At 43.0% G+C, this 256540-nt stretch overlaps 4 protein-coding genes across 15 annotated transcripts; 3 read left to right on the top strand and 1 right to left on the bottom strand.

Moving 5' to 3' along the window:
- The first annotated feature begins 18600 nt into the window (after positions 1-18600).
- Positions 18601-88765, top strand: GTF2I (general transcription factor IIi). 10 transcript variants are annotated; one of them, XM_058037428.1, is made up of 49 exons: positions 18601-18760; positions 24254-24356; positions 25700-25838; positions 34453-34587; positions 34922-35105; positions 35298-35326; positions 36348-36396; positions 37098-37141; positions 38296-38313; positions 38462-38539; positions 45669-45725; positions 46757-46819; positions 47503-47628; positions 48624-48686; positions 49579-49683; positions 51188-51250; positions 51594-51710; positions 53286-53348; positions 54473-54577; positions 54892-54954; positions 56578-56760; positions 57074-57136; positions 59317-59421; positions 60636-60698; positions 61698-61802; positions 63403-63465; positions 64727-64831; positions 65618-65683; positions 67645-67828; positions 69603-69655; positions 71187-71270; positions 72061-72244; positions 72559-72617; positions 73276-73347; positions 73860-74043; positions 74557-74615; positions 75265-75348; positions 75839-75934; positions 76591-76656; positions 78204-78387; positions 79234-79286; positions 79836-79943; positions 80775-80858; positions 81671-81854; positions 82776-82804; positions 83955-84032; positions 85350-85388; positions 86103-86177; positions 88264-88765. In XM_058037428.1, exons 2-48 carry the CDS (start codon positions 24261-24263, stop codon positions 86159-86161), a joined length of 4293 nt encoding a protein of 1430 aa, XP_057893411.1. In that variant the 5' UTR covers positions 18601-18760; positions 24254-24260; the 3' UTR covers positions 86162-86177; positions 88264-88765. The 10 variants fall into 10 exon arrangements, with proteins under 10 accessions (XP_057893411.1, XP_057893412.1, XP_057893414.1 ...); XM_058037429.1 differs by having other exon boundaries at positions 45666-45725; positions 49582-49683; XM_058037431.1 differs by having other exon boundaries at positions 45666-45725; positions 56659-56760.
- Positions 88766-92817: 4052 nt separating this feature from the next.
- Positions 92818-102923, top strand: NCF1 (neutrophil cytosolic factor 1). Its single transcript, XM_058037642.1, has 11 exons — positions 92818-93098; positions 93549-93629; positions 93932-94007; positions 95210-95375; positions 95508-95563; positions 95845-95967; positions 96333-96440; positions 97244-97361; positions 97965-98072; positions 99746-99888; positions 100812-102923. Exons 1-11 carry the CDS (start codon positions 93027-93029, stop codon positions 100928-100930), a joined length of 1170 nt encoding a protein of 389 aa, XP_057893625.1. The 5' UTR covers positions 92818-93026; the 3' UTR covers positions 100931-102923.
- A 754-nt stretch (positions 102924-103677) lies between these two features.
- RCC1L (RCC1 like) lies at positions 103678-140244 on the top strand. 3 transcript variants are annotated; one of them, XM_058037777.1, is made up of 12 exons: positions 103678-103968; positions 105072-105201; positions 106124-106252; positions 107082-107148; positions 108197-108248; positions 109780-109864; positions 110852-111033; positions 112441-112525; positions 114202-114375; positions 115884-115969; positions 126452-126643; positions 139799-140244. In XM_058037777.1, the coding sequence occupies exons 1-12, from the start codon at positions 103702-103704 to the stop codon at positions 139982-139984; spliced, it is 1635 nt and encodes a 544-aa protein (XP_057893760.1). In that variant the 5' UTR covers positions 103678-103701; the 3' UTR covers positions 139985-140244. The 3 variants fall into 3 exon arrangements, with proteins under 3 accessions (XP_057893760.1, XP_057893762.1, XP_057893761.1); XM_058037779.1 differs by lacking the exon at positions 139799-140244 and having other exon boundaries at positions 122466-126544; XM_058037778.1 differs by lacking the exons at positions 126452-126643; positions 139799-140244 and adding an exon at positions 117390-121334.
- On the bottom strand, positions 128176-255305 carry CASTOR2 (cytosolic arginine sensor for mTORC1 subunit 2). Its single transcript, XM_058037780.1, has 9 exons — positions 254908-255305; positions 192728-192798; positions 142773-142966; positions 141786-141918; positions 140408-140531; positions 139525-139635; positions 138100-138182; positions 136419-136513; positions 128176-131548 (listed from the first exon to the last, which is right to left on the bottom strand). Exons 1-9 carry the CDS (start codon positions 255018-255020, stop codon positions 131483-131485), a joined length of 990 nt encoding a protein of 329 aa, XP_057893763.1. The 5' UTR covers positions 255021-255305; the 3' UTR covers positions 128176-131482.
- Positions 255306-256540: the final 1235 nt, after the last annotated feature.

Raw genomic sequence — 256540 nt, 5'->3', positions numbered from 1 at the left:
AGCAAAGCTGCCCCACCAGCAGCAGCTGTGGCCTCCAGGTGGGTGGATGGTGGCAGACAGAGGGTCAAAACCACTCCTGACAGTTTGTGTGAGTGGAATCTGCTGCTCTGTTTGTTTTACATGTGTTCACTCTGCTTGAGTCTGTCTCTTCAGGCCAGGAGAAGGCTTTGGGCAGGGCATGGAAGTGTTATTTGATGGGGAGTAGACATGTTTCAAGGCAGCTGCAGTTTCCTGGATCTGGACTTCAGCTTGTTCTGGAGTTAGATGTAAATGATCACACAAGATAACAAAATCCCAAGTAAATGTAGGATATGGCACAAAAGTGGTGAAGTCTGTATCAGTAACCCCAGTTAGAAATAGTTTAACATCTGAGCAGTTGCATCAAAATCTGAGACTTTCTTGTTTCTGCCTGACACTCAAACCTGTGGCATCTCCAAGATACTCAAACCTGTGGCATCTCCAGTTAGGAAACATGATTCAGACATAAAAACTCATTTTGTCTTCCCAAATGTCTGAAAGGGGCTTATTTGCATCTACCAAGTAGATGTCTCATAAGAGGGCATACTTATTATTACATTTTATTTTTTTGTGTTAAGGACATAAAAGTCTGATGCCATAACACTGAAGGTATTAGCAGGGTTTAGCAATGACAGGGATGTTCGAGGCTGCTGCTGCAGGCTCTGCCAGCCTGGGGGCTGGAGTGCTGTACCCACACAGGCCCTGATGATGCTGCCAAAAGGCAGAGGTGAATGCAAGCACTGGAGTTAAATTAGGGCATGGTAACTGTGCTGGGGACTCATGATTTAGTTCAGAGAGCTGAATGGGATCATAAAGGCTGTAAATGGAAACTGAGCAAAGAGGCTCTCCCCAGCATCCCCAGCATCCCCAGCTCAGAGCTGGTGAGGAAGATGGGGCAGGGGAGGGCTGGCTGTGCCACTGGGGCTGAGTCACCACACTGGGCTCAGGTTTTCTTCCCCAAGTTTCCTGATCCGTGATATGGAACCCCTCTCACTAAAGGCAGCTTGTGCCCTGCTCCATCTGCTTGGCTGGGAGCTCTGCATCCACCTGGCACCTCCAGTGCCCCCAGATGGGTCTGGACACTGCTGGTTTTGGTAACAGAGGCATTTTGAGCAGTGATAGCAATAATTCCTGCTGGGATTTTGAGGAGTTGCAGGGCCACAACATCCACTTTCCATTTTCTGTGGCTGGGGTGGGAAACTCCTGCCCTGGTGCCTGTGCTTGCTTGTTGTTGGAAGACAGAACTTTCCTATTTATTTAATTAGTTGTTTTAATTAACTTCAAGCAGTGCCCACTTTTAGCCAGCACTAATTAAGTTTCTTCACAGGCTCTTATTGTTACTTTGATCATTAAATCACTGAAACATTAAGTTTGCTAAAACTAACCCTGACAAGCTTCAGTAAACAAAGCCAAAGGGAGCTGAAGATTGGACACATGGGATCTTAAATTTATAACCCTTCTAGGACCTTGGAGTAACCAGAAGATACAGAAGAGATAAGGACCTGCAAAGTTGGACACCCCCTATCTTAGAAAAAGATAAGAGGACTAAAGAATGTGACTCAAATTAGCATGAAGAGTACAAAATCAATAACCATTAAAGGATAGAATTCTAATTAATTAAAAGAATTATGTAACTTAGAAACCATGAACATTATTTCTTTGTTTGCTAAAAATGTAAAAAATAAATGAAAATTACTCATATCAGCATCTATGTGGAGGCTGGAACTTTGTCAGCCACACACACACCTCTGGGCCAAGAATAAAGTAATGCCTTACTCCCTAACACTGAAAAGAAAGTGTTAGAGAGTCTTATTTATCCTGATTGATTTTTTAATTTATCCTGATGATTTTGACAACAATTTACTTGCGACCCCAGATTGGACAATGCTTTTGATGCTCCATGGATTTACAGGATGGAGGACTCTGGTGTGCCTCAAAAGCTTTTTTCAGGGAAATCCTTTGATCCTATAATCCAATGAATTCAAGGCAAAACCTCTGGGTTTTATTAAGGCATTATTGAGGATATAAAATTATATCTAACCATAAGCTGCAGCAGAGAATCCCTCCAGAAATTGAGCTCTATAATACAATTGGGTTATAAAAGTAATGATATAATTTGTTATTTTCTATTAAAAGTTATTGTAAAACTATATAAGTGTGTATCAAAAGTTTTCAAGTCCCCAGCTAATTAGAAAAGTGTACTTTTAAGGGAGTACAAGTCCCCAGCTAAATGGAAAACTGTAAGTGGTTAACAAAAGCACTGCTGGGCTCAGAGGTTTTTGTAACCGTGCTGGCTTGTGTAAGATCATGCACTAGCTAACACAGGAATGCCCATAGCACAATTTCAGTCCTGGGAAAGGTTGCATAAAGTTGTAAAAAATTACTAAAAGGTTGTAAAAGGTTATTTAAAAAATAATTGTAGGAGCTTTTAAAAATATTTTAAAAGTGTAGAAAGTTTATTTTTTGTAAGGTGGTAAATGTGGTGTGGGACTGTCCTCATAGCTCCTGCGAGAAGGAATTCCCCAAGTCTCCCCTTGAGTTGTGTTTTAAGGAACTGGAAAAGGTGTGGGGTGGGAGATGTGTACGTGATCCCCTGAGATGAAAACAACTTGTTGAATATTATAATCCTTGGTGGCTGATGTATGAGCTAAGCAATCACAAAAAGGGGTGTGTTAATGGGACTGACAATTTTGCACCTAATGCTGTTTTGTAGAAGGAGTGGAATGGAGGTGTATGTTGATTTATTTTTTTGATTTGTAGAATAATCCTGAGTTGCAGAAGAAACACACGCATGGTGTTAAAAGAATAAAAAGAAAACACTGAAAAGGGGCTGAGAGGGGGTGACAGACTTTCTTCCAGCTGCAGGTGTGCAGAAAATCAGGCTATGAAAAGCCAGTGTCCATAAAGGTCAAAGCAATGAGAGGGAGGTGTTTTTACAAACTGTGGGCCTGATGGTAGATAAGGCCAAAAATGGAGAGGTGAAGGAAGCAATGGGGAGAACCATAAATTCCATAGGAATTCCCCTAATTGACGCAGACTGTCACTGACTCAAGACTGTGCTACATCTTTGGATTTAGAGAAAAAGAACAGGGACACAAGGAAAAACAAGGAAAAAGAAAAACAAGAGGGGTATTCACTAGAAGGGGGTATTAGGCATTTCAGGAACTCTGTACCTCTCAAGTACCTCAGGCAATGGAGAAAGAGAGAGGAAAATGCAGCCAGGAAATTAGGAGAAAAATGAGGGTGCATCCTCTAAAATTTTTGAGATATCCCGTGGGGAATGCCCCATGGCCTCTCCCCTTATTCTAATAAAGTTACAGGACTCCTCTGTCTCCTTTTTGGACATAAACCTCTGGTGTTCATGGATTATTTTTCCTGACAAAGGAGACAGAGGAGTCCTGCAATTTTATTCAAATTAAGAGACAGAAGCCACTTGGGTGCACACACCTGCGGGGTTTTTTCTCTTGAGGTCTTGGAGGACACAGCCTCCTTTTATCCTAAACTCCTGGCTGCATGTTGCCCTCTTCATTTCCCCTTTGGCTGAGATACTGGGAAGGTACAGCTTTCCCAAACTGCCATATCCCCCCATTGGACCTGTCATTTTAGCTGAAAATTCAGAAACTGAAGCTTGTGCAGACCCACTTGTCTGTTTCAGGATTCAGGCTGTCTGGGCTCTCTAGGCAATCAGCTGACCAATGGATATGTTCAAAAAGCAGCACTTTTGCCAGAGGCCTCCGGGATCCTCCTTTTGATCCCTTTTGCTCCCCAGCCATTGCTGGGGGGGCCAGGGGAGGGGGATCTGGTGCTGTGTTTTCCACCAGAGGTGTTGGAGATAATGAAGAGTGGTGGGGCAGGAGAAAGAGGGGAGATTTTATATAAAGGACAGTAACCAGTGGATGCCAGGAGCTCTGACCCTGCAAATATTAAAACAACTCCACGGAGGGAGTCATTGAAGATTGGCAGAGACCCTCCTCAAGATGTCCTACTGTTGCCCGATTGATAAATGACACAAAACTCGGGTAAGTTTTGTGGGTGCTTTATTAAGGGCCCGGGGAACTGGGGGACTCATGTCCCAAAGTCTGAGCTCCCAAATTCACGTATGGGTGCTTCCCTCTTATACATGGGATTCACAACAAAGTCTCCAAGAAACAGTTCCCCGTTCCCCTTGCCTGGTCACAGACCCCTTGTGATACATTCCTTGGTTCACAAACAAGATCATTAATCTTCTGCTTATCTTATTCTAAGAGCATTGTATGCTGCCTCCAGACAGGTCAGCATTCTTACTTTCCTGCACTAATTTAATTACTTATTAAATCCCTAAGACTACCTGCTAGGTTACACACAAAGCCCAACACACTTTCAACGGCTACAAAACTACTTTTTAACAAACCAGTTCACAGGACTCACTATAAATATTTTGCTAAATTTCATTTCTTTTCCAACACTACCTTGGGTCTTTTTATTTTATCAAAACAAGCTATGGAGGGCTGCCCAGCTAAAGCTGATAGCCAGACTGCAAAGGGGAGTGCAAGGCAGGGGAGTGACCTTGGGCTATGTGTCCAAGGATGCAAGCTGTATTCTGCTGAGATGCCCCGGACAACAGGGCTTAAATACCTTCTGGTAGTGGTATTGAAATAAATAGGGGAGGAGATCTTTCTCCTTTTAATGCTTTTATTAAAAATCAGCTCGGGTGGGAAGAACCAATGGGTCTGCGTTCATGCCACCGCTGCTCCCAGGAGTGGCACAGAGAAGGAGGAAAATGCAGCTGTGTCTGCTGGTCTGTGGGCAGAGCTGGGGCTTCCATCCTCACCAGAGCATCAGGAGATTCCCAGTTATTTGGTTTGACATTTGAGGTCCTGTTTCCAGCTGACATCTTTAGGTTATGGTGAGGGGTAAAAAGGGTCTTAGCGGACACTGGATTCTGTTCCTCACATCTAGACATCACTTCAATCCCTCGATTCTGTGTTGGCTCGTTGTTTTTAGGGGTTTTTGCTAGGTTTGGTGAGGGGTTTCTTCATTTGCATGCCAACCCCAATGTTCCCTCCTCTTCACCATGCGGGTGCCATCCTCCAGGAAGCAGCAGGGGGATACTCGAGAAAAAGGGAAATTCCCAACCATCAGCAACATGTAGTTAACGAAAAACTATTAACAACAGGTGATTACAACAACAAACAGCTAGAACTCCACCTTGGCAGCAACTGGCTCAACCTGTGAACTCTGCAACCTTTAAAAAAATGGGCAACATTTCTATTCATAACAGTATGCCAGCTGGCAGGGTGACCAGAGGCGTTTCTGGTGACTTCAGCAACTACTGCGTCAGTTATTAAAGTATTTTTTGGAACAAGTAATTCCAGGGTATGAGATTGTGGGGGCAATGGACTAAGCTGGATTTTACAGGGGGAATCCTTCAAGGGATTATGGCTGCTTTGAGACTTCAGTGGGACCCCCACACCCCCTGGCACCCTGAGAATTGAGGTCAAGCAGAAAGGATGAATGGACAAATAACGAAACACCTTTGAAGCTGGTGACAGAAACTAAGCCATGGGCATGGCTTTTGCCATTAGCTGGGGCAAAAATGAGAGCCAAACCCTGAGGAAATCATTCCCCTTGGAATTAATTTTCAATGTGTCAGGGAGAGGGAAGATTATACCAGTATGTGTTCAGGACACTGTGTCTCTTGAAATCTCAATGACAGAAAGCCCAGTTAGCACAGATGCTGCCTTTGGACCTTGCTGTTGATAACATCCAACCAGGACCACAGGAACAGCAGTCAGGAGAGCTGAACAGGGGTGGGCCCATCATATTTGAGTCAAGGTCTCTAAAACCCCAGAGATCTTGACTCCTCAGCAGGGGGAAAAGGATGGGAGTCCTTGGCTATCAGTAGCCATGGATCATCTACAAGGAGCTCTAGTGATTGTAGGCTGATCTGAGCTGTTAATGTCTTCTTTATTCACTGTATTTACTGTATTCTGTTTCTCTGTATTTACTCGCCACATCTCTTGCAGGGGCCCGATGCAGAAAAGTTGGGAGGGATGTTTGAAATGTTAATCTTTATACCGTGCCAGGTTGTTAAAAAATTAAAGTTAGTAATGTCTAGGGTTTGTAAAGACAAATTGAGAAATACTAAGAGGAGGGGTTGATAGGGAAGATGTGTGCTAACCGCTTTACAAACAATTCTGTGGGTGTTAATGGCTTTGAAATGTCTTAATGTCTCTACTAACTTCAAGCAGCAGGTTTGTTGCAGAGCCCAGTCAGCCTGACTCCTGAAACAGTCAAGTGGGTCTGCACAAGCCTGAGGTTCTGAACTTTGGGGTAAAATCAGGCTCAAAGGGAGGACATGTGGTAAGCAGTTTGGGAGGGCTGTACCTTCCTAGTGTGTTGGCCAATGGGGAAAGGAGAAAGGGAACACGCGGCCAGGAGTTTAGGATAAAAGGAGGGTGTGCACCAGAAACCCGAGAGAGAGAATCCAGTGGGTGAGTGCCTTGGTGGCTTCTCTCCCTTTATTCAAATAAAGTGGTAGGACTCGTCCGCCTCCTTGTCTCCTTAATGAACACTGGGTTTTCAAAGCGTGATTTTCCATACAATTGGGAACTCTTCGTGGAAGAAGTTTCATGGACCAGCTTTGTGAAAAATGGAATCTGAAAAGCTGGGAATGTGGTGGTAACTCAGCACAAGGTAACAGAGGCCAAAGCTCTGACACCCAACGTGTCAGCTCAGAAAGCAGAGCTGATTGCGTTTGACAAGAGCATTATGTCTCTCACAGGATCAGACTGTAATTATACGGACTGCTTCGAAATTTACTTTTGGAGAGATCTACATGAACTCGTGGAAAGAGAGGGAGCTCTGAACTTCTCAGGGATTTCCTGTGAAACATAGAAGAATAATACAGATGTTGTTAGAAGGGGGGCAGCTATCTCAGAAGGTGGCAGTAATGCATTGTAAAGCTCATCAATTCAGAGAGATCCCAGTAAATATTGGAAATGCCCTGGCAGACAAACCAGCCAAGGAGGCTGCCAGTGGGGACATCCTGTTGTTCTCACTTAAGAGTTACCAGGATTTGGACAAGGAGGCTGCTGATTACCAGGCTGAGGATGAAAAATTGGCAAAATTGTTAGATGCTGAAAAGAGTACTGAAGGATGGTGAATTACACCCAGCAAACACATAATAATTCCCCAACACATGAAGAAAATGGTGGAGAAACAACAGAAGGTTGCTCACTGGGGAATAGACTCTATGGGAGAAGTATTGAAACCTCAAGTTTTGAGCATATGAATGACTGGCACTGTGAAAGCATTGTTAAAAAGTGTCCAACCTGTTTAAAGAAGGCACATTAGATTGGGCACCCTGCACTTGGGACTGTGTCTAGAAAGGAAATTGAGCAGGAGACTATTGGCAAATAGACTTTGCAGAGGTTTCTGCACAAAATGGGTACCAGCAGATGCTTTTTCAGGATGGAAAGAAGCTTTTCCTTGTCGCACCAACAAAGCTGGCAAGGTGGTAAAGATTTTGTTCAAAGAAATTATCCTGAGGTCTGGACTACCAGTGGGAATGTCATCAGACAAAGGTTCACACTACATTGCTGAAATAGAGCAAAGGCCAAATAAAACAGTTGGGGTGAAGTGAGACTCGCACACTCTATGGAGACCTAAGTGGAGCAGGAAAGTTGAAAGAATGAATCAAAGCTTAACAGTAACATTGTGACCCAGAAATACTGACCTACTTTGAAAAAAAGTCAGATTGCCCTTCATTACTGGTTTCCCTCAGCTTTAATTCTCACAGCCTCCCTAATCTTGATCCTGCAGTAGTAGAGTGTTTCTACACATGGGTTTTGTGTATGATGTGATTATGGGAATTGCTGAAATGGAGCCACTCCCTGATGGAAGGAATGAGGGACTTGTTAGAAACAAACTATGGGTCTGCTGGTAAATAAAGCCAGATACTGAGAGAGAAAAGAAACAATGGAAAGGATTCCACTGATTGATAAATGGAATGAGAGATTTGCCTTTACAAAGAAACTGTAGGTCTGCTGAGAAATAAAACTGGATACTGAGAGATGAAAGAAACAATGGGAAAAACCATAAGTACCATAAGGAAAATTACTGGAAAGTAATTGTAAACATTGTACATGTAGTTTTTAGTATAAAGATATAACACCACCCTGGGGGCAGGCAGAGTGCCTCTGTCTGTCCTGCTGGATGGACCTCGGCAGGGCAGGAGAAACTTTTTTATAGATAAGGAACAATAAATAACCTTGAGACCGAGAAATGAAGAGCTCTGACTCCTTCTTCAAGCACTGGGAAAAGACTTTCCAACTTTTATTGGGGTCGCTCTGATAAGATAATAATCCCAACAGGAAACCTCACTGAAGACCTATGGGAAGCAACAGAAGTGATGCAACAAGCACTTCATAGAATAAAAGGTAAAACACCACCTGAAAAGTTACTGCAATTAACTGTTTCGCTCAGGCATATTCTGCCGGGGAGTTTGTTTCTTTTATCTTTTCTAGGAATGTCAAACATCCCTGCATTAAAGATAAGAAAAACTGTTTGAAAGCAGAGAAACTGCAAGCAGCAAAATCTCACATAAATGTGATAATCATTTCTTCAGGGGGACTCTGTCACTTTGTGTAAGCCACAAGAGGTTTTTTCCTTTTTAATAATCTGAGTAGTAGGCCAAATTTTCACTTTTTTTTAATAGGAACCTACCAATCCATGAGATGGAGCTGTGTGAAAACCAATGAAATTTAAAACCATAAATGTTTGCATTTTCAGTTTGTTTATGTTTGTAATTTGTGTTTTCAGTTCGAGTGGCTTGGTGAGAGATCAAATACTAGTTAAAGTATCCTGCAAATTAGTGAGTTTCATTTTTGTCTAACTTGTTTTGTCTTTTTACTGAAAAATGGTGTGCCTAGAGGCCTTACGAGTGCATGTGGGGTGGTACGTGAGGGAAGAGGTTTAACTTGCAGGGAAAACTCTGCTCATGAGACCTCAATCACTGACTTGTTAGAGGTGGTGAATTTCCCTTAAGAGACAGAAGTAAGAGCTGTTAAGTGACATCAGGCAGAGTGATCAGAAGAGACCGTGGGTAATCAGCTGGTCAATGGAGATGTTCAAATAGCAGCACTTACGCCAGTGATCCTCCCTGAGATCCTCCCTTTTCTTCCTGTGGCTCAGCTGTTGCCACGGGGAGGGGGAAGTGGTGGTGTTGTCTTTTCCACCAGAGGAGTCAGAGATAATTAAAGGTGGTAGAGCAGGGGAAAGTGGGGAGAATTGATTTACAAAGCAGAGTAAACAGTAGATGCCGAGAACTTTGAGACTGCAAATATTGAGATAGCTCAATGGGAGGAGTCATTGGGACTCTCCAGGACTACCTTGAGTGTTTTTGTTTTAGCAAAATGAGCTGTTGAGGGATGCCAATAACAGCCAGCCTGCAGAGGAGACTGCAAGGCAGGGGAAATGACTTTGGGCTATATGTCCTCTCGGGGATGGTGTATTTTGCTGAGATGCTCCAGGCAAGAGGGCTTAGATAGCGGTAGTTATGTGCCGGCTGGCAGGGGGGCCAGGGGAGTGTCTAGTCACTTAAAAGCAACTATTTGATCAATTAACAAATGATTTCTGAGTATGGGATTGTGAAGGCAGTGGACTTGGACAGGGGAACTCATTTTATAGGAGGAACTTTCAAGGGATTATGGCTCCTTTGAGACTTCAGTGGGATCTCCATAGCCATGGCACCCTGAGAATTCAGGGCAATTAGAACAGATAAATGGAGAAATTAAAGAAACATCTTTTGAAGCTGGTGATAGAAACGAAGATGCCATGGGGGTGGCTTTTGCCATTAGCTTTGGCAAGAATAAGGGCCACCCAGAGAAGATATTCTATTATCTCCCTTGGAATTGATGTTTGTAATTCCTTACCCATTTAATTCTCAACGTGGTGCAAGCCGGGGAGAGGGGGTGTGCGGAAATAAGTGATGTATATTTAAAACAATATGTGTTTTATCCTGTCTCTTGTGAAATCTCATTGACAGAAAGCCCAGTTAGCACAGATGCTGCCTCTGGACTTTGCTGTTCATAGCATCCTACCAGGGATTTAGTCCTAGTTAAGGAGTGGAAAGAAGCACCCCTGGTGGTGAAGTGGCGTGGACCTTTCCAGGTGTTACTGACCGCAGAAACAGCATCAAGACAGCTGAACACAGGTGAGAGTACTCTTCTGTCTCCTTTTATGACATAGACCTCTGGTGTTTGTGGATTAATTTTCCTGGCAATTACTATTAGATGAGTGAAGATACAGTTCTTAATGCTTGAGCTGTGTTTCTGATTTATCACCTTTCAAACTCTTTGGTATTTCGGAGGGGGCTGGGGATGGTGTTTATGTGTTTACAAATCCAATAACAATCCTCATTAAGAGCTGCAAAACACGAAGCCATTTTGATCCCAGGCAGATGGCAACTAAATGAAGTTTAATTAAAGAATGAGAGCTTTGATTCAAATAATTTTTTAAAAATGTAGTGCACCACGACGCTAAAGAACAGCATAAACAGCATCTGTGCTTTTATTCAGAAGACTGAATGCATTTTTGAGGAATCCTTTTGCAACATCTTCCAGAGCAGTCCCAGGTTGTGAGATGCAGCTTGGCGGGCAGCACGGCCAGAGGGTGTCTCCAGAGGATCTTATTTCCTCTGACTTTAGGGAAAGGCTTGAAAAGTAATGATGCAGTCAAGAGCGAGGTCTTGCTTCCCTCTTTGGGTAGTTTTGGGTTTGTTTTTTTTTAAATGCTTATTTTTATTTTTGGAGAGTTCAGCTGTTGCCAAAGTAAGACTATGTCTTAGCTGCAATGACGAATGCAGTTTTGGACTGTTTTTCAGCAGTCATTACAACCCATTCCTTCCTGCAGTATCCAGACCCCTCCAGCAGTGCACAAGCAAGCATGGCTGCACAGATATTACCTGTAGCTCTTTGTAGCCTACACAGCTTAAAGCAAGTTGCTTATCCAAGGGTAAAGCTTATGGAATGGAGGCTGAAGGGTTATGAGAGGCTCCATCCCAGTTGTGGCAAGGCCTGGCTGCCCTGGAAGCTCCCAGGCAGCTCCATTCAGGGTTCAGTGCTGCCCTTGAGGACTACCCTGCTGGGGAAGATGTGTGCTAATGTCTTTACAAACAACTCTGTGGGTGAAGGCATGGGTGTTAATGTCTTTGAAAAGTGTCTTAATGTCTCTACCAACTTCAAGCAGCAGGATTGTTGCAAAGCCCAGACAGCCTGACTCCTGAAACAGTCAAGTGGGTCTGCACAAGCTTGAGTTTCTGAATTTTGGGGAAAAAAGACAGATTCAAGGAGGCATACATGGTAGAGGGTTCAAGAAGGTTGTATCTCCCTAGCACCTTGGCCAATAGGAAAAGGAAGAAGGCAACATGGTGCTGGGAGTTTGGGACAAAAGGAGGCTGTGCCCTCCAAGACTTCAAGTGAGAAAGCCTCCAAGGCCTCTCTCCATTTATTTGAATAAAGTTGCAGGACACCTCTGTCTCCTTTATGGACACTGGCTTCGTGGAGAAGCAGCCAGTGGAGTACCAAAGTCTTTTGTTCAATGTACAGCCCAGCTGTCTCATGCTCAGATTTACAGGTGTTGCTGCCTGCCCCTTGTGAGAAACAACCACTCACTTTTGAAAATTTTAAAAATACAAAAAAAAAAAAAAAATACAACAAAAAGACCAAATAAGGAAAAATTACAGCGCTGGGAGTCCTCTCCCACGACTACCAGCCACGTGGCTCATCTTCAAAATGGATGCTCTGCCTTTTATATCTCTAGCCCTTCCTAGAGCCTTGTAAGTCAACTCCTTCCTTGCCGTCCAGTGGTGGAGGTCACTTTCTTACATTCTGATTAGGTAATCTTGTGTTCCATATAAGTTATTGTTTCTGATATTCTCTCTTCACTGGTTCCCTGTCCTCAGATAATGTCTATATAAGGTTGTGTTTGCCTCATTTCAAGGTCTTCTGGAGCAGCTCTACACAATGTATGGATTATGTTTTGTGGCACATTGACTGTTAGTGCACTGTCGCTGACATCTTTTCATGAAAATCCTTTCCTTAGGATTTTTTCCTCCTGAGAAGCTGAGAGGCCTCAGGAACAAAATGTAAACAATGGTTATCTGCTGCTGTGGAATGGAACAGGCGCATCTGTGATTGGCCCATCTTGGATGTTTGTAATTAATGGCCAATCACAACCCAGCTGGGTCAGACAGTCTGAAACAGCTGCCTTTATTATCATTCCTTTCTATTCTTAGCTTAGTTAGCCTTCTGATGAAACCTTTTCTTCTATTCTTTTGGTATAGTTTTAATGTAATATATATATCATAAAATAATAAATCAAGCCTTTTGAAACATGGAGTCAGGTCCTTCATCTCTTCCCTCATCCTAAGACCCCTGTGAACACCTTCACAGTGTACCTTTTATTTTCCATTATTAAACTTTGATATTCGGGCACTCCTGTCCCTTTTTATTTTGCCTCACAACTCCTGGCTAGTCTGGTTCATAAGCTGCATTCGTCAGATGCAATGCAACAAGTGGCGCCCGAACAGGGACACTGATATTCAGGGTACTGTCGGGCTTGGATCATCAGGGGTGCTGACCAGTAGGTTGTCCCTCCAGAGGTGTTAGACTATGGTGGACTAGAGGTGACAGGAAGTCGACCTTGCCTCGACCAAAGAGGTGAGGATTCCTGTGACGGAGCTGGAGGGACGGGGGGAACATTGGCCCATTGCTGAATCGGAGGGAGTGAAATGGTTTTGAGTCTGTCTGACCAGCAGAGGGATATACATATGGATGGTTAAAATTACTTTTGGCTAATCATAGGAAGGAAGTCCGGAAATGTGCACAAAAAGTGATTTTGAAGTGGGGTCTTCTGTAATTTCCCCAGTTCTTCAGCTACTAACAACTTTATGTTGGTTTCTGGGACTCAGTGGGAACCAAACTTTACAAAAAGAGACTCCATGACACCTCACATGCCCCTTCCTTCCACATGATCTTAGCCACTACCACCTCTATCCAAACCGAGACAGTGCTGTCCCCTACTCTTTGTCCCTTGGTCCCTATGAGTAAGACATGAGATGGAACCCACCACGAGGTGCAAATGAGCTACTGTCCTTCTGCTATCTTGTGTCCTCCTACTCCTTCTTCTCTGTCGGTCCAGAATGGTAATGGTCACACCATCTTGGACCCACCAGACCCTCCCCTTCCTGCCACTCCACCTCTTCCTCCCTCCTCCTCTTCCAGAAATTGCCATTCTCTTACATCCTCCTAAACTGCCATCTTAACAAGAACACCATCCTACAAAATGGCGTCACCAACGTGGGCAGCAACAAAGCCAAGGCTGAGATCCAAGCACTGACACCATCATGTGAAAAAGAAAATTAGCAAGACAATATCAACATTCTGTCTATCAGCTTCAAAAATCCACCACCTGAAGCTCTTCAGATATTACTAGGCAATACCTAGCGGCAACTATATCTTTTCAGTCTTTATAATTTACCAACTTCAGCCAATAACATCGTGGCATCAGCAACATCAACACCGCTCTATGTTGAAGAATACAATTATTGTCTCAATAAAATAATCAGATTTTTAGATTAGCTTAACAACCAAAAAGTTTTATTACAAGTGTCAGGTAGAGGAAGTGTCTTCATATTTTAAGCTTTGAGTGATTTAATTGAGCTGTATAAATTTGATAGTATTTTTTTATAGTGTTTAAATTTTGATTTAAATATAGATAATTGAGTATATTTCAGCAAATTGAATAGTTGTTTTGTCCAGTTTTCAATTTAAGAAATGTAAATAGTTCATTTTATACATTGCACTTATCAATTTTTATATTATTTTGATTACACAAAGTGCAACAGTTATACCTTCTGTTTTATCTTAGTTATCACTTAGTATAACTTTAGTAACAAGCTAGCAAAGTAGTTCTAGTTCTTATTTCTCTTTTTACAGTTAGAGTCCATAGATTTACTTAATATACTTTAAAGTAGTTAAGTTTATCCTATAGTGTTATCAAACCTTGCAATTATTTAATCAATTGTTTTCAGCATTTGTAAAGCAATTACTTAAACACATTTTTATACAATTTCTTATATGAAAATTGTGGTTTTCATTTCCCTCCAAACGTTTATTTTATTCAGTATTTCTGTTGTAGTGGTGTAGTTCTTGTCTGTCTTCTTAATTCAACTTAATGATTTTATTTATCTTTTAATTTAATGTTGGATATCAATGTTAATTAGTTGTATATACTCCCTAAGATTTTAACCTTAATCACTTTCCAAAACCAAATTATTATTTTAACCCATTGAATAATTACCACATTTCATTCTTAACTCAAAAATATCAGCAGTTTACAATTGGCAGTAGCTATAAAAATACTTCTCATCATTAATACCAGTTTCCCTGTTGTTGATTTTCATCAATACTTTTACAAATATGACACATTTTCAGGTAAAACAGTTTAAAAGGTAAAGGTTGACTAAGGCAACTGTTCTTGTTGATTAAATTAGAATTGTTACTGTAGGTTATAGTAGTGATTGCATTATGTTAGGTTACCTGTTAAAATTTGATTTACTTGACAATAATTATACCAAGATTTGTTTTTATTAAAAGAGTTATTAATGCTAGTCTCGTTAAATTTAAGTTGTTTGCCAAAAGCTACTATAGAAGACCTTCAGATCTTTTAAAATTTTTTTAAAGAAAAACTAAAAGGGAGAGATGTGGCACTCCATCCTGGAAAGGATGGGCTGTAGGTGAGCCACAGAAGGAAAGAATATTAGGCCCTGGGAGGCAAGAAGCTAAGACAGGAAACATCTAGTTAAGTTAGGGTGAGAAGAGAGGAATGATGGGAACAGTTAGGTAGATTAAGCCATTGCATATAAAGTTATGTTCTGAACCCTGCCCTCCGATTGGGTAATCTTGTGTTCCATATAAGATATTGTTTCTGATTGTCTCTGTTCATTGGTTCCCTGTCCTCAGATAATGTCTATGGAAGGTTGTGTTTGCCTCATTTCAAGGTCTTCTGGAACAGCTCTATACAGTATACAGGTTATGTTTTGTTGCACATTGTTAGTGCACCTTTTATTTTCCATTATTAAATGTGATTTTCAGGCATTCCAGTTGTTCCTGTCCCTCTGTCTGCTGCCTGGAATCCTCTGCAGGGCCCTCTAAGCCTGCTGGTGGCTGGGACCTCTCCTGCTCTGCCAGCTTGTGTACAACCCTTTTGGCTTTGATTTTAGAGATGCTAGGTCCCTGGCTGGTGTGGCTGGAGGAAATCACAAACTGCTGCAACAGTGTCTGTACAAGCCTGCAATGGCAGTGTTATGAAGTTCTATATGTCTAATTTAATAAACAACAAAATTGAATTTAGCAGCAATTTTAATTGAGCAGCAATTCTTTATATAAATGAATACAATCAAGTATGTTAAATATAATCAAGCATATACCTGGAATCATCCCAACTTTGTTCATTCCAAGACCAATTCTATTTCGGGATCTTGCTTATCTCAATACTACATCCTGTGTCCTGTTTTTCACGTCACATCTGCAAAGGGGCCCATCTGCTTTGTAATACTAATCACATATACTTTTCCTTTATTTTATATTGATATAGTTACAATCTAGTTAGCACGAATCATATCCATTTATCACAGCAGCAATGTTCAGAGACATGAAGAATTACTCAGCAGCCATGAATGATTTTAATATCCCTATTAACCAGTATGCTCTTTGAAGCATCTCACCAGACAAATCTGCCAGATTTTCAAAGTGGCAGCTTCTTTTTTAGCTTGAAGAAGATGCCCCTAGGGGTCCCCATGACATATCACTAATGCCTGCAGTTTTGGATAGCGTGTTAAATTGAGGGGTTTTATTTGTGAACTTTGGAAAAATGCGTATTTACTGTCACTATAACCCTCTGGCACAAAAGGTATTTTTAAGTGTTTTCCTCTTTTTTAAGAAGAGCTACAGTACACAAGCCAGTTACATGAAAACCTCTCTCAATGTGTTGTTGAAGCCCAGCTGGCTAACTAGCAGAAGTAGAAAAGCAAATTGATTCTAAATACTTTAAACCAAGGAATTTCGATCAAAACATTTTCTTCCAGGAGGTTCGTTCTTGAATTTTAAATCTAGAAAGAATACTAAGATTAATTAGTCAGGTGTTTTATATATATTATACTTGGTTCAAGAATCTGAAAGCAAAACTCCATGGAGGCTGTGTATTACGCTGAACATCTTTTCTAGAAGTAATTTCATAATTTCCAGGCTCTGAACTGATGCAGCAATTATTATGGTAATATATTACACTTGTTAATTACTCCATCTGCTAAAAACATATAAGTTACTTCTAGTCTGAACATTGATTCAGCATACAGAAAACATTTCTGATAGATTTAGAAGTCTTTAAACTTCTAAATATTAAAAATTTTTTCAGTTAGTCATCTTGCAATCATGCTGGATAAACACTATTCCATACAAAGTGTGACTTAACTCTATGACTTCAGTTAACTTTATTCTGCTTCATAGTTTATGTGGCTGGAGGAGGTTATAGAGAGTGTGTTGGGAGGAAAGGGTAAAAACTGAAAAGTTTTGTGAGGAGGAGAGAATAGTTTTGATCAAAGTGATTTTGCAGCTGGGAATGTGAGAAATGTTGGTGCGAGAAAACTCCATTTATCATGCTTAATGTTGCTTATCCTCTGTCAAAAACACACAAACCCTTTTGTTTTTGAGAGGCAGGCAGTTAGCATGTCTCCAATGTCTACTAGAATGAGCTAAGCCAAACAGAGCCTGTGTCCCCATGTGTGTTCCACAAGGTGTTATTAGCAAGGTAATGAAATAAACCCACCGTTTGCATTTCAGCTGTGGTTTGATGGTTATCCTTGGTTACTTGTATGTGTTGATTCACACAGAGGGATACACAAGAGTGGGAAGCATCCTGACCTGGAGAAATACCAAATTTCCACTCTTCTGAGGATCCATGTCATAGCAATAATGATATTACCAGCAGGAAGCAGCTGGTACATATAAATCTCAAAATGAATCATGATTGTGATTTGTAATCAAAAGGCATCTTCTCCACCCTCAGAACAATCCATGCCTGCAGAGCAACAGTGTGGACATAACCTGTGAATGATGTCCTGGCAGTGGGCTTCCATTTTGTGGGCAAGTAAACTCCTCTGGTGGATTTGCTTGAGTAACTTTTGAGCAGGGTGTACGTATGACATCTAAGTCTGTACGAAAGGCTCAGTATCAGCTGTGTGTGCAGTAAGGTGCAACTGGAAGATGCCAGTATGAAGATATGGTGGAGCATGAAGTTATGGATGCCTTCTGCTGAAAACGTCATGTAAACAGCAAGGGAACTGACAAATTGATATAGTAAATAGTTGTGGCTGCTTAGAAAGATTTGGTGTCCCTTGTGCTTAAGTTCTTCACCAGCAGCTATGCCTTCCCCTGCACAGTCTGCAAAAAGGAACCATCCAAGTACTGCAGGGTGAAATCTGCTGGTTTCAGTTCAGGTGGTGATGATTTCTAACCTTTTTAGGGTTTTCAAGTGTTTTGGTGGTTGTGATTTGGGATTTGTGTTTCTAGTCTGCTGCAGAATGCTTTTGTCTCCCACAATATAAATGATGAAGACAGTTATGTCCAGCTGAACAGTGACAAGGAACCACAAAAGCCATGATCTCTTTAATCACTCAAATCAGCTGTTTAGGGTACTCTGGTCAGTGTTTGCAGCTGGGTATTTGATTTGCACAAGTCCACAGCCTTCAGTGATGGTACAAGAATGGTCGAAGCATATCCTGCAGGGACCTTTTCCAGCTTCTGACATTGATTCCCTAGATGGATTTCTTGCTATCTATTACAACTAGGAGGAAGCTAAATGCTTCAATTTCTTTACAAATGAGATTTACTTTAAGATGCAGTGTTTGGTAGTTACTCTTGACCAACTCTAAAACACACTGTGAACATTTTGAAAATACATCAGCAGTTTTGGGAGTCTACCGCTGTAAATAATGCTATTTATGAATGTGGTAGTTTGATTTAAAATCTCTTGGGTTTTGCTGCAGTATTTTCAACGGGGATCAAATTATGAAGCGTAGCATTTTCCTTTGAATGGAAAAATTTCCATCCATGTTTACTATGTTGAACCTAAATTCAAAGAAAAGGAACAGTGATGTCAGACAAACCATTTGACTCTTTTGAGCCAGGAAAAAAAAAATCTCATAGATAAGCATTCACTATGCTTAACGTCTTTGAAAACAAAATAAACGACTGTTTTACTATGAAGGTCATGATTAACCCTGAGTAAGGCTCCCTGCTGGTGGAGGCTGTTGCTCCCATCGTTGGCTCTGGAGAGCAGCTCTGTGCGTCCAGCGTGGCGCTCTGAGCGAACAGGGGGGTGTGCGGAGGCGCCGGTACCCTCAGGGCAGCGGCCGCAGGGAGGGCGCGGTGGGGCTGTCCGGCCCGTGCTCCTGGCGCGCTGCCCGGCGGGAGCTCCGGCCCGCAGCCTGCGCTTCCCGGCGGCCCCCGCGAGCGCCTGCGCCGCCGCGGCTGCGCGAGCCAATCATCCCCCGCCCGGCTCGGCGCTGGGCTCGGCAGGAGGAGCGGGGCCGCTCGGTAGCGCCGAGAGCCCGCGGAAAAACCTCCGCTGCCCCGGCGCTGCTCCCGTAGCCGTGCGGCGTCTCCAGCCAGAGGAACCGGGCTGCCTGCGCCCGGCGCAGGTGAGTGGAGGCGGGCCTGGGAACGGCGGGATGGGGCGAGGGACGGAGCGTGACGCGCGGTGCCGGAGGCTGCGGCGCTGTGAGGGGCTGAGGGCGGCTCGGCGGTCGCGGCCGCGGCTCGCTCGGGGGGTGCGCTCGCTCCGGCGCGGGCAGGAGGGGGCGCTGCCGCCGCGCCGCCGCCTCCCATTGGCTGGCGGGGCGGCGCGCGCATGCCCGAGCGCGGCGCGTGGCGGCGGCCGTCGGACGCGGAGGGGAAGGGGCGGAGCGGAGCGAGGGCTGGACATGGCAGTGGTGGAAGCTGGCCCGGCCTGCTGGTGGTGAGGGGGATTTCTCCGGCTAACCCACCCACCCTTGTAAACAGCTGTGGTGTTTTTATACAGTAAGTATTGCTTAGTGTTACTAACATAACGACGTGATATGCACGCCGGAAGTCATTTGCATAGTATGAACTCATGGTTATTAGATGGTTTGTTTGTGTTGCACATGTGTCTCCCCAATTTGGGTGCTGTCGGGGTGATATAAAATTTTGATAGCCAAATTGAATTTTATTTTTATATCTTTTATTTTAAAGAAAGCTAACAAGTGGTGCTGGGTAGCTGGGAGTCACTGCTCCACTAATGGTGTGCGCCACTTACAATTTTGACAAAGTATATATACTGTTTATAAGTCTACAAAGCATTTTCCAGTGTGCTTGTGTTAGTCTGAATCAACAAATATCAATAAGCTGGGATCAGCAATTTCATCTTTCCAGGTGGTCGTTGGCTTCCTGTCCTTCTTGTGGTCATCTGGAGGGAGGCCTTTCACTGGTGTCTTCTAAATAATTTTAGTCTGGTACAAATGCTACTTCATTTCTTCCTTCCCATCCTGTTTGTAAATGGGTGTCACATTGGCCAGCTTCCAGTCATCTGGAACCTTACCAGTGAGCCAGGACTGTCGGTAAAGGATGGAGAGCAGCTTTGCAAACTTGTCTGCCAGCTCCCTCATCACCCTAGGGTGGATCCCATCTGGGCCCATAGATTTATGAACATCCACGTGGCTCAGCGGTTCTCTGACGGCCTCCTCCTGCATAACAGGGGATCATTCTGCTCCTTGACACCATCTACCAACCCAGGACAGTTGTCCTGAGGATGAGCCATCTTCCCACTAAAAACTGAGGCAAAGAAGGCGTTGAGCACTTCCGCCTTTTCTTTATCTGCAGTTACTAAGTTCTCTTCTGCATCTAGTAGAGAGCAAAGATTGGTCTTACCCTTTATTTTGCTATTAATATTTATGCAAAAATATATTCTTTCAGCCTTTCCTCATAGGTGAGTTGTTCCATCCCTCTAATCATCTTAGTGGTGAGTTGGTGAATAAGGACTTTATGCTTAGAATTGTAAAGCAGGTGTGTTATTACCAGGTGGGACACGTGGGGCATATTTCCTCCATACATGTGTACCTGTGGAGACAGGTTTCAGGTTTAAATACACATTGATCTCCTATGCCCACACCTCCCTGCCCCCCCATTCCCTGCCCATTCTGCCTCCTTCATATTATAGTCTTCTGTGGTGCCATGCCCTCTGGGGGTCCTGGGCAAGGGTCTTCTTGATGAAGTAGGATCTTCTTCCTCGGTGTTGCTTGATTTCCTCTGCACAAGTGCAATGGAGGTTTGACTTTCTCCCAGGTCACTTTGTCCTGGCCAACGCCAGGAGCCTCGTCCTGGCTGATTTGGGTTCTGCTTTAGAACAGAACCCAACAGTACCTGTTTCAACAATACCTGAGTTTTGCTTTACTGGGTTTTCTTGTCTTTATGGTCTTTACATAGCAATTATATTATTTTGTGTTCTATTTCAAGTTGTTTCTACATAACAGGTTGCACTCCGGTTACAAGTTTCATTCTGTACTTTTTGCACACTTGCTAACCTGTATGTATTTCTGTTTTCTCCACCTTGAGTCGCCATTTTTTTTTTTTGCAGTCTTCTTTTACCCAAGGTTTGGGATGTGAAATTCAGTAATTAATATTTGGAAATAATAAAACAGTTAAAAAGTGTAATGCCAAGAAAGAAAGGGAGAGGAGGGGTTCCACCCCCTACCCCCTTTCCTGCAGATGTTGAAGGCAGGAAGAAGCAAGAGATAACAGTTATTAAAAATTAACAGAAAGAAAGGAAAATCTGGTTGGGTCCCAGGAAAATGCTAGCTATAAGAGATTTATTGCTTTGATGCTTAAATATAATATTATGTTAGTTTTGGCTTACATTATACTAGCTTGGTGTGCATGTGTAACCCAAGGGTGAGTTGAAGTAGATTAATACCTTATTAGCCTCTCTTGGCTTCACAACAATGTTTTCAATCACAAAATGTATTGAGTCGCCAGTTGTTTTTTTTTTTTTTTTTTTTTGCAGTCTTCTTTTACCCAAGGTTTGGTATGTGAAACGGTTGAGAGAAACATCTCCATGGTGACTATTTAATGAGTGCAGGTGCCCCCATAAGCTAATCATGTAGCTGAGTTGTTTGTGTACAAATCTTTCAGTCAGTATCTCACAATGTGGAACAACTTTTAGACTCCTTTTGTAAATATATCTCATATTTTTTTTCTGCTTGTTTAACTTAAATTGCATTTAAGATAACAAGCTTGTCTGTGAGGTGGCAGGGGTCCAAGGATCCTGCACTCCATACCCCATGTGGTTATTTTTTTTTCCTTGTGCGCTATTATTGGAACCAAATTATCCCTTATTTTAACCAAACTATATTGTCAATATTTCAAGTGTATCTGATTTTATATATTTTAAGCTATTCAATCAAAATTGCCACTACCTCTAATATTGTTTGGCTTTTTTGATGATGGGATAATTGGGCAAATATAACAAAGGGACCAAGTGGAGGAGGCTGATTACTGCTGAAGAGTGGTGGGATGATTGGTTTCCCAGTCAGTGCCTGATGTGTGCTGTGGTGAGCAGCAGTACTCCAATGAGAACACAGGGTGCATGAAGCCACCATGCAAAGGTGCCCACTTTGGACACCTGCTGTAAACTGATCAGATGATTTTTTTTTTTTCTCCAAGGTGATGGAATGTGAATGGATGCTTAGTGTTGGATTTGCTCTTTGTGAGAAAAACTTAAAAAGTTTTGTTTGTCTTTAAATCTGAGTCTTTTGGTTGCTGTACGTGACCATTGTAGTATAGAAATACGAAGTAACAGTTTGCACTGATGAAGACAGCAATTTCTCTCTCTGAAAAATGTGCCAGTAGAGTTTAGGTTAAATTAATTCACTTCACAAATATTCTGTGTGTTGATGGATACACAGAACTAAAGTAATTCTTAGTGAAGCTGATCATCATGTTGACTAAGTAAATAAAATTACACTGGTAAAGACAGGAATTATCAGATGGTGAGGTGTGCTGTGATTAATATTTCATTTTGTTTACATGATTCCCATGTAATTTATGAATGCCTAGGTGCTGCACTAGGACACTTCAAATAGCAGCTGCTGGAATTGTGTTTTACTCTTTTAATTGCTCTTAGTATTGCTATTAGTATTGCTATTAGTATCAGAGGTCATGTAGGCTGAGTAAAAAGTCATGGTGCTCACTACCATAAAATTACCTAGGAAAAAATGGAATTAGTTATCCTTGGTTTTGGGAAGGTCTCAGCTGTGTGATGAATTCCCCCCTGCCTCATCCTCCTCTACCAAAATGCTGCTGGTTTCTTGTGCTGAATCAGTGCTGTTGGATGTGCTGGAACTGCACAATGCCCATTCTGTAAGAACTGGAACACAGCCAGCTTGGCTGTGCCAACTTCTACCAGTTCCCTGAGTGGTCAGTATGACTTTGGGGTCTCCAACCACCAAGGACCACCAAAAAGACACCAAAAGGACAGGAAAATGCATGCATAAAGTGTAGAAAATGCATGCATAAAGGGTAATAATTTGGGGGAAAATATTATCGTAGGTATGTTTTAAATTTAGATATATATACGTATATATACTGATCTGGAACAAGCTTTAGTACCTTTCCAAACTCCCTATAAATAATTATCACCATGCCAAGCAAAATAGCTATTCTAATCTGTGCCTCTCTACTGTAGAAACTATGTTAGGGACAATCTCCAGATAAGAAAATAAACCTAGGGGCCAGAAAGGTATTAAAAACTCAAAAAAATCTGGGGACCAGAGATACATGAAGGCCTCCACCCAGAGAGACATTATCAATTCAAGCAATATGGCTAGTGACTGCTTTATTCCAATACAGAATAAGTACAACCAAAATGCTAGCAATACAAGGTTGTTCCACTCAAGCCCCACGTTGGGCGCCAAAAAATGTATTTGTCCTGGTTTAGGGCAAATTTGGGAGGAAGCAGCAAAAAGGTCCCTCCAGAAAACAGAACCCTCCCTGGTTCAGGTAGAGATTTCCTTGGGGAAAAGTGGAAAAAATTGTTTATTTAACAAGCAAAGTATTCACAAGCATAAAAAATTAATAGTATTAAACAGTAAAACCTCACAATGGTCTGAAGCGATGGCAAATTCAGAAAGTCCTTGTCATGAGGGGTAGCTTGGCTCGCTCAATCTCTTATCAGTTCCTCCTGTGCTGGAAAATGCCCTTTTGGGCCACAGGTGTGAGCTCCCAGTGTTCTTCTGGGTTTTCAGTCCACAGCAGGTTTGAACAGTTCCAGGAAAAAGAAAAGCCACTATTGGCGATGAAGAGAGAGAGATGGGGACTCAGCGTGATGGTCAAAGAATCCAAGTTTATTGTGGGATACAAATGCTTATAAAATATTTTAGAAAAATGTGCTCTTAGAAGCTGCTGAAACTTCATTCTCTTATATCAGTCTTGTATAAACAATTCTGCCAACAGAAGCATAAACAAGTCTTGATTATTACTTATGTTTTAAATAAGTTGAAAATCTCCTGAATGACTTAGAGAAAGAAGGGGTGCTGAAATTTAGTTATTAATTTTAGTACCTTACTTGAGACTACTCAGCTTTGAGTTAATTCTGCAACTGAAAAATATACAAATAAGAATGTCACAATTTGGTTATTGATACTGTAGTCTTTGAGGTTGTGATTTTGGGGCAGGATGGTGATTGTTTGTTTTGAGCTAGGCTATCATAGTTATAAGGGAAGGTTGTTCTTATACCTGTGTCATAATTACACTTTGCCATTTGTTTGTTAATGCCAGTGTTTGTTGCTGTGTTTATTTAGACATGCTAAGAAAGAAAAATCAATGTAAATTCAGCTAATCAATTAAAATGCATTTTTCTGGGCACAGATAGTTTGTGGCCTGATCATGGTACAACATTTTATCTTCTGTTTAGCTCCAGCTTTGGATGAAATAGCAGGAAGCATGAAAGAAGAGCATGCACTTTCTCCTGTTAATTTACCTATTTATTTAATTGCTTGTGTGCAGTGGGCTGTGTTCTACGGGATTTTGAATTTATTTTTTTCTTTGCTTGCATAAGAGGGGGTTTATTTTTTTTTCACTGTTGTATGTATCTGTAAAGGTTTTTTCCTTTCACTTTACAGGAGGAAAATGGCTGAAATTCTTGGACCAACATCCATCCATGATGAGGAATCCTTGGAAAGCAGAATGGTGGTTACGTTCCTCATGTCAGGACTGGAGTCAATGGTTAGTAGAGAAGTTAAATTTTGGCATCATAAATGTGTCTTGGTATTTGCAGGATTACATCAGTATATTGCTTCCCACTGGGCAGCAGGGAAGATGGATTGTTGTATTCATAATGTGTGTTGTCCAACCAGCTGTAATTGTATCTTTGGTTGTAATAAATCATGCTATCAGTAATCTTGTTTCTTGGTGTGGTGTGGTTGTTTTAAAAATTATTTTGTCAAATAAACGGGAAGTATTTGTTGATTGCTTTGGTACAGTGTGGTTGAAAGGCAGGAGTATGTTCTGGTCTTTGTCATATGTAGTGTAGAGTGAATAAATGGTTTTGAGGCTAATGCCTAGTCTTCAGCTGCTGTAGAAACTCAACAAAACTTGTTCAGGAAATACTTCTTTTTTTGGTATATCATCTGTTTTTTAGAAGTTATTAAATTGTGTGGTGGGGTTTATGGTTGGCTAGGGCTGTGAGTGGAAATGCCCATCCCATTTCCTTGAAATTGAGGCAGTGTCCAAGATTTGTTTATTTGAAATTGGGGTTTTTAAATGATAAGCAAGAGTTTTCTTATTAGCAATGAAGCTTTGAGAGGAATGATTATGAGACAATATATTCCAAGTCTTTTATCCCATTACTTCTTAAGTCTTTGTGTTACTTTCTTCTTCTATGCTCAACTGTTGGTGTTTTTATGGGCTGTAGCAAACTCTCATTTAGTTCCTATGTGAGTCTGACTTTCTGTGATCACTACTTGGTCATCTCACCCGGTTTTTTGGGATCCTTGTTCTCTCCAGAGGCTTCCTGCCTTAATTCTTGCCAGAAATTTCTCCTGGCGGAACATATGTAGGTGTTTGCAGGGATGGTGCAATCCTTCCATTCAGGGGCCATTCACCTGGGGCTGGGCCCAGCAGACAGGACAGGGCAGACCACAGGGAGCCATCCTCCTTGCAGCCCCACCTTTCTGAGCAGAAGATGGTGTGTGAGAAGTGTGCTGTGACTATACAAAACTTCTGTGCTTTGTTGAAGATGGAGTAAGACACTCAGTATGATTAATGTGGAAGTGGTAATTGAACATGGATTAATGTCATAAATAATTTCAATTAAAAACAATGCAATCTCTGAGTCTATACAAGGTCTTAATTTGCTGATGAATCTACAATACTGTTAAGATTTCTGATGAAAAGCATTCCAGATATGTAAATTGTGCTTTGCTACTAGCTGATGTTATGTTGCTCACAGTATCTTCTGAAGGGTGGATGCTGGCAGCAGTGCAATAATTGTTTTACATGAAATCACATACATTTTTATTAACTGTATCTTAACTATGATAATAAAAGCTTTCTTTTTCTTTCTATAGTGTAAAGAACTTTCCAAATCCAAGGCAGAAATTGCCTGTATTGGTGTATTTGCAAGAAATGTTTTTGTTGTTGGAACTGAAAGAGGAAAAGCCTTTGTCAACTCTAGGGAAGATTTTAAGATGGATTTTATGGAATATTGTAAGTTTCAATGTTTTCTTTTTGTATATCACAATCTGCATAATGTATATTGCATAATATTAATGATTTTGGGGGCAAAATTCTGTCTATCATGGCTGCATGCTATAATTATGTTGGCTAATGCAAATCAAGCTGTAAAATAAGCAGTAACAGTGGTCTTGTTTATGGTGTTATTTCTACAGTGGCTGGAAGTGTTCATGTTTTCCTAGATAATATGAAAACCAGTACAATAAGAAGTATTAGACAGTCAGCCCTTGTAATGCATCTACATTTCCTAGTGTGTGTGTTAATTTTGCTTTGTATCCTCTCCTCCAAACTTTTTTTCCACTCAGGAAGAGTGGAGGAAGGCAGTGAGCAGGTAGAGAAGTACTTCTGTCAACTCAAGTGGTCCTGGTTCTTGAGATCACTTCATGCCTTACTAAAGCAGATGCACAGTTTTGAGAAGATGGTATTTTTTCATGTAGCTATTTTATATCCCTTTTATTTAGTAGACAGAAGTACTCATCTGTAACATTATGACTTGAAATTACATCTGCATTACTTTTCTACTGCTTTAAGTACATCTAGGGTGTGTTATTTGTTTAATTTCATTTTTACAGTAAAACTGTGCAACTTTTGTGTTCAAAGGACTTGATTCATTGATTCATTCATAGAGGACAGTATTTTTACTGGGATAGGTTTCAAAGGTTCAGTGATGATTTAGAGGAGCATCGATGCAGTCATTTGGGAAAGTGTTGGTGGTGCATACTGCCTAATAAATAACAAAATTATTTGCCTAGAGCAAGAGAGAAGATGGAGGTCAAAGGTAGGGTATGATAGAAGAATCAGTCTGATTAGGAGTTTAAAAAACTGTCAAGTTGTTGTTGTCAAGTTAAATACTGCTTGGAAAGCAACTGCATTTAGTGTGTAACAGAAAGACTTACTCCCAAAAATGCTTTTACTGCTACAAGAAATTGTCTTGAAAGCTCTGTCTCAAGATGAGTTGTTTGTGGTAGGTGTCTTAGTTTGAAAATGACAGGTGTCTGTTAAGGAAGGCAAGAGCCCTCCCTTGAAATGGAAAATGTAACCCCCCTCCCACTGAATTATTCTAATTTTGAAATTAAAGGGCTCTCAGGCAAAGATATGGGGATAGGAATAACAGTTCTTTATTAGGAAAATTAAAATACAAATGCAACAGTACAAACCAAAAAAACCACAGCCAGAGTCAGCCCATGCCCTGTCCCCTGTGTGTCAGGGGGGTGTCCCAGCCCCATCCCAGGGGGGCTCAGCCCTCCTGCAGTGCCAGGTGTGGCTCTGCTGCAGCAGGGATCCTGCACAAGGGGGGAGTTTTCCTCTGCAGCTCCAGGGCTGCTGCAGATGGGTCTGGGCTCCCTCTGGCCATGCAGGGCAGCAGAAAGCTGCTCCTCTGGCAGTGCAGGGGGCAAAGGCTGCTGTGCTGTGCCAGGCTCAGATTGGATCCAGGCAGGAATGCTTGGCTCCTCCCCTGGGCAGAGCATCTCCCCATGGGATGCTGGGATTGGATCAGCCCTGCAGGGACACTCAGTGGCCATGGACAGCAGAGATCTGCTGGAGGGAGGGTTGGCTGTGGGAGAGATAAAGAAACAACTGCCCTAAGGACAGCAGAGAGCTGCCCCAGCTCTGATAGATGGGGATAGAACACCCCCACAGGCACATCTTGCAGCCTAAGACAATTGGGCTCTGTTTTTTTCTTTTTGTTCTACTGGCATGGACAGTGACTTTCTGTGCACATATTGATGCCGAATTTTGCCCCAAACAGGCAGAGTGACTGCCTAATCAGACTCAGCTTAAGTCAATTAAGCAGGAGGTATTTTTATTAGCGACGCGTCGGAGAAATCACAAAATGGATTTCTGAGTTCACATAGCAAAAGCAAGCCTTATATACATTTTTGGGTATAGGATTACATCAGATCAGATACATAATCATGCATATTCATATGGGGCGTGGTGTAGGCGGAGTGTGGGCGGAGCATAGGTGGAGACATCTCTTTTGGGGGATTTTCAGGTGGTCGTTCCTGTTGCCTTCATCATAGACGGGGTCTTTCCGGTGAGTCTTCCTCTTTAAACTTTTGAACTCCTTTCCTAATCTGGTCAATTCCCGGTGTATTTGGCTTAGATCCCGTGGCTTGGCAAAACCCTTAGGGTCGTTTTGACATTGCTGGCTCTAAACCTGCTTAGCCCATTAGTTTCTCCTATACTTATCTCTTCCCCTGTTATGATGCTTTACCTCTTATCTAATTTATTGCTCTGTTTTCCTAGTGCTGTGCTTTCTCCGTGTGTTCTAGTGCTAGGCCCTGCTTTACATGCCTCACATTCCATGTTTTAACCCATTACTTCTGGAAGGCTATCTGCTTTAGGGCTTCAATATTTACTCCAAGGAAAGTCAACACAATGTTGGGTTGTAAGAGATAGCTGATATAAAAATGTAGAATTGTAACTTGATTGCAGAATCGAGTAGAAGATGAATCAATTTCTTTTTCTTTTTCCTTATTTTTTCATTTTTTACCAGTACAATCTTTGCATACTCTTGTTTGTGAAAACTGCTGAGTACTGGGGAGGGATTCAGTTTTTCACCTGATTGCTTTTTTTTTGTTTTGTTTTTGACATCCTAGGTATTATGTGTTATTGCCAGTACTGTGGTATCATGGGCCCTGATATACCAAGGACTTTGTGTAGTAGACACACTTATTAGTAGAGGATCAGAAATTATGGGGATTTGCTGTTTGATCTCCTGGCTAGATCTCTGTTTCAGATTTTGTAATGTGGGAAGCACCGGCTTCTCATCCATGCTTGTATTTGGCTGTATGAGATGTTTCTGTAGATGCATGCCTGTGTTTAAATCCTACATCAGTTTTGATAATCCTCAGCTTTTGCTTTATTCCAGTTACAAGATACTTGTTCTTGGGCTGTGTTTTTGTGCTGTCAGGCTGATAGGACTACAGAATATTAACTTTGAAAACAGTGTTTCCATTATGATTCTTGCAGAACATTGTGGTGTAGATCTGTGTGAACAAAGCCAATATTGTCAGTTGTTGCTTTCATGGTTTCACTAAGTGCACATCTCCCATGCTTTCAGCGGACTCTTGATACTGGAAATAGTTTTCTTTTGTCCCTGAGAACGATGTTGATAATTCCAGAAAACATTACTTCAGAACAACAATTTTTAGGAATAATAGCATTACATATTCCTGGTGATGCTGATTCCATCACCGCCTTTGGCAGCTTTGAGGTCTTGATGAAGTTTGTAGTATATCATTTGCTCTAAAATGTAAAGCTGTGGAGGCAACAGTTCCTTGTTGCATTGTTTCTTCAGCTGAGTATGAAAGCAAGGAGTAGGCTGTGGTAGTTGAGATTTTAATAGGTGTTTTATAAGAATCCAGGAAGGACACAATTCTTTGTATATTCAACAAGTGAGACTTGAGTCCTTGTTACTTCAGGACTTGTTACGTTAGGACTGATAAAGGCTTCTAAGAGATTCTTACCTTGCTGTTAGAATTAAACCTTTAAAAATTCATCTGTGATGTCAGTCCCTGGAACACATCGTGCTGACAATAGTGAGAATTATCTCTCCACTTGTGGGTGCCTTCATATTTCTTTAAATATGGAAACAGAAGTCTAGTTACTAAGCACCTCTGGTTATGTCTGACTCTCTGTAAGCCAGCACATATCTTCAGTCTTTATTTCCACATTTTTCAAAGTTCCTTTGTGTAATTTGAGTAGTGTATGAAGCATTTTCAGAATTTGCAGGGCTGAGACTTCAAATCCACTGTTTTTTTTAAATTAATGAGTGTAATTTAGTGGGCTAAACTGATGAAATGTATTTATGAGGTTTCTGAAGGAAGTAGTGTGTACACTTTTTAGTGGTATAGAACTGATAAAAATAATAGTGGTTCAGTGAAAGCAGCACTGGAGTTTGGTTTCTTGTGGCTTTCATTCATGATGACCCTGACCCACATGGCTTCCCTAATGCCTTGCTGCAGGGCAAGGATGAGCCCTGACCAGAGCCCATTTACTTTATTACCTTAAGAAAATATGTTAGGAATGAATAATAACAACATTTTCAAAAATTTTAGTACGGTTGTGTAGTAAGTGTCGAAAAACCAGTCAACAGGCATTAATTATTTAAGACTGAGTCAGATAATGTATTCTTTTGAACTCTGCTTAATGAAGATGGTTGTGAGCCCTATGTCATGGTGAAACAGACTGTTCAAATCAGTGTAGAGCTGCATGTTCTTGTATCCAGAACAGGTGCCTTGGGTAACCAGCAATGTCAGACATTCTAGGCCTGTGTAAGTTTGTATTGTATATAGAAATAGCATGTTCTTTGAGCACCTGCTCATATTGAGCTTATGGACAAGTGTAGATGTTCCTGCACTGTAAGCAATCAACATCATATGCATCTTGCTCTAACAGTGCTACCCCTTTTTTTTTAGTTGCTGTCCCCTGCTAAAGTGTATTGTGTGGTCCTCAGCTCCTCTTGCATGGCCTTGGCAAGATAAAGTGCCTCTGGATTGTCATCTCTGGATTGCTCTGGAGTTGTGGGTTATCAGCTGTCCTGAACAGGGGACTTACTCCTGGGGATCTGAAGAATGCTGTTCTCTTCAGTGTTCATCTTTGCCATCGTGGCAGTTTCTCTTGGGCTCTGTGGAATTCATTCTCATTTGATTGTGAGCTGGAGATAGTTTATAAGACATCCAAAGAAACCCCAAAACCCAGAGGAAGCCTTCTTTTCCCCAGGGAAATAAGAGAACTTTCTGTCAAAAGGGAAACTTTCAGAAGAGTTTCCGGATTCAGAAACACCTTTTTGGTCACCTGTCCTGGACTTTGAAAGATGTTTACCCAGCACCATATGTTCCTCCATCCCATTTGCCAAGGAGACAATTCTTCTCCAAGAATCCCAGTTGCCTCTGCTAGCATTTCCACTGGTACTGTCTTCTACACCATTGATATTGCAGAGAAGCTTAATCCTGCTAGTTCTCAACTTCTGGCAGCTCTCCCAGTCATGCTGCTTGTTTCTTTGGTGGTGCCAGGGCTTTGGGCTCAATTGACTGAGATGGGGCCATCTTGCACCTGTAGATGGTTCATCTTGGATGGGTCCTTTATTTTTGCAGCCTTCATTTTTCTTCTGATGGCCTTGGGTTTCCACACTGATCTTAACAGTGCATCTGCTATGGGCTTGACTTTGACTTCAAGTCCTGCTAGAGACTTTGGGCCAGGGTCTTCTGCTCTTCTTACCTGTACTTCCATGTCCACCCAGCCACAGGTTGGGAGAGCTTCTTGTAGGTTCAGGAATGCTCAGAATCTGGGTGTTCTTTATGTAAGAACACAACCAAGAATGACTGGAATGCAGTTCTCCACAAACTTATGGGAAAGATTGGTCAGCTTTGGCTCCTCAGTATGGTTTTTTGGTATGTATCTGTTTCCATCATCTGCAGACAAGTAAAATGATTTTTCCCATTAACTAGGCTACTGTGGACCTGCTTGAAGATCTGCAGCTGGGCTTCTGTCTCCTTGAATCCTTCTGAGTAACTTGTACAGCTAGGTTGCTTGGCTTGATTGCCACAAACCTTTAATGTTCTGTCTCTGCCTAGTCAGCTAAGGGGTGTGAAGTTAACAGCTGGTTTAAAATCCTCTGGGGAAAGTTCAGTCCCATTTCCTTGGAAATCACACATCTTGTTTCCTCAAGAGTCAAAAACAAACAGAAACTTAGTGTAGATAGTCACTATTTCTGAAATTTCGTGCCTCCTAAATTCTGCCTTAGGTGATTTACTTTTTGTGTGGTTCAAGTGATCCTTTGATAATTACAAAATTACTTTTCTTAAATTGAGGAAATTTTCCAATTTCATGAGCTGTAAAGATGGATGGCCTTAAAAAGCTCACAGATAAATTGAGTGAATGATATTATAACCAAAGCAAAATGCTTTTAGCTGTGCACACATTTACTTTCCTTCTTTCATTGCAGTAATTTTCCTTAAGTACAAATAATGAAATACTTGTATAGGAGTGGTGTCACAAGATTGTTGTTGCTCTTAAGGTGCCTCTCAGAGTTCCTGTGCAGGGGTCACATTCATAGTCTTAAAATTACTTCTTGTTTTTCTCTCCCTGAGGGATTGAAAGACACCAGATTAAAAACCTTCTGATATTTTAACTGCTATGAGACTGACAGCTCTTTAGCTAGTGGAGTCCTGAGCTCTATCAGCTTCAGATACCAAATTGTGCCAGCAGTTCTCTATTGAGCATCTCCAGGTTTTTTTTGAGGAAGTTTCAGTTAAGTAGATTGTTTTTCTGCTAAAGCTTGATTTCTTTGTTTCTTATTCTTTGGTGAGATGAGGACAGTGCTGGATTTGTAGCTTAGAATGGGGACAGCTGGGAGATTCCTTTTCCAGCTGAGTGTAATGCTGGACTGTCAGACCTGGAGGGAAGGATATTCTAAAGAACCCCAAAACATCTAGACAGTCAGAGAAAATAAGAGACACTTAAGCATTTATTGACTCTCATTGCAAAATGAGGGTTGTTGGGAGTTGTATAGTTGTAGTCCTGCTGAATTTAGAAGAGTAGCACAACTAATTCCACAGGGTGTTCACAACTGTGCAGAATGCTATTCTTTTACCATATAACCATTCCTCCCCTTTGTGAGCCATAAATCAGCCCCTTCATCCCTCTTCTGCACCAGATCTTGTTGTATATGTCCTTGACATCCCCTCCCAGATGTAGCCTGAATCCTGCTCAGGGTTCCAGTAGTTGTGGCAGGGGCTTTGGAAGAGCCTGTGAAGCCGTGTAACCTCCAAGGGTTTGTGTGTCCATTGATAGTGCCAGGGGGAGTGAATGCCTGCTAGGTTTGATCAGTTCTGCAGGGCTGTTACAAATCTTGCTGCATTTGAAACTTAATCTTGTCTGTGAGTCTTGATTAAAATCAGCCAACGATTGTGGGAGGGATTAAGGAGGCAGATGCATAATGTGATCTTAAGAAAATGCATAAAAATCATGTAATTCAAAAAACCCATAAGGATTTGTCTTCTAGTTAAGAAAGTTTCTCCACCTTTCTGTCTGCTTTTCATTTTCATATGAAGAGGGCAGTGTTGTCATCTTAATTTTGGTTTGTTTATTATTTTTAGAAAGTGTGGGTACACTTTCTGAAGCTGCTGGCAGTAAAGGCATTTTCAGAGAATCAGTTTCTTACATAGGAAAAACACCCACTCAAAAAGGTACATTAGATGTAGTTGTAAATGGAAGCTGATGTCTTATCCCAAGTCCACAGGCAAATCCTAAATGCTGTCATTGATTAAGCACCTGTGTTACAGGTATATAACAATATCCCAGTTTTGCATTATTTTTCATGTTCTGATGGCCCTGTCATACTGCAGAGAATGCAAAAGTTTCAGGCCTGAAGAGCTGGCAAATTAAATGTCACGTGGAGGTGGGTTTGCAGGGCATGAAGCAGATGTGTGAGCTGCACAGGAAGGATGAGATTCTCTTTGAAATGAAGATACGAGTTTTTAAGATGATAAATGTGGTTTTAGTAAAAGCATTGCTGCTTCAGCTCATTTCACAGCCCATTTGTAATCAGTTGTTCAAAGTGATGTTTGTTTTCTTGTGTCAGTGTAGAGTTCTGATGCCAGCAGTCCTGGTGATGCACATCGCAGTGTTTCAGGCTTACTGCTGTGCTGGCTCGTGGTGAAGTCATGACACAGCTTCAGCACTGATCATGCTCTTGCACAAAGGAACACAGATCTCCCTTGCCTTTCCTTCAAGGTAGGCAAGCATATCTCTGTTGTTTGCCTCTGCTTTTGCTGGATAACTCTCAGTAAATCTTAGCAAGAATTGAATTATGAGAAAGGAAGGCTGCCACCCAAAGCCATCGCTTCTGTTTGCTTTTTAATCTTTTTAATACTGGAAGTGTTCTTACTTCCTCACTTCTTTTGCAGTGACTTTTGCTCAGAGATTAGAACAAGATGTAGGGCTGAAATCTTCTTTGTTTGAGTGATGATGTCTTGTTTGTAGCTCCTCTTATTCAGCAGTAGGAGGTGTATGTACTTAAAATGTCCTTTGAAGGAGATGAGCTGTCATGGCAGAAGTCAGATCCCTTCTGTAAAATGTTCTTTGAAAAACATACAGAATAAATAAACCAGGACATAACAGAACTGCTGCATAAGATGACATGCACAGCACTAGAGAGCTATGGGACCCTTCACACTGGCATTTTATCTTTTCCTTGGTGACTCTGTTGGTCCTTTTTTTTTTCTTGGCAGTTTAGCATTTTATTTTGACTGTATTATCCTCCCGTGAGATTAATTGTGTTTTCAACCTCTTCATGCCAAAGAAAGCCTCCTTGGATGTGTCTTTTAATTTGTCATTCATGTTCTTCAGGGGGTGATATTTGCAAAGATTGTAGTGAGGCTATAATAATTCTGGTGTAAATTTAAATTTGCTCATTGCTTATATACATAGATGTGTGCATTTGCTTCTAATAAAAGTAAACTCTTGCAATTTCCTGGCAGGTTTCCTGCTTGAGAATCTCTAGTTTAAAGTGGTGGGACTAGGCACTTCTAATAACTTACTATTTTGTGCTTGTCTTATTTTTCTAAATGACTGCCAGGTGTTACAGAGGAGGGCAGGCCTCCAGAACTGCAGAAAACAAAGACTGCACCACCTGTAAACAGACAGGCACTGGATGCTGAGGAGCTGGAGGCTCTTAGAAAGTCTGTGGAGGAGTTTTTCTGCTTTTCCTATGGTGGGTGCTTTAAATTCTTCTAGATTTTAAAATTTTTATTCCATTTGGGAGGAAAAAACTGCATGAACTTAGCCTTCCAACTACACTGCTGTTCTTAGAAACTTTTAGTAGCTGTTTCTGAAAAATACACATGTAGTTCTTCTTGATGTGTTTTGTGGGATGTGATTTGAGATTCTTTCACAGTGCACATTAGTGCCAGCAGTATTAGGTTTTCTGAGAAGAGTTGCATCCACACTTTGCTTTTGCTCCAGTTCTGTCCAGAGTTACAAAGTTTTTCATACTTTTGCTAACTTCAGCAGTCTCAACACCAAAACGACTCCTCTTTTTTTTCCAGGTAAAGCTTTAGGAAAGTCAGCTGCAGTACCTGTGCCATATGAAGAGATTCAGAGGAACCAGTCTGTTGTGATAGTGCAGGGCCTGCCTGAAGGAGTCACATTTAAACATCCATCAAATTATGATGCTTCCACCCTGAAATGGATTTTGAAAAACAAATCAGAGATCTCATTTAGTATCAACAGGTTATTTGCTCTCTTTCTTGTGCTAGTCTGTCTTAATTTGGTTTTGTACTTCAGTAAAATTAATTTTAATTTTTAATTAAATACACTGCAGACTGTTTCTCTTAAATAGGAATTCTCTCTGTAATGTACACTACCAAGTAATTAACAATGTCTTTGCTAAAACTGAGTTTTTCTTCCCATATTTCCACCCAGGCCTTTCGTAGAACCAAAGAAACAGATAGGTAAGTTAATGCTTATTCACACTAAACAGAAAAATATTAGAATTTGAGTTTAGGTAGCAATATATGTAGAGCATTTGTTCATATAAATAAAGTGGCTAACTGTGCAGAAATTTCTAGACTGTGAGTTGCCTTACTTATAAGTAATCCTTTCCTATATATAACCCTTTCCTTTATGTGTTTGCCAGGAGCAACTCATTAGAGATGAAAATCATTCTATTTCATTCTTTGTCTTGATCAAGTTCATTCTGTTTCATTTTTCATCCTTATACTCAATTTCAATTTAATGTGAATTGAATAGAATCCTAAGAGAAGGAGAAGTGAATATAGGAAGGATTGCTTTCAGTTTACAGAAGATGCCAAGACATTCTAGTGCTTGGGTTCCACTATCCAGCTGATTTTGGCATTTATATTTAATTTTAAAAAGTAACTTAATATTTTGAAGTGGCTAGGTGTTGTAGTTCCTATGAAAGCCTCTATATATGAAAAATTCTGAGCTAGAGTGAGTATTGTGAAACTCTAGAGAGATTCACTTCTAGCTTAGAAGAAACCCCCTCTCCTCTTCCTTTTATGGTGTCATGTTGCTTTACTTGCTAAATGCAGAAATGTGGGGATTTGTTTTATGAAAATGATGAAGCAATCTCTGTAGGAATGTAGTCCAAAAGGAAAAGTTTAATTTCTTAAGTAAAAGAGCCAGAAGTTGATGCTTGATTAGTAAAGTTAGAGATGTGTTGCCTATGCTCAGGTTGAGGACTAGAGATGGAATATTACAGAAATTCTGTTAATAATATAGTACTATCAAAAATACAAGGCAGGTTTTCAGTGTGCTAAGTGACATTCTAACGCTGTTTGTGTCTCAGTACAGTTTAATGGGATCTTTCATTATCTGTGAATAAGGAAAATATGCACATATGCTTGTAAAATATGAACAGGCTTTTGCTTTGTGAAATCAACGTTATATTTTCAATTTGTGTTTAAAGTAAATGGAGTACAGGAAATTAAAATATTGTCTTTTAACTTTCAGAAGCTGATGAGACAACTCCTTCACATTCAGTTATACCCCCACTTGAAAGGTGAATTTTAAATAATGTAGATTTTTTAAAAAATCAACTATTTTCATATTGTTATCTTTGTCTTAATGTGCTTTTTCTGCACATCTGACCTTTGAATAACTTTTGCTTACTTGGCATTTTAAAAAGCATGAAGCTCAGTCTTCTCTTTTGATCATTATTTGTGAGGAAACTGTTACAAGTTAAACAAATGGCAAAGTTTCTCTTTAGCTTAATTAGCCCAATGGGTGTTCTTAATTCACAGTCTGTTAGTCTTAATTCATAGTTTGTTTGCCATGTTTTGTGGTACAGCAGTGAGGGAGAACAGATGTAATGTTGCTTCCTTCCCCCTCCTCAATTTGAAAAAAGTGATTTTTTTAAAATTAGTAAATGAAGATATTATATCTGTAATATATCAAAAATTTGTGAATGTGAAAACAGGGATCAGTTTTCTGTACTTCTGTGTTTACCTCTCAGTAAATGTTAAACATGATCTGAATATTGGATGTACCTCAAAAAAAAAGTAGGAATAGGAGATTGCTGGCAATTCAGTTGTAAAAAATCAGATAAGCCAATATGCAGGGGTTTTTAATTTTATGTTCTTGTAAGAAAAAAGTTCTGAGAGATTGATTTTGCTTAACAAGCTGTAAAGCTTTAAGAACTTCCCAGAAATCTAAGATTTGTTTCTAATAATGTCATTCTGTTTGATTTGTTTAATTTTATAGTTGTCCTCCTGTTACTGTGAAAACAGAACCAAGCAAGGATCCTGGTATGTTCAAAATTTTGCCTTAATTTGCAGGAAAAAACCCAACCCCCCCCCAAAAAAAACAAACAAAAAGAAAAAAAACCCAGATTATGTTAGAAGACTGAACTTAGGCAAAAACAGAAAAAAGAGCTCCAAAAAAGAAAAGTAGGAAATAGACATCCTTGGTGACACAGAAAAACATTTCTTTCCTTGAAACTGTCTGTTTTTCAGTTGGAGTTTTTATCAAATTAAACCCTATTAATTAAACCTATTAAACCCTAGCCAAATGCTTCCATTTCAAGAGGGAAATTACAGATTACAAAAATTTGTAATACACTGTAGACTGAATTTATCTTTATATGTAATTTAGAGAAGAATTTATTTGTTAATATTCCTAAAATATTGAAAATAAAAAAATGTCCATTTTCTAGCTAAAATAGAAATTAAAAGTTCATAAATAACAAGAGGCATTATTTGTTATTTAAACGTTGCCAGATGATTCCTGAGTTGCTCTGCAGGTAGCAGATGATTCCCCAGGGCATTGTGATCTGTGCAGAGTAATGCTGAGCTGTGTGCTGTGAGATAAAAGCATGGACAATCCCATTACAGCCAGTGAGGCAGCAGGTGTGCTGAGAGATAAACTGGTGCCTTTGCCTTTTGCTGGGTTGAGCTGCACTGCTCAATTTCTTATTACAATTAAGTTTGCCTATGTGGTTCAACTTTTTGCTCTTGTTATTTGTGCTTCACAACTTGAAATTTGTGGTTTAGGCACCCTCCATTTTTCATGTTTTCCTTGACATACTCAAAGCATTAACATGAACTTTTTACTAAGTCACTCCCAGACTATTTCCAGTGCTGCCTTTTAGGCATTTTAAGTAATTCTCAGGAGCTTTCCCAGGACTTTTAGCACAAAGAGTGATTAAATATATTTTTTCTTGTGGTAGCATGCAAAGAGGAAGGAGCAAATTTAAAAAATATTCTTCAGATCTGAGACAACATCTTCAGGGGAGCCTGGTTTGTAGGGAGGTATTTAATCCTAGATTTTTTCTGGGGTTGACCAAACTGAAACATAAGAAACCAGCAGGTCACTTTGTTAACATTGTTTTAGCTCAGCAAATGTGTAATGTTTTGTATTTTTTTCCTTTTTCTTTTTTCTTTTTTTTTTTTTTTTTTAATAGAGACCAACGAGGATCATGGTGAGTGCATTTTTTTATTTTGTTTTTTTGGTGGTTTGGTGGTTTTTTTGTTTTGTTTTGTTTGTGTTTGGTTTTTTTGGTGGTTGTTTTTGTTTTAAGAATCTGCTTATTATTGTTTCCATATTTGATTCCTTTGTTGCTTCTACAGGAATTTCTTCCAAATTGTCAACAGTAACATTGAAACAGGAAAAAGATGATCCTAACTACTATCAATTTAATACTCCAGGTAATGATATAATGTGTTTATCTCATTAAATGATTGGTTGCCAAAGTGTTGATCCCTCCATGACTCTCTTTTAAGTAATTTTTGGTCATTAAACATGCAGTTACTTAGCTCTGTTAGGATACAGCATTTCCTATCATGTTATTTTGAAGAATACCCAAAGAACAACTTCATCCCAAACCCATATGTGTGTGTTTGGTTCTGAGGAAGTTTTGAAACTGCTTGATGTGTTTTTCTGAGGGTACAATGTGCAGACTCTATAATTCAATGACTTTGTTAAACAGGAAATAAACCTTTCTGGTGATGCTTTCTAGAGCGCTGCTTGAATTTTTATTTCAGTTTAAAGTTTCAGTAATTTTTATACACTGTACATTATGTAATCAGCCATTCTGTGATTCTGTGACTGGAAGTGTATCAATCACTTCCTTTGTAGGAATGACCAGTATGTGTCAAAATTGTATTGAAAGGTTTATTTATGTGGACAAAGCAAAACAATATTTATGAGGCCCATGGCTCAGCCTCCATGTATGTTTTAAATTTTCTCCCAGTTCTTTTGCCTCACCTCCATGTATCCAGTTTACACATTCACCTCAGCTAGGAGAGAACAGAAATTGTTTTTTCTTTATGTTGGCATGAATGGTAATTAAGAAATTGTTACTATAAATGGCAATATAAAATAACTAAAACCTTAAATTTATCATTTCAACCTGTGTGTACATGTCATTAGATTAATTGAGTAATACAAAGAAACATGGGCAAGCTGCCACATATCTCTCAACGACAGTTATATGTTCAACAGTGAAGTGCAAAACAGCACATCCCTTAATTTTGTAATACTGTATATTATTGAGATAACATTTTATGTATGTTCTGACATGAGGATTCTTGAGACTATTTTCTAATGTGCTTTAATGACTAATTATGGGGATGTGAAATCAATACTTCATCCTAGCACATCTCAAGAGACATAAGAGCATCCTTCAGAGTGACCTCAACCATGGCATAGCAAAGTGTCACCCTTTGAGTGCAGAACTGGAATAGTGTTGGGATTATCTGCTCTTCATAAGTGTACACTGCCTAGCCTTGGAGTCTTACAGGCTAGGCAGATTTAATATAGTAAAAGTAGATACTGGTGTGAAGACAACCTAATCATTGTTCCTTCCAACGCCAAGTCTTCCCATTCTTTTGCTTTTTATCCCCATTGTGGTTTTCCATTTCATGCATACAAATGATGTCAGAAATTGGCCAATAGCCCACAGTGTAACTCAATGCCATCTGAAGAGAGTCTGCATTGAAATCACTACTTTACAAAATAGTATCCATTGCACTGCATCTGAAAAATCCAAGTCATGCAATATACTTCTAGAGTGAAGTCTAAGCACATTTGATGGGGGGCATTTCTGTTGTCTTTCAAAGAACTCTAAATTTAAATCTTCTGATATATAAATATATATCTATTTCTGATAAAGTGGTGCTTGAGGGATGACTCCCCCTCTTTGCTCGCAGTGCAGTTGTCCAAAATGGCATTTAAAACAAGACAGAACTGAGTATATTGGTAGAAGTGATGGGATGCTGTGAGCTGAAAGATGTTTTTATTTTCATGTCAAGTCATGCTGACTAGACAAGTAAAGCAGCTTCCCCTTCATTCTCTGTGTAGCTATCACTCAGATTCAAGCCAAAGGTTGTCCAGACTGTAGAGCTATAAATTCTGGAGGCACATAGGTGTTTGTGTGTGGGTGCTGGTGCTGTACAAGAAGTGAACCTTTAAAAAGTGGTTATTCTGAGGGGTGTTCCTGAGGAATAACATAGTCTGCCCCAGCATTGCCTTTGGAGAGATGTGCTACAAAATAAAGAAAACAGATAAGGTAATAAATTTTGCTAAAAATAGCCTACAGCAAAAGCCAGGCTTATCCATTTCTGAGAAGAAACAACTTAAGTATTAGGGAACAGCAATCTGCTTGGGCTTCCTGGAGAAAGTGATTCACTGATAAAATTTAATGGTTGTATTTTTTCTCTAAGTGCTTCCTCTCAAAATCTGTAATGCTGATCAATGTGCTGTATGCCTGGCTGGCACACTAACTCTTCGTGTTAATCAAAGAGGGAAAATTATATCTGTAGGTGGATGTTCTTCTCATCTCAGTTGAAGGTTTAAATGTTGCCATGAGTTAATACTGAAAACTCATGGCAACATCTAAATTTAGAATTGTTTTAGCAGTACACAATAAGATGACTGAGAAATAGGGACTCAGTCATCTAAAACTTCATGTGGATGTATTGACAGAGAATAAGGGGCAGTTTTCTGTCAGTGGGCTCTAGCACTGTCTTAAGTTACAAAGTAAGCTGTAACCAAAAGTATGTATTCTGTTAGCATCTTCATAAGCTGTTAGAACAGGTGGGGCAGTGTTCCCTATCTCTCCTGCATGACTCACCCCTGATAACTCTGGGGTCTGTCTCTGCTAATGGGCCATCAGGTCTCTCTGCATGACTGATAAATTCCATCATCCCATGGGGAGATGCTCTGCCCAGGGGGAGGAACCAAGGATTCCTACCTGGATAGAATCTGAGGTTTGGAACACCATGGGTAGCCTTACCTACTGAATTCCTAGTGGACAAGAGTTACATAACCACCACTGGACCTTCAGAGGAAGACCAGGCCCCTCTACAGGACCACTGCTTCAACAGAACCACATCTATCACTCCAACAGATCTGCAGCCACCATTTAATTGGACTGCTACCACCACCCTGACCAATAGGATATCACTTTGTATTCTCACTCTGTCAGTTTAAGCCAGTGTTTTCTCTTTTTATTTTAATTTTCCTGTTAAATGGTTGTTCTGATTTGGAATCTCCCACTGGTTTGCTTTCAAACTAGTGCAAACTCTATGGCAGTGGATGTTTTTTTCAAGTGTCCAGGACAAATGTGAGGGTCACTTCAGTGTTAAATTTGGGGGAGAACCAAAGACAACCTCTTCTGGGAAAAAGGTCCAGATTTTGATGATTGACTAAATGAGGAAAAGGACTGAGTATTTATCATCAGGACTAAGTGATACATCCTGGGGCATTCCAGCTATGTTAGCTGGTGTTCCTGCATGTGCCTTACTGTATCAGTGACTATGGCTCTTATGAAAAGATACATAACTGAGAATGCTGTTTCTTGGTTTAATGGTTTAAATATAATTTAGTATTTTTACCAGCAACTAACAAATTAAATAATAATTTCTCAAGAGTCAGATGTATTTTCAGATTTGAGAACACCTCATTTGTCCTATATAAAAACAAACCTTTTTAAGTGTGGCACTGCTGGGTGGATGCTGAGTGCTCAGTGCTTTATCATCACAGGATAAAGCAGGGTTTTTTGGTGGCATAACCTATACAGAACTGAATTATTTGCTGACTTAAAACCAAACACTTTGTAAAAGTGGCATGTTATCCTGTAAATTTTGTGAATGTAGGTCTTCACTGATGCCTTGAAGTTAAAACGGAGAAAAATGGAAGCAGAAGGAAAAGGCTGTAAACAGTCTGTCCTGTGAATTGTCTGGTTCAGTTTTTAAAACACCTAGAAGTGAGTAAAAAAACTGCCTAACAGCTTTTTTTTTTTTTTTTTTAAACACCATGTAGCTGAACAGTGCTGTCAATTTTGGAATTCTTGACGGTGTTATTGAGACAGTTAAAATACAGGACATTCATCCAAACCCAAATGAAATTGAAAATTTCTTCTTCTACAAAGAAAAAGCCCAAAATGTGAATGTAAACTTGGCATTTATTCTCACTCTGAAACCTTAAAAATAATGAATGTCTGTTAGTATGTCCCTAACAACAAAACATTTCTCCTTTGGTGATCTCTCAGAATACTAGAGATGTATTTTAATAATGTGTATTTTAATGGAGCTAAATCTGTGAAGCTAGCCTGGCATGCAATACTGACTGTGCAGGTATTATCTTAAACCAAGAAATTCCAGAATATATAGTGAGCACAGTGTTGTGCTTCCTGAAGGGAATCCCATCTAGTTCACATTGCTACTATATAGGTAGCCTATAAAAAGGCCAGAAAAGTGAGCATTGCTTATCCCTGTGGTGATAAATCCATTCCTCTGCTAAGTGGCACAGATTTGCCTGTGTAGTGTTAGGACATTAGGCCATAATCCATTAGAAACAGAGACTGAGAGGTTTGGAATCAGTGTAAGTAAATGGTGTGTAGACAGAAAGAATAGCTGTGACTGTTGAGGGAGTGACATCTACTCTTGTTTTTAATGGATTTGTTGCAATGTGAAAAATCACCTGTTTGTAACAGACGTTTCAGGAGTTTCAGTTTATGCCAACAGCCATCTCTTACAAGGCTCCACTGCACTGCTGAATCCTAGACCAAGCACTTGCTTTGGGTGCAGTGATCTCTCCTGTATTTATCTGCTCATAAAAGACTAAGGTTTGGTGTGGGTGTTAGAGAGTTCCCAAGTGCCTGTGCTGTGTAAGAGCTGGCTCTTAGCTGAGAGCATAACCTCTGCTTTCCCTGGATCAAGGTGGAGCTCTGAGCTCTGCCCACACATCTGAAGTTCAGATTCCAACACATAAACGTACTGAAAGATTTTACTTCTAAGGTGTCCTGTGATTTTAGTAATTACATTTCCCACTTCTGTGCCCATCCTTCCTCCTACATCCCACCTTCACTGGTAGAATTTAGTTCTTCTTTCTTGAGTTTTCTTATTTTTCTATTTTGTGATTTTTTTTTTTCATATCTTTATTTCTGGATGGAGCTTCTTTTGATCTAGTTACCACTGTACTTGATTTTTGCTTTCCTTGGTTATGTCATATCTGTGTGTTTCTGCCTGTTGTGTGCATTAATGCAGTAAAGTGGAAATGTATCTGGTTTTATTAATATCTCTTGGTGGTAGAACTCTTAAATTTAATTTTCTAGTCTTTACTGTATTAGGATAGCAGAATCTATTGTTTGACATGTTTTAATTTCTGAAACAGCTTTTTCATACTGCTTTTTTCCTCTGTTCAAGCTTTGTAATATAGAAAAAATGTTCAAGTTTTATGAAATAATCTCTGTCACTTTTGAAAAAAAATCTCATGGTTTTACTACATGTACTATAGTTTTTATCAATATTACAGATAAAAGGACTGAGTTCTCTCTGCTTAGTCCCAAGAGCTGTAAATCTACTAATTTAATCTTTTTAACCAGAGAAATGTTTCTTCAAGTTTAAATGCATGAAAGAATATTAGTTTTCCTTTTTTACTGTTGTCACAGCATGTATTGGCACAAAGATAATGCAATACAGAGAATACTTCAGAATATAGGGGTAAAACAATCCTGTCAGGATTTCTGAATTAAGGAATAAATGCAAAACTGTGCATATTTTGAGATATTTGGTTGTAGTGGGATGCATATTTTTTTGTGTCAATGCCTTATGAGTAATAGTAATTGCATGTTCACAGGAGTTCTTAGGAGATGACAAACCTGACTGGGTGCATCTGCTGAATATGCTGATTTAAATAAAAGCAAATTTAGTCCATGGAGACATTTTCAGCACACCCAGGGTGTTGTGGTGTTGTGTTCTATTCCCACTCGCCCCTAATAGTTGCAGATCACATTATTGGTATGGGAATTCCTTCTGCTGAGGCCTGGAGGACCATGAGTGTCTCTGGCTCCTTTTCCTCCCTGTTTTTCCTCATCTTTGGACTATGATCTAGGCTGTGCCAACATCAGTGTTTGTGGAGCTGTGTTTTGGACAAAATCAGGGAGCTCCTCTGAAGTAAACAGATTAAAAAAATAAAAGGAGGGTGGGAAACACCTTCCCCCAGCAAAGAAAAGTGGCAGGAGCAGATCTAAGCAGCACTTGCCGAAAGAAATGTGTTTCAAGCAAAGAACTTTGCATAGGTTCGTCACAAATGCTGTTCATTTTTAATCTCTTAAAATCTGAATAATCAAATAAGGCAGAACTGTTCAAATTAGAATTATTGTAACCACCTAATTACCATTGTTTTCTTTAATACTTAGATAGTCACTTATTTGATGCTGTATATGTATTTTCAATTGACTGAAATACTCATGAAGTCTGATTGTGACAACGGTATTTTCTGTATTTTCTTTCTCACTTTGCAGATGCAATAGAGTTTAGAATATTTCATTGCCTTATTAATTAACAGTAGCTTTTCTCTTGTGGAACTATTCATACTGTGGCTGATACATTTATGAACGTATCTCTAAACAGCTAGAATTTCTGGCCACCTGTATGAGCTTCTGAAGGTTGCTTTTGCAAATGCAGACAGAAATGATGGGATTTGCACAGAACAATTAGTCCAAGTCAGTTCCAGTTACTCCTGTTTGCCACACATGGGCAGGTTTTCCATACCTGTGCTGTTTCTGTGGTGCAGAATGGCCTCTTGCTCAGTGTGATGATGTTTGTGCTGTAAGCATCTCACCCTTCTAGCACAGCTGCAGGAGAGCCAGAGCAGTAAGCAGTAGGGTTTTACGAGTGTTAATTTAGTGTTAATAAACACTAAATAAACACAAATAAACATATATAAATAAACACTAAAAAACCACAAATCATTTAGGAGTGTTAATAATAGGTTAAGTGTAGTTTTTGTGCTGCTTTCTGCACCAGTCTCTTTTAACCAGTCTGTAGTCTTCAAAAGAGCTGTTGTAATGAAAAGTAAACAGCCTTGGAGTGTCATAAATTACTTTAAGCCCGGTGAATTTATGTATTAAATGTAGATAGGAATGTTGAGGTCAAAGAATGCTCCTTAGGAATATAAACTTTAATGAACAGGGAAAAGATCTAGCTGATTAAAGTGTCCTTGAAGAAAGGCAGAAGCATCAACATTTCTTTTTTAAAAAAAGGTTTATTAGTTGAAATCTGCTGTTCAGCATGAATCTCTTGACTGCTTAGTAGTCTAAGAAATGCACAATGCTGCCACTAACCCCATTTTTAATCTGTTGAAACAAGTAAGTAAGGATTTATAAATATTTAATATATAACAGTCTTTCCAAAGTTTAACATTACAGAAAGTATGAAGTGAGCATATAATATAGGAAATTAGAAGTTTCTTGGCAAATTCCTGTATGGGCTGGAAGTATGTGTTTGTTGTGAGACACCCTTAAAAACTATTCTCTGTATTCTCAAGCAGGCCCTTCCAAAACACCAGAGATAGATGAAAACATTGCTCCTGGAAAAACTTACCCAGGTAGATATTTTACTTGTATTTTTTCCTCACATCTGTGTTAGAAATTGTGTGTGAATTTTGCTTTTCACAGCTTTGCTACTTGATTTGCCATAAAACTGAGGCTATTGGAACTTAAACATGAATAGAAATGAAAATTATGGTTGCTTTAATTTTCAGCTGTCCAAGCAAACAGACATGTAGATGGGAACTTAATTTCTTCCTTTTCTAAATTTAAAGAGGAGCATCAGGTTGATCACTCTAAAGCACAAATTGTTTGTGTAAATTGGTATGTTTCTCAAGAAATTCAGTCTGTTTCATAATGACTTCTAGAGTTTAATAAAACTCAGCATTATAAATTGTAAGTGCAACTTACAGTGAGATCTAAAGGAAAATACTCTTCAAGATGCACAAGTGCAGCTTTATTCTGTTGGAATAATTAAAATATGTTCCTTCATGCACTGCTACTTAATTTTAAAAGAATTTCTGATACAATTAGCTTCGCTTTGTTTAACTGTAGTGCAGTTAAGTATAAATTGCTCCTTCTCACACTGAGTGTTGATTGGCTAATCCTGCTTGTGCTGTTGAAAAGCATTGTGCTCATGAATTTCCCTCCCATGTTTGATTGTTGGCCTTGCAGCCTGTTATGGAAATCATCACAGTGCAGAAACAATGAGTGTGTAGAGATGGTAAAAAAATCCCTAATCTGTGAGAACAGGCAGCCTTTGTTTATATTTTCAGTAATCCTGGGTAAGAGAGGGGGAAATACTGATGATTGTATTAACCCTACAAAGCCAAGAAGATGGAATTCCCTTCAGTCATAGCAGCAACCCTACAGTGTAGCATGTGCAGTTTAGCAATGTAATCCTCACCTCCTGGCCTTTGTCTGGAATTGTTCAGAGGCTCATGGTAAAATATCTTTGCTTCTGTATTTTTTGCATTCTGTGAGTTCAAGGGGCTTCCTTCACAATGTAGTTTAGATGCAAAGGCATGGAGTGTTTGGTTGAGAATCTTGTCCATGTCCACCATTCAGCAGTCCTGTTTTTCCCTTTCAGAAACCTCCCAGCCTGACTCATCAGAAACAAGTGAGGATTCTGAGGCTGAGTTCGGTAACGAAGGTCAGTTCTCCACATCATTGATTTCAGACATTTTTATATCCAGAATGTGTTTTCCACATTTTGCATTACTTGGCACTGAATGAAGAGAATTGTGTGCTGGTGTTGAGTGGAGTTTGAATTGTGCACTACTTGGTAAATGAACCTGATGGCAGATTTGACCTGTTTGATGAATTTCATTGGTTCCCATTGGTTTTACACTGGTTTGAAAGTGGGTTTAGAGCATTTGAACTCTTCAAGACAAAACATTGGTACTGTGTTTTGGGACCTATGGTATAATCTATATGGTATGATATTACTTCCAGTTAGATAACAAAGGTAGTTCCTATCAGCACAATTTATTTTGTGATTCCTTTTGCTGTTTCAATGGGGTTTTTTACAATCATGCAATGCCCAGTCATGTTTCAGAAGACAAGGTTGTTTTCCTTATGAAGTACAGAAGCAGCTTTGTTTTTTGCTCTCTTGTGCTTTGCACAGACCCTTTTGAAGGAACAAATTGTTCCTTCACAGGTGGGAACAGGAGCTTTCTGAATTTACACAGTTAAATAATTTGTTGCAAAATTTGGGGCCCTGGTAAGCACAGTTCCTTAATTCTGTTAGTGTTCTGAAATTCAGAGAAGTTCCAGTCCTGCACACAATTTCCCTGGATGTAAAACCAGTTTGGTTTTTTTTTTTCTTCCTTAAAGATGATGGTGATGTTGGTGATGATAATGATGATGAGTACATGCCCCCTGAAGAGAGTTTGAGGAGCCCCAGTTCGGCTACCGAAGGTGCCAGTACTGGGAGAAGAAATGCAGAACAATTCAGTTTTGGTAAGATGAAAATTAAAGATGATTTTGTCTCCCTGCTGTGTTTTCTGGAAAAAGTTTTGGGTGATACTGTGGTGACAAAAAGTTCAGTATCATCACAAAAATAGCTGTCACATCAACTGATCACTTAGAACTTTTTGACAGAATTAAGCTAAAAAATAAACATTTTTGGAATTTCATTTAAGAACCATGGGCTCTGTGTAGATGTATTGCAGCTGTATAATCATCATCATCATCACCTACCTCAGTTGTTTTTTGTTATTTGACACGATGACGTAAATAGACGCACAGAAAGTTGGGATTTTCTGGTTGTGTTCTTTCCTGATCCCTCCTGTTGGGTTCTCCACAGAAACACATGCATGCACTTCAGTTTAGTCTGGTTAAAGATGCTCCACCTGGGATTTTTTGTGATCCTTTACCTCTCTGTTCTGTGGTTTGCTTTAGTTTGGGTCATGGACACGTTAATCTCTCTGCTTTTATTAAGTTCTGTGCAGTCAGGAATGTGTTTATATATTGGAAGGCAGCCACTCTAGTTCTGATGGCAATGAAAGAAGAGATATGGAAATACAGGTATAACCTGTGAGATGTGAATGTTTTTTGTGAGGATAAATGGTAGGAAGCAGTGATGCAGAGTCCCCAGGCAGGTGCAAAGGAGAGTCGTTTATTGCAAAAAATAGGCCCTTTTTAAGCAGGTAGTCTATTATCTGTTACATTCCATTTTAGTAGAACAGATATAATTCAACCAACCACCCTAAACCATGATGTGAGCATGTCATAGTTATATAATTTGTTTTTCTGCCTCCAGTGCAGCTGTGTCATGTTCCCATAGTTCTTTTCTGTATAGTTAAAGTAATAGGGCAGAGCCATGATTTTACAAGGGTAACAAGGACCTTGTTTCATAGGGTTTTACATAGATGGTTTAGATGCAGAGGCATGGAGTGTTTGGTTGAAAATCTTGTCCATGCCCATCATTCAGCTGTCCTGTTTTTCCCTTTCAGAGACCTCCCACCATGACATGTCAGAAATAAGTGAGAAACCTGAGGTTGAGGTCACCATTGAAGGTCAGTACCACGGGTCCTGAATTTCAGTTGGTTGTATATTTTTCTGTCCAAAATGTGTTTTCCAAAGCCTGCATTACTTGGCACTGAAGGAAGACAATTGTGTGTGCTGGTGTTGAGTGGAGTTTAGATTGTGCTCTACTTGGTAAATGAGCCTGGTAGAGAAGTTTTAGAAAACCACAATATACTGAAGCATATTGGACTTGGTGGGCTGGTTTTCAAATGATGCCTGACAGCAGTTTGTATCTTTGGAGTAATTGTCAGGTGTTGTTAATGAAAAATATTCATTGAATGGACAAGATGATTTATCATTCCTTCATTCTGGAGAACACATTGCTTTATAACCACACTATAGTTACATGTAACATTTGTAGTTAACAAATGTTTCAGGGAAGAATGGTACCAGAGCAGAAAGGCAGTGTTGTAGGTGGTGTAAGCAGAGCCTTAAGGTGTCTGTCTAATGTTGGTAACTGTGAGATCCCAACCTTTGCAGTGAGCAGCTCCCTTTGCCATCCAAGTGACTCCAAAGCTGCTGAGCAGTGTCCCTGCAGTTCTCATGCTGGGATGTTGGTAGGAGGTGCTCTATGTTTCTTGTATTTGTGAATGAGTGTCCTGGAGCTGCTTTAAAGCACTGCTGAGATTGGCTTTTGCATTGCTTGCTTGGGGAATTAGATTAGGAGCACCCAATCACCAACTTAGAAAGTAGGCAGAGCATTTGGGACAGAGTGGACACTTCAGGCATTACTTTCACTGTTCTACAATGCAGCATGGAAATAACTCCACCATTACCTTGACAGAAAGGTTTATATGAGAGGAGTCATGAAGTTCTACTCTTATGTAAAGGCCTTTAGCACAAAAGTAAAAAACCATTTTTTTCTTTTTTTGTTTCTTTAAGAAGATGATGATGACTATCCACCACCTGACAAGAGGCAGAAGAGCACCAAGTCATCTAATGAAGGGGCCAGTACTAGGAAAAGAAATGCAGAAGAGTCTGATTCTGGTAAGATGAAAATTAAAGATTATTTTATTTCCCTACTTTGTTTTATCAAAAGGTTTTGGGTGATTTTTTGCTGCCAAAAAAAACCCAGTATCTTGAAAAAAAAAAATTAACATTAACTGATTGTTTAGAACCTTTTTGAGAGAATTATAGAAGATAAAAACTTAAAAGATAAAGGGCATTTTTGGAATTTCATTTAAGAGCCATGGGCTCTATGTAGATGTATTGCAGCAGTATAATATTCATCATAGGCTACCTCTGTTGGTTTTTGACATGATGACGTAAATAGACGGATAGAAAGTTGGGATTGTCTGGTTATGTTCTTTCCTGATCCTTTCTGTTGGATTTTCCACAGAAATGCATAGATGTCCTTCAGTTTAGTCTGGTTAAAGATGCTTTACCTGGGATTTTTTGTGATCCTGTACCTCTCCTTTGTTCTGTGGTTTGGTTTGGCTTATGGGCACATTAATCTGTCTGCTTTATAAGGTTCTGTGCAATCAGGAATGTGTTTTTTACTTTATATTTTTGAAGGCAGCCCCCAGAGTTCTGATGACAGTACAGGAACTGATGTGGAAATACAGTTAGAGCTTTTTTACAACCCTATTTTATGTTCATGTCTAGTAAAACAACTCCTAATTCTTCCTTTTTCTAATACTTTGCATTTGCTAGTTATGTACCCAGCACTGCCTTGGAATTTGACCTAAACATGATACTGATTTCCATGAACTGGATGATGTATTTGACATGGTTCAAGTATACTGCAGTTGAGGTGTCCCAGTAGATAGAGCTGAATTTCTGCTCTACACCACACACATCATGTGAAGAGAAAACTTGGAAGCAAAGATTCCTTCAGCCTTGCTCCCAAAGTGATACCATACCCCAGCTTACAGAGATCTAAAGGAAAATACTCTTCAAAATGCACAAGTGCAGCTTTACTCTCCTGGAATAACTAAAATTTGTTCCTTCATGCACTGCTGCTTAATTTTGATAGATTTTCTGATACAATTAGCTTCATTTTGTTTAACTGTAATGCAGTTAAGTATAAATTGCTCTTTCTTACACTGAGTGTTGATTGGCTAATCCTGCTTGTGTTGTTGGGGCACTCTGCCCCAACAAAAGCATTGTGCTCATGAATTTCCCTCCCATGTTTGATTGTTGGCCTTGCAGCCAGTTATGGAAATCATCATAGTGCAGAAACAATGAGTGTGTAGAGATGGTAAAAAAATCCCTGATCTGTGGGGACAGGCAGCCTTTGTTTATATTTTCAGTAATCCTGGGTAATAGAAGGTGTTTTATGGTTGTATTAACCCTACACAGCCAAGATGATGGAATTTCCTTCAGTCATAGCTCCAGCTGTGCTCTGCTGCATGTGCAGTTCAGCAAGTGTAATCCTCACCTCCTTGCCTTTGTCTGGAATTGCTCAAAGGCTCATGGTAAAATATCTTTGCATGGAGTGTTTGGTTAAAAATCTTGTCCATCATTCAGCAGTGCTGTTTTTCTCTTTCAGATTCCTCCCAGGATGACTCGTCAGAAGCAAGTGAGGATTCTGAGGCTGAAATCACTAGTCAAGGTCAGTTCTGCAGGTCATTGATTACAGTTTTTTGGGCATTTTTCTATCCAGAATGTGTTTTCCACATATTGCACTACTTGGCAGTGAATGAAGAGGATTGTGTGCTGGTGTTGAGTGTAGTTTGGAATTGTGCACTGCTTGGTAAATGAGCCTGGTGGTGAAGTATTAGAAAACAGGTAAGAACAGGAGCTTTCTGAAGTTACTTGGGTAAGAAATTTACTGCAAAACTTGGTGCTCACAGTTCCTTATTTCTGTTTAAGTTTTGAAATTCAAGGCAGTTCCAGAGCTATGCCTGATTTCCATGGACAAAAACAACACGTTTTTTTAAAATTGTCTTTTTTAGATGATGATGATGATGAGTACCTGCCCCCTAGCAGAAGAAAGAGGAGGAAGAGGAACACCAGGTCGGCTAAGGAAACTGCCAACAAAAGGAGAAGAAAAGCACAATATTTCAACTGCAGTAAGATGATTTTATCTCCCTGCTTTGTTTTACGAAAAAGTTTTGGGTAATTTTGTCCTGCAGGAGTGCAACACATTAGTGCAAGCCTTCATTTTAGAGCCCTGGGCTCTGTGTAGATGAATTGCAGCAGTATAATCATCATCATAGCTTACCTCTGTTGTTTTTTGTTATTTGTCATGACAATGTAAATTGATGCAGAAGAAGTTGAGATTTTCTGGACGTGTTCTTTCCTTATCCCTTCTGTTGGGTTCTGCACAGAAAAACATACATTCACTTCAGTTTAGTCTGGTTAAAGATGCTTCACCTGGGATGTTTTGTCATCCTCCTTTATTCTGTGGTTAGCTTTGGTTTGGAGTGGTTTATGTGTTATAGGGTTCTGTGCAGTCAGGAATGTGGTTTTTACTTTATATTTTTGAAGGCAGTCACCAGAGTTCTGATGGCAATGCAGAAACAAGTGTGGAAATACAGTTAGAGCATTTGAGATGTGGAGTGTATTTGTGGGGATAAATTAACATCCTAGGATATTTTTTTCACAGAAATATTTGGAAAGATGTAGCCTAATTTGAATTGTAAATCTTCTCCAACCACTCTCTTTTCAAATATTTCCACCAGATTCAGTTTTCTGATTTTTGTTTTGCTTTACTTTAAATCACCCAAATCACACCACTCTGGGGCTCGCTATAAGCAAATTGTGATGGTAGTAATCATTATTTGAAGTCATGAGAGGCATTTTTCAGGTGTTCCTCACCCAAAGTTTAGTGGTTTTGCAGGGTGAGAACAGTATATCAATGTCCTGCTGGCTTTGCACTGAGCCCATGGCTCTCCAGCCTGAGCTGTGTGCTTTTCAGGGCAGGTTTTGCTAGCAGCAGTGCTCCTTCTTGTAAATAGCATTAGTTTTGTTGAGAAGGTAGATATCACCATAGTTAGGGGTTACCATTACATGAAATTCAGCAGCAATTCTTCTGATTAAGGAAAATGAGTTTCTGATACAAGTAGTTTCACTTTGTTTAACTGTAGTGCAGTTAAGTATAGATTGCTCTTTCTCACAGTGAGTGTTGATTGGCTAATTCTGTTTGACTTGTTGGGGCACTCTGCCCCAGCAAAAGCATTGTGATCATGAATTTCCCTCCCATGTTTGGTTGTTGGCCTTGCAGCCAGTTATGGAACAGCATAAGGTAGCACAGCAATCATGAGTCTGTAAAGATGGTAAAAAAAAATCCCTAATCTGTAGGGAAAGGCAGCCTTTGTTTATATTTTCAGTAATCCTGGGTAAGAGAGGAAAAAATCCTTATGATTGTATTTAGCCTACAAGCCAAGATGATGGAATTCCCTTCAGTCATAGCAGCAACCCTGGAGTGTAACATGAGCAGTTTAGCAAGGGAAATCCTCACCTCCTTGGCTTTCTCTGGAATTGCTCAAAGGCTCATGGTAATATATCATTGCTTGTACTTTTATTGCATGCTGGGAGTTCAAGGGGCTTCTTTCACAATGTTGATTTAGATGCAAAGGCATGGAGTGTTTGGTTGAAAATCTTGTCCATGTCCATAATTTAACAATCCTATCTTTGTCTTTCAGATTCTTCCCAACATGACTTGTCGGAAAAAAGTGAGGATGCTGAGGTTGAAGTCACTTTTGATGGTCAGTTCCTCAGGTCATTGATTTCAGTTGGTTGGGCATATTTCTATCTAAATTCTGTTTTCCAAACCCTGCAATACTTGGCAGTGAATGAAGAGAATTGTGTGTTGGTGCTGAGTGTAATTTTGACTGTGAACTGCTTGGTAAACGATATTGGTGGAGAAGTTTTAGAAAACCACAATATCCTGAAGCATATTTGACTTGGTGGGCTGGTTTTGAAATGACTCCTGACAGCAACTTGTATCTTTTGCATAGTTTTCAGGTGTTGGTAATGAAAATTATTCATTGCACAGAGAAGATGTTCTAACATTCTTTCATTCTGGAGAACACATTTATTTATAAACACACTGTGGTTATATGTAACATTTGTAGTTAATAAAAGCTTTTGGGAAGAATGGTACCAGAACAGATAGGCAGTGTTGCAGGTGGTGTAAGCAGAGCCTCAATGTGTTTGTCTAATATTGGTAACTGTGAGATCCAAATCTTTGCAGTGAGCAGCTCCCTTTGTCATCCAAGTGGCTCCAAAGCTGCTGAGCAGTGTCCCTGCAGTTCTCCTGTCTGTCCACTTGTGTGTGTTTAAGGCAGATTTGACCTGTTTGATGAATTTCATTTGTTCCCATTGGTTTTTCTCTGGTTTGAAAGTGGGTTTAGAACATTTGAGCTGTTCAAGACGAAACACAAGTCCTGTCTTTTGGGATCTAGTACTGGTATAATATTACTTCCACTTAGATAACACAGGTAGTCCCTATCTGCACAATTTATTCTGTGATTCCTTTTACTATTGCATGGCTGTTTTATGATCATGTAGTGCTCAGTCATATTTCAGAAGACAATGTTGTTGTCTTAGGAAAGTAGCTATCTCCTCAGGAAGGTGGCTTTCCTTAGAAGTACCTTTGTTTTTTGCTCTCCTGTGCTTTGCACAGGCCTTTTTGAAGGAATAAATACCTTCACGGGTAGGAACAGGAGATGCCTGAATTTACACAGTTAAGTAATTTGTTGCAAAATTTGGTGCCCTGGTAAGCACAGGTCCTTAATTCTGTTTTAGTTTAGAAATTCATGGCAGTTCCAGTGCTGCACTCGAGTTTCCCTGACAAAAACCCAGGGTTTTATTTAATTGTTTCTTAAAGATGATGAGGATGACTTCCCACCACCTGACAAGAGACAGAGGAGCAGCAGTTTGTCTAATGAAGATGGCAATGTTGAGAGAAGAAAAGAAGAAGAGTTCAATTGTGGTAAGATAAAAATTCAAGATGAGTTTCCCTGCTTTGTTTTATGAAAAGGTTTTGGGTAATTTTGTGCTGCAGGAGTGAGACATTTTACTGCAAGCCTTCATTTAAGAGCCCTGGTCTCTGTGTAGGTGATTTGCAGGAGTATAATCATGATCATAGATTAACTCATGGTAATATATCTTTGCTTCTATTTTTGTTGCATGCTGTGAATGCAAGAGGTTTCTTTGACAATGTTGGTTTAGATGCAGAGGCGTGGAGTGTTTGGCTGAAAATCTTTTCCATGTCCACTATTCAGCAGTCCTGTCTTTCTCTTTCAGATTCCTCCCAACATGACACGTCAGAAATAACTGAGAATCCTGAGGCTGAGGTCACTGTTGAAGGTCAGTTGTGCAGGTCGTTGATTTTAGTTTTTTGGGCATATTTCTATCTAAATTCTGTTTTCCAAAACCTGCAATAATTGGCAGTGAATCAGGGGAATTGTGTGCTGGTGTTGAGTGTAGATTGGATTGTGCACTGCTTGCTAAATGAATCTGGTAGACAAGTTTTAGAAAATCACAATATACTGAAGCAGATTGGACTTGGTGGGCTCATTTTGAAATTATGCCTGACAGCAATTTGTATCTTTTGTGACTTCATCAAGTACTGGTAACGAAAAATACTCATTAAATGGTGAGGATGTTCTAACATTCCTTCGTTCTGGAGAGCACATTGCTTTTCAACCACACTGCAGTTAGATGTAACATTTGTAGTTAACAAATGCTTCAGGGAAGAATGGTACCAGAGCAGAAAGGCAGTGTTGCAGGTGGTGTAAGCAGAGCCTCAAGGTGTCTGTCTAATGTTGGTAACTGTGAGATCCAAACCTTTGCAGTGAGCAGCTGCCTTTGCCATCCAAGTGGCTCCAAAGCTGCTGAGCAGTGTCCCTGCAGTTCTCATGCTGGGATGTTGGTAGGAGGTGCTCTGTGATTCTTGTATTTGTGAATGAGTGTCCTGGAGCTGCTTTAAAGCACTGCTGAGATTGGCTTTTGCATTGCTTGCTTGGGGAATTAGATTAGGAGCACCCAAATCAGCAAGTTAGAAAGTAGGCAGAGCATTTGTGAGAAAGTGGACACTTCTGGCATTACTTTCATTGTTTTACAATGCAGCATGGAAATAACTCCACCATTATCTCAACAGAAAGGTTTATATGGGAAGAATCATTAAGTTCTGCTTATATGTAAAGGCCTTTAGCACAAAAGTGAGAGTGCTCTGAAAAGGTTTTCTCTGACAGAATATAACTGAACTGAATTGGTACAAGATATATAAATATGTGATAATATTCTTGCTAAATAAACCATACTCTTGGTGATGTGGGTGCATGTTTTTCTGCATGTGAAATTAGTTTTCATTGTTTAGCCATTTGTTCTCTCTGAGGTTGGAGTTATTGGTAATTGGGCAGTTTAAAAAGCTCATTAGCTTAGGGAAGATAGGGATGGATTGGGAAGTGCCAGATTGAGTAGCAGCTCTCTCACACATTGCTAGGTTTGCTGTCCTGTTTCTGCACTTATGCGTGTTTAACGCAAATTTGACCTGTTTGGTGAATTTCATTGGTTCCCATTAGTTTTACACTGGTTTTAAACGTGGTTTTAGAACATTTCAGCCCTTCAAGAAAAAACATAGGTGTTTTTGATATCTACTAGTGGAATGATACTATTTCCAATTAGATAAGAAAGGCAGTCCCTATCTGCACAATTTATTGTGATTCCTTTTGCTACTGCATGGCTGTTTTATGATCATGCAATGCCCAGTCCAGTTTCAGAAGACAATGTTATTTTCCCTATGAAGTACAGGAGCTTTGTTTTTTGCTTTGTTTTTTGCTCCGTTGTGCTTTGCACACACATGTGCTATTAGAGGAACAAATTGTTCCTTCACAGGTTAGGAACAGGAGCTTTTTGAAGTTGCTCATGTATGTAATGTCTTGTAAAATTTGCTGCCCTGATAAACACAATTCCTTATTTCTGTTTTAGTTTCGAAATTCAAGGCAGTTCCCGTTCTGCATGCAAATTCCGTGGACAAAAATACAGGGGGTTTTTTATTGTTTCTTAAAGATGATGATGAAGACAATTTGCCACCTGATAAGAGACTTAAGAGCAAAAATTTGGCCAATGAATCTTCCGAATCTGAGAGAAAAGCTGAAGAGTTCAGTTCTGGTAAGACAAAAATTCTAGATGAACATACTTATGATTGTATTAACCCTAGAAAGCCAAGAAGATGGAATTTCCTTCAGTCATAGCACCAACTGAGCTCTGCTGAATATGCAGTTTAGCAGTGTAATCCTCACCTCCTTGCCTTTGTCTGGAATTGCTCAAAGGCTCATGGTAATATATCTTTCCTTCTATTTTTGTTGCTTGCTGTGAATGCAAGGGGCTCTTTGACAATGTTGCTTTAGGTGCAGAGACATGGAGTGTTTGGTTAAAAATCTTGTCCATGTCCATCATTCAACTGTCCTGGTGTTTTTTTCAGAGACCTCCCACCATGATATATCAGAAACAAGTGAGAATCCTGAGGTTGAGGTCACCCTTGAAGGTCAGTACCACAGGTCCTTAATTTCAGGTTTTTGGGCATTTTTCTATCCAGAATGTGTCCTACACATACTGCATTACTTGGCAGTGAATCAGGAGAATTGTGTGCTGGTGTTGAGTGTAGATTGGATTGTGCACTGCTTGGTAAATGAACCTGGTGGAGAAGTTTTGGAAAATCACAGCTGAAGCAGATTGGACTTGTTGGGCTGGTTTTGAAATGATGCCTGACAGCAGTTTTTATCTCTTGCATAGTTTTCAGGTGTTGGTAATGAAAATTATTGATTGCAGGAAGAAGATGTTCTAATATTCCTTCATTCTGGAGAACACATTGCTTTATGACCACACTGTAGTTACATGTAACATTTGTAGTTAAGAAATGCTTCAGGGAAGAATGGTACCAGAGCAGAAAGGCAGTGTTGTAGGTGGTGTAAGCAGAGCCTCGAGGTGTCTGTCTGATATTGGTAACTGTGAGATCCAAAGCTTTGCAGTGAGCAGCTGCCTTTGCCATCCAAGTGGCTCCAAAGCTGCTGAGCAGTGTCCCTGCAGTTCTCATGCTGGGATGTTGGTAGGAGGTGATCTGTGTTTCTTGTATTTGTGAATGAGTGTCCTGGAGCTGCTTTAAAGCACTGCTGAGATTGGCTTTTGCAGAGCTTGCTTGTGGAATTAGATTAGGAGCACCCAATCAGCAAGTTAGAAAGTAGGCAGAGCATTTTTGATAAAGTGTTCACTTCTGGCATTACTTTCATTGTTTTACAATGCAGCATGGAAATAACTCCACCATTACCTTGACCGAAAGGTTTATATGAGAGGAGTCATTCAGTTCTGCTTATGTAAAGGCCTGTAGCACAAAAGTGAGAGTGCTCTGAAAAGGTTTTCTCTGACAGAATGTAACAGAACTGAATAGGTACAAGATATGTCAGTATGTCATATTAATCTTGCTAAGTAAACCGTGCCCTTGGTTGACATGTGTGCATGTTTTTCTGCATGTGAAAATTATTTCCTTTGTCTGCTTTACCCGTTTGTTTTCTCTGAGATTGGAGGTATTGGTAAGTGGGCTGTCTCAAAAGCTCATTAGCTTAGGGAAGAAAGGGATGGATTGGGGGGTGCCAGGGTGAGTAACAGCTCTCTGACACATTGCTAGGTTTGCTGTTCTCCTGTCTGTCCACTTGGGTATGTTTAAGACAGAGTTGACCTGTTTGAATGAATTTCATTGGTTCGCATTAGTTTTGAACTGGTTTAAAATGTGGTTTTAGAACATTTGAGCTTTTCAAGACAAAACTTAGGTACTGTCTTTTTAGATCTACTAGTGGACTGACATTATTTCCAATTAGATAAGAAAGGCAGTCCCTGTGTGCACAATTTATTCTGTGATTCCTTTTGCTGTTGCATGGCTGTTTTACGATCATGCAATGCCCAGTCCTGTTTCAGAAGACAATGTTGTTTTCCTTATGAAGTACAGGAGCAACTTTGTTTTTTGCTCTCTTGTGCTTTGCACAGACCCTTTTGAAGGAACAAATTGATCCTTCACAGGTAGGAACAGGAGCTTTCTGAAGCTGCTAATGTACGTAATTGTTGAAAGCGAAGGGAGACGACCCATCTTTGTTGTTGATCAGCATCGACTCCGAGTTATTGATCAAATCAGTCACTTTTTATAATAGTGTTAATTAACTTCATGCATATTGCAAAATCTGAGCTCACGATAGGTTACAGAGAAAACTCTAACCCCTCCTTTTGTTTACAATACCTGTGGTTTGTTTATTGAAACTAAAATTAGTGTTCTCACTGTGATATGAAACGTTCTCAAAACCTTCATATCTGTTCCCAGAGCAGCTATGTGTTCCCAGAGAGCCCAAGGACAGAATGTTTTGCCTGTTATGGGAAGACTGTCTGAGAATCTTATTGTTTATAAAGTGGTGCTTGAGAGCCTAATTATTTACAAAATCAAGCCTGGGAACTGCTGCTTTACAGCTACCTTTTGCTTTCCCATCAGCTGTATACCTTCATGGCCTCTTTCTTTAAGCCATGCCTGAACCAGGCTCTCCACACGTAATGTGTTGTAAAATTTGGTGCTCTCATAAACACAATTCCTTATTCCTGTTAGATTTTTGAAATTCAAAGCAGTTCCAATGCTGCACGTGAGAACCCTAGACAAAACCCCAGTGATTTCTATTTGATTTTTTTTAGACTCTGACCATTCCTACGTGTTCCGTGAGACAAGACAGAGGAGCACCAGGTCAGTTAATGAAGAGTCCAGTACTCTGAGAAGAAAAGAGGAAGAGTTCAGTTCTGGTAAGTTGAAAATTCAAGAGTATTTCATCACCCTACTATGTTTGATGAAAAGGTTTTCTGTAATTATGTGCTGCAGGAGTGAGACATGTTAGTGCAAGCCTTCATTTAAGATCATTGTTCTGTGTAGGTGAAATGCAGCAGTATAATCATCATCATAGGTTGCCTCTGTTGGTTTTTGTTATTTGGCTTGACGATGAAATTAGATGCACAGGAAGTTGGGATTTTTTGGTTGTGTTCTTTCCTGATCCCTTCTGTTGGGTTCTCCACAGAAATGCATCCATGTGTTTCTCTTTAGTCTGGTTAAAGATGCCTCACCTGGGTTGCTTTATATACCTCTCCTTTACCCTGTGGTTTGGTTTGGTTTTTGGTTTAGGGACACATTAATCTATCTGCTTTTATAAGATTCTGTGCAGTCTAGAGTATATTTTTTACTTTATATTTTTGAAGGCAGCAACCAGAGTTCTGATATCAGTGAAGGAATAGATGTAGAAATAAAGTTCTAGCACTTCAGATGTGGTTTTTGTGCTTATAAATTACCATCCTTGGATATTTTTTCATAGAAATATTTGCAAAGCTGTTGCCCAATGGAAATTGTGCATCTTCTCCAATCATTCTCTTTGCATATTTCTACCAGGTTGGCGTTTTTGACTTTTGTTTTGTTTTTAATCTCCCAAATGACACCACTCTGGGGCTTGCTATAAGGAAATTGTGATGGTAGTCAGCATTATTTTAAGTCATGAAAGGCAAATCACCCAAGGTTTAGTGGTTTGGCAGGGTGAGAACAGTCCATCATTGTCCTGCTGGCTTTGCTCTGAGCCCGTGGCCCTCCAGCCTGAGCTGTTTTTTACAACGTTCTGTAAGAGAAGTATGGAGAGTTGCACGTGGTTTTGCTGAATAGTGTGAGATGAGGGTCTGTGGTGATGCTGGGTCCCCAGGCAGGAGCAGAGGTGAACCCTTCACTATAAAAACCCAGCTTTTTTAAGCAGTCAGCTGGTTATCAGTTACATGCTTTTGAGTAGGTGTAATCTTCACCTCCTTGCCTTTGTCTAGAATTCTCAAAGGCTCATGGTAAATATATCATTGCTTCTTTCTTTGTTGCTTGCTGTAAATGCAAGGGGTTCATTGACAATGTTGGTTTAGGTGCAGAGACATGGAGTGTTAGGTTAAAAATCTTGTCCATGTCCATCATTCAACTGTCCTGGTTTTTTTTTCAGAGACCTCCCACCATGATATATCAGAAACAAGTGAGAATCCCGAGGTTGAGGTCACCCTTGAAGGTCAGTACCACAGGTCCTTAATTTCAGGTTTTTGGGCATTTTTCTATCCAGAATGTGTTCTACACATTTTGCATTACTTGGCAGTGAATCAGGAGAATTGTGTGCAGATGTTGAGTGTAGATTGGATTTTGCACTGCTTGGTAAACGAACATGGTGGAGAAGTATTAGAAAACCACAATATACTGAAGCAGATTGGACTTGTTGGGCTGGTTTTGAGATGATGCCTGACAGCAGTTTTTATCTCTTGCATAGTTTTCAGGTGTTGGTAATGAAAATTATTGATTGCAGGAAGAAGATGTTCTAATATTCCTTCATTCTGGAGAAAACATTGCTTTATGACCACACTGTAGTTAGATTTGTAGTTTACAAATGCTTCAGGGAAGAGTGGTACCAGCACAGAAAGGCAGTGTTGCAGGTGGTGTAAGCAGAGCCTCGAGGTGTCTGTCTAATATTGGTAACTGTGAGATCCCAACCTTTGCAGTGAGCAGCTGCCTTTGCCATCCAAGTGGCTCCAAAGCTGCTGGGCAGTGTCCTTGCAGTTCTCATTCTGGGATCTTGGTAGGAGGTGCTCTGTGTTTCTTGTATTTGTGAATGAGTGTCCTGGAGCTGCTTTGAAGCACTGCTGAGATTGGCTTTTGCAGTTCTTGCCTGGGGAATTAGATTCCTTTTGCTGCTGCATGGCTGTTTTATGATCATGCCACACCCGTCATGGTTCAGAAGACAATGTTGTTTTCCTTATGAAGTACAGGAGCAGCTTTTTTTTTTTTTGCTCTCTTTTGTTTTGCACACACATGTGCTTTTGGAGGAACAAGTTGTTCCTTCACAGGTAGGAACAGGGGCTTTCTGAAGTTGCTCATGTAAGTAATGTCTTGTAAAATTTCGTGCTGTCATAAGCACAATTTCTTATTCCTGTTAGATTTTTGAAATTAAAAACGCTTCCAGTGCTGCACATGAGTTCCCTGCACAAAAACCTACTGATTTCTTTTTGATTTCTCTTAGATTCTGACCATTCCTACATGTACCCTGAGAGGCGACGGAGGAGCAGCAGGTTGGTTAATGAAGAGTCCAGTACTCAGAGAAGAAACAAAGAAGAATTCAATTCTGGTAAGATGAAAATTCAAGAGTATTTCATCACCTTGCTTTCATTTATGAAAAGGTTTTCTGTAGTTTTAGTGCAAGCCTTCATTTAAGAGCCCTGGTCTCTGTGTAGATGAATTGCAGCAGTATAATCATCATCAAAGGCTGCCTGTGTTGTTTTTTCTTATTTGTTATCTTGATGATGAAATTAGATGCACAGAAAGTTGGGATTTTTTGGTTGTGTTCTTTCCTGATCCCTTCTGTTGGGTTCTCCACAGAAATGCATCCATATGTTTGTCTTTAGTTTGGTTAAAGATGCTTCACCTGGGATGTTTTATATACCTCTCCTTTCTCCTGTGGTTTGTTTTTTTTTTTTTGGTTTAGGGACACATTAATCTATCTGCTTTTATAAGATTCTGTGCAGTCTAGAGTATATTTTTTACTTTATATTTTTGAAGGCAGCCACCAGAGTTCTGATATCAGTGAAGGAAAAGATGTGGAAATAAAGTTACAGCATTTCAGATGTGGTTTTTTTGCTTACAAATTAGCATCCTTGGATATTTTTTCACAGAAATATTTGGAAAGATGTAGCCTAATTTGAATAATAAATTTTATCCAACAACTCTCTTTTCATATTTCCACCAGGTTGGCTTTTTTTATTTTTGCTTTGTTTTGCTTTTAATCACCCAAATCACACTACTCTGGGGCTTGCTATAAGGAGATTGTGATTGTAGTCATCATTAATTTAAGTCATGAAAAGAATTTGCAAGGTGCTCATCACCCAAGGTTTAGTGGTTTGGCAGGGTGTGAACAGTACATCAGTGTCCTGCTGGCTTTGCTCTGTGCCTGTGGCCCTCCAGCCTGAGCTGTGTGCTTTTCAGGGCAGGTTTTGCTAGCAGCAGTGCTCTGTCTTGCAAATGGCATTAGTTTTGTTTGGAAGGTAGGTATCACCATAGTTAGGGGTTACCATTACATGAAATTCAGCAGCAATTCTTCTGATTAAGGAAAATTAATTTCATTGCCTGTGCTGGCTGCAGTGTTAACTGAATTTATTGGAGAAAAGAAATCTAAGTGGTTTGTTTTCCTCAGTGTAATGCCATGTGCTTTATACCTGACTGTGAGGAGGGAGTGTGAGAAGGGGGAAGTGTGATAGGAAATGACCTTGGCTCTGACTGTGCCTTGGTTTTGACTAGAAATTTATAGCTAGAGATGCTGTGTGTGGCCCTTTGAGTCAGACTAAGGCTTTGTAACACCCTTTTTCTGAGATCTGTTGGTTTTTACAAGTTTCTGTAAGAGAAGTATGGAGAGTTGCATGTGGTTTTGCTGAATAGTGTGAGATGAGGGTCTGTGGTGATGCTGGGTCCCCAGGCAGGAGCAGAGGTGAACCCTTCACTGTGAAAACCCAGCTTTTTTAAGCAGTCAGCTGGTTATCAGTTACATACTTTTGAGTAGGTGTAATCTTCACCTCCTTGCCTTTGTCTGGAACTGCTCAAAGACTCATGGTAGTATATCATTGCTTCTGTTTTTGTTGCCTGCTGTGAATGACAATGTTGGTTTAGAGGTAAAGGCATGGAGTGTTTGGTTGAAAATCTTGTCCACATCCAATTGTCCTGGTTTTCCCTTTCAGATTCCTCCCAGCATGACTCATCAGAAGGAAGTGAGGTTTCTGAGGCTGACCTCACTAGTGAAGGTCAGTTCCCCAGGTCACTGATTTCATTTGGTTGGGCATTTTTCCATCTAAACTGTGTTTTCCAAAGCCCACATTACTTGGCACTGAATGAAGAGAATTGTGTGCTGGTGTTGAGTGTAGATTGGATTGTGCACTGCTTGGTAAACGAACATGGTGGAGAAATATTAGAGAACCACAATATATGGAAGCAGATTGGACTTGTTGGGCTGGTTTTGAAATGATGCCTGACAGCAATTTGTATATTTTGCATAATTTTCAAGTGTTGTTAATGAAAAATATTCATTGAATGGAGACGATGTTCTAACATTCCTTCATTCTGGAGAACTCATTGCTTTTTAACCACACTGCAGTTGGATGTAATATTTGTAGTTAATAGATGCTTCAGGGAAGAATGGTACCAGAGCAGAAAGGCAGTGTTGTAGGTGGTGTAAGCAGAGCCTCGAGGTGTCTGTCTGATATTGGCAACTGTGAGATCCCAACCTTTGCAGTGAGCAGCTCCCTTTGCCATCCAAGTGGCTCCAAAGCTGCTGAGCAGTGTCCCTGCAGTTCTCATGCTGGGATGTTGGTAGGAGGTGCTCTATGTTTCTTGTATTTGTGAATGAGTGTCCTGGAGCTGCTTTAAAGCACTGCTGAGATTGGCTTTTGCAGAGCTTGCTTGTGGAATTAGATTAGGAGCACCCAATCAGCAAGTTAGAAAGTAGGCAGAGCATTTGTGGCAAAGTGGACACTTCTGGCATTACTTTCATTGTTTTACAATGCGGCATGGAAATAACTCCACCATTATCTCAACAGAAAGGTTTATATGAGAAGAGTCAATAAGTATAATTATAAAAAACAAAAGTTGCTTACTTTTGAGATCTACTAGTGGAAAGGTATTATTTCCAATTAGATAACACATGTAGTCCCTACCTGCACAATTAATTCTGTGATTCCTTTTGCTGTTGCATGATGGTTTTATGATCACACAATGCCCAGTCATGTTTCAGAAGACAAAGTTGTTTTCCTTATGAAGTACAGAAGCTGTTTTGTTTTTTGCTCTCTTGTGCTTTGCACTGGCCCTTTTGTAGGAACAAATTGTTCCTTCACAGGTAGGAACAGGAGCCTTCTGAAGTTACTCAGTTAAGTAATTTGTTGCAAAATTTGGTGCCATGGTAATCAGAGTTTCTTAATTCTGGTGAAGTTCTGAAATTCAAAGCAGTTCTAGTGCTGCACTCAAGTTCCCTGAACAAAAAAACAGTGATTTTGTTTTTGTCTGTTTAAGATAATGATGATGACTACGTACCCGGTGAGAGGAGACAGAGGAGCCCCAAGTCAACCAGCGACTCGGGCAGTAGTGTGAGAAGAAAAGGAATAAGGTTCAATTTTGGTAAGATGAAAATTGAAGATGATTTTGTTTCCCTGCTGTGTTTTATGAAAAGGTTTTGGGAAATTTTGTAGTGCAGGAATGAGACATGTTAGTTCAAGCCTTCATTTATAGTCCTGGTCTCTGTTTAGATGTGTTGCATCACTATAATCATCATCACAGGTTGCCTCTTGTTTTTTTGTTATTTGATGTGACAATGTGATTGGAGGCACAGGTTTGGATTTAGATAAACTTTTTTTTTTTTTTTGCAGCAGTATTTTCTTTCAGAAATAGGATTTCTGGGGGTATTTTGCAACACTAGGACTTGGAGAAATACTGGATTAAAGTAGAGAAGGCCAGATGCCTCCTGATCCATGTAGTTGAACAGATTTCCACCAAAAACAGCTCCATGTACTTTCTGTAAGCTTTATCAAGCTTTTGAGCACTCAAATCTAGGTTACTGTCAGCAGCACCTATAAACTGCCTTTATCCCTGGAGGCTGCAAGAGCTGATGACTGAGCTACCAAAGAGAGAAATCATTATTGGCAGTTATTTAACCTGGTTTTTGTTGTGTTTTTTTTAACTTTCATTTAATATACATCTTTTGGAAGTAATCTTTAACATTTTATTTTGTATTTTTCTTTCTTTTTAACGTATCCATGCATTTTAAGGTGTAGTCTGTACTGTACTCAGGAGGCACCTGTTTGCAAGTAAAAGTACACACTTCATATTTCATTTAGTGGTAACACAGATTTTACAAGATTCTCAGTTTTTTTTGTAGTCTGACATGTCCTCCTCTTTTCTTTGCAGACAAATGGAATACACGAATTACAGACTTGAGAAAAGAAGTTGAAGTGCTGTTTGAGAAAAAATATGGTATGTGTCACACACCTTTCCAAGCCATTGCCTGTAGTCCTTTGTCACAGCAAGTGACAGACTGCTCTTTGGCATGCATCTTGTTCTTGGCTCAGGAGCACACCAGAACTGACAGCACCAAAGGGCTAAATACTGCTAGAAGACATAAAATTGAGAAAAGTAGCTTTTTTTGATGAACAGAGTAATTTCAAAATGGGATATCTGTGTTTGGCACCAAAGTGGGAAGCTTGATTTTATTTTTCAGTTGTGCTCAGTCTCCTGGAGCATCTGCATGCTCAAATTTCTTGGGCACCCACATTTGAGAGAGTTGCCCTTTTCTCTGCAATTACACTGAGTCTTTAGGTGAGTGTCTTTAGAGTGGCACTGAAGAGAAGCTGCCACTCACTGGTGGTTCATTTTTGATTATGATTGTTTTACAGTGAAGCAAAAATTATATATCCTAATGGCTCTTGGAAAGAAAAAGCAGTAGATGTGTTAGACTTTGGAATTTGTCTCCAAATGTTGCACTTAGATATGTTTTGTGTCCACATATCACAAACTACAACAGCATGAGTAAAGATTTAAAAATAAATGCTTGTGTGCCTCTTCCATGAAAAGTGGAAGTGCTTTCAGAATAGCCCTTGTGATTTGGAGTTACTACATGTTTGGGATGTGACCATCATCTGACATTTAAACAGCCCACTGAAAGCAACTTGCACCAAGGCAATACAGTTCAGAATCTGATTCACTGTATTTTAATTACTCTAGAAAGGAGCATTATTCTTCATGAAATGCTTTAATTTTAATTTTGGTCTTCGCACGTAGCAATGTTGGTTGAAGAAAATTAAGTTGGTTTAAGACAATTTAAGAGGTGGAGCAATTTAAGAGCAACTATGGAATGAGTTGCTTCCCATTATGGTATTAACTAATCACTTTCCATCAATACTACACTTACTAGTAGGTGTAGTGAAACCATAACAGTCTAATTACAAGCAAAGCAGCAATGGGGAAAAATTAAGAGTAAATAATCACTAAATACAAAATTGCTAAATGTCTGCAAGTCCATGGCAACAATGGGAAATCCAGAATGGTGGAGTATGGCCCAACCCCCCTTCCCAAGTTGCTAGTTACTTGCTTTACATTTGTTTCAAAGATTTCATTAGGAGGGCCATGCTTTTTTCAGCAGTTTTAGAAGTGTATTTTTTATTTCCTTTGTGGTTCTTTGGATTTCTAAAATACGCAGAAACTTCAGGAATTCACTGAAAAGAATGGGTGTGTGCCCCTACTCCAAGGCATTAATGACTTGTAAGCCAGTAGTAGTAACAAGTGATAACAGAGCTAGAAACTGAACATGAACTGAAACGTGCTTGGTTTAAGTCTAGATGACTTCATCTTTCAAAATGCTCTATTAAGCAAAACCAAAATAATGACAATAACTTCATCTTTCAAAACACTCTATTAAGCTAAACCAAAGTAATGACAATAACTTCATCTTTCAAAATGCTCTTTGAAGCAAAACTAAAATAGTGAGAATAACTTCATCTTTCAAAATGCTCTATGAAGCAAAACTAAAATAGTGAGAATCTTCACTCTTAACAGGTGTGGTCACTTTTATTAAATGTTTACATAAAGGGAAAAGAGGATGATCTGCCTATGTATGCAGGGCTGCAGTTTGTTTACTGTGAATCAAAGTGATTTTGCTATTAAACAAAGTCCCTCACAGCATGAATGCTTGAATGTTTAAATGTGATGAGGGCTTATTACCTGCATGCTAATTATCATGTTCATCAGAGTGATATCAAACAGGTAATTGAGTAGAGCCACAAGCTAGCCTAATATTTTTATTCTCCTTTTTCATTAAAGCTGAAGCTATCAAGGTAGAGGGCCCATATGGAGCCTTCCAGTCCCATCCAGATTTGTTTGTGGAAGGGCTGCCAGATGAGATTCTAGTCTAATATTTTTATTCTCTTTTTTCATTAAAGCTGAAGCTATCAAGGTAGAGGGCCCAGCATCTGTCCCATATGGAGCCTTCCAGTCCCATCCAGGGGATTTGATTGTGGAGGGGATGCCAGATGGGATTCCCTTCAGGAGCCCGGCCACGTACGGCATCCCGCGGCTGGAGAGGATCCTGCTGGCCAAGGACCGGATCCGCTTCGTCATCAAAAAGTGAGGAGCTGTGTCACAGACATCTTCTCATTAAAATCTTTTCCTTAGGATTTTTCCTGATGAAGCTGAGAAGTTTCAGCAACAAAGTGTAAACAATGGTTATCTGCTGCTGTGGAATGCAGCAGGTGGATCCATGATTGGTCTCCTGTGGATGTTTGGATTTACTGATCACTCAGGGCAGAGCTGGGTCTCGCTCTCTGCTGAGACACAGACCTTTGTTATTCATTCTTTTCTATTCTTAGCTTAGCTAGCCTTCTGAGAACTTTCCTTCTATTCTTTTAGTATAGTCATAATGTAATATATATATATATATCATAAAATAATAAATCAAGCCGTCTGAACATGAATTCAACATTCTCGTCTCTCACCCCGAAGACCCTTGTGACCACTGTCACAGAGCTGTTCATTTTTGGCTCTGCATTACTCATTGTTTTCTGCCTCTGCCACTTTGCTTCATTTTTCTCCACGGAATTCCAAACTGGTTTCTGCTGGTATATTAGTTTATGGTACTGAGGAGTGGCTTTTAGTTGATGTCCATTTTGATATATTCAGTTTATCAGGCCAGTGGACCACTGAGAGTGGGAGTGGAGAGATCTCTGGTCAGATCTCTTCAATATTATGGACTTTTGTCAGGGGCAGATCTCTTTGTACTGTTCAGATCTCTGCAGCTGCAATACATGTTGAAAGCCATTGACTTTGGAATACTTGATCCTATTTGAAGATCCTGGCCTAATTTCAACTTATGCTTTTTAAAAAAAAATTGCTGGAATGTTGTATCAGGGTGTCTATGGCTGTATTTGTATGAAGCATTTCCCAGGGCAAGCTTGAGGCCAGCACATAGCTACTGGTTCCTGTGGTTTAGGTGTCCTTGGTGTGTCTGGAGGTAGATCAGGTAGTGTACATGAAGGAGAGCTCAGATGGAGATTGACATTTAAAGGACGCTTCAGTGAGTAACAGCTGATGTTTTCCTGTCTTCAGTGGTGTAGGGCCTAATGCAAGAGTTTTTGAAATGGACAGGAATCTGCTGATTGCAGTGGTCAGGCTCAGAATTGGGGGTAGTGGCAGCCTCTGACTCTGTGCATGCTGCCTTTACCAGAGGTGCTGGTTGCTTACATTTGAGAGGAACATCATCAGTTTCTATCATCCTAATGCTTGCAGGTAACTAGAAAAGGAAGTAGTGTAGATCTACCTTGTGTCTCATTTAAAATCAGGCATCATACATAGATCTAATTATTTATGCAATGTTGGCACCTGCTTTTGTCAAATATGTCTTAGTTGTTAACAGAAATTAATTTTCGGTGTTTATTGATTTTGAAATGTGTAACAAGAACAGCTTAAAATCTAGTTTGGCTCTGTGAGAAACATCAAAATGTTTAATTTTTTGTTTGTTCAACTGTGGATAAAATTAGATATATTTTGGAAAGAGAATTGTCTGCTTTGAAGCTTACTCTTTTAGAGATTAAATTTTTAATGTCTATCTTTGTTTCTGATTAAGTCTATCTCACAACTCAGGGGTAAGTTTAATGGAACCTGTATGTCACCATGAAATGGGTAGATGCCCATAGTCATCAGATATGGGTATTGGGCATGAAAAATGCTTTGTCAATAGGGTTCCAGCCAGCTCTTAGGATACTTCAGCATTAGTTGGGGATCATGATGTCCCCTGGGAGGATTTTGGGTTTGATCCTTCAGTAAGTAGTAACTTGAGGCTGTAGCTGGAGGCTAGTTTCTCCAGTGTCTGTCACTGTTGAAACATGTACCTTTAATCTTTCAGGCCTGAACTTCTGAATATAACAGATCCTCCAGAGGTCACTACAGCTTCAAAAGGTAGGTTTTCAAATGTGTGAGTTGTACAAGCACATGTGATATTCCTGTTTCTCCAATATACTCATAGTCTTCTATCAAAGACAGTATTAAAGTGAATATTAAGGATCTAAATTAAGCAGATATACCATAAGGATGTCTATTTAATGTGTGTGCAGGAATTAAACTTTTCCTTCCTGAAGTTAACTTAGTGTATTGAGTGTTAATAACCTACTGTGCCTTCAAGCACAAAATTCAACTACAAAAATAGTAGATAGGCTAGGAACTGAGCCTTAGCCTTAACTGGACTGTTATTTGGCTTTTTAAATTAGCCTTTTTGTGTTGTTTTAGTAATTTTAATACAATTGTACTGATTATGGAGGCAAAGCAAGTACATTGCTCAACTCATAAACCCCCTAAACAGCTATGAAAACTGGTGGTAACCAACTTCTATGGCACAGGGTTCTGAACTGGCTTGTCATCACCAGCTATCACTTTATAGAGACATGTGTGACCTCTGCATCCTCTCTAATAAGAGAAGAGAGCATCCCTGGGAGCTGTCAGTAACATCTCAGAGAACACAGGAGTCAGGAGCTGTCTGAGCCTCCTTTCCTGCAGTGTTCTTCCTTTTGGATTCCCTCTTTCCCAGTGATTTATTATCTCCTCTGCTGCTCCCTGTGTCCACTGGCATCTCAGGAGACAGAGCTGTGGAGCACCAGCCCCTGCTCTCTCAGCTCCTTGTGGCTCCATGTCCAATTCCTGCTCTGTCCACGGGCCCTGATGACTTCTGTCCCCAGCAGGAAAGGGATGGGATGAGTATGGATCTGTATTTTGGCTGGCAGAGGAAAAGATGATTTTCATTTGCATTCCTGTGGGAAGCAGGCTGGTCAGGAAGGTTTTGTAGACTGGCCTCAGTTCTGAAACTCTGAGAAGACTGATAGTGGCTGCAGACAGAGCAGTTGGATCTCAGGAAGTGTCAGCTGGAGCTTATGCTGATAGCCCAGTCTGGTGGAAGTATGGAACACAAACCATTGCTTTTGCATTCTGACTGAACCCATGGTGTGTAAGCAGGCCAATGTCCTCTTTGAGACTGGGAAGCTTCACTTGTTGGTCACAAAGTCATATTCAGGAGCAAAAAGTGATTTGTATTATATGTACTTTGATCCCTTAAAAGTAAATTTTCATCCCATATGCCTGATTCTGCATTGAATATCAACAAATTCTTCAGGAAATGAAACCATTGAAAAACTATTTGCATCTCCAAGTGGAATCTGCAGTTTGGAGGTGGATGATGAAAGTATTGCAGTTCTTCAAGCCAAAACATTGTGTGTATTTTGTAGCAAGAGTGATGTCACTGGTTCAGTGGAGTTTTGTCAGTTTTAATATTCTGTCACTATTTTATGGTTTTTCTTCCTGGTTCCACATTGAATCCATACTTCTTACATAAAGCATTTATGTGTTACCTGAAAATGCAGGATGATTATGCAGTGTATAAACTGAACAACTGAAAATATAACCAGTATAATTAAGGAATGTTGGTTTTGTTCTGTGTCAGTCTCAAATCCAGCAAAAGCAGAATGGTCTTCCAGAGTCACCAAACTGAGAAAGATGGTAGATCAAATTTTCTGTAAAATGTATGGTAAGTACAGCATTATTATCTTCTTTTCTGAATGGCTTTGTATTTCTTGAAGGTTGCATTCATTCCTTCCTTTCAATGTCTGTGTGAATGAGACCTTTGTTCAGATTTTTTTTCCAAGTATTTAAAATTCTTAAATAAGCAGTAAACTAAAACATTCTTTTTCACTTTCATTATTTTAAATTCCATATTTTTTTCCAAGTATATTAAAATTCTGGACTTTAAAATAATGAAAGTGAAAAAGAATGTTTTAGTTTACTGCTTATACAAGGTAAATTCATAATTTAAAAAGAATTTTAAGTGTTACCTATACACCTCTTCTGATTACTCTTGATTCCTTCCTGTCTGGATTTTTTTCCTTTGGTGGTAAAACAGCTGTTTACTTATATCCACTGCAATATCATCATAATTAGTATTAAAACATTTTTGGGTGAATTTTTATGTTCTGTCCAATATGGAAAAAAAAAGTCAAGTTATAAGATTTGAATAATTTTTTTCATGATACTCTATAACAGATTAATAACTTTGGATAAAACAAATGTATTATGCCCTAGTAAGCAGTCCAGCCTGGTATTGTGACTGCCCAACAGCAACATCATACAATATGGCAATTTTTTTACATTTTTTACATGCAGAGACTTGGGTTTTGTTGAATTTAGATGTCCTGCGTTGTTCCATATAGCATAGTTGCAACAGCCTGAGGAATTAGTATCAGCTAGCTTTTAATAAAAGTTGCTTTATTAAAAGCATTATTATTATTTATACAGTGACTGGATGTGTTTTGTTCCTACAGCCAAGGCTTTGGGGAGCAATGACCCTAGAGCTGTTCCATACAAGAAATTTGAAGCCCATCCAACTGACCTCTATGTTGAAGGGCTGCCAGAGAACATCCCCTTTAGGAGTCCCTCGTGGTATGGAATCCCTTGCCTGGAACAAATAATTCGAGTGGGCCACAAAATAAGATTTGTGATCAAAAAGTAAGTCTAAACATGGAGGGTTTTTAAAGGAAGAGTCCAAACAAGCATCCTATGTGTAATCAAGCACTTGGTTACATTAAGTAATGAAGCATTTGGTCTCTAATTACCCAATAGGCAAATTGAATATTCTGCATGGTAAAATGGGCATTTGCAATCCAGACAAATATTTTAGAATATGTTTTGCATATCTGTTAACGTGTTGACAAGTGTGAAAAACATAATGGAAAAATTCAAATTCTTCAATTAATGTCATAATAGGTAGTGATATTTATTTTACAACAAGAATAAGCAGATTTTTTGTGTCCTGGTTGCAGGCCAGAGCTGCTAAATCACGTTCCAAACCAAAGTCCTCAGCACAAGTCAAACCCTCAAGGTAAGACAGGTGCTGTCTCCATGTGGGAATAGAAGGGTTTGATGGGGAAACACATCTAGATCAATGCAGCATTTTTCAAGAAGGAACCCATGTGTGATGAGTGTGCTGGCATATTCTTCATGAGGGTTGGAAGGAATGAGCTGATCACTGTGGATGTGGATGGATTGTGAAATCCTGATGCAGTCCCAGTTGCCTTTGAATAACCAGCCTGGGTCACCTTCAGAGCCCCAGAGAACTGGAGTTACTGTCCTGGCCTGAATCAAAGGTCTGCAGTCTTTTGGGGTTTCACAGGTGACCCTGAGCTCTTTCAGGTTCCTGTTGGTAAGGAATTGTAGGGACTCCTTGAAAGCATGACGTGCCTTTAACAGGGAGAACCACTAAAATCATTTCTTCCTGCATCTGAAGGCTCTGGAGAACAAGGTGTTCTGCTAGGGTCAGTGTTTGAAATTCATAACTACATTTAAATCGACTTTTTATTATGTAGAGGAAATTAGGTGTATCATTTTAGCTGCTATAAATAATCATTACTCATTGTGTGTCCCTGTTTAATCAGATGTAATTGTGTTGTTAGTTTTCATGTTCTTGTGTTGAAAGATGTTCAAATGTACCTTTGTATCTAGAGCTGGGTGATTCTCTGACACCTGTTTCTGGTTTTCAGGGAGAGAAGATTGGAATGTCAAGATTACAAAGCTAAGACAGGAAGTAGAAGATATATTTAGGGTGAAGTTTGGTAAGTTAATGAACTTACTAATGCTAAATGAACTGTTGTGCAATGCTGCTGCATTTCGAAACTCCTCTGTTTAAATGTTACAGTATTTACTTAAGCATCAGAAGTATACTAGGACAAGTATGGAAATCTTGACTCCTCTTATCTATGTTTTACTTACTCTTTCCTGTAACTGACATTAATGTTTTTATAACAGTATCCTGGGCTGTTATTTTTCCAGTTGTGTGACGAGATGTTTCTTTTGGATGAAAAGAAGTTCTCAAAATAAAACATCAGGCACTCGAGGCCTATATTAGACATTATCTGTAACAAGATGGGCCAAGTTCCCATTGCAGCTACTCCACAGAAAATAATAGGGAGGAATCTCTTCAAATATATTTAAATATTCCTTTTTTTTTTTTTTTTCCAGGAGGCTTTGAGTATCAGAGCTTCTGTAAGACAAGATTCTTAAAACCACTTGAGATAAAATTCCACCCATTTAAGTTTGTAATACACGATTTAATCTTTATTTTCAGCTGAAGCTCTGGGGGTTTCAGAGTCAGTGAAAGTTCCCTATGCTGTGTTTGAATCACACCCTGAGTCCTTGATGGTGGAAGGTTTGCCAGAAGGAGTTCCCTTCCGGAGCCCCACCTGGTTTGGAATCCCGCGCCTCGAAAGGATCATCCGTGCCAGTAGCAAAATCAAATTTACTATTCAGAAGTAAGTTTGTGATCCAGTTATTTTTATATTACATTCTCTGATTTTGAAGTTACTTGACTTCGTTCCCAGCAACTCTAGGCTTTAAATGCTCAACTCTGCTTCCATGAAACACAAAGAATATTTTGCACATATGCTTTATCTCATACAAGGACATACATTCCTCATTCAATTTCTGTAGATGTATAAATTGTGTGTTCCATGCATCAAAAACTGAGGAGGGGAAATGGTCTTGTACCTGGAAGCTTTGTTCCTTCTTTTTTTATTTTCTTTTTCTGTATTTTTCTTTGCTTGAAGTAAACCCTGAAGAAAATTGCAGAAGAGAAAATACATCTTTATGTTTTCTGGTTTTTTGTGGTTATAGTAGATGGAGAGTCATCCATGCTTCTAGCAGGATTTCCTTGTAGAGAGCTGATGTTATGTGAATTGGAACTCAAATGAATTCCAAGAAGTTGGTAACTTTTTGCTGTATGACTTGTCTTGCAATTGATTGCATTTGTTCTGTTCAACTTCCAGGCCTGACCTTGTCATTTCCCATTTGCCTCTAAGACTGGCTAGTAAATTAAAGAAAACAGGTAAACAATTAAATACTATTTGCTGCCATCCATTTGTAAATACTTCCTTTATACTTCCCTAGCAGACTGAGAGATCTTTGTGGTTGAAAAATACAGGTGTTGTAAATAAAAGGTATTATTTAAGATGATCTAGCATAGTAGCCTCTAAATCTGCTATTATTTGAGAAAGACACCCAAACCATAAATGTATCTGCTTTTCTACTTGACTATTCTAGTACAGAAAAGGAATTTACTCAATTTTGACAGCTTCTATTTCACTTTTAATGGCTTCAACCATTTTAAACTGAGAGCTGTGAACTGCTGTAAATAATAATGGTATTTTATAAGAAAAGCATAAAATAATCTCTTGTCTGTAGAAAATTCAGATGTTAGTAATTTTGTTTTGGGTTTTAGATAATAAAAAGTACCAAAACTCTCCTTCACACTTAGAAAAAACAAAGTCTTTTGTTCTGAATTAATGGAAAATCTAGGTGTGTATTTTTCAAGAGCACTAAAACTACTGCTTAAGGTTGTGAGCATCACTGTATTGTTCAGGTTTAACTGTGCAGACTCTACTTACTTGAGTCTGTTAGAATTCTTAGAATACAGCTGTTCCTTTGTTAGGTGTGCAAAATTTGTGCTTCACACCTTGTGTTCTTTTGGCTTCCAGGAGTTAGTCCAAGGACCTCCAAAAGGTCACGAAGTTCTTCAGAAAATTCAAGTGTTCCAGAGATTGAAGTTACTATTGAAGAGAGTATGGAAGAAATAAATATTCTACTGATGTTCTTTTATTATATTCTTCTATATTTTCTGTTCTTCTAAGCTTTCATAGCCCATAAGTAATGTACACCTCATGTAGCAAACTCTTGAGGGCTCCAGATACACTTCAGTATAAAATAACTTTATAACTTTATATAACTTATATATAACTTTATAACTTTTTTCATTTCTGAAACAAGCTGGATACTGTGTAGATGATGCTTAGGTAAAATGTTGCAGTTTGACAGCTTGCTTGGCCCAAGCAGAGATGTGGGAACTGATGTAGTCCTGAGCAGAGAGATCACAGATGTGGGCAGTAGCATTAAATGCTTAAATACAACTCTAGAACTTCCTAAAGGGTTTTTTTTATTCTACTCTTGATTCAGAATTGAAGATTTCTCTAGTAATCAAGTTTGATGCATTGTTCTTTTTGTATGATGTCTTGTTTCTGCTCTCTACCTTAAATATGTAATGTCTCTTCACAGGTCCTAAAAAAGGCCAAACTAAAAATGCAGAAACTGATTCTAATACCAGTGACTCCAATGCAAATTCAAAGCAACAAGGAAAAGACTTTTCTTTTGGTAAGTGTTGGGGGAATTAGCACAGATGCATTCTTTTAATGTTGATGTGTTGATCCAGGAACACCTGGGTTGCATATCAGATATTTTGAGGTCATGTTCTGATGTACAGTTAGTCAATGACTGAAGTCCTCCCTTTTGTGTACATTCAGTTCTTCATTATGTGTAGTAATCTGCAGTAGAGAAATCCTGGATGATATGTCAGAAACAAAATGCTTAAATTAAATGGACATTTAATCTCATCACTGAAGTAGAAACTGTGCTAAAGATGAAAGTTCTCAGGAGAGAGGCAAATGTTTCAAGGCTCTGTCATTGAACACATGAGGAGCTTTGTGCCACTATTTTGGGTACTAGGTGAGTAACAGATGAGTAAATTTCCTGCTATCTGATAGTAACTTTGGATCATTCTTGGATTAATTTCACTTTTAATCACCTTTGCTTCATTTGCTTCATTTAGTTGCAGTATCTTTCAAAGCTTCAGGAAAATAAGGATGGATGTGAATATAGTTTTGCAGAATGAAAGCCATTTTACACATTTTTACTGCCATAGTAAATTGGTTATCAAGCATAATAATTTATTAAAGATGTGTTAAAATGTTATTCAAAGACTGATTCATTGTGTGAGTGTTGTTCTAATTCTTCCAATTTCTTCCTGGCAGAGCTGTGGAATACCAAAATCAATGACTTGAAGGAGAAAGTAGAAAATATGTTTAGTGAAAAATGTGGTATGTTTATTGATTCTTTACTACTGAGATTCCTTTCTTATGAACATGCTAGATAATGTACAGTTAGATGAACAGTTAGATAAATGTATGAGAGGTGTTCATATGTTTATTCCAGAGGTCCTGCAATCCTTGTGTACCTTAGAGTTTCCCATCTGAGTTCATTCTCGTGTGCTTGCAATCCAGTGTCACATTTCCACTTGTTATTTTACTTGGGTTTGAAAATGGAGAAGTTGTAGTTGGATTACAATTTTTTAAATGAGCCACAGAGTGATTTCGCACACTGGCACATCCTTTTGAGCATTTATCACTCTACTTATAAATGGGACTTGGTATGACTCTGCATGACTCAAAACAGGCTATGGGTGGTGTCTGGAGAAATTGCTCCATTGTATTCCAACACTTCTAGTGCAGGCTGTTTGGAAACTAGTGACTTTTGGAAGTAATGGCTTCTCCTTACTCTTCTGAGTGTGGATTTTTGAATAAGAACAGGAATCTTACCTGTCTTTGATGCTGTTCTCTAGAAGAGAAAGAGGCAGAATGCATTGCCTTCAGCAAAGTGTGTCTTGATTTGAAAAGCCAGGTGTTTGCTGAGGAAGGCAGGAGCCTCCCTTGAAATGGAGAATGTAAACCCCTCTCTCTGAATTATTGTCATTTTGAAATTAAGGGACTCTCATGCAAAGATATGGGAGTAGGAATAGTAGTTCTTTACTATGAAAAAAATTAAAAATACAAATGCAATAGTACAAAAAGAAGAACCCCTGCCAGAGTGAGAGCAGTCCCTGCCCCTGTGTGTCAGGGAGGTGTCCCAGCCCCATCCCAGGGGGGCTCAGCCCTCCTGCAGTGCCAGCTGTGGCTCTGCTGCAGCAGGGATCCTGCACAAGGGGGGAGTTTTCCTCTGCAGCTCCAGGGCTGCTGCAGATGGGCCTGGGCTCCCTCTGGCCATGCAGGGCAGCAGAAAGCTGCTCCTCTGGCAGTGCAGGGGGCAAAGGCTGCTGTGCTGTGCCAGGCTCAGATTGGATCCAGGCAGGAATGCTTGGCTCCTCCCCTGGGCGGAGCATCTCCCCATGGGGTGCTGGGATTGGATCAGCCCTGCAGGGACACTCAGTGGCCATGGACAGCAGAGATCTGCTTGGGGGAGAGATAAAGAAAAAACTGCCCCAAGGACAGCAGAGAACTGCCCCAGCTCTGACAGGTGGGGATAGAATGCACATTGCATCTTGCAATTGCAGCCCAAGACAAAAGTGCCATACAGATAGGATAGTCATGCAAGCAGACCAAGCCAGTGGCATGAGCTGGATGCAAATGACAAATTTTCAGCAAATTATGGCGAGATTTACTGCAACAGAATGAGTTAAGTTTGAAACTGTTCGTTTTCTCCCTGCATACTCATAGCTGTCACCAAAAAAGGCAAAGCCTGCTGGTTTTACCTAATTGAGTGTGGATGTGCCAAGTACTCTATTCCATTTATAGCAGAGGTATTTCTGTATATTCTGTTTTTCTCCACATCAGCTGCCTAACTGTACCTTATTTGCTCTGTTGCATTTCAGGGGAGGCTCTGGGTCGCAGTGGGCCAGTGAAGGTGCCATATGCCCTGTTTGATTCCTACCCTGAGGATTTCCACGTGGAGGGACTGCCTGAGGGGGTGCCCTTCCGCCAGCCCACCACCTTTGGGATCCCCAGACTAGAGAAGATCCTGAGAAATAGACCCAAAATAAAATTTATTATTAAAAAGTAAGGCTCCTATATGTCTTGAATAATCTGTTCAATGAGAATTGAAATGTAGACCAAAAAATGAAATTGTGTTGCCAAGTTGTTAAATTACTCTGTAAAATGCACACTGGAATATTTTTATTGAGAAAATGATCAGAAAGCTCTTGTGCAAGTGGAACAAGATACAATAATCTCTTTGTTCTGACAGACTCTTAGACTTTGTTGAGAGGAAGAGCAAGTCCATATTTCTTAATCCACCACAATAATCACATCACTGGTTTAGTTCCTGCTGCAAGGAGCACTTATGGACTACTCATAAACCTTTCTGGTTGTGTATTGGGAACTGAGGAGTGGAGATTATTTTAATGACAGCTGTAAGAATTTTCTTTCTTTTTCCTAGAACAGGTTTAGATATTCCTGTGCCAGTGCAGAAACAGTGGCAAGAGAAGTTACAAGGACAGATAGTGACAGAACAAGGGAGAATGGCTTTAAACTGACAGAGAACAGGGTAAAATTATATGTTTGGAAGAAATTTTCACTGGGAGGGTGTTGCCCAGAGAAGCTGTGGCTGCCCCATCCCTGGAAGTGTTCAAGGCCAGGTTGATGGGGTTTTGAGCAACCTGATGTAGTAGAAGGTGTCCCTGCTCATTGCTCATAGCAGGGGCAGTGTTTTAGGTTCCTTCCAACCCAAACCAGTTTTAAGATTCTGTGAGTCAGGGAAGTTATGGAGCCTCTCAGTCACTGCATTCTTGACTGTCTGTTTGGCTGAGAGGACATCACTTAGTTACCATTTTTGAAAATGGGATTTTCTTTAATGTTGATGGTATAATTTTATTATTGTATGTAAAATGTTCAATCTGTTTGCAGGCCTGAGGTGCTTGAGGCAGCTATCAAAGAAAGTTCTGGTAAAAGCTCACGAGGTGAGTTTTGCAGCTGCTTAAATTTCCAGATAAAAGTTTATTTCAATGGTTAAATATTAATTATGAGAGCAGCATGGTGTTAATAAATTCCTGAAAGATTTATTCTACATTGCAGTTGCTTGGTTTGTTTGTTTTTAAGATGGGATAAGCACTTACCAGTTGCAGTTTAAATATAGCTCTAACAAGGCAGTATTAATTTTTTTAAGTTATTCACAAATAATTGTGCCTCTAATGTATTCTTTACTACATTCCATCAAAATGTAGCCAGTAATGTAGGATTCACAGGAGTTATTCAGGTCTAGAGATAAATTACTTGCTCCTAGTATGTAGATCATCTAAATGACACAGGCACCAGAGACAGGAGTGCAAATAGCCAGTAGAAAATTGTGTCAGGCAGGTAGGTCATGGAATAAATGCTCCCATTTTGAAACTGAAACTAGGTCCTCTTTGAAAACTTTGCCAATATTTGTTGTTTTGCAATATTTTCTTTATAGATGAGACTGAAGATTTTGAGCTCTCTATAAATGTTTTCTAAATTAATCCTCTTAGGAAAAAATAATTCCTCCAGTAATGCCAATACAGCAAGGACCACAGAAAACACAGTGAAAACAGCTGAACGTATTGAAGACCTAAACGTTGTTAAAGTAACCATAAAAGGTGTGTATACTGGCTGGTTTCACATCATAATGCTTGTGCTTATATTCTTCATGATACCTGCTTAGTTTGATATTTTCCTGCAGTCAGGCTGGTTTGCTGAAATACAAGTACAGTCAGGAAAGAACACAAGTTAGCTTTTGGTTTTGCTGAGATGTTAAATATTATCTAACACTCATTAATTTAATAGCTCACCAGTGACATCTCTAGAATAAGACTATTCTATAAGCCTCCTGTTAAGAAGTATCCACATTTTTATGATGCAATAAATTAAACATTGACTTGCAGTTCTTGGTAACTTCCAGATGTCAGTACTTGAACTGAATTGAATGACTATGGAGGATGAACTGCTTTGTCTTAACACCAATTACTGCTTTTCTTGTTGCATGCTATGGCCATCTACTGAATGATCACTTTGCTTTTAGCTTTATATACCATTCTAGGTTCCTTAAGAAAGTAAAATACAATTTGTTGGTTTCAATTGCTTTACAAAATCATCTCTAGATATTTCTAGATTCATTCCTGGAAGTGTTCAGGGCCAGGTTGAGTGGGGCTTGGAGCAACCTGGTCTAGTGGAAGGTGTCCCTGCCCATGGCAGGGGTTTGGAACTGGATGATCTTTAAGGTCTCTTCCAAACCATTCTAGGATTCTGTAATTTCTTAGCAACCATCTACTTGTGTGTATTTCTACAATTCAGTGTCATAACTAAAATAAAGACAGTCCCTGGTTAGGAGCTCTTGGGTATACCTGCTTTGAGTAAACATGCAGGGATAAACAAGCTTCGGGGGGGAAGTCTGTGCTTAATTCTCATGCTGTTCTCACAATTTCTTCCAGATAATGAAAATGAGCGACTGCCAAGAGCAGAAAATGCCAGACAATTGAGAGAGCAAGTAAATGATCTTTTTAGCCAGAAATTTGGTAATTGCTTCTTACTCCCCATTTTTATATAGGTGTGAGTGCAATTAATGTTATTCATACTGCAGTTAGTGAATGAATATTCACTCACAGTGAATTATATATATGATCATTAATATTTGAGAATTGTATATGAATGTTGTGCTTTGACTCCAAAAAGAATCTTTTGTAAGTGATGTAGATAGTGTGGTGTTTTAAACAAAGTCCTAAGGGTCTGGATTGCTTCATGGTTCCCCTTTCCTTTTCCTTTTTTCTGTGTCAGCATGGATGAAGTATTTATTTTGCTGGCAGCCCATGGTTCTTTTCAGGGTTTCATGATCCTGACCTCTTAATACTTGGGATTAGAGTAATTTTAAAAATGCAGTTTAACCCTTTTGCTGTGTATAGTTTTGTCTGTTTTTGTACTTTGCATTGTACAGTAGCAATGACCTGGGTCTCCTTACCTGAAATTCCTTCTCTTGTGCTGCATTGAATTGCTTTCATAGCATTGCAGGAAATGCTTTGTTTTCCTTCATGTAGCTATCTCCTTTAATATCCTTTTCTCTGAGAGCAGAGTCTGTGTTCTTCATATGCTGAGCTGTCAGAGTTGGAGCTGTGACCAGTGCTCTCATAGTCATGTTCATGAGTGTAATCCAGAACCTCATTTCTAACACTGTAATTGTTTCATTGTCAAGTGAATTTTCAGAGTTTCAGATCTGATAGAAAGCATGGTTTGAATTCTGTTTCTTAATCCTTTGAAGATTTTCTTACACTTTTTCTTCAGTGTAATCAGAAATACTGTGGGTTTGAAAATAAACACAACCTCTCTCCCTTAGGTGAAGCCACTGGTATGAATTTTCCTGTGAAAGTTCCATACAGAAAAATCACTAACAACCCTGGCTGTGTGTTGGTGGATGGAATGCCTCCAGGTGTGGCATTTAAAGCACCCAGTTATCTGGAACTCAGCTCAATGAGGAAGATTTTGGATTCAGCAGAGTCTATCAAGTTCACTGTCGTTAGGTATGTAGTTGCCATTAATTACATTATGAGTACAGCCCCACAGCTGGAATAAATGTGAGAGAATAGAAGTTGTAGTGCATCTTTAAATAGATGTTGGTTCTTTTTGGATAACATATCAGGTCAAATGAAGCACAGATATTCCTAGCATGAATAAAGGAGGAAATGCCTTATTTGGTATGACAAAAGGCATTTTACCAATACTGCATATTACAGCAAGCTATCTTTTGAGTTCAAATCTAATCATAATATGCTAAAAGGTCCTATAGTTTTCTGAGCCTTGCTCTCCCAGTCATAATATCAAGTTTTGAAATAAGTCCAGAGCTCATTGGTTTCTATTCAATATTTTAAAATACAATATTGTCCAATTATAGTATAAGGGAATTTCATTTGTATCTGTATATCTCCATAGACACACACACACATATCCAATGTTAATTTGTATGCATTGAAGCAGAACAGATCAAACTTTGCAATCATTCTAAGGAGGAGTTGAAAATAAAAATTGATATCAGTTTCTGTAGCTTCTCAAATCATAGATGACTTCACAGGAGTTTAAAAGCTTCAGTTTATCCTTAGAGAGAAAAATTAGATTTTACTAAGGAATCTGAATTTTCAACCCTTAATCATGACATATTCTAACCAAAAGGACTTCGATGTGTTTTTGAATTGAACCCTGCAGAGGTGATTCCTTGCTAAGTAGCAGTGACCAAGGGAAGGGTTTAGCTCTTCCATACATGTTACATTTTCAAAATGCTAGTTTTGAAGAACCAAAGTCCCCAAGAGCTACTCTTCCTTCTGTTTTACTTGCCTTTCTTATCATGTTTTAGCATGACCTCTGTTATAGAAGGTGTGGGGAGGTTACGTTGGGAGGAAACACCATGCAGTGCATTTCAGAATCAGTAATTTTTATATTTTTTCCAGGCCGTTTCCAGGACTTGTGATTAACAATCGTGAGTATTTTTGAGACCCTGATGACAAATCCATTTTTGTAACCTACCAAGTTTCATTTTCTACATTGTGTCTTAGTGGCAGAGGCCCCAAGTTGTTGAGGTCTCTGTATAATTTTGCCTGTGTATTTCTGATTAAGATTTCCTGACTAAACATGGGTGTGCAGTTAACTTGAGGGCAGGGGGATAAATTTACATTTAAGCAGCATAAGATTAGCATTGACTTGATATGGAAATGCAAGACTGATTTTGTATCTTTCAGCTGCAGAGTCCCAAAGAAATTTAGGATCCTGATTGAGCAGCACACTTATATGAGAGTTGCTGTGTTATAAGTTTAAATCCATCACAGTAGCATTAGTAAGAGCTTTCCAGTAGCTGCACAACCTTGTTCCAGTGAAAAATCTGCATTCTGCTGAAACTATAACATTTTAGAGAGGCAAACTATAGTTAACTGAAGTGCTATGGCAAATCTGGCCCTCACAATGAAATTGTTTGGGGTAGTGGGAAGGAAAGATACAGTATTTTGGTTGCTAAAATAATTGTGGAATGGTATTTCCAGAGAATTCAGTTAGAAATGAAAGAATCCATTGAGCTGGTGTCAGTTCAGCATAAGTTGTCAATGTGTGTTGGGACTGGGGGAGCAGATTGGCCATGGACCACAGGAGGTTTGGGCATTGTCTGTGTCCACTAATTATGATCAAAATTATTATAATTATTTATATATACTATATATATACACACACACACACACACACACAATATATACTATATACACTATGTATATTATATATATTCTATATACTGATGGATACCAAGGTGAATGAGTGACAGGCTCACTAATTATGATCAAAATGATCTTACACTGATGGGTACCAAGGTGAATGATTGAAAGTCTGAGCCAACTGCTTGTAAGTGTGGTGTTTTATTCTTCATCTAAAGAACATGTGGAAACTTAAAAGGAAAGTTTTGGTGCTTGCAGGCAAGACAGGGAATGTTTTTCCTCTAACAGAAAGAATTGAACTGCATCTCAGTCACAGTATTAGTGACCTGTTCATGTGGGAAGTTTCAGGATTTGCAGATTCAAAGGTTTTTCTTGTGTTGCATGTGGACCATTTTCATTGTGAAGTAAAACAATGATCATGTTTAATCTTAGAGCTGCTAGAAGAAGCTGAAGCAGAAGCAAAATCACCAGCAGCACCAGCAGCAGCCACTACCACAGCAGTACTACCAGGTGATGCAGTGTGACACGTGTCCTTGCAGGAGGGTGGGGTATGGCATTCTGCATCTCACTAGCAGATATCATCACTGTCATGTCCTAGGTGTGAGGGGCTCATGATGAGCCATTTCATTCTGAGAAATGAATAGCTGTTAACTTTTATAACTGTTAAACTTTAAATAACTTTATGAGCTGTTAAACATTAGTGGAAAGTGACTCTGCTTTCTTCAAGCTGTGTCATTGGTGTGTTCCTCGATTTGATTTTTACAGAGGATGAGTGAGCTGGAAAGAAGGATTAGTGGGGGCAATGTGTAAAGGCAATTCAGCATCCATTTATTAATTTCTGCTTAACTCAAATGTGAGCATGTCTGCATGTACAGCCAAGTGAAGTTTGCCTGCCCAGCTGGCAGAGGGGTCTGGGTGGAGTTTCTGTCCTCTGCCAAGCTCTGTAACCCTGCTAGGCTGCATCTGGGACTGAAGTCTTAGTCTGAACAGAGAACTTAGCTTTGGGCTGTGAATTAACTAAGGAAATGTGGTTGGGCAACTTCACTTTGATCCAATACAGCTTTTAAATGTTCATACACCTTTTAAAAATATGTATGCTAAGTTGGTGTAAGTGTGGAGAAAACTTCTGCAATTGACTGAATAAATGGTTACACAAAGAAGCTGGGAAACCAAGAGAAAACATCTGATAAACGTTTTAAGAGTAAGGGACACATGTATGATGAAAATTATTATCAAGGAAGCTGCTGGTTCCTCTGTTTCCATGTGGAAGTGTGAGAGGGAGGATCAGCTGCTGATGATTTGTGAGCTTGCTCAGTCTGTTGGTTCTTAACATCTGCAGTGTTAAAAAGGATAAATGGGTTTCCCAGAACATGTTCATCTACAATCCATGCAGAGATAGTAGAAAACTCAGCATGGAATTAAAGCATACTTGTCCTCTGTTATGCACCTTCCCACTGTTCCCCAAAGTGCACAGACTTACCATCACAGACAATGCTTAGGAGAAGTTGGGGCTCTTTCTTTAAGCTGTTCCAAATTTGGTGTATTCTGTGCAAATGCATTCTGCTGTTCTGGGTCTTGGTGATATGTCTGCCACAGTGAACCATTCTTAGAAGAGAAAGTGTTGCATAGTTGAATGTAATAAATATTTGGGGATATTTTATATTTTTATAAAAAGCTACACAAATTTATCTCGGTCAAAGAGATATGAGTCTGATTGTTTAAGAAAAATTAGATGCTTTTTTGAGGGAAAACTTGATTTCCCTAATCTGATTCATCTTGTTCAAACTGTATTCATATTAATTTGACTGTATTTTTTTTTCATTTAAGAGCCAGCTGAACCAAGCCAAATAGAAGTATCTCTAGGAGGTAAGTGTTTGTCTTCAGTTACTATCAAGAAATATTGTTAAGTAATGCTGAACAAAGTTGCATCTGTTTTTAAAGTCAAGTCAATCAAAACCAAGAAGAGGTGTTGTACTGGTTCCTGGCACATGTCCTCATTTATTTATCATGTTGCATGATATTATGATATGCTGCATTAGCAGCAAAAATTACTATTCTAATAATTTTACAAAGGAGTTCTAGGAATTCTTTGTGGTTGGTGAGTCTTGCCTATACATAGGCTCTGAGTGACTTCATATCCTGAATGATGCATTTAGTTATTCAGTGCAGGAGTTTCCACAAGTGATGCTTGCCATCATCAGGAACTCTGAATGCCACACTGGCCTGGATACACTGTTGGGGGCAAGGGAGTGGAGCATTGTTGTTCTTTTAGCACTTAAACTCTAGAAAACATCCAACTTTCCTGTTGTCCAAGAATATACTTGAACTGTATCCTTTTCAGATAGAATCACAGACTCATTTAGTTTGGAGAAGCCTTCTAAAAGCATCATCATTACATTACAGTGGAAATGGTAATTTTCACAGAATCAGGTTGCTGTGAATATGCTTTTATTTATTACTATTAGTTTAAAAAGATAATGAATGCTTTTTATGTTTTTATAAATTTTTACTTAGGTAAAACAGTAACAGAATTGGTGGAGAAGTTTTCCACTTTTTCATTCACTACTAATTTTTTAACAGATAAGACAGAAACAGAAGAACAGTTTCAAATAAAGCAAGATGAAGACCTGACGTCATAGACCTCATCAATACTGGGTAAAATAATTCAGTGTTTCTTGAAGTCAACACCTGTCAAGGAATAATATTTTAATGTTTTTGGCTGGGGAAAGGAGAGATGAAGTGTAATGTCACTGTTGAGGTGGTCATGACACAAAGCAGAGACCACAAGCAGTCTCAGTTGGCAACTCTTTATTATTGAACATGGCTGACTTTTATACACTTTCCATTTGTTTATGCTTCTGCTACCCTAACTATTGGCCACAATCAGTCAACATAACACTACTGGTGAAAAGTTACAGTGACTTCAACTAACTTTCTAAAAATGCTTCGTCCAGCTGCAAAGTTCCCTTATCTTTCTTCTTCTTGGTTACAGCCTTGGAGAGAGCTCCTTATCAGCTTCTTCTTGCGTCTCAGCTTCTCCTTGCTCCTTTAGCTAACAGGCCTGCTGTTAGCCCCTTCCACAGTGCAATACTGAATGTCAGAAGGTGCCAGTACTTTAGTTGGGAATTACTTTGTGTCTCAGTTCTTACCTATAAGATGTCAGATGTTTTGCACTTTCTTATCCAATATAAAGCACACTGTGTTCAAATTTCTGAGGAAGTCCTAGAAAAATGTGGCCTAAAATATGTGATTGTAATCACATATCTCAGAAGAAGAGCAAGTGAAAGCTGAGGGAATTAGTGTTTATGTAAAGCTCTGATATGGTTGTGTGAAAAAGCATTATTGTTCTTGGTAATGCACATACATTTCCAAATTGTAATTGAGCAGGAAAGCTCTTCACTATGATTGTCTGAGTATTGTCTGAGCTTGGGACACTCAGTAAAACTGTTAACTGTCATGACAAACCAACCTCCTTTAAAAGTTTTCTTTCTTTTCTTTTCATAAATTAAACTTTTATGAAAAGCCTAGTTTCATTTACAATGCCCAAATGTCCAAATCTTTCTCTTACTCTGTTTTTAATGTCACTTGTTCCTAAAAATTATGTTTTTGTGGTGGTGGAGAGCAATGTTAGCAATGCTATCACATCACCAAATCTAAAATGCTGACCCACATGGTTTAGAGTCTCTGTGCTTCATTCAAAGAAAATGGTAGTGCTTCTTTCCATTTCAGCTTTTTTGGTAATACTGAACCCCAAATATCTTCCTCGTTATGCAGCATTTGATTCTTCAGCAATTTGATTTGATTGGTGTAAAGTTAAATGAAGCTTTGGCTGGGGGAGCCTGGAGCCTGTGGGTTTCATTCCTGGCACCAGCTGAGTTTTGGAGCTGAGGGACAGCCTTGTACAGCATGAACACAGCCCAGGACAATGAAATGATGTGGTGGAAAGCTGCAGGAGCTGACAAACCAGCATCCCAGCTGTGCCCTGAGCACTGCAGGCAGCAGTGGTGCTCTTATTAAATCAGTGAATTCTGTGTTTGGGATAAAACTGTGTGGCAGGATAAAATATACTAAAGGAAAAGCTTTGATTCGTCATGGGACACACTGCAGGCAGTGAGAAATAAAAAACATCTCACTTGTCAATTAAAGGTCACAAAAATGTTGTCCAGGCAATGGCTGCACAATTTGATGCTGCAGCAGTTCAGAGTTTTGGATGCTTTAGGCCATCCACTGAATTTGTGCTAAAATAAATATTTGTTCTAAATTCTGACAAGAGACCACTAGAGCACACATTTAATCTCCTATTTATTGAGAGCCATATTCAGTTTCTGCATGTTTGCTGAATCTGTGTTGCAATAGGACACAAAATGAATGACACACACTGAGATGTCCAAGGCATAAAAGGCACGTTTATTACCAGATCTTGATATTTATAGAATTCCAAAAGTGACCATGGATTGGAGGATGGAATTGCCACCTCTCCAACCACACTGGTCAAACCAACAGTCCATCAATTATCTCCTCCTCCAGAAAGGAATGCAAAATAATGATTATTTACATGAAAAGTGCGTGAGAAACTCGCTTACAAAAATGTAAAAATCAGAAGGCTTAGAAGAACTTTAGAAGAACAGGGTGACAAATCTAGGTCTAAAGAACTGGAAAATAGAATACAGACTGCTCATAGTTGTAATAAGGCACAAGACTTCAATTAAATTAACTTAATTTTTTAATTTCTCTTTCCCAGCCAGAAGCTGCCTGTTCTGAGAAGAGCCTGCTCGGCCTGTCCAGAGCTGTGTAATATAACTGTATAAGAGAAGTATCTTCTATACAAATCCTTTTGTACTATTATATAGGAATGTCTACTTTTTCAGCAGTTCTGTGAATTGACCTAATAATGACTGTAGATTTGGATTGTATCAGTTTACTTTGGAATATATTTTAAGGACTAAACTTGATGCAGCAATGCTGGGGAGATGGCAGGGATGAAAATCAACAGGGACATAGCTCAGGCTGTATACATTTTCCAATAAAGATTAATTTCACTGTACCTGAATGCATTCTAACTTTTGTAATGAAAAAAATCCTGCAAAGAGTTCAGTTTGTTTACTTTGGAGAAAAAACCCCTTTACATTAATTTTCAGATGTTACTTTAATGTCTCTTTGGACAACAGTATCTGTATATTTGAATTAATTTTTCCTGTTATATCTATCATATGTTTTTCCTAAATAAAAGATAAAATTATCCACTTGCTGGTTAGTGTGCATTAATGAGATAGACTGTGAAATGATCAATATTCCAGTGTGTGGATTAGGAACCAACTGAAATAAAACCCCATAATAGTTTTTTCTGTTAAAGTAGTGAGTCCATGTTATATCAGAGTATCACACAGTTTACATATGATGGGTTTGGTCTTACAGTCCTGCCATGGGCAGTAATTGTGTGGACTTGTGTGAGAGCTTTTCTGCTGAAGGCTGTGGGGGATGCTCTTCTGTTCATTTAGAATTAGCTATGGAAACATGCTACAGCCTGCTCTAAGCCCTATTATGTCAAAAATTCAGAATATTCTGTGAATAGAACAAATTAAGTCCTGTGTGGTCCTGGTTATCCACCACAACATGTAAAAACATCTATTTTTTTTTTTTCAAATTCAACAAGCCATAGGAGATGTACAGTTCTGGCTATACAATAATCTCTAAAAATGCAGATCATTTGCAAAGGTTTCTCTTTTACTGGTGTGAATTTGAGATGATTGCATTATGCACAAATGGTAAGTGATGTTCCCTGATGAAGAAATAAAGACCTTTCTGATTTTTTTCAAGACTGTCCATGCAGTTATGTCTTTTACAGGAAATCAAGTAATTCTGTAGGCAGGTAGAACATGTTTGCAGCATGGTTGTGTCCTGCCAGCAGAGAATTAAAGTCCAGTCCTGCTGTTCAGACTGCAATCCAGCTCTGGGTGGGTGATGTGATTGGATCTTCCAGGAAAATTCTGAAGCCTTAAATTCAGTTGAGTGCAGTGTCTGTTCCATGGGAGCAACCTGAAATTCAGGTAAATCCAGAGCAGCACATTTCTGTCATTCTAGAGATAAGGGAAACCCTACAGGACATCTGCTTGTGTTTCACAACGTGCAGATCTAGGTGCTCCCACTTGAATACTGGGACCTTGTGCTGGTGCTGTCAGCAGGGGCAGGGTTAGCTCCAGGCTGAGGCATTTTGGAAAAGCTCATCCTGGTCCTGCCTTCCTTCTCTCCAGATGGGAGCTGGTGGTGACTGGTGCCTTCCTGCCTAAGCAGACAGCATTCCCAGCCCCATGGAATGAGCCCACTGCTGTACCTTACCTGTTAACCCAGCCACGTGGGCACTGCCCACGTTATAACCACCACCACATTTACCTGCTGCTCACTTTGTCACAGACACATTTTGTGGAAAATCCTTTCCTTAGGATTTTTTTCTCCTGAGAAGCTGAGAGACCTCAGGAACAAAATGTAAACATTGATTATCTGCTGCTGTGGAATGCAACAGGTGCATCTGGGATTGGTCTCATGTGGTTGTTTCTAATTAATGGCCAATCACAGTCAGCTGGCTTGGACACAGAGCCCGAGCCACAAACCTTTGTTATCATTCTTTATTTTTCTATTCTTAGCCAGCCTTCTGATGAAATCCTTTCTTCTATTCTTTTAGTATAGTTTTAATATAATATATATCATAAATAATAAATCAGCCTTCTGAAACATGGAGTCAGATCCTCATCTCTTCCCTCATCCTGGGATCCCTGTGAGCACCATCACACACTTGAACAGACCTGCTGAGCCAGTGAACCTCCAGCAGTACTTCAGGACCAGGTTTCACACTTGCTTCTGGACATATTTAGAATGGGGAAATGACATAATGCAGCTTTCCCCAGGTTTTAGCTGGCTTGACTTCCCCTTCTGAAAAAGCAGGATGGTTCATCCCTTCTTTACTCACAGCCCTCTTTAGGAGGCACTTTCAGCACAGCCTGCCCAGCTGTCTGCTGCTGATGGGGTTGTTAGTGCTCACTCAAAATGAGGGCAGTGTCACAGCAAAGGAACTGGGAAAATAAATAATTCCAGGGTATTGCCTTGTCAAGTGTGTAACAGCAGAGTGGCTCTACTGGAACTCTGTCTGCAGGAGCTGAAAGAAAAATGAAATGAAAGTGGTTGCAGAGGTTTTGCTGAAAGGACTGGAGTGGGCATTGGCCAGCAGCATGTCCATCTTCAGAGCCATCAGGATTGGCCCTGCTGGACATCTGGCAGCTTTGAGCAGCTTCTCACAGAAGCCACCTCCAGAGCCCCCCTGCTACCAAAAACCAGACTGTGCAAAACCAAAAGAACTTGACTTGTTCAGATGGAATGTTTCTCTTCTGAGAATTTTCTTCTAAAATCTTGCTTCTTGACATGTATTAGACATGTGAGACATCTGATGGAAGGCTCAGCAATGTCTCGCACAAAGAGTTACAGGTGGTGTTTCACTGTGAACTAATCCTTTACGGTCAGTGGCATCTAAAACCTCTCATTTCTCACATCACAGAATGAGGAATGAGGAAACAGGAAGGAACATGTGAATTGAGTGGTTTCCAGAAATGTACTGTGTGTAATGCAGTTTTAAATTTAGTACAAACAATTGTAATTATGAAATTAGCTGTTATGACAAAGTTTATGGTGTTCTGCATGAGCAGCAGTTATCTGGTGACTAACTGAGCAGAATCCAAACAGCTCTGGATGGACGTGGTTGTGTAATAGGCAAGGGACTTCCCTTGCATATAGGAAAGTCCCCCTGTTAATAAGAAACCAAAAGTAAATGACCATTTAGTATTGCACAGCTGCAGGTGCCACACCCAAGTTCCAGGGGAGGGCTACAATTAGTATTTGATGTTTTTAATGTGGCCAGAACAAGCTTTTGTCTTTACAAGCTGACAAGGGCATTGGGGTGATCCTGTGGCAGGGCTTGGTGCTGCTGGTCAGTGGGAAGAGCCCCCGACAGCTCTGCTGTGGTTTGGGGCTGCTGCCTCTGCCTGAGGATCTCTGCTCCTGGCTGAGTGTGGGCTGGGTTTGCTCTAACACCCAGCTCAGGGTGTGAGCTGCCCTTCTGGGGACATTGGCACGGGTTTCCAGAGGGGATGGAGCTGAGGGTTCACAGCTGGCTGGAGCTGGGCTCCTCCAAGGGTCCTGTGGAGAGCAGGGCCTGCCTCTGTCAGGTGACTCAGGTGCCCGCTGTAATTGAGGGTGGGGACAAAAGCACTCCTGGGTGCACCTTTGCTTGCAAGCAGTGTGGAGTTGATCCCTGCAGCTCTCACATCCCTTCAGGTCTTTCTGCTCAGGGCTGAGGATGGAGAAGGAGGAGGACATGAATGCAGCTGGTGCGCTGGCATTTCAGAACAGCTTAGCAGGGGACTCTCCTGCTCTCCCAGCAGGACACAGGGTCTGTCTCCAGCCCACTCTGGGGTTTCCCTGTGCCTGGGTCCCCTCCCATTCAGCCCTGTGCCCAGGTAAGGTGGTGAGCAGGGCTGGGACTGACTCAGGTCCTTGGGGGCTCCTCGAGGGAACCTTTTGGTGGCAGATTTTGAAGAAGCTGCAAGTGACTGAAAGGGAATGGTGATGCAAGGGGAGGGTCTCTTGCACACCGAGCCCGTGGCTGCCCCACCTGCCATTCCCACACACACAGAGGACAGTACTGCCATTCCTGGGGCTCAGGGAGTGCATCACATGCTTCATTCAGCTGTTCCAGCTCTGATAGAGAGGGTGAAGGCACCTCTGGCTGTCCCTGACCCTCTGCTGCAGTACCCTGTGCCATCATGGGGCAGCATCAGCAGCCAGAGGAGTCCTTTGGACACCAGGGCAGCCAGCCTGGCCCTCACCCTTTGTTGCTGTCGAGAGCAGAGACCACAAGCAGTCTCAGTTGGCAACTCTTTATTATTGAACAAGGCTGACTTTTATACACTTTCCATTTGTTTATGCTTCTACTACCCTAACTATTGGCCACAATCAGTCAACATAACACTATTGGTGAAAAGTTACAGTGACTTCAACTAACTTTCTAAAAATGCTTCGTCCAGCTGCAAAGTTCCCTTATCTTTCTTCTCTCGGTCTCCTTGGTTACAGCCTTGCAGAGAACTCCTTATCAGCTTCTTCTTGCTTCTCAGCTTCTCCTTGCTCCTTTAGGTAACAGTCCTGCTCTTAGCCCCTTCCACAACCCTTCGCTGCCTTCTGATTCCAGAGCTCCCTCCTGGTTATCCCCGAGGCCTCCCAGCCCTGGAGCCGCTGCAGGGGCTGGGCTGGGAAGCGCCGCTCGGTACAAACCACAGCGAGTGCACAAGGACGGGTGCGATTGCAGCGGCAGTTCCGCTTCCCCAGGGCTGCAGCAGAGAGCCGAGCTGAGCCAGGGCACAGGGGAGGGGAGACAGAGCTGAGCCGGGGCGGAGGAGAAGGGAGAGCACCCATTCAGGCAGGAGCAGGGTCCGGAGCAGAGCCCTGCGGGCAGCAGCAGCAATGGGAGACGCCTTCATCCGGCACATCGAACTGCTGGGCTACGAGAAAAGGTTTTTCCCCAGCCAGCACTACGTGAGTACTCAGCAGCGTTCTGGCTTGTGAGGACTGAGGACTGGCTAGGGTTTTTACAAATTTTCTTAGGTAAATGGGACTGAGAGCCTAAATGCTTCCTTTTAAAGGGGTCATGGCTGATAACATGAGGTGCAGGCAGCCAGAGACTAAACTGTCCTGAACACACAAGATTCAGGCACCTCCTTTGCAAGACATTGGCTACTTTGCACTCTTGGAAAGGGCTTTTTCCTCTTTGTTTCTCACCCACCTGCATGTTTCTGTCCCTTCTCCATCCATTGCAACTCCCCTAGTGCCCAGTTTATTTGCTGGCAAGGCAGAGCTGTTTGCATTGGAGTGGTGGAAGGAAAGCCAATTTTATCTGAAACTGGACCATCCCCAGGGCTATCTGGGCACAGTGGGGAGTGATGTCCCACTTGCCTGCAAAACTGCAGCCTCTGCTTTGCTCGTCAGGTCTACATGTTCCTGGTGAAGTGGAATGACCTCTCTGAAAAGGTCGTCTACCGCCGCTTCACTGAGATATACGAGTTCCACGTGAGTCCTCCCAGGACACATGGGCTTGGGGTGGGGAAAAAGGAGGGTGAATGCCATCTGAAACTGCCTCAAAGCAAACCTGGTTCAAAAGAGGCTCCTGGGTCCAGTTCTTGAATCTCTTTTGAAGGTGGGAGCCATTGTCTCTGTGTCCCTGGGCACAGAGTGCTGAGGTGTGGGATCCAGCCAAGACATGCTGGTGGCAGCAGGGTGAGGAAAGGAGCCAAGCCGGGGGCACAGGAGTGGGTGTCACAGCCTGTTCCCCTGGTGCCATCCTCACTGTTGTGCCTGGCTCTGCTCTGCAGAAAGCGCTGAAGGAGATGTTCCCCATTGAATCCGGGGACATCAACACAGAGAACCGGATCATCCCACACTTGCCAGGTGAGGGGCGAGCACCGTGGCTGGGGGTGAATAAAAATTGCAGCTACCTGGGAAATTCCCTGGTGGCTTGAGCTGTGCTGGCTGCCTCCCAGACAGGTGGGTGGTGCAGTATTTCCCGTACACCAGGCTTGAAAGCAAAACCCCAGAAAGATGTGAGCAGTGGCAGCGGTTCTTCCCAACACTCAGCAGCCCTGCAGACCCCATCCTTGCTCTCTAAGGCACCCCAGAAGCAGATCCAAAAGAATCAGCTGTGACCCCTGTGATTCCTGGCTGGTGCAAAGTGTCTGGCTTTGGGGAGGCTGAACTGAGTGGAGCTGAGCTGAGCCCTCTTTTGGTGACACCATCACTGGTGTTGGCTTACTGCCCTTGTGGCAACACAGATACTTTGTAAGAGGAAGCAATGCAATATGTCTTCGATGACAGAGAATGAACTTCTGATCCCAACAGCTGATGTTTTGTCTCTAAGCAAGGTGCATGTCAGAAAACTTCCCCATTTTGTTTAATTTCCTGCTTTAAAGGAAGCAGAAGCGAGTCTGAAAAAGAGCTGCAGTTGTGGTCAGCATCTCTGGAGGAGGAATAAGCCTGCACTCTGCAGCAGTGTGGGTGCCAGTCAGCTGGACTAACACCAACCACCGTGCTGTGCCTCTTTCAACGTGCTGGGGCTGGTCAAAGCACCCTTATTCCATCTGGGGAACTGAGAGCACTGAGGACCAGACAGATGTCAGACTGCTGGGGGGCATGGGGTGCCACTGACCACACAAAGGCATCTCCCATCATGTGGTTCAGCACTGCTTGGGATCAGGATTGCCAGCAGTATTTTACAGCTCTGGAGTCAAGAACACCATAAGCAGTGGGATGGGAGGATAAATATGTCTCCTCTGACTGCAGGCTGGTCCCCTGAGCCCCTCTTGGTGCCCTGGTGCATCTGCTGTATTTGTGGCCAGCAATTGGGCTTAGTCTGAACACACATGTAGGAGTTACCCTAAAAATGAAATAGGGTCAAACAGGATCACTGCTGGGCTTGCAAGAGCTGTGCCCCCACAAAGTTTCACCTTATTGGCACAATGCAGCCACGCAGCACCTTGGGGCCAGACCCACTTGTTTGCAGGGCAGAATTAATGATTCAGAGCAGTGTGATTGGGAAAGTATTTAAAACAAAGCGTTCTGCCTGCTTTTTCTGAGCCCTTTTCCCTCTCCCCCAGCCCCAAAGTGGTTTGATGGGCAGCGCTCAACTCAGAACAGGCAGGGCACACTGGCTGAGTACTGCTACACCCTGGTGAACCTGCCCCACAAGATCTCCCGGTGCCTGCACGTGGTCAACTTCTTCAAAGTCCGTCATGATGACATGAACCCTGTCACAGACAGCCAGTGAGTCCTGCTGCCTGCTATTTTGAGGGAAATCCTGCATTCCTGGCCCTGGATGCTGGCAGGAGCCTGCAGGGAGGGTGCTGATGGATAGGGCTGGTTGGCATTGAGCTGCCTTTGCTCTGACCTGTCTAGGATCAAGAAGCCTGAGGTCTTCCTCCTGCCAAAGGATTCCAAGAAAAACCTTACAGGTAAGAGGGCTGCAAAGTGGCTGCCTCAACAGCAGTGAAGCCTGGGGAGAAAGTTCTCATTCCATGGCAGATTCCCTCACTAAGAACATGGTTGCTATACCAGACGTGCAGCTGCAGTGAAGCCAAATCCTTGTGGGGAGTAAGTTATTGTCCTGAAATCCAACTAATTTGGGGCTGAAAGAGGCTGGGAGGGCACTTTGGGCTGTCCTGGGGCTGCTTTGGCCTGCCTGGAACAGGGCTGGGGGCTGGAGGAGGGAACATGTGTCACTTCTCTCATGCAGACATCACGGGCCCCATTGTCCTGCAAACGTACCGAGCCATCGCCGACTATGAGAAGAGCTCCACATCTGAGATGGCTCTCAAGGCTGGGGACATGGTGGATGTCGTGGAGAAGAGTGAGAATGGTATGTGTCCATCCCCCTGGAGAGCCCCTGAGGGCCAGCCCAGTCCCTGCCACAACTTCAGCAGGAATGAGTACTGCCCTTGCATCCAAACACAGCGTGTGAGCCAGCGATGGCAGTGAGGGCTGAGCATGAGGGGCAGTTCTAGGAAACTGTGCAACACCCTGGCCATGCCTCAGCCTGTGAGGATTCCTGCCCACACGAGCAGGATCAATTGGTCAAGTTCTCTGGTTGCACCATGTCAATTGGCCCCAGCACTGTCCCTTTGGTCTGGGACACAGAGATGCCTGCACCTGCCCTGGCCAGGACAGACCTGGTGCCAGTCCCCAAACACTCTCAGCTCTTGCCCATGGCTGCTTTCTTTGCAGGCTGGTGGTTTTGTCAGCTGAAGAATAAACGAGGCTGGGTACCTGCTGCCTATCTGGAGCCACTGGATGGTCCTGATGAGTCTGAAGAGCAGGAGCCTAACTATGCAGGTAAAATGTTGGTGTGACCAGTGTGTGTGTGTGTCAGAGCACAGCCTGCTGCAGCTCTCCACTGTGATGGCTCACTGCAAAGCTGGGCAATTCAGACCGAGCAGGATCACTGGGAATGGAGATGCTGCTGTAGGAAATGCCAGGAAGGATAAATCTCATGGCTTGGGGCCTCAGTGTCAACCTTGGGAGCTTCCCATGACCTGCAACTCAGCATTAGCTTTGTGTTTTGGCTGATCTTTACCCAGTGGCCATGATGAGCTGGCTGAGGTGCTGGGTTAGTAGAACAGCATGGTGCAGCAACCAAATCAGACACAGGCATTCACAGTGCTTCACCTCTGAGCTGTCCTTATCAGGGCCTGGCCCTGCTCCCTGTCCCCTCACTGCCCTGCCATGACAGCAGGGTTTATCACGTGGAGCAGGGGAAGGATCCTGCAGACTTGTGCCAATTGCTCAACAGGCTTCAGCTTTGGGGGTTTCACAACACTGGAAAAGGCTCTATTAGCACAACACTTCCTTCTGCCTTATTTCACCACCTGAATTCTGAGCACACTTTCGAGCAGAGATAGGATTGCTTCCTCTGCTTGCACCCAAAAGTTTTTTTATGGAGAGATGGTGGAGGGGCTGGGATGAGCCATGGGCAATGACAAGACTGGGGGAAGTCTGAATCCAAACCTCAAGCACTCTGAGTCTTGCCTAAAATTAGGGTGCCTCCTTATGCTCTGGTGCCCCCTCAGTGGCTGGGGGGGTTCAGCCCCATCCCTGAGGTGTCAGCACAGGATCCACCATCCCCATTTCGTGTGTAGGTGAAGCGTACGTGGTCCAGAAAAGCTACACTGCTGTGGAGGAGGATGAGCTGACCCTCAAGGAGGGTGACACCATTGAAGTCATCCACAAGCTCCTGGATGGCTGGTGGGTCATCAGGTGAGAGATGCCATGAAGAGCTCATGTGAGGAGCACTCAGGGAGAGGGAAGGGACATCCATGGTGCTCCCCTTCAGGGCTCTGAAAGCCTTGGTGTCCTTGGTGCCACTGCCCAGCACTTCCTTTGGCAGGGCTGCTCCTCAGAGTCTGTTCTTTGCCAAATCTTAAACATTTCAGCTGGAAATTCCTCTCCTGAGGGCTTCAGAAATATCCAATAAGGTGGCAGATGGGAAAAAAAACATGTATCTGTTATTTTGCCTCTAATTGTTCTGGTACATTTTGCTTTGCAAAACCTCAACTTTCACTCCAGCTGCAAGGAACATTTGAGGTAACGTGGCACCAGCAAGGGACAGGCATGAACCACGACTCATGGAATGTCCTGAGTGGGAAGAGTTCAAGGCCAGGCTGGATGGAGCTTGGAAAAACCTATTCTAGGGGAAGGTCCCTGCCTGTGGAAGGGGGTTGGAATGAGGTCCTTTAAGGTCCCCTCTAATCAAACCATGCTGGGACTCTGTGACCACCCATAAGAATGATCCAATTTCTCTCCTGGACTGAGGAGGTGGTTGAGAGCCACGACTGCCAGTGATGTTGCTTTGTGTTGCAGGAAGGATGAAACCACAGGTTATTACCCCTCCATGTACCTGCAGAAAGCTGGGGAGGTGAACACCTCTGTGAAGAGTGAGCTGAGGAACCGGGGTGCTCCTCCACGGAGGTAGGAGAAGCTCTGCATAGAGGGCATAAGAACATTCCCTCTTCCTTGAGGGAGATGAAATTAAACGAGACAGGTGTTGTGGTGTCACCTGCTTGCTCTGTCTGTGAGGAACTGCCTGGAGAAATGTGAGCAGGGCACAGACAGAGCAGGGCTGTCCTCCCACCAGCTCTGCTCCCCAGCTACCACAGGCATTGCTGATGCAGGGCTCCAGGATCCTTGCTCCAACAGGTGAAATGTTGGGACAAGGAGGACAAGGACATGTAACAAGGAGAAATATACCCATCAGGTTTATTTCTCCTGGTCCTTCTGCAAAGTTTCTTTTCTGGGCTAATCTTGTCTAAGGTTTAAATTGGCCATTTTCTTACTTCCTAAGTGTGTGCACTGAATCTTTCAGAGGCAAGGAGAGATTGGACTAAATTGAGCTGCCAAGTGGCCTAATCTAATGGGAGGATTTGAGCTAATGCAAGGGGTTTTATTTTGATTAAAAAGAAAAAAAGCACAAATAACTCATGAATCCCAGTGCAAAGAGAATGGCTAAAAAGGGCAGAATTTGCTGCTATCTCTTTTCTCTGCAAGATGACATGTCAGGCCTGCTATGAAATCTCTCCAAACCCAGTTTTACTGGAGCATGGATTGAGTGTGAGACAGTGTAAAATGGTCCAGATCCACCTGTTTGGCCACAGAGTTGTTTGCTGGTAGCCTTGGGGGAGATGAGGTGGCCTGTTCCACCTGTTCCAAGGACAGTGGCTTGTCCCCCTGCCATTGTGACCGCTGCCTCCGTGGCACTGGCAGCCAGGCCAAGCCTGTTGTGAGTGTGGTGACCTGTTAAGGGCAAGAGCTTTGCTATGACATGGGGGATGTGCTCACACCAGCAAGGGGCTGAAGGCAGAGAGACATTTCTTTGAGAAGAGCAGGAGGATGATGCCATGGGGTGGACATCAGGAGCCACCTCACTCCTGCCACTCCTGACAAAGCAGGGCCCCTGTCTACCTGCCCAGGGACAGTCCCCAGTGCTGGGGTTTCCCCTGCAGCAGCCTCAGGCTGCTCAGCCTTTCACTTCTCTCAGGAGCTTCTCTCCTGTGGGTTGAACACTGCACGTCTGGGTGCACACTGACACATGCCCCATTCTCCATTCCCCTGTATCTCACCCTTGAGCCTCAAGGAGCCATGCCAAGCTTGGGGGTTGAACACTGCACATCTGGGTGCACACTGACACATGCCCCATTCTCCATTCCCCTATATCTGACCCTTGAGCCTCGAGGAGCCATGCCAAGCCCCACACCAGGGACCTGAATTTTGTGCCCAGGATAGGTCCTGTATGTTCATTCTTCAAAGAGCTATAGATCACTTCTGGGGCATTCCTGGATAACCCTCATGCCCATCTCATCCTTCCAGCCATATCTTCCTCACCAATCACTATCATTACTTTCCAGACTTGTGCTCAGGGTTCACCCTTCAGTGTTTGCTTGCAGAGCATCATCCAGCTGCCTCAGCACACATCATGGATTGTGGCTCACTGACAGCTGCCCCCAATGGCTGGCATCCACCAGGCAGAACCCAAAAGCAGAAATTGTGGTTTGGGTGAAGCAGAGGAGGAAGTGTGGGGAAAGGAGGTGTGTGGTGTGACAGCTGCTAGCATGAAAACTGAAAGTTTTGTTTCTCACTCTTTGCAGATCCACCATCCGAAATGTGAAGAGCATCCACAAGCAGGGCCGGAAGCAAATCAGCCAGGAGACCTACAGGAGGAACAGCAAGAAGTACATCCAGAACCAGAGGAAACTGCGTGGAAATTCCCAGAGCAAGGCCAATGTCATCAGTAAGCCTCAATGGAACTGGAATCCTGCAGCATGACCCGTGCCCCCCACCAGGGCTGGCAGCTGCAGCAGGATGGCACACTGAGGTCACACCATGCCAATGTCTGTGCAGGGAGGTGTTTCTTTCAAGGGGTTTTCTTACCCCTGGCTATAGGTCAGGCAGAGCAGGATATGGTCCTGGAAGGAGGTCAACCCACATTTGGGATCAGTGCTTTCCTTTGTGCACCCAACCTCTCCCATGCTGCCATTACCACTGCAATTGCCATGTGTGTTAGCTGTCAGCAGAGCCCCCACAAGGAAGTGTTACATGAAGAATCATAGAATTATAGAATTTGGTTTTGGTAGGAAGGGACCTTAAAGACCAGTTCATTCAAAGCTTCCACTTGATCAGGTTGCTCCCAGCCTGATCAGGTTGCTCCAAGCCTCATCCAACCTAGCCTTGGACACTTCCAGGCACAGGGCAGGCACAGTTGCTTTGGGCAACCTGTGCCTCATTACCTTCTCAGAAAAGAATTTTTTCCTAATATTTAATCTAACCCTGGCCTCTGACAGTGTGAAGCCACTTCCCCTTGTCCTACCAGTTCAGGCCCTTGTAAGGAGCATCTCTTCATGAAGGAGAGAGGCAGTCATTGAGGCATACCCTTTCGATCTGCTAGTCCCCATGCAGTATCTGTGACTTTCCCAGAGCTAAAGATGGGCAGACCTCATGCAGACCTAAAGACAGGCTTTCCCTGAGCACAGCTCCCAGCTGGGCACTGGTGGGCACCTCCTGACACCATGACCTGCAGGAAGACCCATACATGCAGCAGGGACAGGAGGAGAGGCAGGAGCTTTGGTGGCAGTGATGCAGGAAGCTGCTGATTGTTCGTGAGGGTGGTGTTTGGTGCAGAGCTCTGACCCATCTGTACATCTTTTTTACTTGCAGTTGAGAAAAATGAGCCAGAGGACAACAAGCCCAAGGCTCAACCTGCTGTCCCTCCCCGTCCCAGCAAGGACCTCATCCTGAACCGCTGCACTGAGAGCACATGGAGGAAGATCCTGTGAGGATCCTGTGAGCCCCCACACCAGCCACCCACAGCTTCATCTCCTGCAGCTCCTGTGCAGCTGGGGCTCGGAGCTGGAGCAGGGATCCAGTGATTCTGGCAGCCACCTCAGGCCAGGGAGGCTGCGGCCATATCAGCCCAGTGCCCATCCTCATCCTCCACCTCAGCCAGCCCACGGTGTGCTGATAGCACTTTGAGGAGGGACCAGCCCTGCCCTACCAGCTCCTTGCAAGCACCAAGGCCTCATCTCTACATGCCTTTCTATTCCCTCTTCGTATTTTGAATTATTTTTGTGGCTTTCATCAATAAAGGAGAGACACTTGATAGACCCTGAGGAGCAGTGTGGGCATGGTGGCAGGAAAGGTGTTATAAGTAAGAAGCTTGACTAGGCCAATATTCAAGCAGCAATCAATTTATTAATTAATATGGTCAAGTATGAGCAGTACAGCGCTGGGGAAGTTTTCTCTCCAACTGCAATACAGCAGTGGGGGAAGTTTTCCCTCCAACTGCACACCGATAGTTGAGGGTTATAGGTATTTATAGGGGTACTCATCAGCTTTCTCAGCAGTTTCTATTCCAATTTTTACTCATCAGCAGTTTCGATTCCCAATTTTTACGTCACAATTCTATACCTATTGTGATTTAGTTTTTCTCAGGATGTTTCCTAAAAGGAGTATCCCCAGATGGTGATGGTCCAGTTTCTGAAAGAAGAAAGACGAATCCCATCTGGTGAAGTCCAGCTCCCCAGATGTGGGTCCAACTTTTAATTGCAAGGACTACAAATCTCATAACAGTGATGTCCAGCTTGGTTGAAACTATAAATCCTTGAGCTGATGTTCATCTTCCTTTCTCAAGCTGTTTTTCTCTGTTTTGTTAGAGCCTGAGATAAGCATGTTTCCTTTATATATATTCCAAAGCTATGGTTTCAAGGATACAAGCAATATTCTAAAATTACACTTCAAAAAGTTATTATTGCAAAACTCTTTAAGGCTTAACTACAAGCAAAGAGCAACATCCTTAATGCTTTAATTCAAATGCTTCTGAATCAGCTAAGGTTAATTGCGAACAAAAGATAGGTTCAAAGGCCTTCTTCCATGCTTTACTTTCTTCAGTTATTATTAGAATTCATCTTTATAACTGTCCCATGGTCAGTCTCCACACATATTACAATCACAAATGCACACATTGCCTGTATGTACCTGACACCAAACACAGCTCTGTATTTCACAGTCCAGGTGGAGATTGGGCAAGGCACTCTTGCAAGAGATGAGTGCAGTGAGGAAATTTATCTGGGGGAATTAAAGGACAGCAGCTTCCTCCTGGAAAGGAGGACAGTGAGGGCTCAGTGCTGAGACAGGGCTGCCTCACACCGAGTTTCATTTTGCGTTTGGTTACTGCCCCAGCCAACGCTGCCATTGCTGTGCCAGCCAGGGCTGCCTTTATTTGGGATGGCGCTGGGTCGACCTGTAGGTTTGTGCCTGGGTGTTTTAGTTTTGGTTGTCTGGGGCTGGGTCTAAGCCCACACTGGGCTCTGGGGATGTGTCTATGTGAAAAATGCATGTATTTTATGACTGGCTTTTCGCAAATATTAAAATGAAGATTATATGTGTTGTGTTAGAAAGTAATGCTGTATTAATTCTCTCAGGTACTGTGTTAAATATAGTTTTAGGTTATAGAAATTGCTAAAATAGAAACGATGCTATGTGAGATACTTTTTTTAAAGAAAGGACTCGCAGCGAGATAGCAGCCACAGGACACTTAAATCTTTCAGAGGAAGATAATTTATTGCCTTCTTATCAGAAGAAACGAACTTCTTTCTGCCTCGAAGGCGCTGTTAAGATTAGAGGGAAGAAGTTGATGAACACTAGACAGAATTTTGTGTTTGAATGGAATTTATGCATTATGTATGAAGTGTATGAATATGCAACAGGCTATTGTTCTTAAGGGTTAATCTTTTTTTAACGGGTGTCTTTTTTCGGGCTCGTGATGCCTAGAAAGAGGTACCAGACATCTGTAACACTTTGCTTTTATTGCTTCATATTGTCTTAATTCAATTTGTCTAAATCGTTATTACTGTAATTGTGTTACTATTCTTTTTAACTATTTTATTACTATTAAACTTTTAAAAATTTTAAAAACAAGTGATTAGCGTTTTTCACATTAGATTTAGGCTTAGGTCGGGGCGCAGGTTTAGGCGTGACTTTGGGCCGGGCTGTAGGCTCACGCCTGGCTCTAAATTCAGACGTAGCTCAGGGTCCGGGCGGGTGCGGACGCTCCCCTCAGAGGGCGGTGCGGCCCCTTTAAGAGACGCGCGCCGCGGTCTAAGCCCACACTGGGCTCTGGGGCTGTGTTTAGATTTAGGCTTAGGTCGGGGTGCAGGTTTAGGCGTGACTTTGGGCCGGGCTGTAGGCTCACGCCTGGCTCTAAATTCAGACGTAGCTCAGGGTCCGGGCGGGTGCGGACGCTCCCCTCAGAGGGCGGTGCGGCCCCTTTAAGAGACGCGCGCCGCGGTCTAAGCCCACACTGGGCTCTGGGGCTGTGTTTAGATTTAGGCTTAGGTCGGGGTGCAGGTTTAGGCGTGACTTTGGGCCGGGCTGTAGGCTCAGGCCTGGCTCTAAGCTCAGCCATAGCTCAGGATCCAGGCGGGCGCGGACGCCCCCCTCAGAAGAGGGGTGTGGCCCCTTTAAGAGACGCGCGCATGCGCGCAGGGAGCTGAGGCTGCGCGCGCCCGCGTGTGAGGGCGGCCAAGATGGCGGCGGCCTGAGGGCAGCGATGGCGGGGCTGGCGCGGCGCCTGCTCTGCAGGGGCTTCTGCGTGCCGGCGGGGCCGCCGAGCACCCGCCAGCTGCGGGAGGCTGATGAGGCTGCCCCGGTGTTCCAGTACGCGGGGAAGGCGGCCAGGCGCAAGGACCGCGTGTTCGTGTGGGGCTTCAGCTACTCGGGCGCCCTGGGCATCCCCAGCTTCGTGAAGCCGGACGCGGGCTGGAAGAAGCCGCGGCGCATCCAGCCCACACCGTACCGCCTGGAGACCGAGGACAAGGTGGGCCCGGCCCGGTCCGGTCCGGCGGGGCCAGCGTGTCTGCCCCGGCCTCCGGAGCCTGCTCAGGGCTTAGCACAGCCGAGAAGCTGGATCGGGTTTAAAGGCTTTGCCGTGATTCAGTGGTTTTTGTCGATATAGTGGTATTGCTTGGGATAATGACTGTTTCAACTGCAGTAGCATATAGTTTAGAAAATAGATATTTGTAATTTTTTCAAAGGCATTAGAGAGCCAGGATGTGAAGAGCATTTGCCAGCTTAAATAGGCCTCTTCAGTGGCTGCTCCCACCTGACAAACGGGAAGCTTGTGTTGAAAATCACGTTATCCTTTTGCCTGCATGTTTCACTCGTGCTCTGCTTTCGAGTGCAGAAGAAGTCAGAGCGTTCATAGAATATTTTGAGTTGGAAGGGACTCAGAAGGATCATGCAGTCCAACTCCTGGCCGTGCGCAGGACAGCCCAGCAATCCCACCCTGCACTTGAGAGTTGTTGGAACTTTCCTTGGGCCATTCCCTGTGGAGCCTGTTCAGTGCCCGATCATCCTCTGGATTTCTTTTTTCCTGAAATCCAATCCAAACCTCCCCTGGCACGGCTGCCCTCGGGTCCCAGAGCAGAGGTCGGGGCTGCCTCTCTGCAGCCCCCAGTGAGATCTGACCTCAGATTCCATTTCTCTAGACTGAACACCAAGTGACCACAGTTGCTCCTCATGTGCCTCTTATGCTGGGCTTTTTTTATCAAAAGGAGCAAAACGTTATTCTCATATCTCTGTATCTTTCTTTTTTTAATTTAATTTTTTTTAATCTGCTGATGCAGGTCAGCAAACAAGTCTTTCTGTGGTGTTAAATGGGACCAAGATAATGCAGAAATAAAGATGTATGCACACAAAACCAAAACTTTTAAGGCAGAATGGTTGGACCTGAGTTTTCACCATTATGCTTATCACAGAAGACTGATAATTTTTGCAGGACCATACATGCCATGAATTGTGCTGCATGTGAATGTGGCTAAATGAAGATTGAATGCTGATGAACAAGTAGCCTGGAGTGAAACTTGCTTTTCTAAGCCACAGTTTCTAACGGGATGGTGTGGGTTTTGTCTGTCTTCAAAGATCTCCTCTGCTGCCTGTGGTTATGGATTCACACTGCTGGCTTCCAATACCAGAGACATCACCAAAGTGTGGGGCATGGGGCTCAACAAGGATTCCCAGCTTGGATTCCAGAGGAGCAGAAGAGATCAAAGTAAGGATTTAAGTGTATTAAAGACTTACAGGGTGACACTGCAGTCTGCCTGTTGCACAGGAATCTCCACGTGTTTGGAGCTGTGAAAAACATCAGGAGGCTTTGATGCAGTCCCAGGCTGTGTTGTTGTTTTTTATTTTTATTGAGAATCAGTAAAGCACTGCTGTCTGTGTGCAATATTGCTTTGGGCCCTCCAGGCTTTGATTTCACTTATTACAGTAACTTTGGTATCAAGGCTTTTTATCTCCTCTTAACTTTTTCCCTAGTATTGTTTTATGGTTTGCTGTCCTTTCCCCCCTCCCCCAGTTGACTCGAACTGATTCTGTCCCATGTTCTTCAAGTTGCTAAATCTTTTTAAAGTACAGCATGTCATTTTTCATAAACATTGGATGTCTTATTCCCTATAGACTTAGGCTAGCTAGTCTTTGTTGCTTTCCTTATTTCTGAAACTGCCTGTAATCTACTTTTTTAAAAGATTTTTTGTTCACCTTTCCTGATACATTTTTGTGATTGTTGCTCTGGTACCTTGTTTGCAATATCCCCAGTTGCACAGAATGTTTGTGCATGACATAAAGCTCTAGTAATGCAGCTGTATTCACTGAAGTGGTTGAACATGTGGGTGAAAGCCTCAGTTTCACAATTCTGCCACCTGAAGCCTTAACAACATTCACTCTCTAGTTATGGTGGACTTTTGTTTAGGCAGTGATTATTGACTTCAGCTATCTCCATAGCTTTTACCTTCTTCCCTCTGTGATAAATCCCTGTCAGCCTCTTTGGTTAGTGATAGTTTAGGCTTTCTAAAATGTATCTGCTTTTATAACAAAGCAAAAATGAGTGTGTGAATGTACAACAGGATCAGCAAATAGATGTTGAATTTACTTTGTGGAATTTACTGACATAAAATTGTTCTCTTTCCCTTAAGCTAAGGCCTATGAATATGTCTTGGAACCATCTCCAATTCCATTACCCCTGGAGAAACCACAGCAAACTCGAGTCTTGCAAGTGTCCTGTGGGAGAGCCCATTCCCTGGTGCTGACAGATAGTGAAGGAGGTACAATGTTGCTTGTGTTGGTGATGTCTATGGGTGCCTGGCCAAGCTTTTATTAAAAGCTTGAAAAAAAATTGTTTTTTGTCCTTTAGAACTCTATCCCAGGTGGGCTGTTTGCACTGTTAAGTGGGATGCAGGCAGCTGTTGGCCTTTGTGGGATTGCTTCTGTGAGGGAAAGCTGTGAGCTTCACTTGGCTCAAAATGTAGATGTTTTTACTACAGGGTTTGTTTCTCTAGCCCCAGGCCTGGCTGAGTGCAGCCTGTTTGTGTTGTTCACTCTGATGTGTTTTTGAATGCAGATTTGGGTGACTGTGCCAGTGCTCCTGTGTTACTTCCCCTTGGAGCCCCAGAGTGCTATGTTTATAAAGGCAATTAATTAATTAGTAGTCCTTTATAGAGAAGATCCTGTTTTGAATTTTCTCTCCACGTCTCTGGGAACTCTCTGGTGCAGTGGCTTCAGTGCTGCACCAAGTGATCCAGTGCAGCTTCTTAGTGAGCTGGTTGGTTCATTGATTCCCACTCCTGTGGGAATGCTGATCTGTTCCTGAGTGTCTTTGACAGTGGCAGGATGAACTGGGAGCTCCCCACTGTGACAGACAGCAGGCTCCAGGTACTGCTCTGTGCCTGCAGCAGTACTGCTGGGTGCTGCTGGTGAAAATTGATTCAGTCACTTTCATTCAAATGGACTTTGAAAAAACCCTATGGCAATATTTGCATTGCTGTGCTCCACCTTCCAGACTTAGAACTGCCTGAAAATATTTTGAGGACTGAAAAGAGGCTTTCAGAGGATTGGGCAGTAATAAAACTGATGTGTTTCATAATTGTTTTTCAGTTTTCACAATGGGAAACAATTCTTACGGACAGTGTGGCCGGAAGGTTGTTGAAGATGAAATTTACAGGTGAGAATTCAAAGATCCTGAACTTTCTTATTGTTGGAAACATAATTGCATAAAAACAACCCTGCAGAAAAGCCTGAAGGTGGAAAAGGTCTGGTAGTATAAACATGCCAGTTAAGATTAAGAAGTCTGAGAACAGGCATCATACAGACAGCCTGACTTTGAATCCATGCTGGGCACTCTGCTGACAACATTCACAAGAGACAAAAGAATGTCAGCATGGGACAGTTCTTGCAGGGCATAAGTGGGAGAACCCAGCCTTCATAAATTGCTTGAGGTAATTGGTGTTAGTAGTTGGGCTTTTTCCTTTAGCTGCTCAGAGTACATGTGCTGTTCTGGAGGATGTTAGAAGTGCCATTTAATTATGAAAGAGGCATCCTCTTGTTAAGTCTCTGCTGTAACTGCCTCTCAGTCTGTAGTGCTTTTCCTTCATTGGGTTTTTTGTGAGTCTCACCAAAGCATAGGCTCAAAGTGCTCTGTGTGATAGAGTAAGGGAATAGTGGGAATATGTTGAGTTTCTGATTCCTTAGTAGGACCAAAAGTTGCTCTGTCTGTGATCCACAACACTTGGTCTGTAAAGTTTGAGAAAATAGCTGTAATTAGGTAGCTTTTGTTAGTCTTGATACTGGAAGTCAGTCATTGAATTGTTGATAATTCCTGTATTGTGAAAAAATGACAGAATTGTTAGTACCACATTGTGTTCTGGGATATCTGTATTATCTCTAGCTAGGTGTAGTGTTTATTTGGGTACTGCAGTATTATGTAGTGTCTCTGCTCATTTTAGACTAGGGACTGTCTGAGGGTTGCCCCTACCCCCAGCCACATGAGCTTATATTTAAAAAATGACAGTTCTTAACTTCTTAAATAAGAGAATACAGAATTATGTTCCTTCTTTGTGCAAGTATTGTGCAGTGAAACTACATGCAAACAAATTTCTCTACTGGTAATAAAATGGCTTTCAGTAGAGGCAGGTTTACTTTTGTGTTTTTTTGCAGTCTTCTGAAATCCTCTGTGTTGCCTTTTCTCTTCTTGGTGGTTGTTTGGTGCCCAGTGGAAGCCATCTCATTCATCAGCTGAAGGAGTTTGACAGCAGAGTTGTCCAGGTGAGAGGAGCTCAGTCCTGAAAATGGATTGGGAGCAGCTGAGCCAGGCTCAGAGGTGGCAGCCATTGGCTCAAAGCCCAGTTGAAACCAGTAACAAGTGGGGTAACCCAGGGATCTGGGGTCCAGTCCTGTTTATATTTTCACTAATGATGTGGATCACAGACTGTTCCCTCAGCAGATAGCAGATGACAACACTCTGAGGAGTGGCTGATAAACCAGAGGGTGGTGCTGCCATCCAGAGGCTGGAGAAATAGGCCTGCATGAGCCTCATCAAGCTCAGCAGTGGAAATGGCCAAGTGCTGTTGCAGGTGAAGAGCAATTTCAGACACCCCCATGGGCTAGGGGTGACTGTCTGGAGGCAGCTCTGTGGAAAAGGCCCAGGGTTCACCAGGCTCACCATGACCCAGCACTGTGCCTTGCTGTAGAGAAGGCTAAGGATGCCCTGGGCTGCATTAGGACTGTTACCTGCAGGTCAAGATAATTCTTCTTTTCTGCTCAGCCACACTCAGAGTACTGTGTCTACTTCTAGGCTCTCCACTACTCTCTTCTGTTGTGATTTCTTGTTCCCTTTTGTCACTTTTATATTGCTTAGGAGTTTAAATTTTGTCTTTGCCTTCTCAGAAATGAGCTGTGAAACCATTCACTTAGACTAGCCAGCACTAGGTCAGGTTCCTAGAAGAGCAAGGCACTGCAGGGCAGCAGAAACACCTCCATGGCTGCAGTATTCCATGCCCAGGAGAAGTGTGTTGGTATGTCTGTGCCACTGCAGCCATACAGGGACACATAATGCTCCTGTTCCAAGGCAGAGTCATTCATTTACACCCACCTGATAGACTGTTCTGTGGTTCATCCTAAAACTGTTTTGAATTAAGCTTGTAAAACTTCTGTTTGGACTTTTCATGGTTTTAATTTTTTTAGGGGGGTTGGATACTTGACACCTGTTTGTACTTTGATAACAGCAATTATGTGGCTAATATTGGTAGTCACTCTCTTAACTTGTTGATTAAATCCCTTTAATCTTTGTTTAATTTTTAATTTCTGCTTTTGAATGGGTTTTTCCTTGGCTTTAATTCATGCCAAGCCTGTGGCAGACATGATGGCTAGTTCAGCACAAATACAGATTTGAGAACAGCTGTGTGCCTGGAGTGCTTACATGGCAAAGAATCCCTAGCAGTTTGTAGCTGGCATCAAGAGTGATGTGGTTGGCATCCTGTGAAGGGAGAGCTCTTATTTACTCTGCTGCTTTTATTGTGTTGTACTGCTGAATTGAGCTTTCTTTCCTTGTTTTGGATCTTAAAACAAGTCAACTGCAGCATCACTTCCCATAAAGAAAATTCTGCTGCTTTCTGTGTTGTATCTTGTGGTTCTTGGCCTTCCCTTTCTCTATAGCCATGTGATCAGGAGGAAAAGGTCAAAATCTGAGTTGATGGACATCACAGAGGTTCATTGCTCAATTTGTCTGTCAGTAATGCTTCACTAAATCAAGTCTGAACACGGAATCTTTCCTGACTGACTTCTTGTTTGTGTGCAGGTTGTGTGTGGGCAGGACCACAGTCTGTTTAGAACCAAGAAAGGTTCAGTCTATGCATGTGGATGGGGAGCTGATGGACAAACAGGTAGGAACTCAGCTCAGCTTGCTTTTCAGGCAATTAATGCAATTATAGCAAGCTGTCCTAATTGAGAAGTTGTGATGTGTATTTGTCATGTATGTGTGGACAGAAAGGGGCTGCTGATGTTTCCAGTTGTGTGTAGATGTTTTCAGTACTCTTGTGCAACCAAACTGAGACAATCCAGTTCATTTTTGAGGAGCTTTAGGATGCTGCCCTGGCAATCCAAGCATGCAGTCAGAGGAGAGTGTATCAGTGTTTAAAGCTTCTGAGGGGATGTAGATGTGACATGGGCAGCTTTGCTCTTCAGTTTTGGGGTGGCTTTGCCTTCCTGATTCTTGTTGTGGGGTCTGTTCTGCTCTTTTGAACTGACAAACCTTGGTAGCTGTTGCATGTTTTAGCATGGGATCCTTGGGCAGGCCCTTCTTGTGGTGGCTTTTGCTGCAGAGAACTTCCTCCTCACAGTCATTCCTACTGTTTATTTGTTTTGCTGCTCCCAAAACTTTCTTCCCATGATTCTTTTGTGCCAGTATAATGTAACCAGGCTCTCATCTACATTCTGATCTCTTTTCCATGCAGCATTTTGTCCTGTGAAGTGTTTGCTTCCCAACCTCTTCTGCCATTTCCCCTGCTGTTGTCTGATTGCAGTGTGCTGTCACTCATGGCTCTCCTTGCAGAAGACAGGATGTGAAACTTCATCCCTTTGGGATACCTGCCTGCCTTGGTTATTGCTCTTCAAACAATTTGGTCCATGCAGACAAGAGATCTGGAACTCTCCAGGGTGTGATTGTATGAAGTTGTTGTGTACTCCAGAGAAGTGGCTTTGGCCAGGGGAGGTGGTGTTTGTGGCTGCTGGACAGTAAGCAGTATGGACAGAAAGATTTATTTCAGAGGAAGGGTAATTTTGTTATAGCATGACAGAAATAGTCCTATGCAGGCATTAAAAGTGTGTCTGGAAGAAAATTTTTCATAATCTCTACTTTTTTTTCCTTTCAGGTCTTGGACACTATAACATCACCAGTGTTCCTACTAAGCTGCAGGGTGACATTGCTGGAGTAAACATTATCCAGGTCTCCTCCTATGGGGACTGTTGTCTGGCTGTCTCAGATGAAGGAGATGTCTTTGGCTGGGGAAACTCAGAATACTTGCAGTTGGCTTCTGTGACAGAAACCACACAGGTCAGTTGACCTGAGAGTGTGTTTTTATGTGTTTCAGTTGAGCTGCTGGGCACAGAGTTAAAAATTACATGTTTCTCCCTGATCTGGGGTCTTTTGACAGCAGATACAAACACCATTAGCAGACTGTTTTTACATAAGCTTACAAAACCAACCTGACATGTTTGTGTAGCTTTAGGGGGCAGTATGTTTGGTAGGCAAAACTTTGTCACCTCACCCCAGTTTGTTAGCCTAAGAACTCCATGTTCTTCTTCCTCCATCCCATGGACTTTGCACTGAATTGAGACCCAGCTCAAGTGCTTTTGCTAATTCCAGTACAGGAATTAGTTTTTTGTCTGGCTAATCTAGGATTTCAAGTGATACTAGTGGTGATCCATATGGCCCTTAGAAGTCCCTTCCAGTCAACCTTGTAGCTGGAGAATTTTTCATGGACATCCTTTAGTGGGTTTATAACTGAGTCCTAAACAAATTAACAAATTCCAGTGTCTCACAGATAAAAGGGTTTTTTTTTAGCAAACTTACATGGGGCATTGGCAGAGTGCTGTCTTCACACTGGGCATTGTACTGCTGGGGTAGTTAGGCTGTTGGTCTCATGTTACAGCTACTTCAGGAAATGGAGTCAAGAAATTAATCAATAATCAAGTTACTCTTGGCAGAAGACCAAGAGCAGACAATTATATTAGAATAGCTTTAGCAAAATTTTAGAGAACTTTTTTTCCTGTGCCTCTCCTGGTGTGACTTTAGGGCTAAATGCTGTGACCCATAAGGCCTGAGGACAGCAGTCAGGTTATGCAGTGTAGCATTTTCCTGGCTGGGTGTGTGATGGAGGGCTGTGGCATCTGAAATGGAAGAATGGCACATTTGCTAAAAATGAGAGTCTGAGCTAAAATATAAATACAGTCCAAAGTGTAGAATGGCAGAGCTATAAAATTGAAGATTGCTCTTTACATGTCAAGCTGTGTATGCATGTTGTGTTGGACTGTACCAAATAAGTGTGATTTTCTTTAAGTAATTTTCCCTAATATGTTAAAAAATGCCACTGCAGACTGAATTTTAGTGATCTAATCCAGTGTGAAGACTTGAAGACATGCTCACCTATTGACCTGCCCATTGTGTCTGACTTTAAAGGCCTTGGATAAGCAGCAGTTATTAGTCATTCTCAGCTGTGTTGCCATGCATGGATGCTTTCTAGTAGATAACTTTTTCCACCTTGTCCTCACCTTAATGAATTTCGTGTAGATTTTTTTTTTTTTAGTTTTGGGACTTGCACTAATGTTATAATTCAGGCAATAAAGGTTGTATCAGGATCCAATGTATGTAAGCTCTAACCAGAATTAGAGAACAAATTAAAATGTATGTCTAGTTTGTGGTTTGCCTTGACTCTAACAACTCCTCTGCAATCTTGTGCAGGTGAATGTTCCCAGGCATTTGCCATTCAAGATTGGGAAGGTGAAGGAGGCTGCCTGTGGAGGGACTGGCAACATTGTGCTAACAGGTGAATCTTCTAGAATCATTCACTTGGTGCAAGGCTGCACTGTAGGTGGATTGTAACATTATGAAACAAGTATCTTGTTTTTTGGAAACGGGAAATACTGTAAGCTGTGAGGAGAGCTGGGAGACTGAGAAACATGATTTAAGAATGTGTAGAGGAGTTGTTGAGTTGTTTTCACTAGTGCAGAGCATTGCTCCAGTGTGTGCTGTTGTGAGTGCTCTGCAGGCTGGAGCAGGAGCATGGCAGCTGTTTGCTCCTCTGGTCTCTTGCTGGCCATACTGAGTATGGCCTATGATGAGTATGGGTATGGGGAGGAAGTAAGGCAGCATTGAGAGAAGGTAGAGCCCTTCAGACTCCATATTGGAGAAAGGCTCCCAGTATTACCAGTTAGATTGTGCCTGGGCCAGTCTGACCCTCGCTGCTGGGCCAAAGGCAGCAACTGCGGTGTATCACCCCAGAGATACCTTGGCTTGCTGGAGATTGCAGCTGGGCACTGAACAAGTCCAGGCTTGTAAGGAACCCCGTTTACCTCAGGAGGAATGGCTTCAGGTGATGGTGAAGAGAAAAAGGAGAGGATTCTGCTGGAGGGTTTAATGTCCAGAGGTTTATTCCATGGTTACAGAGGTCTGAACGTGAGCAACTGCTCCAACAGAACCTCGGCCGCATGCTCTGATCACCTTTTTAAGCTCAGGGACAGGGGGAGGGGAGGTGCAGGTGAGCCACCAACCAGGTGAGAGGGGCAGGGTCTCAGGGGAAGGTGACACCCAGACAGGCCAATGACCCCTGGGCATAGGGGCATCCTTTGAACTTGACCAACCACACGAGGCCGTGCTGGAATGTTCAGCCTGATTGACAGGACTCACTCAGCATGGGGGCAAGGGGGAAGGGAGAGAGGCATAGGCACATCTGGGGAAATGACCTGGAAGGCCAAAATGGGACATTACAGCACACCACAACAACTCCATACGAATCTGACATGTTTATAAATAATGAACTGGGATGGAAAGAAGAGAGTTCTGAGAACAGTGAAACTGCAGCAGGTCCTTAGTGCCTGTTCTTTGGGCTGTCAGTGTCTGGGGAGCACAGCTGGGGGGTTGCTGCAGGAAGGAGTGAGGGAGGGGATTGTGTTACTTTCTTGGAGGATTATCTCCATGAAGATGTTCATATTTATAATGGAGGTTTTGTGATGACCAGAGCTTCTAATCTGCAGGGACCAGAGCTAGCTGACATAGAAATTTACTATTTTTTATGCTTGTTGCCTTTCCCAGGCACCCACCTTAAGGCAGAATGCCAGGCAGAGTGACATCCAGTTGCTGGTTTGGGCATGTCTGTCAGTGCCCACAGCTTCACTGCCACTTGAAAAATCATCAAAGAAGAAAGCCATGATAATAAACTCTCAACCTCTGTCCCATCAGTCAGTAGGATTTTATCCAGCTCACTCTTGTGCTGGCATTATTTCCCCATGAAAGTTCTGCCTGGGGGGCTTGATTTGCTTGCATAGCTTAGAAGAAGATTGAGGCATTTGGATGGGCATTTTTTGCAGATTTTAAATAATCAAAAAGTGTTAGACTGAGTTGGAAGAAAGGAAAACATCTCTTTGGTTCTGATTAACTTTTGGTTGTGGCATGAATTTCACAAGCACAGACTTTCTAACAGAATTTGTTCTTATTGTAATGCAGAAGAAGGAAATGTTTTTGTCTGGGGATATGGAATTCTTGGGAAAGGACCAAACCTAACAGAGACAGCAGAGCCAGAGATGATCCCACCCAGCCTTTTTGGCTGCTCAGACTTCAGCCCAGACACCCGTGTTGCTCATGTTCGCTGTGGGCTCAGCCAGTTTGCAGCCCTTACAAGTAAGTTTCTCATCCTGCTCCCATGGAGAGGTCATGTTGCTGTGTTACTGGTAGAAGAGAAAAAAAGAAAAAAAACCAAAAAACCAAAAAAACAACAAACAAACAAACAACAACCACAAAAAAAACAAAAACAAAAAACAACAACAACAACAAACAAAACCAAAAAAACAAAAAACCCCCCCCAAAACAAAAAAACAAACAAAACAAAAAAAAAAAAAAAAAAAAAAACCAAAAAAACCCACCACCAAACCAAAACCAGAACAAATCCAAACAAAAAAACCCCACAAAACCACACAGCCCAAAAAATGCACCCATATTTCTTGAAACTGAAGGCACACTGGAATGCAGCAGCAGGGAGCCAGACAGGTGTCAACATGGTTCCTGGCATATGTTTTGTGCTAACTTATGCTTTAATTGAGAAAAGTTTTTTGTATTAAGACAAATAACACTTTCTCATACACAAAATCCAGCAGATTTTTTTCATTTTCCTGTATAGAATGAGTCAGTTTGCTGCACTTACCAGTTTAGAAAATTAATGTGATGAATGAACAAACTAAAACTGAGTCTAAATGAAGGTAAATATCAGAGTTTCTTTACATTTCTGGCCAACTGAGTTAGCAGCCTGAGGTGGGCAGACCCAAGCATTTAATATGCAGAAGTTATGATCCTGTGCTCTGTGCACCCTGTGTGGGTTCCCAGCCCTTGAAGGGTTTGAAATTTGAAAGTCATTTAACATCAGGCAGCAGTTTCAGAGATCCAGCAGGCAGCAGGAAAAATGCCAGGGCTGAGTCCTTGGGGACAAGCAGAATGTGTGACACTGTCAGGTTGGTGCAGGGTGCTTGTAAGTGGCTCCTCTTGGCATTCAGAATGAGTTAGAACAGTGTTCTGGTGGTTAAATTATTAATCATACATAAAAGTTATGTTATAGATTGTGTTTTGGTTGTTTCTGCTGTGGAGCTGATGCAAACACTTCTGAGATCTGTGTGTTTTCCTGAGGAGCTCAAAACTCTTCAACTCAACCAATTTTTGCCTTTCCCTTGCTGTCATTAGAAGGTCACTTCTTTCAGACAGTCACATAAGTAATATCCAGGTGATGGTTTGGGACAGATCTCACTGCCTTGCTCACTGGATTTGCTCTGGTGGTAGCTGATACAGATCAACTGCAGCTGTCTAACTTTCAGCACAAATTATTCACTTCACAAAAGATTCCCTGGAATTTCTGCTGCTGCACTCTTCCTTCAAATAAAATTCCAAAGCAGGTGGTGTAAGAGGGGGAAACAAAGCTTTGTGCACAAGTAAAAGAACTTGTTTCTTTTGCTGCTCATTAGGCATCATTTTCTCCAAACACAAGTACATTTATTGTACATTAAAGTAAATCTGGTAGCTGTCATACTGCCTGTATAACCCTGTATACTCCCAGAAATGCTGCAGCCACATTTGCCAGCATCACAAATAGAATTCTTCCTTTTTAATGACTGTTCTTTTCTATTTTTTTTTCTCCTGTGTAGACAGAGGAGAACTCTTTGTGTGGGGGAAGAATCTAAGAGGGTGCCTGGGAACTGGAAGAATGGAAGACCAGTATTTCCCATGGAGGGTAAGGATGGTGGTATTAAGGCCAAGAGTATATTCCTTGGCTAGTTTGTTATCCTGAGGGCAAGGACCATCATTTGCTGTGTGGTTTTGAGTAATTCTCAAAGGAGTGGAAGGCTAAGATGACCATAGGAGTGCTTTGTTTTCCAGAGGTCCTTGTGGAGCCTGGGAATGGAGATATTCAGTAAATGTTTTAGTCTGCTGTGCCAGTAATGATTTTGAATCCTAAAACAGCATCTGGTGCTGTGCCACCACATCTGAACAGTTTTTAGCTCCTTCCTGTCCACCATCATCTGCTGCTACTTTTACTGCCTTTTCCCTTTCCAACCTGCTCTTGTGTTTGTATGTGCTGCAAAGGAAACATCAGTATTGGCCATCTGTCCAAATCATTGCTCACCTAAATTAGGTGAACATTTTGGTCTGTAGTGGCTACAGGTCCACATAGTGGTGGGCTTCCTTCTCAGCTGTGTTCAGAGCTGTCTCACAGTGCTTCCAGTTCCACTGCTTCCTCCCAGCTGGCTCTGAGAGCCAGACTCAGTGGATGTAGAAGAGTCTTTGCTTCTGGAGTTCAGCCTAACAGCTGCTCCTGGTCTCCATGAAGGCCATGTAGGAGATGAGGGAGGCAATCAGTTGGACCACCCTGGAGTCCCTGTCTGTGTGTCTGAACTTGCAGTAAATGTGTTTCTGTAGTATGATTTCTTCTTTGTTTAAAAATGAACAAAACCAGACCAGCTCTGGAACGTTTGCCTAGAATCACACTGCTGTGGCTGGGTGGAATTTCTGAATTCATTTCCCCAGATGTGGACACTGGGGGTTATGGTCTTCCTGTCTGACAGTACTATGGCACTGTGCCAGGATCCTTGTCTGTCACCTCCTGCCCTAGAACTGGCTGCTGTCCTGTCTCTTGCCTCTGAGGAAAAACTTGCTTTTTTAGACTCTGCTTTCCTCAAGTTTGAAGTCAGTTTTAAGTGAATAAGCTTCAGGAGTGAGGAGCTGGTCTCAACATCAAAGTACAAACTGCCTTAGGCTGAGTTGAGCCTTTGCCTTGTTCCAGCTCTTGCTGATGAAAGAAGAGGCAAATCCCTGTGGTGCTTGGGCAGATCCTCTTCCTCATGTCTAGATTATGCTCTGTTCAGTCCTGCTGCTTCTGCTGCTGAACAGATGGGCTGAGGCTCCAATCTCCTCTCTCTGCTAGTGAGCCTGCTCCTCTTTCTCCTTCCAAAGCTTTGTGTGCTTCTGTGAAGCAAAGAGAGGAGTATTTCACAGCTCATGCACAAGCCTGCCTGGTGCTGAATCTTGCTCTTTCTGTGCTTTCAAGTTGGTACAAATCCCAGTGAAACTAGCTGGCATGTTGAGTGGGAGGAGGATGAGAAACAGGAAATGCCAGGTGTGATAAATAACCCACTGTGCTGTGTTTCACCCAGGTGACTGTCCCTGGTGAGGTGGTGGATGTGGCCTGTGGAGTTGATCACATGGTGAGCATGGTCAGGTCTTTCACCTAGGGCTGCTGCTGGGTCTCAGCACTGCTCCAGGGCCATGCAGGGACTTGATGACAAGCTTCTTGCAAAGGAAAACTCATTTTATGAAACCAAGTGACTGAGCAGAGACAGCCATAGCAGTGTCTGGGTGTGTTCTCATCCCTGCATCTCTGGAATGGCATGGCCTGGCCTGGCTGCAGGAAGGAAGCACATTCCCTGAGGAGTGTGGGAATGCAAGGAGTGCTCTGGCTCCTTCCTGATGAGCTCCCAGAGGATCTGAGGCCCAGCCCAAGCTGGTGAGCCCCTCTGTGCCTGAAGATGAAGAGCATCTCCCTCAAGGAAGACTGGCATGGGATGAAATCTGCAGCACAGGACATTGAACATGGACATTTCCTTTCACCAGCTCTGGAGTGTCAGCGTTGGGCAGAGCCAAACTATTTCTCAAGGGAAAGGTTGGGTGGTTTTTAATGACTGTTATGGGGAAGAGTGATCATGCTAGGTCTTGAAGCTGTCCTGGGTGGCCACCCTGAGCTGCACTGTGCCCAGGCTGGTGTCCTGTGCAGAAATGGGATGCACAGTCCTTGCCTGAGGCAGTGATGTGTCTCTGGGCTGTGGAAGGCTTTCTGTGTTAGTGCTAAAGACTGAACACCAGAGGAACACACTCAAAGAGTGAGAACCTGTTTGCAGGGGTAAGTACTGTCAAATAGGACAACAGGCTCTCTGTGCTGGAGGACAGATGGATGGTGACAGCAGCCAGTCCAGCTTATTGAGGGAGGCTGGAGACAAAGCCCTGCAAAATCAGTGCTCAGGATGGATGTGAGCAGTGCTCACTGCCCCTCAGGTTCCTTTTTCTCCTTGTGCTGATCACACATCACTGCCTTTGATTTATTTTGGATTCCCTACGCCCTTTCTGTTTTCAGAGCTCTGGCTCTCAGTTGCAATTAGCAGGGGATTTCAGGATGGCCTAGCAGGGGAAGGAATCTTGATGGGTAAGAAACAGAGCTTCATTCCTTGGTGCCTTTGTAGCAGTGAGGTGATAGAGATGGGATGCAACAGCTGTGTGTTACTGTAGCAGGCACTTACCCATCTCACACCCATGTGTGGGAAACTCTCTCCTGTGAAACACTCCAAACATCGGGCAGAGTTGTGTCTTTTCTCTCTGTGTGAGATATTTCTGGTGTGCAAACTATTTTGGTGGAATCCAAGCTAGTAGATTTTCAATAAAGTGATTATAAAATCTTTATCAGTAGTAATAGGAATGTTCTTGAGCATGATGTGCTCGTGCATTGATTGGGTCTGCATTTCAACTGCAGCATTTTGGTTCACAGTTGTGTGACAGGAAGCCATTTCTGTCAGCTGAGCCAGCTCCACACCTGCAGGATTTACAGTGATGTAGTCAGGCATTGCACCCATGGGACTCCACATATATTGGCTTCATTAGATGGAATTCTGTACCAAAACTTGGTCTGTAAACTTTACCTTGATTAAATAAGTTTTGAAGGGTTTGCATAAATTATTGGAAAGGTGAACCAAAGTACATGGAAACAGAGCCACAGCTTTTGAATTGTTGATGTTCCTGTGTAACAGATGTTGCTGGGTGGGTGAGGCAGAACAGAAAGCTGCTGTGAAACTGGCAGACCTTCATTATGCTGGACTCTCATTTGGCTGGCCTTAATTTACACCTGATTCTGCATGTAGCTTGGACAACTTGCAGTGCCCAGGCACGTCTTGTTGGCCTCATGGGAGTGGGCTTGCCCTTTCAGCTTGAGGAGGCTTATCAAACCATGGAAAACATGTACAAAAACTGGTGAGAAAGGGGTTAAAAACAATTCCCTTCATGGATGTTGCTGTTGAGGTGGGCTGGTTAGTGCTGGGCTCTCAGCTGCTCTCATTTCCAGCTGTTTCCCAGTGCACTTTGGGGCTGGGACTTCTGAAGAGCTGGGTTCAGTCCTGGTGCTGCATTCTTGCTGTACAATAAATTGCAAATTCTTTGTGTTAATGAGATGCCAGTGAGGTCTTCAGCCCTACATAGGAGTGTTGTATGGCTTAGTGCATGGGGGGTTGTGCCTTCATTGTGGTGGTTGTGGCATTCTCAGCCATGTTGCTGGTGGGAACAAGGTTGGTGGCAGTGAGGGCAGTCTGGCAAGCACCAGCACTTACCCATGTTTGGTTACAGTGTGGGGGGAGCATTTTGACCTTAGCCAGGTGCCCCCCAACCTGCTGTGCCATCCCTCCCCCATCAGCAGGACAGGGAGAGAGAATCTGCAGGAAAAAATGGGTTAGAGCAAGGACAAGGGACCTGATACCATCATGGGCACAGCAGACTCATGGTGGGGAAATTGTTTTATTGCCAATGAAGTAGAGCAGGGTAAAGAGGAATTAGTGTGTCTAAATAAAAGTCTCACAGTACATTTCCCACACATCTCCCTTCTTCCCAGGCTCAGCCCTGCTCCTGATTTTTCTCCTTCCTTCATCTCCTCTGCTGACCTTTGTATCTACATGGTTTCTGTCACAGACTTACTCCTTTCTTTTGGCTGCTGCTGTGCAGCAGTTCTTCCCCTTTGTAAAATACAGTTCTTTGAGAGCTGCTGATGGCTCAGTCTTAGCTCAGAAAATGAAAACACTTTCCCTGCCACACCCCCTTGTTATTGAAGGCAGATCCAACCTGTGTGGCTTTTTGCTCCTCCTGCTCCCACACAGGAGCCCAGCTCTGCTGGGGTAGCTTCAGGTCACTGCCATTGGGAACTGCAAAGCAACTTTGCATCATTTTGTCCTTCAAAGTATAGCAAAGTAGACAGCCCAAAATATACCAGCATCCCTAAATATACCTGCAGTGAGGGAGTGTCTGGGCCAAGGATGCACATGGGGAGCAGCTCAAATTAGAACTAGAATAACCTACTTGATTTGGCATTGATTGCACAAGTGATTTACCTCAGATCAGCACTGTGCTGGTGTGTTGGGCTTAAAATAGCCCAGAAGGGCCTCAGGATGTTCCCCTGGTGCAGAGCCCTGTGCAGGACCAGCTCCAAGCACTGCAGGGGCCCAGGGTAGAAGCGAAGGGAGAGGACCCATCCTCTGATCAGCATTGAACTCTGATTTATTGATCCACCAGGCACATTTTATAACAATGTTAATTAAGTTCATATATATTGCAAAACCCGAGCTCATCATAGGTTACAGATTAAACATTAACCCCTCCTTTTGTTTTCAATACCTGTGGTTTGTTATTGAAACCAAGATTTATTTTCTCACCCTGTTATGAAAGTTCTCAAGACCTCCATGTTTGTCAACTTTTGCTTTCCCATACCAGCCAAGGACAGAATGTTTACCTGTTATGAAAAAACAGCCTGAGAACTTCTGCTGTTTACAGAAACAGGCTGTGAGAATTTGCTCTTCACAGCTGCCTTTTCCATCAGCTGTATATGATTATGGCATGTCTGAACAAAACTCTATAAGCCATTTCTGAGCAAAATTCTCCAACAGCCCAGCAGGGTTGCCACAGTGCCTGAGGAGCTGCAGGAAAGATGGGGAGAGGTTCAGGCACAGGTGCCCCTGCACAAGCTCAGCCTCCACAGCCCACCATGCCAAGGGGTGCTGGCAGTTCCTGCTGGAGAGCTGGGTCCAGCATGGCCCTGGGCTGCCCTGCTGGTCTCATCTGTCAGCAGGCTGAGGGATAAAACACATGAACACCTGTTAGACAAGGATCATCTTAGGCACTTGCTGTGCTACAACAGACTTCTCTACAGGATCCTTCAAAAACAGATGAGTCAGAGAACTGGTAATTAGCCTTTGGCATTCAAAATACTCCTGGAACAATATTGCTTCACCGTGCTTCATCATAACCCATAAAAATCTATTTTTGTAGTGTTTTTTGCAAGGGGCTGGAATCTCCCTCCAGTGCCACAGCACCTCCTGCTCAAAGGGGTGAGTCTGGGCAGGTGAGGTAAGAAAAACACTGATGGGAGAAGGCATCAATGTCTTTGGGGTCTGGACACCAGTCCTCAGTCCTCTCATTTACCTTAAGATGCCATTTGCTTTTGTGAGGAGTTGCAGGCAGTGTTGAGATTGTGGCAGCGTCTGTGTTGATTTATTTGGGTTTTTGTTTTACTGGATTAAACCCTTGAGGCAATGCTCTGCATTAAGGCTGCATTCCATATTAACAATCCCTCAGATAATTTCTTACATGGATGTTTTAACACTTGGTCACCAGAGTAAACAATGGATTGCACTACACTAAAAAGGAGATGCTTTTTTTGACTACAGTTTATGTGAGTGAGCTGTTCCCCTTTAAACATCCACTATAAATGGTTAAAGCTGTGGTAGGGTGAGGAGATGTCTGATTTCACTGTTTTTCTTGCACATTTCACACAGGTTGTTCAGCTTTTCCTTGCAGACCATGTGACAGTGGTGCTGCTGACTGAGACTCAGGACCCACAGTGGCTGCCCTGAAACAGTCCCTGAGGAGGCTGAGCTTGTTCCCTGCCAGTGCTGGGGTGCAGGGTCTGGGGGTGTCCTGCCAGGACCTCTGGGGGCTGCCCAGACTCCTGGGCTCCTGCACCGTGCAGTGAGCAGGTGAAACTCACCTGGCAAATGCACCAGCAGCATCCCACTGACCTCTTATTTTAAAGGAAGAGCATAGGGCAGGTTGGGTGGTCTCCAGAAAACAGCTGGAGGATGGAGATGGTGGTGGTTCTATCTGTGGGGGTACAGTGCACCCAGAGACAGGACCTGGACACCAGAGAGCCCCAGGGATGTCTGCAGCCTTCATAAACTGTGTGTGAGAGTGTGAGCCCTGCCCTTCATGGCTGTAGGTGAAAGAAATGAGTTACATCTTCCAGACAATGCCAAGCTCTGCTTTATTTTCATCAGTTTGATCAGTACAAAAGCAGACAGCATAAGTTTCACTTTTTATTCTTTTTCGATTTAATTACTTTACAAAGTACAAAATATACTGTCATTTCTTTTGGAACATATTAGGATTTTTTTCTTTTTTTTTTCTGTTTTGTTTTATTTTTCATACAGTACATGAATCTCAGCTTTTCAGCATAAGACCAGCAAAGAAAAGCAGCATGTGCACTTGCTGGGAAAGCAAAGCAGCCACTGCTCAGCTCCACACCATGTCCAGTGCATGATCCCAAGCTGCTGCCACCACTCCCTGTGCCTGCTGGTGGGACATCCCCCCTTGTGCAGAGGGCATGGAGGCAGCTGGTGCATTCAGGGTCCCCTGTCACCCCTTGTGCCCCCAGGCTTGCAGGAACTGCCACCCACACTGGCCCCACTGAGCCCATGGCAGGTGCAAGCAGCCTTTCCATGGCTGCAGCCCAGAGCAGGAGCTGCACCAAAGGCTCCTCCATGTGCAGGATTCCCCCACCCTGTCTGTTTACATCAGATCTGGTAATGAAAAGGAAATAAATACACTTTTTTTCCTACCCTCCCCAGTGAAAGGCTGTGTGGGGTTTCTGAGAGGTGAGCAGGGAGGAGAGGCTGCAAGAGTTTGGGGTTCCCAGCCCCACTTCAGCCTGTTTGGTGTGTGCCTGAGGCCAAAAGTGCTATTTCACTTACAGAGCAAATGATACATAAATAACTTATTAAATTAAAAAGTCCTCAAGATTCATGGTTCCTCCCCAGGCTGGCCAGCACAGCTGTTCTAAGTGGTCGGGGATGAGAGACAGACCCTGATCCAGGCTGGGCAGCTTCTGCACCAGGAGCATCTCTGCTGTCTTGGCAGCCCTAGAAATTTGGGTCAGTGTTGTGTAGGTATCTGGAGGGAATCTGGGCTCCTTTGGAGTCCTTACAAAGGGGAGAAGGAGATAAATGCTCAGACTTGCTGAAGCCACTCAGGCTCTAATAAAGTGGTGCTGTGCCAGCCCCTTGTAACCAGCCCTGAACTGGAGCAGTGCTGGGGCTGTGACCCTCCCCTGTGTGACCCTGCAGGGCTGGGGGCTTGTGAAGCTGAGCCCAGAGGAACCAAACCAAAAATGTGCCCCGAGCACTGAGGGGGGAATGAGGCTCATCCTCCCTCTGTGCAGCTCCCCCAGAACTCACCCTTGAGGCTGCTCACACAGCAGGAGCCCACCTGGCAGTGCCAGGCTGTGCCAGGCTCACTGCAAGGGGGCTGCGGGTGCTCCCTGGGCCCTGGGGCACCAAGACCCAGATCCCAGCAGGAGCTGCTGGGTGCTGGGTGCAGGTGAACATGACAAGCAAATTGAGGTGATCACCCACCCTCTAATTCTAATGGAAACAAGGGGGGAATGGGTTAAACAAGGAGTTAACAGTAAGGGAACGAGACAGGCTCTTCCAAGGGCTGGAACAGAGTTTCTGTAGGTTCATCCTACTGTGAGTTACTGCCTGGCAGCCTCTTCTGCCTGTCCAAGAGCCATGGAGAGCCATGGTTGTCCTGGTGCCTGGGTCAGCAGGAGAAGTGTCCCCTCTGTGTCACTGTGCAGGAGGATGCACTGGCTGAAAACGTGGCTGCTGCTGTGCTAAAATGAACACCCTGCTCCTCATGTCCCACACCCTTCGTGTCCCACAAGCCCCAAAGTCAAGCCTGGAGCCCCCACACAGGGGAGGGATAACAATGCCTGGCCACAGGAGCAGGGACAGGGGACACAACGCTGCTGGCTGTGACTCCACAGTCCTGGGCTGGCAAGAGGCACCCTGTGCATTTCCAGGCATTAACCTGGGCTCCGATGGCACTTGGATGCAGTTCTCACACTATTACCAACAGCCATTGGATTGGCAGGATTAGCTTTAGCAGCAGTGGCTGGAGGATGAGAGATGAGGGCAGCCCTGGATCCAACACAACCAGAAGAAGCCAGAGGAGACTGCCCTGGGATGCTGATTTTCTGCCATGGTGTCAGTTTGCAATTGGAGAACAAATACAGACCTGAAGGAAGGAAGCACTGGCACATGGGTAGGTGGGGTTTGGAGGGGAACAAGGACATGACTCCTGTTTAATTCCACGATACAACTAAAAAAGGGCTGAGGTCATTGAGCTGAACCAGACAGTTCCTAAAGGTGAAGGAGAAATGGGCTCCTCCTCCTGCAGAGCTCCCTCCTTCATACTCTGAACTTCCTGCATCAGCACCAACTGACTGACACACAAGGCCAGGAAAACAGAGGTTTGCTCCCAGCAAGGAAATGTTAAAACTCAGGGATTTCTTCAAGAGCAGCCCTGGTTCAGTAGCCTGTCTGTCTGTCTGTCTGTCCTGCTGCAGGGAACATGCCATGCCCCAGGGCTGAGCCCTGCTGGGAAGGGTCCTGCTCTCTGTGCAGGTTGGTCCTGCCTAGAGGCCATGTCCCACAGTTGTAAGAGCAGCACCAGCTCTTCAGGCAATTTCAGTGATCTCAAAAACTCAACCCCATCCAAGGCTGGCATTAGAAATCATTGCAAGAAACAGCTGCAACAAAGGCTGCAGGTTCTTTTCTCCTTTGCTCTATAGGAACCCCTGGTTCCCTCCTTCAATGTCCCACATTGCAAACACTCCTGCTTTTGCCACTGACCACAAATCCACAGAGGGGACTGCTGCTTTTCTTTGGCAGAATGGAAATTCCCTTCCAGCTGATGAGAATGGCTCTGTGCAGGCAGCAGGATGAGGGAGCTCTGGGTTTACTGGGGCTGTCTCTCCCCTGTGATCTGGCCCAGAGCAGCATCCTGCAAGCCTGACCCTGGGGCTGCTTCAGCCTTTAGCTGGAAATGGGGCTGAATTCCCCTTTTGGGGCCCAAAGGAGCAATTAATGTTCACAGAAGCAACCTGGCAAGTGGGTGCTTCAAGCAGCATTCCCACAAGGAATCAGGTACCTGTAAAATGTTTTTCAAGTAACAAACGGAGTAGGAATCTTCAAGCTTATTCCTGTAACTACAGAAAGCTGGTTTAAATCCTCAGGATGCTGAAATAGAAGCAGAAAGCCAGCCAGAGCAGGGGGACTCTGAACTGCAGCCTCCAGTGGCATCTTCCCACAGGAGCTGTGCAACAGACACTGCCTCTGGCACAGCCACACAAGGAGGGAAGAAGAAACCAGCCCCTGCAAAGTGAAGGGTGAAAGGAGCCCTGGTTTTGGCATAATCTTTTAGGGTTGGGAGGACCCTGGTAAAACCACTGGGTCTGCCTAGAGAGGGACATGGCACCTGGCCAGCTCTCCATTAGAGGACAGGGCTGGACAGGGGGCAGGACATGCTCCTGCTCTGCTCTCAAACATAAATCAAAAATCTCAATCCTGCCTGATGCCTGATGTGCATCTCTATCCATGCCTGCTCCAAAATCCACCCACAGTTCATTTACAGATATTTGCAGAAAGCTAAAAATGGATGAAACCAAAACCCCAAGGGATCCCAGGGCACTGAGCAGCTGTTTTACAACTGTCCTGCCCCACACAGCTGGACAGGGCTGAGCTGGGCTGGCTGTGGCCATACTGGAGCTGTGCAGGGGAGGAGCTGCCATCCCTCTGCCACTGCCTTCACCTTGGCCTCAAAACTGGGCACTCCCAGCTGGGAGGAGGTGCCAGGGGCTTGCGTTCCCTCTGCAAACTCAGGGCATGCAGAAGCAGAGGTCATGGCTGCAAGAGAATTATGGAGCAGGGGGAAGCTGTTCCATGTAATTATTTGTTAATTCATTCCAGGCTTTGAACCTGAAATGACCAGGGCTGTCTAGAGAGACCAAGAAAGGATCTTGGCTTATATATGTTCCAGAGAGGTGCTGAACCCTAAAATTCACACCCTAAAATGAGAATGTACTTTGACACTTCATCCATTTCCCCTCCATACAACAGGGGCTGTGCATGGCTCTGTGCTCAGCAGAGCAACTGCAGAGGCTGCTCCTGCTGCAGCCAGGATGTGCTGATCAGCACCCAGGGCACGTCTCTCACTGCAGAATCCCTTTATTCCCCTCACCTTTGCTAACTGGAGCTGGTAGTTCAACCCAGCTGTGCTTCATAAGGATTAAATAAAGGAGGCCAAGGAAAGCAGAGTAACCCAAGATTATTTTCACAGTGAAGTATTTCCCTTGCAGGGAGCCTGGGAAGGTCCCACAGCCTTGCTGAGGATGTGCAGACTGTTTCCACACCAGTTCAGTGCTGCCAGGAAGCCTGAGGGATATTGCTGGCCCCTCACATACAGCAGGGTGCAGACAGACAGACAGACAGATGCACTCATGGGGAGAAGGTTTGGAAGTCTGGAGGCAGGTTTGCACATTTCAGCCAATGTAAGTACACCCCAGTGCATGCTACAATGTGTAAATACTATGGGCAAAGGATTACTGGGTTCTACTCTCCTGCAGATAATAAAAGTTTAATCCAATCCAGTGTTTGCAGGCAGGACTGGAACAGGTAAGTGAGATGCCTTAAGCTGCTTACTGGAGATGTCCACAACAGTCAAAGGAACAGAGAGAGAAGATATCCTCATCAGAAAATTACTTTTTGTCCTTTAGAGAATGCTGCTGGGGACTCCTTCTTTCAGGAATTAGCAGCAATGAATTCAGCAAACAAAGAATTTCTCCCTTTTCAGTAACAGAAAATACCAATTATCCAGTGCTGAGAGAACACTTGTGCTCAGTGAACAGCAACTGCACCAGTGCAGGACCAGCACCTCCTATTCACATTGCTGACCCCTAAATTAAGGAGTTTGGACAACCTGGTGCTCTTGAACAGTTCTGTGGGTGTATGGATGGGGAAACCCACAAGGATGGGAAGAACCCCTCTGGCCACAGAACCCAACCAGTGACTGGGTTCAAGCAGCCTCTTCTGCTTTTAACAGGATAAGATCCTTCAACACTTCCTTCTGTTTAAAAATAAACCACTGATTTCAGCTCCTCACAGGCCAACAAATGTGAATTCCCCAACAAATACCAGAGCCCTGCACCAGCCATGGGCTGTCACTGCAGAGAAACCCAGCAGGAAATCAACTCTTGCAGAGATGCTGGGGAAGGGCACCAGGAGGCAGCTCAGAAGGGGTGCTGCTCCCAGCCCAGGCCACCCCAGAGCCTCCTCCAGGTTTCCCCAGCTGCAGGAAACAGGGCTGCAAACAGACCAGCCCTACTCACAGGCTGAGGCAATTTAGGGCAGCAGCTAAAAGATACAGAAAGAAAAAGGAGTGGATTTCCTACAGCCTCTGTGCTTGAGGCACCAAACTGGAGAGGAACAGAATTCTCAGAATTTTCTGAAGCAGGGAGGGAAATCCAGTGCTGCTCCCTGCAAGGAGAGGAACCCCAGCTTTACTTCAGGTCAACTCCACTGCTGCTCTTCACTTAACATATGGAGAGAAACAGCAAGAGTGGAACTAATACTCATATTGCACATTACTTGAATTAAAAATATATGGTGAATAAATGTGTGTATACCCTACTCACTACATAGATGCCCACACAAGGGTGTGTGCCCAGAGTATGCACACGTAGTCTGTACATGTGTGTGAGTGCCCACACCATGTACAGGACACATCTCTACAGACAAACACGGGCATTTATAGGTGGGCAATAGTGACACACTATGGATTTCTATGGAAACAATATGTGTGCATATATATATACACACACACTTGCTCAGTAGAAAGGAATTTGTAGTCAAATTCTAATTGGGTTGAGGGACAAAGACAAAATTCTATTTAATAACAGCTTGGAAAGGTTGAGGCTGCTAAGGCCTTGGAGAAAGGAGGATGCATGAAGGCCATGCTCCCTTCCCCTGCCTACCCTCTCCTGCAGGGCTGGAAACACTTCTGCATTTTGCTGTTTGGTGAATTTTGTGCAACCAGAGGAGAGAGGGCACAGGGAGGGCCCTGCAGCATTGAGGCAATCTCTCATTAGAGCAGCCATGGCAGCTGCAGGTAATCCAGGCACCCAGCCAAGGGTGTCCACTGAGACATGTTCCTGCTTTATCCCCTCAGTACTGAACAGCAAAATGCCAGAGATACTCAGATTATCATAAGGAGAAAAAGACTCTTCCTTTAAAAATAGGAAAAGACTCTTCAACTTCTTTCCCACCCCTGGGGCTGGGTGCTGAGAGAGTGGGAGCTGTGGAGCAGCTTTAAAAGCCCTCCCCTATTGGGGTTCATTCAGCACTGGGGTGTCAATGGTGTGGTGGGATTATTATTACTATGAAAATATTTAACAAAGCCCCTCCAGAGCCCTTCCTGCAGAGCAGGTCTGATATCCAGCACTGCTGTGCAAGCTTGCACTGATCCTGACTTCAGGCTGGCACAGGGACAAGGTTCTACCAATGATGGCCACATTTGGAGTATCCCAGTTCCCACCAAAAAAATATCAAAGGGATACTAAAAGGAAAGTTGTCTAGAACAATTTTCTTGGATGTCAGGAAACAAAGATAAAAGGAAATAAGAAGGTGAAGCCAAGGACAGTTGGCAGCATCAGAGTCCCTCAATGGCATTTTACATCCTGTGAATTTTTCAGGCCAACTCTCCTATGCTGGGACATCAACCTTCCTTTGGAAGATTTGAAATACCAGAGCTTTCTACAGATTTCACAAATATAAGGCTGATTACCTTGGGAAAAAAATTTCATTTTCACCCTCTAAAATAGCCTGAGTGCAATGTTAGAAAATCAACCCTTTTTTTTTTGCTTTCATTTAAGGCTCAGTAAAGTTGTTGCTTGTTTCAAGTTAATTCCCTCCTATCCATGCTGAAGTCTTTTGGAAGCAGCACCAGCACATGCACAGCAACACCTGGAACTCTGATGCCAAAACTGGCATTTCCCAAAGGCTGGCAGAACCCAGAGCAGAAGGAAAACCTGTCCTGATGACTCTGGCATGGTGGCACTGTCCCTGCACACAGCAAAGGCTCAGGCTCAACTCAGCAGCTGCACAGCAACTCAGCATCCCCTGCCCCAGCCATGCTGCCAATCTGCCACCCCAAGGAGAAACCCTGACAACATCTGGGCTGAGAAGTCACCACTGGCCTTGCTGCCAGCCCAGCTCAGTGCCCTCAGCACTGGGCAGAGCCACAGCAAACACCTCCAATGCCTTCAGCACTCTGTGACAGCCCGTGTCTGTGTCCTTTCCAAACAAACACCCAGAGATGCACAGAGCCACATCTAGAATGAACCTTTAGTCCATAAATCTGGAGCGGATATAAACATATCATGTGACAATTCTGAAAACCCATGTAAGGAACAGCAGGACATCCTGCTTGGTAAAGCACTGAATGTGTGCCTCAGTGCTCCTCAGCAGGGATGCTGCAGCTCCAGTAGGGCCAGCCAAGGAAACTCATCCTTGCTTTTTCCCATGGATGCTCTGACTCCTTGTCTAGATACCACAAAACATCCCAATGGTGAAAAATCAGATTCGAAACTCCGAGTTTGAATCCAGCAGCATCAGAAACTGTAACTGCTTGGCCCTCCAGTACAGTGAATGCAGAACCAACCAAGCAGCTCTGTCTGTGTGTGTTTGCTTGTCCTACACACCAGTAAATCCATGCCCATGGCATGATCCCAGCTGCTTGCTTTGCTTACTGCCTCCAGATGAGTGCAAACCCCTGGCTCACAGCTGGATATGGCACAGCCTGAGGGAAATCCTGCCAGGGGCTGTCTCTGAAGCATGGCTGGAAAGCCCGCAGGAAAACAGCAAGATCGGCAAATTCTTTATGTCAAGCTTGAAGTGGAAGAAGGTAAGAAATTCAAGATAAGCAGGGGCTGGCAATCACAGCAGCAAGGTCCTCTGCAGGCAGCTCCTCCTCTCAGCAGCCCTTGATGCATGGGCACAGTGGGCAGAGTGCTGCACCCACACCTGGGTAACACTTCTGTCCCAGCACTGCTCTCTGCTGTCCTGCGCAGTGCTGCCACCAGGACACAGGTGCCACCGTGGGCCTTGGTGCCAGGCTCCTGCTGGCCCTCAGTTGTGGTACAAGCCACAAGAGAACACACTGCTGCTTCCCCATGGGAAAAGCCCCATCACCTTTTGTGCAGGACCAGATGCCAGCAGGTCTTCAGCACCACTCTGCTTTCCCCAGGCAGCAGCAATTTCCACCTGTGTGATGAAAAACTGCAGGAGGGTCCCCACAGGACTCAGGCACCTCCTGGCCCTGGCAGAGCTGTGGCTCTTGGCCAAGGGGGCCTGGATGTGCAAGAGCAGCTACCCAGGGACCCTGGGCAATCCTTTATCTCCCCATGAGTGCACAGTGGATGGGAAAAGCCTGAGGGGACAGGAGAAAAGAGCCCTTCCTCCTCTTGCTGGCCCTGAGGAACAACAAGGGCTGGGGGAAGGCTCTGATGGGGGGTAAGGGGACAACAGCACTCCTGGAGCAGGGCAGGAGAATACTTGGAGAAGTGAGGGAGGGACTGGAAAAAATTGACCCAAAGCAGCCAAGTTTCAATGCAGACACAAGTCTGGGTGACACCACCTGCCAGAGCTGGGCTCCCCCTGCCCAGACTTTCTCAGAGCAGCCAGGCTTTGACTGCAGGGAGAAAGAAAAAGGGGAAATGTCAAACAATTGGATATTTTCTTCTTTTTCAACACCAAATTGTTCTGTCAGGAGAAACAGAACCCTTTGCATCCTATCTCAACACAGGCAGTGATGGACAGTCCTCAGAAGTCTGATGCAAGGAGACAAGCCAGTACTATGCCAGATCTTTTCTGTTTAATTCCGTATTTCATCGTGTTTCTGGTTTTCAGGGCTCTCTGAGGCAGCAGTCTGTCCATCTGCTCTTGGCCCACCCCTCTGCTCTCACACTGGGCCCAGGGCCATCCGTGCTGGGTGTCCTTGGGTGTCCCCAGGCAGCTCCTTCCACACAGGGCACAGCCAGGGCTCACTTCACCTCGGAGCTGAACATCAGGAAACCATACAAACTCCCTTTCCTCCTGCCCCTCATTCATAAATTTAATAAAATAACAATAATAATAATAATAACAATAATAATAATAATAATTAAAACAAAGGCTTATTGGAGCTGTTTCTGCTCAACTTTCCACAGTCTCTTTTCATGTCACTCTCTGTAATCAGATTTTTCAAGAAATACTGTGAGAAAAAAAGAATAATAATAATAATAATTATTATTATTAGAATAATAAAAAGCATCTGGAACCAGCTCAGAAGATTTCTAATGCTTTTCAGCTTGACTGACTTGGAGTGCATTGACCACACCATTTATATTTTCTTCAGGTACCTGCAAGAAAACAAAAAGAAAGGTCATGTTCCAGCAAAAGGGGTGACAAGGAAAAGAGAGGCAGGAGACAAAGCCAGACCAGTCCCTGGATTCCACACTGTTGTCTGCTATCACAAAAGTTTCACACCTTGTTGGTGTTTTCTTATGGTCAGCCCCTCAGAGCACTGATTCTTTCTTCCTCACAAAGCAGCCAACTGACCCCAGCTCCCCCCTCACCCAGCCATTCCACTCTTTTATAGCATCTTCTTCTCACTGGTTACAGCTGTGGCCTGTTAAAGTCAGGCCTGCTCCTAATCTTTGATAATTGGCCCAGCTGCAGCTCCTTAGGGGTGAGATTACTTTCTACATTATCTTTATTTTCTTATATTCTATCCCCCTACAAGTCCCAAGGAGGCAGACACTTTGCTGGTTTTTGCTTACACCTGCAGTTCACTGAGAAAGGGCTCCATGTACAAGGACATCCCTGCTCACCCATGGTACCCCCAGAGCAAACACTGAGAGATGCTGAGGGTTTGCTGCTGTGTGAGGGATGGTGGGAAGCCAACTATGTTGGGGTTTCTCTTTCTCTGATGTTGCGGTGTGATGTCAGGGTTTGCTTCAGAAACCTCGGGTCCCTCCCCTGATAATTCCCTCCCAGGTGTGTCAGTCCCCTCTCCTTTCCATCCCTGACCCCTGCCCAGCACTGTCAGTCAGTCCTGGCATTCCAGAAGGGCACAGAGTGATTGGCAGATCCAAAGGATGCCCTCTACCCCTGGGGGGCATTGGGCCATCCAGGTGTCCTTTGTCCCTTTGTCCCTCCCCTCCTGTCCCTGCTTGGTGGCTCCCTGCCCCTTCCCTGCCCCTCTCCCCGGGGTTAAAGGAGCAGCAACCACGGGCTCAGGGAGTTCTGTTGGAGCTGGTGCTGCATTCAGAGGCCTGTGGGCCAGAATAAACCTCTGGATCCAAACCCTCCGTCAGAACCGACTCCTTTCCTTCACCATCCCCTTAAAGCTTCTCTGGCAGAGGGAAACCTGAGGAGCAGCCCCTGTTATGGGGGGAAGCTCCATCCCAGCACCACCAGAGCTCCTGCAGGCCTGGACTTGTCCCCACGGGCCCAGTGCAGCACCCAGCCAGGCAAAAGTGTCTGTGGGGTGAAACACCACAGTGCCACTGTTTGGATCAGCAGCAGGGCCAGACAAGCTCAAGCACGTCCTGTCCATCTATATTGGTATTATTCCAATACTCTCTGCTCTTCCTGTCCCCTCCTTTCCCTTCCCTTTGCTGGTGAAGCACTTGCAGCCAGGAGCTGACTCATGCCAGGTGCTGATGGATTTGTGTGGCTGCCTGAGGGCTCCATGAGGCTCTTGGGGCACCCTACAGGTTTGGGACCTGCAGGTGGGGATGGGAAGGCCATGGAGGGTGACAGGAGAACACACCCATCAAAAGAGGAAGAGAGCTACCAGTCTGTTTGTGGTGCTTTCTTATCCAGCCTTGTGAGGAGATTTAACCATAGAAATCGGTATTATTAATAATGACTTTTCATGCTTACTGCAAGAAAAACAAAACCTCTTGTAACAGAAGATGCAAAATATCTCAGAGTGACTGTCACTGGCAGAAAAGAACATCAAAAGTAAAGTTACATCTGGCAGAAAAGTGTGTCTGAACTCTACATAAACTCCAAGACACTGGCAGCTCTTGAAAAGGGGAAAGAGGACTGAGAGAAAAATAAATTATCCCTAAGTTTCTGCAAGAAGCCAATAAAATTCATATCAAGTAAATTGAAGAAGGAACTGTCTCCTCTACAAGGTATTTAAGGCCAAGACTACAATACCTGGATTCACTGGACACTCTCAAGAGGTCAGACAGTGGAAATACAACTGGTTATGTCTTTCTATGAGGTTTTTACCAAGACTGAGAAAAAAGGCCATGAGAAATAACAAGAAAAACGTTCAATTCTCCAATAGGAAGATGGAATAACAGCAGTCAACTCTGATGATGTGAGAACAGAAGTAATTTGGAAAGGAAGAAAATCATCTTAAAACAAGCATCCAGCAAACTCTTCTGGTTTAGAAGGAAAACTCCAGGGCACCTCCTCCATAGGGAACAGAACTTTGAGGCAGGACTCTCCACTGCCTCCCCTTCATCATTTTCCCAGCACACTGAACACTGCAGTGCAAGGAGCTGTTTGACTTTTCCTCTACATAAGATAATGAGAAAAGACATAGTTGTCAATGTGTTTAACCACAGCCAGCCCCAGTGATGCTCAGTGGGTCTCTCTGTCTGATTCCTGAGCACTGGCCAGAAGCAGGAGGAGGCAGCTCTGGGCAGCTCTGGGCAGCTGCTTTGACCTGCACAGACCCATCTCCTCCATGAAACACAGGGCTCCTTCACTCAGGCAAAATTCCTGACCCCCTAACAGCACAGAAATTATATCAATCACCCCACAAAAGTTTTCTCCAGGACAGATGTGCAAACAGTTTTGATTTGTAGGACCCATCCTAGTTTGCCACCAGTGGAGGAGTAAAGTTCTCCCTCTCCCTGCCCCCTGGAAATGACCCCTGTCCAAGGCAGCTGGTGCACTGTGCTCCCTTCTCAGGTGGAGTGCAGAACAAAGCATTGACCAGGAAGGGAGAACCAAAGCTCCAAATTACATCCCAGACACAGCTCCAGCCTCTCCAGAAGCAAAATGCTGGTGAAACAGAGCAAGACACCCGTGGACATGAGGCAGCAAGAGAAGAGTACCTGGAAAGGCAACTCTCCTTCCCTGCTCTCTCTAGAGGGAGCTGGTAACCATGATTCTGTCCAGCTTGGCCCTGCATCACCCAGGGGACACACCAGACACCTGGAGGTTCCCATCTCAACATTGTCTCCCAAAGGAATTTTGTCTCTAGCACAAGTCCTGATTACCAGGGCAAACATCTACAGCTACAGCATGGCAGGAAGATCTGAGTATTACACCCAGGTCAAATAAAAAATAAGTAACAAAAACCACCTTAAGATGCACAAGAGAAAAAATATCAAACCAAAGGGAACAGCACATTTTTATACAGTGCTCTAAATTGCTGACAACAGGTACTGAACGACCTTAAATAAAGAAAGGGAGAATTTAGAGAAAGGGTTCAAGATACATTTACTCCTCAAGGAATGTCACTAGAAGTCAAAGTATCTGGGTAGTAAACTTAAGAAAAACATGACAAAATCTAGGTCAGGATCTTGGCCAACAAAACCACCTTAGAGCAACAAGCATCCAGCCCAGCCAGCATACCCAGAGCAAAGTCAGGCAAAAAATGCCTGAACCTTCCAAAGGATGGAAGGGTTTGACAACTGGAACAGCACTGTCCAGGTGAAAAGGCTTTTAAAACCATACATAAAGAAAATGATAAGTAGCAAAATAAAACATTGAAATATTGCTTTGAGTGAGGAAGACCTGCAGACCTGCATGGCCCCCACACCCTGCCAGCTGCTGGGAGCAGGATCTGTGGGCTGGAGGCAGCAGGATGAGCACTCTGAGAAGGTGGAGCTGCCTGCAGAGTCATTGCAATCGTGTGGTTTAAGTTTTCAGCTACAGATCTATTTTAGCTGATAGGGCTGAGCTCTCACGATATGGCTTGACATGTAGAAGCACTCTGCATCTTGTGCTCTGCACAGAAAGTGCACACCTGGGGCAACACAATGGGCAGAAATGGGAGGCAAAGCTAACAGTATTGATTTTTAAATGGTGTTTTATTAGCTTATCTTATCAGCACAGTTAATATTAAAAAATATAAGACAAACATATATAGCACTCTGACCTTTGCTATCTGAAATAATATTTACTTTTACTCTTTACACACATGACCCATCAGCTGTGAATGGTTCACACCAACTGTGCAAAAACAAAGTCATTATAAAATCCCCAAACCTGCTCTGATCTCACTAGAGCTTTTACAGGTCAAAGGCAGGACCTCAATAGTGAATTTCCAAGTAATGGAAAGAGAAGTATAATGCAGTAAAGGGCACATTTAAGAAAAAAAAGGAATAGTATAAAGCAGCTGACTCCCTCCTTCAGGATTGGGGAAATGGGTTCCAAGAAAAATGCCATCCCATTTATGGCTACAGGCATTGCACTTTCCCTTTCTAGGGAAATTCCTCATTTTTCAGGGTGTCTTCTCTACAAAGGAAGAGCAGAGGTAGGCTTAGAAATATCAGTACAAAAAATGAAGAGAATTCTCCAAGGATGGCAAGACTCTCATGGTGATAACTGTGCTGCAACTGCTGATGGGCACTCATGAGAACAACCATGGGAACAACCTTATCTGCTCCAGAATCACCTTCTCCTGCTGTGCTGGCAATTCTTGCTTGTTTATCACAAACCAGGAAGATGCAGGGACAGCAGAGCTAAGAGATGGGTCTGAGAAAGCAAAGGTTAGGACAGGGCAGACACCAAGAGATGAAGGCAGGGGTCTGCTACTGGTGGACTGTCCAGAAAGTTCCCATCACACAAAGGCACCTGTGATGGTCCTTCCTTAAGGGCAAGGAAGCACCTAAGGAACCACCTGAGGGTCTGGGGCCTGCAACTACTTTTGGAAGCACATGGAAGGGTTTGTGGCTGTTTCTATTAGAAGATACAGATGCAGTGGAAGAAGGTGCTCAGGGAGGGTGTGAAGTTTCCATCACTGCAGGTAAGGACTGAGAACAACACTCACTAACACAGCTTTGCCTTGGGTAGGGCCAGGCTTGGTTCAGGAGCCTCTCACCCAGGGCAGGGACAGCCAGGAGGCTGAAGACAGGAATTTGCTGGGCTGGAGCAAAGGCACTCCAACGAGCTATCCAGATGAGAAATGACATTCTCATAATGTTTTCTCCTAAGAAAAGATCTCCCCTACTCCAGAGAAGCTGTTTTCATACTCACCAAGGCGTGATCAAACTTAAAAGTACTGATGTAGTAGGCTGGGATGTCAGCAGCAGCCAAAGGCTCAGAAATCTGAGCGACAATTCCACATTCATCTGTGGGGAGAGAAAACACCAAACATTGTCTGCAGGGGCTTGTAAAAGTCTCAGAGATCACCAGCTCCATGCCTACATATGGAGAAGTTTGTCTTCACAAACTCCAATCAGAAGGAATCTCTGTAATAAAATGTGTTTTTTCTCCCAGAATCGAGGTTTTGGGCCACAATAAAACATATGAAGTTTGTCTTCACAAACTCCAATTAGAAAGAATCTCTGCAATAAAATGTATTCTTTCTCACAGAATCAAGCTTTTGGGCCACAACAAAATATATGGAGAAGTTTGTCTTCACAAACTCCTATCAGAAGGAATCTCTGTAATAAAATGTGTTTTTTCTCACAGAATCGAGTTTTTGGGCCACAACAATACATTGCACATTTAGTTTTATAACCTTCTTTTTGCTACAGAGAAAAACATTTTCCAAAGGCACAAAACCAGTAGAACTGGAATGACTTAGAGGTCCAAAGAAAGGCACTGAACAATGTTCAACAAGAAAGCACAAAACCCAGCCCCTTATATCTTTAACATCCATTTTTATGTTATTGAACACTTGGCCCTGCAACTGAAGGAGGAGATGCTGACCCATTAGTCAGCCTGGACACATGGTTCCTGGGCTACAGCCCACCACAGCCCCTGAAACAGGATTTCACACAGTGAAAGCTGGAATTTTACTCATTCAAATTCAATATTTGAACTTGATTTGAAATTAACATATTTAAACATCAAATATTTAGGGGCCTGGTCAATGTCCTGATGTGCTATCAATGACATATCATGCTATTTCTATATATTTTCCTCAAAGATACGTAAAAAGAAAATTTCCTTCTTCCACTTTTGGTGGTCTGGTGTACAAGTTGCAATTAAATACAAAAACTGGCCCAATGTTTTTCAGAAATGTTCTTGAAGTTTGTATTTTCTAAGTGGCTCAGAGCCCCCAGGAAGGAGCCATTGCATTTCCTGAAGATCAGGCCTTTGTTGCATTATTCAGATCAGACCCTTAAAATTGCAGGGGACATAGAAATAGCAAGAACACTCCTGCAGGCATGAAGCATTTTCTCTGTGCTACTTAGGACCAGTATTCTTTTGAGTAGAGAAAACATGTGCAGGACTGGATGTGAAACACATCTGTGAACAAGGCTTCCACTTGGGCTGCTACAGATCTATAAAAAGTCTACTGGAATCACAGAATTACCCAAGCACTGCACTGGAGTATGACACTGCTTTCTGAGCACTGATTTCAGTAATCTACAATGAACTCCCATGCCAACTTTTAGTCCAGTTTTTCTCTTTAACCAAAGCCCCAGCTGTAGCCACCCCAAAGTCCAGCAGATGAATGCAGTGCAGCTGGAACTGTAGCATGTAGCACTTTTAGGAGTATATTCAGAAGTCAAACTATCAAATAGTTTGACATTTCATTTAACATTTAATAGGAGTGAGGCTTCTATTTGAAAATCTCAGCTCACAAAGTCATGTTAAGCTGCTGGCTCTTAAAAGCATCAGCCTCAGATGGATTTTTCCATACTCCTTGAAGGGCCTGAGGTGACAGCCTGCCTGCACACCAACTGATCCTCCAAATGTCACTTACCAAAGCCAAGAGGCTGCCCACCAATCCTCACCATCTTCCAGAGCTCACCAGATGCACTTGTAAACAACAAATTATTAGGAAATCTGTAAAAAAAAAAAAGGAACACCAAACATAGCAATTAAAGCACAGCAGTGTGTCAGATTCTGCCTGTGGGGGATCTGCTCTTCCTGCATCCTTGAGATGTTTGAAGCCAACAATAACAGGGAGTAGCTTGGGCAAACTGGAAAACTCAAGGCAGGTGGGGCAGATGCACCTGCCTGATCCCCCAGGTATCCTGGGGCAAATCTGCAATTCCTGCTGGAGGTGGGCATAGGTACCCAGAGAGGCAAGGGAAAAATCTGTAACAGGCTGAGTCCCAGCTTTACAAATGTTGAAACTGTGAAGGTTTGATTTCAGCTGCATCTGGAAACACCTAGGGATGGATTATGTTTCCATGGCTGCTCTCAGGAATGTGAACAGTGACCACTGGGTTTGTGTCTGAGCACTTTCAGGGCTTTCTTCCATCCCATCCTGGGAGCACTGCAGAGGTCTCAATTTCTTAGCAGGGGGAAGGAGACTGGAGGCTCAGAGAGCTGCCCAAGGGGAAGCAGGCAGCCTGGGAGAGAGGAGAATTGGCTCCCCAGATTTCCCACAGCCCAGGCTGAAGCTCCAGCACTCTGGCTCCTCTTAAGACAGACAAAGGTTTACTCCAGTAAGGTCAAAGAAACTTTTAGGAGGGCGATTTATTACTTTGAAAAAAAGTCCCTGGGGCAGGGGACTTATCCCCAAGAACCAAACCCAAACTGCACTGCATGTCAAAAGCAAATTTAAGCACTGCTGAGTACAGCACCCCTCCAGACCTGAGAGCCTGCTGTGCTGCACAGCTGCAGAAGCACAGACACACACACAGAGGCTGACTGCTCAGCAGTTGGTTCCTTCCTTGCTGGACAAACAAGCCATGGGCTCCCACTGCCAGTGATGACTTGGGACATTATCATCTTAACAAGACTGAACCAAGCCCATCCATGTGTAAAAGCAAAGCAGGAGGACAGCATCACTGACATCCCCACCCTGAGTTTGGCCTTTAGCAGGAAAATTCAAACACCTGCACCAGGTCTTCCTTTTGGGTTTTGCTCTTACAAGCACAGCTAATGAGTAACAGAATAGAAGTGCAAAAATCACTTTGCTCCAGTATTCCTCTTTTGAAAGTGAGATAACCCTAGATCACATTGACTTGTGATTTCACTGAGGGCTTGGACAGACCAGTCTAAAATTTAGGCACTGGAACTAAAATGCCAGATTTTACTCAGAAAAGTGAATGGGTGTACAGGCCCATGACACCCATATAAGACTGTCCAAATAATTAACATGGAGGAGTCTAAGCTGCTTCCTGCTCCTTAGAGAACATCCCTTTTTTAAAGGTCTTTTTCTAAGATCAAGGCTCACCTCTGCTGTGTCTGGACATCCATGACCAGGGAGATGTAACCCTCAATGAGAGAAAAGGAGAAAAAGCGAATGTGTCCCGAGTCTTCGTTGCCCACCACTGAGTCTTTTACTCTGGAGAAACAGAGGAGAACTACATTAACTGTGGCTAGAAGAGCACAAAAATGGGTTTTTAAAGCAGATATAGCCAGTGAAACCAGAAATGTTCTTATATTGACTTAGGGAAGTGACACTGAGTTCTGTTGTATTATACTGATTTTATTTTTTTATTTTGCAGGTGGGAAACGATCCAGTCCCCACAACTGACAAAACTCTCCATCCCTTCCTCGAGGTCCCCTCACAAGGAGCTGTGGGCCAGGAGCCATGGGCACCAAGGGGCAGCAATCCAGCCAGCTGTGCATGCTCTCACCCTGTGTGGACATGCAGCACACTGACCACATGGCTGCTGTCACCTGCACTCTGAAAAAACTCAGCTTTCCAAAGCCAGCAGATGTCTTTGGGCACCCTCAATCACCTGCTTGGCTTCCACCTGTCAGGACAACACTCTTGGGCCTGTGAAACCTCCCTCCCTTCCTCAGTGCAGAGCACTGGAGCAGCACAAGGCCACAGCAAATCCCTGTGGGTCCTCTGGCACCCCAGAGGAGCAATCTGTGCCTCCAGACACCCCATACCTCTCCTGGAAGCCCATCTCCCTGCAGGACCTGCAGTCTGTGCCTCCAGACACTCCACACCTCTCCTGGAAGCCCCAACTCCCTGCAGGACCTGCAGTCTGTGCCTCCAGACACCCCACACCTCTGCTGGAAGCCCATCTCCCTGCAGGACCTGCAGTCTGTGCCTCCAGACACTCCACACCTCTCCTGGAAGCTCATCTCCCTGCAGGACCTACCCATTGGAGTAAAACATGACATCCATCAGGAGTGTAGCAACAGTGGGAAGGGTATCTGGATCCAGGCTGGTGACACAGAACATATTACTTGGGCTGGAGAGAGGATGAATGACAGGCCTCTGAACTGAAAGAGACAACACAGACACACAGCTATGAAGCCACATCTGCAGCAGGCTCCTGTCCCATCAGCTGTGCCATCCATGCCCTGGCAAGGGTCACAGAGAAAGCTGACAGTATTTGTAAGGCAGTGCCTCACTGCTGAAGCCCTGCTGGCTCTCAGACAGGGAATGAGGGGCCTGTGGATGATCTGCTCCTGTGCTGGTCTCCCTAAGGTGGTGTCACCCTGCATACCCTGCCCAGCTTTGAGGGGCTTTCAGGCCATTGGCTGCATCTACACGACATGAGGAGCAAGCTAAAGGAGAGGCCAATAGAAACTGGAAAATGGAAAAAAATGCAGGTTTCCACCATTAAAAGGCAGGGCTATGGAAGGCTGTGGTTGCTGGCAGTCCATCCTATTTTCCCTCATTTCTGGGGACCTATTTTGCCATAATATCTTGAAAAATTAAAACCTAGCTGCCATGCAGCAGTTTATCTAGCAGATTGCAGCCAGTAGCTGAGATGCAGCCAGCATTCTGGCATGCAACCAACAGACCAACACAGCAAACTGTGGGCTGGTGCATTATCAACATGTGTTTCACTGTGCCCTTTCCTGATGCTTTTTTTCTTTAAGATTCATTTTCTTAAACAAGGTGATTGTTTAGCTCTTGAGTGATGAAACTGAGTAGCACTTCATAATAACTGATCCCTGCTTTGTCTGGTTATGGGCAAAAAATTACACATATGTCTGTAGGCAAGCATATGTATGTAAGTTGTTCTTTTTCCTGATTGTGCCCTTTGGCTTGATACTTGCTCCTTTAGCCTGCAAACATCCTAAGGTTCTGTTCAGCCCTGGGCTCACTGTGCCCTTGATCCTCACTGGCACTGAAGTGTGAAAGTTGAAAAACAATCTTCTCTGTGCATCACTGCAATACTTATACAAGTTTTTAGAGAAGCCATTTTCTTTTGGAATGTTGAGGCATGGAAATATGGGCTACACACATTATTTTTGCAACTGCAACAAACTGTACTTTAACCTTCTGTCCTACCAAAGGCATAGTCTTCTCTAGAAAAACTAGCATTAAAAGGCCAAAATTCAGCCAAACTTAATAGCACTGCTTAGAAAGTTAAGAACCTACTCAAATCTTTGGTTGTACTAAGAGAGGCTTGTAAGATTGCAGTCTTAAGAAAATATTCATTGAAATGCTGAAAGAAGCTAGGAGACAGAACTTCCACCCCATGTGTCAGGGAGACCAAATCCCTGGCAAGCTGGTGTGCTTACCTAGTTTTGGTTTGACAAATCCATTTGTTACCCCAAAGTCATCAGCAGCCACTGTCTCCCCATTCACTACTCTGAGGATGGTGAACTCGGCAGCCAGCGTGTGCATCACGAAGGGCAGGTCTCGCTCGCGCACCTGAGAGGACAACAGCATCATCTGGGCATGGTGTTACAGAATCTTCTGGATATCTGGTATTATGGTGTTATCTGGATATCTTATATTATGGTATTATCTGGATATGCACCAGAAATGACAAAACCCTGCAGTGGAGGGTACACACTTTTAGGTCACAGCAAAGTGGACACGACTCCTGCTTGAGTTACCATTTAGGTGTATCTAATGAGAAGCACACTGGGTGATATCAGTGGCAGTATCAGTAGGATTAAGCACCAGAGTGCTTTTATGACTGTAAAAAGAATGTGGAGATTTCTAAGTGGGAGATGCTTCTCCTCTTTTCCTGTAACAGCTCAGCACTGCCTGTTCTTCAGTCTTGTTTCCTCAGGAAATAAGGGTATGCCCTGTGTGCAGGCACATACACACATGTGTCTGAGACAGAAAGTCTGTCTGTCTATAACCAAAACAACTTTGGAGCCTCTTGGCCATCATCAGCCAACCTGACAGCAGACACTACGTTCTTCTAACATTCAGAAAACCAATATCTGAGTGATGGTGGGAAGTGCTGCCAGTATCTCCATTTCAGGAGAGAACTGTTGGGTGGGCTCAGCATTCATTAGACACCAGACAAGCCATGACAACAAATGCTTCATCCCATGGCAAAAGCTCCTGAGGTGTCAGAGGGCCTAACTACAAGGAACAGAGCTCTGGGGAAAGCAGACTTTGGTACTTCTGCCACACCCAGACAACTCAACAGAACTGTCAAGTCTGACAACTGTCAATTGTCAGTTGACAGATAACTTGTTCCCAGAATTGCCCAACTGAATTTTCATCTGGTGGCAATAACTCTGCCTGGTCCCCTCATGTGCTCTTACCAGGATGAAGTCCGTCTGATAGGTGGAGAGCATGAACACTGAGATGTTTTGGTCAGCTAGGGGTGCTATGACTGACTTGGCAATTTTGGTCACTCCGATGGGCTGGGAGCTGGAGAAGCCTCCTCCACCAGACACCACGTTGAGGGCAAGCCATGTTGCATCGGCCACGCTCAAGTGTTCCGAGGAAGGAAGCTCTGCAGAGACACAAGGGGAAGACAGAAATTTGTTTTAGAGGCAGAGAGAGCCAGGTCCACCATGTGCCAGTATGTGCTTAGCACAGACCTCAGTGCAAGCAGTGAGATGAGCCCACTTATCCCAACCTCCTGGCCCTACCATGCTGTTCATACTGTGACACTCCTTCATGTGCTGATTACATCAATTTCCATGGCAGGATTCACACAGATTGGCAAGGACAACACAGAGAACTCAGCAATTCACTTGGATGCCAGTGACCAATTCTGTTGACCTTCCCAAGGGGAAACAGCCTGTGGTGGTTGTGTGGTTACAAAAGGAGAGTGACAATGTGGGTCTAAACAAACTGTGTATTCTACTCCCCTCCACATCATTCCTGACAAACTGTTCATTGCAGGAGCTGCCCATCCCTCACCTGACACCCCAGGCCACAAGCTGGCTGTTAAATTAGATAAGGGAGAAGAAGCAAACCCTTCAAGGCAGGGTAGTGTTTCTTCTCACACCAACCGCTCAGCTGTGGTAACTCCCCTTTGGAGAAGCACCAGCACAGTCACACCCAGCCTGCAGTGGGTAATCTCTGCTAATGGACCACAATGGGCACCACCAGAATAGGAGTTGTAACTTCAACCATCAAGAAATCCCCAAAACATCCTATGACTCACATTATTACATCATTCCATTGTGAAGCTCCCCACCTTGGGGGAGGTACTGAGCATTCCTGCCTCAACCTGAGCTACAGAATCTCAACATCACCACCACCACTGGATGGATCCAGAGGAGGACCAGAACTTCCACAGAACTTCCACATGGTTGCCTGCAACCATCATTTGACAGCACTGTGATCAGCACCCTGACCAACAGGGTGCCAGGCTGTACTCTTTGTGCCATTCTTCTCTGTATCATTGCATTTATTGCAATCTTTCTATTAAATTGTAACTCCAACCTGAAATCTCTCTCAAGGTAATTCCATGAGGATTCTCCAGGTGGTTTAGTTTTCAAAGCAGCACAGTGGTCTTGGACTTAAATCTCTATCATACAATTTCTCCAAGCATTTTACTCAAGCTGTTCTGGCCTCTTTTGTTTCCATTTTCCCACTCAAATCTAAACCCAGATTTTGTACTCCTGCACTGGAGATGGAGGTTGGCAGAGCAGCCTGGGCACTATCCCTGGTCTTTGAAGATGCAGAGCAGGCACCCTGTGCATCTGTGGGCTCCTGCCTCCATCTCTAAAGCAGAAGAACCACACAGCTCTGCAAGGGATGGATGGTGTAACACATACACTAGGGATTACAAAGTAAGCAATAATAATGCAAAGATAACACAAATTACTTTGGAAATGGAAAATACTAAGAATAATCCCATTCCACTTGCTTCTAATCTGTTATGGTTAAGTAGTAAAAAATCTGAAGCTAAACAATTTAATACAAATTATTAACTGTTTTAAAGAATTCTTAATACATTAACAGCCCAGAAAAGCAGATGCAGACTCTGGAATGAAGGCATACACTGCTCTAGGATTCTCTGGGTTTTTTATTTTTTTGGGAGTAAATTACAGAAATAAACAGTTCAGATCCAGAGTAACAAATGCATAATCTCAGCTAAATCAACTTGGGGTAAGGAACTTGATTTCAGATGCAGATCCAGCCAGCAAGGCCACAGCAGACGTGCCAGGGGAGGCAACACTCAGCTCAGAGGTGAGATGCAGCCCAGGAATCCAAAATCACAGAGCCCAGCATTGCTGCTCCTGCAGCAGCACTCTGACACTTTAGGCAAGTGTGGATTTCTCCATGTCCACACACTCCTGGCTCCTCCATCTTTTCTTTCTCCTTCAATGAGACCTTTAGGAGCTGTTTCTGTACAGCCCCAGACACCTTGTAATAAATTCCTAACCTCACCCTCTCTGAATCCTCAGGCATCCCTTCCCTGAGACACTGACAGCACTGCAAACCCAAAATGATCTGAATAACAAACACATTTTGCTTTCTTCAATAACCTCAATTGTGTGTAGCATGAAAACAACCCTGAGCATACACACTGCAAACAGTGGGGACACTGAGGGTTCTGCTTCTGCATTTTGATGTTTAGCTTCATAAACCCATGTTTCTTTTTTAATAATCAGAGCTTATGTGGAATGAAAACTAGACACCAGGGAGAGGAGGTAAGTTTGTGCATTAATCAACAGTATGTTATGTCAGAGAGATCTGTCAAGGTGCTTGAAGCAAATTATTGCAGAAAAATACCATTTTCTCATCAGTTTTTTGCATCACCTCCAAACCCAAGCTTTCTGCATCATCTGCCATGGAGAAGCTGGAGCTCAAAACAACTTCTGCTGAGCTACAAACGTGCCAGGGTCCTGTTCTCACCAAGGGATCCCACCTGCAGCAGGCACATCCAGGTGTGCCCAAGCCCACTAATGACTTACTCCTGGCAGGGAGATCACAGCTCATTTCCTGCTCTATACACAGAGGAGGTGATATTCCTGCTTTGTACAGGTGATAAGGACTGCAATTCATCAAATACCAGTTTAAACACAATTTTGGGCCAGGGATGTGATGGAAGATGCAGTATTTTGTGGTGGACAGAGGCATTATCCCATTCCACTCCAGCAGGAGCTGTGCTGGATGAGCTGCCCCAAGAAGACCTCATCAAGCTCTTCCTCAGGGGGAAGGAAGGCTCTTTTGCTCATTGCTCTTTGTAACTACTGGGAAGTGTTAATAATTTCAGGGTTGATGTGTTTAACAGGCCCTATGAAGTATGACAAGGGCCATTGCATTTGCATAAGTAACCTGCTTCTCATGATTCAATTAACTTGGAAAAATATATAGGAAGTGATTGAAATACCAATTTTGGACACTGTTTCTACCAGGCAGCCAGACAGAAAAGTACAGCCCAAATTTTAATGAAACAAACCTTAGCTGAAGGCTCACCAAATTCATCTAAATAGCAATAAATAAGGCATGTGGGATGGTGCTTTGCCCAGGAAGCTGTTGAATGCTGTAAGCCCAAAGAGAGCTGAGAACACCAGCTGTAACATTAGCACAGACTCAGGCAGAATAAGGTAATAAACAAAGAGCAAAATGAGGAATTGCCACATTCCAGGACCAACTGCATTGGAATGGATGGAATTCAATTCCATCACCACCACTTTCCCCCCAGGAGAACAGAGCTCCAGGCCCCCACAGCTTCAGCATGGCCACATCCCTTGTCCTTCCATTGAGCAGAAATCTCTCTGCTGGGCTCTCAGGATCCTCTTGCAACTGGTTTATCAGAATCACTCCCACTTCTGATCATGGGGAACATCTCAACTCTGGCTGAGAAAGACCTCTAAAAGGTCAGAGATTTGGGCTTCGTTTATTATAATCAGGGTTTTCATTTTGACCTTTCATTGGGATGAAGCCTTAAGATTGTTCTGGTTTTGCTGTGTAAGGCTTTGCAGAAGGCACCAGGAGCAGCTCAGCTGCCTGCAGGCTCCATAACCATCGTTTGCTGCCCAACATGACACCTACCACAGTCTGGAAGAGCAGGATTCCAGACTCAGGCTGGTATTCCATCCATGGTCTCTGGCATGGAACACCACCAGCCTCAACAACAAATGATCAGTGTGATAGTCCAGGATGATTTTCCCTGGCAATGCAACACTGGGTACCAAGTGCTGCTGGTCTCCAAAAGCCTGTGGGGCTGCTCTCCATTGGCACAGGTACCAAACTAATGCCAGGCCCTGTGCAAACCAAACCCACCCAGCACGTCCCATAACATTTAGGATGTGAGTAACTGCTTATTCACAGCACAGATGATTTACAAGGTGTGCAGCCTGTCCAGAGCCTCACTGGCAGCCACAGCTGAAGTAGAGGAGTCTCCCCAGCACATCACCCTGGGATGTCAGGTGCTGAGTATCACAGTGGCCACAATTGGCTCCTGAGCTCCAATAATCAATACCATTTCCAAGGAGGACAACAAACACTGGCTGAATCCCAAATAGGATTGAATTGCTGCTGCTGGAGCATTATGCAATGCTGTAAATACTGTGAGCTGCTGCTCCTAAAATATCCTTTGGAGGATGCTGGGATGATGGTGAGATTGCAGCTCGTGGGTCTTTGCAAGCAGCCAAGGAAGTCACAGAGAGCAGGGAAAGAAGATCTCCAGGTTTACAACCCTGACCAGAGTCAGTCTGATTGTCAGCTTGCTGTCAGTTTGCACAGCATTAGAAAAATAACATTATTTCTGCCTACATTTTCCACCCTGAAGACCCCTCAGTTTCAAACACCCTGCATAGCAGGAGGCACAGCACTGGGAGAGAGCCCTACCTCTCCAAAAGAACACTGGAAAATGTGCAAAATGCTCTGAGAAAGGGCAACATCACCAGAACTTTTTTCCTTTTCTGTACCTAGTTTAAATGGGTTCATATTTCTCATTATAAGGTTATAGCTAAGGTGGAAATAACTGAAAAATGCACAGTTCCACAACAGAAATGTATTTCACCTACCCACACCAAGAGTTGGGTGAGTCCTGTACTGCACCCTGCTAATTCCCTTCCCCACACAAAGATGCTGAATTGTTTTCTACGGACTCTTCCAACTTTACAGCAATCAGACACCTCTCAGCTTCCAAGTGAAAGTGTAGATAAATCATGGACTTATCATAATGCTTGGACAGAAATGAAGACCCTCAGCTGGTTTCCTCCTTTGGTGTGGTATGTTGGATCACCTCCTAAGCATTTATCTTCACTCAGCACAGAAACTTTTACATTACAGCAGAGTGCTCTGCCACTCCCTGGTTTCTTCTGGTACTCTGAATGAAGCAATTGCTCATTTGATTCATCATTATGAGACTTATGTTTCCAGCCACAGTTAACTCCAAATATTAAGAAATAATGAAATTAAAAATTATTGCGGACTTTCTGATCAGTGTTCTGGCTTTAGAAACCTTACACTGTAATTATTTCACTTGTTATAGTTTCCCTCTGCAAAAATGGCAGGGAGAGTCTGGCTTGCACTAAAAAGATAGAGAAAAAGGCTCCTGCAATAACAGGACCCCAATAATAAGTCATTAAAAATATAAGAGCTGCCAGTAGTAAGTCATTAAAAATATAAATGCTGCCAGTAGTAAGTCATTAAAAATATAAATGCTGCCAACTGCAGAAGTCATGATAAACTAGGAGAGCTATTGCCCAATGCCACCAAGTGGCAACACCGTTTATATGTACATATATATTCAATAGGATCTTTATGTTCATTAAGGGGTTCTCTTCCCACTCCCCACATTGCTCCGCATTTTAAAATCCCATCTTCAAATGAAGTGAGGGATTATCTGAGGTTGTAAAGCCTGATCCAAAGCTGAGGCATCTTTCCAAGTTCTCAGCAGCACCACACTGGAGGAGCTGGAGAGGCCATGGGTGCAGCAGGTGGGTGCTGCCATGCAGAGCATGCCATGCCATGCCCCAGCATCAGCAGGGAGCTGGCATGCCCAGTACCCAGTTGGTGTGTTTCCCCTGATATCTGCATAAAAAACTCATTTGACCTGGATATCTCTGCTCAAGAAACATTTCAGGAAATTTTTATTCTTTCAGGCACTGTGGAAACTGGACATATGAGCTCAAAATCCTGAGGGGAGAGTGGGTGGAAGAGAACACCTGAATCTCGTTTCTTTTGAGAAATCAGGCAAAGTGAATATTCTTTTAATGTTGTGAAATTGAGTATTCTGTTTCTCACTTCCAGGAAGCTGTGTGAAAGGAGTTAAAGCAGGATAAAGATATTTATTTATCTATCAGTTCTCATAGTGTGCTAAAATCCAGAAGGAGGCCTAAAGCTGGTCCAATGGCCAGCTTTGTGTGTTCTGGTCCCTAATACTTTGGAAGGGCTTCCTGCAGAATGCTTCGCTGTCACTGACATATTTTATGAAAATCCTTTCACTAGGATTTTTCTCCTGAGAAGCTGAGAAGCCTCAGAAAAGAAATGTAAACAATAACTATCTGATTGCTTGGAATGTGGTCTGGAGATTGTTTACCAACAGATGCATCATTGATTGGTTCCATGTGAATTGTTTTTGATTAATGATCAATCACAGCCAGCTGTGTCGGACTCTCTGAGTCTGTCACAGGTTTTTATTATCGTTCTTGTTAAGCCTTCTGATGTAGCCTTTCTCATTCTTTAGTATAGTTTTAGTATATCACATCACATCATATCATATCATATCATATCATATCATATCATATCATATCATATCATATCATATCATATCATATCATATCGTATCATATCATATCAGCCTTCTGAGAACTTGGAGTCAATTCTCATCTCTCACCTCATCCTGGGGACCCTCAAACACCACAGCTGGTGACCACCAACACTTTGCTCTGCTGCATGGAAAGCCAGTGAACCAGCACTGTGCTTCCTCCACAGGAGCCCACAGGGCAGCATAAACATCCTGGGGATGTTACACTGCAAATCAGGACTTCCCAGAGGATGCAAACAGCCTCTCTTTTGGCCTCAAAACACAGGCTGCTAGCTGTACACTTAATGACTGTGAGCAAAGATTTTTGCTGCCACATAAATTGTAAGCAAGATCCCATGGGAAGCTTGCAGCAGAGAGAGGTGGAAAGCTCTTGGTGTGAGTTTGATCTGAGTACCACACAGCATTCCCACACCAAGGGACTTGGGATCTAAGCACAGTCCAAACAAGATGAAATGTGGTGGTGTTTGAGGGTTTTTAGGGTGAGAGAAGAGATGAGAATCTTCACTCAATTTTTCAGAAGGAATATTATATTATATTATATTATATTATATTATATTATATTATATTATATTATATTATATTATATTATATTATATTATATTATATTATATTATATTATATTATATTTACACTAAAGAAAGAGAAAGGATTTCATCAGAAGGCTAGAAAAAAATTATAATAAAAAACTGTGACTACTCATCACAGCCTTGACACAGCTAGACCATGATTGGTCATCGAGTAAAAACAATTTACATGAGACCAATCAAAGATGCACCTGTTGGTAAACCATCTCCAAACTACATTCTACTGTTATCAAATAATTATTGTTTACATTTCTTTTCTGAGGCTTCTCAGCTTCGCAGGAGAAAAATCCTAGAGAAAGGATTTTCATAAAATATGTCAGTAACAATGAAGCTCATCACTTAGTTTTCAGCTGAGGAACATGGTTATTAGGTCCAAATAGTTACTGCTTATGTGCACAGGAGGAGGAAGAAAATCCCACAGCTCCAGTCCAGCTGAAATCATCTCACAGGCCAACAAGCTTGAGATCATTCTGGGGAGAAGTCAGCACACCCATGACCAAGCAGCTTTTGCTATTTTTTCCTTTTATGCTAATGGTTTGGTCAGCTGTCAGCTTCCTCAGAGGACAATACTGGTGATCAGAGAATCAGAGAATGGTTTGGGTGGGAAGGGACTCTCACAAACCATCCAGTGCAACCTTCCTGCGTTGGGTAGATATTGGTTTCTCTGGGTCGGGATTGAAGGCACTTGAGATGGCAGTTTATGTTCAGACTCAGGTGTTTATTATTTCTTATCAGTAAAACACTCTCATTACTGTGAGTTCAGCAGTCTTTCATGAGCAAAGCACAAAATGGCAAACTCTTGTTACAAGTTCTTTTAAGACTAAACCATGCAATTAAGAAAGGACAACTGGATTATCTTCCATTTTAACCCAATAACTGATCCCAGAGCTGCAATGCAGACTTTTCTGTCCATTTACAAAACATCACCCAAACCCATGAAAAAGAAGGAAGAAGAAGGTGAAGAAGAAGAAAGAAGGAGCTAAAGAAGAACAAGCAGTCTCCACCGTAAAAGCTCCATCTTGCTTCATATTTATTTCTATATTCTAAAATCCCAAACTCTAAGTTTTCCACCCTATGATATTACACACTTCTAACCAACTCCACACCCATAATCCCAGTGCTATCAATCAATTTTGGAAGGCTTCTCCACAGCCACAGGTCAAATGCAGTGTTCCCTTGTGGGTCTGTGCCTTCAAGCACAGAAAGTTTAAAATTCTCAGGGTTCCAGCAGGTAGAGATGTCTCCAACCAGAGCAGTCTGCTCCAAGCCCTGTCCAAGCAAGCCCTGACTGTGCCCAGGGATGGGGCATCCACCACCTCTCTGGGCAGCAAGAGAGGCTGTGCCAGAGGCAGGGATGGGATTTGGCCCTGCAAACAGGACCTGAGCACGAGGAGTGCAGTGCCTCCAGCACATCTCTGCCTGCAGGGTGCTCAGCTCACACACACAGAGCCAGCAGTGAGACAGCCAGGGCACAGTAGGGATTTTTAAAGCTCCACACCTTCATTAGATAATAAGTGCCACCAGCAAATGTGACAGCAGGTTTCTCCAGGATCACAGCAACAGGGACAGAAGACAAGGGAAAGACAATCACATTCTTTATTTTATAAAAATTAGTAGATTCAAACTTCAATTTCTGTGCCTTTTTTGCTCTTTGTGCATCTCAGATTTGCTCTTGATGCACCTGGGCATCTCTGCAGGACTGGATCCACAGCCAGGGACCCTTGCCACCTCTAACTGCATGCTTCTGTATTTCTGACACCTTCTCCTAACAGAGCATGCAAAACTGAGAGGGTTTTTTTATTCCAAATACCCTCAGCAGGGAAGCTGTGAAAGCTGTCATCTCATTTTCCTATTTAGCTTTTATCCCACTCACACAACTGTCAAAAGAACATTGTTAAGTTCATAAACTCACACACTCTGCAGTGAGGAAGTAACAGCTTGACATTTTATATATCTGGCCTCAATGTTTCTGTGCCTCAGTTTCCCACCCATAAAGTGGGTACCAACTCCCTATTTCTTCTAAACCTTGCTCTCAGGCACCAGCTGAGCTGTTCAGCAGAGGTTTAAATACACCCCACAACTGAAGCATTTCACAGCTAACACAAAGCAGCGTGGAAAATTCCTGCACAAAGATCTGAATGTCTAAAAACAGCTCAGAATGGGAGGGACTGGGAAGTTTTGTTCTGACCTCTCTGAGCATCTTTGCTTTGTCTCTGAGGGAGGCAGCTGTTTGTGCTAGTGCTATTCCAGGGATAATCAGGTAGGTTTGAAAGGCAAAGGTCTCTTAATTTCCACTATCAAGACCATAAAAGACAAACAGGCAGAGGAAGAGAGAGAAAATGAAGTAAGCAAGCAAGAATGCACTCTAGGAAAAAGCCAGCACCCTGAGCTGTCCAAGCCCCACTCTGAGCTCTGAGCAGCTGCCTCCAGTGCAGAGCAGCCCTCCCCAAGCCCACACCTCCTAGGAGTGTTCCCAAAGCAATTTCAAGCAGTGCATTTTCCCTCACTTCCTGCATGACATTTATCTTGTACTACTCCTTGTCTGCTGTTACAGATTTTCTTTCAATTTATGGAGTAATTAACTCTAAAGGCTATTTATGGATTACACTAGAATGGGTGAATGTACCCAGTGCAATTTTCTCATGTTGTCCTGACAATTCAATACAAGCTCTACCCAGTACAATAACCAGCTTGAAATTTCAACTATTCATGTGAATAGGACAAATTACACACACAGGGAATTACACATGTACTCTGGGTCTTATGTGCATTTAATCGAAACCACTGTTACAGCCACATACAAGGGAGTCCTCTGAGCCCATTGCTGGAGAAAAATGATAACCACATTCATGCCACCTTTATTTTATAAAAATTAGTGGACTCAAAAATCTGCTTCAAAGAGCATTGAGGTCACTCAGGGAATTTTTTCAAGCCCTGTTCTCAAAGAGAGAGAGAGAAATGACTCCTAACTAGACACATCAAGGGATTTAATACTGGGAATTTACAGCCACCTCAGCAGCTACAGCTGACACTGTATCAGCTTCACTGCCCATACAATCTGCAGGGGCAAGTGAATATTCTGAAACAGATGGAAACTTTTAATGTAAAGTACCTACTTCTCCTAAGCTGTCCCATCCACTACCCCCCAGATCACAACTATTTCTGTGTTTCTGCAGCCACTCTGATCCAGCAGCTCCTGAGAAAGGGCTTTATAAAAAAATTTAGGGAAGGGAGACTACACTGTAAAGCTCCACTGTTATACATCTGCCCACATATCTGCATGAGATAGGAAAGTCTGACATGAAAGCACTGGAGGTGTCACGGTCAAAGGTGGAGAAATCTGTACTTTTACCACTAATGGTACAGCTGCAAAGACATCCCAGGCACAATGTCCATGCCCTGGGATGAAGGAGGAGCACACTGTGGAGCTGCTTCTCTTGACCTGTGTGGGAACACAGGCACCACATTCTCAGCAGATGTTACAGAATCCTCACTCTGCTGGCATGGACACACAGCCTTCACAGATTCTGAGGAATGGGATGAGGTAGATCCTGAGGTGTGGCACTGTCCTAGAAAGTTTAGTAGCTAATCTGCTCAAAGCAGCAGAAGTGGGAATGTATTTATGCTGGCTGCAGAGCTGGCAAAGGAGCATGTGCTGATTGAAATGATTTTTTCTGCTCAGCATGTCCTCAGCTATATTTGTACAGAGCAGAGATGACGCCATGTGGCTGACTGATCTATTTACACCTCCGGAGTTCCCTGCTCCTCAGTTAAGGGTGCAGGCATGAATTTGGGATAGGTCCAGAATCCAATATGCCTGGCACACCACTGGGACTGGACAAAGCAGTGACTTTTATCTAAAATAAACTCTTCAGGATCCTCTCCTGCCTGAATACAGGCAAGCAGAGGAAACTCAAAAGTCCATTTCTGGAGGAGAGCTAAAATACAGTGAATGTTCTTGCTGGGATGTGTTGTGAAAGCAAAAAGCAGCAATAGCCAGATTAATACTCTGCTGCTCTTGCTGACTGTAGGAAGCAGAGGCAAGAAATGTGCTGCATTTATAAATGCACCATTTCTGTGCATCTTTTTTCTCTTTCTTCCAGACTTTTTTAGATTGCTTGCCCAGCTGGATTCTGGCTTGATGTTTAAGTAGAGCTGCAGGCTGTTTCACAGGTGCCTTGTCCCTGTCAGACAGACACAATCCACGTGCAGGAATGTAGGGGCAGTGGCAATGGCTGCAAGTGGATGCTGTGAGTCTGTAACTGTGGGGTGGCCCCACAAGAATTGTTGGATTAAGCCCTTTTTTGACTTAGAGATTAGCTGAGAGGCATTTAAAAAGCTTCTATTTTCAGTCTCAGGTAAAGGGTGAGACAATACAGATGTTATAATTTGGGCTATTACAATCAGAAACCCACTATTTCTTAATTACAATACATTATAAGCATTTTTTGGCTTATTACTGGCTTACCTGTCTTACTCTGTCACTAGTTTGTGAGGTGATCTTGACAAACCACATCCTCTCCCATCCCTGTGCTTCCCTTTCACATTAAATATCTGGTTGCAGAGTCCTCCTCTCCTGCACTAAATAACTATGTGAAATATTGGCATCACAGAGCATTGTGGCTCCTGGGTGTTACAAAAACAGCCAAAATAAAGTTCAGGAGGTGTGATCTGGCCAGCCACCCTTGTGTACCTAAAGGAAGCAGTTCTGCTTTGCTTGTGTGCTGGTATTTCCATTTAATGCTGTTTTCCAAAGCCTCTGTGTCTGCAGCAGGGTGGCACCTCAGAGCCATCCCCAGCAGTGCCTGTGGCAGTGAGGTGAGGGGTGTCCATGCCTCTGCTATCCCTCTGAAGTGGGAAAATCAGCAATGGCTGCAGAAATCCAAGCAGTTCCTCTTTCTTCATTAGGCTCCCACCTAAACCCAAAACAAGTGACTCCTTTGGTCTTCATCTGGACTGCAGCTGGATCAAAGAAAAGCCAGAATTTCCCAAGGGGAAAAGAATATGTTTGCAATGCAAGTTCCCCTTGCAGGAGACAGCTATTCAGCCATGTGAGACATAATGTATTTCCTTTAAAATCAGCATATATTCCTCCAAACCTCACCTTCCCCACCTTCAAGCAAAGAATCAGCATCCCTGTGTTGACAAAGAGCTGAGTTCAACAACCACCAAGTGCTGCACTGCCACAGGCAGAGGCCACAAACACCACCCAGAGTCTCTGCCTGTCCTGCACTGACCCAATACCCAAGCAGTGGCAAGTTCTACATATCTGCCAGACCTGCTGCAGCTGCAGCTGATTCACCAGAGGCACCCAGTACGAATCTCTGAATACCCACAAGAACTCATGTGCCCATTCCTTTCCCTGCCCTGGCTCAAGTATTTAATATCCAACCAGTGTATGCATGGGGTTTGGCAGGGGTTTTGCTGCTGTTGTAATTTTCTCCTGGCCTTGTGGAAGCCTTCCTGTACTCCTTCACCTGGGACTGACATGAAGCTTGCAGCAAGCAGAAAAGTCAGGTGCAGCTGTGTGCTGGTGGGTACACAAACTGCTGCTCCTGGAAGTGCTGCTGCTCCTGTGTTCTGCCTCACTGAGGGTCCTGTGCACATCCTGGGTCACTCCAGAACCACAGGCAGGCCTCAGGCAGGGAAAAGAGGAAGAAATGCCATTTTTAACAGTCATTAACTTTCCATGAAAACATCATGCTCCCTTCAGAGGAGTGAGCGTCCTCACTGGGGCTGGGTGGCTGTTGGAGAATTTTGCTCAGAAATGGCTTATAGAGTTTTGTTCAGACATGCCATAATCATATACAGCTGATGGAAAAGGCAGCTGTGAGGAGCAAATTCTCACAGCCTGTTTCTGTAAACAGCTAAGTTCTCAGGCAGTCTTCTCATAACAGGTAAACATTCTGTCCTTGGCTGTTTTGGGAACAGACATGGAGGTTCTGAGAACCATTCATATCAGGGTGAGAACACAAATCTTGGTTTCAATAACAAACCACAGGTATTGAAAACAAAGGGAGGGGTTAATGTGTAATCTGTGACCAATGATGAGCTCGGGTTTTGTAATATTTATAAGCTTAATTAACACCACTATAAAAATGTGCATGTTGTGTTGAAGTGAGGGGAGAACGACCAATCCTTTGATGCATCGAACTCGATTTATTGATCGATCAGTCAGCTTAAATAATAGTGTTAACGAATTTCATGCATATTCCAAAATACAGGTTTATGATAGGCTAACAGAGAAAACTCTAACCACACCTTTTATTTTACTACACCGTTGACTGTTTACACAAAACAAAACCAGTGTTCTCACTGTGATATGAACGGTTCCCAAAACTTCCACATCTGTTCTCAGGGTGCCATCTTTTCCCAGAGAGGGTGTTACACTTGTTATGAGAAGACTGCCTGAGAACTTTATTGTTTATACAATGATGCCTGAAAGAGTCTAATTGTTTATAGAAGTCAGGCTGGGAACTGCTTTGGAACTGCTTTGCAACTACCTTTTACTTTTCTCTCAATTGCATGGCTTCATGGCCTTTTTCTTTAAGCCATGCCTGAACTAAACTCCCGACAATGTTGGATCAATAAATTGGAGTTCGATGCTGATCAAAGGATGGGTCGTCTCCCTTGGCTTTCAACAGGTGGCCATCTGCAACCATGGTCTGCAGCAGCACACAACCTTTGTCATTTGGGATGTTTTGAAGATACTGGTCTGATTATTCCTGTCACTGTTTGGAACAGGAAGATCTCATGTTTTGCTAAATGCCTGCCTACCCTTGGCCCAGTTAAAGGATGTGGAGGAGAAGACTTCCCTCCTGGAGATGTTCTGGATACACAACTCTCACCCAGCACACAGAGTCAAGCAGAGGCAGCTCCAACAGTGCCCAGTGACAGACATCCATTACAGGTCCATTTCTCTGGTTCCCATCCTGTTCTAAGACTACAGAATGGATCCATAGCACCACCCAAATAATTACATCACTTCAAAAGGGACTTTCAGGACAGTGCAGACATATTTGCATGTCTGTAGGCAAGTCTCAGAGAAATCTGGGAGTGCTGCCTACCCAACCCATCACCACCACAAGAATTACACTTGTTGTCTTCCTGTCATCTGAGCCCATCATCATAAAATACCAAGATCCTTCCCAGCTGCAGCTGAGCTCTGATGTGCTCCCATCCCCTGACACTGCCAGGCATGCAGGTGACTTGGGGTGGTGATGGGAAAAGTATTCACATCAGCTCAGTTTCCAATTTGTGAGATGTCTTTCTACTCCCCTTCTCCTACTCTCTGTGAATTTGGGGATGGACAGAGGGGATATTCAGTAGTATTTGAACTGGGAAACTATTTCCTTGGCTGGGAGGTATCAAATTATTCCTGAGGTGTCATCAACCTGCCACTTCTGAAAAGCCAAGCATACAGCTGTAAGAGCTGCACACACTCACTCAGGCAGATTCTCCTTTTCTATAAAAGAAATCCTTAGAGCAATGGCTGAGTCACTCCAGCCAACACCCCGTCAAAGGCATGGTGGGAGAGATGCTAGCAGGATTGAACCTTCCTTCCCCTCCTGCCAAAACAAGGGACAGGACCTACCAATAATTTGCCTTGGACTCAGACATAATAATAACAGAAAATTGAATAATAGAAAATTCCTGTTTGGGTAGAGATGCTTCTCTTCCTGGATTAATAATGACTACTGACTCCCTCTTCTGTCCCAGCCCTCTGCCTGGTTACCTGCCACCTTAGACCTTCCCTTCCCTTCCCTTCCCTTCCCTTCCCTTCCCTTCCCTTCCCTTCCCTTCCCTTCCCTTCCCTTCCCTTCCCTTCCCTTCCCTTCCCTTCCCTTCCCTTCCCTTCCCTTCCCTCTCAGCCTGCAGCATTTCGCCCAAAGGGGTCTGAGCCATGGGCAATTTATCTGAGTCTGTGAAGGGGCTGCTTTTCTGAAGGAAGACAGGGGTTACATTTTTCAAAATCTCTTTATGATTCAGGGGTAGACAACTGCTCCTCGTTTCTAGTTACACACACAGCACCTGCAGAAAAGACTGCCTGCAGAGATGGGGTTGCAAAGCTCATCCCCCCCTGCTCTGGGGGTTCCTGCAGGTGCAGCCCTGCCAGCACCTGAGCAGCGCTCCCTTTAACCCCATCCTGCTCTCCACACCAGCCTTACCCTGGGTAAGAAAAACAACCACTGATTTCATTTAAAAACACAAAAACATGTCTTCCAGGTAAATTGAACCAGTGCATACAAGCTGGAGAGAGAAATGAATGCAGATGAGGTTTTTTTTACCTCACCTCCTCCCACCAGTGCAGGGAGTTGGTAACATTACATCATCCCACACCCCCGCCCCTCGGATCAAACCCTGCAAAGGCACAGCTTCTGCTGAGGCTGCTGGAAGCAACAGCCAGCAAAATTAACTCTCTGCTGTGCAGGATGCACTTCCCAGTGGCCAGCAGTGACCCAGTGCTGGATTTTGTGGTCAGCTGTTACAGACAGGGATGTCTGAATCCTCACAGTGCAACCCCAGCAACCTCTGCCCCCAAGTATTTATCGAGCCAAACAAGTATTTTTATAACTGGACAAAGAGTCTGAGTTGCTCCCAGTCTGTCCCAAATGCAGGACTGAAGATGGGCAAAGAAGCCACCTGATACCTCAGGGACTAGGCTGAGAGTTTTGATAGAGGGACACAATATGACAGAGCAGGATTATCCATTTCCACCCACAGAACCGGGTACTGTTAGTGCCAATTTCCTCCAGCCCCACGTGGCCTTAGAGAGCAGCTTCTGGCTGAGGCAGAGGCACAGGAATCTTACTGAGAGCAACACAAAAGCTTTTCTTTGCAGGAAATTAAAAAACAAGGAAACAAACATCAGCACTTGCGCAAGCCCCAGCCTGGCTCAGACGGAAAATTACCTTGAGACTGTTTGTGTTCCAGATCAATGGATCAGCTGCAGTGCGGGGCAATTAGCACCTTCAAATTATTCAGCAAGCCAAGGGGTGGAAATTTAAAGGGAGATGGTGAGGGAAGGGTGAGAGCAAGTAGGAATGACAATAAATTTTTCTGGGTAGAAAAGTCAACACCTGGTGCTGCCTGAGCCCAAGCTACAGCATGAATGCTGGCTGTTGGATGCTTTTAATACCAGGCAAATGGGGGACAGAGGGAGCTGGAGGGGCTGAGGAATGGGTATATGGCCTGAACATGGAAAGCAGAGCACACTTTTTCTGTCTACAAATAAAGGTATCTCCCTAGTTACACTATAAGCCTGTTTTCTGCTGCACCTAGCACTCCAAGCAAGGCAGAAGTGCTCTGTAAACAGATCCTCTCATGTGAGGTGGGAGGGCACAAGGTGCAAACTGGCCACTCAACACTTCAGGCAGGCATCAGCTTGGTTAGGGCTGGCTCCAGGTCTGTGAGCAGGCTCAGGACCAGCTCCCTTCAGAGGAGTGAGCATCCTCACAGAGGCTGGGTGGCATCTCCAACCATGGTCTGCAGCAGCACACATACCTTTGTCATTTGGGATGTTTTGAAGCTACTGGTCTGATTATTCCTGGCAGTGTTCAGAACAGGAAGATCTCATTCTTTCCTATGTGCTGACATAGCAGCATGCCTTGCTGCTGCTCTCAGAGGAGGGAGGAAAGCAGGGATGATGGTGGCTGGTTCCATTGTGACCTCTTTCACAGCCCTTCTTTACACATCTCCAAACATCCAGAAGAAATGAGGCATTGCTCAGGTGAGCCTTGTTACCCAGCCACAGGGACAAGAAGGAATCCCCTTCTCTTCATGTGCTGGGGAAGCACATGTGACCTTTGCTATGGGACACGGGGGCTTTCTGCACTGCTCCTGAGCATGAACCCACAAAACAGGTATCAGAGACACAGCTAGGATTAAACCACATGAGAAAACCCTGCTCCTTTCCAACAGGTCTCCATGCTTCTATTATTAATCCAGGAAGAGAAGCATCTCTACCCAACAGAAATTTTTTATTATTCAATTTTCTATTATTATTACATCTGCATCTAATCTGAGCCCAAGGCAAGCTACTGCAAAACTGTTAGAGGCACTGATGGTCTTAACACTTTGAAATCATGCTCATCTGATAAGGCACTGAGAGAATTATGCAAGTAAACAAAGCTGGAGCTGATAAGGACCTTGAGAGATAGAGCACACCAGGCATTTATGCTGGGAGGGGGGAAGGCAGGAGCAGTGCCCAGCACAGCCAGAGCTGGGACAGGGCCTGGGGAAGGGAAGGGAAGGGAAGGGAAGGGAAGGGAAGGGAAGGGAAGGGAAGGGAAGGGAAGGGAAGGGAAGGGAAGGGAAGGGAAGGGAAGGGAAGGGAAGGGAAGGGAAGGGAAGGGAAGGGAAGGGAAGGGAAGGGAAGGGAAGGGAAGGGAAGGGAAGGGAAGGGAAGGGAAGCCTGGCCCAGGCACTAAGCACTGCAGCCCATGACAAGGAACATTATACAGCAGGATGTGAGCGCTGGTGCTCACAGCAGGAATCTGAACATTAACATTTCATCACAGAACTTCCTTCATAAGGATACAGAGAGATGGAGGTGGAGCATAGGCTAGAAACCATGGATAAAACCAACCAGCATAGATGAGTTAGCTGAAAATGAAGCAAACAGGACACAGAAGGGTTTCTTCTTGTCTCTGCATAGCTGGATGAGGCTTGGCAAAACCTGAGTCCTCTTTGCATTGTCTATGGATAACACTGGTGTTCCTGAGACAGCCAGGCTTTTGAGTAATCCAGTGATAAGTGCCATCAAAAATAGCAGCATTAGTAGTAATTAAAAATGGGATGCTTTCAACACCAGGCAGTGTACTTTGGAGGCAGCCAGTTCACCCAAACAGGGTTATGACAGCTCAGGATTTTACATCTTTATTTCCACCTTGGGATCAGTGCAAATAGTCTTGGAAGAAACAGGCACAAAATTCACTTATGTCAAGATGGTTCTGAGTGGAACCATCTTAGTTCCAAGTAGAAGTGTATTTTTCCCATTTCTCCAGAACAGCCAAGATAAATACAAATATGGAAAGGGACTGCCATTGGAAAGCAGGAGCCTTCCTGGAATGGAAAACATGACCCCTTTTCCTCTGAATTATTATAACTTTGAAATTAAGGGGGGTTTCAGGCAAAGATATGGGAAACAACAGTTCTTTTACTAGAATATGTGTGTGTAACAAACAAGCCAACAGCAGCAGCAGCGCAGGCCCAGCCCGGCCTTGTCCCGCTGCAGAGCAGAGCCCTTCCCCTGGGTGCAGTTCCGGGCACGGCCGCCAGGGGCGCTGCTGGCTCCGGGCGGGCAGGGCGGGGCGGGGACTCCCCCGGGCCGGCAGGGGGCGCTGTGGGGCGGGCCCGGGCACCGCACGGTGATGGCGGCCGGGCTGGATGGCGGAGCTGGGCTGCGGCAGGAGCTCGGCAGCTGGAGCTGGCACTGCCTGCTGTCCCCACAGGCCAGGAGTGTAGCAAAACCCCAGAGCAGTGGCAGAAAAAATGGCAGGGGCTGGGCAGCAGCAGCCTGGCTCCTGAACAGGCTCAGGGATCACCTGAGGCCCCCACTCAGGTTTCCCCTGAGGCACCCCACAGACAGTGACAGTCCCTTTTTAGTGAGGCAGGGCCTTGATAAGGTACGATGGCCACTCTTATGAGCAGAGCTGCACTCATGGTAGAAGAAAGCAAACAGAATCCCACAGTGGTGGGAACTCTCCCCACAGTCACTCCAGCATGTCTCCCCTGTGGATGCCGAGAAAACAAGAGTAGGCTGGGAGCTGTAGGGGGATAAGCATAAGTAAATAAAGGTAGTATAGAATGTAATCTTACCCTCTAAAGAGTCACAGCTGAGCCAATTATTAGAGACTGGGAACAGGCCTGATGTTAACAGGCCGCAGCTGTAGCCAATCAGAAGAGTGTTATAAAAGCGTGGATTGGGTGGTTGAGGGGACTGCAGTCAGTTGGCTGCTGTGAGGACAAGGAAGAGTCAGTGCCTAGAGGAGCTGCCTACAAGAAGCATCAAGGAGGTAAAAAACTCCAGCAATATGGAACCCTCGCAATGTAACGACAATAGAACTCTTGCACTATAATGACAACAGGGAGCTCCATCCAACCACCTTTCCCAGCCCAATTCTCATTGTACCTCTGCCCCTCCATAAGAAACCCCCAGCTAAGAGGGCAGCCAGCCACAGCCTTCCTGGGCAAACTTTTTTATCTCTCTGAATTACCTGGTTGTTATTGTCTCTTAGCAACAAAAAATGGGAGAAAATTCTCTAAGAGGAAAAAAAAAAACAAAAGGAGAACTCCTAAACCCCAACACCCACACAGTGCTCAGAACAAGCACTTTACTGCATAGGTGAAAATACCCTACAAAAGCAGTTTTGTTTAGGGGAATGGGAGTGGTAAAGAACCTGACAGCTTATTTGTGGGAAATTAGAGGTAAACCCAAAATATTAGGAAACCAGAATGGTTGAAGTGGGAAACCTCCTAAATGGAAGAAGCAGTTGGGTTGTGGTGGTCTGCTAGCACAAAAACATGTCACATAGTTGTGTTCATCACCAGACAATGCTCCTCCAGAGAACACGTAAGCACACAGCTATGCTCTCCTCCTGACCAGCCCCATTTTCAGGGAGTAGCTGCCTTGTAGGACAGTTTGTCTTCAGGCCACACATGTGAGCTGGCATCAGAAGCATTTGTCCCCTTTTTGACCCCAGCAAATTGGTTCATTCTATTTATGCATTTCTGATCTGTAACCCACAACAGAGGTTTTTGGCACTGTTGCTGGAAGGTCAGGGAAGGATCACAGAAGAGCAAGTCCCAGGCACAGAGCACTCACAGAGCATAATCCATCAGCTGCCTCCACCAGGAATTTGCTATGTTTTGAATTCAAAGAATCTCTTTCAAAAACAAAAAACCCACTCAGGCATTGATGCCAAGATGGCAAGCTGGCAGCCCAGAGCTGGTGGAACAGCACAGGGAGGATCCCACATTCAGACAGGGCAGCCACCCTTAGAGAGATGCTCAGCTACAAGAGCTGTGAGGAGCTCTTGTGAGAGGCGATGGGAGTGGGATGGGATGAGCTGGCAAAGGCAGATTCATGCATGAAGTAAAACACTCTGAGAAGGGCTTTGCTCCTGCCTGGCATGGAGCACGCTGCTGGGCAGCCTGTTTATCAGCACTCCTGCCTGGAGCAGGACAAAGTGCTACAGAGCTGATAGGGAGCTAAGAACCATTCCCTGGATTTCCTTCTCCCTCCAAGGACTGTGTAAGACATTTCAAAACTTGAACCCTTCCATGAAGTGCTAGTGAACTGATGATTTCTGGCACTGTTTTCTTGAAGGATTCAATAGAAGAGTCCAGGACATGTACCAGGAGACAGGAGGTTCAGCCAGGACAACTTTGGTCCTGAGCCATTATGAAATAAATCAGGTGATGAGGAACAAGACACAACTACATGAGAAAGAGTCATGAATACCAACATTATAGGAAAAAATACACTAGATTATGCTACCAAATGCAGATTCTCTTCAAGATCTCCCAGGTAAACTCATGTATACATGTTATATCCAAGGAGATATGAGATATCGAAGGAGATGCTGTGGGAGAAGGTGGAGGAGAGCTACAGGGATGAATTTTCAAACAATGGAAGAGTACCAAACTGGAAGAGATGGCACTTAAGAGTTTCTGTCAGTGTTATTTGTAAAGACTTAATTCCCAAATGCCTGAAGAAAATGAATACAGGGGCCAGGAGCCTGCCCTTGCACAAGGTAGGCATATACTTAAAGAAGCAACAGCAGAGAAGAGCTGGGTTGTAAATTCCCCACTGGAGACAAACCATGGAATTCTGTTTTCCACTGCTGGGGTTTAAAAAAAATCTCCCAAACGAGACACTTCACCTCACTAGGCAGTACCAGGAGATTTGATCATTGCAATTACTTCATCACAGGATCAGCTCTCCTGCAGCTTCACACCCCATGGTGAGCACTGCCTTTCCTGGGAAGGGATAATCCCCGCAGCGTAAGAGCATTTCTCAGAGTAGGCACCAATCTTCTCCAAGCACACTATTTATTGAACACACACAAGTGAAAATGTAAGAAATAAGTATGATGGTGATTTTCCCTGGAGGGTAACAGCATCTTCTCCCCTCTGGAGGCCCACCTGGATATAAACACCCAGGTGCTCCTCTGGCTGTGGTTGGTGAAACATCATCCATCACTCACTCACATTCTGGCACATGAATAAACTTCCCTGCAGTTTGTGTTTCTCAGTAAGCCTGTGGTAGTAGTCATGGTGACAAAACTGGGGTCCTTGGCAACACACCAATGATGCTGCAAATCTACGATGACTAATCCTAAAAGCTTAATTTACAGAAGTAATTTAAATGCTTAAAGATATGCAGGTCACTGCAGGGGGTGATTTAATGGCTATGGCATATTTGGTGGGGAAACAGTTGTACAGGAGGAACAGCCAGGGCATCTTCTGGCCATAAAATTGTGGATTTTTAATGCAAGATGTAGATTAAAGACATTTAAAGGAAAGTACAGTTTAAACATAGGCACAATAACAAACTCAGCTGATTTCCAATCAAAGAGCTGGTCAGAGCTTCCAGATGCAACAGTGTTTTAGATAACAATCCCACACAACAATATCACTGATACAGTACTCCCTGGTTTATTTGTGCCTATTCAGAATGTAATGAATGCCTTCCTCAACACATCTTGTCCATAAGAATATAAAACCATGATGTAGCAGAGCCAACTCCCCAAACTGGCCCCATTTAAAGCACACTGAGGACCTGCAGTGCAATGGTTTCCAGCTTTCCAAGGACAGCCAATGGTCCAGGATCTGCTCCATGCTGGCTGCCCCTGTGCATTTCCCACAGGAGAGCATGTGCAGGACAGTGGATCTTGTTCCCTATTAAATGTTTCAGACCTCCAGCTTTTTCCTGGCACTAAAAGATTTATGGTCCTGTCTTCAATTATTATGCTGCTGTTGTCACCAAGGGAAGTGGACCAAAGTCAGTGTATTGCTCTACTGTGCTTGGCTGGACCAGCAAGGCAGCAGTAAACCCACTGCCTCGTTTTTCCACAGCTTTTACCTGTTTCTTCTCCAAGTGTCTGCTACTTGGGATCCTAAACACAAGGAAATTGAGAGTGGTTTCTATTCACACACACCTCAGTAAAAAGCTTTTGTATAGACTCTCTCCCTGTCTTCATACAAAGGAACAAGCAATGTGCACTGTATCTTACCCCACAGAACACAAATCATGCTAACCTGAGTCTGTAGAGTCCTAATCTGTATCCCAGAGTGCTAAACAATTATCACTCAGCTAATTTGCTGTAGTTTTGAGTAAGCATGCACATCACTCAAAAACTACCAGAGACAAGCAGCAACACACAACATCTGATCACACATGATAGGATTTCTATGTCCTGATCCACTGCTTTCACCCAAAACCCACTACCATTCCTACATAGGCATCTTCCAGCAGAAAGGCTTCCTGCATGTGACCAGGAGCTAGGATTTGAAGCACATTCATGTGGCAGAAATTAGGCTGTTTCAGTTAAAAGCAAGCAGACAAAACTACTAGTTGGATAAAATCTTAGTTCTACTTATGAGGATTTCTCCCTTATTAAAACTTGACACAACATGACTGCCCTTGTCATTGAAGCTGACACGTAGCCAATGCATGCACAGAGCACCACTGGTTCCCTGTTTCTGTTCCTGCAGAAGAAATTGAGTTTAACTAGGACTTACATGCACTTTCACTTCATTCTCATGCTGTAATAAAGCAATAGCAACAACAATAACTATGATAGGTACTGATGACTTCTTCTGCACCTTCAAGAGCAAAACATGTTGCTTGATGCACATAATGCTTGTGTGGATGCAACTGCAAGATGTTTCTTGTGTAAACTGATGCAAAACAAATACTTCAACACTTGTCTTGAAGTAAGTCTTGAAGACATACTAAGCCTTTGCTCTTCTGAAAAATAAAACCCCCTGCTGATCCCATTGGGGATTGAAACAGTGACTCTGGAGGGCTTGGACAGTTCCCTCCTCACCTGTTATGCCTGCAGTGGAGCTATTGGTGTCCTTGGCCATTGTTCATTAACAGGATGCATCTACTGCAGTAACAAACCTGAATATAGATTTATGCCATTGCACAGTCCCAGTGCTTAGGTACAGAACAGTACCATGACTTCTCAATAATGACAAACAGAAATGGCAATGTTTTACATCAACTACAGCACAAGATGGGAGTCTAAACCCCACTTTCTGAATCCCTTTGTGTGAAGTTGCTTCAACCACAGCTCAGCTTCATCTCTGGTGATAATATGTCTACTACCCTCCCCCAGCACTACCACAAGGCTTTAATTACAGCACTCACACAATTCTGTGATACATCATGTTATTTACAATATTGTAAGGTTCTGTGCAGGCTGAAATCCTGGCTATAAAGAGGTTTTTTTGCTCATGACTTTTTCAGCCAGCACTATTTAGACTTCTGTTGTCCAAATCAAGAAACCTTGCTGGGTCCCTTTCAGTGATGTAGCTCAGTGCTGATGTCTGGGTCACCTCCCTGCTACTCCTCCTTGGGTCACTTTCAGCAGCCTGTCATGTTCTCTTGTGTCAAGGGGACCACAGCTATGTAGGGCATCACAGCTGATGTCTACTTCCCTCCCCAAAGAGGCTGCCACAGCCCTCAAGCCCTGGCCAAGGCATTTCCATCCTGCAGCACTGCCCAGCCTGGGCTGCCCCAGGAAATGGCACTCCAGGTTCTGCACAGACATTGTGCTTCAGAGAGGAAGGGCAAACCTTGCTCTGCATCACACCAGAGCCAGCTGTGGGTGTCTTGGGGTGCCCATTTCTGCAACTGTAGCTGCACTGAGCATTTGGGCATGGTTGCAGTTCAGGGAGAAGCTTAAGGATGGAAAAGGCAAGGCACTTTTAGCTGCAGCTCAGCTACAGGAGAACAACCTCCTGTAAAACACTACCTATGGAGCTGTCAAGTTTTCAATGCCTGCTGCAAAATCTAATCCCTGCTACGCTTTACGCTCAGCTTCTCCTGAAACCCAGGCTCCGCCATAGACATTTAAAGCTCAGCTGAACAAAGCATAGAGAGAGGCTCTATGGACCAATGGCATGGTCAGTGGGGTATGCAGAGAGGTGACCTGAAGAGGGATTTACCATTTCTAAAACTCCAGTTGTAAGAAAGAAATCAATAGTGGACAAGAAGAAGGATAAAAGACAGAATGGGTTGTTGTGCTACCTAGGGGACTTGTAAGCTCTTTACAACATCTGCAGAAGGGGTTGAATCCAGAACCAGAAACCCTGGGATGATGCTAGTTAAATGCTTCAATGAATTGGAAGTTATCTTCCAGTATATTTTTAGTTGGCACCAACAGACATTACATAATGGCTATTACATAACAGCACTACAGCTACAAATACTGTCTTTTGGCTTTTTGTTTGGTTTTTTCTTTCTTTCTTTCTCTCCCCCTCTTTTTCTCCAAGATCTTCTCCTTAGTGGAGGATTGATCAATAAATGCACTTTCCATCAAATGAGGCAGGCAAATCCTTAAGAGAAAAAACAAATGGAGTAAAAATATTGCTACTAAGCCTGTGAGCACTTCTCTCTTGCCCAACCTCAAACAGAATTAACTATTCCCAGAATAGAAATTCCACTAAGGCTTCTCTGTAGTTTAAAGGGACAGGCTGTGCTTCTGTGCAGACACTAAATTTCTCAATATTGTTTTTTTTCTATCTCACAGTGAGAGTTCAGAAGACAAAAATAAGAGGGTGGGGGGGAAGCACTACATAAGAGATGCTGAGGAAAAACAGAAGGATTTTTTAATCTGCTGGTAAGATCATTGCCTGTTGGTGCTCCTTTAAAATCTTCTTTGGCATATTTTTATCTTTTCTTCTTAACAGCCATACTGGCAGAGCAACAAAGGCTTTTGCTTGCAGACTATGTGCTACATAAAAAAAGAGAAGAAAGTTTCCAGAAGCCAGAAATATCTCCTTCCCTACACTTCCTATCTCTGAACCTAAAGAGAGCCAAAGCAGGCACTCTGCCTCTGAAGGCAGAAATAAAATCAGTTCAGTGGCACACCACAAGCTCCCATATCATGTCACCCCCAGGTTGAGGCAAGGGCCCCTGTGTGCTGCTGTAATTCCAGCACAGAGATTTCCTGACAAAGGAAAAGGATTTCTGCCTTTCTCATGCTGGTCCTCGCAAACAAATGAGCTGATTCCAGGAAGAGCAAGAGACATAATCTGACAAATAATCTCTTCTTTGCTAGCAAGCTGCTCCCTTCTGTTGTTTCTCTCTTCCACCTCCCTAAACCTGGAAATGCCACTCATGCTCTCCTGACCTATAAATAAACCAAACCGTGGACTACCTAGATGGGAAGGCAGCGTGCTGTGCACTTCACTGGTGTCACACACAGGAAAAAAAACAACCCTGGGAAGGTGGAGAAAGAAAAAATAAATGCAGTCACTTGGAGAGCACTATGTCAGCTCAGAGAGACTTGCAGGCTTTAAAAGCTATTGCAGCACAGAGCAGACCCCACTACTGACAGCAGTGCTCTGTAGGCAGTGAGTGCAGTCCCTGTGGAAGCACAGCCTGGCAGGGCTGCTCCTGTGAACATGAGCAAAAACCCAAGAAAGCAGAACAAAGAGCAAGCCAAGACATGAAAATGAATTAGCTGGTATAACAGTGTTAGAGCTGGACTGAAGTAGTGCAGGTAGGGGAGAAGGAATAGCATACAAAAACTTAACAAATGTACTAAGATATATTATTACATAGAGAATACTGCCTTGTTTTGGGGACTTCTGCCACCTAGCTATTATGATCTTCAACCATTAACCACAGGAAGAGGAAATTTGCTGGAAAAGCTGGCTTGAGAGGTTGTTTAGAGCTGTGAAGGCATGAATGCATGAGACTTCTGCAAGTAGTCCGTGCTAACCACAAAGAATACAGTCCATTTGTCATTCAGGACTGAAAATATTAAGAGAAACAAGTGCCAAAAGCAGTAGGTTTACTTGCATTTGTCACAGATTTCTCTTCAATACAAACTGCTTAGGGATTTTACAATAACTGATCACTTGTGGCACTTAAAAACAGCAAACACATTTAACTGAGACAAAGATTCGTATTTTTAGGAGAAAAACTCCTGGTTCATTTCAAGGCTCCTCCCTGCTAATCCTCCAGCCCCAGGTGCTTGGGACAAAGGCCCTTGATATGGCAGCACTGGTGTTGCTGCTGAGTGCCCTTCTCAAGATCAAAGCCCTGCAGGCAAACATGGCACAACTGCTAAATCCCCTGTTAATGAACCCTTGGGCACGGCTGTACTTGGACGGCAGAGCCTTCCTGGTGCATGTGTGCAAAGCAGGGGGAAAAGGCATCCTGAGGAATGCACAGCTGAACAGATGGAGGGGCACTGTTTATCCAACACCGGCTGCACTTGCTGCTGCAGCCCTGGTGCCAGAGTGGCAGCACACAGCCTGTCCCCACACAGGGGGAGCACAGCCACACACAGCCTGTCCCCACACAGGGGAGCACAGCCACACACAGCCTGTCCCCACACAGGGGAGCACAGCCACACACAGCCTGTCCCCACACAGGGGGAGCACAGCCACACACAGCCTGTCCCGAGACAGGGGAGCACAGACAGCCACACACAGCCTGTCCCCACACAGGGGGAGCACAGCCACACACAGCCTGTCCCCACACAGGGGAGCACAGACAGCCACACACAGCCTGTCCCCAGACAGGGGAGCACAGCCACACACAGCCTGTCCCCACACAGAGGGAGCACAGGCAGCACACACAGCCTGTCCCCACACAGGGGGAGCACAGGCAGCACACACAGCCTGTCCCCACACAGGGGGAGCAGAGCCACACACAGCCTGTCCCCAGACAGGGGAGCACAGGGAGCACACACAGCCTGTCCCCACACAGGGGAGCACAGACAGCCACACACAGCCTGTCCCCACACAGGGGAGCACAGGCAGCACACACAGCCTGTCCCCAGACAGGGGAGCACAGCCACACACAGCCTGTCCCCACACAGAGGGAGCACAGCCACACACAGCCTGTGCCCAGACAGGGGAGCACAGCCACACACAGCCTGTGCCCAGACAGGGGAGCACAGCCACACACAGCCTGTCCCCAGACAGGGGGAGCACAGGCAGCACACACAGCCTGTCCCCACACAGGGGGAGCACAGCCACACACAGCCTGTCCCCACACAGGGGAGCACAGCCACACACAGCCTGTCCCCACACAGGGGAGCACAGGCAGCACACACAGCCTGTCCCCACACAGAGGGAGCACAGGCAGCACACACAGCCTGTCCCCAGACAGGGGGAGCACAGCCACAGACAGCCTGTCCCCACACAGGGGAGCACAGGCAGCACACACAGCCTGTCCCCACAGCGCTGCCACAATGGGAGCGCACCCGGGCTTTCCTGCCTGGGGGAAAGGATGTTTAACTTAAAAGGAAGGGAGCAGCATACAGACTGTGTGAACTTGTAAAAATCAAGTTTCACTCTGACATACTCAAATTTTGGCCAAGGGAAACCAGCTGGACTTCGCAAGGTCATCTCAGTGGACCCAAACATGCATTCCCGTTCCCACCCAGCCTCTCTGCACATACCTTTGCGACAGCCTGACATACCAAACCTCTCTCCTGGGAGAGCAGCAGGGTTATCCCTCATAGCCTTGAGGCATAATGCACTGAGGTTCAGCTCCATGGTGTTTCTGAGCTCTTTGGTTTCTTACTTTTAAGAGACTTCCAGGGAAGTGCATACAACGGGATTGTGAAGAATCCTACTAACCAGCTGCATGTCCAAGCACGAGCCTCTGCAAACATGCTGCTGCTGCTGTGCAAAAAAAAAAAGCCAACTCCACTGTAAAGATTGTTCCACTGATTTAAGATGGAATTAAAACATATTTAAGTCATATAAGTAATATGTATTAAATTTAAGAATAAAATAAAAAAGTCTCAGATCAGCAAAATATGAACCATTAATCAAACAGACACTCAGAAAAACTTCACTGTGAAATCTCTAGTGATTAGCTATGGGCCCTCTGCCAAGGAGGCCTGTGAGCTCTGTTTCACTGACATGTATTTTTAAACAACCTCCAGCAAAGAGGAGCTCCATTTGGGGCACAGAATACCAGCTTTGGGGGCTGGGACCAGTGTCTGCCACAGATCATCTTGCAAAGCATCTCACTGGATCCCAGCTCTCCAGCTCAAAGGCCCTGCTCCTAATTCCTGCCTGGCTTTTACAACAGAATCTGCAGGGCATAACCACCTCCTTCCTACACTCACAGAGTGAGTGCTGGCCCTGTCTGGTGATGAGAGCTGTGTACATCTGTAATATACACCATGCAAACAAAGAAACCCCACAGCTGAAAGATCTTCAGGTAAAATACAGCCAGTCTATGGTAATTAGTCTTATCACTCCCAGCTGTATTTAATGCATTATCTGAAATCACCCAGCAGCAGAGAGGCTGCAGCCTCTTTAATAGCCTATTGATTCCATGTATTGCACAATCCATGATGCAGACTGCCAGCAGCATCTCAGACTGCATTAACATCACCTGCAACTCCAGGTATGCCAAAATCTGCCTGGGCTGGGTAAGGAGAACTGACATTTCATCAACCCAGTGGCCCCTGCCTACTTGTGCTGAGCACAATATGTGTAACTTCTCTGTTTGCAAATTGCCCAGAATGCTCCAGAGACAAGAGTTTACACTGGTAACAAACACAGAATTAAGCTGACAGTTTAAAAAGATAAGTAAAATGTTGCTTTCCATTCAAATTAGGGGAATAAATGATTAGTTATAAGCAAAGAACTTCTCCCACAGAGTGTTTACTCTATCCTGGAATGCATCAAGAGGTGTCTGCATTACTGCAAATCCTCATCAACAGAAATGCAAATGTTTAGAAAGAGGGAGAAACAGAGGAACAAGATGATCTTTTCCTTCCAACACAAACCATTCTATAATGGAAAATACCACCAGCTAAAAGGTTTTTCAGATTAGTCTGTATGAAAGAAAATGGGCAAGCAGTGCTCATCTAAACTCTGCCAAAGCAGTAACCACTTAAAAGGTGCAGAAGCCCTGCAGCACAGGGGCCAGGACAGAAGCCCTGATGGAGCAGAGCTGGCCCCAGTGGGAACAGGCAGCTCTCACTCCTCTGCTCTGCCAGAGCCACCACTCCCCTCCCTGACAGTGATGGTGGGGTTCAACCCCACAGCCACTTCTGCAGCTCCTCAAGACCCTTGAGCAGGACAAGGCACAGCCCAAAGGGTGCCTGGAAGGGCCAATTGTTGAGCCAGAAGCACCACTGTGGCTTGGCTTCTGTCTGCCCGCCCTGCAGGACCAGATAGGGAAAAGAAAACCCTGCAGAGGAAGGTGAAGTGCTAATTATTAAAAAAAAAAAAAAAGAAGAAAAGACCAAGCAGAAAAGCAGCATGAAGATGTTCAGCATGCCTCACCAGCTGACAGTGGGCTCACATAACATGCAGTTTGGTTTTAAATGCCTTCATGACCTAAGTTTTTAATCTAAGTTTTTACTGATCACTTGCAGCAAATGGAGCAGAAACAGCCATACTCCAAAGGGCCTTGCACTTGTTTCCAAAGGTGTTTCTTGCCTCCATGAGTTTACATTTCCATCTAATCCAGAGAGACCATGGATATAAGCAAAAATACATTCTGGCTGCTTTCAGAGCATGAGAAGCAAAGGAGAGCAAAGAAGATAAGTAGAAACAAGAATAGTTTAAATTCATTTCTGCAGACATAATCCAAGAAGTGTGAAGTGGAACTTCACTGTACATTGCAGGCAATCAAAAGCAAAAGTCAGTCCCATGACAGGGCTTAGCAGAAACACAGCACAAGCTCTTAAGTAAAGAAATAAACCAGACATCTTCAGAATAAACCCAAATTCTGCAGGAACTGACTGAGAGAGATGATGGATGTCCCAGAGAAGGAGCTCTAAGTGATGCAGACTAACACCCTGCTCCCAGCTTTACCCTCTCGTGAGCTGGTCAGTCCATGGGCAGACAGACACACAGCCTCTCAGGGACTGAAACGGTTTGTCATGGACATATTTTCTGAAAAAAAATTTTGCTAGGAATTTTTTCCTGAGAAGCTGAGAGGCCTCAGAAACGAAATGTAAACAATAATTACAATAATTCCTGCTGCTGTGGAATGTAACAGGTGCATCTTTGATTGGCCCATGTGAGTTGTTTTTACTTGATGACCAATGACACCCACCTGTGTTGAGGCTGTGAGCAGTCACAAGATTTTATTATCCTTCCATTCTTTTCTAGCCTTCTGAATAAATCCTTCTATTCTTTTAGTACAGTTTTAATATATCATTTTCTTTTAATATAATATATATAATAAAATAATAAATCAGCCTTCTGAAACACGGAGTCAAGATTCTCATCTCTTCCCTCATCCTGGGACCCCAGCACACATCACCACAATGGCTCATGCCTTTAACACTGTTATGGAGGAGTTTAACCCACTATAGCAAAAACTGTACAAAGATGCTACAACCACAGAAGCCTCCTTGAAGATCCTGACTGGAACTTTGGACTGTAAGTTAAGCTGCCTAGATAAGATAAAGGGGACACTATTGTTCAATCAGTTCAGGTCTAGGGAGAAACAAACAAAGCTGAGGGAAAGGAATGCATCCACAAGAAGCCAAACCCAGCAGCTGCACTGAGAATCATCTCTGGCTGGGTTTGGGGTGGGGGAGCCCACAGAAGCCAGGTTTACACAGCCTCCCCATGAGATGGAGTGGGGAGAAGGAGGTTTTGGGTGCATGGTGTCACCTCTGGTCAGAGGCACTGAACTCCCATCCTCCCTTACACAAACTGGGCCAGCTGTGGAACCCCAACCCCACAGGCCACATCCATGGGACATTCAAGTGAGAGGCAGAGGAGGGGCATCATAACCCATCAAAGACCCCCCAAAGCACTCCCCAGACTCATTCCTGAGGCTTTGCACCACAGAACTGCATGTGATGCAAAATGATGCAACAGATCCAGAATCTGCTGCAAGAGCCTGGTCCCTGCCCTGGGAGATGTGCTGGGGCATTCCCACTTGGCCTGAATATACATGAATCCATCAGATTCTGAGCTTTTTGGGGGACCTTCACCACCAAGATGACCAGCTGGAGTGGATCAATGAACATCTTTGGGATCCAAGGAATGGTGATATTTTCTTTATTCTGTGTTTCCTTCTGTTCCCCCACCTCTTTTCTACTTCTTTCTCTTCCTTTTTCTCTTTTCCTCTCTCTCATATATACTATTAAATAAACCCCTTTATTTAATATTAAATAAAAATACTACTAACCTTGGCATATGGTCTTGTTTGCACCTTAATTTGGGCAGATGCATTTCTAATAACTTAAAACTGGATTGTGCCACAGCCCCAGCAGCAACCTCACACCTCAGCATGCCTTCAGCTCACACTCTTGCCTTCAGACTGTCCTCCCAATTCTGTTCCCAAAGTGCTGCCTTGACACAGCCAACCTCTAATTTGTAAGAATTGGAACTGGACCTCCAGAGCTTGGGTCCTAGAAACCAAAGGATAGATAACTTTTCAGCTCTGCTGTGCCCCACTGTTGTTGTGAAATGCCATGGGACAGGTTGTGAAATGCCATGGGACAGCAGGGTATGAAAGAGGGCACAGAAGAGAAGCATCTCACAGAACAAAGCTGCTGTGTTTGTACTGGACTCGTGTGACCTCTTCCTTAGAGTAAACAAATCCAGACCTCTGAACCAGACACAGTTAGAGATGACTCCCAAAACCCCCAACTGATCCTAAAGATGAAAGAGCAAGAAAACACTGAAGATGGGGTTGTTGCAGCCCAGTCTCTCCCAAGTGTGGCGTAGATGGTCCTGCAAACACGTAAAAGCAATCTGCACTTGAGTTAATAATCAATAAACTACTTATTTGTTTATTAAGCTTTTATAACTTCCCTATACATGTGCCCTTGATGAAAAGCGTGATCCTTCTCAGTATAGCTGGACATTACCTGTACATTTTCTCCACAGGGTCAGTTTATGCAGATCCCATGACAGGAATTTAGGAGCTATTACCTATGCTTGGAAAGCAATACATTCATCATCAGTCAGGGATTGTGCTCCACAGCACTGGTCAGTCCCCAGTGGGAGCAGCTCATCCTGCAATGCTGCAAACCAGTGAAGTGCTAATGCATGTGCCCCAGCCCCTCAATGAAGGTTAAAGACCCATTTAGCACCCGATGCTGAAAATGGTGGTTCCTTGCCCACAACTCACAAATCATCATCCTGCAGCCTGCTCTACTTTGGCACGGTAACTGAGGATTTATTTTACACGTGAAAATGTTTAAAGTGGTGCAATATTGAGTGCTCTGCAGGTGGGAGCTGCCAAACAGAGGTTGTCACAGGCAGGGACGCAATCCAATATATCATGAAACCAGTATTTCTATTCCTGCCATTTGCTTTATTTAGTCTCCAGCTTCTCCCAGTGGGAAGGACAGGGCTGTCTGCAGCCCCAGCCACATTCACCACTCAGCCAGGTGCCACCCCAGTGCCAAAGCTCTGGGCACTGTAACAGAGCTCAAAGCAGCAGCCTGTAATGATGCACATACAAGAGAGGTAAATTAGCACAGGCAAACTGAGTTTTTTAATAACCACAGGCACTTTTAGTAATAGTTAAACAAAATGCTCAGAAACAAAACCAGTACAACTACCATCTTGGGCACTGAAAGCTGCTGAAAAACTGCAATTGTATCAGAGCTTCATGGCCTGCTGCACATGCTGCTGCTTCATAGCCAGCCCATCCTCCTGAAATGCACTGAAAATGTGGCTGGCCTTTTCCACTGCCCTGAGCTCATCTGAATGACAGACACTGCTTGTCTGGCAGGCACTTGCTGCCTTGAGCATCCCTGTGGGCAATGCAAGGAGCAAGGGCTCTAGGTGGCCACTTTGTGCTTGCCCACAAACCCAACAACCACAGCCTGTTCCTCCTCTCCACCCCAGTGATCCTCTAGTGCAGCTCAAACTGCATCATCTCTTATTCTCCTTGTTGCTGTGTCCATCTTTACTCTTTTTTGTCTCTTCTTGTATTCCCCACTGATCTTAAGTGCTCACCCTGTCTTCCCTGACTCTTGATCTATCCCCTGTCCAAATCTCCATCACTCTCACAGATTTGTCCCCTACAATCTCAGAATAACTATTTATACCTTTCTTCTGCTTCTTCCTTAGGGTAACACCAAGGTCAGAAACCTCCCCTGCTCCTGAACACTCCCAAGGATCTCTGCTCCCAACTGCAGCATTGAAGCCTCCCACACAACCAGGGGTACAGCATCCTCTGCCAGCATGAGCTGCACAACAGACTGCAAAAAACCCACCAGGCTGCATGTCACTCCTGACTCTGTGGCTGAAAAACTCCACCTGGGCTGAATGATTTAATGAGGTGAAGGTACCTTCTCACACAAAGACACCTCTGCTGCCAAGGCATGAGAGGACTGGAGCTCTTAAAAAAAAATCTATTGTCAGTATTTTGCCCTATTTCCTTCCAAGCTACTCCTGAGAATGCCTTAAACAACATAAAAAATACTTGAAGAAAGTGATGACATAAACTCCTCCCAGGTTACCAAATGTTGGGAAATTTAGGAGACTAGAGAATGGAAAAGTACAAGACCGTGGCTAATTCCAAGTCCTGCACCTGTGAGATAGCGTGTCCTTGGGCCTAGCTGTAGTAGGATAACAAATAGTGAAAGAGACATGAGAAAAGAGAGATGTAACCCCTAAGGAATGAGGAAGAGTTCATGGTATAGTTTAACGAATAGATTGCTTGGCTTACAGAATATTCATAAGCTTATTATTTGCTGTATAAGTGTTTGATGCTTTCTTTAATAAACCGGACCTGTGATGAACCACCTGGTGTCCTGGTCCCCTTCCCTCGACAACCAAATTTCACAGAGATTTAGTCAGACCATGGGCATTTTACTGACAAAGCTACCAGAAAGCTGAACTGTCAGCCCCACCTAGAGCAAGTGCTAAACTTTTGCTGACACAGTTCATTATCTTGCAAAACAAATTGTCCCAAGTGAACTGTGACATTAATGTGTGTGATTCTCCAGTTGTTCAGGCTATTAAAGTGTAAGATGTGTTAGAAGTAAGGGTAGAAAATAGCCTTTGCAAAATATTTTTCAGATCATTAGCTGACAGAATTTTCTACACAATTTCACTCTCTCATTTCTGAGTACAAGTGCCTTCTCCTTATTAAGTGCTTCCCAACCTGCTAAGCATGATGTGTTTTCAGTGGATGCACTACTCACACAGAGTATATCAGTGACTCCAGCTCTTACTCCACTATTTCACCCAGCTGGAGAAGATCACATGAAATTAAGCCTTTATTGACAAGGAGATGCCTTATTTCACCCACCCCAAAGGAAAAAAAGCCAAATCAGTCTTACTCTCTAATCCATGAGTAGCTAAAATGTTAGAATTGAATAAAGAAGCTGGGAGAAAACCAATAGATTATTGTATATCTGTCCACTGTAAAAATTATATTATTGTCACTATTGTCACTAGTGTCACTGAACTTAGTCACACACAGATCAGTAATGATGCCCTTTCCTGTAGGGGAAATTGGTCACATAAAGCTTCTCTGCCTTCTGCTCATCTTGGCAATAAGGACATTGTGCATTTTTGTTCAAATCTTTCTTGCCACCTAGAATCTCTGAGATGCAATAGCAGCTTGGAAAAAAAGACTTGGTAAACAGACAAGAGCCTTTCAGATTTTTGCTTCCTGGACCACATGACTGTCATTTTTTATCCTGTGGCAGAGGTTAGGAGACCCAGTCATGGAGCTGCCTTGAGCTCACTGCAGGAAAAACAAAAGAAACAAAAAATTCAAGCCTACATAAAGCAGCAGATGAAAAGTTGTATTTAACTCTTTACCCAATTTTCCACTGAGTGCCTTCAAAGCATCACTTTTCCATTTTCAAATAAGGAAGCAAACTGCACCCTATGCCAGGAGCCCAACTAATCAAAACTGACAGCAAAAGTGCCCCAGTCTGGAAGAGTCCATCAAAAGCCTACTGAACTCAAGCACAGGAATCTCTATAGAACAGGCTGGATTTTTCCCCAGTAAATTTCCCTCCAGAAACTTCCCAGCTGAAGTGACTTTTTAGAGGAGCTGGGTAAGGACTGAGAATTAGTGACAAATACCATCTGAAACACTGCAAGGAGTACCTCAGTACCCCAGCCATGCCTTGTGTCCTGTACAGAGGAGCCCTGCTCCCAAACCCATTGTTCTGCACTGCCAACAGAACATCAATGCCCTTTGTCACAGAACCCAAGTGACACCAAGACACCCAAGGACACTCCTGTGTGGAGAAGACATCTGCTCATGCCCTCCTCCTCCCCTGTGAAGAGCCAGCCTCATCCACCTGCCTTTCCTCACTTCTATGGGTGCTGAAGATTGCAATGCAAGTTGTTTTCCATTACCATCTGTATGGCAGATTACCTTTGCCAAGTGGGCAGTTTGCTTTATCTCTCTGAGTGACCACAATCACACCTTCCTTGGGAGGGGACATTGCTGATAACAGCTATTGAATGTCACTGCATGACTGATAAGAACTACAGCATCCCATTGGGAGATGTGAGCCCAGAGGGAGGAGCCAAGCATTCCTACCCAGATATAATCCAGAGGTTTTGAGACACCAGCACAGCTTCTCCACTGGATTCCCCAGAGGAACAGCAGCTGCCTCTCCTTCCACTGGATCTTCAGAGGAAGAATCCATCCTTCTCTACAGGATCCCTGCTCCAGCAGAACCACCCCTGACACTGCAGGAGGGCTGAGCCACAATTCCAATGGGACTGCCACCAACACCCTGACCCACAGGGTGTCAGGTTGGGTTCTGACTCTGTCAGTGTTGTTCCAGTGTACTGCATTGTTTATTTTATCATTTATTTTTTTATTCCCTATTAAAGAACTGTTATTTCCTGCTCCCATATTTTTGCCTGAGAGCCCCTTAATTTAAAATTTATAGCAATTGGGAGAGGTGGGGAGGGTTTACATTCTCCATTTCAGGGGAGGCTCCTGCCTTCCTTAGCAGACTCCTGTCTTTCCAAACCAAGACAATGGGGCAGGACAGGAAGGGGTCCTCATCTTTTGGAGACTGAAGCCATGTTCAGGCACAAGGGGCTTGCTAAAACTCAGCTCAATATGCTTAAAATTAAGAGGGTGCAAATGACTTAAAGATGCATCATTACTCCACAAAGAGCTATTAAACCTCCTGTTCTCAAGGGTATTTTCCTTTGGGGTTGGTGAAGTACACTCTGCAGTTCCTTTGAACTTCATGTTTATGAGATACACAAATTGCACTTTTGAAAGCAAACTGGTTTCAGTTTGTGGTTTCCTTTTATCCAAATGGGTGGTAATCTGAGACAATCTGAGAAGCTTTCATGGATTGTCCTTGATTCTTGGATACATAAATACATTTCCTTGTAAAGAAAGGTACATACAAGCCACTAAAACCAGGCACATTGTGGCATGTTGGGAGCACTCATCTAGGTCAAGAATTTGTTGATACAAATTCTAAAAATGAATTTTGGCAGAAAAATTCTATCTGCTCTATTTAGAGCATGAAAAACCATGGTAAACATCCATCAGAGCAGGCACTCCTGTCTGCTGCAAACAGCACAGAGCTTGTTTAAGAGGCTACTTTATTTTTGTTCACTGGCTAAAATGCAAAAACAGGCATCCAACAGAGGTTTATCCACATGATGGTCCACATAAATTCTCATCCCACTTCTCCAAAAGCTTAATTCTTTTAAAAGAAACAAAACAAAACATTTAATTCACCAAACTTAAAACCTGAGGATGTCAGCAGTACAACAACAGAACTCAAGAGGTCAGAACACAACTTGTCATCAAGCTCCTGAGGATTCCCTGCTCTCCTGGGCTTGCCTCACTTATGGATGTCAGTGCCCACGTGTGAGCTGCTTTTTTAACTTGCCAACTACAGAAAAACTTGGTATAGTCCTGGCAGTGAAAAATCCAACATATTTTATAGTGAAATATATTATGTAGTGAAAATCCAACATATTTTTCAGTTTTAAGGTAGAGTTTAAGGACAGGTTTCTAAAAAAGAAGAGCCAAAAATTATTTCTCTAAAACATTTTCTCTATCCCTGAATAAATAGATATAAATATAGGTATATACACTAACATACACAGGCATATATATATATATATATATATATGTATATATATACACATACACAGACACACAAACACACACACATATATTTAAATTGGCAACTCCTAAGTACACAAGTTCAGCTCAAAGTGTTTCAGTAAATAAACATCTCAACCAAGCCCAGGGAAGCAGAAGAAAACAACTGTGAAATAAATCCCACAGATACAGTTATTGAGTGCTTGCAATCTGCTCAGCAATGTCAAAGACACAAAGATAAAGAAATCAGGTTTCTGGGACCCTCCAAGGGCTTGTGAGCCACAATGCCAGTGCTGCTGAGGCTGCCAGTCCTTGAGAAGTCACCTCTCATATTTTATCAACCTCTTCAATTTAATGTACTCCAAAACCAACTCAAACAGAACTTTCCAACTGTAAAGATTCAATAAATGTGGAAGTATGGAAGTTGGAACTGAAGAGGGATTGGTAAAACTTGTAAAATAAACATGAGAATGTTTTGGTAGAACGTGGTGATGGAAATCCCAGAGAGAGCAAACGCAAAAGCAAAATGGACAAGCAGAACTGGGAACGTGTTTACCACTGTGCCTACATGGTGTGCAGAAATCTTGGAGAAGGATTATGAAGGAAAATAAACCTGAGCTTTTATGCTACTCTGAAGGAAGCTAATTGCATCTCTGAAGAAGCACATTGCATCTTACACCTAACTTTGATTCTAGTCAGGATTTAGGATTTTATACTATATGATTCAAACTCATAAGGACATTCATAGAGAGAGGGAGGGGGAAAGACAGAGGGAGGTATGAACCCAAACATATTGTAAATTCTTTTGATTTGTCTTCTGGGGATAAATTGTTCTTATTTTAGGATTTTATTCTTCTCTACCACGAGAAAATCTACTGGATATTTTCTGTTAAGTGTACTATAACTGTAATACAGCTGTCACAGATAGGATTTTAAGGGAAGATACATTGTGAAACAGCTCATCAAAAGGCAGAATTTGTCTTAGAAAGTTAAGATCTTCCACTGGACTTTTAAGAAAAATAACAATAAGTAGTCAGTTCTCCATGGAGGAACATCTGCAGGATAACCTGGCACAACCTTTGTTATTTTGTATTTTTTATTATGGCTCTGTTTATCCTCTTTCCTAAGAGTCTTGGAGATACTGTGGATAATTCTTTGAGAAACAGCAAGTTGATGCTCAAAGATCCTTAAGAACTGTTGGGAGGAGAACTGAGTCAGACCACAGACATCATGCTAGAGTGCAAACAGACACCTGAAACCCAGTGAAATTATCAGAGTGCTGACAGAGGATGCCATGGAGACCAAAAGAATGAAGAGGCATCATAAGGGGTTAGACAACTCTGTGGTGGATTGGTATACTGACTAAATGGTAACTAATTTATGGTAATGCAGATTCAACCTGTAATTTAGGAATCCCTCAGGTATTGACTGGTAGGAAACTGTAGAGGGGAAAGAAGAATAAAAACTTCCTGCTCATCTCCCATCCCTGCTGATCTCACACAGAGGTGTGAGATCACCTTCCTTCCACACTGCTCATATAGCCACCAGCCAATCTGAGCCAACACCCACAGCTCTTTCAAAGACACCAGCATCTCAAAAGAACTGGGTAAGGCCAGATTATTACAGAGAATAATTTTTCACTGTTATTTACACTGTAGTTGATGCAGTAATCTCTCTTTCATTGTATTATGGCATCTAAGCAGGATCAGGCACCTAAAAGCAAATGGCTAAAGAGAATCCAAACAGAAACCATCCAAAGAGTGCCTGGTCAGTGGTACAGGACATGATAAATAGTGCTCAGCTGAAAGGCAGGGATAACCTCTGACTCAGGTCAGCAAACCCCTAATTAAGTGCAAAACTTTTAAGTAGGCATTTGATTTATGAGAGGCGCAATTCTGCATCATGGTTATATGAGCAGGATCTTAAACAATGAACTTAAAAAGTTCAGCAATGGTAAGAAGTGGTATGGGAATTGTCAGAGTTGTGAGCTCTGGAAAAGAATTAAAATAGGGAGCAAAACAGCAGAACAAAATTACCTGTTTTCCTTTAGATTCAAGACTTCAAGTGATGTCTAAGAACTAAAGGAGGTGACAGACCTGCCAACAGCCACTTTTTGCTGTCACAGGAGGGAATTTAGAGATCATCAAACAGCACAGCCCAAAGCATAAACCTTCCACAAGCACAAATCATGTCAGGATCTAATTAAGATAACTTTATGCTAACACTTTCTAAACTGAATAAGTGATTTTGAAGAATAGTTGACTTGTTTATTTCTATCACTGATTTTGTACTAGGTGCATGAGCCATAAAAGCCACACTTGGGCAGCTATGCAGTGTAACAAAAGGCCAAAAAAGCTAAAATCCTCAGCTACAGGTAAATCTCACCTGCTTTCTTCACCCTGGAATGCTCTGTAGCCTCAGCTATGCAAGTCATGCCAGTCCTGCTGTGCTGATAAAACATATTTCTGGAAGGTGGTTCCAGCTGAAAGGCAGATTTACTGATGACACAGCCCAAAACAATGAGAGGTGTTTGAAGTGCAGGAACAGAGGAGAGGCCATGCCTTTAGCATTATTCACTGGGGATCACAGGAGACACAGCTCTGCCAGAGGAAGCTGCAAGTCCAACTTGCTCAACTTTCTCATCCTCAAGCTGCATACAAAACATCAGTGTCATGGTCAAAATAAAACATTCTACCATTTTAGGCATATTGCCTAATTAGAAACCATTGTTATCTGAGAACACTGTTTTTGCAGCTGTCAGGAAATTAAATAACCCAAGGGTAACTTGGAATTAAATAAAGCTGCACAAACACACAGCCCAGCTCTGAAATCCTGACTCTGACAAGCATCCCCTCTGCTTTCCAAGGGACTCAACATTTAACTAGGGCATGCAACTATCATTTTCAATCAGGCCATAGGATAACAAACACTGGTCCTTCTTGAGGGGCTGAACTTGCAAATCCATATATCACAAGGCTGCCTTCTCTCCACTGAAAGCAGCAGCACCTCCTGAGGAAAGAGCTCCATTACAAGTGTCTACTAAGAGAGCAACCCAGGACTGATAAAAGGAAATGCTTATACAGAAATCCCTGCTTTCATCTCATTTCAATTTCTTCTCCTCTTACAATCCTTGTAACTCGAAACTTTGTCAGCAATCTAAAAACTAAGCTGGTTAAGAATTTTTAAGAATTAAACAAAAAGGAGAAGTGCATTCCAGTGAGATTGGTGCAGTCTGTCAAATGTACAAAAATGCCCACCTGGGAAAATCTGTTTCTGGTAGCCTCCTTCTACTTGTAATTTCTGCTGCAAAAAACCAAAAAACTCAGACTTATATCAAAGTCTGAGTTGAAGAGAAAGAGACAAAGTTTTGCCAGGCCAGACATTGACCCAGCAATAAAAGGTATTGCACAGGAAAGTCAAGTCTATAAACAAAAGCTGTTCTAATGTGTCAGCACAGCTCCCACCTGGCCATGGACACAGAGGGATGACAGATTCCCTAAAGATGACCTGGAGGATCATGAGGAAATGACAATTTCACAGCACTGTCTCAGAACAGATATTCAGGTCATTGCAATACAGTGGTAAATAAAGTCTGATTTTGAAGTGCAGATAAGTAGATAAGTCAGTTTGGGCTTCCAGTTAAGGCAAAATCTGATTTGTCCCACAGAGTATGTATGTGACCTGAAACAAGTAATTTGGTCTCCTTTTTATCAGTTTCCTCATATGTGGGAGAGAATAATTTTTACCTCACAGAGGTCTCATAAGAGAGGAAGTATGAATACACTCCACAAACAAAGCATCATTATTATGTTTGGCTAAAAATGTGGAACATGGGAAGGTAGATTCCAAAAATAATCATTATGTCTGCTCTCACTGGAGAGCTGGGTTGGGAGGACAAATCCAGGTTAGGCTCTGGGCAGTTTTCAGGAAATCAAGCTGCTGTCTTTCTTTCTCCTCACAAGATGGCACAGCACTAATAATGAGCAAACCTGGAAAATTAAAACCAGATTCAATCTCCAAAAGCTGACATTTGCTCATGAGAATGAAGAAGGGAGCAAAAATTGGCTTCTTCCTTTACTGACAAGCAATGAAGATTAAAAGTTTGGCTCAAGATGTGCTCAGAGCATGGCTGTGGGTGCATTTGTCCTGTGCAGCATTGTTTCCTGAGTGCCATCTCTGTGCTGTGATCAAGAGCTGGGTCCTTCCCAACCTGTCAACCATGGCTTTTTGCTCCCAGCCAGGAAAGCACTGCCATGGCAGCCTCTGCTCCCCCTGCTCCATGAGCAAATGGAATCCACAGCCCAAAAGAACGGAGGGTTTTGTCTCTGACAGTCCAGTAACAGGAACTGCAGAAATCAGCAGATTTCCCACTTCCTGACAAAACTTTCCCTGTGTTTCAAAAACTCCTGGCAAAGGCTTTGCTCACAGACTCTGCAAGCCAGGGGTGGAGAGGACCCAGCCCAGACAGTCAGAGGCAATGGGGACAGCTCTGGTCACTGCCACCAAGGGGACACAGGTGGAGGGTTCCACTGAAAAGCCACACCCACAGAAATAAAAGGATTATCAAAAGAAGAACCAATGCAGTTGGGCTCACATTTACAATTTCCTTCTGCATTTTAAATAAAACAACAAAAAAAACCCCAACATTTTATTCTTTTTTTTTTTTTTCCAAGACTATTTCAGACAAGATTTCACTGGACTGACAGCATAGAGCAAATAATTACATTTCAAACAAGACTTGAAGATGGAGCCACTAAATTCCTAACTGTATGACTGTAACCTTGATGTTGTGAGTATTAATCCTGTGCAAGATTAAAAGCTGAAATGTGAGATTTCTAAAAGATTATGTAACTTTCCCCATAAAGGGTATTTTTTCCTGCCATAACCTGTACTCTGTTCCACTACAGACCTGATTTGTTCCTTAGGCTGCAAGTGCACCCATTGTAAAAGGGAATCCTGAGGGACAGAAACTCCTTCAGTTATTATTTACAATGGCCTTTGCTTGTCACATTATCAAAGCACTTCCACATGTTTACTAATTAATCTTTACAAGACCTATTATGAGGTGGTTTAATTGGATTATCTCTGTTTCTAAGATGAGGAAACTGAGACACAGTGAGAGACTTGTCCAAGGTGAAACAGAAAAGCCTGCAGCAGACCTATGAGCTTCACCATGGTGCTCTGGTTCCCTGTGCCTTCACCTTGTGATGGCAACAGCAAAGCTGCTCCCTTGAGAAAGGCTTACTTGCCCTTGGAGAAGCCCTTCCACAAACCCCAGACTGTGATTATCAGTCCTGAAGTCTGAAGAAGATCATGGTTGGCCAATGTGTCACCATCAGCTTAATACTGCATCAAAGAACTGTCACCATGCTATTTTCTGAAAAATCCCTTTGCCCAGGATTTTCTCCTGGGAAGTTGAGAGGCCTCAGAAAAGAATGAAAACAACAATTATCTGATTGTTTGGGAATGTGGTCCGGAGATCATTTACCAACAGGTGCATATTTGATTGTTTCCATGTGAATTGTTTTTAATTAATGACCAATCACCATCAGCTCTGTTGGACTCTGAGGAGTCAGTCACGAGCTTTCATTATCATTCTTGTTCAGCCTTCTGATGTATCCTTTCAATATAATATAATATGATATGATATGATATGATATGATATAATATAATATAATATATAACGTAATAGAACATAATATAATGTAATGTAATGTAATATAATATAATATAATATAATATAATATAATATAATATAATATAATATAAATATAATATATCAGCCTTCTGAGAACATGGAGTCAAATTCTCATCTCTCACCTTGTCCTGAGGACCTCCCATGACCACATCCCTTTAAGTGCACAAGAACTAGCTCAAAGCATCAAGCAAATTCTCTTCAAAAGAGAACTTCTGGTTTGCACATGCATCAGTCTGCATTTCTAGAGTCAGACAGAAGGATTTCAACTGATTCTAGTGAAAACCAAACAATTAGACACATTGCACTGGGGTTATGAGTTACCCTTGATCCAGCATTAGTTCTGGAGATTTTGTACCTGGAAAGCTGGAAAGACTGATCACTGGTACCAGGAGAAAACATAGCTGATTTTGGGCCTGAGAGTCTCTCTCTGGGTACAGACAGATTTAAGTTTGTTTAGTTTTCCAATCTCACTTGATCAGGAGAATCCTCCAAGCCTGTCAGGAACAGAAATTTTCTCACCTTGATGAATGACTGCTGATCCTTAGGAAACCTGAGGCATCTCCTGCACTCGTAACAATATTTGGCAAACCCACTCAGAGACCAGCCCTGGGGAGTGCTGCACACTGGAATTTTGCAATGATTACTACAAAAGAGATGTTTTCTCTGTTTGCAGAAGATGACAGACTGTTTTTTCCATGGGTTACTGAAGATTCCATTTCTAGACTGAGGCCAATAGCATTTATGAGATGCCAAGGTGGAGGAAATCCACTTCCTTGTCCAGGTTGTGAACTTGAGAAAAGTAGGGTTTAAATGTAAAGTAGATTCACAGTTAGCAAAGATTGGGAACTGATGGCTGAGTGTTTTCAGCCATGGGAAAAGGGACTCATTCTGCTGATTGTACCACTGATTTCTCAGCTTTCCTTGTGCTTTACTTCTCAGCCTTTGACAGGGGGCAACAGCACTTACCCATCTCTCACAGTGCTCCATATAAAATTCACTTAAAAAGTAGGGAAAGATGAGAAATCACAGTCTTACCAGCACTTACAATATATAAATGCTTCAAAAGTAGTCTTAGAGCATGTGTTCAGCCTTGGCCCTTCCTTGCACATTTAGCATCCTGGCATGTCTCCTCATAGCTGGCAGACTCCAATACAAGCAAGGCAAGCCACCCTATCCCCTTAAGCCCACCCTTCAGAAAAAACCAGAAATGCACCAGTGGAAGAACAAGAAGATGGTCAAATGCTCTCTGTTAAAAAAATGAGGGCTGCGACTTTTCTGTTGAGCTGCATCCTGATCTTAGAGAAGAACCTAAAATTTGAATGAATTGTTCCATTGTTTCAGTCAGAAAAGCTTTGTAGGTCCTGCATTTATGAGAAGGGTTGATAAAAATGAGCTCTGGTATCTATCTGCTCATTTATCTTGGACTTAGGAAAGTACTAGGAAGCAGCCAAGATGTAATAAATTTAAAGGAAGAAATCATGGCCAGTCAAGTGGTTCAGGAAGAGAAGTCTTGGCTTTCTCACCACAGGCTGTGAAACAAAAATAGATATCAATACACACCCATCTGCTGGAGGAAACAGTGAAAAATATGTATTATTTATGCAGTACTTCTTTAAATAGGAGTGAGCAGAGAAACTGAACCAAAAGACTTTATGTGGCAGGTTACAAACATAAGGAATAATATATGCTGTCAAAATCTGCAAACCCACTCACATACAAGCTCTGAGAAGAAGTGTTCCTTTCCCCATGTGACGCAAAGCAGACCTTGCAATATTATTTATTTCTCATTTTCCTCCCTTCCCCCAAAAGCTTTAACCACCAAAACCTACTGCCTCTTGGGAGAGGGCAGAAATCCCACATAATCACAGAGACCCAAAATGTTTATTGATCTATATCAGCAGAGATGCATTGCAGGAAAAGCCTCCCTAACCAAGCACATATTTCTAATAAGGCAATAATCAAATCCCCACATTTCAATTTGAATTTAGGTCATTAATACAACATTATTTAAAAACCTAAAAACCCCAGACAAAGCATAGTCTAGCCAATACAGAGATGAGAAGAGAGTGATTGTACAAGTGTTTAGTAGAGAAAAACACATTCTGCCTAGCAACCACAGGCACTCCTGGCCATCCGGGGGAGGAATCTAACACTATAAATGCCAGCAAGCAACTCATGCCACTGTGCCTCAGATACAAAGGCCTAGTCACTGGGCAATCAAAAATAAAATAAAAATAGTTATTGAAGGAATATTCACAAAACCAGATGCAATTATTAGCTTGCTTCCCCTCTGTAACTTGAAATAAAGATTGCTCCTAGCTAGATGGGCTCTGGGCTTGGACTGACTTATTTATAAGCTGTTTTCTCACCCAGTTTATATACAAAAAGGAGAGAGGACACTGAAAGCAATTTAAAATTTTGATGTTATTGAAATAGGAACTTAGTGTGGTACTAAAGTATGTGATGGTCCTGAATCCAAGGTCTGAGGATGATGGTTATCAAAACAAAGCACTGCCAGCAAGATGATTTTTTCATTTTTATCCTTTTCTTATTAGAATGAAATTTTTTTCTGCCACTATAACTAGCTGAGTTAGTTCAAATAGTTCCATTATTTTTAATGTACTGGGCAATTCATTGTGAAGTATGAGCTAAGACTAAGAATCTCCTCCTAGAAAATGTGTCAATGAATGGATTTCTGGCCTTAGAGAAGTTACTAGCCATATTAGACAGCCAAAGAAGGTTTAAGGAAGGACTGTCATGCCCATCTTGCAGATGAGCCTAAGTGTGAGGAGACCAAGAGACTTGTTCTGTGTTCACACAGTGGATCTGCTCCTCAGAAGGATGTTTCTCACTGCTGCTTCAGTACTGAAATGGCTTTTCCTCTCTGGTTCTGATCCAGAAGAGATCAGCCAGGACCTAAGGTCTGCTGACTGCAATAATCTACATGACATGGGCTTACCAGTTCTAGGAGAAAAAAGACCAGAGTACATGAAGGTGATGTGTTTCCCTGACCCCAAATTTCCCTGAACCTAGAATATGCATGTTTACCAATCTGAAAATCACAGTGATTCACTCCTCCCTTGACCCTAGCACTTGATTTCTTTTTCAATATCTTCAAAGTTCACTGCACACATGAGAGATGGCACACAAGGGACACCAACCCAGTGCCAAGGCTGGGAAGCCAGTAACCTCACCTTGAAAATGTTAGCAACACATTGCTTTACAATAATCCATCTTCAGGACAGCTTCACCTGGGTGACAGACTGTCCCAGGCCCTTTTATGCAGCTGCTCCCAGTGCGTACAAACAGAGTTTCCGAGATGATGGCTACCTCCAGGTGTGATGGCATGTGATTCAATTCAGTGTGTAAAAGCTAAAAGTTTTGATGAACAGAGACTGGATCAGCAAGACCACAGGCTAGGAGCTCTGCTCATGCAGCTTCCCAGAGACAGTGAGTTTGTCCTTGCTGCTCTCTGAAAAAGGAACAGACCATGCACAGAACATGGGGCCATGGTGTACCTGCCCATGCAACAAACAGCTCCTGCTTTCAGCCAAACTTTGGAGAAAAAAGCAAACCAGCCAAACAAATATTGCTGTATTTTAGGGAGCAGCAGCCACTCCACCTTTCTGCCATGTGCTGGCTGTGCAGCAGGGGGATAAATGCCAGGACTGTCCATGGCTATCCAAGCACCCCACTAGCTGAGACATTTGTCTTCATGAAGGAGGGCCCATGGTCAAACTTCTCCCCCTAGTTCATCTCAGTATCCAGGAAAAGAGCTTCTGTGCACAGCTCCCTGGGTTATTTGCTGAATAAAATTCTTTCTCATTAGCAGGCCAAAGCCCAAGAAACAGCCACTGGAACAAACAAGGTTCTGTGCAAATATAATCCCCACCTCACCACCAGGGAATTAAAGCCAAGAATTAGGCTGTAGCCATTCCCTTTCAGCACAATGAATGCTTAAGCAGGTTACAGCTTTGCACTGTGGACATTTTCTGGGGAGAAAAAAGAACTACTGCTTTACTAGCCCAGCTTGCTGCTCTCAGTGCAACAAGGCTAAGGATTATTTTTTGACAAAATAGTTAAGAATGATTACTGCATGTCAGTATGTTTTTAGTGTTAACCTCAAGGATTGATGGAAATGCTGGTATTTCTTCAGCCTGCTCTTTTCCCATCAGTGGTATTTGTGATGTGCAGGAGAGAGGGCCTGGCTAACATGGAAGATGCCAGCTAGCAGAACTTTCTCATTGCTGCTGCAGCAGAAATTCATACAGGTGCCTGAGAAAGAAAGATTCTCATTTCCCACACAGAAAAACCTATCCTTCAGAGACTTGCACTGAGTTTGTTAAGCACTGCAAGAAAAAAATTTACCTGGAAAGAAAAAGGAAGTCACTTACTGCTGGATTTGCTGTCTGAACTGCTCATCAAAGGTGCAAATCTACCCTGTAATTCTTGAGCTGAATGTGGCACTTCACTACTCAGGACAAGAGGCAGCTGATGCACTCGAGGCAGACATAATTGGTACTGTTTTGTAAAAAGGTGGGATGGTGCAACTCAGAGATTTTGATTCTGTTCAAGCCCATGTGCTGATTACAGGCTGTACAAAGTGAACTTTCTCTTGTTGTGACATTTCTAGCTAGACTGTGACTTCTGGATTTCTCCAGACTATGAAAAGCTTACACCACACAGAATTGAGGAGCAGGGATGGAACTGCACAGAGGGCTAACCCTGAGATGAAGCTTTGGATGTAGTGCTGACAATTCATAAAGAAGAACATGGGCTGGACACAAACCCAAAGGATACGGGGGCTGTGGCAGGAGGGGTAGCAGGATGTGGTGTATACAGATCTCACCAGCAGATAGATCATCACAAGGGAAAGCACACAAAAGGTGATGAAGCCAGCAGCTCTGTGACACTACTGCAGGTTGGGTTTGCACCTGACTTCCACACCTGTAGCAGAGGGTGGCATTAGCATTCTCCCTCCTTCCCATGCACTGCCTGGAAGTTGATCTTGTCTCCTGCAAAGCCCTGCTTTAGCAGCCCAGCTGCATGTGGTATATTTGAAAAAACCAGGGATGTTCTGTGCCCAAACCACAGCCACAGGAAGGTACATGGGCACTGTGACTTTCAGCATCAAGCTCAGGTGGCAGAGAGAGCCAAGGCAACAGAAGATCCAGAGAGGACTTTGAATTGCAGCAGCACTGCCTGGTTCACAGAGACAACCTGGGACATGCAGCTTCTTGAGGACAGTGGTGGTGCCAGAGCTGGGATTTGCTCAGAGCACAACCAATGGTGCACAGTGCAACAGGCCCTCGGTATGCATGAGCCAGACAACTGCTTGAGCTCACCTTTGTTTCAAGCTAGAATAACTTCAGAGAGATAAACAGCAGTGTGGCTGCTGGAGGCTCTACAGGGGTGGTTGCAATTCAACTTGTCACCAATGACTGAATTGAAAAATCTGTGTCATGCCAAGTGGGCAGAGAAATGAGTGCCATGGATGTCAGACACAGGCATGATGCTGGAGAGGGGCATTCCCCTGGCACATCCCACCTGCAGGTTCAGTACCACAGACTCCCTCCTAAGAATGAGAATCCCTTGGTTTCTTGCTGTGCCCCTTGGAAAATAACCCAGAAACTTTCTCCTCCTAAAATGAAGCTGTTAGAGGGAGGCTCTGCATCCTACTATCATGGCAAAACCAAATTAGAATTGATTTGCCACAGATAACAATAAAGCTGACACTACCACTGGTAGTAAAATTCCTGTGCATATGCCCCTTAAAAAATACAACAAGGGACACTCTGGTAGCAGAACCTTCTGTCACCTCTTCTGGGATCAAAAGTACATAGCATAGACTTTCAATCAAACCTCAAAGCTCCCAAATTATAAACAGATACAGCTGTAAAGATCTATTCAGCATTCTCAGTCTAGTAATTAATTTACTAAAATGTTTAGGTACCACGTACTGGTCTAAAATGTAGTTTGCACTATCATGTTTGTGAGTATTCCTGAAGCAGAAAAGGGGCAACTTCAGCAAGGTTACTGATCACAGAACTCTGTACTAAATAAAGATGATGTAGTTTCCAATTTTCTCCTTGTAGTTTGGATATTACAAAACCATTGAATATTACAGTATCACAAGAAGGTTCTCAAGAGTTAATTCCTATTCAGGAATGAAATCCTCTTTTTTCATACTTTAACGAATTTTCTCTGACTTTTAATTCCAAACACAGAAGGAGTAACTGAACAAAAATAACAACAGCTGCCCAACACTTCCTCATTCCCTCACCTCAATAACACAGTTACAAACAAAACCTCCACACATGATAAAGGTTATTACAAACTATTTCCATTTACAAAGCCAAACCATTCTCTACATCAGCTCTTGCACAATGCCAAGAATCTGCAGCTCTCAAGCACATGCCAACCACCTTCTGTGACACACAACCAACTCCAGCATTGACCCCTTCAGCCACCCCAGGCAAAGATGGCACACTTAGTACAGGGAGAGCTGGGTGTAGGAAAGGGGGATAAATCACAGCTTACACAGATGAGCCAAAGGAGCCCAAACTCCACAGCATTGTGCTGGCTGCAGAGATGATACAAACTACTGAAGTGCTCCTTTCAAAGACAGGGGTTCACAGAAGCTGGAAATGCAAGATGTGGTATACTGATGGAGGCTTGGGGACATAGGCCAGCTCATTTTAATGCAGTTGTATGCAGAGGGTTTTGCTTTTTCAAATCTGCTTTAACTACTCTTTAAGACTTGTGTGTGATCCTCTCCCAGTGTTCAAATATATTCATATTCCATGTCTGAATTGCCTTGTACAGCATGGTAGCAGAGACAGTGTGCTTAAGTGATCAAAGCACCTTTCAGAGCTGCACTACCAGCACTTACAAACAGACTTGTTTTACAAACATTTTGGTTTACAGTCTCAGTGAGATGACATGTTTTCCTCATCCACCCCATGCTGGATACAGAAGTGGCACGTGCTGACACTTACCCAGGAAGCCCTCTTCATCCACAATGATGGTGTAGTCCTCAGGGGTTTCTGTGAGGCTGAAGAACTTGCACCTGGCAAAGGCAAACAGCAGGAGAACATGATTAGCACCTGGACTGAGCAGAGCCTCATCTTCCACCTAAAATGGAAATCCTTTCCCATCCAAGCTGTGCTGAAGGAAAGAGTCACGGTCTGATGTTTATGGAGAGGCCTGAGGCATTAACAGACCTGGATTTTATTTCTGGGTAGCTCATACTGTGTGACCCATATTCCCTGCTGCCTGCCTATGCACAATGAAGCTGGTAAAACTCTTATTGTTTTTATTACTTAGTTCTTAGTTACTTTTCTTAATTACCATATCCCTTAAGGCTTCCCATCACATCCAGGACCTGCTGTGTTGCACTGACACAGAGCAAAAACCTTTGCTCACTGACTGCTCACTCCAGCACCCTCCAAAAGCATTTCCATGGTTCACACATGCACCTTTTTGCCCACTTAAGTTTCTTGCCTTATCAAGGTTGGACATCTATCCTCTAAACCAAGCCCCAGTATCTCTTCTTTGCTCCTTCAGAGGTTTTTGGCTTTTTCCCAATTTCCTGTGCTGGTCCTCTCCCCTTCCTGGGGTGCTCCTGGTGCAGAAGAGTGGTGGCAGCCATCAAGCCAACGGACACAAGGCTGAGCTGTCCCCCTGCCCAACCCCTGTGGCCTCTGTTCTGCTCCATCTTCTGACATTCACAGGCCATGTGCAGAGCAGCACCCCCAGCTCCTTCACCATTTAACACAATGTCACCTCTAACAGGAGACACAAATCCAATGTGACATGGGATTCTTCCACTGCAGACACACAAAAAAAGCTTCAGCCTTAAGGCTTAACACCACATATAGCTGAAAAGTTTTTTTTTTTCCCTGACACACCAACATATGTACATCAACATCTACTGAAAAAAACCCCCAGTTTCTATCTAGCTGGTTCCCAGCAATGGCAGGAAGGTCAGCATGACATTTTGCAAGCTCATGTTCACCTTCAGCAGAGCACCAGCACAGTCTGGCCAGCATCCTCAACACCCACAGGGCTCCCTGCCCCTCCAGGAGAATGCCAGAGCACATGGACTGACTGTGCTTGTTGCCTAAGACCAGGGAAAATTATTCCCTCTAAATTGGGTGCAGTAGGAAGAGCATGTGTCTCTAAGAACCACAGAGCAGGATTTCATAGTTACACTATAATACTCTCAAATTTATCTGAGACAACATACAGAAAATATTTTAAATACTAGGAAAAGTCCAGTATTTAAAAACAAAGAGAGAAGAAAGAGATTGTTCTCCAGGCCCCCAAATTTTACAGCATCTTCACAGTGTAATTTCTGCATGAAGCACAGTTCAGCAGGATTAAAGAACCAGGGACTGCCAAGGCTTCTCAGCACTGCTGAGCATCTGTGTCCAAAAGTCTTCAAGACTTCTGAAAGTCTGTAATCCCATATTGGTGGCTCAAGACATCAAAAAATTAAAGCATTCACTTCATAAAGAATCAGATAAAAACCTGGCTTCAGCATTCTTCTGACTGGCTGAAAAGAACAAACATAGCAGCTATCCCCTCCAAAAGCAACAGGAAGAAAAATGAGATGGATGCTGCCCTCCTCATCACCTCATCAGAAAACTGAGAGGAAACAACACACAGTTCAATTAGTGGGCTGCCATGTAACCAAACAGGATTTCATGTACATGGAAAGCATTAGACAACCTGCCTTTAGAGACCTGTCCTGTTTTCCTGGAAGCATCCATCACAACAATCAAGCAGAACACTCCTTCCTAGCACGGACATAGCATTATAAAATACAGACATGGCCCCACCACAACAGAAACCACAACTTAATTATTTTGTGTCATTGGTAATAGCTGCTGTGACAGCCACATTTACCAACTCAACTCTCTCCAGGAATAGTGCCAAAAGAAGCAGAAAATAGCAGCAGCTCAATTTTTTTACCATCACTTCTAAATTGCAGGAGGCTGCTACCAGTGCAAGGGATAATACAAGCTGGGCAAAAAGGACTTCTGGGATGCTGCTTCATGTGGGTACTAGCTGGCAGAAGTATTTGTTGCAGTGGGTGAATTCCCTAGAGAAGAAGTCACTGAAATAAAACTCTTTGTTTGACTGAGTCACATGCATACTGAGAAACTAGAGGTCCTAAAGGAGAAAACATTAATATTAAAAACCTAACCTTTCCTGATCTGCGATGGCATTTATGGAAGAATTTTTTACTAGAACAGCAATAAGTGTCTGTGTGCACACACTGACCTTAGGAGAAAAATGATTGTGACAGATGCCAGTTTCTGGCCACACATCTAAATATGCTGATATTTAAGGGATATATACACATGAAATCCCATAATTGCTGCCTCAGAACTCATGTCAAAACCTCATATCTTCATATACCACCTCAAAGCCCAACCCCCAACTCAGTGCAGTTCTGTAAAAGGTCAGGACCACAGAGCCATCTGAATTTAAAAGTGAAGTCTTTCACCAGCACAGAGAAGACCAGTGGTTCTTGTGGTATACATTCATTTAGTTCAAGCCAATCATACATTCTTTTCCCAGAGGAAATCTAGACATGAAAAATTGGAATTGCAAACCTTGTGTGATAGGAAAAAGGAACTCAATGTCATCTCTCTCTCCCACATTACACTACACATGCCTCTTCCATTGGAGTTATTTCAATAATTTCTATTTCCTCTTAAACCAGACTTCAATAAGCTGAATGCCAACAGCATCTTCCATTATCACACCAAATCTAAGAAAGGAAAAGAATTACCCTTTAATAATTTTGAGCCATCAGACAAACAGTATTTCTCTAAGTACATGTGGAAAGCCTAAATGTAGGAAGACAGTATTTTTAGTTTCCTAATAGCCAAGCCTTGGATGGATTATTTTGGATTTCTGCCTTCTCAGTGTTTAAGCACATTTCCACTGAAGCACTGTTGCTGACTTTGACTGCCTGACAACATATGCCTTTTTCTGGCAATGCCACAAATGTAGACCAATCTATTATTAGATTAGATCTTTGAAACTGCAAAGCTTACACTGTGTATGGAAGAAATCCTCAAGCTTGCACAGAGCAGGGAAGTGCCTATGGGATGCAGCAACAGCATCATTTCAGTTTGCAAACATTGCTCCAGTCTCCAGGGGAGAAGTGAGCAGGGAAGTGGAGTGCCTGGCTGTGCTTGCAGGTCCACACCAGAAGTGTCTCCTCCAGACATTTGGTCTCCCAGGTCTGCTGAGATCACTAGAGTGGTAATACTGGGATGAATGTGGCTTCTATTTGTTCTGGGTCACACACACAGCACAAGTTTCTAGGAATAATGGTGTGGGTCATCTGAAAGTTCAGTACAGACAATGGTCTTTAATGAGGACCACAAGTCCTACCTCCTTATTTATAAAGAAACTGCTTAATTAATTGTTATCTCAGCGGGGTCAAGAGTTACAAAACTGTTTGCCCTATGGAAAAGATTCATTGCAGCAGCATGTGGGCAGCTGGTCTCCCCACATGTAGGAAACCATGGCTAAATGCCATTCAAGGAAGTCAAATGCAAAGTCTGGAAGCAACACAGAAGTCTGCAAAGAAGCAGTTGAACGGAATAGAAATTTAGAAGCAGTAGCAGCAAGTTAATCTGTGTGAATATGAAAGACATAATTTGTTGGGATTTGTTCCAGGCTGTCTTCCCATTTGAGATGAGGAGGGATTTGTACGCTTCACTCTGTATGTTATCATGACAATATATATTCTTATCACAGATTAAGACACATGCTAATCGTCTAATTCTTGGTGATCCTTTTTGCAGTTTATGAATAATGACAAGAGGAAGATTCAATGCAACATCTTGTGAGACATATTTGGAAAACAGTGAAGGACACCTGTGCTGTTAATGACATAGAGGTTGTAGAGCACCACTGAAGGATGGGCAAGTCCTGCTGAGCACTCCCTGACTCTCCAGTTCTCCACTCATCCCATGGATGGGGTCCCACAGTCCCAGTGGGTGCAGTGCTGCTGTCAGAGCACTGGTGTGGTAGTGATCACTACCTGTTGCTCTTCACCCTCTGCAGTCCTACTGCAGAAAGGTCCTCTGAGAGACCAGGCAAGGTATTCAGCCCAATTTCCTCTGTCTCCACAGCAGCTCCCCCAAAAGCCCAACAATGCCCTTTTGGGTCCTTGAAATACCCTCTCCTGAGGCCATCTATGCCAAGGACACAGGGGCTCTCTGGGCCAGGCACAATGGGCTGGTTTTGCCATTCATTTCCAGTCAGGCTCACTTCAGCTTCCAGCAGAGTTGAGATCCTCCTGTCACTGCAGAAACAGAGTTGGATTCTGCCCCTACATATCTGGGTGGGATCAGGGTGCACTGTGCAGCAGTGTCAACTACAGCTGTATGTGCTTGTGGCTCTGATGTGCCACAGATCCACACAGTCCAGCAGATCTGATTGTCCCTGTCCTCCACCTGGCTGGAGGCAGGGCCCCTCTAGTTCTGGCCACAGTACTCCATGCTCACTTCTGTAAATGGGTACTAGAGGTCCCTTCAAGAGGATCAAAACCAACATCATCCCTCCTACTGCCTCTGAGGACTTCCCCACTGGAGACATTTCTGCAGCTCCTGCCAGGGCAGTGCAGAGCTGCAGGACACTATCACGGTGCTGTGCAGCTCCACAAAGCCAGGAGACTGCTAAGAAAATCATCTGCTGCTCTTTATGTCAAAATGAAATACCTGGAACCTCAGCACTAGGATAAAGTGAATTTAAGGCAAGCTTAGACAGAAGGTGAACCATAGCACAAGAGAAAATGCAGACACACATATCATCTGCAGCAGGCCATGAGTGTCTTCAGGAACCAGAGCAGCACAGCATTGCCAGCATCAAGGGACAGCAAAAGCCTTAAACATGGACCAGCCATGGCCATCCTAAGATTGCTGAGGTGCTGTCTATGCTACACTGACCTACTATTTCCTTCAGAAGAAACTCAAGTGGAATTGGGCTGTGGAGCTGAAATTTGGTCACTCATACAGCAGGCAGGGGATGAAGCTGGGGGCTCCAGAGCTGGAGTTTAGTCTGCAAACCACAGGATTGCCAGAAGTAACAGCAAACACCCCTCATATGCAATGAGCTGGGGTAGGAACCAACTTCCAGCTTTAATGGGGATGCCAAGAAATGCAGACTCTGGGCAATTTACTGAGGTGGGAGCAGCTTGGACACTTGTGGGACCCATAATAACTGTTAACATGCAGGAAAGACAAAGACACATCCTCTTAGCCTGGCACACCTTGGGGGAGAACAGAAAACTGCTCGCAAGGCCTCTCAGCACATTCTCCTCTGAGAACATAAACCCTGTTATTTAAAAGCTTTTCCATCCTTCTCCTCCTCCAGAAAAAAATTATTAGGAACAAATAAATATGAGAGGGGATGAAGACACTTGAAGCATGAAGAGTGTCACAGCCCTCAGACCCAAGAGACAGGAGAGCTGCCTGTAACAGAAATATCCAAAAGATAAAGTTACCTTAGATAACATGTTCCTCCAGTCATTACAGGCAGCTATGTGAGGACAGGCTACCATTGCTAAGCCAGATCCCTGCAACTGCTTCTGCTCCCAGCCTCTGTCCCTGCTGGGATGGGAGCTCCCAGTGCTGAGGCAGGCAGCAGCACAGCCCCTGGGTTCCAGGATCCAGTGCCCGTGGCTGCAGGAACACTGCCCTGGGCAAGCAGGGGAGTTATGGCCATTGCTCTGACCCAAGCCTGCAGGGCAGGCAGGAAAGCTCTCTCTCTTTCAGGTAAATCCAGAAATTACATCAGGAATTATTTCAGTCTGCTAATATAGAGTGCAAGGTCTTTGGATTTACAAATTGGACAATGAAGCAAGACTCCTATCCACTTAAAAAAACCAACAGACTGCCAATAAAAAACACCTCCCTCCAAAATTGCCAGAGTTACATTGTGAGCTCCAGAAACTCAGATCAAATGCCTTGCTCCATTCTGGTCCTCCTGGCCAACCTATGACTCAGCTTCCATTTCTGATACAGATCTAAACCATCCCTGTGGAGAAGCACAGGGATATAAAATCAAAACAAACCTCATCATATTCACATTTATTGTGCTAATGGGAATTAAATGAGCATCTCAGGCACTTTGCTCATCTTTTATTGCTGTTGTTGCTCCAGCATTTTTTAAAGCAACACATCAGAAACAGCAGGGCCTCAGTTGGTGCAACATCACCCCAGGACAAGCAGCAGAACAATAGCAAAAACCCCTAAATCCTTAAATTTCATCAAGAATTATAAAAATAATTTTTATGAAACGACATTTGATGCATTGTACAGTGCTGCCTGTACAGAGCATAACTAAAAGTGTACATCACTTCTTAAATTCCTTTAATCTGTTCCCCTTGGTTTGATGCCCACCCCCCCAGCATCTTTAACAATATTGTTTACAGATTCATCATTGTTAATGACAGGAAAGCAATTTTTCAAATCTCCACAGAGAGTCAATGAGTGTTTACATCAAATGGCAAGAGCTCCTTGCTTTGGGAGAGAACGCTGTCAGCAAATCTCTGAAGTAAATGAAAAAGAGGTTCAGTTTGTGTGCAAAGGTAAAGAGTATTCATTTATTATCTAACAATTAACTAATTGATCCAGACACACCTTTTCCTCTTCTCTCTTTGCTATCCCTGTGTGCAGGCATTCTCAGGGGCCCCTCTATTGTGAGTCAACTTAGTCACAGATGAGATGCAAAAGTAATTTTTTCCATTTGAACAAGCCTATAATTTATTTAAGCAGAAGGTAACTGTGCTTTAAAAACTTTGTCTGTACAGCAGTAACACTATCTATCCCCTGATCACTGTCAGAGTTGAAACAATTTTCAGCACAAGAGAGAGGTGGAGTACAACACTGCATTTTCCTTAACCACAACATTCTCTTCTGCGACCCAAAATCTGAACTGAGAAACATGTTACAGATGTGGGTGTGGGTCCTAAGGTTTACAGCTGAAAATAAAGTATAATGTTATGTACAACAAAGGCTTGTGGACACATGATACTACCTGGATCCTGAAGGATTATCCTATCAGAACAATGCACACACTGAGAAAAAGACTAACTCCCATTTCCTTTTCCCTTCCAAATCAGGCATTATACTATCACTCCTTTAATGCTCTCTGCTGCAATTATTGACTTTAAAATCCTTCCAACAATTGAGTTTTCATCAAATGTAATGCTGCTGTACATCCAAACTCATATATTTGGGGTTCATAGCAGCTATTATTGTGATCAGCCAAAAACCAGTGATTATTTTGTGGACAGCAATGAAAAACACAGACTGCAGAGCATATGCTTTTTATTTCAAAGATGGGAGCAACCCATGCTCAATGCACTGGGGGTAAGAGGTTCTTACAATATTACTCCAAGAAGGATGAAGAAACAGAAAATCTGTTGTGGACTTGTTTTACTACAGGAACCATAAACACCATTTTCCCAGCATGGGACATAACAGTTCTCCCACAAACTGCTAAAATATATTTCCAATACTCAGTGTAGAAAGTTAGATGTTCAAGAAATGTTTGCAGCTTCAATGCAGGCAGTAATTGAGAACATGTGTGCTGGGGGAATTAAAGAGGGAGGAGGAGATTCAGCAAGCCATCCTCCATGGGAATGGAGAGGCAGGAGAAACACATTTCAGGCCTCATCATTTTCAAAGAACTTCCACTTGCAAGCAGGTCCAACACCCCACATCAATCTGAGGATGAATGCTGTGAGGCTGCATGTCAACCCCAAATTTAAGGCACATTAAAAATTTAGGAGCCTGAATAAAAAATTAAAAAACAGAGTTTCACCAACTTTCCTTCAAGTTCAGAGAGAAGTTTCAGCTTTTTGTATGACTAAGGACACCTTTATAGCAAAAGCAACCTCTGACTATTCTCATTCTCCTAGGCTCTGCTTTTGAGTCCTGTTCAAGATGGAAACTACCCAGCCCAGTGATGTTTAGTATTTCTGTATATTCTAGCTCATATTATGTACAAAACAGTGTTGTAAATGTGCCTGTACCCAGCTTTCCATAAACCTGCAGTTAACCAAACCTGAGTTTGCTCCCAGAGGCACCAAAAGGAAGCTTCATTTGCTTCCTTTGTTAATGAAGTAAAAGAAAGCTCCTCTTTTTTTAAATTCTTTTTTTCTGGAAAAAGATCCCTAAAAACATAAGCAAAATGGAAAATGCATTTCAAGAATTTTGAAGTTTTTAAAGTCAGTCAATATTGACTATCCACAAAGTTTTAGCCTTGAAAATGTCAGGTTTTTTAACAATGCTCTTCTAAGTCACTCTTTATAAACTGGTCTCTTCACACTGCAAAGGAAAAGCTCATAGTAAAGGCAGAAGCATAAAACTTCTTCCCAGGCCTATCAGCCCCAAGGAAAACATAAGATTATTCAGCAAATCAGCATTACATGGCTCAGATGGAATTCTGCAGTTTTGGAATATTGTTCCTAAAATCCAGATGCCAAATCAACACCCAAAACAAAAGCCAGAGCTCCTGCAGAAGTATGTATATCATAAATGATAATGCAGAGTGGGTCACTGTTTGGGTCAAAATCAGTGTCGGGGCCAGCACCATCCCACAGATGTTCCTTGTTGCTTCCCCACTCTGAAAAACACTCCACAGGACTGAGCTTTGCTGGGTCTGGCTCAGACCCCTGCAGAACCCCCAGAGTGAGAGAAGTCACATGAACTCAAAAGCAGCTCCAATCAGGGCCTCATATCAATGCTCCAGAAGTCTCCAGAAATTAAGGGAGTTACCCATTCCCAGGCCATGTTCTGACATTTGGGATATGTTTGTTGGCTGATTTAAGTGGCTGCAGTGCCTTCATATTTGGCTTTTGATCCTTGCAGAGTTTCAGCACAAGAACTCTCATGCTCTCTGTGCAGCACCCACCACAATGAAGAAGGGTAGATGTTTCTAGAGAGCAAATCACACAGCAGTGTGCTTTAGGAACATGCTTTGTAAGGCTGTTCAGTTTGCTTGGTGATGAGAAAACAGCTGTTTTTTCAACCAAGATGTGGGGTTTAGGAGTTTTCCTTTTGTTTCTTTCTCTTAGGGAATTTTCTCCCATTTTGTTGCTAAGAGACAATAATGACTGGGTACTTTGGAGAGACAAAATAAATTGCCAAGCTCAGGGGAGGAGGGCACCTGGCTACACTCTTACCTGAGGGTTACTTTCTTTCAGAGATACTGGGAGAACCGGGCTGGGAAAGAAGGGGTTGGGGCAGCTGCTGGCTCTGTTTCTCTCAGCATCCATATGGGAGACAGGCTGGGCTGGCTGTGGGGAGTTCCCCACAACTGTGGGGTTCTGTCTGCTTTCTTCTACCATGAGTGCAGCTCTGCTCATAAGAGTGGCCATTGTACCTTATCAAGGCCCTGCCTCACTAAAAAGGGACTGTCACTGTCTGTGGGGTGCTTCAGGGGAAACCTGAGGGGGGGCCTCAGGGGTTCCCTGAGCCTGTTCAGGAGCCAGGCTGCTGCTGCCCAGTCCCTGCCGTTTTTTCTGCCACTGCTCTGGGTTTTTGCTACACTCCTGGCCTGTGGGGACAGCAGGCAGTGCCAGCTCCAGCTGCCGAGCTCCTGCCGCAGCCCAGCTCCGCCATCCAGCCCGGCCGCCATCACCGTGCGGTGCCCGGGCCCGCCCCACAGCGCCCCCTGCCGGCCCGGGGGAGTCCCCGCCCCGCCCTGCCCGCCCGGAGCCAGCAGCGCCCCTGGCGGCCGTGCCCGGAACTGCACCCAGGGGAAGCACTTAAAGAGCAGTAAAGAGACTTTATTGGGTTTTCTGCTTTTTGGTTTTGGTTAGCTTTTTTTTTTTTAATTTATTTTCTTTTTTGTTGTTGTTTTTGTTTTGTTTGTTTGTTGTTGCTGCCATTGTTGTTGTTTGCCTTGTTGTATGCATACACACTAGTAAAGAACTGTTACTCCTTTTTCTGTATCTCTGCCTGAAAGCTCCTTAATTTCAAAGTTATAATAATTTGGAGGGAGTCACAGTCTCCATTCCAAGGGAAGTTCCTGCCTTCCTTAGCAAACACCTGTCTTTTAAAACCAAGACACAATATTAATTGTGCTGGGGAAGGGGGTGGGGGGCATGGCAGAACTGTACCAGGAAAAACAGCGAGCATTTCAGTAACAGTTTATGGTTCCAACTATCAGAAATCAGTACTGTCATCTTAGTCAAACTAAAAAAGCACCTGAATGGCAGTGGTCCGCTTACATTGTGAAGAGGCATTTCAAGTCTATGGGAACCAATCCAACGCATTTATAACGCTCTGACAAACTTTCCACAAGCAGAAGTAGCATGAAACTAAGACAGCTTGAAGTGAGACCCTGAGGGAACAGACAACATCTACTTCCACTCATCTTTGACTGGATAGGTATCTTGGAAGTTAAAGGAAATGCCATGCCCCTGGCAAATTTTAGTATTTTAACTAGCAGATCTTCCCTTGCCTTATACTCTTTCCTTTAAAGCATAAATGAATCAAGTGCAGCTCCATTTAAAATACCACTTCACATGAAATTCTAATCCCCACTTAATTTTATGTCTTACTGCATTGCCTGCATTACCACAGAAAAGGGGAGAATGAGAAAAGGGAAGAGACACTTCAGTAACCAACAGAGTCCCTAAACACCTTCTCTGGAAACAGCCAAAGATTGCAAAATGACCAGGCCTTGTGAAGGCCCAGCAGGCTGCAATCATGTACTTTTGTCCTGTCCTCACCAAGTGCTGTGCAGGATAAGTATCAAAATAGATTGAGAAAATTAAAGCAACAAAATAACAGCTGTCAAAGATTTACAGAAAATGAAAATTGTGAGATCAACAGCAAAATAACAAAACTACATGATCTTCCTTTTGTAAAGGTTTGGGGAAGAACAAATATTCTCAGAACAATATGAGGCAAAAGACACCTCCAAAGTATGAGAACTTAGTGAGTAATGATCTTGGATCTTCCTCTGTGTGCAGCTGTGTTGAGGCCCACAAAAAACAAATAAGGGTAATGCTGGGTAATGCCAACACCATTTCCATGGCTGGAAATGCTCTGACTTCCTTTTTCCTTCCAACCTGAAAAGGGGGCAAGTGGACACAACAGAAAATATGCTGTCAGATGTTGCTTTAATTTTCATCAATAAAGATGTGAAACTATCAGATGACACAAAAAAGAGAAGATAAGATACTTCCAGACATGTCTAGCACTGTGACACCTGCATGCCCATGCCACACTGCCTGGGCTGAAAAGCTCTGAAGGGGTTCAGAGCTGTTCTCCTGCTGTGGAAAAATGCAACCAGCTCAGGCATCCAAGAGCTCAAGCATTCAACATCAACAGTTCAGAAAGAAAACAAGTCAAAACTTCAGGAAGCTGAGTCTGTAAAAGGTTCTTCTGTCACCTCGGTTCTGTACTTTTAAACTGAATTACTTTAGCAATATAGGATTCCAGGATAAAAGACCTGTGTAATGAAGTAAAAGGAAGCTCCTCTTGTGCCAATTCTTTTTTTCTGCATAAGGATCCTTATATACATAAGCAAAGTGGAAAATAAGAATCTATAGATCTAAGGAAAAACACTGCCCTGTGAACTGAGGGACATGGTTGAAGTATGTCAACAATCTGTTTCCACTGAAGTCAGGATTTCAAACATTCTTTAGAGCTTCAGACCAGGGCTCTCATTCCTTGCCTGTAGGAGCCCTTTCTGTCATTGTTATTTCAAAACCCATCAAAGCATGATCATAGGAAAAAAGCTTATTTATTGATTCATCTGGGTGAATACCCTAAATTTTGTTTAATGCTTCATAAAGACTCCAGTGAAAAGTTTGTTTTACTGACAAACTACAATCCAAATAAATGACAAAACTTCAGATGAGATGCAGCCCTGGACTTTGGGTAGTGTAAGGCACAATGTAAAGTGCAAACTCATAGCCTGACTCACCTAGTACAGTTCTCCCATCTCCACGGCCAGCAAATACCAGTGATTAGCAGCACAGGATGAGAGAATGGTTTGGCTTGGAAAAGACCTTCAAATCTCTCCTCTTTTAGTTTAAAACTAGTTCCTCTTGTCCTATCCCTACCTGCCCATGGAAAAAAATACCTCTTTTTTTATAAAGGGCATTCCACTTTAGGCACTGGAAGGGGCTCTGAGGTGTCCCTGGAGCCTTCTCCTCTCCAGGTGAGCACCCCCAGCTCTGCCAGCCTGGCTCCAGCCCTTGGAGCATCTCCGTGGCCTCCTCTGGACCCTCTCTAATAACTCCCATGCCCAGACCTGGACACAGCACTCCAGGTACACCCATGAGAGGGGGAGAATCCTTGACCTGTTGTCCACTTTCTTGATTCAGCCTAGGACATGGTTGGCTTTCTGGGCTGCATCTGCACATTGTTGGCTCATGCCCAGCTTTTCATCCACCCCAAGTCCTTCTCCACAGGGCTTCTCTCAGTGAGTTCTCCCTCTCTTACTTACAGGAAGTTCTGTCTTAAAAATATATTTAGGTCACAGAAAACACTTAATACCCTAGAAAAACATAGAAAACTAAGCAAAATGTTGAATTAAGACAGTAACAGATGGAATAAGAACTAAAGAACACAAATTCTTTAGGTAGGCTGTGAAAAGACTCTTAGGCACAATTCCACCTGGCTTCTATTTGCTGCTTTTCACAAGACCTCAAAGCACTTTCTAAAAAAAGTCAGTATCAATATCGGGTTTTATTGCATCTCATCTTTACAAAAGAGCACAAAAGTAGATATTCACTGTGGCCTCACACAGCCCAGACAGGTCTTAACATTTACTGCTCTTCTGATAAGTTCTCTGGGGGAATAAACAGTTTAAGAATATTTCTAAACTATGCTGAGGATACAGGGAGCACAGCTTTCAGCAATGTATGAGACTTCACTTTCAAGCAAATATTTGGCTTTTTTCACAGTGCAAAACAACAGAAACAAACACACAGGTATTGCCTGCACACTCATTGCAGGGAGAGAAAAGCACAGGGCCACAGGACAGCAGGACCACAGGACCCTGCCAGCTCCATCCACAGAACAATCCAGCAACAGCAAAAAAGCTGGCAAAGGAAATAATGACCTGAACAATAAGATGCAGTCCTGTAGAGAGGATGAATATGAATAAGACTTACAGCATAACTAGGGATCTACATCTAATTTAGTCTGACATGGTGCAGAGGTCTCCAGCAGGATCTCACTTCCAGTAAGCAGAGTCTCCAGCAGCAGTTCCAGGAGGTTTCTGCAAACAACTGCTGCCTGAGCTGTTTGTATTTGAGAGAGCAATTGGAGGATTTGTACAAAAACTGTCTGAAACCAGGACTTGGAACAGAGAGTGCAGGACAGCCTGGGAAAGAGAGGATCTCTTCTTTCAATATAGACAGCTTCTGTTTTGCTGAGTGCAAGGCTTTATTGTCAAGCTTATGCTTGGAGATACAGTCTGCAGGCTTTGTTCTGGCAGAAATAATTTGCTAAGTCACCATTTTAATTTCCTGCTTGCATATATCAGTAAATAAACAACATGGAGGGTTTTGAAAAAGAAGCGAGGGGGTGAAAGCTGCTCAAAGAACAAAAAACAATCATAAATGAGTCTCTGATCTTCAAAGCTCTTAGATCAAGAGGGGGAGCAACAGACAAGGTATTAGGAAATCCAGTGGTTATTGCACAAGGTCTCCTTCACTCAGTGCCAAGATTCAAATCTCACTGGAAGGTTAGGAGCTAAAAAGCCTCCTCCACTGGGCTATGACAGTGTGCCCAGCTGCCAAGCTGAGTTTCCTTTGCTATTCCAGTGCATTATCACAGACAAAACCTCAGATTCCAGTATTGTCCATCTTAGTCCAAATCTTAAGCGTCTGCAATTATTCTTGATGCAGAATATCTCAATACACAATCCTAGTCTGTTTGGCCCCACTCTGATGCACCTTTTCCCACTCCTCAAGCTCTGCTGTGTCACAGACATCTTTTATGAAAAATCCTTTCCTTAGGATTTTTTCTCCTGAGAAGCTGGGAGGCCTCATGAACAAAATGTAAACAATGATTATCTGCTGCTGTGGAATGCAACAGGTGCATCTGGGATTGGTCTCATGTGGTTGTTTCTAATTAATGGCCAGTCACAGCCAGCTGGCTCGGACAGAGAGTTTGAGACAGAGCCTTTGTTATCATTCTTTCCTATTCTATTCTTAGCTAGCCTTATGAGGAAATCCTTTCTTCTATTCTTTTAATATAGTTTTAATATAATATATATCATAAAATAATAAATCAAGCCTTCTGAAACATGGAGTCAGATCCTCATCTCTTCCCTCATCCAAAAACCCCTGTGACCACTGTCACACTGCTGAGCAGCCCTTCCTTCCTCAGCACATTCCCTGTGGGGCTGGGAAGCTGCACAGATGATGGAGGCTGCTAAGGAAGGTGAGCCAACACACAGCTCAGATACAACGTCCTTGGGGCATGCACTATGTGTAAACCTCAGCAGGATCCTGTTCCATAATTAAACACATCTGATCTTGTGACACCAAGAGAGATATCAAATTGGAACATAACAATACAATGATTAAAATTCAGGTGTAGTACAAGTCACAGTAGTATGGCAGTGATTAATGTCACACCAGGGGTGTTTTGGAGGCATGAAATAACTTATTTTCACATATGAAGTAACGCATTTTCACATACTCACTATTAAAATTTTAAGCAGTAACATAAAAACATAATTAAGTGCTTCTGTGTTAAACCACATCCTATTTTTCCCTCTAAGTTGTTTCTAAAACCACTTACACAGAGCTTCATAAAGGCCTGCTAAAGACATCAACCAAGCTTCCTAATGCAGAATGACTGATTTCTCTGGCCATCAAGAACACATTTGTACCTCAAAGAACTGAATAAATTCAAGAGAGGGAAGTTACCATTCCTTTGTTTGCCAGTAAATTCTTTGCCTTTTTGCTCCACTGCTAGAAGAAGCAGTACCATGAATTACAGAATGATCCTCTGACGTACAAAGCAGTCAAATCCTATCACATCAAATTGCCCAAAGAGCATTTTGCACCATAAGCTGAAATTTCACCCATGGATTTAGGTGCTGTTTCCTATGAGTGTGGAATCAAGAGTCTGGTCCATGATGGAGCAGAGACAGGGGTGACAGGAATGTCTGTGCACTGCTGGCTCCTGCTGATCTGGCACAATGACGGGAATGTTTTGGGAATGTGAATTTTTAATTTCTGTCTTCCCTATAACGATATTCCCCATGTTAACCTCAACAGAGGGTTCAGATGCCCAGGAGGCATTTGGAGAAGCTGTCAGTGTGCTCTAGCAGCTGAGCATGATCCAGGGTCACACCCCAAGGTGTTCCTTCCTTCTGATGCGCTCGAGCATCTCAATGTCCTTCCCAAGCTGAGGGGCCAGAGCTGGACACAGCACTCAGGTGTGCCCTCAGCAGTGCCCAGTGCAGGGGCAGAATGAGCTCCCTGCTCCTGCTGGCCACACCATTCCTGATCCAGGCCAGGAGCAATTGGTCTTCTTGGCCACCAGGGCACTCTGCTGGCTCACGTTCAGTCACTGTTGAGCAGCACCCCCAGGTCCCTTTCTGCCTGGGCACTGTCCAGCCACACCATCCCCAGCCTGGAGCATTGCAGGGGTTATTGTAGCCAAAATGCAGGACTGGCACTTGGATTTGTTAAACTTTGTGTTGTTGGACTAAGCCCATCCGTCCAGCCTGTCAAGAATGCACCACTGAGGAAACCTCAGAGCTCACACCATGCTAGACTCCAGAGAATCTCACTACAGGAGAAAGCAAGAGCAAAACCACCTTTACTGGTTTGGCTGTTCATTTTCAACAGACAAGTACAGCCTGGATAGGCCTTGTGAGCCAGAATCCTGCCTGGTTTAGAAATCCCACACAAAGCTGTGGTGTTTCTTTATATTAATTGTCTGAAGATGCTGTTAAACCCAACAGTGAGTGTCACCAGCCAAGGGAAGAGCACATGGAGTACTGGTGGAAGAGAGCTGTGCCAGAGCATGAGCTGGGGACCACCCCAGAAGAGAATCAGACCTGACCCAAACACAGCAGCCCATATATCAGGAGCCCAGATGTCCATGTGAGAAAGAGACTGCCACGACTGAGGGGCACCTCTGGCAAAGGACATGGCTCAGCCAACCCTCCTGCCCTGCCAGGTCACAGCAGGCCTTGCCTTGCTCTCATTCATTCTGGAAAACCTTCCTCTGCTGAGAACCAGGGGCACAAATGCCAGCTCTATGATTTTGGAGGAAAGAAAGCAAACCTGAGTACGAGTTTTTGGAGGCTGAGGACTACCAAACTTTCATTAAAGCAGCCCTAAAGTTTTCAGTTACTTCAACATCTGCCTGTATAAATAGAACAGTTTTCTCAAAGTCAACAGTGGTCTCTTTTTATCTTCACTATCCTTTGATGTCTTTGCCCAGAGGGCTGGAAATGCTCCTTAGCAGCATCACAACAAAAGCGTAGCAGGATCTTCTGCATCAATAGCTGATGACTCAGGAATCTGATATAATTCAGCCTTCACTTTTGGCTGTTTCTGCTAACCTGGATTTTCACCACACTGCAAAACCTGTACAGAGTGCTCAGTATCTTCTCCTAGGAAATGGCTATCTGCTAGCCCTGACACAGCTGAACTAATTTCAGGTTTCAGCACTGTGTATTAGCTGTAAGGCACCAAGCAAACAAGGCTTGAAGAGAACCTCCTAGAAATCAGACTGGGGGATGGTACATATTAGTCATTGATGGAAGGAGAAAATCAACTTAGAGCTGCTGCTTCTGCCTCACTCATGGCAGGACTTCTCCACTATTGCTTACCACCCAACTTCCACAGTAAAATTCAGGAGCCCAACTTTCAAAGGTAGGCAGGGCTGATTACTGTGAGGTTTCCAAAGGACCCCCTGCTTCAAGAGAAGTGGAAAAGGAGTCAGGCACTTCAGTACCTCTCAGATCCCTATGGGTAACCAAAATGAACTGAGCTCCTTCACACATGGGTGCCAAGTCTCTGTAAGCACAGGGAACTTCTGCTTTCCATCCAAGGTGCCACTGTACATGGGATCTCTTCCTCAGTAAGGTGAGAAGGGACTTCACTGGAGCTGTTATAATTTTTAGACCCAATGAATCACTGAGCAGAGGCAGTAGGTGAGGAAAACATCTAACCAATCCTTGCTTTCATGAAAGTTAAATACACTTGATAAATTCTGAGTAAAGCACAGATCATTCCTGTTGAGTTAATCTCATTAAGGCACAGCTCCAGCTCTTTTCTAAGCTGGTAGGAGGCAGAAGACACAACAAGTGAGATCAAAATGAGCTCATGGTGCCAAATGCTTTCATGTTACACATGGAACAATGTCATCCTGCACTAATTTGTGCTATGGTTTCTTATTCATTCCTCTGCACTGACTTCTGATATATTCAAGATGGACTAAATGGTCATGCTAAATATAAGTTATGAAGCTAACAGTTTTGTTTTTAAGTTTATTTAAAGACATGACTGAATCTAGTACTGTTAGTTTTCCCTCAGCACTCATGTTCATCGTGAGCAATTCCACTCCAGAGTAGGTAACAACAGGTAAGGAAAATTTCACTCATCTTTCTAAGAAAAGAATTTACTTCTGTCTTAGATAAACACTATTTACAACTTTCTATGTAAATTCACATCTGCACCACTACAGAGACCAGTCAAACTAATGCAAGATCTAGAATTTTCCTGCTTTTACTAGTTTTTCAGCCTTTGTATCCAACCAGCCATTTAGTAAAACCCAGAATCCCAAGGAAGGGCACTCTGCACCACGTATGGGCAATATTGTGAACTCAAGCCTTTTGGAATTACATGTACAACTGATCATGAGGAACCAGCCAAATCAGTCTCACTGGTTTATCCTGCTACTTTGCTGGCTTTGTAGAGGACACAACTCACAGCTTACAGCATACAAAGACTTTTTTCTAAGGTATTTGTATAGAAAAAACACAAACAATAAAAAGAAACACCAGGGACAAGGAACCTTGAAGAAGAGAAAAGGTTTTTGCTTAGTAAGGGACATGTTTCACCCTTTGGATAACACAGGGGCTGTGTGATCTGCTTTGTCAACAGAGGCCAGCATTCTCTTTTACTGCCCAATGCACCAGCACACATTGATTTCAAGTTTCACTTATCTTTTAAGCTTTATCTTTTAAGCTGTGTACCTCAGAGAAAAATACAGTCTCACAGCAGTTTCAGCGACACCAGTCCTCCAAAGATGGGTTTTGAGGGCTAAAAGGAGACATTGTCCTGACTGATCTCTCTCTCCTACACACCCTCAGATTTCGACATCAAGTCCAAAACTTATAAAGCAGAACCTCAAGTGTGGGAAAGCAACTGCACATACAGGTGCTGAGTTCTCTGGAACAAAGTCCTGTGGCTCTAGTAAAGAAAAAAAAAGGTCAAGAAAGGTGTTCTTCCATTTTAAGATGCTTTAGTGTGTGTGAGAGCTCTTGTACTCAAGGGGTAAATGTGAAGGGTAGCAAAGCACTAAAATAGTGGAGAAAAGCCAGAAAACATAAAACACATGCATTGTGCAGCAACCCACTATTGGTTCTGCTGCTACTACTACAACTCAGGTAGTAGTTTCTGACAACCTATCTATTCAAGACTTTAATTTAGTTCTCATGAAGTTTTCAATCATCCTTAAAGTTCAATAAAATGAAGTGCACTGAAGGCAAGATATGGGGAAAGAGATAAGGAGAGAAGTGCTCAACAGTGGGCATATGACAGCTCATGAACATGCTCTAAGTGTTCACATACCTGCCCCTCAAAATGCAACTTCATGTTCATCTGCCATTTAACTGGAAGTTGTAGAATACTTTATCTCAAACACAAGCAGTTGCCATTGCATATTAATGAATATTAGCCCTTACAGCATGCTACAATAATAACAAAAAGGGTAGCTGTGCAACTTGCTGATTTCCATGATTTTGGAGCACAGAGGAAGGTGGTTTGTGCACTTATTATTCAGCTGTCCAAGGAGAAAGAACAAACAACCCATTATGTCCATCTGAGAAAGAAAAAAACAATCTGCTGTGGCAAAGACAAATCAGTTTTTAGTGATGCTGTGGGGACATTGGTGATTACAGATGCTGGATTCTGGCTTCAATTTGTGGGGTGGGAAGATTAAACGTGCTCTGCCATTTAATAAACTTTACACTAAGCTCTGCTTTTCTCTGCCTCACTCCTTTATCAAAAGAATGAAGTCACTTATCAGATATTTCCAGGCATGCTTCAAATATTATTACCAACTTACGTAATATCAATTGCCTCAGCTGCCAGAAAAAGAAATAAAAGGTGAGACAGGTCAGCCCACAGTTTGGACCAAATACTGTCACCAACTTAACTCCTGTTACAAACACAAAAGCAAAATTACACATAAAGGGTCATATTTTAGGCATCAGATAATTTCAACACATAGAGAAGATTCAAGAGAAGCACAGCCTTGGTGTATTATTAAACAAGAACTAAATACAAAGATATCCAGTTAATCACAGAGACTGCTGGCATTTTATTCACATTCCCTTGTGTGTTCAGACAGCTTCCAGCCTGTCCCAACAACTGAGAAATTGCTGGCACAGAATTGAGGGAGCAGCAGTGAAAGCAAAGCTCCCCACTACACTTCTATCAAACAACAGCAATTTGCTGTTGTGCCATGCTATCAGATTTGTATGGTTTTCTGATTATCAAATGACTGCCTTGATGCTGATGTATCTAAAAACAGATGAAGTTTTTATGTAATCACATGCTATTTAAAAAAAGAAAAAAGCCCTTTTTAAATGAGGCAGCTCAGCTAGACTTCACAGGTGTGGAGAAGGGTCCTGAAGCATTACTCCACTAATCAAAACCAGGATGCCAATTTCTGTTTGTATGTGCAGAAAATTGCTTCTTGTTTGTATTCAACTAGAACCCAGTCTGGTTCAACAGCTCTAATTCTTATCTCACACCAGAAAAGAAAAATTTACTGAAAGAGCAAGGAGGGGAGAGAGCAAATGGTACCATGTCCCCATGGAACAATTAACCCATTCCTGTGCTTGAACACCCATGAGCATTTCCATGTTCACAGCTCTGCTTTTATAGTTTACCAAATAATTCCCAGAGGGAGCAATCAATTAGCAGTGAAGATTCTGGAAAAGTGCTTGAAGATATTTTTTTCTTTTAAATGACCTGAAGATCTATGAAGAGGATGGCTCTCTTGATGGAAGGAGCAGATCTACATGAGTTGAAGTATTTCCCTAGGTAAGAGAAGATTGATGTGCAGGTCGACTCACAGCTGTATGTGCTGACAAAAAGCCTGCAGGGAGAATTATGCACTTGTGTGCAAAAAGCAGAGCAGTGGGCAAAAAAACAAACAAGAAGTGGAGAAAAGATAATGGCAGTAGATGCAGTAAACATTTACAAGTATATTCAGTTATGGCTTTAAAATTTAACTATTGCATTTTAAAATAGAAATTATAATGCCCTATTGTACCTCAGTGTAGTGCCAGACTTTGCCTCCACACTGAGAATCATTGTCTTGTCCTCCCAATACATCCAATTGTCCACCACGCAGCTTTCAAAAGAAGAGGAAAATAAGGCATATATTGTGGCATTTCTAAAGATACTGCTGCTTCAGAACAATGCCTATTATACTATCAAGGGCTCACCTAGACACTTTCTCCCTCAGATATGCCAGGAGCAGGCAGTGCTCCCTAAAACTCCAAGTTTTCTGCTTGCTCATACCTGGCACTGTGTTGGCACACATGGCAGCCCCAGCAGGGCAGTAGCAAAGCAGTTTGCAAATGAAAAAAAACCCTATTACTTTTTACAGTGAGAAAGGCTCACTCTGCCCTACAAGATCAGAACTGCCCCACTTCAGATAACAACATGTTTTCTGCAGATCTGTGGTCTGGGTGAATTCAACAGGGAAAGTCCTGTCTGACACAAGGGAACAAAAGTTGGGAGTCTCTCCCTGTTCTCTACTGCAAACTCAACCTGCAGTTCCGGCAGGATAACACAAAGGTAAGAAAGGATATATTCTCTGTAACTTTATTGTGCATATGAAGAACAAGAATTTTGTCAAAATGAGAAGAGGATTAGGCCACTGTGGAGGCGGGGTGCTGTATTTTAGGAATGGTATTCTCCAACTTAGTGTTCCCACTGAAACACTCCAAACCATGCACTGCTTGCTCACACCTCTCCCCTAATACTGCAGGGGCTGGAGAGAAGAATTAGAGGCACAAAAGGTAAAGATCAAGGGCTAAGATAAGAAAAAATTACTGAAAACAGAAGTGAAGTAAGGAAATGAGCAGCAACAATATTAATAACAGGGTACAAGGGACATGGGTGCTTCACCTGCAATTCAGTCACCACCCAGAGCCCAGCAACACCTGACTGCTGCCAGACCCTCCAGGTGCTCACCATGCCCCTTCCTTCCCACTGCACAAATTAACCCTGTCCTGGCCAGAACTGGGACATGGGGGTAGATCAGAAGCAAAAGCTTGTGATTGACTGGGCTGGAACAATCCCATCAAATCAGATCAGTGGAACACCAAGCTACCAACCAGCCTCACTCAACTCCCAGGCATCAAATCACCATGAGAGATTTAACACCACTGCCAGGTTACACTGGCTGATTTGCTACTCTAAAAACAGCTATGAAGAAAGAGTTAATTTCTCATAACATTTATGGCTGTCATGAACTTCTTCCTCTCTCCATCCTGCTTAATTTCTTGCTATTTATTTATATTCCTTTGCTATGGAAATTCAGGCCAGTATTCTCAACTTCACTGCTGAGAAACAGTCATCTGCATCTGCCTGCGAGTCCTTCAGCAGCTTCCAAACTGCTGAGCTTCTGGTAATTCCTGCTGCAAGCAGCTGGAGCTGCAATGGCTCAGCACCTCGGTAGGGAACAACCTGCTCAGTGTTTCAGTGCTAACTCAGTGGTAATTTGAACATTCACAAGTTACAACTTTATTCCTGATTTCAAACATTCCAGTAGATAAAGCCACACAGCACAAAGCCACACTGCAAGCCAGCTATGGGTGGCCAGGGATCCCCCTGGTTATCAACATTCCCAAATAATCCTGTGCAGAGAATGGAACAGAGGAGCAGTTTCACTGTGTTCATGTCCCTGGTCTCCCAGGGCTCATCATAAACATGATTTAACTGCAGCATTATTCTAAACAGTGCAACAGATCTCCCTGTAACTGACAGGGAGATTTTGCTTTACAGAGGAAAAGGCTGCTTAACAAGTCCTTCCGTCCACCATCAACCATCTCCAAATATTTCAGCAAAACAAGCCTAAGTTACTAAGTAAGCAAAAACCTTCAAGGTATTGCATATCCCCCTCAAATTTCCTCTCTGCTCTGCACAGACCCAGAAGACAGTTTTGCTAGAGTGCTTAAACAAAACATATTTCTAAAATCACTTTACTCTGTGATTGCAGCTACAGCAGACACACAACAGTTGGATCTTTTGAGGTGACAATAATCTGAAGAGTCTGTAGCATCCCCAAGCCTGAAATATAATGTGTTTATATGGTCATCAGAACAGAAATACTTTATTCTCTGAACTGCCCTTGATGCACTTACCCTTACAAGAAGAGACTTCCCCCAATAGGTTTTACAGATCAAAGCTGAGAATTCAAAGCTGCCTGCAGTATTATTCCAGGTTTTCTTGTGTGATCTTAGGCCAATCTCTGCTCTGTGAGCTCCTTTCACATCTGCCTCAGAAAAAAAGTCTGAGAAGGACTGGCATTATGACACTGCCAACAAGTACAGAAGTTCTGGTGCAAACTGAACAGGCTGAGCCTTGTCAAGGATGGGTTCAACAAAGTGGAGCACAATCACAAGAAAACAATCAGAAGATGCTGAAGTTTAATTAAAGAAAAGGCAGAGAAGCCTGTATGTCCTGCTGGCCTCAGCCCATGCTAACAGCCCATCAGCCTGGAATTTTTAAGTGAGGAATTGCAGAGATGGCAGACAATGAAGAAAGCAGTGAGAACCAATTCAGTCAAACCAGAGAATAATTTTTAGAATCACTCAAAAGCCCAACTTATGCATAAAAGCTCACATGGTAACACAGTAACCCTTCCCCCAAGCCTGCAGCTCAGTCTGTGGAGCAGAACTGAACCCACTGACAATGTCCATCCTTCTCCCTCCCCACTTGCAAGGGGCCAGAGTGAAAACTGAGTACCTGAAGCCCACAGGTGAAAGAATTAAAGCAACCTGTAACCAGCTCCTTCCCCACATGCTCACCTTTCACAGCTAAAGTCCCTGCTTTAAGGAACAGGACTGCCAAAAGCATGAAAATCCAGGTGAGGCAGTGCCATGCACAGAGGGAAGAGTGGCAGCGTTTCCATGGGGATGGCGGTGAGCGCGGCAGCCGAGGCAGCAGCGCCAGGAGCGCCCCAGCTCCAGAGCCACCACCCCCAAATCCAGCACAGCCACCCAGGGCCAGGCTGCAGGTCTCTGTTCGGGCTGCAATGTGCAGGCAGTGCGTTCCGCAGAGCAGGAGCTGCTGGAGAAGGTTCCTGCTGGTTCATGTCTCCACATCAGGCGAGCAGGGCTTTAACTCCTCCCCGGATTTGCTGGTTATAGAAATCCCCGTGGAGGAGGCCTGCCACATCTAACAAATACAAGTCCCCTGGCTCCTCCCTCTCAGTTTCCCAGTGCCAGAAAGCATCATCAGGCTCCACAAGTTCCATGTTAGGAGGTAAGGTAAATCACAGGGGCTGACAGGGCACACGTGGAGGAGAACCCAGGGCTGGGCAGGAAAGGGGATGTAGCAGGGGACAAGCACTGCTTGTAGAGGACTCTGCCTTGCAAAGCACTGTTTTTTGGCTAAGCCCTCCACATTAAGCTGGGGGCAGACCCCAGATTAAGCTGACACTTACAGAACCAGCAGGCAAGCCTACAGAGCTGAAAATTCCTGAAGTGACAAAAAGCAAGCAAGTTTCTTGCTGACCATAAAGCCTGACAGGGCTGCAAGGCAGCAGCCACGTCCCAGCAACAGTCAGTGGCAGGAGCATCCCCAGAGCAGCCACTAAAACCTTCTGTACTATGTCAGACCTCAGGTGTCTGTCTATGCTCAAAAGTAGAATAAAGGACTACAGTAAAATTAATAAAATATAAAACTTTTCTACCAGCTGAAATGCTTAGAGGCCACTTCTGCATGTTTATGTCAATAAACTTGGGCAAGCTGAGCAGCATGGGGCAGGGATTGGGGACTGGCTCCTTACACAGCTGCACAGTTGTGTTAATTCCTTTATGAAAGTGAATGAGCCATTTACAGGCAGCCCAAATGCACAAAGACACAGCAAAAGCATGAAGCTATAGAGGGCTTGATGAAATTAAACTCCCCAATGAATTTCAATTCTATTCCTTCAACAACTTAAAAAATGCCAAGCTTAAACTACTGGAAAAAACAAACCCATTTGACTGGTCATTGAAGTACATTTCTATGGCTTATGTAATTATAACCCCATGGCAAAGCTGCACCATTTGAAGTGCTGTTTAAAAAAGGAAAAAATTAAAAACCAACCAATTACTGCATGCCAGCCCAAAGATTTCAGCACAAAGCTCTGTGCTGGCAAACAGGCTGCAATCACCAGAGCAGGGAATAATTTGTGTCTGTTGTTGCCAGGGAAAAATGGGGCTCCAAATGCAGACACCTCATCCTCCCACCCCAATAACAATTATTCCTCAATAACAATGCAGCATCCTGCAGCAGGCCGTGCAGCAGCCTGTCTGCATCACTTCCTGACACTCAGCAATTCAGGGCATTCCCTGTCTGAAAACGGATTTTACAAATAGATCTTCACATCTCCCTGAAGCAAACAGGTGTCAATTGTCCTTAACCTCATCACTTTCATCTTCCCACATGAAAACAGGTGTAAAACCTTCCAGAGACCAGTTGAGAGTCAGGTTTAACATTATCCTAGATGCCACATCTGAGCTCAACTCAGACATCCCAGCCCTTCATCTGTTATACAGAGTACAATGCTCCTAACCATGATCCTGCCACTGGAAATGGTTGGGATTTATAAAGTTAGAGGGTTTGGAGAAAATGGTTAAAAAGGATAGGTTTTTCCGTCTCGTTCGTTTGTAAATATCAGCCAGCAGCAGAAATGGAAATGGGAAGCAGCTATCAAGTAAATTCAAGAGCTGAACTGAGACAGTGACCCGTAGAAACAGTGTCATGAGACTTTATATTTTTGTTCATTTAAAAAACAAAGCAGGCTTTACTGCAGAATCAGAAGAGCGATAAATTGTTAAAAGATTTCTGAAATTTATAGCATAAGGTCCAGAAGACCATTTCATCCCTCAGTCCAGGTCTCTTTTAGTGCCAGTATCACACTGGAGCTAGGTCTCAGGACATGGATAATGAAGGATTCTGGACAAGAAAATTTCTCAAGACCATTTTCTGATGCTCTCCCACACAGGGCACCTAGCAGGTTCCATAAAACCAGCACATCCAAAATTGCTCAGAAACAGATGTGAGAAAACTACAGAACACATATTGACACACAACAGGCAATTCAGGACCAGGAAACAGGACAGTATCACCTACCCAGAACTGCCCAAACATTCATTTTGTGGGGGTTTTTCACTATGGCAGATCCCAATCCTCAGGGAAGCCCTGACCACAAATTCTCAGTCATCTGCCACAGAAATCAGACAACCACTTTTATTTTTTTATTTTTTTTCTTTTCTGGTGCAGTTTCAGGGTGTTATCTAATGGGTAACTCCAAACAACCTACAACCTTTTGGCCAAGTGAAGGCCAAGGCCACACAGCTCTAGCCCAGCTGGCAAGAGGCCTTTGCTGACACACAGCCAAGGCACCAGGCTGGTGTCAGCTGCACAGCCAGCACTTACCACTCTCCTCCTCAGACTGCAGCTGCTGAGCAGTAAATATCAGCATAATTAGAAAGAAAACACACAAATAAATATATAACCAACCAGGGACATCAGCAATACTGCAAGAACCCTGTCCTGAAGGCAGCTGCCTGCTTGGCTTGCTGATCAGGGAATAGATGCAAAGGTTACAATCACATCAGCACCCTCACATCAGAGCATTTTTATGGTATTGGAAGATCCCTCCACCAGTTTCAATCCATAAGCTCTAAGGTTGGAGGACTACAACCTGACAAACTGGGAGAAGTGCCCCACAAAACCATTACTGTACCACTAGCAAACTTCTTATCTAGACAGCCTCAGCAGGAAAGGGTAAAGATAGCAGCTCATTTATCCTGCTTTGTGGATAGGAAAAGGAATCAGAGAAATTAAGGCCAAAAATACCACTACTTGGCTTCAAGAAGATTTTCACTGCCTGAGGAAGGGCTGTTGCTCTTAAAATCTGTGAAGCAGCTGTGGCAGTACTGAAACTAAAGTGCAGAAACCTCAGCTCAAAGACTAACCCAAACCTCCCTTTACAACCTACTTGCAAGTCCTTGTTTATAGCCCAAAGACAAAGCCCAGCTGTTGCCACCACCATTTCTCCATCCAGCCCAGACAAGCTCCTTGTGCCAAGGCAGCTGTTCCCTCCAGGAAGGCGACACAGACACCTCCAATCTCCCACATGTTTGTTTCCACTAAGTACATCTACTATTATGGAAATAAAAATTTTAAAAGAAGGAAAACAGGAGTCCAATTTCCACTCCAGGGAATGCTGCAAGTGTCCCAGCTTTTGCTGGTGGACAGAGAGCAGCAGAGTCTGCTGCTGGGAGCAGAGGGGATGCTGCACTCCAGACTATGCCAGGGACTCTGCCTCCTGTGCTGAAAGAAATCATGGGCATGACAGAGCCACAGGCATCTCAGTGCTGCCTTCCCACCTCCAAATCAGTATTTAAAGCTACAGTGGGAGAAAATGGCTACTTTTTGGTACAAAATTATTTAGTTATGACAATAAATCCCAGCTGAGCCACAGAGAAGACACATAAAGAGAGCAATTTTTCCTACCTGTGCTGCGACTGAACCATGTAATTCTCACTCCCCACCCATAGATATGTTGTTACATACTTAAGCAATGTTGCTACAGTCACTGATTATGTCTCAAATACAGTATTTGTTTTTACTGGGGCACTTCCAAAAGCTGCACTCTAATCCAGAGTGATAGGAACACCATAAAGCACTCAGTGATTCAATGCACACAGCCTGCTTTCCCCTTGCACAGTCTGCAGCAGATCAGAGGGCTGCACGCTGCTTTGAAGGACTATGCACTAAGCAAAACTGCTATAGACTGCTTGGTCTGGGAACCAGATAACATAACACCATAGCAAAGGGATGGGATCACTTCTTAATATTACCTAGATGTCACTCAGTCAGTCAGAGACTTCCAGCTGTCATCTACAATGCATCTGTCTGCTTACACTTCACACCACCCCACTGTCCCCAGTAACAAATACAACTGCACAGTAACTCAAATTTTCTTGCAATTTCATCTATAAAAAAGTGCCTGGCTTCCTTTCCCTCTCCCAACATTACCTTGGTTTCCTGATACTCTTGGAAATCTTGCACAGTTTTCATCAAGCAAGTTGGCACTAGGTCGCTATAAACACCAGTTTAACCATACCTCTCAAAATATTAATGTCAGTGTCTCTCACTGACCTGGGGTGACTTTATGATGCTTGTATCCCCAGTTGTCTGTTCTGTTTATGCTGGATGTTAAGTTTTACACCTTTAAGACTGGTTCTGAGAATGAAGGGGGGAAGAGAAGAAGCACAGTTTGTTTTCAGACACTGCACTTGCTCCCCTGCACTCCTTCTCCTGGACTGCACCATGGACAGACAGCAGGACAGAGCTCTCCTTTGCTTTTTAGTTAGTTTTTTTAGCTAGCTGAGGCAGTGAAGTGCCCTGGACTGTGGCTTTTCTTTTTCTTGGACCTGTTCAAACCTGCTGTGGACTGAAAACCCAGAAGAACACTGGGAGCTCACACCTGTGGCCCACCAGGGCCAGGACGAGGCATTTTCAAGTGCAGGAGGGACTGATAAGAGACTGAGCTACAAGGACTTTGTGGATTTGCCATCTCTTCAGAACAGCAAGAGGTTTTATTGTTTAATATTATTATTTTTTTATGCTTGTTAAATAAACAGTTTTTTCCACTTTTTCTCCAAGGAAACCTTTTCCCAAACCAGTTTGGGGAGGGGCTGAACAGTTCACTTGAATCTGTTTTTCTAGAGGGACTCCTTTGGAATTTTCTTCCCAGATTTGCCCTAAACCAGGGCACTCAACTATTCTTCAGCCTGCCCTACAAAATAAATCATGAACAAGCTTCTTTGGAGTTTTTGGGAGCTACTAACCATAAATTAAGGACACCACCTAGTTACATACTCTGTTTAAATGCCTTTGGCTCACATGGAGGGAGAAGGATCATATTCAGTAGTCCCTGAATGCAGCATTGTCAAATAAGGGTAGATTTCCCACTTGCAAGCAAAATAGGACAGGCCAACATGGAAAATTCGTGATCACAAACAGATCCTTATCCCCTTCTTCTCCTTCCCTCAAACGGTGCTTGTAATACAGATAATTGAAGGCATCCCTTTTGGAGACCTCATCCTATATTTCAGCAGATCTCTCTCAGTCTGTTGAGATGCATGGGATGCAAGAACAGTCACATCTCAGCCCTACACCTTCCTAATCAGACTGGGAGACAGATTAAAAGCCAATAGGAAGCAGGAGAGAAGAAAAGGAAAATCCTGCAGCAAGCAAGAGATGAGGGGTAGGATTAACCCACAGTCAACTCTGATTTTTGAATAAATAAAGGAGTTGATTTCAGTATCAAAGTGCCTAGCTATGGCTCAGCTCTGACCCAGACCTCCATGCTCTCTGCAAATCTCAATGCTTACTCTGAGGGGGAAGGAAATCCCATTACAACTGCAAGATTAAGTGAGCATGCCTCATTTTCCCAGATTTTGTCACACTTTCATCTATTGCTGTGTAGCCTCCTTTTCCCAACACCTTCACATCTCCTTGGATTAAGCTTCTCCTCAGACAGTTGGTCCTGGTTCTGGCCAGGATAGGGTCAATTTTTGCAGTAGCCAGGAGAGGGCATGGCCAGGACTTCAGGTTATTCTGGAGGTTATTCTACACCAGCCCACATCACTGCCAAGGGCTGGGGGAAGGGAGTCTCGTGGCAGAGGAATCTGCTGCTGGGGCTTTTCCAGGTGAATCATTTGCCTCTGCTGCACCCTCTGTCATAGTACTGCTGCTGTTGCTGTTCATTTTCTTATCTTGCTGCTGTTTCCAGTAAATTGTTCTAACCTGTGATCTTTACTTTCATGCCTCCAATTCTCCTCTTCATTACATTAAAGGGAAGAAGGGTGTGAGCAACTCAGTGGGAGCATGGTTTGGAGTCGCAGTGGGAGCACTAAATTGGGAAATACCATTCCTAAACCATGACAGTTTTACCCCATCCTCTACACTAACACCAAGCCTACTGGGAGAACCCTTTTCAAGTATCCTGAAAGCTACACCATGGTAAGAAAACCCAGATTTCCTCACCCCACTCTGGGTCACACGTATTGTGGTAAGGAAAGGGCCAAGCACTGTTCTCTGGTCTGACTCCCTTACATTGGAAATACCCCTTGAAGGGAGCTCAGTCACTGTATGGCCCAGGCCTGATTTTTGGGCCATGCCAGACTGCACAGGCCTGGCAGGAAGAGTTCAGTAGAGGTTGTTGTTCTGCAGTAGCTTTGACTCCCCTTAAGTTCGTCCACTGCCTTGTTTTAAAAATCTTGTTTTCAAACAGAACTCTTTGTGATGTTTTGGTGAAGAAATAGTTTATTATTTATGGCATGTTTTTTCAGGGAAATGTATATTCAGGCTTCAGTATAACCTCAAAACTGGGCTGAGAGTACATCAGGGAATAAGAGTGAACTGAACTAATGGCTTGCTGTATTAGGTCTGGCTGAGATGGAGCTCCTTTTCCCAGAGCAGCCCCCACAGTGCTGTGCACTGGGTGGTGGACACGTGCTGGTGACACACCAGGGTTTGGGCTGCTGCTGAGCACAGCATCAGTGCTGTCTCCCCAACAGTCCCCCGTTGAAGATTGCAATGCAAGATGTTTTCAATTACCATCTGTATGGCAGATTACCTTTGTCAAGTGGGCAGTTTGCCTTATCTCTCTGAGTGACCACATTCACACCTCCCTCTGGAGGGGACATCTGCTGATAACAGCTATTGAATGTCACTGCATGACTGATAAGAACTACAGCATCCCATTGGGAGACATGAGCCCAGAGGGAGGAGCCAAGCATTCCTACCTGGATATAATGCAGAGGTTTTGAGACACCAGCACGGCTTCTCCACTGGATTCCCCAGAGGAACAGCAGCTGCCTCTTCTCCCACTGGATCTTCAGAGGAAGAATCCATCCTTCTCTACAGGATCCCTGCTCCAGCAGAACCACCCCTGACACTGCAGGAGGGCTGAGCCACAATTCCAATGGGACTGCCACCAACACCCTGACCCACAGGGTGTCAGGTTGGGTTCTGACTCTGTCAGTGTTGTTCCAGTGTACTGCATTGTTTATTTTATCCTTTTATTTTTTTTTTCCCTTTCCCTAGTAAAGAACTGTTATTCCTGCTCCCATATTTTTTGCCTGAGAGCCCCTTAATTTAAAATTTATAGCAATTTGGAGGGGTGTAGAGGGTTTACACTCTCCATTTCAGGGGAGGCTCCTGCCTTCCTTAGCAGACTCCTGGGTTTCCAAACCAAGACACCCCACCAACAAGGGGCTGTGGCTGGGTAAAATCCTGGGGGTGACACAACCAGGCCAGCTGTCCCAATTTAACCAAAGGGATATTCCAGACCATACAACATTAGCTCAGATATAACAGCTAAGAAAAGGAGGAGGAAGCGGGGGGACATTCATTATTTAAGATGTTTGTCTTTCCAAGTTACCACCACGTGTGATGAAGCCCTGCTTCCCCAGAAGGGGCTTGTTGATGCAAAGTAGGGAATAACACTGATTTTACTCTTGGCTTGTGCACATGCAAACTTTCTCTTTTAGCCTTATCTCAACCTATGAGTTGTTTTGCAGCTTATTTTCTCTCCCCGGCACAGCTGGGAAGGTGAGCAGTAGAGCAGATAGATGGGTACTTGGTGTCAGCCAAGGTCAACACTTGCTCAGATCCAGCCTCTGCCTTCTGCACTGCTTCCTGTGGGAATGAGCTGCTCCTACAGCACAAGTGAGGCTCAGACCATTTAACCTGTACACATCACCTCCTCCCTGCACTTCAGGCACTTCATTCTGGGATTTGCACATGGCTGTAGTAAGAGGGAAATCATCAATAACTTCTCCCTCCCTGTTCCTCAAGGAATATTTACCCAGCTCTCAGATAAATGAGGCAACAAAACACTGTCTTGCTCCCAGAACCAGCCCCTCTCTACTAAATGTTAAACACATTTGCTAAAAAACCAATTAGAGCATGCTAAAACACTTCATTTAATTAAAAACAATCCTCACAGTATCACAAAGGTAAAAGTAATTGAATGTTTTGGTTGAGCCCTGAAAATAGAATTGAAGCTTGTGAGGTCAGTCTGTGTGTACCACAGAGTGCTTTATTTTTAAAGGATACTAACAGAGATTTGAATTGGCTTTTTGATTAAACAATTTATCCTGTAAATAACTATCAGATTCATCTGGACACTAAAGCTAAAGGTCAGTGTAGAAAGCTTATTTTTATTGTTAAAAACTGGTAAGATGTGTCATCAATATTTTGAATTTCAATGAAAAACACAAAAGCAGAAAATTCAAATTTCTTCCATCCTCCAAGGCCTCTCTCTTCCCCAGCTTTACAAATAATACCTTTAGTAAATACCTGGCTCCTTGCATGAGCATGGCAGAACAAATCCACTGCCTTTTGCAAAATGTGGATGAACTAATGATAGGATCCAGAGCTCTTGCAAGAAAAATCTCAACAAAATGAAAGAACAGAAGAAAAATTTGGAAGGAAATTTGTAGTAACTCTTCTTAATTTAAAATTAAGTGTGGTAGAATAAGCCATCATCAAAACTTTTTTTAACTTAACTGCTTTTTTTTTCCTTTTGGTCTCCTTCACGAGGCTTTCAAAGAGAAAGCAACATACAGCTTAACTTTTCCAAGACTAGGCCTTAGTTCCAACTCTCTTGGGAAGTCACATAAGAAGTTATTCATAGGAACAAAACAGAAAAATCAAAACCAAACCAAATTATTCATTTCTTGGCATTCAGATAACAGAAATACTCTAGGGAGATAAAAACAAAACGTCATCTTTTCACCAACGTGCCCCTGTGTAAGAAGGTAAAGTCCACTGCTCTGGACAGCTTTTATTAATTTCATTTTTACTGTTACAGTTTGATGCCAAAATACATTCTTCTCAAAGAAATATGCACTTGGATCACTAAAGCCAACATCCTTTTTACCACTGAATTCAACAAAAGCAAGATTTAGGCCATGGTATGGAGCATATCTATGTCCAGTTATTTTGAGAGCATAAATTAACATTGAAGCATCCATCTGGCAGAGCAGATTGTTAGGTGTACTTCATCCCCTGCTAATTAATGATTAGCTCTACTTGGTAACAAGAGAGTTTCCCAGCAGGTTTTCCAGTCTCAGAGGACAGGGAGGACAGGCTGCAGGCCTGAGCAGTAAGGGCTCAGTCCTTACTGAAGGACTTTCAAAGGACTGATCTCAGACCTTTGAAAATCCCACCAATGAAACTGGATTCACTGTAGTAGGCTCTAAATTCCTTGGTGAGAAATATTTTGGAGAGTTCGTTTAATTTATGGGTAAAAACCTTCTTTTTGTGAACGATTTGGAGGTGTCAAAACTCTTCTGATTTGAAATTACGGAGAAAAATAAAAGAACCAAAAAATTCCACAAATCCCCAGAACCAAAGCCAGAGAACAGCACAGGCATCACAGTAAAGGCAGAAAACACAGAATTCCAGACTCAGCAGTCTGGATGCCTTGGACCAGGTTATCTGGCAGCAAACTGAGCCACTCAGGCAGTGATGGCAGCCAGGCACCTTCCCCCAGCCCTCTTCTGATGCAGCAATGCTTGAGGGACCTTCTCAGGGCCTTGTAAAGCTCACCCTCAGCCCCAAATATAAGCTCACAAGAGTAACACTTGGGATGGAGCCAGGTGGCTCATGCTGCAAGTGCAGAGTGATCCCACCACAGGATGGGCAAGGACAGTCCAGTGTTAGCCCCACTTCTTACCCCAGCTACTAAGAAAACTTGCTGAAGGCTGAAAACAGAGTTCCCTGACTCTGAAAATACAGAAAGCTCAAGAGATTTGTTTGATACACCTTTGTATGCAACATGCCCTGGGAAGCACTTCAACAGGAAACAAAAAAGAATTAATCAGTATAATCTGATGAGCTCACATGCCAGGGTATTTCCTGCAGTTTTGTTGGATTTAACCGCTGCTAGATGTTCACTTGCAGGTTTTTCCAACTGCAAACTTGTGCTGCTGCAGGAGCAAACAGAGCCCTGGGGAAGGTGCAGAAGTGCAGAGCAGAGCTTCCCTGGCCCAACTCACTGGGTGCATGTCTCTGCCTGTACTCACAGAGCTGCCTGGGCCCAAAGTGGAGCTTTTCCAACAAACCCAGCAAGTCAAAAGTGCTTGTGTCAGGAACTGGGGATTTAACTTTCTTGAGATGCTAACAATAAGGAAATTATTGCACATGAAAAGGCTCATTAAGCTTTTTTTTTGTATCTCAGTTCAGCAAGGTAAAGGGACATGATGGTTTTATTCCTCTGTCTGAACTGGCCTGTTTGCATAAGCTAACAAGTGAAAATTGAAAACAAGCTTGAGGATTAACAACTTTTCATCAAAATCCACCCAAGTTTCATGGTTTAACCCTGGAGAGCAATGCAGCCCCACACAGCTGCTTGCTTCCTCCCCCCACAGTGGGATGGGGAAGGGAACTGGAAGGGTAAAAGACAAAACTCACGGGCTGAGATGAAGACAGTTTAATAGTGAAAGTCAAAGGCACACAGACAAGAAAAGCAAAGCAAACCAAAGAATTCATTCCCATTTCCTATCTCAAGCAAATGTTTGGGCATTCCCAGGACAGATTTAAACTATCTCGTGTAAAGGTGACTTGGAAAAGCAAATGCCATCACTCTGAATGTCCACCCCTCCCTTCTTCCCCCTGCTCTGTATGCTGAGCAGGACACCATACCCTCTGGGATGGCCCTGGGGTCAGCTGTCCTGGCTGTATCCTCCTCAACTCCTTGTGCACCCCCAGCCTCCTCACTGGTGGGTGAAAAGCAGAAAAAGCCTTGGCTCTGTACCAACACTGCTCAGAGTAATGAAAACATCCTTGAGTTATCATCACTGTTACCAGCAGAAATCCAGAACAGGGTCCTGTATCAGCTGCTGTGAAGAAAACGAATCTTATCCCAGTCAAGACCAGCACACCAGACCATAAAAACATTTCAAATACACTTTTTAGGAAATAAATGTAATTTGGAAAGGTAGTTTCCATGAACATTGTATCTCCTCACCAAAACTGCTAAGAACAGGCCTTAGTACCCTGCACAAGTACTTTAGGGCTGGGACCACCTCTCCCAAATCAGGCCCAAAGTTCCTTATCACACTTCAGTGTGGCAGAACAAGAAACAAAAACCAAAATCAGGAAGACACGGAAAATCCCCACCAAACAAAACCAAACCAAACAAACCTAATGACCCCACAAAACCCCACAAGTGCAAGTGATCTGCAAAGATCTCTTAAAAGCCAATGAAATACTCCAAAAAAATGGAAGTTGATTATATGCTGTAATAATTAAATAAGCAGCCCAGTTCTTTTTCACAGGGCTCCCAATTCATTGCAAAGGATCTGCCTGCAGAGAGGGCATGTAGACAACTGCTCATTTTTGAGAAAAGGGAGCTGCTCTCTGTGCCTATTTTTTAAATATCCAATGTTGAACACCAAGGACTTTTAGCCCCTGGGATCACCACAAAAATCAACATCTTTTGGGCAGTGGAGAAAGCAATGGGAAGGAGCTTAAGAAAAGGAAGAACATTATTTCTGCAAAGGCATGGAACCACATTCAGATGAGTGATTTCCATGAAGCTAGAAAGGTCAGGAACTCTAAGGTACTGCAGCTTTGAGGCAAACCTCTCCCCCCATTTAGCTTTCTGCATAACCCTGAACTATCACTAATTGCAACATGGTTAACAAAGCAATTATATTTTCTCCAAATCTCTACCTCAAATAACATGATTATGCAAGACAAAACTAATCAAATAATTAAATAAATAGGCTTAGGCTTCTTTGCAGACAAATCTAAACTGAAAGCCTGGATACTAAGCACAGAAAGAACTTGCTTTTTAAAACCAGTCTTCCTGTTTCTTAAGGTCCAGCCTCATGGGGATTTGGGCATGTTGGTGCTGAAAATGGAATGTCCAGCCAACACCTACCTCATGCACGTGTTCCACAGCTTAACCACTCTTTGTTTGACAACTATTTCTATTCAGAGGCTGTGGTAACACCACTTCTAAAACAGCTGGCCAGCTGTGAGAGGTCCCTGAGCAGTGTTTTCTCAGTGCCTGGCTGTTGTGCAGCCCTAACCTTACACACTTGGACAATAACTCCAACCAAGCCACTACATCACATTCTTTCCATCTGGCCCCTGGCAAGTCCCTGGCTGCTGAGCAGATGCCATCAGCACTTGTCCATGTTGTGCTGTGCTGCTTCTTCCTCTTACTGCACCTTCCTTCCTAAAAGCACAAACTTTTACAACCTGAATGGCCAAATATGGATAAATTTCAAAGCAGAAGAGAATCCCGTGCAGATCCCTCAGCACAAGCCTGCATTTCAATACTGTCTCCAACACAAGTGACACTATGCAATGACATTTGTGGAGTCAGTGGCAGCTGTGCCAGGGCTGCTCAGGGGGATGTTGAACAGAGCAGCCCCTCACTGGGAATTCAGGAAGATTTGCTCCTCAGCAGTGCAACCAAAACCCAAAACCCTGCCCGAGAGTCATCTGAGAAGTCTTGAACAGGCTCAGTCACTAAGTCAGAGCTGAAGATACAGTTAGACACTCATCAAACTTTAAAAACCAGTAATTTCTATATATTTTCTTTAAATTTCCAGCTTATGACTGTCGACATATATATGACACTGGTTGCAATTCCACTTGCAATAAAATTCAGGACTGATGATTTCCTTTACAGTCACTGATCCTTTCTTAAAGCTTATAGAAATAACCATATGAAGCCCAAGGATATGTAAGCTAGGCACTTGAACAGAAAAAGCAAAATAAATGCCTGTGTAGCCGAAGAAGCTTACATTAGAACAAAAATAAAAACAGCTCTATTTTTTTTTAATGTCTATATCAAGACTTCAAAATTAATGGCATTTTTGTACAATATATGTATACTTGATCTGAATGAAAAATGCTTATTTGAATTTTTTTAATGCATGAAAAATAGCCACAGGTGTGTGCAGATTGTGAAATCTCCCTTGGTACAAAGCTTGTAGGCACACATCATTATTGGTTTTTAATATATTCTTTATGTATCTTGTTGAAAAAGTCTTGAGAAATATCATAAGCACTTTCAAAAAGTTAAGATCTCTGTGAAACATTTATGAAATTGTAATCCCTCTATTTCAAGTATTTAGAGTGGTTCAGACAGCCGTGATTTCACACTCCGTAGGAGAGATTTAAATTAATTTGAATTTCTGTTATGTTATTTGTGAGCATTTAAGCAAAACAGTACTTCATTCCCACATCCTGCACTATACAAACCAGCCTGAGGCAGCTTTGTGGTGATCCCAGGGACAAAAAGCTGTTCTTTGTGATGCTTTATAGAGCTTGGTTGCTTATAAAGTAAATTTGCTGGGTTTATTGTCTTTGAATCCCACACAATCACCTTCAAAGGAATCACCTGAGTTTTTTTCTGCCAAAGGGGTCATGGGCTGATGAGAGACTTGGGGAACACTTCCCCAGTCCCTACTGACAATTTGCATTCCCAATTTATCAAGTTACTTAACCATATATGTAGCTAATAACATTTCAATGGAGCGACTGCTGTGCTGAAGTTTAGCATGGCCTGAGGCAGCCTGATGAACTGGGGATGTTGGGAACGCCCCATGCTGACCCTTGAGCAAAACCAACCATTAACAAACACCAAGCTTTCATAAAAGCTTACCTTCCCATCAAGGCTCTTGATTACAGAGAGACATTCCCAACCTGTCTGGGATTTACACTGCATTGTGGAGTGCTGCATTTTCTAATGCATGGCTCCAATCCTTACTGCCTAGACCATGTAGAAATTTTATCTAAGAGTTTAACAAGTGCTTTACTCAGAAGCGCAATATGATTCCTTTCAGCCTCGTCAGTGTTCTGTTACATGAGTGAACCCAAGAGCTGATGTTCTGTTGGCTGTATTGAAGTGGCATTTGGTGAGGATCAATAATCTTTTTATTCCCACACTGCACAGCAGTTTGCCTTTAGGTTGGAGTCTCTGTGAAACACTATCACACACTTTTCCACCGAAAAAAATCTCCTGCTCCAAAGTTTCCTGATGTAGTTCCTCCCTCTCTTATCAAATTAAGGCAAGAGAGAATATGAAGAAAGAGACAGGGAGAAAATATACAATTTAATTATCTAGATAGATAATGGATAATCAAATGATAATGGATAATCAAAGCAAGGCTGAAACAAGACAAATGCATACTTTTATATAAACAATAAATATCCATACCATACCCCTCATTACTGAACATCCTGAGGCACAGGTTAAATTGCAATTGCAAAATTATACCCAGTGAGGACAAACAACTAAATAGAAAATTGTGTCCACACAGACAGAGCTATGGAGTTCACAGCTCAGCTCCTAATGTTTTGTTGTCATTACATTATGAAGAATAAATTCAAATGTAGGGACTTACCAAACACTTTTAGGCATTTAAAATTTTTTCCTTGCTTTTCTCTTTTTGAAAGATTAAGTCCCATGCCTTCTTACTGAGAGGATGCCAGAAGGAAGTAATTAGCCTTCATATCATGGCTGAAAACAAAGCCCTAAATCACACAATGCTCTAGTGTCAACAGAAGGAGATTAACACAAAATGACCAAAAAACTGCTTTATGGCTGGAACCTTAGTAAAACTAATGGGAAAAAACTAGCAGTGTAGAAAGGAGGAAAAAGAGCCTCCATTAGTATTGTAATAAAATACTAAGGCCAGCCAGTGCACAACTCAGTCAACACTGGGATCATCTTGAGATGCTGGTCCAGTGCAGCACTTGGAGAAGCAGAGCAGAGGTTTTTTTCCTGACCCCTTTCCTCACGCCAGTTTTGTTATGGATGAGCCTTCCTGCTCTTTCCTGGTGAGAAGCACCCAGGGCTGCCACCCTCTCTACCAAGGAGGTGAGAAGAAAACTGAAAGCTCACAATTAGTTCCAAGTCCTCCCAAGTTGGCAAACCAGCCAGCTTACCCCAAAATCCAAAACTTATCCCATGCCTTGCCCTCAGGGGTACTGGTGCCCTCAGGCAGAACTGCAGCAAATTCCTTCAGACAGCCTTCCCCTTCAAGGCAGGAGGGCTCCAGCAACTGAGAGGGACAGAGCAGACAGGAAAGCAAAAGATTCCTATACTTTCAGGAAGAGAAAATACATTTGGATAAGCATTAGAACAATATGAGGAGAATCTCTTTAAAGTACAGGAGACTGGTGAACCAGGGCTCCAAATCACAATCCTGCAATGACAGCCCAAACCATATAATTGATGGTGGTGGTGTTGTTATCATGGCTACAGGTCTGTGCCCCCCAAATGATGATATTTTCTGAAAAATCCTTTCCTTAGGATTTTTCCTCCTGAGAAGCTGGGAGGCCTCAGGAACAAAATGTAAACATTGATTATCTGTTGCTGTGGAATGCAACAGGTGCATCTGGGATTGGTCTCATGTGGTTGTTTCTAATTAATGGCCAATCACAGTCAGCTGGCTCAGACTCTCTGAGACACAAGCTTTCGTTATCATTCTTTCTTTTTCTATTCTTAGCTAGCCTTCTGATGAAATCCTTTCTTCTATTCTCTTAGTATAGTTTTAATATAATATATATCATAAAATAATAAATCAAGCCTTCTGAAACATGGAGTCAGATCCTCGTCTCTTCCCTCATCCAAGAACCCCTGTGAACACCACCACAGAGACCCAGCCCCAGTGCATCACTCTCAGAGAACTCAGCACAGGGTGGGACATGGGCACTGGCAGGTGCATCCCTTGGGGAAGCTCCATGAGGACCAGGAGTCACTAGCACTGGTGGCAGCTCCAGTTTACTGCAATCAAATGCAGACAGAGACAACAGAAAAACTGTAATACACCAGCAAATTAATATGCATATTTAAAGGTACAGGCATGTGGCTCCCAACAAACTGGACTATGGGCTACCTGTGCTCTTCGCACTATTGCCCCTCCAGCTCTCAGAAATGACTTGCTGTGGGAGACAAGGTATTTTCATTCACCGAGGACAGAGAAAAGGAGAATGTTGTCCCAGCCCAGGTGGCACAAAAAGTAATATTTCTGCTCTTTTGTCTGCTATTTGAACTAAATAATTTATTCAGCCTACTTTTAAGCCCTCTTTGTCAAATATCCATGAGCTCTGGGACAGCCCTGTCCTTTCACAGGCAAGAGCACTACACTAAAACATTACCTACCTAAAAAAAATCCCCTAGCAGGCTCTGTGTTTTCAGAACTAAGCTTACAAAGAGACCACACTTACTGTAATATTATCAAAAATTCAACTGACACAAAAATCAAGTTGTGTTTTCTTCAAGCTGCTCTCCCCTCAAAAGCCTACTAAAGGATTTCTGCCGACAGCTCTATAGATTAATCCACCTCTGTCCCTGCAGCAGGCAAATAAAGCCTTACACAAATCAGCAGAGCAAGATGCTGCACTCAGCAGATACCAGAACCACACACACTACAAAATACAGCACAGCCAGATGTAAAGGCAAGGAGGCTGCAGATTAAAGTACCTTTTTGTTATGCCCTTTTATCTTACAAGGTACTCCTGAAATTAACTCCGAGCCTGGAATTTTTTTTTACACCATTTCATATTCAGATTGCAGCTCAGATTATTTTGAAGCAAAAGTACCACAGATAAAATGAGCATTGCCATTCACCTTTGCCTAAGGATGGGGAATTAATTTAAGATCAATAAAAGCAGGTATTAATTTCCATCTTGCAGAATTTATCAACAGTCATAGAATTCCTCAATTTCTAGCTGTGCCAGCAGCATAAAGAGAGAAAAGCAGCAGCACTTATCCTGGCACACAAAGCAATTCAGCAAGGTCCACGCTACATTGACCCTGCCATCTGGACAGTGCAGAGGCATTTCCAGCATTATCCTCTATAATCATGTAAAACTGTATTCTGATGAGAGAGGCCAAAAATCCTGAGCTCCAGAGATGCAGCTGATAACAGCAATCAATCAATCTCCCTTTATGGATGCAAGATCACACACATCACACAGTGATGCCCATGTCACTGCTTCATAAACACAAACAAATTATCACACTTTGTTGCATATTTTTCAATTCACCAGTCCTCTGGAGTGTGAGAAAGGAGAAGTTAAGAAGCAGATCCTCTGCCCCCAGTGAAAAACAGAAAGGACTTTGTTGGGGGTTGCTATATGTGCAGGATTAGGCCTGAATGATTTGCCAAAGGCTTTACAACAAATTGGTTGCTGAGCTAAGAATAGAAGCTAGGAATCCTGGTTCCTGGTGCTGTAGTCACTACACAACAACCCTGCCTTCTCCCAAAGAGGGCACTCAGCACACAACTGGACCTGGATGCAGCAAGAGGACACAGTGCCCTTGAGAGGCTTCACTCAGGAATCTTCCCCCAGCTAAAATGCAAGAGCCCTGTGCTGGAAACTATTAAACAGCTGTGCCTTCAGCTCCTGCTTCAGCATTACACACCAGCCTTATCAGCTTCCTTCCTTATGCCAGGAATGCTGCAGGAATTTGCCTTCTGCAGACTAAAGAGAAAGAAGAATGAAAAACATGATTGTGTGCCTGTGTGTGTGTGAAAGAACAGGAGGGAGAGAGACAGAAAGAGAGAAGATTAAACACTTTTTCATTATATAGCTCAACCTTCTGAAAACAGATTTAGTAATCCTGAGTCAAGATGGTGACTTTGGTGTAAGTTTTATCATGGCATTGATCTTGCCCACAGTCCTACACCTGTATTTCAAGTTCCCACCCTCTTGCACAGTCCCTGCCCCAAGAAAACTGCTCAGCCATATCCAACAACCTCAGTGCTTCAGCAGCAAAGGCTCAGCCAGCTGAGCAGTTCTTCAAAACACCACATTTTGGGAAGAACCAAATACCTCCAACGCCTGAGATATAAAAGATAAAGGACTCAAAATGAGATTCCCTCAACAACAAAAATATATAAAACCATCTCCCACACACTCTGACTTAACAAGGCTCTGCAGGGCTTGAGGGAGCCAGGAGAACAGTTATGATAAGTTGAAACAAGTACAAGACAAGGAATGAGTGGCAACAGATTGAGGAAGCATCAGTACAGAATCTGCAGATTCTTTCAAAAGGCAGTGAGCTAGAGGCAAACAGCCAGTGAAGGAACCAAAATTGTAATCTGAAAATGAGTAAATAAAATCCCCAAAACTCCAAGCACTTGGTTTACTTAAGGACCAACTACTCAGACCAAGAAAACCACAGTAATTTTGAAAGAAAATCACCAAGGGATATTATGGGTTTCTGAGAAAGCCAGCAATGAACCAGTTAACTGGAATATCAGATATCTTTCTTCCACAAAGACACTTCCCAATTTTGGATGCAGTCCTTACATTCACTAGTTTGGTGCAATTTGACACTGATTTTCTATAATTCATCAAGAAGGAAACACACTCCCAGCCAGTGATCTGCAGACTGGGGAGGCCAGAAACACTTCAGGAGGAGGCTCCATGTGAACACATGGGTAAAAATACCAAAAGTAACATTACTGAGCTTGTTGCTTCAAATCTGTCACTGTGCAAGCCTGGACTGAAGTTTAGTACTGGTTTAATAGCAATGTTAGACATAGTGAAGGTATGAAGGGCAAGGTGAAGCAGTTTTGACAGATTTCCTGGGAAGCCCCAGTGCCAGGGCACTCACTCTGTGGGGAAGGGTGTTACCTGCATGGGAATCCACTCACACAATGTCAAAGTAATAATTTTGTGCTGAGGTGAATAAATGGCAGGGGAAGGAGGGGAAGGGAATCTTTTAGATTAAATCATAGGCAAGCTTTCACCACAGCAGAAATTCAACAGTATGCCAAGGTTTCCAGGCAAATCACTGCTGAGCAGTCCAAAGAAAAGCTGAAGTGTAATTTACTGGATTTGTGTAAAGTAAGCTTCATTTTTGACTGAGGCTGCAAAAAGCAAAGTGCTACAAATGCTGTGGAGTTTCAGCTGGTGTGTGAGGCTTCATTCTAGAGCTGTGTGAACACTGGGCAGCATCTTCTGCTTGAACAACTGAACCCAAGTGTACTGGAAAAAGCAAGTAACACTTGATTCTATCAACAGAGAGGTACAAAGTCTGTCATTTCCAAATACATTAATGTCAATGTGGCCACTGCTTGTGACTGACTAAAGATTTCTCCTGTTATACAGGCTTAGCTTGCTCACTGTCTATAAGAAACCATCCAGTATTGGGCCATGCTCCTGTTAACTTCTTCCTCAACTGAGAGTATTGCCTGGATTACAATAAACCTGTATTGTAGCCATACAGGTACCTGAAAAAAGGTCAAAATGAAGCTCCAAAATGAGCCAAGATCCAGTAATTTAATCTTTATCAAATCCTTGCCTCCAAAATGAGGCCAACATTTGGTGAAGATAAAATGATTGGATGATTTTACGACAATTATTTGAGCAGTAGCAAAGTTCAGACTTTCCTACAATGGCAGTATAAAGATGTCAACCCTACTGTCATCTGTACTGCAGGAACTGATCTCTTTACCTGGGTTTAAACAACAGATGTCTAGAGAAGATGTTTCCTTCCATGAATTAAAAAAAATAAAAAAAATAAAATAATAATAAAAAAAGAATTAAAAATAAAAATAAAATTTAAAAAAATCTAAAATAATAAAAATCTAAAATAAAATAAATGAATAAAACCAAAATAAAATAAAAAGTAAAAAAAAAAAAAAAAAAACCAACATAAAAAAATAAAAAAAATAAAATTAAAAAAAATAAAATAAAATAAAAATAATAAAATAAAAATAATAAAATAAAAATTATAAAATAAAAATTATAAAATAAAAATTATAAAATAAAAATTATAAAATAAAAATTATAAAATAAAAATTATAAAATAAAAATTATAAAACCAAAATAAAATAAAAATAATTAAAATAAAATAAAACCAAATCTCAGCCCAGCCCCAAAATTTACATGCAGGTTTTCTTAGGCCCTTGCACCCTTTCTGCCATGCATCCTCACCCTCCCAGCATGGCAGTCCAGTATTGCTGAGCAGCCTGGGAGCTGCTCTGATGCAGAGGGCTATCCTCTGTGTGAGACATCACAGCATCCTCCTGAGCAGCACAGACAAACAAAACACCCATGAAAAAGCCTACTGAAGGTGCAGACCTATGGCTTAAAGGGAGTAAAAATTTCTCTCTGGCCAGACTCCCACAGCAAAGGAGACCCTGAGCCAGTTACACTCTTAACCAGCATTTTCATGGCCAAGGAGCAAAATAATTTCTTCTTAAACCTTTCCATCAAGAGCCTGCTGAATAGTTGTTCTTTGAAATGATGGCACAGAGCCACCATGGACTTTTTTCTTCAACAAACCAGCACTGAACAGAATCTCACAGCCACAGAGGAGCAATAAAAGAGGAAGAGGTAACAGAGCAAGGCTTAGGTAACTACCAAACCAAGTACCAGCATCTTCACACTGACACTTCACAACAAACAATGGCTTCAAACCATGGTGGACCTGCAAAAAGATGGGAGCACTATAAACACCAGCGAGCCAGGAGAACAAAGGGATGCAAGAGCCTTGGAAAAATAAAAGTTAAAGCAGCAGAAAGCATAAATATGAGTCTGGAATGTGATGCTGGGGAAAGAACCATCAGTAATCCTGTCACTTGCTGATTCTCCCAGGCTGAGAAACCAACAGCAAAATGCCATGTTGCTTTTAGTCTGCTCATCTAGATCCAAATGGGATGTTTTGTCCTCTTAGTACAGGATTTTCAGTATTCACACATTTGACCACAGATAATCAAGACCTGACTTTAATATGAATGAAAAACACGAATTATCCAAGGATCCCAATGCATGGCATGCTAAGCAAAAAAGGGTATTTTCCCAGAAACCTCAAGCATATTGAGGTCCAGTTTGCATGAACAGGGTTTTACAGAAACATTCCCTCCAACGTGAATATTTCAGCCTGGGCTCTAACTCACCAACATCAACACAGAGAAACTTGTTGACTCTGCTATGCAGAGAACTGGGTTATCAGGGCATCCCAAGCAGATTTGTAACAAAATCATTGCCTTGATCATTGACATTTCCACTCCTGTATCTGTAGACAGGGCAAAGAAAGAAATACTCCTTGCAAGAGAAAGCTCTGGTCAAGCATAACTACCGAGTCAGGCACATTTCAAAACACACAGTAAAGTAAATCATTGCACAGCCATTGTGTTGTATTAAAGAACAGGTTGGCACAGGAGGTTTTAGGCTTTCCAATTCAATTCTGTTTTTTCATCTGGCAATGCTTTTCAACTTTGTACAGTGCAAAATACACTGAACTGGTACAACCCTGGAGTTTGGGCTGAATGCCAATTGTTGGCCCTAGAGCAAAAAAAGCCAATAAAACAGGACAGACTTGCAACCTGAACAACTGTTTTCAAAGAAAGATGGTAAACTCCTGCAGAAGTGGGAAATACTTTCATGGAAAATAGAAAGCCACACCTGTAAGCTTCAGGTATTTCCTTATTACAGAACTTCCCTTGGGGACATGACATACCTACTCAGCATTTTTTTCACTTCTTGCTGCCAAAAGGAGGTGATGCATTTGAAGTACATGCAAAGGTTAGTCTCTGTAGAGATCACCATTTTGTAACATCCTGATCTTTTCTGTTTATTAACCAAGGCTGGATCTGTGTTTTTCAATACAATATACAAAATCCTACATAATTTGAGTTAGACTATTGACAAGAATATGTGTGTTTTCTCACATAGAGACAGCATCTTCTCAAAACATGGAACATGACATTTCATGAGACATAGATGACATAGATGACATAGATGTGCCAGGCAATAGAAAAAAGGACCCTTGGAGCAGAAGGGTTCTTATTCTAGTCATCAGTGATCAAGAGATACAATTGTCTTTGCAAGACAGACACAGGAGAGATGAAAATTTAAAGAAAACCACAGAAATGCTCAAGGTTTAATTTAAATCCTGGTGTACTTGTTCTGGTCTAATAAAAACAGCTGACCCCACAGTTTGCACAATTCCTGAGGTCAGGAGAAGCTATGGCACAGCTGCCTGCACTGTTCACAACAGCAAGGAGCCTATTTCAGTTGGGCACATGCATCTGTTTTCCCTCCCCTTTTCACAAACTCCCATTTCAGTCCTGAGCATGGAACAGGTCGGAGATCTGCTCACGTGACTCGCATGTCTGTGCACTCCTAACCACAAAAAGGTGTCCCAACAGGTTTGGTACTTTGCACCATTCTAGGATCTTTCACATCAATTCTGCAAATGAGGCTGTGGCCACTCTTCCTTCAGAAGAAATATTCCAGGGCTCCTTCAGTGCTGGCAGCTCAGAACTCACAAATAACCCTCAGTAAGAAGGCAGAATGTATTCAGCATGATATAAGGCCTCCTGGGATCAGGACTCAAACCAGCTTCCTTCTCCTTCCTGCTCTTCTACAGCTCCCTGCACGGCTCTGGGTAAATCATGCTATCCTCCTGTGCCTAAATTCTACATTTGTCTAAGAGGGATAATCACTCTTCACCCATAAAGAGGGGAATTCTCAAGCTACACTTACTAATGATTGACAGGGACCCAGGTACGACAGAAAAGCACCGTAAAAAAAAAATCACCCCGTGCCAAAAATGCATTATGAAAACCAAATGCTCCTTAAAAAGCAGGTTTCCGATTCAGTTCCCTAGTAGTTGCCACAAAAAAACCTCACAATTTAACATAAACTCTATCTATCTAAAAATATCCCAACACAATTTGACAGTGTCCTTTCAACCAGACATTAAAAAAAAAAACCTACAGGCACAATTACATACGACAAAGATAATGACAAAACAAGAAAAGAAAAAAAGTAGACAATATCATTCCTTCTAGCTTTAAAAAAAAAAAAAAATTATAGTGCACTCAGTTTGCTGGTTAATAGGTGATGTGATGGGTCCTTAGTTCATCTTGGGATAATTTAAGAACAGAATGATTAGCAGTGTATGATGACAGTGATCACTAGCTGGCTCCTGGAGAGCTGATAAGTTATTAAGCCAAACAATGGATCGCTATTATGAGCAAGTCAGTGCACTAACTGTAATTTCCTTGAAAGCTGAGTGGTGCATGATTATACTTGTCCACTCAGACTGCCTGCTGGCAGCTCCACATTCTGCTATTGTTCTGAACTGTTCAGTCTTCCCAGAGCCCAGGATACAGGCACAGAAAAATGTATTCTTCATATTCAGGCTTCATTGTGGCAGCTGTTGTCTGAAGGAGAGTGGGAGAGAGGCATTCTCTGTCCTGAAGCACAACTATTAGAGCTCCTAAAAACATGTGGTTTTATTTGTCAGCAGGAGCTACCTCTACTTTCTAACTGAGGCAATTTCCATTTCAAGAGAACTCTGACTTTGGAATGACACATGTATACAGCTACAGACATAAGGCACTCATGTTCATATGTATACATACATATATATGTGTTTATGTGTATTTAAATGCCACATTTAAATACACATAAATGTGGCCTATATGAGTACATTTCTGGTGGTTTTCTTCGTGAGTTTCAGGAACACTGCTGTTACTACTGGAAGATTGTACAGACATCTTCTAACTCACATTGCTCTCTCAAGGTACAAGGAGAGACAACACAGAACACCTCCATTAATGAGCCTACCAAAACTAGGAAGAAAAAACCACAAAAGACAGTAGCAGCTGAATGACAAGGACTTCAAAGTGGCTAATACACACAAGGGCTGAAAACATGGCCTCCATCTGTCCTACAACAAAGGGGTGGTCCTGGTGGTGAAGACTGCAGGATGTGGAGAACAAGAGTGAGGTGCTACTGCAGACCTGCTAAATGAGATGGGTAAGAATCCTGGGTTGCCTAAATGATGCTTGTATCCCCAATAATCTGATTTGTTTATGCTGGATATTAAGTTTTACACCTTTAAGACTGGTTCTGAGAGTGAAGGGGTGAAGAGAAGAAGCACGGTTTGTTTTCAGACACTGCACTTGCTCCCCTGCATTCTTTCCTGCACCATGGACAGACAGCAGGACAGAGCTCTCCTTTGCTTTTTAGTTAGTTTTTTTAGCTAGCTGAGGCAGTGAAGTGCCCTGGACTGTGGCTTTTCTTTTTCTTGGAACTGTTCAAACCTGCTGTGGACTGAAAACCCAGAAGAACACTGGGAGCTCACACCTGTGGCCCACCAGGGCCGGGACAAGGCATTTTCCAGTGCAGGAGGGACTGAAAGACTGAGCTACAAGGACTTTGTGAATTTGCATCTCTTCAGAACAGCAAGGTTCTATTGTTTAATATTGTTCAGTTTTTTTGTGCTGGTGAATGCTTTGCCTGTTAAATAAACAGGTTTTGTTTACCTTTTCTCTAAGGAAATATTTTCTCAAACCAGTTGAATCTGCTTTCTAGAGGAACCCCTTTAGAGGTTTTTCTCCCAGATTTGCCCTAATCCAGGACAGTAGGGCACTCACCATCTATGTACTTCAGTTTCCTCCTCTGCAAAGGAAGGCAGAGCTTCTGCCCAGCTCCCAGGGGTGCAGCTGACACACGCTGTGTGGGTGACCCCAGAGCACCCATTGGGGGCCAGGGATTGCAGGGAGCACTGCTGGGGCAGCACAGGGCCAGATGCTGCTGGAGACATGGAGTGAAGCCAGCCCACAGCCCACCTGGCTATGAGAGAAGAACAGAGATCCCCATTTTTGACCCCCTGTACTGATTCTCAAAAGTATATCTTCACTCTTGCCCACATGAGCAGCCACACTTAGCCTCTCCTTCCCTTTGGTGCATTTTTACTTTACTCCTGTCCTGAAAGTTACCAGCTAGTCTGAGCAGGAGGCAAAATTTTTAAAGCCCTTAAGCATCTTCCCCCTCAAATAGCAACAACCATTTTGGAGTTCAAGCCTTGCTGGCTCCCAATGACCCTTGGGGTACCCAGGTGTTTGCTTTTTTTAATGGAACTTAGGTGATTCTGAAAGTATTATCATGTACCTCACACCGATTTGATATAAAGTGAGCTTTAAGTGGGAAGAAAACCTGACAATGAGAAGATTTGACAAGAGCTTAAGAGCTAAGCCCTAATTAATTTTAAACTTTGTTTTATGCAAGGCTCACTTAAGGAGCAGATGAAATTCTTTCATGTCCTTTTTTGCTGTGCTGATCCTGCAAGGAATATATAACCAGGAGGATGTTTTAACAGGCCTAGGAAAAAGTATGAGTATCAGTCTATTTTGAATCCAGGAACTGCTCCTGTCACTGAATTTTTTCAAACCCAAGTAAGAGGGAAAAATGATTACTATAAAAACAGAAAGTGAGAAAATGTAATATTCAAAGTTGGATACTAGTAACACAAATAGATAGTCTCCCCTATAGTTTTGAAGAAAGGTTAACACCATTGCTAGTCACACACCTTATACCCATATAAATAAATAGTTTTTCTCCTTACAAGATCTAATCATCTGACCATTCATTCTCCTTAGTAAAACAGGTTAACAAGTCAATAATTTCCACTCCAACTCTGAATTAACCAGCCCATAGCCACACTACTCCAACTGTAAGTCTGTACCATAAACATAAACAAAATGAGGTGGCTTCAAAGTGTAGGGGGTCTGATGTTGGTTTATTTTTTTTCTCTCCTGAACTCGGACACACTCAACAAGTTAACAGCAACTTCCAAAACACTGGAGATGGAAACTGTTGAATCAGGGACAGGAATTTCATCAACTGCTTTGCTATGATGCTCCAAGTACACCCTAAGTTATCCAGCCAACAGAGGCTGCACCTAAAAACAGATCCTATCTTTATAATAGATTTTATGTAGTGTGGCCATCCACTCATCTCTAAGAAAAGCACACGGTTATGGCAGTAGGAAATCTCAAAAAGAGATAAACAGCAGTAACTTGCCATGGAAGGCTATAAAAAAATGGATTAACAGCCAATTATGTACCAGTTTTAAGCCTCAATGCTTCTGTAAACATAGAAGAAAATTAATTTCAAACGTCTGCTCATGGACATCTTGGACACAAATTTTACACTAAGCATGTAACTTATACATGCACATATTATTTAGCATTTCTGGCTTTGTTCTTTTTTTTTTTTTTTTCCTGCTACCAATAGTTATGTCGTTATCACCTTTATAATGAGATAGCCATTCAAAATACACTGCTTCACAAGATCATGAAAAGCCAATAGGCAACTGTATTGTTTCAGGACTACTTCATATTTAAATCATTGCCTAAAATTACAATTCAAACACCATGTCAATGAACAAAGCCATTCAAACGGGTACAGGACACATAAATTTACATTTACATTAATCATTCTGGCCTGATTTCACACTCCTGTGCAAACAAGAAGTATTTCTGGCCTGTCACAGCATAAGAGCTACCAGGGGATAGCTCAGTGATTCCATGCAAACCTTTGCCTTATAAACCTACCCTTCCTCAGCCATGAGGCTTTCCCTACAAACAAACTGGGATCAAACCTTAGGAGTCCCTGGAATACAGCACTGGGCTGGGTAATGTGATAAGGCATAAAGCCAACAGCATGATTGTATGTACAGGAATTGTAAGAACCACTCAGAAAAGCTTGGAGTAACTTGATGGCAATAGGAAGAGCACAGAGAAAACACTTCCCTACAGTGAGGCTCCATCACATGGCCACTCAGACAGTGGAATTTCAGAAACTGCATAATAACCAAAGCACCACATTTACTGCAGGGCATGCAGCACACAATGCTGCACTTAAAGTCAAACTGAGTCACATCTGGAGTTCATGGCATTCTAATACTTTCCCTTACTTAGCTCAAGGACATAAATGAAACTTCTGCATAGAGAGCTTGGGTAGCAGTAGCTTCATTAGCTTTGTGCATCTATCCAACATCATTACAAATTGTAATTAAGTTGTCTGCACCAGCACAGAAGTGAGTACATGCCCTTTCCCAAGGCAAGCTTTGGTCTACCCAAGCTATGGAATTTTTTGGCATCTAGTTTGTTTCGGCTAGTTTTTCTCAGTTTAAAGGCAATAAACAGTTTCACCTGAAATGTTCACAAAGCACCCATGAACTACTACAGCAAACAGCCTCATTCATACCAACAGTTCTCTCCATAACCAAGAGGCTGCACAGCTTCACTTTTAAGTTTAAGAAACACTTGGTCATGCTGAGATGAGACATTAAATCACACATTATAATGCTGTGTCAAAGTAATGCCAAATGGAGCAAAGCATTACCATGTGAATGAGGTCAACAACATGTTAAGAGAGCAGAGAGCAAAGCTCCATGCATGGCTTTAAGCACAAGATCCCAATGGACAAAATCCTGAGCAAGCTGCTTGAGCAGCCTCTGCCTTGAGCTGGGGGCTGGGCTACCTGATCTTCAGAGATCCTGCTTGACCTCACCCATTCTGTGAGGATTTGCTGTTTTCTATGTTTGTGACAATGGACCAGGCTTGGACTGAAAACTGCACAAAAAGCTTGAGGCTCCACTGCTGTATTAACCCTGAGTCCCACATGAGGCTCCCAGGCAGTCATGAGCCATCCAAGCTCCAGCTCTGGCATTTATCACCTCCCTTCATTTTTCTCCCCATTAAACCTAAAGCCTGCTCTGGTCAAACCAAATTCTTGCTAACTATTCTGTGTTTAGCCAGCATCAAACTGGTGTAACAAAGTAGTTTCTGGCAGTCATCAAAATATTGTTACACCGTTTGTCAGGTGTACTGACAAGAAAACAATCACTGAGAAACAAAGTCTGTGTTAAAAATGATGCTGTGTTCCTTAGGATTCCAGTTGTTTTGCACATCTGTACCTTGTCTGCAATGCAGCTACTTAATCCATTTTATTTTCCATAATGAAGCGTTGATTTTGTTTGCAAAAAAATTGCTATAACCACTCTACATTGCTGGCATTTTACCTGAAGAAAAATCTCTTAACAACCATAATCTATGTCAATTTGTGACCACTTAATTTGTGAGATGGAACCATTGCAAAGCACACAGGCCCACCACTCACAGCAGAAAACCATCCCCAAACCAGACTCACCGGCAGGAAGCTCAAGAGAGGCTGAGCCACAAGTGTGTGGTTGGTTTCACACCTCGCTGGCTCAGCAGATGCAAACAAAATACACACAACAAAACTCTGCCTGGTTTACAAAAATGCCAAATGGGTAATAACATGCAACTCACAACACATCATCTCAGTATGTCATAAATTGCCTGCAATCTGCAGTGAAAGTGAAGCACCACCCTTCTGCAACCATGTAGTTTGATGAAAATAATTAAGAGCACAATTTTATTTTAACATTAGCTCATCTGATATAAAGATACCTGAAATCCAAAAAATTTTTGCAGAGACAATATTATCTTAGGTGTGAGATAATTTAAACAACATTTCTCAAAATATGTTTGCTGCTCCAAACTCCAAAGCAAATTTAAACACATCAGCTGAGGAGAAGTCACTGACAAAGCCACTGTAACCAGTCCACTTATCCAACACACCAGAATTTGACAGCATATTATCTTCCATAAGATGGGTGAATATTTTCCTAATTTCAATTACTCAGTTTAGTTCAAAATGATCACTAATTAATTCCAGGTTGGGAAACAAATTAGGAACTGAAAAGGCAAGTAAATTTGGTTTTCTTCTTCCAGCCTGCAAATAAGAAATAGGTGTGGAAGGCTGAGCCCTCCCAGCTCCAATGTCTTGCCAAGCACAGTCTCAAGTCACCACTGGCTTCATTTGTTTAGTACAGGTCATGTTACACTGCTTAGTTATAAACACAAAATAAGCTGAGATTTTTTTTCCTAAATACTTAGCACATATAATGCTGTGTTGTAGTTTAAAAAGAGCAAATGAAAATGTTTGCTTTCCATGTTACAAACTCCAATTCCCACCCAAAAGCAGCTTGAAAAAGATCACAACTGAAAGACTAATCATGATAAGTCATCTATCATTTTCAAAAAAGCACAAAAATAAAGACTAAGTAAATCTATGTAAATGTATACAGTTGCTTAGATGCATGCAGAGTATATCCTTCTCAATATTAAGAGCTACCTTTTTTTATTCCTGCCAAGAATACATTTATTTGCAAGTGAGTGCCTTAGAGGTTATCAAGGGAAAAGAGTCAATCTTTCTTTAGGAAAAGAAATAAAAACTACAAATGTTAAGCAAGATTAACATGGGCCATTTCAGTCAAGGTCTCAGACTTATCAACTTCCACCAACTCACCCTGTAAAAACATGCATGGCATAAAAAAGGGCTGAATACTGATCTTTAATCACAGAACTAGGATAAATATTCAGATATTGCTAAAACCAGTGCACATCATTACCCGGATTCTCTTCGTGTAACATTCTTAAAAAGTCTGAACAGAAAAAGTCAGGGAGAGTCACACATACATTTTTAACTGTTCCACCCATGTTGAAACTTGTAAATTTTCTCCTCTCAGGTTCAGAAATTCCCCCAGTATCAACTTTTAAAATTCATCTATTTGAGTACTTTGCACAAGACTTAAAGGCTGCATTTTACTCCTAAACAGGCACACCTTATGTCATCTCTAGTATCCTCTATAATAGGAACACTAAAACTTCACAGGAAAAGATGAACTTCTCCTTTACAGCTACATCTCAGCCAAACATACATTCACACTCCTGAGAGGGTTTAGTTCCTACTTTATAAACAATTTGCATTGAAAAAATTTGGGTCAAGGACAGCTTACCATCAACAACAGCCCACATCTCTCTACAATTACTGGCCAATAAGCAGCGTAAATATCTAAAAAACATTTATTCCATCACATTACCAAACAATAACCAGACCACAAAATTGCAAAAAAATCACTTTGCCTACCCAGGCATTCCCACAAAAGCATACCTCAGAGGTCCCCAAAGGATGAGTGGATGGTTTTCTGCCACCAAGCAAACTTGCCACTCTTCTCTTCCACATGCCAACTCTGTGCTAAACAGCAGCTCTGGTATCTGCTGGCAGATCTGGTATCTCTGGTATTACTGCTGGGAGCTTCCTAAAGCAGGCTGCAGATCAGAAGTAGGCTTTTTATTTTAATCTCCAGTAAGCCACACTTAACAGACCAAAGTAAGGTTGTTCTGGTTGGTGAGAAAGTTTTGGTGCTCACTGCATTTCTTTAGATGTGAAAATAAAACATTAATAACCAGTACATAATGTTTATTATATATCAGACCACAAAAATGAGATCAGATTCTCTGTTTCAATGGTGAGCACAGTAAAACTTTGTGTAGTACATCTGGGACTAACAAGGGCTTCTATAGTAATGGAACTGGCTTAAGTCTTCATTTCTTTTGTGTCATAATAGAACATTTTTGCCTGTTGTTTTCTTTCTTAACAAATGTATCTCATCTACACAAAACTCAGATGAGTTGAAGGTGGGGAGGAGAGATCTTTTTACTTTGAAATGCTAACAGCAGCTCAGAGGCTTTACTCTGCTGATTCTGAACTGTAATGAATGGAAATATTTCCTCACATTCCTGTTGGATAATTCTTCCTTTACCAGCAGATCAGAGCTGGAGTTTACTCTTAAGTTGGCAGTAAACAAAAGAACAAATCCATACTGTTTCTGGTGAGAAAAGAAATTGGAGCCTTTATCCAAATATATTAAAACTCTAACATGCAGGATGACTAAGAAGATATGTGTTGGATAAATGAGCTGGTGTGCTAAACAGATTTAAAAAAATCAATGGAAAGACATGTTTATAGAGAATGACCAAGGCATTGTCAAAGAATTCAGCTATCAAATAGAGATTAGTTATTTATTATAATTTAAGTTATAATTCAGTAGAGGGCTAGACTGTGGATTCAAACTGTTGTGTTAATGAACAATTCAGCTGTTACTTCTGGATGACAAATGCACAGTATTCATACTTTCCAATAACAGACCTGCACTGGCTCTACTGCTGAAGCACACCAGTAGCAGCTTGCAGGAAGAGCATCTAACTGATAAAAGCCACATTTTAATTTAAATACTGACATTCACCTCAAAGTAATAAAAAAAACATTCATCTGAGGGGATCTTTAATGAGTTACATGGCAAAAGAGGAAATTTTTTTTCATCTTTTCTGTTTCTCAGCTCGATATGAGCAGGAACCATTGATGTTTGTTTTTTTTACATAACTGATGTTGTACCTTATCCACAGATGATGCATCTCATCTATGTGACAGCTTTCCCAATGAACTGAAACATGGGAAATAAGGACAGACAACTATCCCACTACAAATTACAGGCAAATACCTATTTATTTTAAAAGTACAATATCTAAATCAACATTTCTCCAGCACACAGTGCTGCCCAGCGTTACATTCTGGGTTTGATCTAGTACTTCCATTCCACCTTTTGAATCTCATTTAGTTTCTAAGCACTCCTGTCAGTTTCTGACTTGGCATCAACCTCAGCCTGATGGGACCACATGGTAGGTTGAGGACTGACTGCATGACAGAACTGCCAGGCAAAGAAAGAGAAAATCAGTGCCCCACTGGTAAACCATGAGCCAGAAGCAGAAAATAAAGGGAAAAAATAACATTTGTAGATAAGCAGTAAGAGACCATCAGAAAGGAATCCTGTTCCTGCCAAGGTTTAACATGTCCAAACACTGCAGAATGCTCTCACAGCCCAGCAGCCTTGAACACAAACTGATGACATCCACAATTAAACATCTTAATATATTTTCTTAGCCCAAACAAGCAAATTCTGTTCTCTCCACCTACTCAGTTAGCTGATTCTCACTAGCTCTACTCATCCTGAACATCCACCAGCAGGCTGAGCACCATAAATGCCCATGGTGACACAAACAGGGCAGCAGAGTGCTCTGGGGAAGGGCAGGCAGGCAGCTTTAGCCACGAGGCTTCCCATCACTGCAGCCTCCCGTGGTGTCTGGACATCAGCACTCACTCCTTCTGTAACAGATGGTCACCAAATCACACTGAAAAAGAAGTCCCCACACCTCAGATATCACACACATACACATATACCCAGAAAATAAAATATTCAAGGCATTTGGGAGTTTTTGCCACAACAAAAGGAAATGTGAGCAACATGTTTTAGATGAGTAGATATAATCTTATAACTGGCAAAAGCCTTTACTCACTGGTCTTCCTGGGATGCACAGGATGGCAAGAGCCATGAGGGACCAGAAAAAAAAAGGTTTTAATGATAGGAGTAACTTGGCTTTGCCAGATAATCATGCAGTGTTGCAGGCCGATCTGTTTCTCATATAAGGGCATAAACAACATGTGTTTGTCTGAGTTCATACCAAAGGAAACAGACTGCTGATCTCAATGTCCTCAAATGATGCACAGATACATTTTAAGCACTTGTTTGTCCTGTTATATTCTGAAGTCCAAAATAGACTTTTTATTACAGTATCTCCAATTTCAGGACACCTATGCAGTAAACAAGTGATCGGGGAATGAGAAACACTTATATTAATAGCAACAGCGCACTGTTCATAAGTAGAGGTGTCAGTTATTACTAAGCAAAATGGACAGATTACCAGAAATACCACCAAAAACTTAAAGACAACAAACCTAGTTTTATTTTTTGCTCACAACCCAAAGAAAACCCAACTTATTCTGTACATTTTATCCTCATTTACTTCTTACTACATTTTTATTGGAATGAATAATTTTAATGACTTCTCCACACTAGGAACACTTTTTGCCTCCAAGCATCCCATTGTAGTGGGATCACTACATCCCATCCAGCTTCTCTGGGAATGATCCCATTCACGTGGACAGCCATCTGTGTGTAGTGCCAAACCTGTAAGCTTGCAAAATCTCTGTAATTCTGTGTCACGTCACCAATATAAACTGGAGCATCTTGAAAAAGAACCCAGAGTGACAGATGCTTTTGGAATGGCTGCATTTAAACATTTCAGGTGACCAGGGTCTCATCCTTTATTCATGCAGAACTTCTTCCTTCTCTTCAGCATTGAGAAATCATGATCATCTCAAACCAAAGAGTATCAAAAAACCCTCAGAGATTTTAAAATTTGTGATGACCTACAATTGACACATGACCTACAATTAGGTCATTTAAACACCCAGCCCTGTGAGCAGACTAACTGCTCAACTTTATTCTATTTATAATTTAATAGCTTTGCAATTTAAATAATACCTTTCTCCCTCAACCACTTCACTGCTTACCACCAAATCTTTAGATTAGGTACTGGACTAGACAGGAAACATAACTTGTTAGCATTGAGTCCAGATGTTCAGGGGTCTACTAAAGCATTACCCAGAAATCAGGCTAACTACATGACATAGACCCAGTGCTTGCAAGACCCAGACCCCACTTTATTTTCCTGGACTCTCCATATATTTTTATATACTCTCCAAAGACAAGGGTAGGCTCACCTTTCTACCATCTGTTGCATGCACTGGTGCCTCAATGCATGCATTATCCCAAACTGTCCTCCATGCAGATTTAACTCCTAAAAGGAATCACAGAATTTGCTGAATTGGAAGGGACCCACAAGGGTCACTGAGTCCAACTCCTGGCCCAGCACAGCCCCATCCCTAAGAGTCACACCATGTGCCTGAGTGTTGGCCTGTGATGGTGTTCACAGGGGTCCCAGGATGAGGGAAGAAATGAGGATCTGACTCCATGTTTCAGAAGGCTTGATATATTATTTTATGATATATATTATATTAAAACTATACTAAAAGAATAGAAGAAAGGATTTCATTAGAAGGCTGGCTAAGAATAGAAAAAGAAAGAATGATAACAAAGGTTTGTGCTTGGAGAGAGTCCGAGCCAGCTGACTGTGATTGGCCATTAATTAGAAACAACCACATGAGACCAATCCAGATGCACCTGTTGCATTCCACAGCAGCAGGTATCAATGTTTACATTTTGTTCCTGAGGCCTCTCAGCTTCTCAGGAGGAAAAATCCTAAGGAAAGGATTTCTCATAAAAGATGTCTGTGACATAGGCCAAACACTCCTGGAGCTCTGCCAGCCTTGGTGCTGTGAGCACTGCCCTGGGCAGCCTGTTCAGTGCCCAGCCACCCAAACCCCACTATTTGATCAGTCCTAATCTCCACAGTGCTCCTACTCCTGTCCCTTCCAGTCCTTGCTGCAGGAATCACAATACTCCCTTGAGTAACAACCTCAATATCTTTGACCCTGCAGGAGGAGGAGACCCAGTTCTGTAACCACACCTTTTCTGATTCTCTGGTCATCCACAAGTCTACATCTTAATCCTGCCAGGATTTGGAATCATCTCTCATGTCATAACTTACTACACAGGGAAAAAAGAACCATTTGGCTACATAGGAATAGTATGAGCTATACTGTCCATCAGGTTCCTGGGCTTTATCCTCTGAGCTCACCGCATATTCACAGCAGGAATAGATGCTGACACCCAAGCATACTTTACATCTACCACTATAATCACTGCCATTCCAACTGGTATCATCTTCTGGGGGAAGAACCTGTTTCTACCATCCAGCCTTAACCTCCCTGACACAGCTCCAGGCCATCGCTCAGGTGCCATCAGTGTCACACCAAGCAGAGATCAGTGTCTGGCCCTCCTGTTCCCCTCACCAGGGAGCTGCAGACTGCAATGAGTCCCCTCAGGCTCCTCTTCTGCAGCTGCCCAGCCCCAGGGCCCTCAGCAGCTCCTCACACAGCTTCTCCTCATGGCCTCACTGTCCCCACGGCCTCCTTTACACTCTCTCTCACAGTTTGATTTCTTCTCACACTGTGCTGCCCAAACCTGCCCCAGCTCTGGAGGTGAGGCCCCCAGAGCAGAGCAGCACAATCCCCTCATGGCCTGGCTGGCCCTGGAGCCCCAGGACAGGGATGGCCCTGCTGGCTCTGATCCCTCTGGCACCAAGCAGGACCCCCAGGGCCCTCTGTGTGGTGCTGCTGTCCAGCATCTCCTTCCCAAGGCTGTACCCACACCCAGGGTGCCCTAAACCAGGCGCAGAACCCAGAACTTTTCCTTGCTGGATGCTGTTATAAAGTATTTTGCAATTTAGGGGGGGAAAAAAAAAAGTCAAGCCGGGAATGTAGCAGAACAGTATTTGTATCAAGCCCTCCAGCAGGTTACTTGTGGCACCTCTCCCAGCAGCATGAGACAGTTTAACCAAGGAAGCAGAGACACTTAACTTTGGTGTGAGGGAAGCTGCTCATTTTGCAGCACACACGGAGATGAAGGCAGGAGTTTTCAGACGAGCACAGCTCTCTGCCCCAGAGAACCAGCATTTACAAAGGCACATCCAAAAGAAAAACAATGCAATGGTGAAGCCACACACACTTGTTATATTTACATGCATAAACACTGCCCAGCTTCTGAATAGGTGAGAATCCTTGGCACTAAGGAACATTGAAGCCAGACACAGAGACTCAATATGCTGAGCTGGAAGGGACTCACAAAGATTATCAAATCCAACTGTGAGGTGAGTGGCTTGTATGAGGGCTGAAGCCCCAATTCTGGTGCTATCAGCACCATGCTCTAACCAACACCATCAATAAAACACCAGAATGGTGATGACAGCAATAGCAAAACATTAGACACATGCAAATCTTCAGCATGGCACTAAAAACGACACAGATCACTCCTCCACTGGGGTGCCTGGCAGAGCCTGCTGGAATCAGTGGGCCTGCACTGACAAAAGCAGAACACCAAGAGCACAGTCCTCAGTGTAACTGCTTAGCAGTTCCACTATTATTTATTCCTAAACGACCTCTCTTAATGCAACTTTGCATAAAATACCTCATGCCTAATTTAAAGTTATGATTAAGAGTATTTTCCTTTTAGCTCAGTCCAGCCCACTATTTCATTCACTGCTGGTCTCACCTCTTCACCATGTTAGCTGCTGTCTTGCTTCTGGCCATCAGAACAGCCTCAAAACTGCTGTTCTCTGTACCAGAAAATATTGCTATTGTAACAGAAGCTAAATTAAAACACTTGTGTCATGAACAAGGGCAAGAGTGTGAGAGTGTGGCAAAAGGCCAAATAAAAAGGGAGATTTGTTACTTTTCCTTCCCTAGGGGATTATGAAAAATGTTCAAGATTAAAAAAATAACTGTTCCAGCCCTTTTCCCTGATGGATGACAACATGAAAGAGACCCTCCAAATGACTTCTCACAGGAGGCTGTGTAAAAACCCTGGTTTCTTGCATGACTAACATAAGAATACTGATGATGTCATTGTCACCCCTTTGGATCACATCTATCCTACAAATCATTACTTCTTACTGGCAGCCTTGCAGCACGAGTAAAACTCTGTTTAAAGTCTCACTGGGAAAGATGTAGGTGATGTAGTAACTGTTATCTTTGCTATCTCCTCAGAACAGATTAGCAGGGATGTGGACCACCTCCCTCTTTCACTCCCCTGAGGGGTTCTTTGCACATGGGCTGTGTGGGACAGGAGATTTGTCTTTCACCCTTATAAAAAGTTGTTGAATTTTGAGCATATTTACTTTTTTAAGGAGGAGGAGAGAGAAACTGTGGGGTCATAAATTTATAATGAGTTACATCTCCCAGAGACCCTCATCTTTCTCATACACATGGTGTTGATCAGAGAAGATCTGTGGGGCAGGGATCTTGTTTGCCACAGGGCATGCAGCAGCACTCAGGAGAAAGCATTTCAGTGCTGTCAGCTGTCTCAAGAATGACACAAACAAGATTCCCCTGCATCTCTGCCGGCTGCAAAAATAACAAAATTAACAAAAGGGAAATAAAGAGAAGTTCCCCATGCCAACAAATCATTCCACAAACATCTGTTGTTCCTGGTCAGTGGGGTTCCATGGAAGGTAAGGAAAGATTGATACTCAGGGTGTGTATGTAAAAAGACAACACAGCAACCAGAGGCAATACAAAACTGTCAGGTGCTGCACCCCAAATGCTGGATAAGCCCCAAAGGGGTTATCTTACTGCCCTGACCCTTTCACAGCTCTCTAACATTGAAAACATGAACTGTAACGTGAAACAAAAAGACAACAGGGCCATCCCTGAAAGTTTAAAAATAAAAATAAATAAAAATTTTAAAATCCCAAACAAACAGAAAAAGCCCCAAGAAACTCCAATCTATGCATTAAGAGTGACAGATTAAAGACTTCATTGTTGACAGTAAAAATGACATTTTAAGCATGGGAGAGGAAGCAACAAGACCTTCAAAAAATCAGCAGCAACTTTCAATTACAATGAAACAACACATAAAAATAGAAGCTTAAGACTGAGGACCCTCTAATGCCCCAAGGAATATTCAGGGACAGGAGTAAACAAGGTGCTGATATACTTTACACTGCAAACAATGTTAGTAGAAAGCCAAATGGGACAAGCCCCAAATCAGAGTGAAATTTCAAGGCATGAAGTTTGAGATAAAGGGCTGTAATCAAATTACACCACAAATGGGTCCATTCATCTGTAAGCATTTAAACAGAGAGCATTGAATTACAGTCTGAAATAAAACAAATTAATTTGCTTTCTATTTCTTAAATATCTATTCATTATTTTCCTACTGCCAAAGAAAATTTCCCACCTTAACACAAGAATGTAAGTGGGGAGAAAGCTGAAATACTAATTATCAGCCAGGAAAAACAAGAAGAGTTTGAATTGTGTTATTTACATTCCCATTTCTCTTTCTGAATAGCGTGAAGTCAACAAACTAAGTGAAGACAGAAGAATCTGCAATTGCAATTCAAGTTGTTTTGTGCAAAAGGCCTAGCACCTTACGTACATCCAACAAACGTGCCACAGTATTTTTTTATAAATAAAATAAAAAAATAATAATTCTTACAGTGCCTTCAGTGCCTTCCACTGTGATATTATTTTTCCTGAAAGCTATCACAATCCAAACGACTTACAGCACAATATTTAAGTGCAGGGCATGCATCCCCCAATTTGGCAGCGCTGGAAAAGCTCCTTTTAAACAAACCCGCCTGTGGAGGAGCCGCTCTTTTTGTAAGCGCTGCGAGGAACAACAATCCTGGGGGAAAAAAATAACCAAAAAAAAAAAAACAAAAAACCCCCAAAAAACCCCAAACCCCAATAAAAACAGAGAGTGAGAGAGGGGAGAAACCCCAGCACAGTCCTGCTGCTGCTGCTGCTCGGGCTGCTGTTGTTGCCTTTGTTGTCCGGCGGGCGCCCCGAGCCTGCGGCCGGCCCGGCCGGGCCCCCACCTGCTCCCATTCATCGGCCGGCCCGGCCGGGCAGCGGGCAGGAGCCCCGGGGCCGCCCCACAACTGCCCGGGGACACCCCGAGCTCCGGCGCCGACCCTCAGCACCAGCTCCCCGTCCTGGGATGGGGGGGTGTGCGTCGGGAACACGCAGGTGGTCTCATCACCCCCCCCAAAATCCCTGAGGGTTATTTACATTCCCCCTGACCCAGCAGCCTGAGTTACTGCAGGAAGGTGCCATCACTCACCCCAGCACCCTTGGCAGCAAGGAGGGTGACCCCCACCCCAACGCTGTCCCCCCCCTCCATCCCAGGACTCTGCTTTATTTTTTTTTTCCCCAAGGAGGAGAGCAGCCATCAACCCCCTTTCCAACCCACCCCCTTACCTAGGGGGTTGCCCTGCTCACTCGCAAGGCAGTGCCCCCCACTCCAGCCCCTCGGAGGGAAGGAGGGTGCCCTGCCAGCACCCTGTCCTCTCGCAGCGAGGGGGATCGGCCCCCAGCACTGTCCCCCCGCAAGGGGGACACCCCCTCCCCCGCTGCCCCATCCCCAGCACCTACCTCGTCTTAGAGGACAGGAAAGCAAGTTTGATTAATCCATAGGTAAACAACTGGATGCTCTCCTTGGCTATGCTGGCCACTCTGAGCCTGTGCTCTAGGATGTGCAGTTCCATCTTTTCCTCTTTCTCATTTGTAGTTCATCTATCCCTGGGGTTTATGTTGTGTTTTTGAATGGGGAGGGGGAGGGGGGGCTGTTATTGTCGGTGCCTTCTTATTTTTTTTTCTTTTTTCCTTTTTCCCCTCCCCGCTTCCGTCTGTCCCTTCCCAGCTCCGGGGGCAGGAGCAGGGGATGAGGGAGCAGAGGGTGCAAAAGTTGGAGCGGCGGGGAGGCCGGCGGGGCGCGGAGCGGAGCAGCGGAGCCCGGAGTGCCGAGCAGCTGGTGCTCGCTGGAACAAACAACTTGCCACTCAAGCCCGGCCCGGCGCGCATGCGCCGCGCCCCGCGGCATGCCGGGACTTGGAGTCCGCGCCGCCGACGCCCCGCCCCTGAGGGCGCCCGCCCGGCCCCACACCCCACCCGCCCTCAGGGGCGGCTGCGACAGCTCATTTTAAAAAAAATAAATGAAGCATTAAAGCGAGAATCAACGCTGTTGTTTTGGTTTGTTTAATTTTCTTTGTACTTAGCTTGCTGGAAGATCTTTCACAAGCCAAAAAATATCAGGAAGGAGAACTTTACAAGTTTCACTAACAGCAGGGAAATACTCAAATCGTACCTTGTTAATTCCTTCACGTGGCAGATGGGAAATCCTTGTCTGTTTCACTGTGCGGTGAAATAGTGTGAGAAAATCCCATTCACTTTGCATGTGTGTTACAGAGGTAATACAGAGATGTCAATAACATAAAACCGGCCCTGTGTGTGCTGTAGTGCTGGAAGGGTGAAGCTGGAAGGATGAATGGCTGGAAGGGTGAATGGCTGGAATGGAAGATGAACGGATGGAAAGATGAGCAGCCTGTTTGTCCCCATTCCTGCCCCACTCCTCAGCACAAGGGCTGAATGGAGGTAGCAAGGACTGGGCCTCCAAGCCAGTCCCAGCAATGGGATTGCTCTGGGGTGCAGTGTGAGCATCTCTGTGCTGCACCACTGACACCACACTGACCAACAGCAGTTAAATTCAGCCTCAGGTATTCATAAAGCAGGGCTTAGGCAATAAAACTGGTTCAGTTTCTGTTCAAGGGTCCTTCTGACTTCAGATCACGCTGATTCTGCCGTGAACACGCCACCAGCGCCCAGTCACTATGGCCCTTTTCACCAAAAGATTTCAAATAAGCTTTATGAAGACCATCAAGAGAAACCTTTCTGTTCTACAACAGGAAAATTTAGTCATGGCATGTGTCCAAGGGCCCAAGATGAGAGCTCAGGCAACCATGCCCCACTCCAAGTGACTTGTCTCTACTACAACTGCTTCTGCAGTTGTAATTAAAGTGTTTTAGGGTTTGTCGTGTGGCAGAAATCCCTTGTCTGGAGATAAGCTCCCAAAACTAGAATTACCAAGCCCTTTCTGTTCTGTTCATTCCCATGGGATGGCTGTATTTTTCTCCTGGACATGTCTGTTCTTCCTCTGTCTGTGGCCATACTACTGAAAGGCCGTCTTAATTTTGCTATATCCAAAAAGGGAAAACATGAAATTTGAGGC

This window comes from Melospiza georgiana, chromosome 19, assembly GCF_028018845.1.
Source record: "Melospiza georgiana isolate bMelGeo1 chromosome 19, bMelGeo1.pri, whole genome shotgun sequence".
Lineage (NCBI taxonomy): Eukaryota > Metazoa > Chordata > Aves > Passeriformes > Passerellidae > Melospiza > Melospiza georgiana.
The sequence above is the reverse complement of the archived record's forward strand: the minus strand, read 5'-3'. Positions and strand labels throughout refer to the sequence as shown.

Bases quoted from the DNA above. Each gene is read 5' to 3' on its own strand.
- GTF2I (XM_058037427.1), top strand. From the start codon at position 24,261: ATGGCTGAAATTCTTGGACCAACATCCATCCATGATGAGGAATCCTTG. The intron at 69,656-71,186 runs GTAGGTTTTCAA...GTTCTGTGTCAG, and splicing joins GGTCACTACAGCTTCAAAAG to TCTCAAATCCAGCAAAAGCA. The intron at 82,805-83,954 runs GTGAGTATTTTT...GTTTAATCTTAG, and splicing joins AGGACTTGTGATTAACAATC to AGCTGCTAGAAGAAGCTGAA.
- NCF1 (XM_058037642.1), top strand. From the start codon at position 93,027: ATGGGAGACGCCTTCATCCGGCACATCGAACTGCTGGGCTACGAGAAA. The intron at 94,008-95,209 runs GTGAGGGGCGAG...CCTCTCCCCCAG, and splicing joins GATCATCCCACACTTGCCAG to CCCCAAAGTGGTTTGATGGG. The intron at 98,073-99,745 runs GTAGGAGAAGCT...CACTCTTTGCAG, and splicing joins CGGGGTGCTCCTCCACGGAG to ATCCACCATCCGAAATGTGA.
- RCC1L (XM_058037777.1), top strand. From the start codon at position 103,702: ATGGCGGGGCTGGCGCGGCGCCTGCTCTGCAGGGGCTTCTGCGTGCCG. The intron at 106,253-107,081 runs GTACAATGTTGC...ATTGTTTTTCAG, and splicing joins GCTGACAGATAGTGAAGGAG to TTTTCACAATGGGAAACAAT. The intron at 107,149-108,196 runs GTGAGAATTCAA...TTTGGTGCCCAG, and splicing joins GTTGAAGATGAAATTTACAG to TGGAAGCCATCTCATTCATC.
- CASTOR2 (XM_058037780.1), bottom strand. From the start codon at position 255,020: ATGGAACTGCACATCCTAGAGCACAGGCTCAGAGTGGCCAGCATAGCC. The intron at 140,532-141,785 runs GTAAGCACACCA...TGTCTCTTTCAG, and splicing joins ATTTGTCAAACCAAAACTAG to TTCAGAGGCCTGTCATTCAT. The intron at 131,549-136,418 runs GTGAGTATGAAA...GTTTTCTTGCAG, and splicing joins TTAAGTTTGATCACGCCTTG to GTACCTGAAGAAAATATAAA.